Source organism: Pararge aegeria, chromosome Z (genome assembly GCF_905163445.1).
Source record: "Pararge aegeria chromosome Z, ilParAegt1.1, whole genome shotgun sequence".
Classification (NCBI taxonomy): domain Eukaryota; kingdom Metazoa; phylum Arthropoda; class Insecta; order Lepidoptera; family Nymphalidae; genus Pararge; species Pararge aegeria.
Genome location: NC_053208.1, coordinates 9214951 through 9467814, shown reverse-complemented (window position 1 = coordinate 9467814; position 252864 = coordinate 9214951). Strand labels below are relative to the sequence as shown.

Sequence of the window (252864 nt, the reverse complement as noted above, 5' to 3'; positions counted from 1 at the left end):
TGCCGTTGGACGCCACGGTTTAAATGGGAGTACGTGGGGAACCGGGCGAAAATCACGTCCACGCACGCAGGCGGTGTAGAGAGCTGTTGCACTAATCGTTTACTACGCAATAACTTTTGCTATCGAAAGTGATTTTTTCAGTAGACATTATAATTACCGGTGGTTTTATTATCTAATTGTTCATTATCAATATTTTCTGCCACGTTAATGGGATACCGTAAATAGCTACAGGTCGATTGACAAGGCTGACATCTCTTTGTACACACTTTTGAATTATTATTCGACTGAATATTTAATATCAAATTAACTAATTAACTATACTTAACTACTAAATATGTTTTTTTAACACATTTCTAATACTTAAGTAGGTATTTCAAGATTTATCAAATGCAATAAAAACTACTTTAAGCAAATACGTAGGCCTTTCAAAAGCGCTTTTGAATCGTACGTTTCATATGCGAAAGGATGACATGACTAATTAAAATTTAGCGATTTTTGGGTTAATTAATTATCAATTTAGTGTAGAAACAAAAATGTAGTTTTAACCTAGTGTACTGAGGGAATTTGTTGAAGATGAAGGCGGGAGAGAAAATGTAACTTTATGGCGCTGTTCTTTTCGTTTTCAAAATATTTTATTAGTAATACTACTTATCTGTGGAAACCTGTTATTAGTTTTAAGTCAATCAATCTGTTAACTAGTTAGTATCTACAACTATTGGTTTTCCAATTAAAGAAAAAATAAAAATAAAATAAAATAATTTAACATTCTGAGATTTTTCATTAATGTCGCAAACAAGCGATATTTTATTTGGAATTATTGTTAGAAATAAAAAACTGGACGTTGTACGTCTCGTGCTTCTGAGGGCACGTCCCAGTAATTATCGGCCGCATGTAGTCAATAATTTTTACCTGTCATTATTGGTTACATGTGATAGTCAATCCTACCTATGGTCGTAGGTCTATACTGTCGTGCCCGTTTACACTTAACCTAGGCATCACCTTAATCGAATGCTTAAAGATTTTGGCCATTTATATAGAAAATATAACGCTTAACAACTCTTAGATGATAAATATTGGTTTACGGTTGATGCACGTCTAGGACTATTTTTACATTAGGAGTAACTTATTTAGGCATTGCCTTGTCTTTTGTTAGTGAAAATGGGCATCTATCTCGTAAGAAAAGATAGGTCTTTGTTAAGCAGTGAGAATTAATATGGTTGATAATAATGATGCTTGACGGTAGCTTAATACTCGAACTGATACCAAACGCACCCGGGTCATGAGAATTGATATCCTTTGTGCGATCACGATCTTACAATGTCACTTAATAGTAAGCTAGAGAAACCTACCTAGAGCAATTATATTCGTACCTAAGCTTTATTATGGCTTAGTAATTAATTTCAATCAATATTCAATATAAACTTTCGACTAAAAAGATATCCTCGAGCTTTATTTTTTTAGAAATAATAAAATACACATATATAAAAAACTATTCCTAGTACTTATTATACAAATTAATAACTATGCTCTAAAAGTTTTGTAGGTTTTGTTTTACTTATGTTTTCTATCATGTTCTACACCTCACCTATATTTCTTTTTAAATTTTTAGATTTGACGCGTGGTGAGTGTTGTGTTATAAGTTGGAGGGCCCGGGTTCGATTCCATTGGGAATTTATATGACATGAATTTTCTCTGGTATGGTGATTTCTGAAGCGGTGATAGTCCAGTGGATAGGACTCTGACTTGACTTTCGTATGGCCGAGTTTGAATCCCAGCACACCCCTCTTTCGGCTTTTCTAAGTAATGTGCGTTTTAAGTTATTAAAGTATGACTTGTTTCAACGGTGTGAAAAACATCGTGAGTAAACCTACCGCCGGATAAATCTCCATAATGTTCGCGTCGCTCCAAAAGGTGTGTGGAGTCCACCAATCCGCATTGGGCCAACTTAGTGTAAAACCCAAATAAAGATAATATTTAACTTATTAAATAAATTATTTTAAAGGCACTCAACAACGGAACGGGAGGGAGAGATGGTTATGCACTCAACAAAGAACACTTTAAACAGCGAATAATTCCCATCATCCGGGTTTGTTGGGAGAAACTAGACGTGCTACTTACTGCAAATATTAATATTTCAGAATTAATAATTGGAAGACCAGGGCACTGTTGTATAATACCATCGTTTCTAAAGGCATAGAAGCCGGCTTAAAACTCAGCAATTGCTCTTTTCCAATGAGAAATTTTACAATTTAATTATTCTATCTTATGGGATCTTATTGAAGCCGACAAAGGCTTCCGTACAATCTGGTTATTAAGTAATTGATTACTCAAATAACGTTATCATTGGTCTAATTGCCTTTTCGGTGTACGGATCACGAGTTCCTGGATTCAAATCCCGGGTCGGCCAAGAACTTGTAGGTTTTGGGTTTTTCCGGTTAAAAATTATAGTACCAACCCTGAGGGCGGTATCAAACAAGATCATGTGAAAGCATTGGTTCTGGTTACTATCACTTGCTTGTGACCGAAGTCACGAAAGACCACCAAACCGCATTGGAGCAGAGTGGTGGGTGTATGCTCTAAAGGTGTCTCACCTATGAGAGAGGAGGCATGTATCCAGCAGCAGTAATTTATGAAGATTTGTGGATGAAATGGACGTTGATAATTAATAAAACAGTTTCGCGAGATTATTCTGAAATAGCTATAGCTATATTACGTCAGTTTTCAAACGCACACGCTACAATACCACAGACAGACAAACTCCTGTAACAACCCTTCTTTTACGATGATGGCTAAAAGTATAAATTGGAATATTCCTCGACCTTGTTTAGCATCATAGTTATATTTATCTCAGAAAACATGAAATGATACTCAAAGAATAGGTGTTTATTTCACATCACATTCAAAACAAAAGAAGACCACTCTCATTCGCCGAGCGAGCTCCATTACTGACAGTAAGTCAATAAGTTAACCATTTTATTAAAAATCAACAAAAGGATTATCTATAATAGGTAAATGATACTCTCACAAATAATGTAATTAATTTTTGGTGACAATACTTTTGTAATGCCTATTTATGAGTTGTTTTATTGACCAGGGTTTTTTGATTTTGACCTGTTAATAACTAATAATAGTCTTAGATGTTAACGGGCTAACCTGTAATGGCTCATGGCAGTTAAATTAAACCCATACCCTGAATCGGTTTCTACGCGACATCGTACCGGAACGCTAAATCGCTTAGCGTCGCGACTTTTTCGATAGGGTGGTAACTAACCAAGGCCGAAACATCGTTCAAGATCGGTGGAAATTCAGAAGATATAAAGTCAAAGTGCTGGCATAAAGCAGGAAGATAGGGTAAAATAGATAAAACAACTTCCTATACGAACCGTGATAGCCTAGTAGGTAAGGTTTCAGCTTTCTTAGGAGGGGGATCAAGTTCGGTGCCCGGCAAGCACTTCTCGGTATAAAATAACCAGCTTGAACGGTGAACGAAAACATCGTGGGAAAACCTGCAGGCCTCAGAGTTCTCTAGAGTGTTTTAAAGGGCGTTTGAAGTCTTCCAATTTGAGCTTTGTCAGCGTGTTGGACCTACCTACCGCCTACTTATAACGCCTTCTCATTCTGACACGAGGGTCGTGTCCTGTAGTAAGCAGATAATGTATTGATGATTATGATGATAAGAGTTATATACAATTGCAGGTTGGTCAATTGTGCAAGCATGAAGTGCACGCCACTGATTCTATATTTACGAGATATAAATAGGATACGAGAATTTGTTTGAATTTTAATACAAGGAAGATTTGATATTATTCTCAATTCAAACAAGTGTTCAGTAATTCTTTAAAATGCGTGAAGTTAGCGCAAAAGTACTATCGACAATGTGCCTCAACTAGGTATGTGTTACACACACAACCTTCACAGCGTCTTCGGTGATGAAGGTCGAGGACCCCGACTTCTGACTTCACCGGGACGTGAATCCTTAGCGCATTCACGGTGACTTTGAGACTAAGCCATAAGTCCATAAGTCCACCAACTAGCACGAAAAGTCGAACCGAGCCGAGGTCCGAGGAGGAGGAACCCTCGGGTCGACGTTCCTCTTTCGCCCACGATGTCGTCAAGCCCCGGGGCTCATCTCAAGGCGAGTGCGTGCGCCCCTTCTCCCCGGCGACGCTGTAGCAACCCCTTAGGCGGTAATCGGATATTGTCCTTCGAAAAAGAAAAAAAATACAAAATACTTTTACATTAATTACCAAATCCACTTAGCCTTTAGCCCCTGGTGCCATAGTCATTATCACAAGAATAAACAAAATGTTATTTTGGTCAGGGTTTAACTCAATCTTATAGTATGAATGGGCGCGGCGGAGGAACGTAATGTGACGCAACAGGTGTGCAGCCGCTTTCACAATTTTAGCGCCAGGCGCAAGACCGTAGTGGTTTACGTGTTCAACAACCTGCGGATCGCGATGTCCCATGTTCGATTCCCTTGTCGGTTGCTAATAAAATATACGAGTAGGTAAATACGAGTAGGTAAAAGTGTTACTTGCATTCGAGCATTGGAGTGGGATGATTTGTAGAGCATACTTCAAATCCTCTCTCCCATGATAGAGAACTCCTGTGTTAAGCAGCGAATGGATTTTTTTTTTCAGTACAAGTTAACCCTCGACTGCAATCAGACCTGCTTGTAAGTGATGACGCAGTCCAAGATAACGTGCTAACCTGATAGGCTGTCGCGTCGTACCGGAACGCTGAATCAACAACAAATGCTAGCAACAACATGGCAATAGATTGATATACTTTTCTGGGTTTCGTAGCCGAAAGGTGCCTCTACGATAACGCTACGCTACTCGCCGCTGTCAGTTCGTCCGTCTACCTCATGAATCTTAATAGACTTTAAAATAATTTTTATCCGGCTAGAATTCACGAATCTATACATGATAAAATTGTAGATATGATTGGTAGTCAAATATAAGTCTGGACTATTGAAATTTGAGAATATACAATTTCTTTATTACAAAGATTTTAATATGCTGAGCTTTAGGATTTTCCAACCAACGACTGTATCACATGTACCTAATTTACTTACGACGGGCAGCGTTCGACCAACAACTGTTGACCCTTCCTCATGATCATACTAATCTTGTGAAATCAGAAATGGAAAAAGATTCAATATAATAATCTGCTGACGAGATTACCTCGAAGTGAACGGCTAGTGGTCATATAGCAAAATGCTTCGAATAACATGTAATGGAGATTTTCCTTGACTGTATTATACTAAACTAGTTGTACCCTGCCACGCTTCGCTGTGGCACATTGATTGAATGGTTAAGAAAAATAGATAAAAATAAACCTTGATGCGTATTATATATCATGCTAAAATTTCAGCCCGATCATTGCAAAAATTTTTGAGTTTTTGAAGCGTACACAAAGCAACATAACATTTTTATACATATAGATATGTGTTTTAGCACTAAAGATGTCCCTCCGACTTCCAGAGGCAACCAGTATTATTTGGAAATTATAGATAGTTGCAATCATTGACTGCAAATCTTACATAGACTTTTCCGCACTTAAAGTTTTAGTAGTAGTACCTATTAAAGCATTTTGTGGCCAAGCTTGTCCAAGGAAGTCCCTACTACCCCCATGCCTTTTTAAGCTGCTAAGCTTCGTTCCAGTCCGAAGGGTGTCATTTCATAGGATGTGTTCCTTACATGGCATTCAAAGTGTTCCTCTGTTCATGTAAAAAAATATGGTTTTTCACTAACCATTAGGTTACCACAGCTTGGTACATCATTTATTACTATAAAAAAAACCTTTAGGATGTTATCAACAATTACAATTATATAAATAATTTTAACGCCCCCACAATCTCCTATAGGGCTAAATAATTTAGCTTTTTGACTTGTAAAGCCGACTTAGTAGTAACAGTTTTAGTTTAAACTTCGTTATATTAACATTATACATAAAAGAAGCCTCATCCGCTCTCATTTCTCACAAGATAGAAACTTTTTTTACATTATAAAACTGTAAAATGATGTTTTAAAAAAGAAAAAGAAAATCATGAAATCTGCAGAGTGTTACCGTCTCTTCTCGGTAGAATTTTGGTTTGTACTTTTTTACGCAGAAACAGGGCCACAGATTGTCAAGCCAGGGTTTTTCGAACTGTGCCTTAACTATGATTAAGTCACTTGTGTCCGTGTGTTCGAACTTAAGTTTACTAGGGATAAAAAGGTCCCAACTCCAGGGTGCAATATATATTTACGGCAAAAGTATCCTATGTCAAACTTTCAAATAAATAATATCTTCCTATTAAAAAAATCCTTTCTTAGTAGGTACATCTTCTTGGGTGCACAGAGAAAATTCTCTCAAAATTTCAAATGTCTGCGTTCAGCCATTGGGTCTGTTGCTTTATTATAGCTAAATTTAACAAAAATCTCTCTCTGATCGAAGTTTGTTTAGTTATTAAGTAACTACTTACCACAGAATAAACATGAAAAAGGGCACAAGGACAAATTATCTCGAAAGAAATTTCTTCCAGAACCCCTTAAATATGAGAAGAACATATATACAATAAATACCAAATGTAAACTATAAAAAATATAAAAATATATGTTCAAGAAAATATTTCAACAAAAAAAGAATTCGCTGTCACTAAATGCATCGTTAGAATGTTTGAATTCTTAGATTACTCTTATTGAAATGGCTAGAACTAGAATAAGAATCATATTTTATTAAGTCTTGCACTTACGGTCACGTTCTTATTATGTAGCGCGTTAGCACATATGAAGAATCGTTAAGTGCTACCTAAGGAGTTTGCTGCTGTTCGCGGCGAAGTTGTGTCTCTATATAACATTAACCGAACTGAACTAAACTGTAAATAGTATAGTATAGTACTAAACTAATCGGTTATTTTGTAAAATTAGCAAAAACTTACCTCCCATATCCGAAAAGAACGCTATTATTCTTCGGGATAAAAAGAGCCTAATTGTTAGTTTTAGCTGTGTCCATACAACCATCCTCACAAACTTTCGCATTTATAATATTATTAGAATGGTACGCATGCATTCGATCGTTGTCCCATATGCCTTGCGACTTGCTGTTATCTGTCAAGAGTTTTGTCCTTTATCTCCGACAACATTTATCAGATCTTCATTAAAATTTTAAAATACATGCTTAATAGTATTACACTTTCTAACCATAAAGGAAGTATAAAAATCGGTTCAAATTTAACGAAGCTATGAAGTAAAATTGATAAAATATTTCATCCCATTTCCCGGAGGAAACTTTTTGTTTATCGGGAATAAAAGTATCCTATGTTGATCCGGAATATCAGCTATCACTGTGTTCTAAGTGGAGGTTCTAAGAAACCCTTAATAAAACTTACTTATCATAAGACGGCCGATTTTAGGCCGATTAATAATTAAGTTAATAATTATTTAAAAACTATATATTGGATAAAATATTGTGCGGTATTATGCGCCTTTGCGATTTTCAATAGGTTTTTCGTGTCTGCTTTCGTTGATCAATTCAAACTACTGTGAAATAAATATTATATTATCTAATTTCGTTTTTGTATCCTCATTGCTATGCACGAATCTAAGAAGGTTGTAATATTACTTCAGATAAAAAAGGACTCTCAAAACTGACAACTGTTACATCACTTACTTGTCGAGGATTTGTTTGTATACCTAATGTATATCTAATACAAAATATATCTTATTTTGTTTAAACTCAATGTTTATAAAACTTTACTTATTTTTCACTTAGAAAATCATGCAAGAATTAATTATTATTATCTACAGGCAACAATCATAATAATATATACTTATGACAAACTACTCAAGACACCGGACGACCAAAATGCTATGCCCACTACAGAAGAATTGCTGACTAGATTGCTTTCATTCGCATGGCTTTGGCGTATAGGAAGCTCTGTACACGCAAGCTACTCTATATCAGAAGTAATAACCCCATCGTATTTTGGTACTGCTGTTAAAACATCCGTCGCAGCGGCAAACATCCGACTTTTTGCCAGTGTCGGAGTTTCCAAGGGCCAGTCTTGCGCACAGAATTTTAAGCATACCATCACAAGTGTACACCCTCTATTATACCAACATATACATCGGCCCAGCATTAGACAGTCGACGTATTACAATCTTCATATATTTTGTATCAATTTTATGCATAATAGAAACTGCTTACAAAATACATTTGGACTGGAATAGAATAAAATGAAGGAATAAAAGGAACAGATTTTAACAATAATGTAACGATGGAAATAACAAAATAAAGGCTTGGATACATTTTGATATCTTTATTAAAAAGCTTATTATAAATTAATTACAAAATTTAAATATATATGTGCAACATAAAATGAAGCATGTCTTGTTATTTTGGCTTAATAATTATTTAAACGCTTACCAGAATAGATTAATTTCGACCAAAATTAGGAGTAGTTATTTTCCCTTATTTTTTCTTATTACTATGACCACGCATGCAATTGCGCAAAAAAAACCCGGAACTGATCGCAAAAGTAGCAATAACTTGCAGCTACGAGTATGTAAGAAAGTGACCTTTGCATCGCTCGGTGATTCTATCATTTTTTTTTTTATATTTGAAAATACTATTTTAGAAATACTTGTCAATATTAAGAAATTGAGATTTCTTTGGAAGCATATTAAGTAAATATTATTCTGATTAGCGCTAAAATATGAAGATAGTTACTTTTTTGATTATCTCTAAAATATAATTTTTATTAATACATAACTATAACCTAAAATAAATTACTAAATAAATTACTAAACCTATGTTACTTTTTATCCTTAACGTAATCTCACTTATAAAACAATGAGGAACGAAAGTCGTACAAAATCATTACATTTGAAAATCCAATTGCACAAAATTAATAAAAATATTGGCAAAGGATCGTCGAACATTTTCACTAGGACATACATTATATTTTACTTTGTACTTTTCATGCAACGCCATATAAAATATTTGTAAAATAGAAATTAATTAAGACTGTAATAATGATAGTAATGAACTGGCGCAAGCCAAAAGTACTTAGCAACTCAGATCGTGTGGCGGTATGGAAGAGTAAGGAGTTGCATGGCAGATTCTACAAGGCCCTGTCGGGACCAGATGTAGATCAAATCGCATCTGTATCCTGGTTACAGTTCGGTGACCTATTTGGGGAAACCGAGGGTTTTGTCTGTGCAATTATGGACGAAGTCATCAAGACGAGAAACTACCGGAAACACATAATGAAAGATGGCACTCTAGACATATGTCGAGCGTGTCATCGTCCTGGGGAGTCCCTCAGGCATATAGTTTCCGGGTGTTCTCATCTTGCTAACGGCAAGATGAGAACACCCGGATGACTGGGGCTTTTCTCATGCCGAGCTTTCGCGCTCGCCCCACTCCCCCGGTGACGCCGTAGCAACCCCTCAGGTGGTTATCGGCAAGTGTCCTTCCGAAAAATGCAAAAAAAAAATGCAAATGTACGAGTTATAAATACTTAAGGGTACGCTTTTTATAACTCTTACAATACCTATCCTTAAGTGTTTTATAACTCGTACTGGAGATTTTCATTTTAAATCATCTGCATACACTGTGCGGACTGTGTTTGTTTGTTTCGTTGATGTTTGCGTTGTAGTCGTTTCAGTCAATGGTCTTCTCGCGAAAAGTTTCGACCAACATCTCAAGAAGCTTTCGCTTGGTTGTTGGATCAAGGGTCGGATACAGAAGGCAGTAGTCCTTGAAACGGCGCGTATTGTGAGGAGGTTTCTCACTCTGGAGCCCTGACCACCGGTTGCTTGGGCATTCAAAAGCCCCGCAAGCGGAGGGTGGAAGTTTTTTTTTTATAAATTTTTAATAGTGTTTTTTAATTTATTCTTAAGCATTGTTAATAATTTAAAAAAAAAAAGAAAAATAATAAATGATAGAATATAAAAATAGTAATGGGTAATGTCATGAGATACATAGCCTTTTACAAGAGTCGAGAACAGATAAAGGTTCCGTAAGTCGTTTTAAATTCTTCGTTCTTTCATAACTGAGGAGAGACCACTAATATAATTAGTTAGTTTTAGTAAGTTTCCCGACCGAACCCTTTGCTTTACCCTACCTGGAATGCGCGTTTGGGGTGAGAGGTAGTGTGTTTTCGTTTTGCTATATAGCGTCGAATAATTTTACAGACACTTTGTCAATACAAACATACGCCGTGCAACTAAACCTATTCGGCTATTTACGTTAGTAAATATTGCTTTTGACATAGTGCTTGCATCCACTTTGATATTGCCTATGTTTATGATCCAAACCAAGGTACCTAGTAAATATTGCAATGTTTATTTACTGTCCGAAAATGTCAAATTTGGTTTGATATTGCCGATTGATATTAGCGAACAAAATTTTAGAGCAAATATTTTCAGCAAGCTAGTAATAAAAAAGTGGTCCGCTAAACATTTATATGCAATCGACCAAATAAACTAAGCAGTATGAACTCGCGCAACAGGTTTTGAGCCATGTCGCGTCCTAAGAGTGCAACAGCTGGTTGACCGCTTGCAGACTCTATGTACGGTAGTTCCCATACATTGTTCGAAGGAACATGACGTCTTCACGCAAAATTTATAATGAGAATTTGTACCACTTTTTATATTGACAGACCTGCTTTTCATCACTGTCTTACCTGCACTGCTAGTAGGGGCAGGAGACAATTATATAGGATAATTCTAATGAAACAAATCTAGGGGTCTCAACACCTATTAATAGGATGTTAACTCTGTATAACAGTCTTAATAAAGTGCTTTACATAGACATAATAGGGGATTGTCTTCCTAAATTAAAAAAAATTCTAAAGGACCGCTTCCTATCGCAAAACTGTGGTATTGTTTAAACATAGTATTTTGTTTCGTTTGCTCTTTTTTGTATTAGTTTAGTAGTTTAGCTAGTTTTGTTCTTTAGTACATAAAAATAAAAAAATAAATAAATAAAAATAAAATGTATGATTCTAAAATGTATGATTTTGTTCGCGGCACTAGATCTGGCTAGTTTATGTCACACCTTGATGGATCTTACAGCTCATACTCTCATTTCTCTCTTTCTAATATTTTTTTTATCTTACTGACATTTTAGTTTTTTATTCGCAAGTTGTGGAAGTCTCTAAGTGGGTCAACAATATAACATTAATATGTATTGTCATTTTTTGTTCAGTTTTATAAGAGTTATTGTAACCTGTTGATAGTCCATTAATTAATAAATAAATAAATAAATAAATGAAACGAATTGATAAAAAATGATACTATTTTGTACTATGACGTCACTGAGACGTGTGCTCGGGTGGAATGAATCATTTCCATTTTTTCAACGTTTCTAGAAAAAAAGGAGAAATTTGTCTTATGCCGTCATGCTATATAGGACAGAACTTGGGTTCATTTCATTTCAATCAACTTTATTTTAAGGAGGTCCAGCTCCTTTTATGTCAAAGATTACAATACATAATGATATGATATTATAATGCTATGTACAGCTTATGACATTTCTCATTAAAGGGGCAATCAAATTCAAAAATAAACATGCAAGCGCGCCTGCAATCTTTGTATTATATTATTATTATATCTTTATATTATTTATATGAAACATAGACAGCATCCTTGATCGGTACGAAGTGAGGTTAGTTCCCCCCTCTGTCGCCCCATAGTACGCACGCATGACGCTCTCATTGATGGATTGAGACCATCTCATGCGACGCACTACACCACCGGTAACGGGAGCATTCGCGGGTGCCCGTAGCCCCTGTTGTTCCAAGCTAGCCGATGTTGAATGGTCGTCGTCCTTTTTATATTGATGTCGTCGCGTGGTGCCGCCCCTGCATGTCCTTCGTAGTGGAGGAGGCGTCACATCCCCCGCAGATGTTGGTGGGGTTTTAAATTCATCCAAAGACAACGACGATGACTCATGTTTGGATCTCGGTTGTGCGCATCTCGTTCTGCCACCACCGCGTCTCATTTTTTTCAATCTTGTACATTATTAATTATTTTTTCTATTGTTTTCTATTTGATTTCTTGTATTAAAATTGTGTAAAATATTATAATTTTGTTGTAATAAATAACTGAGAAAAAATTTGACATATTCGACGGGTGGCAGGTGACATTATCTATATATATTATTTATATCTTTATTAGTTTTGTTAAAATAATGTAGATTATTAAGTTCCTATATACCTACAATTTTACTGTTACGAGATTGACTCTCCATAGATATAGATCCAATGTATTAAAGGAACTATTGATCAGTGGTCTCGAAAGTCAAAATCAGTAATATGGTTCCAAAGTCGAGAATGTGTACCCATAATTAATCGGTTGATTATTGAAACAAGAAACTAAAACATTATTACTAGGTTCTTTGAGAAATTTTCTTGAAAGTCTGTGAATTCGAGCATAGATTTAATGGCTTCGAGAGCACTTTTATCAATGTTTGACGATAAACGTCTCCGTGCAGGTATTTGCAGGTACATTTAAATAAGTAATTACTAAATTTACATTACTATTCTGACTACTTACTTTGGATTAATAATCAATTTATTGTATAATTTAATTAACTTAGACAAATGAATCCTAAATGAATTATTTTCTTAGTACTAATATTATAAATGTTAAAGTTTGCTTGTTTGATTTATTTGTTTGTTCGATTTTTTTTAGTTTGTTTTTTATGTAGGTAATACGTGTTCTGCTCAACTGTAGCACCGATATTTGAAATTTGGCACTAGGTTAGCTGTAGCTGGGGTTGCGAATGTTAAAAAGACATAGGCTACTTTTTCTTCCGGGGAAACCGTATCTCTGAATTTAATCATTTTCGTATATTAATTTTCCATTTGGCTATGCATGTTTGTAATTTTTAAAGTATCAAGTGACTGATGACTAGAATTGCTACACGTTTTCTTGAAATGTACGCGCATACGATCACGGGTGTCACGATCACATCACAGCATTCCATTGCTAATATCGTCCTATAGTCATTATCATTTGTTTATTTTCCAGTAAATAAATACCAAATGTTACGTTACGTGTACTCATTAAAGCAATAACAGGAGGATATTTCCAATTCAATGCACTGCGACGCACCCCAATGCCGTAGGCGGTGATATTTTGCAGTTAATCGAATTTGAAACATGAGCAATTCAAGGTCAGTCACTGTAAATAAATAATAATGTGTTGACGCCGATTTAGTTTGCTCTGCGACAAACTGTGATAAATATAAAAAAAACAACATATGTTTAAATTAAGTTGAGAGAATGATCATATTATCTTTAACGGAAGGTTTTGTGTTTTCAACTAATATATAGATCGCGTTTGTAATGGTATTAGATCGATGAATCCAAATGTTTTTTTTCTACCTAAATATTCTTAACAATCACAGCATTGCGCAAATCGTTTATTGGATCTATATCCCTAACCATAAAATACAAAATAGGTTCAGACGATCGTCGAGGGAATGCGTACTCGAACTTTGGAAGCAAGACGCCTTGCCGCACAAAATCACATCCTGCCGATGCGCAATTTTATGTTTGACCAACAGGCGATTTTCACGCTCGTTCGGCGGCCGCCTCTAGACCTTTTACCGTTCACTACTGCTGTCGTACTGAGTGTATCGTACGTGTGAGCGCTTTGGTACTACGAATTGGAACCTTTGAAAAACAGCCGTGCGTGTGTGAAAAGAAGCTAAACCTTGCGCTAGCGTTCACAGTAACTTAAAAACCAGTGTTCTGAAAATAAATTATAATAAAACAGTTTAGCAATTAAGAGTATACCTCACAGATTTACTTGCACAGTTAATCTGTAAACCTCCGTGGTATATAGCTCTTGGATGTACAGCTGGTTGGAAAGCACTTGGTAAGTTTTCAAAGTTACAAACATGCTGTAGACAGTAACTTGGTTCGATCTACGATAAAATGATACAAATCCTACCGGATTTGTAGAATTGCATGATTTTATCCTCAGTCGAACCCCGGATTTTAATGTTCTTCATTCAAACACGCTACCAGCTGGCTACAAGGCAAAACGTAAATAAATATCGGTTTGTCAGGCGTTTTCTAATTCAGAAAAATAGCGGATTGACTATTTGAAATGGGACCAACGTCAGTGTCGCGATATTTACTTATAAAATATCAATAAGGTCGTAAGGATACAGAATATAGGAGTCTCAGGATATAAATGTATTATATATATGATATAATTAAGATTTGTTTTCATAGAATAGACAAAGTAAATAAAATTAAGGTCCCATATACAGGGAATAACTCGCAGCGATCGATTTTAATACCATGAGAATCTTAGGCTGCCCGAACATACGTCAATATTATTGATAATACTCTGCTTATTTTCAATAAATTTGACCGTGTGCCCCGCGTTTTGTAGAACTGAAGTAAAAAATATTGTCGACAATATTGACTGTGTGCGGGCAGCCATACACCAGACACATGCATTCGGTCGCTACGACGATTGATCGCTACGACTTCATTGTAGAGGGACGATGAGTCAAAGAAAGCGCAAGCAGGTAGTGACTCGTTATCTGGCGTTTTCTAATTCATAAAAATGGCGGATTGACTATTTGAAATGTGACCAACGCCTGTGTCGCGATATTTACTTATAAAATAACAATAAGGTCGTAAGGATACAGAATATAGGATATAAATGTGCTATACAATAAAATATTAATGTATTATATATACAATATAATAAAGATTTTTTTTTATAGAATAGATAAAGTAAATAAATTTAAGGTCCCATATGAAGGGAATAACTCGCAGCGATCGATTTTAATACCATGGCAATCTTAGGCTGCCCGAACATACTTCAATATTATTGATAATACTCTGCTTATTTTAAATAAAGTTGTCCGTGTGCGGGGGCGTATTGAAGAACTGAAGTAGGTACTGATAAAAAATATTGTCAACAATATTGACTGTGTGCGGGCAGCCATACACCGGACACATGCATTCAGTTGCTGCGACGATCGATCGCTACGACTCTATTGTTAAAGGACGAGGCGTCAAAGAAAGCGCAAGCAGGTAGGGACTAGTGCCAATACTAGGTATGTGCATTGTGCAGGCATCTTGTATCAGTAACTTGCGTACTTGCTCCAGTAACTTATTTTAACAGATGTTATGTAAACGATATAGCGAGAAACTTCTGCAAAACTTACGCGTGTGTGGAAACGCGCCAGATATTGAACAGAAAAACTCAATTATATTTATCTGTGGATTATACATAGCTTTATTTGTAGTTATAGAGGCACTGTTGTCTATAGCAGAGGTTGGAGACTAAGAAAGAAAGTGTTTGTTAATGCCCACATAAAGATTGAGAAGTATAAATTGAAAAGATAACACAAGATTGCATGCAATCTCCGAAATTATCTGCTGCCTGCATAGGTACATTAAGAAACCTTGAATATCTGGCGTACACAATATATAATAAATGTAGGATTTATTTTAAAATAACATAGTTTGTGTTTTACTATTTTTATTAACGCCCCGTGTGTGGACACCTTAAAGCAAGTAAGCTCAATTTAACGAGTGTTTTTTAAATACCTATCCTATACCTATTTACCCAACTAATTCCATAAACGCAAAAGTTGTTGGGTTAAAGAAGATTTATATATTATTCAATTTCCCGGAATAAAAAGTATCCTTTGTAACCAATAAGAAAGCTAAGCAAACTTTATGCAAAATTTCGTCAAAATCCGGTCTGCTATTTTAGAATTACATTATTACATGGCTCTTTAGACAAATATTACTATTAAATTTCTTAACAATTATTAATTTGACTTTACAATGAAATTTCTTTACAATTATTCATTTGACTTGACAATGAAATTTCTTAACAATTATTCATTGTAAAGTCAAAACATCTGAGGATGCTCCGTTTTCAAGCGATACGTGCGTAGAGGGTACATTGCCGAGGATCTGTTTGGTTTGGAGTATACGGATTGAAGTAATTATAAATAACACCATACAGATTCTGCTGCTGTTCGCGGAGTATAGCAGATTAAGCTTAATTTTCATTTTCAAAGTAACGCCTGCTTCTTTCCAATAACTACATTCATTTTCGTAAAGGCATTGATTCAATATAAGTTACCAATTCAATATCATTATAATTTACCTTTGCATCGCCTGTAGAGGTAACATGGACACCGCGTGATGTGATGAGTTATGTCTACCATTTTCTCGTCCTATTTCTATGAGATAAGACGAGTAAATGGGAACAGGCTATCGCGGCTCCAGGTTTGTTTCGGTTCTTGTAATCCTACGGGGCCCTCTTGCTTTCCCGGGCCGAACAATGTCCTTTGTCCTTCCCCAGGATACAATGTGTCTTGCCAAATTTAAACGATAATATTATAATGGTCAGTCAGAAAAAATAATAGACCAGCAGAATTTGTATCGAATTTATAATAGTAGTACGGATGTTTGTCTGTCAGAAGAGCACGTCTACTTCCTTGAGTGTCACTGTAACAAAACAAACTCTTAACACCCTGTAAAGGAGAACAAACTTAAGTATATAAAGTAACGTAGAGGGTAGTAAACAACTATGGTTACAAACAGTGGCGTGCACTTCATACATGCGCAAAAGCATTGCTTACCCAAAATTAATATATAACTCGTATAGGAGGAGGATTTTTGCCATTTTATGCAATTTTCCTGCCGTATGCATACCCTGGTGAAAAACCCAGTGCACGCCACTGGTTACAAAGAATGTTGGTGCACGAATTAAAAGTTAGGTTTACCTACTTAAGATAACCATGCTGGTAAGAACCATCGATTAAAAAAGTATTGACGCATAAATATGGACTACAATTTATTTTTTTATAGCTGTTAAGACCTACAGATTTTTTTAAATATATAGTTAGTTCTTTCAATTTCACTGAGCAGCAATCAATACTAAATAGGGCCTACAGTAAAATAAACCCGTTGGTCAATCATGTGTAGTGGTTAGAATTTTGGCAGTCTACATATCTCGAAGGGTATACTATACGCTTGACGAAATAACAATTTTTCCCGTTTTATCTCGTCTAATATGCTAAAAGGCATGTGAAGTCTATCAATCCACTCTTGGCCAGCGTTGTGGACTGCGGCCTTCACCCTTTTCATTCTGAGAGGGCTGACCCTATAGTGGGCAGATAATGGTTAAATGATGATTATCTCTTCTTATATCATATAGACAGGATGAGATAATGGTAGACATAATAATGTCGTGGGGCGCATTGCCAAATTTATAATAGTTATGTTTTGTGTTTTATATATAATTAGGATATAAGTTTATTATTTACTTATTCACAGGCTGTCCCACTGTGAATGGAAGAGAAACCTTAAACCATCCAGAGGGGTTTGACTAACGATAATAGATAAAACATATTTACTATAGACAAGTTGCTACGCCTTTGTGAGAGTAACAAAGGGTCGCTAAAATATTTATCTACCTAATGATATATGATACATATGAAAACTGCATTTTTATTTATATATCACTAGCGTACCCAGCCCGCTTCGCCGGGCTAGATTTTGCTTTATTTTATTTATACAATAAACTTACATCATTAAATTTTTAATTTAAGTCTCATAATATATTAAATCATTTATTTCTCTCCGTATTCATTCTCTTCTCGAGCGAGTGAAGATCATTATCTACACCCATGTACACCCTACAACAGAAAATCATCAAAGTAAATAAAAGCCTTATTTGACAGTTTGTCAGTTCAAAAAAGGAGTGCTCAGATCGTCACCAAACTTTACAGGATTACTCGCCAGGTCAATCCGGAGATTCCCTGAAAGTTTCATTGAAATCGGTCCATCCGTTTCGGAGCCTATACGGAACATACCCACACACTTTCTCTTTTATATATATAGAGATGTAAGATTGGTATTTATTTTCAATGAACAAAGCTCCAAAATTTTGCCGCTATGATAGGTATAACGCCGATTTCCGAATTATGACTCATGTCTATATTACAAAATTTGGTTTAAATTTTGTACCGCTTGAACTTAGAAGATCACACCCCACCAATATGTTTCCCTTGGTTTTCCTAATCCTAAGATTGCCTGGAAGAGATCGCTACTAAGCGATAAGGCCGTCCTTTGTATCCTACTTTTTAAGTGTATTTTTGTTGTATCCAATGTTTCTTTTTTCTATTTGTCGTGTACAAATAAAGTATATAAATAAAAAAAAAATAAGATCTCTGCGTATATCAAGTACTAGCAGTTTGTAGCGACTTGACTCGCGTTCGTTCTTGTTTTTACAGCATTCCGTAGGAACAGTTCATTTAAGAGATATGTGACAATAGCAGCAAAAAAATAGTCGATTGGTCTGGGTAAGCAACGTTATCTGGAGTCAGTTAAGGACTCATTCCTTTACTTTGGAGAATTTTGTGTACGTCGGTTTCAGCTCTTAACACTTTAAATTAAGAGAGAGAAGATGCTAAAAAATAGTATAGTATTCTGTAGATAGCGTTAAATTTACGTGTAGTTCTACAGATATTTTTAAGTAGTGTATTCTTGTTCAAAAATAGGTTTTAAAAATAACTTTTTCAATTAAGTGTATCACTAAACATAATTTTGCCTAGGTGTAGTCCATACTATTTTTAAACTCGTGATAACTTCTGAATTAAATATCCTATCAAACAAATTAAAAAGTATTTTACTGCTTCATAAATATCCTTGATGATAAAACTATTTATTTGAATAAGAATTAACACTGCGTTACAAATGCAACCCACTTTTGTTTCTACCGGCGATCTAATAAATTTAAAAACACAAAAGCTGCTACTGAAAATTAATAACGCTTGCGGAATTTTTATAGGTAATAATAAGTACTTTAACCATGTACTACATCATTTTTATATATGACCAATAATTTTCTCAAACCACGCCAAGTAATTAATTTTATAGAAAAAAAAATTCTACTTTGGGTTAATATATTGCAATTTTCTTAAGTATCTCCGATATTATTGAAAATAAATTATAGCCTATGTTTCTTCGTGATAGTTAAACTTTCTTTTGGTAAAGAAATTGTTAAAATCGGTCCAGTAATTTCGGAGACTATTCGGTACAATAAAACAAACAAACAAAAAATATCTTCTCTTTACAATATTAGTATACCTATTCTAGTTTATAAGGATTTTTTGTTTGTATCTAGAAGCATAGATATAGATTTTGTGAAAAAATATGCAAAATAAACAATCTTTAGCTAAGGAGCAAGGATGTACTAAAGTTCTAATTTGCCTATGACGTCACAACTGCGGCTATGGCACCCGGCGAGCGTTTTTGCAGGAAATATTTTTTTTAAATATAATTTTCAATTTATATCAACAAAACCTTTAACTTCTACAAAAATAACATATTTTTCTGGATGTAGTTTTTCAAAATTAGTCGCCATTACTATTTTTTTGTATTAGTCAACGATAAAAGTCCGTTTATTGAGCCAAACCGGAGAAAGAATGTTTAATTTATTTATTTATTTAAAAACAAGGTTTACTATGACCCGCAATTATTTGAATACATTAAGGTAAATAGTCCTAATTTGGCTATGGTGTGGGTGAGTATCTGACTCCTAACTAGTTATGCGGACTAGAGCAGAGTAAAGTTTAAAAACAATGCGTTGATTTACTGATGCGACGCGCCGAGGGGTGTTTGTTTTGGTAACCGTTCTTTGTTAGATAACATTCCAGGCGTTTCTTTAAAATTGAGTTTATAACATGTGACAATAGTCGCCACCAAACCGCATTCCTATGGGAGAGGAGGCTTTCCAGCGTTGAGATGTGAATAGGCTGATGATAGTAACGATCTTTTTGTATTTCATGTAACGAAATGCTTTTCAACGTAACCTTGAAATTTCAGTCTCTATCCTTGTCAAAAAAAAACGAAACGCCTTAGCAGTTTTACCACAAAAATAATTGGAGAACCGCGCCATCGGAAGGCTTGTAGTCCCACTGATAGGAGGTATGTATGTAATTTGCTTCATACATGAACCAAATTTATGAACATATTTATTTTTTTATGCTTTACTTATTGATACAGATATTAACGGTTACAAAAGATCAGTCCCCGGAAAAGATAATTATGGGCACCCTACAATAGCACTCAGCTGTTAACTTGCGATCATCGTTCTCGCACTCGGTCCTACGGTCTCAGCGATAATTCCATAAAAAACATGATAATAACTTAAATAATTAAAATTGAAAACCCATTACTTACCGATGCATACCACACATTACGATGTATTTTTTTAATCCACTAAAAGTTAGCCCATGACTGCAATCTCACCTGTTGGTAAGTGATGATGCAGCCTAAGATGGTAGTGGGCTATATTTATTTAGATACCTATTACGAGTAGCCATGATTTGCTTATTTTATTCTCGGACATGGTAAAAAAATATGAAAAATTTAGTGGAAATATGTCCCTTTACCGATACCGAACCACCAAAAAAAAATTCCGCAGTGGTTTCAAAATTATCCTGTATGTAGGTAGGTCTATACCTAATTTAAAAATCATATAAAAATTTCATTTAAAAATAGTACTACTTTAAGTGGTGGTAGTTAACCCCTGGAAGGTACTGAACCCTGTACCCTTTAAATATATGTTTTTGGAACACTTTATTTATATAAATCTTGCATTACTTACTCTTGCTATTCTGTGGTAGCCGAGTCTTTTGATGTTTTTTCAAAGTTTTCATGGTCATCTTTGGCATTGGGGGTGCACGGTGTACGGCTGAAATGCCAAATAACATCAACGGAGAGATCATGATATGCCCACAGGCATGTAAGACGTGGAAAAGCATCCGTGCCTAATATTGCTTATCTAGTTAATAATAATAATAATAAATAATAAATATACTACGACAATACACACATCACCATCTAGACCCAAAGTAAGCGTAGCTTGTGTTATGGGTACTAAGATAGCTGTTGAATATTTTTATGAATATATATATAAATACTTATAATACACAGATAAATACCCAGACACTGATAAACAATCATGTTAATCACACAAACATTTTCCAGTTGAGGGAATCGAACCCACGGCCTAGGACTCAGAAAGCAGGGTCGCTGCCCAGTGCGCCAGTCGGCCATCAAACACGATAATAACATAAATATTAAATCAATGGTCATAGGCAGTGAGCTTACAAATACTAGTCATGTATTAAATAAATGACCAAATCTAATATCACAGACGACTTTAAAAAGATCGATGAATGAATGAATGAATACACCTTTACTTGAACTGTTACTATAATAAAGCATTACGCATTAAATAACGCACACAATTTTGCGGCCTTACATTGCAAGCATAATAGCAGCTATTTTTCCAGGCAACCAATGCAATGGCGTAAATGACAAAATTACAGAAGAGAGGCAGGGCATGTTATAAGTACGTATAACATAATATATTAATAAATAATACCTTATAATAAATATAAAACCGTAGCAAGAGAAAATCCCTCAAGAAATCCTATGTCCGGAAGTGGTCGTATGGTTGGTGATCGAGATGATGATGATGATGATGAAGATATATATATATATATATAATAAAAAAAATATTACTTGAATTATTCTGTTATTTGCTTAAACATTTAAATCTTGAATACGTGTTAGTTATCTATAATGTTCTCAAGGAGGTGTAAAGTCTATTAATTCGCACTGGGCAAGCATGGTAGAATACGGGGTAAGGGAATGCCCTTAACTCTTGCATAAACCCTTCTCATTCAGATAGGAGACCGATGCCGTAAGTGCGTTATATAAGATAGATGATATAAAATATAACTTTATATATCGTAAACGTTGTTTTGGTTTTCTTAATCGCCTACTTACAAGTTTTTCTGCCGGAAGCGACACCTATTGCTGTATAGTCAGCCAGCGGGATCGGAGGCGGTTCCTCATCGGAAGGAAGATCCCAGTACAATCGGTACGGGGCCTCTGGGATGTAGGTCCAAGGTAATTGTCCACTTAGCTCGGGAGCAGTGTCCCGACGACTGCAAAACAAATATAGTTCTTTCGCTAAAATAGTTTACGCGTCTGAAAGTGGTCTCTTGCTCACTCCGAAAGGCGTACGTCGGCTCCTTCACAGAGTCGGCACCTACTGAACATCTATTAGTGCGTTGCAATTCAGATTATTAATACTTAGTATTAGATTATTAATTCTTTAATTAATGCAATTATTTATGTAAATAGATCAAATTTATAAAAGATTAGTATCTACTAAATGATTAAATAAAGCACCTCGCCCGATTTTTTCCACAATATCTCACTCTAATATCTATATAAAATAGCGTCTAGGTGTAACTTCTGCAAACTATTCAAGCAAACAAATTTTGCAATGCCCAATACGCAATTTAAAACGGTGACCATAGGTATCTATTATTTGCCCGATTCGATTACGCTATCCGTATATTCTATCCTACGGTATCAAGCATCGTAGGATATAGGTACGTCACTTTGGGTGCCTTTTATATCATTATATGACGATCGCGCATCTCTTTAAAGTCTGTGTCAGCGCGTTTCAAATGATCGGTTAAACACCAAATATACATGTCTAATAACATGAGATGGTGATAACAAAAATAAATGAATATAATTTAAGTTGGTTGTTGACTTCATCTTAGACAGGAGCGCATTTAAAACTCTGAATTTGCAATTTTCATCTTAGTGCTATGTAAAAAGTACCTACATAATACACGTATACATGCCATCATAGGTGACTTCTTTAGATCACCTTGAGTTTAAGCGTATCAGAGCCGAGCAGAGAGTGGTACGCGGTACGATGTAATTTTACGCAGTTGCCAAACTCTGCTCTGATTAGTAGCGTGCATAGACGGCATGCACACGGTATGCAGATTATATAAAATGATAAAAATCTCCAGTACGAGTTATAAAAAAACTTAAGGACAGGAACGATGCCTGTCCTTAAGTTTTAAAGAGTTATAAGTAGCCTACCCTTAAGTTTTAATAACTCGTACTGGATTAATATCTCGCTTCATATCTGCATACCCTGTGCATACCCTTTATGCACGCTACTGATCAGAGCAGAGTATCGCAACTGCGTAAAATTGCCGGGTATCTGCATAACCGTCCTACAATTACGCTGAACCAACGCCGTGCGATGTACCAACACGCGTAGCACGTTCGCAATCCACACTAGCCCAGCGCGGTGGAGTACTGCCCAAACCCTTCTCATCATGAGAGATAACCCGTGCCCTGTGGTGGGCCGGTACTGCGTTGATATGAGAGATTTTGGTCTTTATGGTACGGCATGGGTATACCGCGATATTGCCCGCGATTTCGTCCGCTTAAGTTTCGGTTTTTAAATATACCGTTGTTCATTTTTCGAGTACTAAAAGGTTAGAACTACTAAATTTAATCTGCCACGTAAAGATTTTGGATAGGATTGATTATTAATTGCGGATGTAGGCGGATAGACATTAAGCGAAAGCAGCCCACGACCAGATCAGCAGTACACAGAATGATGATGATAAAAATGGTACCTATGTTATACATATGCCTACCCTTTGTTGAAAGTTATATTTGCGTCGCTCATCTGTGCCTTAGCCGGAAGTGATTGAGGGGCCGAAATCGGTCCAGACGGGTCTTTAACCGAGCGGTCCAAGCGATGCTGCACGGCCGCAATCATATTCTCCACCCGCTGAGGTAGCGATAATAGGTTTTCGGGGAAGATCACCGCACGGCGATTAGAACCCCGCATCTGCGGTGATCTAAAATAATTAATATTTTCATCATTTGTAACACGGATCTTATTTCATCGCATCAAGACGATGATATAGCTAGAAAAATGTGGTGAATAGGTAGGTATTCGACGTTGCGCTGACGGCTGAGCCTGCCTTCCCTCGTAGAGTTCAATAGTGACAACTGTAGCTCAGATCGATTCCACTTGTAAAATTTTTATGAGATCGACGTTTCGTATTCCCTTGTTTCAATTACTTTTGACGGGAAAATTTTAAGAAAACTTACATCGAAGTTTGGGAAGTATTTCCGAATACTGCTAAAACGTGACCTCTTTTTTTTCTTTTTAATATTAATAGCAGGCAAACGAGCAAGTGGGTCACCTGATGTTAAGTGATCACCACCGCTCATAAACATCTGCAGCACCAGAGGAGCCACCGATTCGTTGCCGGCTTTTAAAGAGTTTTTTTTATCCACCCCTTGAATAACCCTAGATTGTTTTTTGGTGGAAACACATCAGATGGGAGATTTTTCCACCATTTGCAAGTGCACGGTAACAATGATCTGGTATTGCGCATAGCAGAAGAATACCAGGCATCCAGATGAAGAGGATGGAGGGACAGGGAAGGAGGTATCAATGCAAAAAAATCTTAAGAGAGTGTTCTGAAGAGTTTTTTCCATACGATCAATAGCACACAAAGGGAGCTAACATATCTTCGGTGCCCCAGGGACTCCAAACTACAAGTCAATTTGGGATTGTCGACAAGTCGAAAAGCACGCTTTGGATCCGATCAAATGGAAGAATTTGGTAAAGAAGTGCTCCCGCCCAAAGATGTGAGTAGTACACCATGTGAGGTCTTACATAAACTTTATGAAGCTGGAGTCTATGCTTTGACGCAAAGTAACGTTTTGCTCTATTAAGCACAGCACAAGCTTTTTGGAAGCTGGTCTACCTTTACCTTCCAAGTTAGCGTGGAATTAGACTTCGTTCGAGATATTGACTTCGAGGATCCCAATGCTATTAGAAGTAGTGAGGAGAGTATTCTGGAACTTAAGTGCTTCGGAAAACACGGTTTTTTTAGCCGTAAAAGTGCAGACGTGGGTCTTGGTGGGGTTAAACTGTACAATGTTTTGTGCACCCAGCAACACCCGAGCTATCATCTGCATAACAATGGAAGCTATTATTATCGAGCATGTCATTGACATGTATAATAAACACTGTGGGCGATAACACTTAACCCTGGGCAACAACAGCATTAATGGAATGGGTTAGAGCAAAAACCGTCATTAAGGAAGCTGGCATATCATAGTAGCTTCGAAAGAAGTATCTTATGCCATAGTTGATCGAAGGCTCTTGCGATATCTACCCTAACTGCTAGAGCTTTCTATCAATCGCCTCCGCCCAACGGTAGGTGAGATAAACCAAAAGGTCACCAGCTGATCTACCATGTCGAAAACCATATTGGCGATCGCTAATAAGCTGATGCTTGATCTTGGGAAAGTTATACTACCCATTAAATTATTATAATTATAAAACACTAACCAAAAAATTTAAATAAAACAATTTACCTTTCTGATGAGTGCTCGATAGTCTCATATCGGTCTATCACTTTATCCTTTGATTGTACAAAAGTATCCTTCGCAAATATCTTTTTCTTGATGTTCTGGAAGGTACGGCTGAATCTCGCCCGTGGCATATTGAACCCGTATGTTTTATAATAACTTTCATTCAAGTTTTCAGTGCTACTATCAAAACTACTATCATTATTTGCATCTTCAATTATATCTGATAGATTTTGAATCTCCCCAATGTTTAGGTTATTGTTTTCCTTTGCTAATGGAGTGCTGTGTCGCGGTTGTTGAACTGCAGGAATCGCAATATTGGGACTCTCAACCTGTTCATCATAGAAGTGTTCGAATGAAAACATTGCTAATTTAATTGCTACTATTTGTATAAACTGCTTCAGTGGTGCGAGTTTGTGGGCTTTATCAAATGCCAGTATTTTTAAAAGAAAAACTCTATACGAATACTCTATACGAACCCCGCGCCTCGCCTTAAAGGTATGATATCAAATAGTCCTTAGAAGTAGGTTAGTTAATTACGATAATTTATCAAATTGAAATATAATATTTGTGTGACATATATTTTCCACTTAAGACTTAGGACTTAAGTGCACTACACCTTGGAAACGCTTAAATCGGATGCCTGCGAAAATGTAAAATTTAAATTATTGATGTTGGAAAAAAACAACTGCTGAGTTTCATTCCGGCTTCTTCTCTGTAGAATCTGCCTTTCGAACCGGTGGTAGGATCACTATACAAAGACAGACATGACGTTTCAAAAGTGCTTTTAAGGCTTGCTTGAAATAAATGAATTTTGAATTATGATTCGGCGGTGCGATATGTTTAGGGATTCGGCCCATGACATGAAAAATATAACAATTCGGTTTTTTTAACATGAAAAAAAAAAGATACTCGTAATACTAACACCGAAATCCACACCTTTTGGCAAGTTAGCCTAAAGAAAATCGATTGCCTAGGAATATTGTATGGTTAGGCGTTACTTACTTAGGTATAGCCTTGTTCGTCGTTAGTGGAAACGGGCATTACACCCATTAACTGGACTTTGACAGATACTTAACTACATTTTAATCATTGCATTCAAGCTCGAGATTCTAACGGTAGAAGTACATTTAAATCTTACCAAGTTTAAATCGGCTTTTTTGGATTTGTTTTTATTCAGCGCCACAAGTATAATCACTACCACATTCACTATGAAAATAATTATGAAGCGAGAATATATGATGACCATGATCCAGGCGGTGGCAGACGTGTCAATAGAAATCCCACCAACGCCGTTTGCTGTCCCACCTATATAGTTCATAATATTGTTAAGAGTCTGAAATAAAAAGAAAACATGTCTAAAATTCGCCTAGGCGCTGCTATAAACTAAACTGAACTGACATGAAATCGAACAATAAGGTAGAAGGCACGCGACTATGAGGCACATCTCAATCCACGTGGTCAGTTCAATTTAGAGAAACTGTTGTATTATATAAATATACAATATATGATGTGACGTCATAAGTATACAAATATATGATGCCCATATATTGTACACTTATGACGACCTCCTTGGCGCAGCGGTGAGCGCTGTTAGCTGTCTGTGTAGGAAGTTCCGGGTTCGATTCCTGGCAGGGGCAATAAGAGATTTTTTTATAGTTTCTGAATTTTCTCTAGTGTGGTCTGGTGGGAGGCTCTAGCCGTGGCTAGTTACCACCCTACCGGCAAAGACGTGCCGCTAAGCAATTTAGAGTTGCGGTGCGATGCCGCGTGGAAACCTATTAGTGATATCAGGTTAAAGACTACCATACTCCCTAACAGGTTAACCCGCTACCAACTTATACTGCATCATCAGTTACCACCAGTTTAGATTGCAGTCAAGGGCTCACTTCTAGTGGAACTAAAAAAAAAACTAAATACTGCTAAATTATCGCGAACTCTGCATATATTTTACACGATCCTATATAATGACGATTTGACTGAAGAGAGAATATTCAATAAATAACAACACTTCAACTTCACTTCACTTCACTTCACTTCAACACTGCAACGTGCTGCCCTGTGCCCATCAACCTGAAGTGCAGATTTTATACCTGTCAAAAATTTCTGTACCGAATAGGCAGACCAACCTATTCGCTACATCATTCTAAATACCAATACAAAAATTATGGTACAGGTACCAAATCTATTTTTATTCTATCATTTAATGCAATGCTTAAAAAAAAATAAAAAAAAATTATTAGAAAAAAAATCCACCCTCCGCTTGCGGGGGGCTTATGAATGCAAAAGCAACCGGCGGTAAGGGCTCCGCGGTGAGAAACCTCCTCACAATACGCACCGTTTCAAGGACAACTGCCTTCTGTATCTTCTATTTATTATTATTAAATGATTAAGTTGAGTTTAGGCCCATATTAACGACCGCATATATATAGGATATCTATCAAATTATTTGTAAATTTAAGTAAAAAAATAACAAAATTCTAGTTGCTTTTGAATGTGTCCCGTTTTGGTGACAAAAAGAACAGACGATTGCGCAGAAAATGAGTATCTACGGATTCCTTTGACGTTCCCTCTCCAATTATTTGAAGCTTACGCTGGGTACAATAGTCCTAATATAGCACAAGATATTTTAGTTTCATATAAGGTTGAACATTAAAAGAGTCTATCAATAAAACTCAACGCTGAATAGTTGCCAGGTTGACAATGTAGTTTACCTAATGAGTCTGAGGAAGCCGCGGGACGAAATGGGCACCAGATCGAGGAATTTGGCACTTCCTACAAAAAATCTGATGACATGACGATAATGAACATTTCGAAGGGTTCAGTTTACCTTCAAATCCGTTCAAAGTCATAACATAGTGCCCTATTGCTGGGCCGAGGCGATAAGTAATTTGTTATATGTTAAATCGAGACACTAGCGGGTAATCTCAGCTCAGCTGCTTATGCTGTCAGAAAAATTAGACAGTTAACAGATGTTGAAACTGCTAGGCTTGTTTATTTTGCATACTTCCATAGTGTAATGTCGTATGGGATCTTGTTATGGGGCAGAGCTGCTGATATAGAAACTATATTTATACTACAGAAAAGAGCTGTGTGATCGATATATAAACTTAGATAACGCGAATCCCTTCGTACCAAATTTAAAGAAATACTTACAGTAGCCTCGCAATATATTTATAATAATATTATCTTTATTAAACAAAACATAAGTATACAAAAAGTCGATATAAACAGTCGACTAACTAGAAACGGACATAAATTAGTTATATCTGCATATTGTCTGAGAAAAGTACAGAAATCATTTGTGGGGATGGGTATATGCTTTTATAACATGATACCGAAGGTAATATTAGATCTACCTTTACCTAAGTTTAAACAATATATTAAAACACATTTAATAAATCGTGGTTACTACACGATTGATGAATTCGTAAACGACAAGGCTGCTTGGAAGCAAGCCACTCCGCTCTCATCTCTCACAAAACAGAAAAATTCTAATGATTGTTAAACTTTAAAATGATGTTGGTAAAGAGCAATCTGCTGAGTTTCTTGCCGGCTCTTCTCAGTGGAATCTGCCTTCCGAACCGGTGGTAGAGTCACTACAAACAGACTTGACGTTTCATAAGTGCCTCAATTAATTAGGCCTACTTGAAATAAATGAATTTTAAATTTTGAATTTGAAATACATCTATTTAACATTTAACAACAGTGCAGCAGCGTGAACTTTTTTTACAAATAATATAAAGTACTTATAAACAATCAATGAATAACAATAAGTATTCACTTGTTATAATTGTCTTTTTGAATTTACTTTTATGCTCAGTTGTTATATACCAAGAACAATTTTTATTGACCAACTGACAGACGTCAGGAAAACATTCTTTCAGCCTTTCAGCGGGCTTTAAGTAGTTTCTGACGAAGAACTTCTGAAGAAGTTAGTTTATGACTTATCGTTAACTTTTGTTTATTTAATAGTTGTAATAATTTGTATGTATGCATGTGCGTATGCTTTATGCATTTTAACTCAAGAATGCGAAATAGGGGTTTTATGCCCGTTTTCATTACGCCTAATTTAAGGAGATTCTTAGGTCATTTAGGCCGTCCTAGGTTCCTAGGTTCTTAGGTCAACCGTTCACCAACAAGAGTTGGTCGGTGGTGGTGGTTGGTGGTGGTAGGTAGATGTAAACTTAGGAATATCCTTAGATTACGCGTTACTTATTTAGGCATTGCCTTGCTCTTCGTTATTGAAAACGGGCATAAATCTACCATTTTACTTGCACGATTCAGAGTTTGATAAGTGAAAATGATTTCTCGATTGCGAGCGATCAACTCTTGTACATCTATTCTGTAGCTGGATGGGCACTAAGCGTAATTCATAAACGAGATACTTGCGTAATCGACGTATACATTAAGTTGTGGTAGTTAAGGTCTAAATTGTCATAGTGTTAGCTTATTTATCACATTATAGAAAAGATAGATTTAAGACGGGCGACATCGCTGGGTGCCGCTGTAGGCAAGCGGCCCAGGACCGTGGTTTGGGGGACTCGCGACCAAATACCGACGTCCAGCAGTGGACGTTAATTGTTTGAATTGATGAAATATAAATAAATTAATGATTGAACTTACCCTAGTATGAAACGAGTCGTTGGCAAAAATTACGGTGGCAACGAGATCAACAGCGCACACAGCGACCGTCACGGCTACCCAGGGCCATCTTATTGGTCTAGAATACTCATTCAGCGTACCACCAGCTGAAAATCAAATTTTAATTTAAACAAAAATTTATACATCAAATAGACTTTATAATCACTTTAAAAACCGCAAGACTGTTTAGTGACTCCAAATACAAAAAAAAAAACAGTTCTCATGATACTTATATTGTGTATTTTCTATCATGAAAGATAAACAAAAGCTTTATTTACTTTCATATCTAGAAAAAGATAACAGTAGTAAACGCTTATCTCGATTCGCCCAAATTCCAAACTTAGTTTTGATAAAAAAAAATATAAATTCCCTGAAGCAGAGGAGAGTGCTGTCTGATAATTTCTGAACTTCTCTGGTCAGGTTTGGTGGTCAGACAAAAATTTTAATCTCATTAGCTACGGTCCTGTTTCTTTCTGCTTTAGAAAGCTACACTCTTAGCCTAGCTATATTTAACATAAGCTTTGTGTTTTTTTTAATAATAATAAGATATTAAGGTCTCAAATATTAGTATTTCGTAAAGCAATCCAGAAGAAAATATCTAACAGGACGTTTAAGTATAAGTGTAGTAGTAGCGTGTCTAAAAAAATTAATACTGTTAAAAATCTTTTGGTAAACAACATACTAGAACATTAAACGATAAAAAAGTTTGAGTGCGATTTGCTCTAGCTTCATAGCTAATTAATTATTAATTGTCTGTGACATTTTGCTAACAAGGTAACAAAAAGAACCCCGGCTAAGATTGTTGTGTCTTCTTGAAAAGCGCGCGTTTGGAACCTCCTAGCTTTTAGTTATAAGTTAACGACTGTATCACAGTCACCTCAAAATAATGTAAACTTATATGTATAAACGCTTCATAAGTGCCTGTGATAGGCCTACATGGAAAAAGAATTTTTGAATTTGAATTTAAATACTTCAAAAATCGAACTAAAATAAAATCCGTGTAGTCATCATCTCTAGGCATAGGGCTTTCTATCTTTTGTGTTTAGGCCGCAATAGCGCACTTTATGCCGAAAGTAATTTAAACGTGAAAAGGTCCTTTTCAATCGTCATTACTAGGCATAAAATATTATTCTTTTAAATAAAAATAAATAAATAAATATACTACGACAATACACACATCGCCATCTAGCCCCAAAGTAAGCGTAGCTTGTGTTATGGGTACAAAGATGACTGATGAATAATTATATGAATAACATACATAAATTATAATATATAGATAAACACCCAGACACTGAAAAACATTCATGTTCATCACACAAACATTGTCCAGTTGTGGGAATCGAACCCACGGCCTTGGCTCAGAAAGCAGGGTCGCTGCCCACTGCGCCAATCGGCCGTCAAAAATTAAGACAATCTTATGTAGATATAGATTTACATTATGTTATTCATGCGTAGTTTAGGAGACAAAATAAGTTACGATCGATAGTGTGGTTTGCACTAGGCGTCCCAGGGTCGAGTGGCAAGTTTACGTCTATGAGTACGCTATTCTTAATTAATAATATTACCCATAGTTAACGCGTGAATAAAAGGTAGGTTTATTAAGAGATTATTGTCAGCATTGCACTATCGTCTGTTCTATTTGTGAAAAATACTTGAAGACCCAACAAACATGGATGAATACACAATTTATTAAGTACCATTGTCAATAATTACCTAAGAGGATACTGCTGGAAATTGCCCACAGGAATCCCAGTGATAAGTAGGTGCAGTTGATAATAAATGTACGGGTTGCAGTGAAAGGTTCTTTAGGAATCAAGACGAAGGCCTGGTTTGCAATGCCTTCAATCGCATGGCCGATAGTAATGACGTTGCCGTGACGAGCCGGGTCTGTTAAAAATATAAATATTACGAAATCTTTAGGTAAAGAACTTTCTAGAGTTACCTAAAGGTAACGCGAGACTAGTTTTTTTGGAAGTCGTGATGTCCCAAACAATACAAATATTAGAAGAGTTAAAGAACAAGAATTCCATATCTGAAAATGGGACAGAGGATCTGTCAGATTTTTCACGAAACCACAGAGAAACTACAGCTATTTTAAATTTAGAACAAGATTTTGATGAGGATTATCTAGAAGACTAAACATCGGTGGCTATAAAAACGCAACCACGGGACAACATTGGATGGGAATATCGTGAAGATCAAGAAGAAGCAATAATGGAACAGAAGAAGTATTATTTTTTATATTTGTGTTTCAAGTAACAGCGCTCGCGAAACGGATTAGCTCTTTACAATAGTTTTAGAGTGGGTATACACAACTGGCGTAGATACTGGGCTATGATCTTGACTTTTGGTACTACCCGATTAAAAAAAAAACGTGAGGTTGCGACGACAGCCGACCATAATAAAATTTATAAAATTACTTACTATGGTAGTATAATATTTTAATAAAAATTAGATGGGGCAGTTCCCGCAAAAAATCGATGAATCCCAAATATTGAGCGATGCTCAACACACTCAGCACTACCTGGGTTACTGCTTGCAACTGAAAAAAAAATACATATAGATAATTCATGTTAATATAATATCATTAGCATCATAATCCAATAAAAATCGTAAATAAATAAATAAAAAAGAAATTATAAAATAAAGAAATATTAAATAATTACAAAATTAGATTTCATGATAAATTTAAGGAATATTTTGACATTAGATGAAGAGACAAGGGTATTTAGTATACAACTATTAAATGTCAGCTACCCGTAAATTGTACAACTTATTTTCAATGTGTTGTGTTATGTCGTTGTTGTACATGTTTTTCTTGGTGTATAATAAACTATACTTTCTTAATTTTTACTGAACTCGATGAATCAAACTTGTAATCCGATTAAGTCACAGTATGAATCTTAGAAATGAAAAAAAAATTTAATCCGATTTTTAGTCACTCATGTCACGCTCTGAAAATGATGATGACACAGACCGCTCACGACGTCACCTCCGAATACCCCGTTCGGGATAAATCGGTTATCGGAGCGTCCGTGGCGTCTCCCATAATATCATTATCAATATAGTGATAACACACATACACTCTATTCACTCGAATTATTGCTTGCGTTCCAGTTTTCTAGTTCAATTAAACTTGCATAGGTTCTCAAAGTTATTTCGCCCATTGCCCACTTAAACACGCATTAAAATCGACATGTTTTTCAGCTAGAAACAGGTGCACTAGTATCGAACTGGTTAAGACCGAATTTGAGATACTTTCAATTTTTTCTACTTAATTGTAGAAATCTCTTTCAATTACTTTACTTTTTACTTTCTTTTTTTTACAATCCTGATTTATTAATAATTTTGTTGATATAAAATCATTGCATATCTGTCGAAAACGAAAGAGTATGCACAGGGTATGCAAACGGTATGCAGCTGATTTATAATGAAGAAAATCTCCAGTACGAATTCTAAAACACTTAAGGATAGGCATTGTAACAGTTATAAAAAGCCTAACCTTAAGTATTTATAACTCGTACTGGAGATTTTCTTTATTTTATATCATCTGCATACCCTCTATACAAGACACTGCCTTCGCTTAAATACGCTTTTTAAAAACCGTAATTTTAAATTGCTGTGTCATCATCATAATCACCATGTGAACCAGGAAGGATGTGCCCCGCAAGACTAGGTCTTTTTTGGGGAGTTCCAAATCCACGGTGTCGTGCTAGGGTTCTGAGGCTCCCAGCAACTCGTTTGAAGTCATCTGTCGAGGTCGAGCAACGCCACGTTTACCGGTCACCACTCCAGCACCGTGGGTCGTGGGTATGAGATATGGTTACTAAGTAATTATCATATTGTTTTGCTAATTTAAAAAGACGTTTTCGTTTTTTTTTTTCAAATTAAAATAACAGGTTTATTTTAAAATAGACAATAATTAAATGAAATCGCAAATAGCATAAAGGTCAGTATTTAAAATTAAATTAAGCTTTGTCATTATAACTAACCAACTTTGTTATACAACTAAAAAGCAAGAAATAAATATTAATAACATTTTTAAGTCGGTGCCAAGTAAAATGTAGAAAGGTACTATGAATAGATCATATACTTCATTTTCTTTTTTATATATTAGCAAGGATAGGTTGAGTAATTTTCTATTAAAATCGGTTGGTTTTTTGGTTTTTTTCAAGATTTTTAGCGGGTAGGTTTGGAATCATATCTAAGTTATAATAGCCGAATGTCAACTGCTTATATCCTTCTACAAAATATTGCTTTTATGCTATATTGCTAGCCGGGGCGATAATGCTTGAAGAGTTCTCCCGAAACCACACTATCAGTTCTATTATTGTGAGCGAGCATACAATCAAAGCGCAACCAGTGTAATATTTATTATTTTGTAGTTCCAGTGGCCATCCGAGGCCTTCATTATCAGTTTCACTTGAACAATTGATGCTTTTCGATAGAAATTTAAAAAAATACTTAAATCGCTATAGGTATCCTCATAGAGGCAAGAATTCCCTCAATTTCCCCAAGATCCTTTCAACAGATCTTGACCTGATGAAAATTGGACCACGTGGGAAGTATACCGTATATAGAAATTTTTTTTTCAAATCGGTTTATAAATGACAGTTCTGAGCTGACAAACAAAAAAAAATCGAATAAAAATTAGATAAACTTTTGCCCATAATTTAAATTAAACAAAATCCGTCGGTTCTCTCCTATAAAAAAACCTTTTCTTATGTTATTCAACTGCAAGATTGCAGTCAAGGGCAAGCTTAAAGTGGAATAAAAAAAGAAGTTAGCCCTTAACGGCAATAATTTTCTATAAACCGGGTGGTAAGTGATGATGCAATCTAAGATGGTAGCAGACTAACCTTTTAGGGAGTGTGGCGGTTATATTAAACCTATGCCTAGGTTCCCTTATCGGTTTCTACGTACCGTACTGGACATAGTACTTTAAATCGCTCAGCGACACTTCTTTGTCGGTAGGGTGGTAACTAGCTACGGCGGAAGTCTCCCGCCAAACCAGAGAAAAGTAACTAATTGTTTAAGTTCGCACAGCAGTATTTTTCACCCTCAAATGTGGAGACATATTTTCCCAAAGTGATAGTACACCTATCACAAAATAAGTAGTTCCATCTTAGCATCGATGCGTACGGTTTTGCAGTATACATACAGTGGATGTCGACTGCTCCTGCGCAGACCAGTTGCAACATTAGATTGGACTATTTTTTTTTGAAGTATAAGCTATAGTAGTAGTATACCAACCTCCTTCCAAAATAAGTATAATTTCAAATACATTCGCGTTATAAAATCACTCGTTTGGTAATGTAGGTATGGCATTAACAAAAGCGAAATAACACGTTCCAGCTAACTATATTAACACAATATGTTATACTCGATTAGTACCTCATACTATGAGAAATGGGAAATCTATGAAGTTAGAAGCAAACGAATAAAAATAAACAACAAGAAGGCGTATAATATTTCAAAACGAAATTCTTCATTGCTTTTAAGAGATGAAAAGTAGCAGTCGCGTCCATAGGAAACTAAAAAAACTAGAGATAAGTATCAAGAAATTAAATCTACTTACCAAGGTCGTGACGCCAGCACAAATCAATAATTTTTTTCCCATTTTTGTTATTTGGTTTATTTAATTCGTGTCGTTGTAATAGTTAAATGGCTGATAAATATAAAAGGATTATTCAATGAGGCGTACAGTGCCGCCAGCTTCTCACTGCGTCAGCGCAATCTCTCGAGTAGACCCGCACCCGATAAGATTCACAATCGCAATAGATCAGATAAATCAAATGTTTAACCGAAGATTTTTAAAACACGTATACCTACCTACATTTTCCGTTACCTTACGAAATGTTGATATTGTGGTAGTGATGTGCAGCTTGCGATCGATTGATAGATAATGATGCAAACGGTACACGAATTTTTTTTACGTGTCATTTCTCGAGTCTTGAGTACACTTTCAATTGTCAAATTCTACGGGCTCATTCAGTGATTTATTATATTATATTATTATTATATCTATTACTTTTATCTAGTTACGCCAAATGAAGTATAACTTCTAACGCGTGTACATAAGTACACACACGTTTTTTTTTTTTTAATTTTTGTCTGTCTGTCCGCGCATAAAATGATAAATACTGAACGGATTTAAATAAATTTTGGTATACTGGTAGCTGATATTCCGGATCAACATAAAGAATAAGTTTCCTCCGGGAAATGGGATGAAATTTTTTATCAGTTTTACACCACAGCTCCGTTAAATTTAAACGGTTTTTAATAAAAAAAAAAAAAATTGGAAGGGTATACTATAAAGCATGTTTTGTCTAATTTTAATAAAGATCTGATAAGTATTATCAGGGATAAAGGACATAACTCTTCACAGATAACAGCTAGTCGCAAGTCATATGTAACAACGATCGAATGTATGCGTACCATCCTGCTAATATTATAAATGTGAAAGTTTGCCAGGATGGATGTATGGATGGATAGATGTATGGATGGATGGATGGATTTTTGTAACGCTTTAACGCCTAAAAATAAAAATTGTTAAAAAATTGAGTGCCACACATCTCACAAACAAATAAAAACAAACGCGTACGTAGTCGTGGGCAACAGCTAGTTATAAATAAAATATATACAAATCGGTGAAAAAATGACTTCCGTATAGTTATAAGCCTTTTCCCATGTTTTATTTGATCTTAAACATCTATAATGTTATACGTTTAGAGAAGAAGTTGAAAAAGTTATAGGTTACATTATAGCATCAACTTACGACCCATGGCGGACGCGAGTTATACCGCACAGCTAGCTGTAAATAACTCCTTAGGTCACGCAATTGGCAAAAAAACTTTGCATCACTACATGCTGTTGCTGATATAATACAAGCGACCTAATTATATACGAAGAAGAGTGATATATGTCAAATGATCGGAAAAGATCTTCTATCGATCTATCTTTTCTCTTATTCTGCTCAGCTCTATAATGCAGGGTTCTGTAATTTTGATAAAGCGGGTATTTATTAAATTATTTTTAATGTTGGTAGTATTGTTTCATCACGGATGCATTTAAAAAATCTTGGAATATCCACTCGGTGCAAATATGCCACTTGGTATTTTGTTGGTCGTTTAACTTAAAAAAAATAAACATTATTTTGATATAATTATAGTAACTTTTGACAGTTAGGTTTAGATGACGATGGTAAATATGTTACGGGTAGTTCAAAGGCCAAAGATATAATGTTTGCAAAACAAAACTCCAATTATAATACATAATTAAAACTCAACAAATTTTACTAGGAAAGTTCCTACGTTATGAAAAATTGTATTTTGTTGATTTGTGGCTCGTCCTTCGATTATAAATAAGTGAAGGAACAAGTTGCGTGATTACTTTTATTCTTAAAAAATGCACGTTCCAGGGATAGATCGTTATTATGACTTTATGCTAAAACAGCAACACGGCAAATTTAAATGCAATTTTGTTATGTGGAGTAATTAATAAACAGAAATTATTCATCCTGAAAATACAACATTTTAAAATATATGTGTGTCTGTCTATTTGTTCCGGCTAATATCCAAAAACTTTTGAATGGCAGTTCAGTGGTAATCAGAGGTAAAGTAACAAAGGTTACATTATATTGTAAATAAAAAAAGTTAATTTAGTAGGGGTCTATTTAGATGTATATGTAGTTCTCTCACGACTAAAAATATTCTAAAAATATTCTAAGGTAAATTGCTTTTTGGGAAGTTAGAAAGTTATATGAGCGAACTACGATTGTTAGTTTAGAGTATTAAATATCATGGTTTGAAAAAAATATCTGTAAAAGAGTTTTCTTTAAAAGTTGAAAAAATATATACCCGCTGAAGCCTCGACTGCGTAGATAAGAAGAATGGAACAGGAATGTGCCCAGCTTTTTCAAAACCTCCTTGTTGGATTGGTCTCAAAAAGTGGCTTATTAATAAACGTGGCATAACATTTGAAAGGTGCTGCCACTTGAAGTATGTAAAAATCTAGAAACTATGAATAATAGAATAAACTATTCCAACGATATAAAACTTTTCCAGCGATACGCCACTGTTTTAATAAGGCCTATTTGTGCAAGATTGGATCTGGCAAAAATGTTCTAACTTTGTTTAGTATCTATTCTTGTATTCTTCATTCAATTCATTCTAACTGATTGCTATTAATGTGGTAACATTTTCATTATTGTGATAGAGAAATATCAAATATTTTTCTTTACAACACAAAAGGAGCCAAGTTGAAAGCGCGCGTCGTCGACTGTGTATCGATAAATTGTCCCCGCATTCCGAAATAGGTTTTACATATATTTTTTATAACTTATAAATATATATTCTTACAATAGTCATTTATATTCTAAAAGAAGTTCTAATTATTATAATTAACAAAATGTCGTATAGTTGCTAATCAAAAGCGAACCTATATATTATGTTACGGTCTTAAGATTACCAACACAAATCCATCTTCTTTAGTGAAGTCTCCTCGTCTAGTGGTTATTGTGTAAATAATAACTATAATGTTTAATACTCAGGTAAGAATATTTTCACTTCTAATGCACATTTAAAATTCTTGCTTGGCGTGGCAAAAAACAATGTGATTTTCTAAGAGTTCCATTTTGTCTAAAAAAACCCAAAAGAAAAAAAAAATACGTCAAAGAGAATACCATGGCTTAATTTTTCATATTAATTAATTATTTGAAAGAATTGATATGGCGAAATGTATAGTTTCGATACTTACGTTCTCCCCTTCCGTTTTACACGTAATTATGTATGGATTTTAGTAAAACCAATTTCATCCTTATTCATGTATCTAAGTTCGCTATGCGTTGGGGTTAATATCACTAATATGTGGTAGTAGTATTCAGTGTGGTTTAGGCTCCATAATCCTTTCTCCTATGGCAGAGGAGGCTGGTGGCCAGCTGCGGGGCAAAAGGCTGAGATTGAAATCAAAACAAAATTTATAAGAAATTTTTATTAATTTATTTACCTACCTTAATTTAACACTCTTTCACTGTATAAAATGTATTTAAACGCATTGTTTTTTAGATATGCTTATTAATTTGTTATCTCACAATAATTGGCCCCTGCAAGGGAAATGATGACACCGTGGCAAATATAACGGGTCCGAAAGACATGTAAGTATTAATAATACTATAAATAACCTAACGTACCTTTGTAGTTTAGTTTTAAAAATATATTTATTAATTAAGTTATTGTATTACAATATAATGACTAGGTAGCCCAGTATTTTATTACTTACAGTTTAGCAGGTACCTTTATATTTATGCATAGATAAAAACTGTGTTAGTCTTTTAGTGTTCAAGGAGGAGAAAGCTAGAAAGAGAATTTTGAAGTGTAGGGATAGTTTTGACAAAACACAAATCTTATATCTTTAAACGAGCCATTCTTGTATATATATAATTGGAATCTCGGAATCGGCTCCAACCATTGGCATAAAATTTAGTAACAGGGGGTTTTAGGGGCGATAAATCGATCTTGCTAGGATTCATTTTTAGAAAATGTCATTTTATTTGTGTTTTCCGGTAATAAACGATTTGGTGCAGATGAAGTTGCACGGGTCAGCTAGTAATTATTATAGTCCGTTATTATTTGCTCGTAACGATAACCTTATTATAGACCACAGCGCTCACCACCAGTTAAAAAAGTTAAGAGTTACGTGCAGGGACTCCAACCCCTCCCTTTAAAAGTCGAAATCCTACCCACTGGGCTATCACCGCTTCTTACTTCGCTATCTTTAACATTTATGTTAAAATTAAATTAAATTAATAGTTTGGTGCATAAAATGAATCCTTTATCGAATGCCGGTGCGGTGCAGCGGCGGTGCAATTCAGAAAAAATTTTCGAATAGATGCATAATAATATCAGTTGCTTCCAAAATCCCAGACAGGTGTATTAAACTTAAATTATTATAAATTTTGTTTGGGTTACCTACTGTAAATCATCGATCACATTAGGTACGTAATAATTGAATATTTAAGAGACAACGATATTAAGTCGATTACTAACGAAAAGGATTGCGATTCCCTGACAATAAATGATAAAATAAAACTAGCTTTGTAGGTAGTACGCACTGATTTAAAAAATAATAAATTTTAACCCTCGCCATCGATTTAAATCTTGAAGTTGTTTACCCTCATCCAATTTATTAATACTACGTACGCTTTACAGGTATGTCGTGCGTGCAACCGTGTACCAAGTTGGGATACTTACAAATAGAACGAATGAAACTGATTTAAACACGTAAGTTTGTTCCTGTATTCTACGACCTTTGTAAGTCTAGTTCTAACCTAACCAACTTATGTAAATCACATAATTGAAACCATAGAATTAAGAACATACAGAAACCCTGTACACGACTAATATTGAAGCATCTAAAACCTCTCCACTTTGGAATGGTTTCTCGAACAAACGTTTAGTCACTTTGTACCATTTAGCAGTTATTATATTACCTTTAATTTTCTAAACGTCCACGTTCAATGTGAAGCAGTAGGTACATATCGTAGCAACATTTCGCGGGTGTGAAATGAGACTGCATACAATAATGGTTGAATGAGTTTTCTGTATTTTCTTAATTCGATGATTGAAACCTTAAATTATAACTAATATTATAAACTTGTATGTAACTTTAACACTCAGATTCCGCTGTATGAAGCAAAAGCACTTAAAAACGCACATTGCGGGATCTGTGTTTAAGTAACCGTAAAACGCCCAGCTTAATTCACCCAACTCGTAAAGGATAATGAAAATCGTAAAACTTATACAAACCCCAAATCGAAAGTAATATATTAAACAATGCCTCAAACACCTCACAAGAATTAAATGCAGAAAATTTTCCTTTATCTGAGCCATTAGTTAACGTCCGTTTTCTATATTCAATCTATCTATAATCTACTGATAAGTTGGTAAGCCGAGTTGTTATTTGCTAAAATTTGTATTGATATTTTCTGATAACAACAGCGTTGCAAAGTAATAAATCTATAGACTACGGATAGATTGAATGTGTGAAGTGTGATTGAATAAAAAGGTGATAGCGCAGTGGGTAGGAACTCGGCTTCACTTTCGGTGGGCCGAGTTCAAATCCCAGCACACCGCTGACTTTTTTAAGTTATGTGCGTTTTAAGTGCCTAATTAAAAATATCACTTGCTTCGACGGTGAGGGAAAACATCTTGAGGAAACCTGCATGCCTGAGAGTTCTACAGAATGTTCTCAAAGGTATGTGGAGTCCACCAATATGCACTGGGCCAGCGTGGTGGACTACGGCCTTATATGTTACTATCACTGATCCAAACACAATAGAAATTAGCTGTCTCTTGTTATAGTTTGTTTTCAAAAGAATATTACCTTCTTACACATCCGTCCTTCTAATAATGTCCCTACATCTTGTCATTAAGAAAATCACCTCGATTTTTTAAACTAATTTTAATACATTGTATAAACTTATGCAAAATTAAATCCAGCATTACCTTCGGTATCGAGTTATAAAAGTCACTAAGTACCTACCTCACAACATCAGAGCATTTTCTGAGCTCATAACACTCGACTTTGTAGGAGTGATAGCAAAGCTTCTTTGACGCTTTAAACGTTCTAATAATGAGGAGATGAAGTTGTCAGGTTGGAAATACTTAGATAAAAGTCTATAAGTTCGCAAACGTATATTTTTCTGTTAAATTGGTTTGAAGAATCACGTAGGTAAAGCACAATGAGATGGAGCTACTTTTAGATACGTATATCTACAACTATACAATATTAGCACTTAGGTAGATACTCGTACTTACAGATTTACTACAGATTTGGTTTTTTTTTTTTTTATTCTTTTTTTTAAGGGCTTTTACAGAACAGCTGCATGTCAGCCCTATTGTAACCTAATAAACATTAACTTTACATTTTATCAGCAAATAATCTAAACAAGTGGCACGCCTCGATGGAGTCTGGTCTTCCTAATAAGATTTGGTTTGCAGATATTCCGTGCGTGGTAATGGATCATGCAATCTAAGATAACAGCGGGCTAATCTGTTCCGTGTATGGCACTTTTAATAAAGCTATATAATCCTAATCGGCGTCTACGCGGCATCGCAAAGGAACTCTGAAAAGTTCCGACGAACACGAAGGCGTGTGAAGCCCACCAATGCGTTCATGGCCAGGGTGACTAAGCCAACCCAAAAGCTTCTCATTCTGAGACACGCACCATGAAGTGGGCCGGTAACGGTTTGTTAACGATACAAGAAAAACTAAATTCAGAAAAAAATTGCATTGATGAACAAATTTGAACGTGCTATGTTTCCATTTCAAACGATTTATTTTAAATACATTAAAAATAATAGAATGTAATAAAAATATGTTTTAATTCTTATTTCACGTTTATTATATAACGAATCGTTTTCCATAGGGGCCGTCAAGAAGCTCTTACGATATACCACAATAATGGATCAAGCATCGATTTGAGTGGAATCCCAGATCCGTTATTGACTAATGTAACAGCGGAAAAGGTCGTGGGAGTGGCTCCCGTGACCAACAGCTCCGTGCCCTGGAAAACTCTCCAGAGGTTGATATCTGCACCCCAACAAGGTATGAGAAGTTTAGCCTGACATCTTATCACAGTTCTGAACCTCGAAAACAAGACTGCGTGAGTCCCGGTTGTTATCACTAAGATGTGATAATACTTATAATATTTATAGGCACCAAGGATAAACCGATGCGGTTTGTTTCGTTTCATTTGATAAATTAAATCTATACTTATAATAAAACTGTAATTGGAAGATTTCTGTACATTTAATATAATTTGAAGATTTTGAACGTTTATAATCGATATGTCCGGGCATCGAGTAAAAATTAGGTACTGAACGGATTTAAATAAAATTTGGTATAGTGGTAGCTCATATTCCGGGTCAACATATATGGTACTTTTTATCCCGATAAAACATAAGTTTCCTCCGGGAAGTGGAATGAATTTTTTTATCAATTTTACTTTAAAGCTCCTTTAAATTTGCACCGTTTTTAAAGATTCTTTTTTAATTTGAAAGTATATACTGTATTGTCTGATCTTAATATACATCTGATACATATTGTAGGAGATAAAAAGGACATAACTCTTCACAGATAGCAGCACAGTCAGCAAGTCGGAAGGCAAATCGAATGCATGCGTACCATCCTAGTAATATTATAAATGCGAAAATTTGTGAGGATGGATGTATGTATGGATGGATGGAGGGATGGATGTTGGTTACGCTATAACACCACAACGGATGAACCGATTTTGCTGAAATTTGGCAGAGACACACAATATAGTCTGGAACAGCTCTTCTTTTTATCCTTGAAAAGCAAACAGCTTCTACAGGATAAAATAGCGATGCTATATCTAATATATATATTTATATATATATATTTGTATTGGTAGTATCTATAACATAACGCTACGACTAATGGCTACTATCATTAATAAGAAATGTTGCAAGAACTGCAAAAAATATCCTTTTTGAGAGATTCCGATAAATAACCGAAGAAGGTATATCGGAATTGTCGGAATTGTTACTTTAAAGTTCTATAAAAAAGGTCCGCGGCAACATATGACTATTTCCTAAGTCGACTCATTCGCGGACGAAGTTGCGAGGGTCCGGCTTAATTACGTAATTCTTAATTTGAAGTAGGTACAACTAGTATTTGTTATGCGTGCCCGACTGTATTTTGGTAATGAAAATACGGTACGCGCATACTGCGATGGTAGCGGGATAATTTGGTAGTGGTAAAGAATACCGAGCTCTATAGGTATATAACTTGGCGATGGCCACTAAAACTAGCGTGGCTAGTTTTAGTGGCACCGAAGCACTCGAGCAGACAACAGTATATATATTCTATTCACACTTATTCTTTAATTTATTAATTAATTTGGATACAAAAATGACCGAAAATTTTGTATCTTGTAAAACTGGACAGCCAGTTGACAAGATACTATAGTTAGTATGCCTGATAATGTACGTTTTTTAGGCAACGCCAAAGACGCAGGTTTAAATATTCATCGATCAAAACGTGAAGAAACAAAAACCCCCGTGGAAATAGTTAAGGGCGCTGCCGTCATCCCCTCTGCAGCAGGCGTAAACTCCATAGCGTTGCCGCAACTACTCAATTTCAACCATAACATATCAAGCATACCAGTGCCGATACCGAACGTGTCAGTTGTCAGCTATGCTAAAGTAAACACTCTTGTACATTCCCCTTAACAACTGTATGTATTTGTACCTATTTAAAATATGTATATTAATGATACACGCAAGACGAGTATTTTCCCATGCGACCAAAATCATCATCATCATCATCAGCCATTGTGCGTCCACTGCTGAACATAGGCCTCTTTCAAGCAGCGCCAACTTTTCCTATTTTCGGCTTTCCTCATCCAGTCGATGCCTGCCACTTTTCGGAGGTCGTCGCTCCATCTAGTAGGGGGGCGTCCGACACTCCGTTTACCGACACGCGGTCTCCACTCGAGAACCTTTCGACTCCAACGTCCATCGGTCCTCCGACAAACGTGACCAGCCCACTGCCACTTTAGTACGCTAACACGAAAGGCTATGTCAGTTACTTTAGTTCTTTGGCGAATCACTTCGTTACGGATCTTATCCCTCAAAGAAATACCAAGCATAGCTCTTTCCATAGCACGCTGAGCGACTTGAAGTTTGTGAATTAGCCTCGCTGTCAGTGTTCACGTTTCGGCACCGTAAGTCATGACCGGCAGGACGCACTGATCGAAAACTTTTGTCTTCAGGCATTGCGGTATGGGTGACGAGAAGACTCGGCGGAGTTTGCCGAACGCTCCCCAGCCCAGCTGTATTCTTCTATCGATCTCCTTCTCGAAACTGTTTCTATCCAACTGAACGATTTGTCCAAGATATGTATATTCTTTAACAGTTTCGAGAATAGACCCATCGACAGTGACTTGCCCCGGAACGATCAGATTATTAAGCATAATCTTGGTCTTGTCCAAGTTCATCCGGAGGCCGACATTTTGCGAGGCAGCATGAAGGCCATCGATCATTTGTTGAAGCTCCTGCAGCGAACCCGCGATGATAACGATATCATCTGCAAATCGAAGATGTGAAATAAGCTCACCATTTATATTTATGCCATGTCCTTTCCAATCTAGCGTTTTGAAGACATCTTCCAAAGCATTTGAAAATAGCTTAGGAGACAGGATATCTCCTTGTCTCACCCCGCGATGCAATTGGATAGGTCTTGTAAACGCGCCTTGTACTTGGACAGACATAACAGCTGCGCTATACAAGCATTTCAGCACCTCGATGTAACGCCAGTCTACTTGGGATCGCTGCAGGGATTCCACAATTGCCCAGGTTTCGATTGAGTCAAACGCTTTCTCATAATCCACGAATGCAAGACACAGAGGCTGGTTGTACTCGTTGGACTTCTGTAGAATTTGCCTCAACGTGTGTATGTGGTCTAGAGTACTGTATCCACTCCGAAACCCTGCCTGCTCCGGCGGCTGGAAATCATCGAGCCTACGTGACAACCGGTTCGTGATGACCCTTGAAAACAACTTATAGATGTGGCTTAGGAGCGAGATAGGACGGTAGTTCTTGAGGAGTGTTTTGTCACCCTTTTTAAAAAACAAAACTACTATGCTCCTATTCCACGCCTTCGGAGTTCTCCCATTCTGAATAACAGAATCAAAAAGCCTCTGTAGCTCCTTAAGTAATGGCGTACCTCCAGCTTTTATTAGCTCTGAGGTGATTCCATCTTCACCTGGGGCTTTTCCATTTTTTTGTTGTTTCAGGGCCAAAACGATCTCATCCAAACTTACCTCGGGAAGATCGTCAGTAAAGTGGCGGGTTAGCTTGGCTCTGGGATCTTGGTTGCATTCCTCTGGCTGAGGAACTTGGGACTCATATAGTCGACCGTAAAAGTCTTCTATCTCAGCAAGTATATCTGGCTTAGTGCTAACAATTCTACTACTTGAAGTCTTCAGCTTAGTCATTTGGCTTCTTCCAAGACTTTGTGTAAATACCTTGGACCCCCTGTTTTCCTCTATAGCTTTTTGTATGTTTTGAGTATTTAGGCACCGGAGATCTCTACGTATAGATTTTTTTGTTTTTCTATTAATGGCTCGTTGTTCTGCCTGACTTTTAAATACATTTCCACGCCTCTCTTTCATAAGCTGAAGAGTCTCATCTGAGAGCTTAGACTTTTTGCCCATACGCCTTGTACCACAGAACTTATAGCCTTCTTCCCGTATGATATTTGCAACTGTTTCAAAATCCTCGTCAATATTGCTTAAAGGTTCCAGAGCTTGAAATCTGTTTGTTAGTTCCATCTGAAAGCGATCTGAGCCAGCCTGGGTCTGAAACATTGTAGGCCGGAGTGAAGACTTCATCAAACGTTTCCTTTCCAGCTTATAATCGATATTTAGAGTGCCTCGAACAAGTCGGTGATCGCTTCCTGTATTAAACCTACTGATCACAGAAACATCTCTAAATATATAGCGTTTATCCGTTATAATGAAGTCTATTTCATTTTTGGTTATGTTATCCGGGCTTTTCCAAGTCCACTTTCTGTGTGGCCTTTTCTTGAAAAACGAGTTCATCAAGAACAAACTGTTCATCTCAAGAAAATTTACCAGCATCTGGCCCCTGTGGTTTCTGCTCCCATACCCATGCTGACCCAAAACAAATTCGGGACCGCTCTGTGTGCCGACTTTTGCATTAAAGTCTCCCATTATAACGCTGAAGTGGGCCTTAGTGGTGTGGTTTAAGGCTTTATAAATATCATCGTACATAATTTCGACTTCGGTATCCGAGTGTGATGAAGTTGGAGCGTACACTTGTACAACCTTCAAAGAGTATCTTTTGGTGAGTCTAATTATAAGATACGCTATCCTTGACGATACACTGGATATCTCTACAACGTTATCAATGAGGACCTTATTGACGAGGAATCCGACGCCACCATGAGATGGGCTGTCTCCTTGTCGATAGTAGAACACGTGTCCTGATTCTAGAGTTGTAGTATCCTCCCCCTCTCTACGGACTTCACTTAACCCCAGAATATGCCATCTTACATTTTTCAGTTCTTCCTCGAGTTCTGCGATGCTTTCATCGAGCCTTAGTGTCCTTCCGTTGTACGTCGCCAAGGTCAGTTGTTTTTGGTAGCCGGCTTTTACCCGGAGATTCTTAGCACCCCCTGCCCCACCATCCCCTCGACCGCTACCAGAGTCGGAAGAAGTGGGGCCGCCGGGAACTAGGGGCCTATTTTTTGTTGTGCTACTCATAAGGATAATGCCCTAATCACCACGCTGGGCAGGCGGGTTGGTGATCGCAGCACTAGACTTGATTGCGCTGATATCGCTGCTGCCCGACATCGGCAACTGTCATTTTTTCAAGTCTAGCTAGTTTAGTTTAATGGTTATCCCGCCACTAGTCGGCCGCCAGAGCCTCGTTCGTCAGTCAGCAGGTGGTACCACGAGCAGGTGAGGTTGGCATTTGGAGTGTCTAGATGAAAGTGCACTCCCTTACCTCCCCCACAATGATACACATACCAAAATATATACGCAAATTAGTACCACTGGTAAACATCTGTTGTGTTATTACAATATACGCAATTTCAAACGATGTTTTCATCTTTACAAAACTTTCACGTGTACATTTCTAATTTTTTTGTATAAATAAATAAAATTGATATTATTGGTGCGAACTGAATTTTCTAACATCTTTGATATCTTATAGTCTCTCAGGTAAAGGAAAAAATTGAAGAAAAACAGAAATTTTACGCGCTTTTCGTGGGTTCTATAATTAAATAAGCGTTTTATAGCTGGTGAATATCACATCCCTTCATATGTTTTTATAATCAGTAAATTGTTATTCGAATAAATTATAAAGCAATTTATAAGGAAGCACTGCTTGTATTTATACATATTTTAAAGTTTTCTTTGATTGTGAGTTTGAGTGAACCTACTAAATAAAAGTTGTATTGTTCATTATTTTATTTCATTACATGTCGCCTACCCCACTTCTCTTTCCTTCGTTGGAAATCATTAATGTAGTATATAAATCATTTGAATGTGTTGTAGGTTTAAGTTTATGGACAAAGTTTTCAAAGGGGTTTCCAGGAAAAATCAAAACTAGTATTTTTGGCCCACAGTCAACTGCAATCTTCCTATGCGTTGTACCTTGTCTTGAAACTAATAAAGTTTGTACTAACATCGGATTTACCAAATTATAACAAATTATGATTTGGCATATAAAGAGTCCTTCATGTGTTCAATTTCTGAGTCGGGAAAAGAATTGTTACTTATTTCAGAATACAAATTCTCAATATCAGCAAGTAGATGAATTGCCGTAGAGAAAATATTCCAGCGTGATGTGTGTATGATCTAAATTCATTTTTACTACCGGGCAACGGGAGGTATTAATGCAAAGTAAGACAATGCTCACTACATTCTCCTTTTCATTCTTTATCTTCCAGCTCAGCCTTTTAAATCTTATTTACAACAATATTTAATTGACCGCCGGCGGCCGATTGGCGCAGAAGACAGCGACCTTGCTGTCTGAGCTCAAGGACGTGGGTTCGATTCTGACAAATGGAAAATGTTTGTGTGATAAACATGAAAGTTTTTTAATGTCAGGGTGTTTATTATAAGTATTTATGTATATTATTCATTGAAATATTCATCAGTCATCTTAGCCATAACACAAGCTACGCTTACTTTGGGGCTAGATGGTGATTTGTGTATTGTCGTAGTTTATTTATTATTTATTATAATTGCTGTAATACCTCCAACTCCTTTTGACTTCTTATGTTATCAAATATTCAAAATTTATAAGCTTAAACTTGGACATTGATGTTATTTTTTTTTTTTTTTTAATTAAATTTTTAATTTAATTCTTAATTTAATATGATTTTTAATTTTAATTCTATTTATATTTTTAACATTTTTAATTATTAAAATATTTTTAGACATTTATTTTGTAATGCAGTTATATATAAAATGTAATTAATTTTGAAATTATTTGTTAACGTTGTGAAAACCTGTAATAAGCTGAACATTCACTTAGCTCGCAACGTAAAAACTTGGACAAGAAAAAATGTATTAGCGGTTGGTTTTCCTAAATAAATAAATAAATAAACGTCGTCTGAGCTTAATGGAATATGTGACCACCAACTACACCTGTTTGTTACATATAAGATCTTTGTTATTAACTTTTATAGACAGTTTCTATAAAAATTAAATTTGTTCATAGTCGGTTGTCAGTTTTTGTACTTTTTAAATATATATAGATATACCTGCCATTGACTACAATCACACCTGATGGTAGATGCAGCAACAGAAGCCCATGGGTGGATCACGTTTGCCTATACAATGCCTATTCACCCTTAGTTTGAAGGAAACTATTTATGAAAGGTCCTAAACTGGCAGGGCGTTCAAGATCTATTATATAGGGCGTTCGTATTATTCGATAGCACGGAGGAAGCAAAACGCCTAGTACTTGTCAACGGAATATAAATTACTTTTCGGACCATAGACCTGTATTACCTATACAAATGATAGTGGGATCCGGAGGCAAGAGCCCTTTTTTTCGAGTCTACCGGTGATTCTAGACCTTGGCCAACGAATTAGTTGCCCATCCAAAGGGGCAATGCTGCCAGCATCTTAGGAACTGTGCCTCGCTGCGGTGGTTTCGAGAACGTTTTAGATTTTATTTAGTTTTAAATAGTTTATTTTAGGTTATATTTATAAAACAATTATTTTAAAGAATAAATAAAAAACTTATATCAATATACATATATCTGAATCATTATTTTTTTTTACTCTTATGCAGTAAACTAGTAGGTACCTTTAAAATATTAGTTCCGAGTAAAAAATTCTTACTTTTAAACAATTAGAACATGAAGATAACGCCATCTATTTACAATTGGCGTAAACTCTTGAAAGTTAAATGTATTTTTCTTATATATAAGTATAGCATAATCCTATAGTTCAAGACAAACAACTAAAGCAAAATCGAACCTTAGGAAAATACATATTGGATTTTATGTTATTTTCTAAGAAGTAAAGTCACTAAGGGTTATTTTCGATAAATTCAACATGCCAATTCCAACAAAGGCTTTCAAAAAGAATCCCAAACCGCATGTCCAAATTCGACGCATGCGTGGGAGACTTAATGATTTGCCGCACTAAAAATTACACGATTATTTTAAATGAAGTCTTATTACAGTGGTTTAAGCTACAATTTTCTAAACTTCGTTTAAGTCGATGGAAAACTCAAGTGAGGTTGTAATGCAAATGTCAGGTGTGTCGCCTATCGGCGGGCTAGGCTGACTATGAGTTCTCCAAAACTAAACGAAAGATGTGCAAGCAGCATGAGCAACGGCAAAAAACATCTGAGCACTGATTCCAAAGACGATTCCCTCGATAACTCTGTAAGTATTTGTGACATAAAATGAAAATAATATTTACAGTATTCTCGACGCATACTCAACGATGTCTGAAACCAATTTGTATACAATGTGGGCAAGCTTTGTTTAGTTGAATTAACTCTTATAAAACTCTCGGTACGTTTAATTAAGCGTATTTGTTTTCATTCGTGCCAAAACGTATATAAAGTACCTATAAATAATCAATGAACTAAAAACAAACCATTATATACTTAAATTTACTTAATAATTTCGCAACAATAATTGAACATCCTACAGTCCATCATTTTATAGGCGAAAAATTGATTTAATAAGTTACGAAAGATGTAAAGGTCATTGACCTCAATGAAGATGTAAACATAGTTTCACAAACAAGGTACTACACTCGCTGTTTTTTCTTCTGTTATCAACTCAACTCAACAAGGAACTCTTGTCTGTTCTTGTCGTCTTGTCTGTCTTGGGATTTAAGGAGAGAAAAACTTAAGTTTACGTTGGTTTGTTTTACAAAAACCTGCAAAGGGCGTGTCAAACACGCGCACCGAATAAGAAATTTTGTTTCGTGTATATTTTTCAATTATTATTATTTAAATATTTATTTAGGTAAATAATAATCATAACACTTCAAAAAACTGTTGGTTAGAAACTAAATTTTATTGCAAATAGGCTGTGACAGAAAGACGAAGTCCTACTAATTTATTGTTTTTTTTACCGTTTGGTATGGAACCATTATCCTCGGCTGAAGACTCATTAAGTACTGAATGTATCCAACTTAAAAATACACATACCATCCAGGGACCCATTAAAACACACACAAATCTTAAAAATCGGTTCAGAAGGAGTTTAGTGCTATACACAAGTACATCAGAAATATGTTTAAATAGGGAGATGCTTAGTCTATATGCTCGATCAAACATAAAACTTGATACTAACTTCTATCCCAGGACTTACTTTAAACTAAATATCAGCTCTCTCACTTTGTATCCTATATATTTTGTTGTTCTTGGTTCAATCTTGCTTTCGTTTCGAGCCCAAAACTTAATTTTTTTTTATCTGATTTTGTAATATTCGTTAAAACCTGCAAAAGCATTGAAGCAGCGTGGAGGATCTAAAAGCTATAATCATCGCTTACATGAAAGAAGAGGCCTGTGGCCAGCGATGGGACATTAATTAGCAGATGATGATAACGACGAAGTACTAAAAGAATCTTTATTACAGATACGGGAATCAATTAAGTCTGAACGTGCTGGAGGAAAATCAGAAGAGGACTGCCGAAGACGCACCATCATTGTTGAGAAGAAAAATGGAAGCTACGGGTTCACACTGCAGAGCTACGGCATCCACTATAAAAAGGTATACGTATTGGTTTATTTTTAACATTTTGGTCTAAAATTGTAATTAAATACTTAATTAAATATACGTAAATTTACGACTCATCAAAAATTGCAATAAAATGCTTGATTACACTCCTCACCAATATTCGTTAAGAACTTAATAATTCTTAGTCTTATTTTCTCAAAAGCATGTCAGGTTTGAAACATCCTTCAGAGTTTTGCAATACTTATTTATACAATACAACCTAAAAAGAAGGATGAATAAGCATTATGCATGCAAGCGCATTACTTTTAAGGTCACTTAATTCTGATATTATCCATAGTTACACTAATCGATAATTGAATAAAATCCTACGTCATATGTGTTTACAGGAGCAAGAAATAGAGGTGATAACATATGTGGACCACGTTGAAGCAGATGGCCCTGCCGCCGCGGCGGGCATGCGAGAGGGAGACGTGATCCTCTCCATCAACGGAACAGACGTGGAGCGCGCAGACCATGCTACCATCGTCGCTGCCATCAGCTCTTGCGATTCGCGTATGCGTATCGTAGTAATCTTTGAAGACTGTGTACGCAAAGTTGAACTCCACCTCAAGTACATCAACATCCAACGTACTCTGCAATCGAAAATGCGGGAACTCGAACAATTAAGCATTCGTGAGAGACAGGTTTATGACACAAATTGGAAAACGCACAGTTTACCTTCACAAAAGAAAAAATCTTCTCCGTCAGATATTATTTCGGACAGCGAGGAAAATAATATAACTGATAGTATTAATAGTGTTTACTGTCGACCTACACTGTCGAGTGAGAACGTTACTGCCGCTAAGCCCCCTCAAACGAACGTGTTCATGTATCAGTATTTAGACCCAAGATACGGTGCGTGTATTATTCAACCGAATTTGCGGACCGGTGGCTTTGTAATAACTGTAGGATCGCCGAGGAATAGACGCGAATGCCATCATTATGTTGTCAAAACTTCCGGTGAATGTCACCGAGCTTCTGAGGAGTATAAGCCCGCTAATGGAAAGCACACTAAAACACACAGAAGCAGTCATAGTCACGGATGTGCGCCATGTATGCCGGCCTACAACAACCAAGATGCGAACAGTCTTGAAGCCTACGACCTTGCTAGTCCTTGCTGTGATCCACACTGTGTTCCAAACTCTAGAAAGAAAGTTCGCAGAAAGAAAGAATGTTCTAAGGAGCATAAAAGGAAAGAGAAAGGTCAGCAAGTCGACAAATCAACTCAAAAACCTGATACAATCTTACATAATCACGCGAAAAAGGTTTGTAGCTCAGGACACTGTTCCAATCGATATCGTTATTTGACAACTGAATCGACCCAAACAAGCCAATGCAGTTTACAATCATATGCTACTAGTAACGCGACTATACCTTGTGATAACTCAGCTTCTAGCTACAGCACTTCACTCAGTAGCGATACACTGTTTTGGGACAACGACCGCTCAGAGGCAAAATCGTCTCCCAAGATCCAATATCAAAGTGCACACCAGCACGTAAAACCAAAGTCTTGGGATAATTTGGCAACGAAAGCTATAGGAGGCTATGGCTTTGGTTATGGTTACTTAGATACGAGTGTTAAGCACCAGAATCGATCAAAGAGCCATGGTCGAAGTCACAGCGGACGCAGCACGCAAATCCATCACGATTGCCAGCATCATGCTCAGGAAAAGCACACTCACAGACAGAATGGAACGCCGCATCACTACCCTGTTTACGGAAGGAGCCATAGTCATTGCCCTCCAACTAAGTCTACAGAAAGTTTAATCGTAGTCCCGAAATATCAATTGGAGAGTAGTGGTTCAGAAAGTCGTCTGGCATGCGATTGCGGTGATGGAACCGAATATTATCGCCGTGTTGGTCCTTCCAAGAGCCCCGGGGATTCCCATCCCACATATTACTCGCAGCGCTTCGTATATCATGCTCACTCGTATAAAAAGAAAGACACAAATGTGAGCTCCGAAATAACTAGATTATAAGGACCCAGTAAACATTTGCTCAACTCGAAGGAGCTACTTATATTATATTAAATAATTTTTTCAGTGAGATTTACGAGTATTTCAATGAAATAGTATTTAAGTAGGTATACATTATAGATTCGAGAGTGTATCATTATTTGAAAATGTTCACGTTACAATGCACAAAATGAAGCAATAATATTTATCTAACAAATAATAGTAATAAATTCGCTAAATTATCTCGTATTTTAGGAGATGTTTTGTACCGAATAGTTAATCGCGTTATCTATCCGCGCCATCAACGATCACACACGTTTTTAAACAATTTTATCAGCTTTATACTCGTTGATTTATAGTTTTTAATAAAAAAACATTTAAATACAAATGGGTTTTTTATTTTAAAAATACACACATCGCCATAAATAGCGATGTCTGTATTTTTTGGGGCTAGAGCCCCAAAGTAAGCGTAACTTGTTTTATGGGTACTAAGCACACACAAACATTTTCCAGTTGTGAGAATCGAACCCACAGCCTTGGACTAAGAAAGCAGGGTCGCTGCTCACTGCGCCAATCTGCTGCCAACATAAGAAACATTCAAAATGTAAAATTTTAAATCACAAAACCGTTCTTTTTGTTTGCTACAAAAGACGGGTTACTAAATCTTATAGAATTCGAAATCTGTGCTATTTAATTTTTGTATTTAAATATGACTTGCAATAAGAAAAAAGGAAAAAACATCGTTAGGTAACCGCCAACCTGAGAGTTCTCCATAAGATGTGTAGTCTACAAATCTTGATTCTGGACTACGGCTCTTCTGATTCTGTCAGCAGAATATCGGGTTAGTAGTGGGTCCAATATAATCAGTCACATTAAATATAGTTTTAAACCATCGACATAGAAGCTACGCCGTGCTACGAAATGCTACGCGAAAATTGTTAAACGAAATAAGTTGGTAATGGGTAAAGTGCGTTACCCATAAGTACATTTTTAAAACAAGGTCATCAACTTTACAACATGCAAGAAATTGATAAAAACCAAACGGATTTAGCAATATTTCCTAAATGTTACTACATCTTGGAAACTAAATTCGCAAATCGAGTACAGTCTTATCTAGATTTGTCACTTCCTTATGCGCAAGTGTGGCGAACGAGCACTATCATTAAAATTGGGTGGGTGAACTGGGTATCTTGCGAGAGTTCATCTTAGTTCAGGGGTCAGGTGGCGGGCGGTGCGCCTGGGTGTGCACAGAGTTTGTTCGTCTTTCGCCGAAATGCGTGCTTCGCAGGCGCTGAGTCCTCCGCGGCTCGTTTCTAAAATACTAATACTATCATTTCTAACAAATATCTACTCACTACCTCAGGTAAGACGAAAGCAGGAATTTTGTTTTTTTTTTTGCTTCCATTTTATCTTACTTACTCCTTCCTTTTTTTCAGTCCTATTAAATTCTAATCTTAAAACACAGTATTGTTTTCTTATATTTATAAGAAAATTCTATTAATATTTAAATTTGTCATTACTTAGTAGTTTTATAAAACATGTCCTACTTTTAAATAATCAGATGATATTACGCTAATAGCTATATAAGTATCTTAAAGTTGTTTACAAGCATAACATAATGTTTGCAGAAACACCTACTGTGCCAACTGCCAGGCACTCAAACATGTATTTCTTGGGTAATTAATATACAGGATGCAAAAGATATTGATGATATTCGTTCGAAAGCAAACATTGCTAGTTATTGTGGTCTTAGTGATATCTCGGCTCATCGGGAGTTCTTCAAGGTGAAGGTAAATCATTCAATTATGTCTTTTTATTAATTTTTTTATTGACAACGGTTTAAAGGTCGTGTGCTATGCCATAAAATATGTTTTGGGTAACTTTGCGTTTTAATATAACTTTGACTGTAAACGAATAATGAGATTGAAATTATATCTGGAATGAATTAAAGAAAAACTACGTTATATTAAACCCGCTGAATTTTTGAAGTTACATCAATAAACAAAGTTATTAAACCTGAGTGTAGCGTTGCGAATATGTACAATTCTCTTAATTCCATTGCACTGCGATAATACAGCCTGGAAGGTTAATATTTTTGCTTTTCTTATTTATTTATTTTTTAAATCGTTAAATTTACTCACGGTCCATTTTCGGTCATCAAATACATTGATGACCAAACTCCTGTAGGGGACAAATACAGAAATATTCTAGGGCAGTTGTTTATTTGTAGGAATTAGGACCACCCATGAAAAGTATGAACAACGGCCGATTTATAGGAATTATAATTCAAATTTCATATAAAAGTAACGTACAGAAAATTGACAACCATAATTAATTAGTGTAAATGGTGTAATTTGTTATGTAAGTAGTGTAAATCGCATTTGTGTACGTATCTACGTGTGTGAATAATTATTGACCATTACCTTTTTGCTGAAGCCATATTGACCCTACTCGGTCTCTCCCGACTTCGTCGGCGTATAACGTTTCTACATTCAATTCCGTTTTCTACATTCAATCTGTCTGTCAACTGTTGATAAGCTACTTAGGCAAGTTGTTATTTGTAAAAACTTGTATAAATATTTTTTGACAATAACAATGTTGCAAAGTAATTAATCTATAGATTACGGATAGATTAAATATTGAAAATGGGCATTTTTAAAAGATATATATATGCTGTCGCAGGCTTTATCATAGCACTTTTAAAGAAGAACAACTTTGTGATACATGATTTTAACGAAACTTTAACCGTTTACGCAGTGCACGCAGCGGAAAAATAACCCCCGATTTTAAAACATTCTTCATTGGTGCTATGCTCCTATTGGTCTGATCGTGATGATATAGCCTATAGTCTTCCTCTGACATAATTTTTCGGACCGGAAATCGGAAAAGTAGTTCCTGATATCATCGCGTTCAAGTAAACAAAGAAACAAACCAACTCTTCAGCTTTATATATAAGTATAAGATTTGACCTTGAATGTTAACACAACCTCGGTTGTCACTGCGTATGTTTTATGAACGATGTAGAACTAGCCTTATTTAATTTCACATTCAACTGATTAAACGTAAATGTATGCCATAAAGTATCAGCGTAGATTCTCATTTTCCCATCACCTCGTCCAGGTTTGTATCCGTTTTATTGAAACCCTGGCGGTGACTGAATTTTCAGCTTAAAAGTATCCTATATCTTTTCAGGCAATAAGTTTTTTTGTTTTTATTCCACTTCAAAATAGCCCTTGACTGCAATATTGATATTGGATAGAAGAAGGCGTTACTTTGCGGAAATCCATGATATATTATGAAAATTAAGCTAAATTTGCTATTCTCCGCGAAAAGCTATCGAGAGAACAGAGAATAATTGTTAAGCCAACAACAATTATTCATTGTTAAGTCAACATCTCCTGAGGATGCTCCGGTTTCGGAGCGAACTGTGCGTGTTTCGTGTGGAGTATAAGGATTGAAGAATTTATAAATTACATCATACCGATTCTCCTGCTTTTCGCCGAGTATAGCCTAATTTTCATAATATGCAATATTGATGCTGTCTACGTTGGTAAAGCATTAACCTATTAGGAGTATGGCAGTATTAACCCCAAACCAACGATTTTTATACGCGGGAGCGTACCTACTGGAACGCTAAATAGCTTAGTTTATCTTGGTCAGTAAAACCCCGGTATTAGCTATTTGGGAATTTATAGTCTACAATAAATTCCCAAATAGCTAATACCGGGGTCAGAACTCTGGACCTCTATACTTAATGTATTATGCGTAAAGATTTAGTGTATTATGCGTGAAAGATTATCTAGGTATGGAAGTATGGATAACCTATGGAAGCATTGCGACTGATACATTAAAATTTGACGGCCGATTGGCGCAGTTTGCAGCGACCCTGCTTTCTGCGCCCAAGGCCGTGGGTTCGATTCCCACTGCTGGAAAATGTTTGTGTGATGAGCATGAATGTTTTTCAATGTCTGGGTGTTTATATGTATTTTCTAAGTATTATGTATATAATTCATAAAAATATTCATCAGCCATCTCAGTACCCATAACACAAGCTACGCTTACTTTGGGGCTAGATGGCGATGTGTGTATTGTCGTAGTATATTTATTTATTTATTTATTTATTAAAAACCAATTGTATCAGCACCATCCACTGCCAACCACGTATAACCGGCCCTACAGGGCATGGGTCTTCTCCCCCAGAATGATAAATTTTAAGATTGTATTCCACCACGGTGGCCAATTGCAGAAAGGAGACTGCACACGCCTTTAGAACATTATGGAAATTTATTAGGCATGCAGGTTTCCTCCCGATGTTGTCCGAAGTCCTAATCACGAGGTACCGCTTCTTTTGTATAACACTTCGCTTCAATTGCCTCATTGTTGTTTGATTTAGGCTTCGAAAAGTTAAGGCAATTAAAATAATCATAGATTTAATTTGTCTATTACAAGGATAGAAATACATAGAATCGTAACCATAATTAATTGCTTTGTGTTGAATTATTTGAGTTTATATTAAGACAATGTTGAGAAAGGTTTAAGACAGAAGCGATTTACAAATGCTTACTTAAAACTCATGATAAGAGTAGGTATTCTACCTATTATTTAACGAGCCAGGAAACCAGAATTTCTTGAAACATATATTTACTTTTTTAAATACTTACTAATAAGAAAGTTTGGATCATAACACATTCTAAACTCAGTTTAAGATAGTAGTTTCCACATATTTACAGATAACAATTAATTAGTTGTTGAAGTATTTAGACTGTTATTTATACATAAGGTTATCTCTTTTATTACTTAAGCAAAGTAATATGTGTCAGTAAACTTTTGCTCTCGATCGTTTTGTGAGCACGTTGACCTAAATATCGCTTATATAGAATCAGTTAAATAAAATGTCACACTAATATTTGCAGAAACAAGCTAAATTTAATTGCATGATCTAAAATTTTGCTTTTGAATTAGGGCATAAGTACGAGTAACCGGACAGTAAGAGCATTAATGAGGTTAGGATAGGTACATATGGAAATTTAGATCCGCTCTCTTAAAAGATTCTTGGCCTATCGGTTACTTACGCGCTGATCGCGAACTGATTTTCAATAATAGTTAAAATAAAAAGCAACTGCGCAAAGTAGCTACACAACTACTATTTAAGTTGGAACTTGTACGATAGTTTATCATAAGAAGTGATAAACTAATTTCATTTAAAACCAAGGCCTATCTCGTTTTTCTGTGACCCGAATTGTTACCAAATTAATATGTAGGTACAAAGTTTTAATGGAGCAATTTTATAAACCGTGTCAAGGCAAACAATGCCTGAATACGTGCCCAATAACAAATTATGATATGGAAGTGTAAGTTAACTAATTTTAGCATTTCCTTGTTTTTAGATTAAGCCCCTTAATGGAACACCCTCAATAAAGACGATAATTTGCAAACGGGTCACCAAACACGACCATACACCCGATTGGTCAGAAGTGGCGGGAACTTTAGGCAACAGTATTAGAGTGCGTCGACAAGGTAACACACCCAGAGGCAGGTACCGAGGACAAACACAATCTCAGTACTTGGCAATAGACCGGGGCAACGGTAAAGATGAGGGGAAAGCGGAGGCCCTCTCAGCCGCGGATTCTTCGAGGGCTAGTGTCAGTAAGTAATATCGAAGTTGCTAATGAATTTACAAATTAATCCATATTTTGTAAATTCATTAGCAACTTAACTATCGATATAATTTGCCATTTAGAAAGAAATAATAACATAGAATTGTAGCCCTCAATTTGCTTTGCAGTTAGTTAGGGTAGAAATATTGATATCCTGAAAGGTTTAAAAGAGAACAGATTTAAATTGTAAAATATAGCATACTGTGAAAAACATATAATCTATTTTTGTAAAACTTTGAAAAGAATTACTAATTCATTTTCCTTATACTAGTCTTTAAAGCTTCCCTAATCCTATACTAAACCTACAAGCTACACGCAGCTCCGCTGTATTTTAAAATCTGACTGTTACAATAGTTAAGTTAAATCGGAATCTCTGAACGTGGTTTTGTTTTAATTTTAGGTGGAAACAGCGGTATGGGTCAAGCTCAGAGCCAATCAATATATGACCCAAGCTGTGATGATTGCTACGGAAAATCGGATCATGAAGTTGAAAATCTTAAGCGACCAAGTGTATCAAGGCAAGGTTATACTCCAGATGGTGGAGGTCAAAGGCCCGGGTATAATCAAAATGGCGCATACAACCCCCCCGGTACACAAACCTCCGTAACTCCAGGTGGTGCAAGTTATCCTCCAAGTGGACCAAACGGTGGTGGAAGCTATCCTTCCGGTGGAACAATTGGTGGTGGCGGCTTCCCTCCAAGTGGCACAACAGTTGGTGGTGGCTATCCTTCAAGTGGAACCACGGGTAGTGGAGGCTACCCTCCAAGTGGAGCAAACGGTGGAGGTGGCTATCCTCCAAGTGGGACAGCCGGTAGCGGAGGCTATCCTCCAAGTGGAACGACTGGTAGTGGAGGATACCCTCCAAGTGGAGCAAACGGTGGACGTGGCTATCCTCCAAATGGGAGAACAACCACTGGTGGAGGCTATCCTCCAAGTGGAACAACTAGTAGTGGAAGCTACCCTCCAACTGGAACGAATGGTGGTGGAAGCTATTCTCCGCGAGGAACAACCGGCAGTGGAGGCTATCAGCCAAGTGGAGTAGCCGGGAGTGGTGGCTACCCTCCGAGTGCAACAACCGTTGGTGATGGGTACCCTCCAAGAGGAACAAACGGTGGTGGAGGCTATCCTCCAAGTGGAGTAACCGGAGGTGTAAGATACCCTCCAAGTGCCACAACCGGTGGTGGTGGCTACCCTTTAAGTGGAACAAATGGTGGTGGAGGCTATCCTCCAACTGGAACAACCGGTGGTGGTGGCTACCCTCCAAGTGGAACAAACGGTGGTGGTGACTACCCTCCAAGTGCAACAACCGGTGGTGGTGGCTACCCTCCAAGTGCAACAACCGGTGGTGTTGGCTACCCTCCAAGTGCAACAACCGGTGGTGTTGGCTACCCTCCAAGTGCAACAACCGGTGGTGGTGGCTACCCTCCATTTGTAACAACCGGTGGTGTTGGCTACCCTCCAAGTGCAACAACCGGTGGTGGTGGCTACCCTCCAAGTGCAACAACCGGTGATGGTGGCTACCCCCCAAGTGCAATAACCGGTGGTGGTGGCTACCCTCAAAGTGCAACAACCGGTGGTGGTGGCTACCCTCCAAGTGCAACAACCGGTGGTGTTGGCTACCCTCCAAGTGCAACAACCGGTGGTGTTGGCTACCCTCCAAGTGGAACAACCAGTCAAGGAGACTATACTCCAGGAGCCACGGTAGGAAGTAGAGGTTATCCTCCAATTGGAACTGGAAAAGGAGATTACCCACCAAGTAGAACCGGACAAACTGGAGGTTATTTTCCAACTGGAACAAGTGAAGATGGCAGCTATCGTGAAGGTGCTACGACTGGCGGTGGAGGTCACCCTTTCAGTGGTACAATCGGAGGTGCTGGTTATCTTCCTGATGGAACAGCTGGAGGCAGACGTTACCCCTTAGATGGTACAACCGGAAGTCTGGGTTATCCTCCGAGCGAAATACCGGGAGTTGGAGGTTATCCACCAGCTGGAACGACCGGAGGTGGCACTTATTCACCGGGTGGAACGCCTAGAGGTGGGACTTACCCTCCCAGTAAAACAACCGTAGGTGATAGCTACCCTGTAAGTGGAATGGCAGGAAGTGGAGGTTATTCGGAACCAAGTGGAACATCTGGAAATGGCGGTTACACTCCAAGTGGGACCAGCGAAGGCGGAGGTTATCCTTCTAGCGGAACCATGGGAGGGGGAGGTAACTCTCCCAGTGGAGGTTACCCATTCGGTTCGACTGGAGGGGTGGGTTTTCCTGCGGGTGGAACGAAAGAAAGTGTAAATTACCCTACAACTGGAACAACTGGAACTGGTGGTGTAGGTTTTCCTCCAGTTGGAATAAATGGAGGTAGGAGTTATCCTCAAAATGGAATAAGTGGAGGTGTAGGTTACACGTGGCCAATGGCGTCTGGTCCAATCAAAGGTCCTGATGGAAATAACTATTTCTGTTGTGTTCTTCCCAATGGTGCACCAGGTGGGGGCGTTTATAGGTACGGACCTGGAAATGAAATATCAAACTCTTTAGGCAGAAACCCGTTAAGTGGCAATCAGTATCCTGGAGGCGGAGTACCAAATAACTTAATATCTACGCAAACTAATCCTGATGGTATGAATCTCGGAAGACCACTGGCACCCTCTACTGGACCGTATAGTACAAATAATAATCAAAATCAACCTAACGGATTTTACAGTTCTGGTAATGAACGACCCGGTGGGCCGACAAGTCAATTGGGTGTCCCTGGTGGGCCTAATGCAATTACTGGACCTACTAGTAAATTTGGTGTTTCTGGTGGACCTAATGGAGTTTCTGGACCTCCCAGCCAATTTGGTGATTCGGGTGGGCCTAGAGGAATCACAGGACCTACAAATAAATTAGGTGTTTCCAATGGTGTTCAGGGACCTAACGGCCAATTTGGTGTACCTGGTGCGCCTGGCGGAGTTACTGGCCCTACTAGTCAGTTTGGTGTCCCTGGTGGGCCTACTGGAGTTAATGGTCCTACCAGCCAATTTAGTGTACCTGGTGGGCTTAGTGGAGTTACTGGACCTACAAGTCAATTTGGTGTCCCTGGTGGGCCTAGTGGAGTTACAGGAACTGCAAGTCAATTTGGTGTCCCTGGTGGACCTAATAGAGTTTCAGGACGTAATGATGTAAATTTAGCTGTTAAACCAAATGGAGTTTCTGGTCAGTTTGGAAAAGATATTCCTGGAACATTCCAATTACCAGGAAGAGGTTCTGGAGGGTCATATGAAACCAATCAACCAGATGAATCTAATGCATCTAAAAACTACGGTGTTCCTAGTCCCGGGCCTGAAGGTCAGTATGGCACTGACAGTCCTGGTGGACCAAACGGCCGAATTGGTTACTATGATAGAACTGGAGGACCTAATATCCCAGGAGGACAGTTTGTTCCAGGTGGTTCTAATAAAAATTATGATAATACTCCCGAAGGTTCATATGGTACAGGTAATTTTGAACAGGATAAAATAGGTACGCGGCCAGACGGATCGTATGAATCCAGTGGTAGAACTGTTCCAACCAGCCTACCAGGTTCATTTGGAACTGGATCTTTAGGAGGTACTCCTGATAAGCAGTACAGTTCCGGTGGTCGAGTTGGAACAAATATTCCGCAAGGGCAATATGGTATCGACCTTACTGGCCGGCCGTATGGTTCACAAACCCCAGAAGGATTTAACGGGAAATATGGCCAAACGAACGGTAATTCGCTCCCAGGTTTATCTGAAGGATCATATAACTTCCCGTCAACGAATAACTTTGTATCAGGTGGTACAGGACAAGGACCCCACGGGAGTCCCAGTGGCGGCGTAGGTCCTCTAGGTCCTAATGGTGCATCATATGATCCCCAGGGCACACTGACCGGGACCGTGGGGCAATACGGCAATCCACAGACAAACCAGGGGGTAAGTAGTAAAATAAAATAAGAATTAGGAAAGTAACAAAATATATTAGCAACTAAACAAAACTTAACTTTAAATATCTTATTTTGGTTTCAGATCCCAGTTGGGCAACATAATGACAATAATGGTATGTAAAACTAACTTCATATTTGAAGTAATAAGTAAAAAAACTAAATTTAATTTAATATTATTATTATTTTTATGTAGGTATTCCTCAAAACTATATGGACCCAAATGCTATTTCGGTCGATGGCGATGATTCTGAAGCTGAAGCCAGTGTTGCTCAAGCTTCAAACGGCACCTCTGCCAGTGCATCAGCCAAAGGTGGCAATGACAAAGAGAGAGCGCAAACAAATGTACATGGAACATACACGGGCTCTGGATCCTTCCAAGCACAAGCACAAATCACTGGTGATAATAAGGAAGCGCAAAGTGAAGTAAGTGGCGGGAAAAAGGGAGCTTCTAGTTCTGCGTCTGGCAGCGGTCGAAATAATAAATCTCAAGCTACTGTTCAACTTGGTTCTGAAACTGGGTCGCTTCAGACACAGTCCCAGAGTAACGGTGTTATGCATTCTTCAAACTCACAAGTACAAGGTACCGTCAAAGGTGGTATGGCCGATGCTCAAGCTCGTGGTCCCGGCAGTACTTCTTCTCAAGCTCAAATTGGATTCACACCCTACAAAGACAGTGACAAAATGTTGCACGATTCTCAACAAACTCCATTTATGGGTGGAGGTGTAGCATCAGCGCAATCAAGTGGGCGCACCGGCCAGTCTCAATCGCAACTACACGGTACCTTCAAATATGGTATAACATATAATGGAGCGGCTCAGTCAGGTTCTAGTCTAGATAAGGATACAGTATTTCCAAATAGACTTTCTTTTGAAAAAATTGACGTTTTTGATGAAAATGAGAAAAACATAAACGTAGACATGACCGAAGTGTCTGAATTTTCGAACACTGAAAGAACACCGCCAGAATCAATAACGACTTTACCTGAATTACCGACCTCGGAGCAATCCTCATTTGAGTCAAAGCTAATTAGAGAAGAATCTACTACAGAATACGCAATGGATGAAACGATGAAGAAGTCAGAAAGTCGATATTCCAGTCATACGCATTTAGATCATCACAAAACTCCGTCCTCCGTAAACCAATATATTCCAGGTGGGCCTATTTTAATAAATAGTAGAAAATCTTTCAACACAAATTATATTCCAAATACAGATTACGAATTTACTACAGATAAGGATGAGAATCAGCCTGACAATTATGATACGGATGTTGGTTTTGACACTGATGGCAATGATGCAACGGACGTGGACCAAGGTGATTATTCCAATTATGATGATTTTACGAGAGATTCCCCATCCCATCAATCATATTTAAGTCCAAGTAGAAAAGGGCTTGAAGTACGACAAACTTTAGGTGGTAATAACCAACAAATCGTTTTAGGTGCCTTAAAAAATCATGACGCCGAGATAACTCAAAGAAATTCAGAAATCCCAGATGAAAGTAAAGTTTATCAGCCTGGTGAGCGCATTCCTGGTACTGGAGGTTACACAATACCAATTGGCTTTACTGGAAGTGTCAAATCCGTTGCATCGAAAGACAAAACATACGTTGTAGGTTCCAGAGATTCCCCGTCTCAAGCGCAGACTGTAACACTTACGCCAGGAACTGGTAAAGTCAAATACTCGTATCCACAGTCTCATGCTAAATATGTGAAACCCAAGAATTTGAGATCATTGCACAGTCCAAAAGAGAACAACAGATACGTCTCAGTTTCTAAATCAGTTACTCGTGCACTTGACGACGAAAACAACATTCGCAAACAATACTCGCACACCTATTATACAAAATCATCATCATGTGGCTATTTCACCTTTACCTGTACGATGGTGAGCAGCGCAGAAGGGCGAAAAAAGGTGTGTAAACCCAAGTTACCTTCTAACCCAGATGGAACTCCTATAAGGTGTTAAGACTTTAGACGCAAACAAGCTGGGAGGTCTATAGTTCGTGATCAGAGATGTCGTTGATAGCTTTATTTCATCTATAAATACTTATTAATAAGTACACTTCAGTACTTAAAAATGTAACACCACAATATCCCAAGTCTGCTATTACAATAATTATGTGTACGTGTTAACAAAAATAACTAATGAAAAATAAAATACAATTTCCGTTATCACCCTTGATATTAGATAAGCCTGAACCGTGGGTAATTGGGATTCTACTTTTATTTTACTCTTTGCTCCACAACTATAAATATTAATTTATTTAAGAAAAGACCGCGCACGGCTGGTCTTAAAACTTCAAACAAACTTCTTTGACCATTTGTTGTAGATCTGTTGCAAATCATATTTTTCCATTAGGTTTTTTTTCATAGCTCGACCACGTAGACTCTATCGCAATAGCAGACTTGGGCCCCTGGTATTAAGATGGAGCACAACAATTATGAAACGTCTGAACCCACCCAGCTTGTTAAGTTGCCTAGTATTTTTGTACAATAAAGACGTATTTTATTTTTTAGCCTGCATTTAATAAAAATATAATTTGTAAGTGTTGTGTTTCTAACGCAGTAAGCTTAAAAGTTCTAGACCCTGATTGAGTGCTTCAAAATTAGTAACGTAAAAATATTTTTTTTATGACCTGTCAATGTATTGACAGGTCATAAAAAAAATATTTTTCTTTAGGTGTCGATTAAACAATCTTGTGACTTATTATTGCGCTGCATCGACACTAGTGCCATAGAGACCCAGGGACCTTGAGTTGTATATAAAATTGAAAAATACATTAATTAACTTCATTGGATAGTGACTCAATCTCAAATTAATTCATCAATATTACTATAAATTATCTAGCTTAATTAGAATAACTAATTTTAATCTTTTTTTCCACTAAGTATAAGAGTTTATATAAATGAGTATATTTTTAATAAAACACATGTACATTATTGATACAATTTATCGATATAATAATTTAAATTACATTTATAATATATTGTTTCAAATATGTAATCATCACATCGACATGATAATAGCGACACATAAAAGATATTTTTCGAATGACAATTTTTATATTTATTTCAAAGAACACCCTCCATAAAACATCCTTATGTATCTAATTAAATATTGGCGCAATATTTTACTTTTAATTTTCTGTAATATAACATTTAAGGAACGCGCAAACTGAGTGTTCGATGTAATACAACTCTACTAATTAGTATATGCACATAATGTGTACAACAAGAACATTGAAAACATTGAATCGTTGTAGATAGAGATTACACAATTCTATGATAGCTACAATCTGCTGATCAATTTGCACTACTATAGGAGACAATCAATACATCAATTTCTGGAAACATTTGGTTATATTATATTTAACACAACCTAGTGCTTTTATATTTAGTAGAAATAGGCAATAATTTTAAAAAATATTTATCATATAGTAATAAATATCTATCAAATTAAATGCGACAATTGTTTGTAAATAATAAAATATTTTTATTATCAAAATATGAACACGAACAGATTTCCTAAGACAATAATAACATTACCCATTCAAATAATGTGGAGGAATGTGTGGATAAAATAATTCTTTTTAGTAGGTAGAATAACGATTTAAATGTAAATAGTTTTTTTTTTCCTTTAATATAACAGTTTCAATGATTAAAATATAGAATTTTCTCAAATTCATTTGATCGTTTCTAATGCTTCACAATAAATTCATTGAATAGGCAATAAATCAGTAATCGATAAAGTATAGCATTCGCCAATATAGATACATAAAGGTAGACAAAATCACTATATATAGACATATTTACCGCAACAATAAATAACTACAAACAAAAAAAAACGTGGATCAAACGTGAAAGATTAATAATAATAATCAAAATAAAAAAGCAGCCTTAGTACAAGATTTTTTTCAAATATCGAAATACTTTAAAGTTAGAGTAAAATGAATCATCATTTTTTTTTTGGGGCCAATTACAGGACAAGGGTCCTTCTAGAATGAGAAAGATTTAGGGACGCTGACCAAGTGAGGGTTGGTGGACTTCATACGCCACTAAGAAAGTTGTGAGAACACTCATGCAGGTTTCCTGACAATGATCTCCTTCAGTGTTAAAGCAAGTAATATTTAATTGCTTAAAACGCACATAACTTAGAGAAGTTAATGGTGCGCGCCGGGGTTCGTAGTCGGCTCCCCGGAAGAGAAGCAGAAGTCTTCACCTCTAGGCTCTCCCTGCTTCTTAAAATCTGTCCGCAATTCTTCAGCAACGACTTTTAAAATACAAATCAGTAGTACAGGATTTGTGACTTTAGAAAGAGCGACATTATGCCCATTTTACTTTGACGGTTTACAATTACGATCGCGAAAGTGATTCTTCGTTTGCAATAGCCTTAGTACAAGATTTTCTCGCTCGTCGTTTTCGCGTATATAAATTCTTAAACATTTGAGTAAAATGGTTCTTATTCGCATTCTGTTAAAGCTCAAATTTGACTACAGGTCTTTAGCTTCGACTTTTGACAGCACGTTTGTTTAAGAAAAACATAAGTACAGGATTTGCGACTCTAACACAAGTGGTTTTTGGTCCATTTTACTTTGATGATACTAAGTTTGATACGCGAAAACGACTCTTCGATTGAGAGCGAGCAAGTATTGTAAGGCTACTGCAAATCTTATACAAAGGCCGCAGAACATTAACGACATAAACATACTTTTGAACACGTAAACCCCACATTGTCACTAAACTCACTTTGTGTGTTTTGGATCTAAGGTAAATTTCTGTCGTTAAACTAAACTAAAAAACTAAATACAGTGACATTTCACAGCCAGCTGTTCGAAGGGAAAAAAATAACATATAACTTACAAGTATCTTAAGTACGCACGCAACAGTAAAAATATCAGTCTGACAATGGAATGTACGATTGACATTAACGTAAATGTGAAGAACAAAAAACATTAATTGAATATTTTGTACTAATAGAAGAGGGTTGGGTGAAAGTACACAACACACGAACGCTAGCAAAACAAAAGTTAGGAGTAGATCTTATTCTACAAAAAGTCGGTTGGGTCGAGCATTGAGCCGATATAATATTACAGTATATATCATAACGAAATTTCCACGTTGGTCTAGTGATTATAATATTCGACTGCAAATCATCCAGGGTTCGATCCCAAGGTTGGGCCAATAAATAAGTATTGGGTTTTTATAAAGAAATTCTTAGCACCTGCCTGACGTTTGGAAATCGGTGATTCACTCAGTGTCTCAGAGAGAAGTTACGCTATTGGCCATGCGTCTATCGAACTTTGAGAGTGAGGGAATACAAAGTGCCCCTGTGTTTGCGCACACACTTGTACACTATAATATTCTCAGTGTAGTTGAAAAATCTCTCTTGAAATTCAGTACCATGGCCAAAATCGATATATTTATGTTTATTCAATTACAAGTTTGCATTGCATTCAGCTCATAAACATGATGCAGTCTAATGTGGTAGCAGGATAGCCTGTTAGGGGTTAGGCATTTATATTAAACCCATACCCCTAAACGGTTTCTACGCTGCATTGCACCTGAAAGCTAGATCGATCGATGGCACGTCTTTGTCTTTTGGGTTATAATAATTTAGCCATGGCCGTTGCCTCCAGACCAGACCATACCAGACAAGAGAAAACTCTGAATTTTTAGAATACCGATTGCCCCCGCCTGGAATTGAACGCAGGACCATCCGCGCTAGCCACGACTAAAAAGGGTAGACAATTATATATTAAAACTGGTCAATACTTTTAGAGAAATAACACAGAACAAAGTGCTCACTTAAAAAATACGCTGTGACACCAGCTGTGCTAAATTAAAGTTATATGGGGTCACGTCAAAACAAAAGATAAGGGCCAGATAATATTAAAACAATAATTCACACACACTCTCACTCACACATAGTATGTGAAATATACGTTACATTAAACCGAGTTAAGTATTAATTAGTGTTTTTTATTCTATGTATGTTGTATTCTGGTATTTCTTTTACATACCACTTGTAAAAAACTACTACTAATATTATAAAGTTTGATTGTTCGATGTTTGAACGCACTTATCTCAGGAACTACTAAATTGTTTGGCAAATTATCAAAAATAATTTAGCGTAAGTCAACCAGATTATTGGGGAAGGAAGGTATATATTAATATATTTGTATGGCTCAATTATAGTATTTAAGTATTAAATTATTAAAGTTGATATTTTGGTGAATGTAAAAGTTTATAGATACAAATAGTTCATGTGTTTTCCAACTTTAATCAGAGATTTTTAAATGAGAGCCTAATTTCAATATTTCCATATCGATATCTTTTGTTTTTAATATAAATAACTCGAAATGGCGACAATTTGTGCACATTAGTTACTAAAAAAATAAATTACATTCTTTACTTAAGTGCTATTAAGTACTGCTACCAAACGACAGAACCTTAGGCATGTTTTACCAAAAAAAAAAAAAAAAATAACAAGTCAAATTAACAAGCAAGTAAATAATAATTAAATTCACTAAATATTAAGTACTCTTATTACTTGGTGGGTAGCCCGGCTAGTATTATAGTAGCCATATTTATTAAAATTATATATTCTTACAGTTGAAAAAGTCTCATTAGCTATTACAACACTTAACATGATTTATAAATCAATTAAATTAATCTTAATCTACTGTTTATAATACTTTAAAGATGGCAATCAATGTTTCATTAAACAGTGAATAAAATATGTAACTGTAAAAATAACTGCATAATATAATATTATACAGTAATAGAATATAATTACCTATAATTTCTCTATTCATAGTTTCTCTACAGAACTTATAATATTTTATTGAATTTTCAAATACTGTATTGATCCTTAAGGCTATTACGCTATTGTTTGCGACAATAATGACACATCTCAAAATGAAAAAAAATTCAGGACACTATTTTTTGACGTTGATCCAAAACATTTAAAACTTTACATTTTTGAAGTAAAACTTCTTTAGGCGCTACTAGGGAGTAACTCACTAAATTTTTTTTCTCACCAAGTAAAGTTTACGTCAGAAGTCTGTGTAGTTTCCGCTATTTAAAAATAATAATTTATGGTCTTAAATATATGTCATATAATCCACGCTTCTTGACTTATACGCCAGCTAGTGGCAAATATAATAATTAATTAGGATTTTTTTTTCCAATATTTTCAAACGGATCAATTGTAAATAGCAAAGTGAATAAAAATTCAAGTTTAAAAAAAAATTAAATTGCAAAGTTTTATAAATCTCTAAATATATCTGTTTATTTATTAATTTTTTAATAAAAAAAATTAATAAATTAATAAATTTTCTGACGATTGCCTGAACCTATAATATTCAATGACAAGGTTATATTAACATGTGCTGATCTGACCTTAAATTTTCTACTTTAAATTATTCTATTTAACAAATGAAACTATTTATAAAATGTGAAAGTGATATTAATGAATTTTAAATAGAATATAAAATGAAATGGCGAAGTCCCAGGAATATTGTACTCTTTCCTCAATAAAAAATAATAAAGGTTTTCTTCTCATCGAGTAATGTACATATTATTGCTAAAACTAGAATTTTTCTGTACATAGTTTTTATAATAAATTAAAAGAACTTTGTTATAGTTATGTCATCCCTGTCGCAAATAAGCGATTTTGTCGGGCCAAAAGTAATGCGCGTGAAAACGTAGCTTATATATATAAAAAAAGACTTATGTGTCACAACCGAGATTAAGACATTCAGTTGCAAAAAACTATTCGTAAAAAATATATATTGCAAGTAATATGTCTATGGCGGACTAGCACGGAACTTTGACAGCGACCATAATGTGCAGATCGCCGATTGGAAAGCACTGAGTTCCCAATTGGGTGACATTTATCCTCTATTGCCTGGAATACACAATTGTATCTACATTACCATCAATTCAGCTAATGACAACCATTTCAATAATCGCAATGAGATTATCGCGGATTAGGCGACAGGCCTGCTGTTTCATATGTACCTAATTTTTTCTTTAAATAAGTATGTATCATAAAGTATAGAAAAAAGTATTGAGCAAAAAGTTGTTATTTAATAATTTAAATAATCTAATAACTATCACACAACTTGAAATCTGCCAGTTCAAGATTGTTTCTATAATTATAATGAAGCTAAATTAATACGTTTAGTAAATTTTCTGGCATTTTCTTAAACTTATACCATGAAGTCTCTATTTACTTTAGGCTACTAAATGAAAAAAATGGGTCATCTAAAAGTAGCATCTCAATATATACATTTAGGGTCTTTGTAAACAAAATATTAGTTATCATAAAAAAAAAGTTATACAAAAAATTTAAAACGTATAGTATGCGAAAAGAGCAGAATCGTTTATAGGAATCGTGCGCTTTTATATGTATATGTTTATATATATATATATATATATATATATATATATATATATATATATATATATATATATATGTGTATATATATGATACCGAAAGGGTTTGAAATTTTAATACTAATTGCAAACACACACAACGTCACGACTTATATTACAAAAAACAATGCTAAATACGCGAAAATATTAATTAACTTTAAAATCCACGTCTTACGCCCACTTGTGCACAACTAAATATTTAATGAGATCAACGTTTAAGTACAGATTTTTATTAATATTTCAAGATTCAAACAGCTACTGTTATAGTGCACACCGAAATATAAAAAAATGTTGTAAAACATTATAAAACATACATTTGTCGTACATTGATAAAAAGATAACACAAGAGCACCGCAGGAGGGCACCGAGTCATTGTGGAACTGATTTTATGAAACACGACACTGCTGCCTATACAATCTAAAGCTAATATACTATGCTTTGCCTAGTGATGATAATTTTGGCAGGTGCATGCCCGCGAAGTTTTTTATTCTTTTCCGGTAAATTATAATACAGATAATGTATAAAATAAATTGAACATTCAAATAAAACAATCATCTAGAATTATTAGGATATTTGGTATTACAATTTCTTAAAATAAACTTTTACTTATATAACAAATTATATTCGTTTTAAAAGAATAAGTACGTCGACAGGCGATATTCATGTGTTAGAATGATACAAATGAATATCGCCAGTCGTGTATCATGTGTAATTTATAGATGGGGATGATTTAAAAAAAAAAATGAAATGTTATGCTTTGTATTTAAAATTATAATCTGACCATATGCCATGAGCTTCATGTCCTATGAAAAAAAGAATCGATAATAAAATAAGTTCATTAACGTATACAATACCTCATTCCATACTTATACTGTAAGCTGTCAAAATGATCATCCTAAATTACACAAAGCATAGTATTTAAACTATAGTATCATTTATGTTAAGTTAAGACTGTTAGAATTGAGACTTTAAAGGCGCACGCAAATCTTTAAACTTTACGTAATTTTGCTTAAATAAAAAAATACAATAGACACTAACATATTATATTTTTTAATGTATTTCGATGATTCGTGTACTCTTGACTACTATGACATACGAAACTTCATGGGCGTGCTTATGTCAAAAGTATTAAAAAATCGTTTGAGCAACTAGGGCAATATTGATTGCGGGTTTGATAACCACCACTTAAATATTGTGTAGTCAATTCATCACGTTTCTAGTAAGGCCAAATCAAGTTATCTAACCTGCGCGCTTTGTAACTTAGTACAATTCGCATTCGCAGGATAATCACGTAATTCGTGCACTACCCATGCAATAGAAAATTGCACAAAACCAAAGTAATTATTTAAACAATCGCGTAAAAATTAAAACTGCGTCATATGTTATTGAATTGTCACTAAGCCCTAATAAATGCTTAGCATAGTATCGTACAGTCGGATTCCTTTTTTTTTTTATAGACGAGCTGGCAAAGAGCATCGATCGCTATCGTGAATTTAACTAAAAACTTTTTTGGAACAATTGATGCGTTAAAATTGTGCGTAAATTAGTATTTAGTAAAAAATATTATATTTCTCGCAAAATGAATCGTGTAATGGCGGTTTTTAAACTAAATGTTTTACCGTGTATGTATTTTGAAATTTTATCTTTACGAAGAAACACTGTTACTTAAATATATAATACTGGTACATATATATACGGCAAGATTTATTTCGTTTCATTGATTACCACGCAATATAAAATTAATACAGTAAGCTACTAAATTAAATGACTAAAACGCGCCTCATGTCGGAATCGCGAAGTAAATGCCTCAAGTCTGTACGTTAAATTAATTTCTATATAAATTACGAGACCACAATGTTTCAGATTTTCTTAAATTCTCTATTTGAGAAAAATGTACACTTAGAGAGCGTTTAGTAAAACCATATTGAATTAGCTAACGTTATTTCCTAAGATTTACATTAAAATAATGTACGTTTTCTATAGATATTTTTATTATAATAGGAAATTTTAAAACACCGGTTTCCCTAAGGAACTAATTACCTAAAATAACACCCGTCTTTTTTCCTCGAGTCTTTCGATTTCTGAACTAGATGCAAAATGAAACATATTCTCTGTTAATGCCTTCTAACAGGTTCTATAGTAAATCTACAATATTTATTCTAGTAATTCATAAAATAAATTTTATGATTTAAATATGTTTAATGATTATACTTTTTACTATTATAACAATTATTTTGGATATTTTTGCATTTCAATAATTTATTGTTTCGGAAAAAACTATGTGCTACGCAAACATGATTTACAATTAAGTTTTCTGCGATGAGTGAGACCTCATCCATTAATAGATAAAAAATTAATAAAATTATATATTATTTATATATTTGTACTTACTTTAGATGCGCTTCATAATACCGATAAATAATTTGAAAATTGCTCACTGTATGACAGTTACTCAGTCCATATTAAAATATTCCATATAGCGTATAAATGTGTTTGTTCTAGATAGTTTATTACGATTAGACATATGAGTTTATAATGAGAGCAGTTACTGTGTTATTCATAAAGTTTTAATCATAAATGAATATAATTAACCATTGGATTATGGAACAAAAAATCCACTGAATATTACGTATGTCTACTTAAAATATTACGTTATGTGTTTTTTGACAACTTCACTCACTTAACTATAATCCTTCCTTTTTAAATAAAATAGAAGAAATCTTTAATAGAGAGTACAGTACAAACTGTAGTTACGATACTACAACAATGGCTTGTCGTCGCTTAGCTAACAAATTTGCATTGCAGTCAAACAAAACAAACAGTTCTGACAAAATAAACCTGTCTATAATATTTAAGATAGTGGTCGTAAGTGAGTGGTTTGTATACCGCAAACTTTTGTAATTGAACTTGCGCGGAACTCGGTGCCTAGTTTGAGATTTTCTACCTATGTATTTTTTCTAACAAAAGAACGCCCTCTGGTGAAATACTTTTTGCCCAGTTTTGTAACCAGACAGCGCTATTTCAATTCCATACAAATCCATACTTAGTTAACTTCCACGCGATTGAATACACGAACGGTAGGTAGAAAATCGCATACTAGTCTCGTTAGCTAAGTGACGATGTGTTATGAACCATACTGCAATAAGTTTCAAACTATACCTAAACGTGTAAAACTGACTTTTAAATATAAAAACTGTAAATCATGCCTTACCAAAACTTAAAACTGTATCTTGTATATAATTTTACATTATAATTTAATAGAATTGAGATTATATTTTAATACTTTATTCATTTAGGACAATGCCTGCCTCCGTCTCGGCAAGCCGTAATTAACGCGTAAATATCGCATAAATACCCTTAAATATTATATTTATAATAATTTAAAATATTTTATAAAGGAATTTATAGACTGACGAGTCATACTCGTGTGTTCACTGGTTTGGATTTCTTCAACCTTTTTAAAGTTAAATGTCGTCAATACTAGATACATATCAAATATTTAATCTATACTAATAATAAAGCTAAAGAGTTTGTTTGTGTTAACGGGCTAATCTTCTGTACTACCAGTCGGATTTGGAAAATCTTTACATTTGCAAAGTCGATTTATAAAAAAGGCTATAGTCTGTAATTATAACCTTTTAAATGTCGATTGGTTAGAATTAGGGGTAAAAAGGTATATGAAAGTTCTTCATTTTTAAAATATATGTATAAAATTTGGGATTCAGTTTAACAAATAAAATAGTAAATTGCCTGTAAATAATCGTAAAAAAGGGTGGTTTAAAATTTTAATCCTAAAGGGGATGGAAGTTTGTTTCAGAACGCGGAGATATCAGCCGGTTTAAAGAAAAATCTTATTGCATGTGATAGCCCGAGAAAGACGTATGAGTCGTCGCGGTGAGTCGGGGTATGTAGTTAGAAATTGGATCGCTTAAGTAGCGGGGAACCGCTAGTAGCACATTAAGTGTTTCATCGTAACACCCAGAAGGAAATAGACATTCAAATATTATATATTAACATCGTAAATGAAATTCTGACAGAATATAACTAAGAACTATGTTTTTCTTATGGGATAGTGCTAGGTCCCTTATGTGGCACAGCGCAGACGTTTCAATCGCTCCTTCTCGTGTTGATCCACAGGAGGCTCTCTCTCGAACGACGTCAACTCCATAGCTGCAAAACGAAAATATAAAAATAAACATGAAAATTATATCTCAAGTGATAATGCAACCTTAGATAGTAGCGGTACAAATAAATAAATCTATCGACGGCACGTATTTGTGTGTGTGTGTGTTTGTGTGTGGGATTCAGTTGTGGGTTTGTGATTGTGTGTGTGTGTGTTTGTGTGTGTGTGTGTGGGGGTGTGTGTGTGTGTGTGTGTGTGTGTGTGTGTGTGTGTGTGTGAGTGTGAGTGTGTGTGCGCGCGCTTACCTTGCTCAGAGAGCGTGGGCCGGCTGCTCAGGAAGCGCCAGGCAGGCAGATGCATGTGCGGCGAAGGCGGCGCCACGGGCGGCCCGTCGCCCATTAGCCGCCGCGACGCAAGCTGTGCGCTCACGTTTCGCGCCAGCATTGTGCATTTCTCAAAGTTCACACGGTTCCCCGTCATCCTGCACATGAATATTAATATGTAGATACATAAGTAAAAGTGAAAAAAATGGTTGTTTGGAAAGTCTGTTTACAGTCGATATTACGTGATAAAGTCGTCGATAGAAAGACACTTCATCGTTATCACGGCTAAAGGAACTACTAACTTGGTAGGTGTGGCTTGGTTTGCGAAATGTAGATCCCTGCACGTGACTGAAAGTAAGGGCACCGCAGTCTCTGTAGGAGCGGCTGCCAAAGCTGCACGATATCTGAAATAACAAATTTATAAAACAAAATCAATTTAACAAATTAAAAACACTTCCGAAACGAAATAATAACAATGTTATTGAAATTTGTCATAGTGTTTAGTATTCTACTATAGTCGTAAAAATGTAATAGGCCCGTTTTGACATTTGTCATCGCGACGTAACTAGTTATGGAACCATAAGACTCTGTACTCGATACTCACGATAAATCAATTCAAGTTTGTATCAGTACTTGATTGATATTATTATGTATTGTAAAGTGTTTGTTCGTTCAAAGTATTCCTTTAACTTCACAACCAATACGCGTGACTGGCTGTTGATTATACGTCCACTTTTCAACATGTTGAAACAGAGTTAGTACTATATAACAACAAACACAAAAATCGAGTTAAATCACTGTTTAAATTAATGTCCAAAATAGAAGAGCCATAGTTAACGTAATAGTAAACAATATATATCAAACTTATACGAGCGCACAGTCAACTTTACAAGATGAGGAACGAAAAGCTGCGCAGTGCGCGCGGGGACGCTTCAGTCATGTGCCGCTTGGTCAGATACATCATCTCAGACTCATTATTTAGAACCCATTTTGAGAACCAAGCTCATTCTTTGCAGTAAAGATAACTACACAATATTTAATTTCGATATTCAGTAAAAAAATGGTTACAGCTCTAGTATAAAAAAAAAAAAGACTGAGAACGTAACTGTTTTCGGAACGTTTCGCAACAATTATAAATTGCATGCTACTATGAAGTAAGCGCAAAAAGAATACTCGCGATATATTCTTTCATATTATTTATCGTCCCAAAAAAATTTACGTATTTTTTAAAACACTGTATGTAATTGATTTTTATTTTTTGTTTCTTTCAGTTTCGTTCAAAGTTACATTCTATGGTCTTGCACAAATGTCAAAACGGGCCTATTACATTTTTCCGACTATAGTCCTTTCATTTGATACCTATATTGAGGTAGTTGTGAAAAATATGCAATCCGCCATTTTGTGGCAGCAGCCATCTTGGACCGATTTTTATCGAACATGATTAAGGACACTCCCGACTTATGCACCTTTCAAACAAAATAAAAACAAAATCAAAATCGGTTTATCCGCTCGGAAGACTCGCCGCCACGGACAGACACATTCTAGAGACGCCAGACTTATTACGCCCTGTCGTTTTTGCGTTGGGGGTTCATAAATGAGTCAAAATATAAACAAGTGGATGATTGATTCAATATTTGCAGTGTGCATGGCAGTTGTTGCATGGAGACAACTCTTCTTATTCTAAGACTGGTTACAGTAATTATTGAAATTAATTAATTTAAACTATTAAACTGCTCTTAGGGAAATTTGAAAGTTGCCGGTAGCTCTCTTTCTGGAGAAGGGCATAGGCACCAACAGGCACCTTCTGAAGCTTATTAGAAATCAGGAATTCTAAGACGAAGTAGCGGGCATCCGCATAAGTCGTCCTGAGGAGCACAGTAGTATGTTCAATTTCATAGTGTCGGTACACTGAAAGGAGAATTTGGAATTTTACATTTATTGCTTTTATGTTTTTTGTAAATTTTGCTTTTTATGTGAGTATCTGTTAGTTATTATAATAAACACGAATATAAATAAGAAAGACAAGTTAAACGAACATTTAACTGAAGTGTTGGATTTATTGTCCTATACCTTTTTATAATAAAGGATCAAACGTCATTACGTTCTCAAAGCATACAAAAGTATCGATACCTACCATAACATCTGTTCGACGTAGGTCATCAAGTAAGAAAAAACCTTTTCCGCTAAAGTCAACAATCTTGAGAGTAAAATGGTTTTTTATTGTAAAGAATATTACTTTTATTTCATACCTAGCGTGATTGGAACTGGGTTCTACGCAAAGTTCCAGTTGCCTCAACTGTTGTCCGCATACAGCATTAGTTCGACTCCACTGGAAATAAAAAACATGTTTAGCTTTTAGTTCGCATGACTTGGAATTATTTATGAACTGTAACGGATGAGACGTCAGCCAGTGCACCGACCACAGATTACATAGACCATAAATAGACAATTTTGTCAAAGCCAATCCGCCATGTTGTCGTACCAAACCACCATGCCAAAAATGCCGCCATTATGGTTTGATACGTCAAGTTTAGCTAGCCAAAGCCCGCCAATTTTTTGAAATCTCATTAAAATATTTTTTGTACCAGTATAGTTTTTACATTCGTATACGCTACAGAACTATATCATGTTTTTACCATACCAAATAAACTAAGTATTAGTTACTTCAATCATAATACATTATGCTATAAACTTCCATTTAATAAAAAAACTTTAAATATACTAAAGTGTAAATAGTTATCCATTGAATTATCTATTTTTATGTTCGCTTAGTCAAAAAAAGTGAATTTTTCTTCGATTGATGAGACATTTTGTATTTCATCAAGATTTCATATAATCTAACTATATAATCACAGTAAAAATTGTTCTAAAATGTATCGCTCTGTGGTGAGTGTTTGTGACAAACCACCGTTTGTTACTAATGCTCATTTGTCAATGCGTTCATATTCAAATTATTATATGTTTTCGAATATTTGTCACATTAAAATTTTAACAAAAATAGCTCCAGAGATGTCAAAACATTTATATCACTATCTGAAATAAAATCTATGTGACTAATAATTTTGTTGGTATTTTATATAACATAGCTTGACAACCCTAAAACTCGAACGTTCGAGCACATAGAAATGTGATCTAGTCCCCATAGTGCTAAGGTGCGATTTAGAATAACTGCCATACTCCCTAACAGCTAAGCCCCCTACCATCTTAAACCGCATCATCACTTACAACCGGGTGAGATTACAGTCAAGGGCTAACTTGTAGTGCAATAAAAAAATAAAAAACAATGAACACAGTGCTGCATTTTTTGTAAAATTTATAAAAATAATGCAACTTCTGTACATAGTACTGTTAACAGCTCTGTGCTAGCTTTAATCAATCAAATGAATCAAAAATACTTTATTGAACACAAAAAAATGGAAGAAAAAAAAATTTTTTTTTTAAATATATATTTTAATATACGACGACAATACACACATCGCCATCTAGGCCCAAAGTAAGCGTAGCATGTGTTATGGGTACTAAGATGACTGATGAATATTTTGATGAATAATTTACATAAATATATAAACCAGACACTGAAAAATATTTATGTTCATCACACAAACTTTTTCCAGTTGTGGGAATCGAACCCCAAATTTGGATAACTCAGGCTAACAAGGCGGGGATTAGGACAGCTGAAGGTTAACCGAACCACCTACCGGTTTTTATTCATAGTTATTATTGACGGACCAAGTAGATGGTGAGTGGAAAACCTTCGCCTCTGAAAAGAACAACACTTCGCAGGGCATGCAAGGAACTGTGTCCATCAACCTGACACGTCCATCCACGACCTTCAGACCGGAACACAGCATCGCCACAATGCTGCTTAGCGGCAGAAATACGCATGGAGGTAGTACTTCCCCGGATTGCTTTTACACCTTACTTACCGTTTTCTTAAGACGTGCGATCGGTGCCATATTAAGGGCACCTACGATGGCCATTAGCGAGTTGAAGTTCCCCAAGTTAAAGCACTCTCGGGCTGTCATCACCCACTGCTCCATCACCCGCGCACGGTACTTGCTTTTGACTGCCTGCAATTTTATTTTTTTACCCAATTATATTGGATCTTCTACTTCTTATTTATGTCCTTCATTGTCCTACAAGGCTTACTGCCCAGCTTGTAGTGCAAAAGACCGATACTACTTTTTTCAAGACAGATCTGTCCCGAGCTGCAGGCTATCGTTAGCCTTTATTTCAGCTTCCACGTTGCTTTTGGCCAACGGATATTCGGCGTAGTTATATTCGGTAGGTAATACTAAACGTTGGACACATCAAAAATGCATTAATTTTAAGTAGGCCTAATATAAGCAGCCACATTTTTGATCCGAGAGGCTGATTTTAACGAGAAGAAGCCAGCCAGAAACTCGCACACGCTTCTTTGCCGAAGATCACCCTTAGGCTACATTCTATTATCCGTACAAGCAATACTAATTCGCAACGGGTATGCTTTGCTGGTTAAATCGCGTATTTGCTTCGCTCAGATATATAGTTACGCAAAGCCATATTCAAAATAATTGACGTTAAATGCACCAGCGGTAAAAATTGAAACGATAATTTCTTCATTTGGAAATATAGAAGCAGTAGATCATATTGAGAACCTCTTCAAATACTATCTGCTGCATGAAACAACTGCAGTCAATTGAATTTATACTGCCACCGCACCACGCGCTACAAACGATATAGCGCGCGATACTTCTTAATCACCAAACTACTTAATTATTTGGTTAATTTACCAAAGAATAGTCTATAGATATTGCACAAATGAACTACGAAAAAAGTCACCGTGTATCTGTAAACCGCCCGCCACGTCGTACGCTTCGTTACGGTTTTTTTTTTTAATTATGATTATTAACGTATTTATTTGGGAAATGATTAGTAACATGCTTACTTAATAATATGCTTAAAACGACTTCGCAAATAATGCATTATTTTAGGACAAATTCGATTACTATAAAAAGTTTATAGCGAATCAACATGAAAGGTTAGACATATGCCGTCGCGGACATTTTTTCATTGCTGTTAAATGGGTTTTAAATTCCTGCATACACAATTTTTAGTTTTGAGAAGGTTAATCTTCGGTTCTTAATCCTACTCGCTGGCCCAGTGCGGGTTAGTGAATGTGCCATTATTAAAACGAAATTTCAAATGGAAATCTGTCATAATCGAAAGTACCTTCAAGATGTCTGTTGCAACGAGATAACTCAGTCGGTTGAACCAATCAGTGTAGGCTTCTAGATTCTTCGTACTTTTCGCTTCCGCGTGATGGATGTTGATGTTTTTCGTTGAAGTCGACTGAGCCGGTTGAGACGGCGCAAAAGTCTGGACGAACTCCTCTGGGCCAACGTATGAAAGCCTGTGCAGTTCTACGTTTGTGAGTTGGTTTGCAAGTTCCACTGGTGTCAAGCCAAGGGTGATGATATCCCCCTGTAACAATTACGTTCAACATAATAAATGCTTTCGTTTACACAAAACTACGGTCAAGTAAGAAAGACGACGAAGAAGGATAATATTAATGTATACGTTAACACAACAAGTTCTATTTGTATGTTCTGTATTTTATGTTATTCTTTTCCGGATAAAAATTGTTACCTGGACATTAGATTAGTACCGCATTTTATCAATATATTTTTAGGTACTTAAGCATGATGATTCCGCGGGTGTGAAGTGAGATGTGCGCGGGGTGTTTTCACTGTTTTTGGACACAAGAACGCTGCATGCAATAATGGCTGGATTCTGAAATTCTGTATGTTCTTAATTCTGTGGGCGTGGGTATGATAACAGCACTATAGAGTTGAACAGGTGAAAGTAAGCCCTTTAATGGGTACGTTGTGAAAATGTTGTCCCTCAGGGGTATATATTAGGGCCTTTTCTATACCTCAGTTACATTTATCTACTAATCACGGATAAAAAGAAACAGATTATATGGAATATGGTTTTTATTATGCGTAATGCTGCTGATTATTAATTGTTACACTATTCATGTCTTATTGTAACAATATCAGCAGCGTGGTAATATAAAATAAATCGAAGGGTACAAGTTTATATAACCAACCAAATTTTGAGAAGTGGACATGTCTCGAGGCGTCCGACAGCTTTTGTGAACACTTTCAACTAAAATTATTCTAAACCAAGATAAAATATTCAAATAAAAGTCTTGTTTCTATCTTTTATAAAATTAAATTTAAATTTAAAGATAAAGTTAAAAAATCTTTAATATCAAAATCGGAGTGCAAAACTAAGTTGTATTTGTAAATAAATAAAATGTATGCATATAATGCATAACAATATTTGAGAAAAACAGTAACTATCTTAATTTTTTTTTTTTTTGGCCTGGTGGGATGGCAATGTTCGTGGATAGTTACCACCCTATCGACAAAGACGTGCTGCAAAGCGATTTAGTGCTTCGGTGCGATGTCGCGTGAAAACTGATTAGGGGTATGCAGTGGCGTGCACTTCATACATGCGGAAAAGCACTGCTTACCCTAAAATTGATATATAACTCGTATGGGAGGAAGATTTTTGCCATTTTCCTGCCTTATGCATACCCTGGTAAGAAATCCAGGGCACGACACTTGGGGTATGACTACGACACTCCCTAACAGGTTAGCCCACTACCATCTTAGACTGCATCATCACTTACTCATCCCAGGTGAGATTGCAGTCAAGGGCTAACTTGTAGTGGAATAAAAAATAAATATTAAAAAAAAACTTGTCATGTCAAATAACAAATTTAATGTTTTCATGTATCTTACTGTAATTGTATTTTTGCTTTGTTTCAAATAAAGTAGGTACATTAATTCATTTAGATTCTATAAACGCAATGAATGGGTTATAAAACTTACCAATGGAAGTTGATCGACGTGATTGACTTGTGGTATGGCTACTAAAGTTTCCTCGTATTGTTCGAGAGCCGTCAATTTGTCGAGCAACTTTTCCAACATAGTTGACACTTCAGTTCTGATTGGTGCCATGTGTTCCGCTGCACATCTGTCGAATAAACAAGATTGTCAAGTAGCTTTACAAACAGTCTTGCTGGGAATATACTTAGTATATAGAAATTCTCAGTACCAGACCGGAGTTTCTCTTTCCGGTCGTGTCAGAGTTGCCTTCCCATCGGACTATTCATCATCATCATCCATCAAGTCAACCAATCGACGTCCACTGCTGGACATAGGTCTAAGGAGGTAGGTGTAAGGAGTTCCACAATACACGCTCCTGGGCCGCTTGCCTTCAGCCTCCAGCGTCTTTGTTAGATGGAGGAAAGAAAGCCATCGGACTATTAGAATGAGAAAATAGAGGGCAAACACTTGTGCACAGTAATATCTGCTGCATTTTTTAGAGAATCTCTAGAGATTTAGGACCGTAGTCTTAATCGGTCATTGAAATTGCATCCTAGTCGCTCGTTAAGTTTAGTTTAATAATAATAATAATAAATCTTTATTTAAAGGTATAAACCCAGTTATCCATGTCCCTACTTCCCTATCCCTACTAATATTATAAATGTCAATGTACGTTTGTTTGTTACGCTTTCACGCAAAAACTACTAAACCGATCCTCATGAAACTTTGTACACATATTCTTGGAAGTGTTAGAAGTAATATAGGATACTTTTTATCCCGACATTATACTCGGTTCCTTTGGGAGAGGGGATGAAAGTGTTTGACGATTTTACACCATAACTCCGCCGATTATAGCCTATTTAAATAATTATTTTTGTACTATAGAGGTTATAATATGTGTTTAATTTTTCCCAAACTTTGTGTAGATCTGAATGTGGTTGGAGATAGAGGACAGAACTCCTCATTTAAGGCTCAGCGATACTAAATACTTATATTTTTTTAGAACTACAAATTGAATGCCACATCAAGAAACAAAATCAAACGCAGACGAAGTTGCGGGCAAAAGCTAGTTAAAATATAAAAAGAAAATTTAAATAACAAAATAATACTAATAAGTAACAATAAAAATATTGTAAACGCACGTCCGTCATAATAATTACTGTTTCTAATAATAAGCGTCATAGTTTTGATTGATTTAGGCAGATATCTTTTTAAATTAAAATAACAAAACCAAAATTAGCACTTTATAATATTCAAAGAATAATAAGAAGCGGTGATAGCCTCGTTGGTAGGACTTCGATTCACTTTCGGAGGGACGATTTCTAATCCCGGCACGCACCTTTAACTTTTCTAAGTTATGTACGTTTTAAGCAATAAAAATATCACTTGCTTCAACGGTGAAGGAAAACATCGTGAGGCAACCTGAACGCCTCTCCATAAAGTTCTCAAAGGCGTGTGATTACGGCCTTAACCTCTTCTCATTGTGGGAGGAGAACCTTGCCCTGTAGTGAGCCGATAATGGTTTGATTTGATGATGGTGATGAACATTCGAAAATAATTTATTTATAATGAACACTTTCCAAACATTCCTACGGTAGAACTGGTCACTTCGACATACAGATGATATATTTTCGAAGGTGCATAGAAATACTAACCTTTGAGTGATGTTCCTGACGAGCGCCATGATCCTTTCATCGCGGAAGTCATATGGAAACATAGAAGTCCATTGTGTCAACACCCGGACCAGCGCTATCATGTCGGTAACTTCTCTGTCCATAAGTTCCTTCATTTCCGTCTTGCCCTGGTCCAAACATTTGTTATTATTATTATTATTGTTTCTTAAGTATACCGCTTGACGGCAATCACACATGATGGTAAGTGATGATACAGCCTAAGATGGGGCGCGCTTGCCTAGAAGATGCCTATATGCCTGTACTATTGATTTGAAGATACTCAGATTATAAGTATCTGGAAGACGGAAGATGGGAGGGCATTCTACACCTTATAATATACTCTTTAAAGATTAAAAGGCTCAGCCTATAACAACTAACTAAGTCGCGTTATTTTCCAGTATTATTTTATTTGTATATGGGGAACATAATCCTTAAAGAAGTCTATTATTTACTCTTTTTGATGGTCGGTTAGCCGGAAAAACTAACTACGTAAATCACGAGATAATAAATTCGATAACCGAATATGTTATAATTATTAGGTGTTCTATTTAGTAAAAAAAAATTAAATTCTCCTAAAAAAAAAAATAACATTATCCATCCCCGAGTCTCAAATAGCAAACAAGCCAACGGTTCTGATTATTATCAATTCGATGTGATAATAGTCTTCATAGCCCGCCAACTCGCATTGGAATGGAAGGTCTAAACTCAAAATCCCACTTTCTCAAAAGACCACATAGTGTGCACCCAGCACTCTAACATTAATAGTCCTATACCTAACGGGCAATAGTAAACTTTATCTTTATCAACTCTCAGAGCATTGGCGCATACATGGAAATAATATCAAAATAATGTATGTGTAATAATAAAAGGGGGTAAACTTCGCCTATTCTATTTTCCAGTACTTTATTATTGCAGGCGGACAAGTTATTTATATCCCCTGTCAAGGGATATAATCGGGGGATAGGATTTTTGTCTGCTGCCTGTGCTATCACAACAGGTAATAAAAAAAATAAAAAAATATACTACGACAATACACACATCGCCATCTAGCCTCAAAGTAAGCGTAGCTTGTGTTATGGGTACTAAGACGACTGATGAATATTTTTATGAATAATATACATAAATACTTAGAATATACATATAAACACCCAGACACTGAAAAACATTTATGCTCATCACACAAACATTTTCCAGTAGTGGGAATCCACGGCCTTGGACTCAGAAAGCAGGGTCGCTGCAAACTGCGCCTATCGGTCGTCATCAGTGGCGTGCATAGAGGGTATGCACAGGGTATGCAGATGATATAAAATGAATAAAATCATCAGTACGAGTTATAAAAAACTTAAGGATAGGCATTGTAAGATTTATTAAAAGCCTACCCTTTAGTATTTATAACTCGTACTGGAGATTTTCTTGATTTTATAACATATGCACAGAATATGCTATGCACGCCACTGGTCGTCATCAATAAAAGAAATACTTACAACTTTTTCGTAATTCTTGAAGTATCTCTTGCAGAGCTTGGCCAGCAGCTCGTGCGGTTTGACGAATAAACGTGAGCATAGTAGGAACGTGAACACATAGGGCTTGCTGGCGCCAGGCCGTAGCACTTCGACCAGCGCGTCGAAAGTAGCGGTTATTATGTGCCCGTCCTTGTACTCAAGGTCGGGTTTGTCGTAGGGATCACCTGCCTTCACATTGGGCGCCAACACAGCGGTTAGCTAGAAAACAAGTAACAAGCATCTGTTAGTGTGCAACGCAAAAAGCTTATATCTTATATCATAAGATAAGGTAGTTCGTTCGCGTTCTGAATTGAAAATAAAATTCTGTTGAACATAAAACTTAATTGACAGGTCTAAAAGCATTGGTATCCTCTTCACAATGTTCCCAGTAGAAAAGGACAGCGCAATTTTAGACATCAATTCAGTTTGGTATAATAAGTACCAAAATATCAGCTTTATTTAATAGAATAGATGAATAAGTAAAAATAACTGGATGTAGTTAAAAGAAAAGGAACGAATCGACATTGAGGTAGTTATGGGGCACTTCCAAATAAATTTCACATGTGTTTTTAACGCTCTGACATTTGAGAAATGCTTTTTACAGGTTACGTGAAAAAAATAGCAAAACTATTCCGACGCCATGCCACCAACGTTACAAAACCTGCTTAATGTGGGTTGGCTCCTCTTTATATAACTACGTATAATAAACATAAACATACCTGGGGAGGGTCTACTGATTGGGAAGAGACGAAATTTATGCCACCATTCATTACCATGTGTTTGCAGCTATTCTCCGACATGAAATTGTTTCCCCTTACAAGCGAATAGTAGGCATCGTTCTGCAAATAAATAAAACGTGTGAGCCGTCACGGGACGCCTGGCAGATGTGAAAAATCGAAATTGTTTCCTGTAAGTTATTGCAGATATTGCATAATGAAAAGATAAAGCATTACATATTTGTTCCACAAATAAAATAAAAAATACAACCAAATGGATAACCAATCGTTTTTGTAAGTCGGTTAATGACTGTTTTATTACAAAATTAATATTTATTTTTATTGTTATAAACGCAATACAAAAATTCAATCATATAGCGTGGATAGATGATATAAAATGAAGAAAATCTCCAGTACTAGCCTATGAATACTTAGGGGAGGCATTTTATAACTCTTACTGGAGATTTTATTCATTTTATATGATCTGCATACCCTCTATGCACGCCACTGAGTACACGTAGCAGTATAATATGTAATAACTAGATAGTTTTTATTTTATATTGCCAGTGCGACTTTCTCCAGTAAAATTAAGTCTAAAACGAAAATATTAAAACAAAATAAGCCAATAACATCAAAACTTTCTTAAGTAATGAACCAACGGACTGTTATTTTAATTTATATAGATCAACGCGAGGCGAGTTTAGTTTCTTCTTTCACATAGCAAGTAGCAACGGAATAACAAATCGACGTGATTTTCACTAGGATATAGTTCCATGGTTCCATCGGGTAGTGACATGGGTAAGTAATTTTTTTTAAATTGATTATTGATGAATCCACTCGATCAAAGACAAAACCACGCGTAAAGGCTAGTAAATTTATGTTAATTACGTTGGAAATGAAAGCTGTATATAACAGAAGTGCGTTATCCCTAATAATATTATAAATGTCAATGTAAGTTGGTTTGTTACGCTTTCAAGCAAAAACTCCTTAACCGGTTCTCATGAAACTTTGTACACATAATCTTGGAAGTGTTAGAAGTAATATAGGATACATTTTATCCCGACATTAAGCTCGGTTCCTTTTCGAAAGGGGATGAGTGTTTGACGATTGTACACCATAACTCAGACAAATTATAATCGATATAAATAATTATTTTTTTACTATAGAGGTTATAATATGTGTTTAATTTTGCCCAAACTGTGGTTGGAGATAGAGGACAGAACTCCTCAGCGGACAGCAGCAAACCCCCCATTTGAGGCTTAGCGATACTGAATACTTTCATTTTTTTAGATCTACAACTAAATTTAATGCTAAATCAAAAAACAAAATCAAACGCAGAGGAAGTGTTATAACCGTTATAAACCATTACTAGGATATCATAGGTTTTTACAGTCTATAATCAATAATTAGTACTTAAAATCTAATTTAACTAACATAAAATAACTTATTTTATTTTATAATTATCGCGGTATCTGACCTGATATTCGTAAATCTCTAATATAAAAATAAGAATACCAAAATTAAGCGTCTGACACAAAATTATATATAAATTATATTATATATAAATATATATATATATATATACATACTCACAAGCGGAGAAACACCTATTTCTTTTGTACCAAAAGTAAAGTCTTTTGGTAAAAATCAGTTTTAATAACTTTTAAAAATGTTAAGACTTTTATCATTTGACTAACATTCTGTCTGTCTGAGAATTTCTTTTCAGCAAAAAACAATATCCAATTATTTTTTAGGAACTAACCGGAGACTAACGAGGCAGATATTTGCGAAACTGTTAATTTACTTACTTATTATATATAAACTACGTAATATGTAAAGGGCGTAGGATTATACCTAGACAGGGGAGTCACGGCCGGGGGATTATTGCTATTATTAACATTCAAAAGTGAAATACTTACATCGTAATATGAAAGACCAGTTCCGTGAAGTAATTCTGGATCGGTCGGTATAGATGAATGCTCGGGCGGCGAAGGAGCGGGCTCAGCTGGTGGCGGCGGCAGCTGTACAAAAAAATCATGTAAATAATTATGAAAAGTTTTTTTATTATACCATAAGTAAACCCATGACTGTAGTCTGATCTGAGTGCCAAGTTTAAGGTTTTCTGCCTACCTTTATTTATTCGATCGCGTGTAAGTTAACCACGATTTATATGGTATCACGTGCGCAATTTAGTGACAGTACAGTTTCCTAGTATTGTAACTTGAAGGGGCACCTTCGCGCAAAATAGTAAACGTAGGTAGAAAATCTCACACTTGGCACTCTAAAAATCTAAACGGAACGTCAGTATCAGTGGGGTGGTAACTAGCCACGACCGACGTCCGACCAGACCGGACGAAATAAGGAAATTTAAAATTATGTTAATAAATAAAATTTTCCCTACAGGGAATCGAATCGGGAACTAACCTGGTATAAACCACAGCGGTTAGCACTGCACCAGAGTAGGCATAGAGTATTCATCAGGGTAGGGTTAAATTATGTAGATCATATTATATTATATCATTAAATAAAATAAATAAGGTAAGCACTGTTTAAGTGTAGAACTACTAATACAGAAGTACTATTATTTCTTCTGGAATAGAAAGTAAATTATTATGCAATTTGGTGTTCAGAACTTCGATCATTATAACCATTTGGTCAATAATTAGAGACCACTTTATTTATTCTCATTAAGTAACTTTAATCTCCTTTCCCTTCTAATTAAACGTCAATGTAGGGCTAGGAATAGATAAGAAGAAAAGCGGATTAAGCTCGATTTAATCATACCTCATTTGGTTCTAAATATTGGCTCAGTGGCATGCCGTTGGGATTATTGACATGTGCGCCTTTTCCTTCCCTGCCTTCATCTGCCCTAGATAAACTAAATCTACACAACGCGAATATGCCTTATTAATATAAGTATACGCACGCTAAACGATCAGTTCGAATGACTTCACCCAGTAAAATGCATAAAAATAAAACTGCCTTCGTTGAAAATATCGTTTTAGGTTAATCGCAGACTGCCGCACCGTGAGCACCGCAATAAACGCACAAAACGCATTTTTTTTAACCCTGTCTCAAAGAGTTATTACAAGTTATACAATTTTTTAATCTAGTTTGTGTTGGCGCATCGAAATACTCAGATTAATCAACCTATTTAAAAGTACTTTTTTATGCATCATGCAGGTACGCATCAGTTGCAGCCATGTTGCTAAAGTATATTAAGCAATTTAAGTGTTTTCCTATATAAGAATTATATACCTACACACTTCACAAAAGTTTCTTTAGATATGTTTTTTAACTATGTTTGGTTTTTTTACTATCTTGTCTTTTTCAGTAGTTACTCAACAGTATCAATTAACCGCATCGATCATACATCATTTTGGATTTTATCATATACACTATAGTTATATATATTATTAAAATTTACATAACATGCTGCATTGTCGTATTAGGATAACTTTTTCCTGTAATGACAAAAATGTAAGATGGGAATAAATAAATAAATAAATAAATAAATAAATCATATATCGGTATCGACAATCTTTGTCGCATCCAATGTGGTCTGCTATGCTAGTGACATCTGAACCTAATGTAAAATTGTAAAAATACCTTTCTAAGCACTAAAAAAATGCCTTATTGCGGTAGTGAGTGATTCACTTAATCCAAACAAATCCTGAACTACATTCAATAATAATGCCTACCTTTCAAAGCAACAGGAAATAGAGACTAAACAATATTTTATACATATTTATTACTCCATAGAAATACTACACCAAAAGATTAGCTAGATTATTTGTGGTATTTGCTATGACAGACTACAAAGAATGAAATGCAATCTACAAAAACATCACAAACATCTGAGATGACATACCTATTCAACCAATATCTGATTCAGCACAATAGATTGCAAGCTATGAATGATAATGTAAGATGCCTGTGATAACCTTACAATTAACATAACAAAAATTTACCATTCCATACTGAACTATGCAGTACTTCAACAGGCACACTCATATGACTCAACATACAAAGTAATTCTTGAATCCAGAATTTAGACCAGCAAACACAACAAGAAATAACTTCTAGCATAACTATCAAACATAATTTAGGTAAAATGTTTAGAATCAACGTACCTTCATATTAACATAATTTAGCTACACTGTTTTTATGCAGAATAGAAATTTCCACTTGGCACAAATTATCATATCCGCATAGTACTATTGAAGGAAATTCGATTCTATATATTTAACAGCTTTGAGAAATGTGTTGTTTGCCCAACACTCTGGGTTAATTAAAGCAAATGACACTAAATACTAGTATTGATTAATAAACTGCTATAACCCTCCCAGATCATCTTGTTTTTCTTACTTTGAGTAGCAGAGTAGCACTCTGCTACTACTACTAGTTGTTTATAATATTCACATAATCAGTTTTCTGTACACACTAGATAATGCTGTTGAATTGAAAAACAAACATTTAAAAAGCAACTGTAGAGTTTCTGTTAGCATCTTCTCAGTAGAAATGGCCTTCTTTCAGGATATTTTGTATTATTTGTTAGATAGGTTTCAGACGTTATCAATAATAATAATCACAACAAAGAGAAACAAAATCCAAAGAGACTGTAAAGAAGGCCTCCTTGAATAAAGAATTTTTGCATTATCATATAGTACAGAAGACTTATAGCTAAAATACATGTTTGTTTACTATGGGCCTCATAAGAATTGTGAAATTCACTTAGCGGGCAATAAATGTTGTGCTCTGAGTACTTTTACATGAAAGAAATTTGGAAAACCTTAGAATAACCAATTCATCAGATAGCTCAACAAACCGATAGACGCTAGAATCGCAAGGGAAGCCTACCAGAACTGATATAAACAGTGTTGATTGACCCCACAGACAAGGTGCAGTGCCTATGTGCAGCAATGGGCATCAATCAATAGATATAATGAAGACAAACATTTTATATACAAAACCAATATCTTTTTTGTTGTGTGTTCTGTATTCTTACCTTTACATTGCATCCACTGCAGGAGGCTTCATTTAATTTACTTGCGTAGTAATACATAGCCATTCAAACAGCGCCCCAAACAGTACGCTTTTCTGAAGCCCTGATGGCTTCTGCGTTTCAGATACTATTCCATGTGTAGTACTAAGAATAAAAAACATATAATATATTTTGAATATTATATTAACAGTTTATTACATTTACTAGCTAGAAATCTAGAGATGTGTGCTATTTTGATAAATGCTGTGTACTATTTCATAAATTTTTTAATGATCCCACCAAGCCCAGTCCTCCCCACAGCCTCAGCACTAAATGCTCTAAGACCTCCAGCTATATTGCCACAATATGACATGTTGCAAATCAACATTTATCACATGAGTTTCCTGCCATATACAGCTTGAGTACCTTCAAGGTGATGGGAAATTGGCATTCTCTGAGCAAGCATGTTGCCACTCATAAATGCTTTCCATCACAATAATGTTATAATCACCCTATACTAAAATAGGATTTTGATGATTATTGTTAGGTGTTTGTGTAATCCACTTAATACTTTATAGAATTACTAATACCATAAAAAGGACTGAGTTTGTTTTAGTCCTTCTTTCAAACAGAAATCTTCACATTTGTGACAGTAGGAACAAAAAGATAGAAAAGTTTCTTTATGGATTATTGCTCTAAGTTTGTTGTTCTTTTAATAGTTTTGAGTGAAAATGGGATATGGAGATAGCAAAAAAACACCCAGCTTATTTTGTTGTGGGCTTCTTCTTAGACCAGTGTTCCATATAAAGTTGGCAATTATTGCATTATCATCACATTATTAGGTTGTTATTTATTTGAATGAAGAAACACTAGACTGTGACTTAAAATAAATAGCCAATTAAAATATTATGGCAAAGTTCTAGTCAGCTACCTACTCACTAAAAATGTTTAAAAGAACAATGCAGAAAACTAAAATGAAAAAATTTAATAAGATATAAAAATAAAAACAAAAAAATAGAACAGCTTTAGTGAAATACAATATAAAAACCAACAAATTCATGGTTGGACGTGTATAACAAGGTGTTGAAATTATTGATCTATTATAATTGATAAAAGTAAAAACAGAAGATGTAGAAACGATTATAATAACAACCTATGCAATAACGTTTAACTTTAAGAGTATATAGATGATATTAGCAAAGAATCGATAAAATTTCAATTAAAAAAGACAACTTTAATCGTCAGTCGTCATATCTCTTTCGAATTAAGATTGAGATTTATAGTGCCTCCATGTAATACTAAGAATAATAAAATTTCTTAGCAGTTCAATTAGTGTGAATTCTCATGAGAGAAAAGAATTTTGATACATACATAATACAATAAACAAATACATTTGCCCAAAGTAATGAAAAATCTTTTTTATGTCCATCTCGTACTCAAGTACCTTTCAGTGAAAGTTGCGAACATAGAACTGTAATATAACACGGCTTTACTTACCAATGCTCTAATTATTAAGCTAGCCGAAAGAATTATTAATCCACTCAATGGATAAAAGTAAATAAGCACATATTTATTTCAAAATGATTATCAGTTTTAATTTTCACATAAATAAGCGCTTCTTTTTTTTTTGTAACCAACACAGACTAAATAAAATGGCGCAGACATGAGACCACACAAAAAAATGCGCATAGATAAAGCAACAGAATAAAGGTAACAGCTTACACATACATTTTTTTTTTATAGATTTCTGCAAAATGAATTGTAATATTGTGAATGAGTTGGAATATTGTGGTAAAATAGTACTATATCACTTAAAAATATACATGGGTGAACTGCACACTCTAGTAATCACCGGAGTACAGTATGGTGGGAAGGAAAATTATTACAAGTATAATAAAGAAACAGTTTGCAACCCTCGTAGCTCTTATAGTTATCACTATCATCTTAATTCTATGTGCGAATTTTGTAGACACGCATCGGACCTGCTTTCATATTGACTTGGCGTTGATAAAATTTAATGTACAAAGGCAGGACATCGACAATGTATCGACTATTGAAAACTTAATATTGAAAGCTGATTGAACTGGAGGAATTGATTTTTTTTAACTGGTAAAATTGATTTAGTTGGCCATTGGATAGTAGGAGTTTTAAATACGATTTTACCAGCGGAAGTGGGAGTGAAGAGCCCGCGCCCCTGATTCTGGTATCTTTCTCATCCTGATTCCTTATTCCTGTCTCTTCGAGATCATGTTCCAATTTAAAGTTCAATTTTTGAAATTGCCTGTTAGGGTTTTTGGAAATGGGAAAAAAAATACGTTTTCCCTCGGTGGGGATGTTAAGAGGGGATGGTTAATGTGTACTTGTCATAATGAAATGTACTTCTTCTTTTTCTTTTGATTTATGGCTTGACATGTACTTCACGAACAGTTGTAGTTTGACCGCAAAAGCAGGTTGGTAAATAATTTTCAGTCTTAGTACTTATTTTGGTTTTGAACAACATTTGTTTAATAGATATATACATCGATGCAGCAATGTATATTTTTAAATTACAGTTATTGCCTAACATTTCATATTTGATAATTTTGTATGATAGTACCTTTTATGATATCTAAAAGCATCCATAACGACACTTCATTTTGTTACTCGTAAAACAATAGAAACTAACACAAATTTTTGTTTCACTTACACTATAGTGATACTACTTTAAAAATTGAATACGATATATGTGAACTTCGTTTTATTTTAGTCCCCATTCTGTTTGTATTATTAATAATTCATTGTTCTTGGAGTAGTTCTAATTCCAACGTTTTTAGTTTTTCTCGTGTCTTTTTCACATCTAAGGATAAGTTACATTTCTCGTAAAAATTTAAAAATGTTAATTTTTCAGCTGTCTTATCACTGTGTCATAATATGTTACATTTGACTATATGCTACTGGCAGCACTGGTTACCATAGTAACAGTTGAGAGTATAGAATAATATAAATAAACAAAGCGGTTTTTTTATACTAATTGGTAATCTTCCTTCTATACTAAAATCAAATAGTTGTCGATTAATTTGAAAGTATATTAAGACAGATAGATAATAATAATGTTTAAGCTAAGACAAAGTAGCAAGTTCTAATATTTCAATGTGTTTCAGGATAGTTAGTCTAAGTCTGATTATTTTTGATTTTTCGCAAATGTGCTGCATTAATTCAAAGGATCAGTATGGAAAATGAAAATACACATCGTAGGGCTTTGCTAACGACATTGCCAGCTATAGAAACATTACAGCGGAATGTTCGTAAAGTTCCTACATATCATACAAGGTATTTAAAAACATTGACAGCAGTTGAAAGGTACTTTTAAAGTTCGTTAGGGGTACTTACAACAGCAAAGATATTAAATATGAGTAAGTTCTAAATTAGTATAATCTGTTTTATGGATCTGATCTGAGAGAAAAATAAGTGTCTCAATGAGAGCCTCCATGAAACTGGCTCTACCCCACTCACAGGATTAGTAAATCGGTGGGATGGGCAGTTTCAATCTCTCTGCATATCAGCAAGTAAAAGTTCACTCATTAAACACAAAATCTCACAATCTATAGGTCTGAAATGTAGCAAGTGGGTAGAAGATATCAGCTGAGAAGGTAGAACTACCCGTTGATTCGAAAAATATTTTATTTCTCTAAAATAAAATTCTAGAGAAAAAAAGTCTGTTTAATAACACAATGGAACCCTCATGCGCCAACTGCTGTGCAATCTGAGGGTAGGGAGTAGAATGATAGCTTGTATGACTCAAATTTACATAGATAAAGTCGTGCAGAATTACTAGTGTACTAATAATTTCTTATGCATACTGTGCTTTTACAGGGTATGTCAACTTTTTTATATGGTTTCATGAGACAACAGGAATGCATTCTTTTAGCATCTGGATTTTGAATATGAATTTTTATTATTTCAGAAAACCTAGGGACATACCATTCCATCTACCTCATAAAAAACTTGTGGAAAGAATTGAATATGTTGAAAAGGAAGCAGAACCTCTGGTATATTTTTGAAATTTCTTTGAATTTTTACATATACAAAGTAAATTCCTTTGAAACTCACTATACACACTCAAAATATCAAAAGGTAGTTCTAGGCATCACCCTTGAAAACATATTCTTAAGTCATAGTTTTCCTAAGAAAAACGTTAAGAATTAAATATTTTAGTAGTTTAGTCTATCTAATTTTAATATCCCATTACAGGCCCACTACTGGGCACGGGTCTCCTCCGATGAAAGGGTTTATGCCGTAGTTCAACTGGTTCAGTGCAGATTGGGTTAATTCACACACCTTTAAACAGAACATATTGAATAAAAATAATAATAACAGAATATATTCGTATAGTGTGTTTAGCATATTAGTGTCTACGTCAACAGATGCTGTTTGTCAATAAAACTTAAACCTAACTTAAAACATTTGAGAGATCTCTCAGGCCTGCAGGTTTGCTCACGATATTTTCCTGCACCATAGAAGCCAATGATATTTTAATTGCATAAAACGCACATTAATAAAAGTTAAGTTGCTGGGATTGAAACCTGGCCCCACGAAAGTGAAGCCGAAGTTCTAACCACTAGACTATCACTGGTTCATCATTATTATTTCTAATTAAAAAAAAATTATCAATACATAATATACTTATCATAACAGTATATACTTCTTTCAGACTGGCTTTGCAGCTGCTCAGGAGGAAAGATTTAGAAAAGAAAGAAAAATTGGCAAATTACAACTAGAACCTATCAAATTGGATGATGGTAAGAAAAATATATATTTCTCTTTTTCAGAGACCCATATTTAAAGCTGAAATATAGTATAAAGGCATAGTTTATATGGTGACAGATATTATATGGTGACCTTTTAAGATAAGACAATTAATATACATATATCTTTATCTTATAAAGACACTAAAAAGTAACTGATTTTCTGGGATAAAAAGTAGCAATATGTGTGCTAGTTGTTTGTGGTTAAATAAATATTAAATTTAAATGTCAACTAGAAATATTTTTAAGGGCTTAGCTGCCCAACTTAAAACACTTGATATTTCCATTTAAATTTTGACTTTAACTTTGATTTGTGCATCAAAATTAAACAAAAATGTTCTTTAAATGCAGGCTCTAAAAGAAAAAAAGCCATTACCATACGAGAATCTCGTACCAGTTTTGACGTCGATAAATCAAGAGAAACCACCGACCCTCTTAAGGTCAAACCAGTAGTTGCTTCGCAAAAGGAAGTAATAGAAAGAGTGAAGAACGACCTGACTGGTGGATTTTTGTACATGATATATGCGGTCCATCCACAAAACGTTTATTTCACACCATATTACCTGAAGTAAGATAATTTTATTTTAGGAAGTATTATTTACGTACGGGTAAAACCAAAGTGTTCATGGTCCCTTTTTGTAGCACTGTTGTACGTAGCATGGTACCTAAACCTCGTTCATTGGCGTCATTCAACGCGCTCTTGGACAGCCTTTTGTATATGCCAATAATTGCCCAATCGCTAAACTTTATTTTTTTATTGAAATCTATATGTTTGAAATTTATATGTTCAAAATTAATAAATTAGAGGTGACATTGGTCACCTTATCTATACTGACGCTGCTCTAGATCGAACATTGTATTGCTATTCGGTTTTAGTCAAAATAATATACTAAATTAATTAATATTAAAGTAGTCGTTTTTACTCTGTAACCTTGCTCGTTCGCAATCGAGGAGTTGTTTTTGAGTATGGAAATACTTAAACATCAGAGTAAAATGGACCTCGTTTGCATTGCAATGAAGCTCAAATCTGCCTACAATTTAGCTCGGGCTTTCGAAAAAAGGCTTGTAAAACAAAAATCAAAAGTACAGGATAGCTAAAAGACATAAAGCCAATTTCTAAAGACGAAAACTAAGGCCACAGCTCCCGGCCTGTGAAAGAAAACTTTTGGGGCAAATCTGAACAAAAACCTAAAAAAATATTAAATGTTTACAAAGAATCACAGGCGCTGATGTCTTCTTGGACGACCTCCGTAACGCAGTGACTTATCAGCGCGTACGCTGTGGTCTAATAAGTGGGAAATATTGGGAAATTATAATTTCTTAATTTCTATCTCTATGGCGCAGCGCTGAACGCTGTGGTTTTAAGTGAAAGGTGCCGGGTTCGATTCCCAGCAGGGGCAACTTTGGAATTTTTAATTTCTGAATGTTCTCTAGTGTGGTCTGGTAGTTTAAGCTAAGGCCGTGGCTCGTTATATCCGTAGCCACAGAGACGTCCCGTCAAGCGATTCAGCGTTCCGGTACTATGTCACCGATTAGGCTTATTACTGCCTTACCCCTAACAGCTCGTTGCCACCTTATACATCATCACATACGATCAGGTAAGACTGCTATCAAGGGTTGACTGGTAGTTGAAGAACAAAATAAAAAAAGAATAATTTTATTGGGAAAATAATTGCGGGCTTTAGGTAACTGGGCTTGCTCAAATTCAAGACCCTAGGAACGCCACTGCGTGTACACTTGAAAATGACATGTTATTCAAAGCGTTAATGACTTTCGCAACTTTTTTGACTGTATAATAAATGAAAAATGACTGAATTGATATTATATAAATAGAAATCATTATCATCAATCCATTACCGGGCCACTACAAGGCGCAGGTGTTCTCCTAGAACAAGTAGGGTTATACATGATGCTTCTATCCCAGTTAAGTTTTTTTTCAAAAGCCAAACGACTGAAGAATATATTTTCAACAGTGTGGTCCCGTACGAGAGCATAAACAAAAAGAACTACTTCACTATTAGCCCCTGCGGCGTGACGCATTACACTAATGAAATGGTCTTCACAAAACTTGCTGACTGGGAGCAGGAGTATCTCATATTTATGAAATTCACTAACGTAAGTTTATTTAATATGAATGTCATAGGCTTTATTAACTTCAGACTCTTTACTTTTGGCATTAGTTTCATCCATGTTTTTTTGTTAAATATCCGTCAGGTTGGATCATTATTCTATCAGTTTATGATTATATAATTTCACATGAGAGTTATACTGCCGGGAACCTAAACTCGTATCAGTCTTTCAGCGTGGTCAATGTCATAAACTAAACTAAAGCCCGAAATTAATAATATGTCCATATCCAAAATCTTCAAATCGAAACTTAGTACTGTTTGATATGCTGTTGATAAGAGCCCTACTGAATTGATTGATTCATAAATTTAAGCTATAATATATTAATAATGGCCTAATAGGGTTTAATATAATTGCCATACCCTCTAACATGTTAGCCATGTTAGAGTAACCACCATATGAGTTTACGGTCACTGGGCAACTTGTAGTGGAACAAGAAATAATGTTTACAAAAATAATTTTACAAATTTCAGATTAAATTCTTCCGTGTATATCGATACTGGAAAGCTTTCTACGTGTGGCGTAAATCGATACTGTTTCGTAAGTTCAGTAAATTACGCACGAGGATTGCCAAAAAACTATTTATTCTCACACCAGTTTTGGGAAAAGGACTGCTTAGTATACAGACTATGTGCTGCGATATGTACATGAAGAGTTTCGCCGACCTTTCTAGGGATATGGACACTGCCTTTTTCTACTTCATCGAAGTTCTGGTTGGTTTCTCACTTCTTTCTTGGCTGAATGTTTAGAACCTTTTAACAGCTTAAATGGTCTTGATAGCTTTGTGACAACAAATAATCAATCTGGAAAAATTAATTAATTTTTCTATTATTATTATTTAATTATAGATGAGACGTGTAGAATACATTCGTGATAAATTGCAAGAATTTCGATCTGTAGTGTTGGAAGTAATCACAGCATCTTGCCATGCAGCATTATACCATCAGGGTTTCACGTACGACGATCGAAATGTACCTCCCTTCCAAATGATTCGTGGCAAACCTACTGGTGGTATGTCTTATACTGAGAAGGCGAATAAGCGGAAATACTGCGAAAGGCTTGCTTGGTAAGTCGATGGTAACTTTGGGACTGCGTTGACAGTCGGATGTTTTACCCCCGTTTCAGTTTAAATTATCTCGTTGCTGGTTGGTCTAGTGAGCATATTCGACTCCAGCGTTCAACCCCCGGGCCGAGCCAATGAATAAGTATTGGGTTTTTCTATAAAGAAACTCTTAGTAATAGCTTGAAATTACTGGTGATTCCCCCCGTGCCTCCGAGAGCACGTTAAGCTGAGAAGAGCTGTCTAATCTCTGAGAGGGAGAGAATATAGAATGCAACTGTGCTTCTTTGCTTATTGCACTTTAATAACTCCAGCTTAAGTCTCGAGATTTACTACCTTGGCCAACATCGGCAAGGGAAACTGTTTGACATTTTGACATTTTGTGTTTGTAGTTTTATAAAGTTGGTGGATTATATGAAGAACTACATGTTGTATCGTTTGACAAGGCGGTCCAACATGCAGATGGCGAACATGTTACGTACACATGTGCAATTCACGCCGCCACCGGAACTCCTTGCTGGAATGGAGGTGGACGAAGTGCTCGAAGCTTGGCCACGGCAAATCGACGTTTGCAAGGTAAAATTACTGTAGATTTTTTTTTATCCTAGTTTAATTAATTTTTTCTTTCTGACCCTCTAAGAGGAGGGAGCCCCAAATAACCTCCGCCATGCCCAAGGTAGATAGGTAGAAGGTAAGGAAGCAATAAAGCTTTTCCACAACGCCAAAAAAATTAAAGGTGTATGCCAGTTATATTTAAACCATTGCCATACTCGGTTTCTAAGCGACATGGTACGTCTTTGTCGGTAGGGTAACAAGCCACGGCCCTTCGGCTGGTGGCTGGTGGGAGGCTTCTCTCCCACCAGATAAAATTATCCTTATAAGAAACATTTTTGCTGTTAACTAAATTATTGAACTGTTTGCTATTATTGCTTTTGTCTAAACGTCGTAGATCCCTCCTCCATGTCTAGAGATCTTCACCTGTTCTTTCAAATGTATGTAAGACCAACCGGAATTTAAAAAAAAATTGTGCAAATCGGACAAAGTTAAGTTTTTACATCGACCTGCGTACTAGTACGAACCTTAACCTAGAGTATATAAATGTACTGGAAATTATAAAAATACTAATTTTCAGACTAGGTACACTTTCTTATTTCACTCTTCCTTTTAATTATACTTCCTTTTCCAGGTCAGATATTCTTATGTTCTTATGTTGCCTTTTCGTCACAAATCTAACTTCCGTGTTGCCTCAAAGGTTTTTAATATTAAAATGTTCTCTAAAACATATCATTAGACCTACGTAATTATCATTTCTAGTGGGCCCTGTTTCAAGTCGACGCATACGTTTTGCCAACTGGAGAAGTAGAACTTAAGCCAAGTGAAAACATAATCTGTAGTTACATGCAGAAAATAACTGATTACTGGGACGAATACGTCCGGAACTTCCACAATTATCTAAATGACGAGACGTTACAAATTTTCGTACAACCAACAATAATGGGAAAGCAGATGGAATGGACTGCGGGCGAATCGCCTAATCTTTACTTCCTTATGAACCAAGACAAGTCATTGTTGAACGACATCCAATTAATTTCATTAGTAAACCACGACGCTTATGACAAAGTGTGGATTTTCTTAGGACGTATGAAACGTTTCATGGACAATTTCAGAGAAGCACACGAGATAGATGTTAATATCATCAAAAATGAGAGGGACGTGAACGCATTTAGGAAGCTATGTACGGAACTCGCTAAGCAAATGGACGAAATAGAAGAGGTTGTTAGTTTCCAACCGCTTGGGTTGATATTCTTGAACCTTTGCCCTTTCCAAGAACTGTTCAGGCCCCAACCGAGGAAACTGTTTGAAGTGGTTAACTCTACTACTCCTGAGTAAGTATTTTATATGATTCATCATCACCATCAATGACCTTCAAACGGTCCACTGCTGGACTAAAGGACTCTCCCACTGGGGAGGTTCGCCCATAATCACAACGCTGGGCAGACGGGTTGGTGATCGCAGTCGATGGCAGTGGTAATACAAAGGAGGCTGGTGCCCGTTCTTCATTATATTCCCTTAGTCGGCTCGTACGACACGCGCGGGAAGTGGAGGGCTGGTGATCTGCCGGCACACGGCATTTTATACAACGTGTTAATGAAAAACCGAAATAAATCTTCACAGGCTGTAGAGGTACATTATGTACTATCTCAGAGATTAAGCTGTGAAATCGAAAAGTAAATAAATCTTCACAGGGTGTAGAGGTACATTATGTACTGTATCTGAGATTTATCTGTGAAATCGAAAAGCTAAGATTTTGAGTAAAATACTGCCATAGTTATTACTGAGAGAAATGAGATACAGCTCTAATATCACATACATTAAAATAAAATAGCTCCTGTCACTTTATTAGGTACGCGCCGCGTGGCACTATGCGCGTGTGGGTATTTTATCTTCAATAGGGTTGTCATAACTAAACACTTAAAATGTTTTGAATTTGTTTGTATGGAAAAATAAATATGCTTCTTTTGATTTAATATTTTTACACGATGATTCCTTACGAAATGTACTTATGCACCCTTCAACAGTATTTCGGTAATTCGTTTTAACGTTGTATGATTACACCGTTGTTAAAACGCATTACATACCCGTTAGTAACGTAACAAAGTAAAAATTAGTCAACTGTAGTGTAGCACTATAATAAAAAACTATTATACTGCACCACTACAGTTGACAATTTTTTCAAAGGTGAATAATATTTTATAACAATCTAGTTTTTTTTTTTTAAATATATAGACAAGTGCTTGACTGCAATCACACCTGATGGTAAGTGATGATGCAGCCAAAGATGAAGCGCGCTTGCCTAGAAGATGCCTATTCACTCTTGAAAAATAAATCTAGTACAACTTAGTTTCACTTTAATCAACACACTAATTTTAAAATTAAAAATACAATTCGTTCACAAAATTACCCATGCGATCTCGTTCTGCATAGTTTCAAACTCTTCGGGATTAAGAGATACTACTATTGTCAACGACAGAATGCTGAATTTGTTAAATTTTTTAACATGGTTCATTGTTTTCTTATACGGTCTTAAGATAGTCCCTTTACATCCTTATTATACCGTCTAGCTAAATATAACATAATGTATATTATATATTATTATGACGATATAAAGTACTTAATAATTACTTACTTATTTAGTTACTAAATATAAAAATTGGAAAATCTTTTCAGAATCGGTCACGATTGTATTGAACAAATACTAGAAGGAATTCAATCTATTAATAACGACATAACAAAAGATCCCGAGACTGCCGGTGAGCTGGTTGCGTTCAATGCCTTGTTGGATGGACTCGAGGGTAGAGTGGCTCATCTCGAAGAACGCCTCGAGTATTTGCGTGAACTTTACGATCTCATGGGTGAATTCAATATAGGCATCCCACCGGATGATATGAACGAGTTTTTGGGTATGTTGATAGATTTTTCTTATTATTTTATACAATCAGATTATTTCTTTCTACTAGTCTCTTGCACGTTTATTATAACTGTATGTTTATATATTTATATATATATATATATATATATATATATATTTATAAGTATATATCGATATATTTATTACATATAGATTGATAGGTATTTATGTATAATTAGTTTGAAAAGTGTATGTAATTTTTTTATCACTAGTTATTAACCTGTTGCACAATCTCGTTTTCCCTAACTTCATTCTACCATAAAGGGTTGTCTGGAGGAGATCGCTTGAAGCGATAAGACCGCCTTTGCACATTTGATATATATTTTGCTTTTGTTATTTCTTGTTTTCTATTTTTATTTATGCAATAAAAGCTTTATCTATCTATCTATGGTTCAAAAAACTAAATATCACATGCGCTTTGCGCAGGTATTCTCGGGTTCGATTCCCAACAGGGGAGATTTGGTAATTTATTATTTCCGATTTTTCTCTGGTCTGGTCTGGTGGGTGGCGTTGGCCTTGGCTAGTTACCTACCATGCTACCGACAAAGATACTGTTCTGCGATTTAGTGTTCCGATATGAAGTCGCGTAGAGACTGATGGGTTAAATGTAAATGCTATAATCCCTAATAGGTTAGCCCACTAACATCTTAGGCTACATCATGACTTACCAGGTGATATTGAGGTCAAGGGCTAACTTCTGTAGTAAAATTTTTTTTCGAAAAGAACAGTTCTAGAAAGATATAAAACTTACAATTTTATGATAGGTCTAAGCGTGATTCTGGGCACACTTCGTACGGACATAGATGCTCGATTGGAGAGTCGCAGCAAGTTAGCCGGTATGTTCGCAAGTCAGATCGGCAAGGATATAATGGATTTGATCCACGATATCAACAAGCTGAGGGATGAAATTGCGGTATGTGTACACTGACACTTTTTTTAATTTTAGAGCACACTAATGCCCGTTTTCACTAAACCTAGGAATCGCCTTAATCGTACGCTAAGTGATTTAGGTGATTCCTAAAGGAAAAAAAACGTTTCACGAACTCTTATGTTATGTCTACACATGTTAGGCGACGTCTAAACTTACGACACCGATTCGGCGGATCGTACAGTTTAGGGGACTCGTAAACTGACACTTAGCAGATGAAAAAATATAATTTTTTTTTTTATTAATATTTCTTTGAATCCATACGAAAAATGGAAAATATGATAATACAAACACAAAATCCATAGACGAAATTAGGTTATATGAGTTGCCTGCAGAAAATCGATGCGTGAAAGGTAAACGTTTGCCTGGGAATTTTCATTAATTAGGCGTTAGTTACTTACGCATCGCCTTATCTGTCGTTAGTGAAAACGGGCATAAGTATAATTTATAACGCTGTCTCGGTTTAGCTCTCGTTTTTCGATCAATTTAAATCAGTCCCTGACGCAGACCTCTGTGGTTTTAAGAGGCCATTCCGGGTTCTATTGAAAAAAAGTAATGAAATTTTAATTCTTACTTCCTCTACTTTTTTTAAGATTCTACTAAATGATTAATACGCCTTTCTAAGAGTTGACCTAAGCAGGAGGTTTTAGAAGAGGATGGGTGGAGAAATTTGTTTACGATGAACGTTTAACTGACCAGATAAACTGTTTCAGCAAACGTGGTTATATGATGAAAAGTCGGACATAGAAAAAGTTACGGATACGCTAAATGACCTTATGGAGAAACTGACAGTATTCTCTGCCAGGAACAAGCAGATACGTGAATGGCAGAAAATATTCAAGGTACGCCTTAAATGATTATTCCAGTCTATCCCCCTGGTCTGTTTTGCTTGCTGCTTTGATCCGTCACCATATCGGGAACAAGGACAGATGGAGCTTTTTATTCCGATTCCGATTATGTGTGGGCACACATACAGAGAACCGAGCAGTAAGACAGAGGAATAAGTCACTTCAAATTGTTGGTCTAACATATTAAGATTTATTACAATGAAAATCACTCGATTCCTTCCTGTATAACTTGATATCAAATTTTATCGCAGATACCACCAGCAAGACTTGAGATGCTCGATGAAGCTATAAATGACGTCAAATTGAGGCAAATGCTATGGAAAGCATCTAAGGAATGGAATGAATCATTTAAATCATGGTAATCAATTCAATCAGTTAAATAGGAGTGATAGCCTATTGGGCCTTTCGGGGGCTTGAGTTGGAATCCCAGCACGCACTTCTAAATTTCTAAGCTTTATATTTATATTTTCTAAGTTATATATTTATATATATTATGTATATTTTATATTTATATATTACCGATTACGTATATTTATTTAAATTATATATGTATTTGTATCTTTACATTTTGGTATTTATGTATCAACACTCTTGGCACTATCCCGTTCTCTTGCTGTAAGTCCTATCTACAAAGGTTGCCTATAAGAGATTGCTTGCAGCAATAAGGCCGCCTTTGCATGTCTACATTGTGTACTGTATACTCCTTACTATTTCTTTTCCTGTATGTTATACGTGCAATAAAGTGTTTCTTCTTCTTCTTCTAAATGCGTTTTAAGCAATTAACATAATATTACTACTATAGTGCACTATTTGAATATCATGTCTTGAATGATAAATATAAATAAATATAAACATACTACGGCAATACACACATCACCATGCCTTCAACGTGGTGACGATTACATTTTTGGTAATTATTTATTTATTTATAGTGTCATTTTAATGACTTCAATATAAATGTCAAAAAGAGAAAGAGTTAAAATATGGTATGTCGAAAATAGAAGGAGATTGTTAACAATGTATACATATTGGCTCATGATTTTGATTAAATGTAAATACTATTGATATTTGGCCGTTATTAAATTATTCAGCTAACTGTAGTTTTTTTATTCTTTATGAATTAGGTATGAAGTACCATTCAATACGTTGGATATAGATGAGATACAAACTATAACTGGAAACTATGGAAAGATTTTTAACCAGCTCGATAAAGGACTGCCGCCTAATAAGATTGTGCCCTGTTGCAAGGCGACAATTGATATAATCAAGGAAAAGGTGATAATTTTACCTATCTAATTATTTAGGCCCTGAATGGTATATCAAATCGCGCACTGAACGTATCGAATTCAATATAGCATTGAATACGATTCACGCATCACGTCATTTGCATTTGGAGTAATGAAACCATAAAATAACCTCATCACCTGTTCACCTGTTATGAAAAAATCGTTATTTACTTAGCATAACAAAAGTTCACTCCATATTATGCACTGCTGCTCTTAATTAGGACCATGGTAAGATGTCGACTTACAATATTACATATGAGAAAACCAAGAAGCAATCTAACACGTAACTACTAGAGCCAAATTAAAACAGCAGTTTTCATCCTCAGTTGCCAGTTATGTCCTACTTAAGGAACCCATCTTTGAAACCGCGACATTGGGTGAATGTCGAGGAGATACTCCGCACGCGCTTTACGCCTGACATGGTAGTAACTCTAAAAATGCTGGAGGACTTACACGCGTTCCAGCATGCCGAAGAGTTGATGGAAGTGGCTGGTCAAGCTAGCTCCGAGGCTGGTCTGGAAGCTTTATTAAAAAAGGTAAGCTTGATAATACGCAAGTCTTATTCTTGAAAAATCTAAATCAAACAATAGCAGATACATCCGCGGCAAGTACTTGTATCAAATCAATAAATAGCCCATAACAGTCTAATAGACTAAAGGGGCTTCCCATAATTACCACGATGGGCGGACCGGTTGGTGATCACAGTAAAGGGCGCTGCTGACGGTTCTCAATTATATTCCCCTAATTGCCACGAACGATACCCGCGGGTAGATAATGGCAACAGTATTCTGATCTGCTGGTCTCTGGGCCAAGTGAGATTTTTTTTTTAAGGTTAGGTCGTCTATATCTAGGCATAATTTTTTTAGAGTTCCCTCCAGGACTGTATTTTTTTAGTCTGTTTGTCTGTCGCTATCTTGGCCGCAATACATTTATTTAAGACAGTTCATACATTTTCCCCTACATGTCCCTGGGTACGCCCATGGCATAACTTGACTTTTATAGCGGCAGTTCTTACAACTGGTACTCTAACTACATCTTGGACTACTTCCAATTATTGAATCCAATAGTTAATAGAAAAAGCAAAATTGTTAAATATTTTATTAATAGCGTAGTAGTGGGCGTAGTTTTGTGTTAAAAATTCAGCTAATTCAAAACTTTGCAAAGAATGTTCCTAATATACTATGTCTTATAATAGGTTGAAGAAATTTGGGCGACCTTGGAATTCCCTGTAATACTGCACAAGGACGCGCGTGATGTTTTCGTCTTGGGCGGATTAGATGAGATTCAAGCTGCTGTGGACGAAAGCAATATCCACATCAGTACAATCCTCAGTTCCCGAAATTGTGGACCCATACGTAGTCGCGTTGAGGAATGGGCCAAGAACCTTGAACTATTCTCAAAAACTATTGTAAGTCTAGTTTTTACTATCAAATAATAGAATGCCTGATTAAGGATAAATGTTATTTCCTGCCTTCTGATAGCAATATATTTAATGATTGCTGTATAGTGCAAAGTATGTGCACTCTACTAATAATAATTGGTCTTTTTTCCCCAAACAGGAAGAATGGTACCTCTGCCAACAGACATGGATTTATCTTGAAGTGATTTTCTCAGCCCCAGATATTCAGCGTCAGCTGCCCAATGAGACCAGACTTTTCACCATTGTTGACAAGTCATGGAAGGATATTATGCGTAAATTGGCCAAGGTATACTGAAATAATAATATTACAAAAATGTTTCTACAATATCCAAGAATTTCTTACTTTACAGACCCCAAAATCAGGACATGCATTTTCTAAACGATTGTATATTTGTAAAATTAGATAATAGGAAATAATAAATATACACTTATATGTGTTATATAAAAATAAATAATCGCCTTATTAATTTTCATGACATGTCGCAGTAATTTTTAACATATATTAATGACTAAACAATTTTCTGATCAATTATTTAATATTATAATAGATTTATTATCTTGACGATCTTTAATAGTAACTTTTTCGGATATCTGATATATATTTCTACTAACACTAACTAGAATCCTAAGAAAGAAAACGTGTGTTTGAAATAATTATAAGGTCAGTCTGTCTCTTATTGCTACGCCATGATAGGGCCGATGAGAGATGAGAGAGATGACTATGTCATGGATAAGGCATGAGTGCAAGTATATAAGTAAATAAATAAATCTATTCATCGGCTAAAAATGCAGATTTGAACCCCTCGTAAATTACGAAGCTAACTGCATGGACGAAATGTTATTTTGTGTTTGTTTATGAAATTCTTTACAACTAATTTTGAATTTTTATTAATGTTTATACCAGGTGCCTTTGGCAATGCCAGCGGCGACGCAACCAAAATTATGTGAAGAATTTATTCGCAATAATGAAATGCTTGATCAGATTATGAAGTGCTTGGAAGCGTATCTAGAGACAAAACGCGTAGCTTTCCCGCGTTTCTTTTTCCTTTCCAACGATGAATTACTTGAGATTTTGGCACAGGTGAACTTGTTTGCTAAATTTTATCGTAGAATTACATTAGCTTTGGTGACGTAATTATAAAATAATTACTTACATAGGATAATCTTAACTAAATTCATCTATATAAAAAAAAAATTATCCCTAATAATTAAATATTTGCCCCTAGACAAGAAACCCTCACGCCGTCCAACCGCATTTACGAAAATGTTTCGATGCGATCGCGAAACTCGAGTTCGGAGTTAAACTTCCTGAAAGCGAAATGGAGATCACGGAGGACGGTACTCTTGTAGAACGAGAGATGTCTTTTAATACAAGAGATGCTTTGCAAGCCCGATTAGCGAAGACTGCAAAACCTGAAGACTTAACTACTGATATTATAGCTATGTTATCGCCTGAAGGAGAAAGGGTCAATTTAGGCAAGGTAATATTTACTAACTTAGTAACCTTCACTCCGAACTTTCTCTACAAGTCTTTTAAAAAAACACTATCTTAATAGGGTTTAAAAGCTCGAGGCAACGTCGAAGATTGGCTGGGCAAAGTAGAAGAAGCCATGTTCGCTTCGGTAAAGCGTTGTATGAAGTTTGCATTGCGTGACTACATGCAGCGACGGCGTGTAGATTGGGTCTCTCTACATCCCAACCAGGTATTAATAAATAAATACTTAAAAATATGTAGAAAGGTTAATATGCTTGCGCTGTTTAATGCAATGATTTGACGATGGGTCTGCGAGGGACGGTCACCCCGTAGCTTTACATTCCACCTAAGTGGGTACTGCGATCACCAATCTGTTATGGGTAAACCCCCTAGTTAGGCAGAAGCCTTTATTTTGTTCAGCAGTAAACTGTTATACGCTATGGAGAGATAATAGTGATGCTATATTTTTATTCAACTCGGAATTCGCAGGTAGTCCTAGCTGTGTCTCAAATGATGTGGGCGAGGGGTGTTCACGAAATATTCGATCTGGAAATTCCATTGCGCATTGACACGGGACTGTTGAATTATGAGAAAAAATGTATATCTGACCTGAACGATCTCGCTGCACTCACGAGGAAGGATTTGAGCTCCCTGTTCAGGAAAGTTCTGTGCGCCCTCATAACGGTCGATGTTCACGCCAGAGATACAATCTCTCAAATGGTAGAGAAACATGTTCAGAAAGCGTAAGTATTACTTTGTGAAGAAATAAATATAGGCATCTTAAAAAATTACTAATAAAAATTATTGAACTATTTTTTGTAGTGTAGATTTCGAGTGGCTTAAAATGATTCGCTACTATTGGGAGGAAGACATTGACAACTGCGTCGCTCGTATGTCCAGCTCTATGTATATTTATGGCCATGAATACTTGGGGGCCGGAGGTAAGGTATTCTGCCTTTCACCAAAACATTCCTAAGACTTACCATACATTGCTCGTTATTTTACTTATTTATATCCTAGGTGTGCTAGTGATAACTCCATTGACGGATCGTTGCTACCTCTGTCTGATGGGAGCTTTACAATTAGACCTCGGGGGTGCCCCTGCCGGCCCCGCTGGCACCGGGAAGACTGAAACTACAAAGGACCTTGCGAAGGCACTCGCCATACAATGCGTAGTGTTCAACTGCTCTGAAGGTACCCCGATGAACCTAACTAGTGTTCCTTTATGATCTCAAATATATGCAAATCATTTTTGCTCGTAGCGCCGGGTGGTCTCAGTGCCACATCGAAGGATCTTTAAATGCTTTGAAAATATTTGAAACTGCAATGTTCCCTACTAGATGGCGTTACCCGTTGCAAAGGGGCAGATCTTTAAAACCAGCATGGGTGGCAGGAGGGCCGTTGCTTATGCCCGATTTTACTTACAACTAACAAGGCAATGACTAAATAAGTAACGCCTACTCTAAGGAGATTTCTAAGCATACATAAACCGTGTACCAATAGTTATCGCCTAAGACGGCCGATTGGCGTAGTGGCCAGCGACCCAGCTTTCTGAGTATGTGGGTTCGATTCCCACGACTGGAAAATATTTGATTATATTTGTGCGATGAATATGTTTGCATGTATATTATAATTTTTATGTAAATTATTAATAAAAATATTCATCAATCATCTTAGTACCTAGTTTTGGGGATAGATGGCGAGGCGATTTAATATTTTCGTAGTATATTTATTTATTTATAAGAGTTGGTACAACGTTTTTTTTTTCTATAGATAGCGCCTAAATCATTAGATATAAGACTTAGGCAATCCCTTTAGTGAAAAGGAGCATTTGTTGAATCACTTGGGCCGCAAAGGCCACAATAAAGCTGGTTCAACTTTGGCTGGTTCTGAAATATTCATTTGTATTTTAAGAAATGTTTCAGTTAAATTAAATCTTACTATTTGAATCAGCGCATTAACGACTTTTTAATTACAAAAACTTTTTGTAGATATTAATCTGTCGTGCATTTATATTTCTGCAGCAATTTTTTTGCCGTGGTGATAATACATGTGTACCCAAGTATTCCCTCGTTCATCGTTAATATCAATTGTCCAGGTTTGGACTACAAAATGATGGGAAGATTTTTCTCCGGCCTGGCGACATCTGGTGCATGGTGTTGCTTCGATGAATTTAATCGTATCGATATCGAGGTGCTCTCTGTGATCGCTCAGCAACTTATTACTATCAGGAATGCCAAAGTGGCTAAACAGGCACGGTAAGTTGTGCTACTCGCAATATCATTATAGACACATAATTTTTAACCCATTGTGCAAAAAGTCTATCTTTCTGTTGTTTTTATCGCTCATAAACCATTTATTTAATTGTTTACGAGCGTTAAAAAAACAGGTTAGAACCCCTGAGTCTCAGGGATATACTGTATACATGCAGCGCGACACCGGAGCTTGTGGAAATCAAAAGATCAAGCCCAGCAGTGGACATTCTATGGTTGAAATGATGATGATGACAACATTAATTGAAAAAATTATAAGTGCATTAGGTACGTAGTTGTGTTCACATGCGAAACGCTAGCAGGCCATTTGACATCTAATTAAGATGGCAATTAGTTCCAATTTTGAATACCAAGCCGCATATTTCTGGTGTTTTAAGCGTATATATAGAAGTCAACGTTTGACATTTTAAGTCGGATATTTTCAGTTTCATGTTTGAGGGGCGCGAAATCAAACTGGTGCGGACATGCGCGGCTTTTATTACAATGAACCCAGGTTACGCGGGCCGAACGGAATTACCGGACAATCTGAAAGCGCTTTTCCGTCCTATATCTATGATGGTACCAGATTACGGTAAGAGTTATTACATGAAAATATTTTCAAATCCCCCGAATTCGATTCACTTTACGCTTGTATTGATGTCATGTCCTAGTGGTTAGAGATTCGGGCTCCCTGTTGGGGTGACCTAGCACGCAACTCTATCTTTTAGGAGTTATTTGCGTTTTTAGTTCAAGGAATTTAAAGCATATATATATTCTAAAGAATTTATAGGAATTTAAATGAAATAATAAGGTTTCCTCACGATGTTTTCCTTCACCGTTAAAGTCACTTCATGGAAAACATCGTGCATGCCTGAGAGTTCTTCATCACCTTTTTCAAAGATTTTTAAAGTCTACCAATCCGCACTTGGCCAGCGTGGTGGACTACGGTCTAAACTCTCATTCCGAGAGCAGACCCGTGGCCTGTAGATGGCCGGTAATCCTTTTGCCGGTATGGTTTGATGATGACGTTGATGATATTCAATTCAAAATCGAATATAGACTTTTTTTTTTATTAGCTTTAATCGCGGAAGTTATCCTCTACTCAGAAGGGTTCGAGTCTTCGAAAGGACTTGCTAAAAAAATGGTGCAGATGTATAAATTGTCTAGTGAACAACTCTCAAAACAAGACCACTATGACTTTGGGATGAGGGCCGTTAAAAGTGTGCTTGTATGTATTTCCTTTTCCTTTTTTTGTAGTATTAAATTAATCAAAGATTTTTACTTTGTTTTTTATGGTGTATTTTGGCTAGCGTAGAATATTTATTTATTTATTAGTAATCCAACAGCGTAAAAAATTTTTTTGTTTAAGGGTTTATCTTATTACAGAAATAAAAACCAAATCTAGATTACAAATCTAAACTGTGACAATTAAGCAATTGGTGCAAGTACAACATATACAAAACAATCAGTTACGATATTCACAACAGCATGAATGAGTGTGAGTGGCCGTGAGTGTGCGTAAGTGTGTGGGTGTGTGTATAACTGTGCAAATGTATGCGCTTGGGTGCGTGTGTGAGTCTTCATTTATGTAGAAGTGCAATCTTAAATGAATGATTTCACGTCATTTATTATCTCTCGCGGTGCACTAAACTTATACTTACTTACTTCAGAATATAAACTTATTACCGTTTTATTACTTACTATATTAGTCGTGCACTTAGGGCTCCGTACCTTGGAATGAGAATTATAATAATTTATTTATTCGGTTTTTTTTCTGGTGGAAGGCTCTTAGACCGTGGCTACTTACCACCCTATCAAAGTCAAATATTTCTTTATTCAAATAGGCACATAGATGGCACTTTTGATGCGTTGATTATATACAAAATGTGTACATAGCAGTGAGTAGTGATGGCGATAACTACAATCGTAAACTTAAAACTAAAGCTACGAGGGTTCCAAACGCGCCCTGGTCTAAGAAGAAGCCCACAATAACTTAGCCGGGTGTTCATTTTGTTATCACCATCTCACATTGTCATTAGAAAATATTTAAGAAGCAACCTGGTTAGAGCAATTTTTCACACCCAAGCTTTTTTATCGTTTACGTAATCCTTTATACTATAATAGGACTTTTCTATAAGCTTTCGCTTAATACAAAATTTGAACTTTTTTAGTGACAACCCCAAGATATCAACTTTATTGTAAAATTTATTGTAAAATTGTATACAATTTCCTTTTTTTGTGTAGTCTAGTGTAAGCAGTAAACGCCTTAAATAAAATAAAAATTAAAAAACCACGCCAAAATTATTTTCGATACGTTATCATTATTTCTTTCTTATAGCTTTACACAGATTTGCCAGTGTCAGGTACATGGTTTTATATATTACATATTTCAGGTTATGGCTGGAGCCTTGAAACGCGCTAGTCCGGACCAGCACGAAGAGATCACGCTATTATGCGCGCTAAATGACAGTAACTTGCCAAAGTTTTTGGCTGCGGATGCTGTACTCTTCGCTGGCATCCTTTCAGACTTGTTTCCAGGAGTAAGTCTGCCGGTGCGCGACTATGGAATCATGGTGGATGTGATACGTAAGTTAAAGTTGTAACCCTTTTTATCACATCAGTTTTTAAAGTGTAATTAATTTTGTTTCCTTTAAGACGAAATATTGCACATAAAAAGAAATGCATTTACATTTCGGGGATTACTATAAGGCGCGAAAGGTTAATTGTCATTAATATTTAGATAATACTGCTTTAAGCGATGGTTGTTCTTAGCGTAGCTTCCAGGATATACAGACATTGTGCAATCATTGTATTACAAAAAATGAGCGAGAAAACGTAAAAAAATAAGAATAAATAAAATTGAAGTTCGTACAATGTGACAACCTGATGTTGATCATGTGATCTAATGCTCTCGTTTTATTCCTTCATGCAATGTAGAGGAAATATTACTGGAAAGAAAAATGCAAATAATGGACTGTCAGATCCGCAAAGTTATACAGCTGCACGAAACAATGATCGTTCGCTGGGGCGTGATGCTTGTTGGACCTACCGGTGGTAGCAAGACCGTCGTTTTACATGTTAGTTTATTGACATCTTTTTACGTATTATTTTTATTTTTATTATTCCACTACAAGTTAGCCCATGAATGCAATCTAAGTGAAAAAACTAGTGGGAAGTAATTATGCAGGCCCAGATGGTAGCGAGCTGTCTTATGAAGCCAGAGACAAACTTATTCTATGTATATCATGATTATTGGACTCCTGATTTCACATTAAAATCTTTGCAATAGAAACACACTTATCGTATGCAATGGAATCACATCCATCCCACGCAACGTCGCCTGCAATGTCCAGATCGACATAGGAAGGTAGAGGTAGGATGATAACATGTGTTATACTAGTTTCTGCGCAAACTGTTAAAGTTGTTTGCAATTTCATTTCGGAAAGTGTCGTAGCTTGCACATTTCTTTGGGCGTCACCAAGAAAATTCCTAATAAAAGATAATTGTTTTCAGGTATTAGGAGACACGTATACGAGGTTATGTGAAAGTGAAGTGCCGGGCCAGCAATACCAGATAGTGCACAAATATATAATGAACCCCAAAAGTCTTAGCATAGGAGAGCTCTACGGTGAAGTGAACCTACAAACCCTTGAATGGCATGACGGCATACTACCATTATCACTCAGAACCGCTGTACAGGTAACAGTAATTAATTATTTAATCCAATAAGTATCAATATGATTTATTTTAATTACATTTACTTTCTTTAATCTAATGTGATCAGTTAACACTTAAAAAAATGCTTGTTCTAAACTTTTGATTTCCTTTTGAAAATTTTTGTAGTCTTGAAAGGGAAGAAAAGGTATGGAGGTGAGGTGAAACTGAAGGTGTAGGTATCCGAAGTTCATTATCCGTTGTCTCTTCAATATTATTCCCAAACACCTTAATCTATCTTTATAAAGAGGAAAGATTTTTTTATTGGTTCTTTGTACCGAAAACACTGTAAAATGCAAGAATTTCTTTACTATATATACCTCATATTATAGAACTTAATAGTTTGATTTTATGTTTGGTCTTTTAAATAAATCTTTGCGCCAGATAGCCTAGATAAGAAATATTAAGACTAACTTGAAGCGAAGTGTGCATGTATGTAGTGCAATAATAAGGCGAGCAATGTACTTGTAACATTTTCAGAGCGAGACCACCGACCACCAGTGGCTGATTTGCGACGGTCCAGTAGACGCAGTGTGGATTGAGAATATGAACACCGTACTTGACGATAACAAGATGCTGTGCCTTTCAAATTCCGAGCGCATAAAGCTTACTCCTTACGTGCACATGGTATTTGAGGTACTTACAAGTATGAATACTAGACAAGAAAGAAGCTAGAATCATTGTCTCATATTTCTGTACAATCAAATATTTGTACATCACCATCACCTCAACTAATTGACTTCATCGGCAGAGATCTTTTGTTAGGAGTTCCTTTATTCACGGCCATGGGCTTCTGTTTCAAGCTACTACTAGCAACTCGATTGATATGATCTATCCACCTCGTCGACCAAAGCTGCGTTTACAATACCGGGGCTGCCATTCTAGCACATTGGGATCCCAAAGTTCATCTGTAACCTCTGTTCGTCACCAGAAAGCTATTTCCGAAAGCCCAGAGATACAGACAAACTGAAAAAGTGTAAAACAACCTATGCTTTCGTTATGCATTCGTTCAAATAACTATATTAGCTTAAAAAGAGGCACCTGTTTATATAGAATCCTAGACGCTTTTTTTTTCTGTTTGAATGGATGTAAAGATCGTTATTTTATTCCAAAAGGTTGCAGACTTAGCGCAAGCATCACCAGCTACTGTCTCTCGCTGCGGAATGGTTTATATAGACCCGAATGAAATGGGTTACCTACCGTATGTTAGGTCGTGGCTCAACGAAGCCGTGGAAAAAAATCTCTTTACCCAGGAAAATTGGGAATTCGTCTACGATCTCTTCAAATTGCTCGATGTCGGGGTTACGTATGTCAATACAAAGTGCAGTGTTGGTATTAAGCAGGTAAGATAATTTAAATAAAAATAGTTTTTACTCGTGACTGCTTTTGCGTGGAAGTTTTAATGTGTATGTTATTGTCTGATCCTTCGACTCTCGAACAGCAAACACAAATCTATCCTGCAGGAACCATTTATCTTTCCGAAATAAAACTTTGCATGTGCTATTTCTAGACTGATTTTATCCAGGTCCGTGATAGATTCTACTTCTATCACCATTGGTTGCTTGGAAGCATCCGGCTCCGCTTTCAGCTCTCACAAGATAGAAAAATGAATGTTAAAATACAAAATGTAAATTGTTGATGTTGGAAAAGAGCAACTGCTGAGTTTCTTGCCGGCTTCTTCTCGGTAGAATCTGCCTTCCGAACCGGTGGTAGAATCACTACAAACAGACAGACTTGACGTTTCAAAAGTGCTTATATTAGGCCTACTTGAAATAAATGAATTTTGAATTTGAATTTGAATTTGAATTGCCAATACTGGCACCCAACACGTCAAAATCTTTATTCAAAGGAAAAACGTGATAGACCACGAGTTTTTAATTTTGTTACTGGCAAGTACGAGTAATGCCTCGTTGGTCAGGTGTATAGCTTGTACGACTACGAATCAAGAGATCCTGTGATAGTGAATAAATCTGTCGTCCAAGAGATATATATTTCAATTGCCTCGTTAGGTATTCAAAAAACCTTCGGTTAATCCTTCGCTTCCGGTTATCGAATGTCTCTCTTGTAACTGTACCCAGTAAGGCTAACATGCGCGCCATGAGACAGTTATGTATACCCTTTCCCTCGTCTAACTCTATAGAAAAAATAGGATTAACGCCTGGAGACAATTATCTCGTGGCATACATGCTAGTTATTAGGATGTGGGATATTAATACGCTAAGGATGTCCAGTAAATCAGTCAACATTATTACATTATATATTCTAACAATACAGGTAGATATAAGCAAGGTGGCGTCTCTGTGTTGCCTGTTGGGCGCTTTGCTAGCAGAACCTGGGGACCGCTTCAGTGATAAAGCCGCCGTCAAAGTATACATCGCTCATTGTTTCATCTTTTGCTACGTTTGGTGTATTGGTGGCAATATCCTTGAAGCGAACCGCAAGCCCTTTGAGGAGCTTATCAAGAGGCAGTTCGAGGTTTATGAAGAAGCAGAATAGTAAGAAGTCTGAAACGCCAATTATTTTTGAGTATTTTTTATTGTTATAAACTGTTATCCTTAACCATACGATTATTGACTATTGTGCTCTGATATCAGAGCGCAAGCTAACGGCTCCATGGCTCTAAACTTTACTACGCCGTTGTAAACATTTAGAACCCCTTTTTTATCCAATGCTTGTTAGTTTGCGTTTCTGGCATTATGTGGTTGATGTGAAAATCACCACATAAAAACTTTTTTCGCTCCATTATCGAAGAGCTATCGAAACACCTAACAACTTTGCAAATGTAACGTATATTTGCAAAGTTTTTAAGCGTTATATAAGCAACTCAACTTCTTCCTGAAACTAAACCCCAGCTTCTATGCTTTATTAAACAGTTTTTGGGATTTTGATGTGAGTAATTTTTTTCGAAAATAAGTCTGCAATGTTCATAAAATGTGTTCCAGTTTCCCGCAAGGTTTCAATTTCTTCGACATGTATATGGACACGAAGCAACGCAAATTAAAAGTGTGGGCGGAGATTATACCAGAGTTTTTATATGACTGTAATAAGCCATTTTTTGAAACTCTTGTTCCTACTATTGACACTGTTCGCTATGGGTACCTCTTTGAGAAACTCCTATCTGCTGGAAAACCGGTTATGTTCACGGGAAACACTGGTAGGTATATTATAAGATTTCATATAATTATATCTTTTAGCAAGTCTTTGTATTTATCTATACTGAATATATTTTTAGTATGATAAGTGAGTTTATTTAATTCTGGAATCGACCAGTGACTTCGCGTTGTTACTTTAGTTTACGCGTCGTTGTGATTTATTTAGATAAGATGCAGATAGATGGCGCTTGGTTATTTATAAAGCTGCCTTATGTATGTCTTGACTTTACAGGCGTTGGGAAAACGTGCATAGCTGCCGAAATTCTAAAGAAAATCTCAGCAACTGGATTATTTATTCCTGTGATATTAAACTTTTCGGCACAAACCAGCAGCCCTCGTACACAGGTTTATAATTCAATTCTATACCTACTTTAAAAGTAGCTGAAGATTTTACATTTCAATAATTTATAACCTATTTTTACACCATCACTAATTCATCAACAAACTAAAGTTAACTAACCTACTCGTTAATAATGTTGGTACAACATCCGTAGTATACTTTATTAAGTTATAACGTAAAGTAATTAAAAGTTATACTTTATATATATTCTTGGTATCTATATGAAAGGCATAAAGAATCTAATCCTGGAATACTTTATTGCAATATATTTAAAAGAGAAATGTTATAATATGATAAACAAAAATAAGCTACTCTGAATGCTATTTACAACAAAACATACTGTTTAAAACTGTTCACGTTCGGGCATGACGCCCAAGATGTTGGTGCTATTTGGAAATGTGTGGAGTTTAAATACTTCTATATTTTAGGAAGTAATCGAGCTACGACTTGACAAAAGGCCTAGAAAAGCAATAGGAGCACCGCTCGGCAAAAAGGTGGTCATATTCATTGACGACGTAAATATGCCACGTCTCGACGTTTACGGTGCTCAGCCAACAATAGAATTACTTCGGTTTGTAATTTTTATTTTGAACTCATTCCCCTTTACCCTACCCTACTCATAGAGTACTGGCATCGATTTACAGCATGCGGACAATGCCTAAGAAAAATGGCCCAGTTAAGAAGAAGACAATAGAACTGGGGTTCAAGTTTACTATTGCAATAGTGTCTAATTGGTTGATCATAAATATTTTTTAGAAGCAATATACAATTGTTATAGCAGACTTGGGGTCTTCGAACGAAAAATCGTGCGGTTTTGCTTATACCACTAAACGATAATCCCAGACAGAAGCAGAACTATTACAACAAATTAACACTAATGTTTATATCGATTTAGCCTTTGAGGTACAATTTAAGGGGTGTAAAACGGCATGACAGACGCCCGCCAATTCAATATTTTATTAAACATATCTTAATCACTTGTTTCATATTTTCACAGGCAATTTCTGGATTTCGGAGGTCTTTACGATCGTGACAAGTTATATTGGAAGGAGATTTTAGACGTCGTGTTATCTTGCGCATGTGCCCCACCCGGCGGTGGCCGAAATCCGCTCACTGCACGTTTTGTTCGCCATTTTGCCATGTTCTACATTTCTGCGCCCAATTCTGAAGCTATGAAGACTATATTTAAGGTAATTGACATCTGCAACTTCTGTATCTCTTCCTCACCCAAATTCTCCTTCTCTTTACCATTTTCCACGTTTGTTATGTAAAAAAAACTTCGCATTTCAATAGGTTAACGCTTGAATTGCGGAAAATCGCAGAAAGGACTAACACAATCCTCTAAGACGGGTTAGCTTTAACGATTAATTTTCACGACTGTAGTGATATTACCGGAATGACCGGCTTAACTTGCTTCATCTGGTCATCGAGAATAGATTCATAGTTGGACCTGGTAACCACTACACTAACGACAAAGTTCTTGATAATATAACTGGAGAAGCGTTATATATAAAATTTAATACTTCAACTGATTTTAGAAAAATATAACTTACAGGCAATTCTAGCTGGACACATGGAGGACTTCGTAACAGAAGTGTCTGTGCTTGGCGAACCTATAGTTAACGCAGCAGTAGAAGTATACTTGAAAATTTGCGCTGAGCTTCTACCCACACCTGCAAAGTCTCACTACGTATTCAATTTACGTGACCTTTCCAAATCTATGCAGGGAGTTCTACAGGCTAATGCCGCGTACATGCGAGCTCCACAGGGAATGTTGAGGTAAAGCATTTCACATTTAAGGTAAATTGTAACATAAAACTGAATAACAATAAATTTCTAACATGAATCGATAACCAGATCATATCGTCTCAGTCTGTTTTCTGTTATTAATGTTAGATACCCTTTTAGGTTATTCTATCATGAATGCCTTCGCGTGTTCCACGATCGTTTGATAAATATAGAAGACAAAAGTTACTTCTATCGTCTTATGAGTACAGTATGCCAAAAGAACTTTCAGCAACCTATCCTCGATATACCTGACACACCGATCATTGAACAACCTCCGATATTACTGTTCGGAGATTTTATGAACTCAGCGATTCCTAAGGAAAGTAGACAGTACCAAGAAATTCCGGATATGGGAAAGCTTTTGATTGTTTTGAAGGTAAGATTTTTTCCTTGTGGTCTATGTAACTATTTTATAAATTCTGTTAATTTACGACCACTCAACATAAATAATCTCCGTATTACCAATCAATAGATTTCTTAACGAGCAGAATCTTTTTTAAATTTACAGTCGTAACTTATTGTTGAACAACTTGTGAAACATAACACCTACATCAAGTTTATGCTGGGGAGTTAACCACACTAATTTAGCTATGGCTGTAAACTTTTAGGGTAGTAATTACGGTCTCCGCTCGGAGTGAGACGGGTTTAATCTGTAGTCCACGATACGAATACGGATTGGAAGATTTCGCACGCCTTTGTAAACATTATAAAGTGCTCTAAGGCTTGCAGGCTTCCTTACGATGTTTCCGTTAAAGCAAGTGATATTTAATGGCATAATGGGATTGTTTATACTGCGAGTGTCAAAGAATATCCTTGAATATTTAGGAATACCTTGAAGAGTACAATTCTACTGCCCGTGCGGAGATGCATCTAGTACTTTTCCGTGACGCAGTGGAGCATATTGTTCGTGTGGCGCGAGTTTTTCGTGCGGAAAGAGGTCACTGTCTCATGGTCGGTCCGGGTGGATCCGGACGAAGATCTGTCGCCACCCTCGCTGGGCACGTAAATGAATGCAAGTTAGTAACTTTAAAACTGCTTTACATTGGTTTTAGTGGATTAGTAATAAGAACAAGGAAGTATTATCATAACAAGTATTGACAAAAAGCATTTTTTTATGCTGACCTTGACTAAAGTATGACCTTGAAAAAGCATGTACATTGTACACACGCTTTGTACAAACTTAAGAAGCATACATAATAGTTCTTGGGGTTCCATCTCTCTAAATAAGTAGCAAGAGGAAAATCAGTGGGTGACAGGGTTGAGACTTGACAGGGTAGGCACTTAAAGGCAAATTATACAATCAGAAGCTAACCGCAAATGTGTTATATATATATATATATATATATATATATAAACTTTAAAAACTATATGGTATGTCAAGTCAAGAACTGCTTAACATTTCCAGATGCATGGGTATGGAGATAAAGCGTAACTACGACACTCCGGAGTTTCACGATGATCTACGTGGCATGTATATGCGAGCGGGCGTCTCTGGCGAAGACACCGTGTTCCTTTTCACCGACACTCAAATAACCAAGGAAGAGTTTCTTGAAGATATCAACAATATGCTCAATTCAGGTTGGAAGTTTATCTATTAGTTAAAAATAAAATTTCACATAATATGTTTGAAATAGTAACATTTCAATCTTCGATTAATAAGGATGTACTATATATTCAACCATATAAAATTACAGATGCTTGTCTCTTTTGTTCGATTACTAATTCTTATCGGTATCGGTAAACTATCATCAGCACTTACTAAAATTCTTGAGGATGGTTACATGTTCTTTTTTTAAAAAATACGACACTACTTATCTTATAATGTACGAAAGAAGATGCGAGGAACCGCTACTAAAATGTATTTATTTTAATGGAATATTTATTTTTCTACTATTAATAGTTTTATAATTTTATATATAATATTATACCTTAGTGTTTTTACCTACCCTTGGTAGGATTATCAATTTTTATAAATTTAAAATGCATATAAAAAAAAATTAAATACTAATTTCGGCATCGAAGGTAGGCAAGCCGTAGCTTAAGAGTCGCAAGTTAATATCCTGTCGGTTCCGAAAATGTTGATATGCATTTTAAGTTTGTAAAAATACTATTAATAACATTAGAATTTTGTCCAACCCCAGGTTTTCTTTATTATTTAATCGCTATGAATTCAAGTACGCTTCTGTTACGAACGTTACTTTTATATAGTTAACCAAATAGTTAAGCGCAGCCCAGACTTTATATTTTTGTAGATATAAAAAGCTGCCTACAAATTAAAAATCTTGGCCATTTATTTCCCTAGGTGAAGTACCTAATCTGTTCGAGGGAGACTCTTACGAACAAGTACAGACGGGATGCCGTAGTGAGGCAGCCAAAGCTGGAGTCAATCCGGGCGATCGCGACGCAGTTTATTATTACTTCATAAATCGCGTGAGGGGAAAACTACATCTTTGCATCTGTATGAGTCCTGTTGGTGAAGCGTTCAGGTATTTCTAAATCTCACCTCTCATTAAAATATAGTTAAGAACTATAATTTCGTATATAAATTCGTCTTAATTTTTACGTCTACCATTTTGCTCCATCGTTCATTAGTCAGCTCCGTAACGTTGAGGCATAAACTATTGTCAAATTATTAAAGTTATCGACAGCTGAACATATGCGGTACATAAATTGATATATAGTAGATTATATTACGCTCACGCTGCAAGTGGAGAAGAACTGCTGCGATACGCACAATGGCACCATTATTACTTCGAATAAGAAATCCTTTCCAATCTCCAGTGCCATATTCTACATCTTATCAGGGGGTGAACCGTGCATTGATAGCAAATATGCAATATACTCTCACATCTAATATGTAAATATGAAAGTATGGATTACTATGATGACAGAACTAGAACCTTGAAAGTTTAAACTCGTATAATAAAATAACAGATGAATTGAGGCCATCCTTTCAAGATTGTCTACTTTCATCTTATTTCTAAATCAGCGAGAATAGAGCACGCAGTACCGTTCCTCTAATTCGAAACACAAAATCTTTTTATTCTTGTTTGATTAGCTAACAATACCGCGCAAATCAAATTAGCATAATTTTAATTCGTTACAATATAGCTCTGATCATTTTATACACACATCGCATGATAAAACTGTCTATACTGTTGAATATAAAGGTTCTTCTTAGAAAATTTAATGGGTGTGTGTATTTGATGTCTGCAGTATTATGCCAGCCTGCATTATTATTAACATAGTGTTTTTGTGAGCCCTGAAAACCTTGGTAATTCCACTAGCGCAATTTTGTTATTCTTTTTTCCTTACCACAATCTCGCCTGATGGAAAGACGACCAGGCCTAGAGTATGCTTAATCACTCTAGTTTTAATTGTACCAAGGTTGTAAGAATTAGGAAAAATAGATCTCGGCAGGGCGTGCCAAACCCCAGACATCCGTACAACAAAAAATCTACAAATCGCTTCGTGCCGGTTTTTGGGATATTGAGAACATAGGGATTAAAATCGGCATGGCATGTACCGGTTCGATGGCCAATTGGCGCAGTGGGCAGCGACCCTGCTTTCTGAGTCCAAGCCCAAAGGTTCGAATCCCACTACTGGAATATGTTTGTGTGATGAACATCAATGTTTTTTCAGTGTCTGGGCGTTTATCTGTATATTATAAGTATTTATGAAATTATTCATAAAAATATTCCTCAGTCATCCTGGTACCCATAGCACGAGCTACGTTTAAATTGTATATTTATTATTATTAATAATATAATGACGCGCTGACCGTATCGGTCTTCGTTTTAATCAGCTATAAAGATTGACTTGATCTACTTACCTATACTTAATAAGTGAATTCTACTTTTTAGACGAAGATGCCGAATGTTTCCGTCTCTGGTGAATTGCTGCACAATTGACTGGTTCACAAAATGGCCGCCAGAGGCTCTGCTCTCAGTGGCCCAACAGTGCTTACAACCACTCGAGAAACCTGACATAATAGAAAAGATATCCGCCCTCGCTGTTTCTATGCATCAGGTTAGTTTAGTGCGAGAGTCAATAATTGTTCCTGACCTAATGTGTTTCGTCAGCCCATCACATAAACGCGTAACCTGAAGTTTATAAGCAATATTACTATTAATGCCGCTCAGCGTTCATTGTCAGAAAACCACGTTTTGCTTATTCTTAACCAATTGGACAAGTCCTTATATATTTTCGACACTTTCAATCTTTCGGTTTATAACAGCAACAATGCTTCAGAACATGAAAGGCAGACGAAGCCTGATCAGACAGCCCCCTTTCTGAATGTGTATGTGTAGTCATGTGTATTGTGGTTCCGGGAAGCACGGTCGGGGTTTGTAGGTAGTTGTAGTCCGTAAGTCACGGAGTATTTTACTTCCAACGAAATTGGGCATCTTAAGAGGTATTAACTGATTAAACTGGATGTCAACTATCCATGAGGATTTCCCCCTACAAGGGGAAAAAAACAGTGGATCGTTGTGTTCATTATTTCGATTTAAAAAAGTGGATCGTTGGGTACATCCCCAAAATGCGTGTTTTAATAAATTATGAAATAAATTTAAGCGTGCGCAGTAAGTTCATCAAGGGACAGATAATCTAGACACAACATTATCGGAAATTCTAGACAAATGTGGTCTTTTATTTATTATTATTATTATTATTCGAGATTTACTCTCGCGCCCGTGTACAAAATAAATGCATAAAATGAGCCAAAACAACATTAATATACTAACTTAGATACATAGAGATTAATACACTTAAATATACATTACATAAATAGGGAGGCCGGGAGTCAGGGCGATAGGCTTAGAAATCGGCGGACTATCCTAGCAGAGTCCAGCAACACCACTTTCTGCATCTTGGCTGCCAGTGAATTGCCACGGAACCCCAGTCGCCTTAGATGGTGTGCTAGGCTAACTGGGATTTGCAGATATAACTATTGGAATGATTTCAGCGGACTCCACGTGCCACATCAACATACTTACATTTTTTCTCGGTCTCAGTTCTCACGAGGTTCTCGTCATACGGAATCGTGACGAATTGAGCTCGCCTAATATTACAGAGAGCTTTATGAATATACTGCAAGTATTTTGACGGCCTCTCTAGCGCAGTAGTGAGTGCTGTGGTCCTTCAATAGAGCTAGCGAGTTTGATCCCTGGTAGGGGAAAATTTATAGTATCTAAATTTCATCCCTATCGGCCAAGACGTGCTGCCAAGTTGATGCCGCGTAGAAACCGATTACAGGTTAACCCGCTAACATCATAGACTGCATCATCAATTAACATGTAAGACTGAACGACTAGCTTGTAGAGAAAATTTATAAATATTCTTGTTATATGTTATAAGGACGTCGATATGATGACGGGTCGGCTTTACGACGAGATGCGACGCTACTTCTACACAACGCCCAGCAGCTACCTCGATCTACTGAAGCTCTATCTCACTCTGCTTGACAAGAAACAGCAGGAGATACTGCGTGGTCGGGATCGAATTTCTTGCGGCTTACAGGTATCACCGTCTAGAGATTGTATTCCTGACTTCGGATAGTTCATCATACTAACTCATTACAGGCCACGGGTCTCCTCCCACAAAGAGAAGGGTTCAAGACCGTAGCCCAGTGCTTAGTGGACTAATAACTAAATTAATGAACATACGACGACAATAGACATAGACTTTTATATATTACTAAAATTATGATGTATAACTTGATAATTAATGATGTTTCAGAAATTGTATGAAACGTACGAAGTTGTGGGGGTAATGGAGCAGCAAGTACGTGAAATGGAGCCAGTTCTCGCGAAAAAGGCTGAAGAGGTATGAAACTTAACCCCGAATTATACACTTATAAATATATAAATTCTAAAAAAAGACTAAATTTATATCTTTTAAATCGACTTTCGTTATAAATTAGTATTATTAATAAGTTAACCTCGTATATTAATATAATAAACCTGTGGTTTTAACGCAACGATTCTAAGAATTTTTCTTCAATTTAAGGGCATAGCTCTCGTAGGGCGACTTAAAGTAGAGCAAGCAGCAGCTGATGAAGTAAAACAAGCCGTAATGAAAGATGAAGCTGCAGCCAAGGTAACTAGTAAATTCTAAAAAAAAAAAATAAATAAATCTAACAAACTAACTAACTGGCTAACTTCCATTTCCTTATGCATTTTATTTGAATATTGTTAAATTTTTGAAATATAATTATAATCTTTTATTAAAAGGTGTGTCGAATAGTGTAATTTTGAAACAATATGGGTTTAAGCGATGCAAGTACGCGCGATCAATCGCACACACATACACACACACACACACACACACATACATACACACGCGCGTACACACGCATATACACTCAAACACACACGCACCCTCCTCAACATACGCACACACACACACATACACCCGCAAACACAAGGCGCGGCGGTGTAAAGGTTTCCAAAATTTTTTACATGCCCAATATTATAAAAAAGTCGGAAGCTGATATAATCATATACATTTCATGAATAAATCATTCCTTACTTAGAATAATACATAAATCGATCTTGTATTGATCGATATTTATTGTGATATAATTATTACGCCACTTCAAAGTTATATCGTCTATTCAAACTTTGCCTGTTAGTAACAAATTTTTTAAACGGCTGAATTTTAATTCTAATTATAATATTCTAATTATAATATATTAATAAACTCTAGATAAAAGCGGAAGAAGTAAAGGAGATCGCCGACGAAGCGAAAGCTGATCTGGCGATGGCTATGCCAGCAATGGAAGCAGCGCAAAATGCACTTAAAGCTCTTAACAAGGCAGATATCAACGAGTTGAAAGCCTTTCAGAAGCCGCCGCCGCTTGTACGCTTTGTTATGGAACCTGTATGCATACTACTCGGTGCTAAGTAAGTGACATTCATCACCGTCATCAAACCATTAATATTCGAATGCTCCAAGACACGAATAAAGATTTTGTAATTTATTTATTTTGTGCCTCATTATTTCAGGCCAGACTGGGATTCAACTAAAAAGTTATTAGCTGATGTAAACTTTATCCGCAATTTGGAAGAATACGACAAAGATCATATACCGGATGCTACGCTCAAAAAAATAAAAGTATACCTTACTCATAAGGATTTCAATCCCGACACTGTTGTTAAAGTATCTAAGGTAATGAGAGTTTAAGATTTTGGATTGATAATAAGTAGTCTTTTATAGTTATCTTAACATAATGATTATTTATATTTTGATATTTAGCTTTTGAATAAAAATATTATTGGAAAAAACGTTTCAAGTTTGGTATTAAATGATAGATGTCAATGTGAATATTCCAAAAATATAATAAATTATATGTTTAATATATATATATTTTTTGTGCAAGAAGTGATAAATAGAATATATGTTGAAAAACTGAAACCTGACTACGAACCTGGGTTTTGTAAAAGCAGGAAACTTAATGACAGAGATCTTATATGTAACAACAAGGCGTAGTCGGTGGCCAACAAGATGTGTAGGTGTGTGTGTTGGTGCAATTGGGCTTTCAAAATAATGCCAATTATGACCGTCCAAACCAAACCATCAACGTAGCTTGAGCTTAATGGAATACGAGGTTTTCTATAGAAATAAAGTTTCTCCGCAGTTGTTAAACTCTCAAATTAATACATAAAAAATTACAGGTGTGCCGTTCCATGGTTTTATGGGTGCAGGCTATTGACATGTATGCTAAAGTGTTCAGAGTTGTTGAACCGAAGATTATCGCGTGAGTGTACAATTACCAAATCATTATTTATATTAAGAACGCATACGTTAAATCAGTGTATTTGCAGTGACTCTATAGATTGATAAATATTAGATTTAAAGCTGATTTATAAATTTGATAGATTTAACATGCAACACCTACCAAAATGTTAAATGTTGCTGCATTACTGTGTTCCGGTTTGAAGGGTGTGGTGGCCGATTTGATTTGTTTTTTTTTTATTGGTCAACTTAAGAGTAAAACCAATTAAGGACAACTAGGTCACTCACCTCATCTCAAACCACACAGAGTTTATGTGATGTGTGTGTGAGATTAAAGGCACATGAGGCTTAGTACCAACGCCTCAGGTTGATGGGCAGTGGCGTGCACTTCATACATGCACAAAAGCACTACCTACCCAAATTATTTTATATAACTCGTATGGATGGGGAAATTTTATAATAATATTTGTTTATTGTTCAAAAAAACATAGGTACAATTTAGATTACATGTGCACAATAGGTATAACTAATATTAATGTTATAATTTACACGGATATACAGAAATCAACTGTCCCTAAGCTAGGTATAAACCTGTGTTATAGGCGACAGTGCTCTCCTTATAAATATGGCTCGTTTAAAACAAAACCATTTTATAGACTATTTCCATTTTATGCCATGTTCCTGCTTTATGCATAGCCTGGCCGAAGACCCTGTGCACGCCACTGTTGATGGACACCGGGTGGCACGTTGAAAGACGTGTTTCTTGCATTCAGTGCGAAATGGTGGTTGGTTGTTGTTTATAGGCGACGGCTTTCCACATACCATCAGTTGGGCCATCTGCTTAGTCCGTCAAATACAAAAAAAAATGCTTAGAGCTTATTCAGTTGAAAAATCGGCCCTTAAATGCCCTCATATTTAGTTCTGTTAATTTCACTTATGGTGTTCTTTTAGACATAAAGAAGCGGCTGCTATATTAAAAAGTGTGATGGCGGTACTCCGTGCGAAGCAGAAAGAGGTGGAGGCTATTGAAGCTCAGCTGGAGAAAATGATGGGGGAACTAAGGGTATCACAATTTTTCTTATATTCCCTTTTGACGAAAGAGACACAGGAAAAACTGAATTTTATGTTATGTATTTTTGTTTATATATCGATTACTATTCGATATATAAACAAAAATAAAAAACATAAAAATTGCAATGTGCAGTGTGTATGCTCAAATCAAATGAAATCTATTAATGCATCAGTGTTTGAAGCTGTCATTTGAAGTCTTTTATTTTTTATATGTTACTAGCTGTTGCACGCGACTTCATCTGCGTTTGATTTTGTTTTTAAAGCATTCAGTATCGCTAAGCCTTAAATTAGCATAGTAGTATTATATATATATAACATGTGACTGTCAATTAATTATAGAAATATAATTTGCAATAAAATAAAATTGCGACTATAATTAAAAATCTAAACTATCCTATCTCTTAAGTTGGAACAGACTGCTCACGGTGTGCCAATATAATTTAAAATCGGTTAAGTAGTTTAGGAGTCCATCGCGGAGAACATCGTGACAAGAGATTTATATATATTAAGATTTTGAAAATAATACATGTTATAATATAAAGCATGTTTTACTGTGACTCTTAAATCTATTTTAGTATTTTTTATTGATCAACATAGAGTGAAAAACAATTAAAGAAAACTAGGTAACTAACCTCTTCTCAAACAACGCAGGGTTTATGCTGTCTTTTTTTTTTAATTGATATTGTAATCATATACTTACCAGTATTGAGTACACAACATGGCAAGTTTATTATTACAACTTTTACATAGATGACATACCAGTTCCTTACATACGTAACGGTCTCACAGATAAAGTTATTATTTATTAGTACTACCAAGTAAAAATTCGTGCGACTGAATCTTTGTTAGCTTATCAGATTGATATAGAATCATGATAGATTTTAGGTGCGCATTCTGTGTGCAGAGCAGTTTAATAGACTTCACATTTGGGTACAATATGGAGAACTATCAAGCATACAGTTTTCACGACGATGTTTTCCTTCATCGATAAAACTAGTCGTATCTAATTGCTTAAAACGCACGTAACTCCGGATGTAATAAAAGACGCTATCAAAGTACCTATACAAAAAAAAAAAATTACCCGGCCAAGTCTGCTGTAGGCTCTTCTTAGACCGGGACAAGTTTTGAACTCTCGTAGCTTTAGGTTTAAGTTGGCAATCGTAGTTATTACCACCAGCTCACAATTTATTATGTATACATATATATATGAGCGCACAGGCCTACGTGAATAAAGAATTACGTAGGCCCAGGATATATTTTTTTTAATTTTACATTTAACATAAAGATGGCTTTGAAAAGGGACTAAGTTGTATACCAGTTTGATGGCGTAAGAGCATTTTAGATGGATGCCGAATTCATGTCTAACCTTGGTTTGGTAATCTTGCTCCAAAAAGGATAAGAAGACATACCACGGGTTCTTCAAATCAATACGATGGGTTCAACATAGCAATATTTGTACCCCTAAATGTCCCTCTCGGATCGGCTTATTAAGCCATGCAAAAGTGTCATAGACAATGTTTGAATCGCCTGTCTTTGGCAGAAAAGAACACTGGCAAGAAATTCTACCGTTGTTCTTCTATGCAATCGATTAAAACAAGGCTTATAAACACAACTCCTTCGCCAGTATATACGACTCTCGTTCCGTCACAACTATACTTAATATAGTTACCATTGCAGATCATATATTCTCAATTTGTAACGTTTTATCACCATACCGTTTAACTTTTCTTTTCCCGCCAGTCGATCTGCCAAACTCGCGTCACTATGGCAGTGAGTGATCATATATTTTTGTATGAGAATCTAGTAAAGGTTCTATTTTCAAAGCACCATGAATAAACTATCAATGAGTATACATACTATGGTTTGTTGTTGTTATATTTAATACTAGCGGTCCCTCGCGACTTCATCCGCGTATAAGCCAACCTTAAAAGGTAAGCATTAATTTTTCGAAACCTTAACTGTTTATGCAGCGCACCCAGCGGAAGCTCTAAAAAGGAAAAAAAAAAACACCGGATCTTAAAACATTCTTCATTGACGCTATGCTTATTGGTCTTAGCGTGATGCCTTCCTCGATAGATCGGCAATCAAACACTGAAAGAATATTTCAAATCAGACCAGTAGTTTCTGAGATCATCGCATTCAAGTAAACAAATAAAGTCTTCAGCTTTATATATTAATAACGTTGTTGTGAGAACTATTGGATGCGCTCGACGTGACTACCCAGTAGTGGCATGCACGTGAGCTGCGCACGGTACTGGAAAGTAATTGGACATTGCAACATTACTTTTTTTTTCTAAAATCAAAGAACTTTCCTATAATAATCGTAGCCTAAGTTACTCCTTATTACATAAGGTACCTGCCAATATAAGTCCCGTCAAAATCGGTCCGGCCATTTTAGAGAATTAGCTAGAAAAAACAGACAAAATTTTAAAAAATATTATTTTTGTATATGTACCGTTATTTCAATATTACAAACGGACACTCAAATTTTATTATATGTATAGATGCACGGGTTTGTGAAAGATAAAGTGCTGTAATCACCTATTTCCTAACACGTGCATTAGAGTCCTCCATAACGTTTTCTCAGGCGTATGAAGTCACCATTCCGCGTTTAACTAGCTTGGTGAGTGGTGGACTATGCAATGCAGGCCGTGCGCCAAGATTTGGCGCTAATTTGTTTTGTTTGTGAATAAATGGTTAACGTTTAATTGCTCTTTCAGGTTGTAGAAGAAGAGCGTATCAAGTTGCAAGCGGACGTGGACTTGGCAGCGGCTCGCTTGATGCGAGCTGGTAAACTGACCCAAGCCCTTGCCGATGAGAAAACGCGCTGGGAAGACAGTGTTAAGGTATTCAAGCTTCGACTTGTTTATTGTTTGAGAGATTGGCTGTACGGTACGTTAAAGTCCGAAACACAAAATGCTTTTTTCGCATTATTACATCACAAAGTAACACTATTTCTTCGAACGCGACTGAGTCCCGTCGTGACCACGATCCATGCAACTGGGTCGAAATATCGACAAATCCAAAATATTATCGTGGTATGTAACCGTTGAACTATATTTAAGAAACGTTGATTAACCACGAAAATCTTAGTTTAAAAGTAACACCATCTTTGCGAGGTAAGGGAACTTTCGTATGGAGGTGCGGCTGACTAGAGCAACAATAACTGGCTTTCCACCTAATATAATCACTTTTTTTTTTGGAAATGTTTTAAATATCATCCTTTGACGGCCAATTGGTGCAGTGGGTAGCGACCCTGCTTTCTGAGTCCTAGGCCGTGGGATCGATTCCCACAACTGGAAAACGTTTGTGTGATCAACATGATTGTTTTTCAGTGTCTGGGTATTTATCTGTATATTATAAGTATTTATGTGTATTATATTAATAAAAATATTCAACAGCTATCTTAGTACCCATATCACAAGCTACGCTTACTTTGGGGATAGATGTCGATGTGTGTATTGTCGTAGTATATATATATATATATATATATATTTTTTTTTTATTATCCTCTTTGCGAGCAGGTTTGGCAATTTTGGTCGAAAAGTTGATGCGGCCCGCTAGAGCAACCTTAACTTAAGTACATATCGTTACTGCTATTTTTAAACTTCTTATGCCTATAAGAATAGAGTGAAGTTTTCTTTTAAATTAATAGAATATTATTTCAGATGGCAACATACAAGCTAAAATGTACAACGGGCGATATTATAATTGCGTCTGGGTGCATTGCGTACTTTGGTGCGTTCCCTTCGAACTACCGCCGAGAGCTCGAGCGCAAATGGGTTGCGCAATGTCAAGAGCTCGAGATCCCATCATCCGATACATTTGAGTGAGTAAATTCTTGCAATGCTTTACTCAGAGATAGAACAAGGACATTTGTTCGTCGACAATAAATTATGCGCGTCACCACTCTTTACAACGGAATTAATAAAAAAAAATTGCCATAGGGTAAACCAGGCAAACTTGTCCTTAAAAGCTTTGCAGAACTACCTCCACTCTACTAGACTACCAGAGAAAATTCAGAAATTAAAAATATCCGCCTTAGAAATCGAACTCAGGACCTCACTTAGGTATATGCGCTTGCCTCTGCACTAAAGAGGTCGTCAAAATTTGCACGGTTCATCCATAAGAAGCTTATTGTGAAACAAAAAAATAGCGCATCAAGTCAGTAACCTGACTGTATTTATAAGTATTTATGTACGAATATTATTCTTAAAATTATTAATCAGTTATCTTAGTACCCATAACACAAGCTACGCTTACTTTGGTACTAGATGGCGATGTGTGTATTGTCGTAGTATATTTATTTATCTATCTTCTATATATATAAAAGAGAAAGTGTGTGGGTATGTTCCGTATAGACTCCGAAACGGCTGTACCGATTTCAATGAAACTTTCAGGGAAACTCCGGATTGACCTGGCGAGTAATCCTGTAAAGTTTGGTGACGATCGGAGCACTCCTTTTTTGAACTGACAAACTGTCAAATACAGCTTTTATTTACTATGATGATTTTCTGTTGTACACCCAGTACATGGGTGTAGATAATGATCTACAGCCGCTCGAGAAGAGAATAGAACAGAATGAATACGGAGAGAAATAAATGATTTAATATATTGTGAGACTTAAATTAAAAATTTAATGATGTGAGTTTATTGTTTAAATAAAATAAAGGAAAATCTAGCCAGGCGAAGCGGGCTGGGTACGCTAGTATATAATGTTCCTTTCCATGGTATGAAATGAAACAAAACGGCAGAGGTTGTAATAAGTGACAAATAGCTATATGCGTGCTAATTATTTTTATTAATTTCAGTCTGATAACAATTATGGCGGACTCGTACACGGTGCGCACTTGGAACGCGCAGGGTTTGCCAAGAGACGCTGTTTCAACTGAAAACGGCATTCTAGTGACGCGTGCAGGGAGATGGCCGCTCACCATTGACCCACAAGAACAAGTAATTATCAAGTCTGTGTACAATATTAATCTTCTTAGGTTTTCTACGGTCTTGTAACTTATACAATTATATACATTCCATTGTCTTCTAACTTGTCTTATAATGTAAAAAAAAAAAAAAAATATTCATATAGTTGTTAATATGTATTAAAAGAGGTTATAGCCCAGTGGTTAGGACTTCAAGTTCACTTTCGGGGGGTCGAGTTCGAATCCCATCACGCACGCACCTCTAACTCTTCTAAGTTATGTGCTTTTTAAACAATTAAAATTACACTTGCGTTAACGGTGAAGGAAAACATCGTGAGGAAATCTGCATGCCTGAGAGTTCTCCATAATGTTCTCAAAGATGTTTGGAGTCCACCAATCTGCTCTGGACCAGCGTGGTGGACTACGGCCTTAACTCCTTTTCATTGGTAGACAAGGCCCGTGCCCAGACCGAAAATGGGTTGATATGATGATGATGTTTTAAAAATAATTATAAATATAACAAGTGTGTTAATATAAATATAAACAAACACAATTAAACGGAGATTTTCTCTACGTAAGGGTGTTTTATAATTATCTTATTAATTTAAAAAAACCTTTACACTAAAAAACAACAAAATGATTGTTTAAATTAAAAGACAAGTACGAAGGTCAAAAACTAATTTCATGGCATATACCACAATGCTTGAAGTCAAAATTCTTCAATCAGTGGGTCTTACCGGTGATGACCAACGGTGCCAAGACTTGGACACTGACAGCGTGATTAAGCTTTAAACTTCATGTCGCTCTGCGTGCTATCGAGAGAGCTATGCTGGGATTATTTTTGAATGACAATGTTCGGATCGAAGTTATTCGCCAAAGAACTAAAGTAACCGACGTAGCTAGCACGCTGAAGTGAAATGCCAATATACGTTTTTATTAGAAATCTGAATAAAAAGACGTTAGAAATCTCTCTCATCTATTCCTCCACCGAACCTTAGGTCGTCCTCGACCTCTACGCTCGTCCAACATCTATAGGGCTCTCGCACCTTCCACGCGTTGGGCACTTCTAGTTAACACATATTTTGGTCCATTTCTAAGGCTCTCTACTCAAATTAATGAAATATGTCTATGTTGGCTCTCTTAGTACCAGATCTCACATATACCTATATCCTATGTTCAGGCGAACAGATGGGTCAAAAACATGGAGCGCCAAAACGGACTACAGATCACAAAGCTGAGCGAATCCGGTTACCTTCGAATGCTAGAAAACTGTATACGTCTTGGATGGCCCATGCTTATTGAAGACTTGGGCGAGGCTCTAGACGCGACACTCTCACCTGTTCTACTCAAACAGACGTTCCTTCAGGTATAAGTTATAACAATTATATAAATTACGTTTCCGGTTGTCATTAGAAAACATAACCATTAAGGACATGGAGTCCTAAAAGGTTATTCGTTTAAAGGTCCTTTCAGTTGCCGATTACTTACTATTTCTTTTAATGTAAATAAACTAAAATTTGATTTGATATCCATTGAGTATGATCACAGTGCATAATAGCGGCAAAGTTGCATTAGCAAGGTTTGCAGGACACGCAATAAGCACTCTCTGAGCTAAGTATCATCATCATTACCTTACCGGCCCACTTCAGGGCACGGCTCTCCTCCCAAAATGAGAAGGAGTTAAGTCCATAGACCGTAATTAATTCCGTAGTCTTCCACGCTGGCCCAGTGCGAGTTGGTGGACTTACCTTAGTATGCAAGCATCAAAACCCATCAATATAGGTAATAAACCTATCAATATCGCAAAAACCTTTTTATGGTAAGAGAGCGGTTTATTGTTTCTACTAAGAACTGTGCTAATTTGACTGTCGGGGTACTGTTAGCGAAGCGACAATATTAAAAGTATTTTTGCGTTTGTAGGCTGGTCGGCTGCTTATTCATCTAGGTGATAGCGATATCGAGTACGATACGAACTTCCGACTCTATCTCACCACAAAGTTGGCCAACCCCCACTATCTACCGGAGATCTGCATACAAGTCACGCTTGTGAATTTCACAGTTACTCTATCCGGCCTCGAGGACCAATTGCTAGCGTGAGTTCAACGTTCATTGTTTTGTGCACGTAATGATATACAGAAAATTAAGAAACTAGCATTGTATTTTCCAACTTTCACTTGGAAAATACAATGTTAGTTTCACATAAGTACAATTAATATCACCAATGCTCGAGCATAAATACCGCCATAAATTCAACTCTTTGAGTTTAGTGCACTCACCTGTACCGAACTGGATTTAGTGCGTCAATCATCCACCTCTTAACGGCATTTCTAGTCTTTAGTTGGTTGTATTCAAAATTCATTTCAAGGTTAGCCATTTCTGTACGCAGCTTCATTTAAGTCGTAGCATAACCAATCTAAATATCTTAAAATTTCTCATTTTAGCGATGTGGTCCGTCTAGAACGGCCAGACTTAGAACTTTTACGGTCAGAACTGATAGTGCGTATCAATACAGACAAAGCAACGCTTCTGGAAATCGAGGATAAGATTCTGCGCTTGCTGTATGCTTCTTCTGGAAATATTTTAGACGACGAAGAACTAATTGAGACTCTCAATGAGAGTAAGGTGATTAAATAAAGTATTTTAACATCTTTTGTAAATTGCGGATTTTATTGCTGTAGTTTTCGGTGCAGATTAAAAAAGTTTGAAAATGTAACTTCATTTTTGGCTTTAAATTATCTGGAGCATAAAAACAACCATATATTATAGGAAACATCTGAAATAATAAACGCCCGATTGTTAGAAACGGAAGCGACAGAGATAAGTATATCTGCGGCGCGTGAGAAATACCGCACTGTAGCGACTCGTGGCGCTGTGCTGTACTTCGCGGTGGCACAACTTGCTGACATCGATCCAATGTATCAGTTTTCGCTGAAGTACTTCAACCAGGTATGTTCATTGTTCCTCCATGTGTATTGTTTAAGACAAAATCACTACTCAATAATTCTACCAACTTAATAGGACAACGTTATGGAAGATTGATGATTAGTGATGTGATGATAGGTGCCAAGAATGCTGTCTACATTTCCGCGCTGTGCAGCCAGGTTGATCCTTTGCGCAAAAATTAACCAGCCCTTCTGTCACCAGCTGTGACAATCAACCGCGGTGTAATGTCTCATTTGCGAGACTTTATTAGTTAAGTTATTCATCTTTTCCAGGAAAATAAACAGTACTTTTACATATGAAAAATTATTTTTATTATATTCCCTAAATTCAAAGTTATCACAAATTAAACTTAACTACTAAATTATTAAGATCATTTCAAACATAAAACAAAATATAGTTTTAAAATAATACCAATTGATTTCTAATGCTGCCTGAAATCGACGGTAGTTTGCAGGTTTCACAGCGTAACGCGCTCTTTGAGATTCATGGTTGTAAATTGTAGTAAGCGTAAACGCCAACACCAATTTAGTTAGTCTATACTTACTGCATCAGAACTATGATAATAAAACTTTGTAATACTAGATGAATAAAACATATAAACTACGACTTTTAGACAGAACAAACAATAGCAAGCATTTTTTTCTTCTTCTCGTGAGCGTTGGTGGAATATTCTCAGTGAAAGACGAACAAGGAAGTCACAATATTCTTTATAAATATTATGTGATCAACTCTCAAATTTGATTCCTTGCGTGTGTACAAATATTATTAGGTGTATATATTATATATTAGATCCTTTCATATGGAATTGACCTTTTGTCGTACTGGCCACTTTGACCTCAAATATCTCCTTTTTGTTTAGAAATTCCAATTTCAGGTTTAAACAGGTGTTTTGAAAAAGCTAATTCATTTCTTTTTCCTCTTTTGGTTTTTTCTTTGCGGCACTGAGTTTACGACATGAAAAACTTGACATGTCACGTTGCTGACGAGTAGGAGACTTGGATGTATATTGTCAGCAACTGCAAACCATGATGAAAAAGCTATCTGCTAAACAACCGAGGCTGCTTCAGTTCAACGCTAAGCAACACAGTAGCGGTTGGATTACTTCTTGCAAAGGAAAAGTCAGCAAAGTGACATGTCAAGTTTTTCGTTTCGTAAACTCAGTGCCGCAAAGAAAAAACCAAAAGAGGAAAAAACAAATAAATTAGCTTTTTCAAAACACCTGCGCAGGTATTCAACATAGTTATCGAGAAGAGCGAAAAATGCGAAATACTCGAGCGTCGTCTACAGATATTGCACGATGAAATAACTCTGTCCGTGTACCGGAATGTGTCGCGAGGGCTTTTTGAACGCCACAAGCTGGTGTTCAGTTTTCTGCTCAACATGGCCATATTCCTGCACGCGGGACGAGTGCAGCCGGACCAATGGAACTTTGTTCTCAGGGGACCGGCCGGGACCAAAGTTGTACGTACTAAAAATTGAAATCGTCATCTTTATCATTAGGTCTTGGGCACCTAGTCTCTCATTTTAATCGAGTCTCACTGGTTGATCAATGACATAATAGAATTTTTATTATTGAAACATTACGTAAAACAAATAAGTAGTAAAAGTAGTTTGCAATCAGGAATACATGTTTTTCACTTAAATATATTTTATATCGTATTTAGTCAAGCTTTTTCACATAGCCCGGGTCCGGGTTGCATTATACTATTTCGCACTCTAGGTATAGGCGAAAGAATTTTTGAAATTGGTGAAATATTTTTTTGAGTTTATCCATTACATACAAACAAACAAACACAAAACGTACAAAACTTTTGGGAAAAAACAAACCACTCCGATTTTAGAGTAGTCAGATATCTATAAAACGTGTAAATGAAAACCGAAACAAAACTTCACAGACCTAAGAGGTAATTGACTTGTACTGTCTCTGAGACTTATCTGTGAAAACAAAAACCTAATCAGATACAGCCCTAACATCACATGCAAAATTAAAATCATGTACTACTGTCACTTTATTAGATACAAGTCGCTTAGCGTAGGTACTATGCGCATACTTATATCTTAATAGGGTTGTCACAAGTAAACACTTGAAAAGATTTGAATTGTGATATTTCTTTAGATTTAATATTTTTAAAGGGTTCCTTATTAAATATACTTATTTACATCCTTCAATAATATTTCGTTATTCCGTTACACGTTGTACATCCTACATTAAAATAATTTTAATTTTACAGTCATCCAAAATCGAAAAATTTTTTATCCAAAAAGGTAGGTTAAACGTTAGTCTTAAATAAAAATTATTCTTTATTCATTATCACTTATTCACTACCGGTCCACTACAGGCCTCAGGTCTCCTCTCAGAAAGAGAACGGTTTAGGCCATAAACCACCAACTGCGGATTGGTGGACTTCACACGCCTTTGAAAATTTATGTTTTACTTCAGCTTTAAAGCAAGTGATATTTTAATTGCTTAAATAAAAAAAAGCACATAACTCCGAGAAGTGCGTGCCATGGATACAACTCGGATCCCACCGACTAGGGTAACAAATAGGGTATCTCCAATTAATCTATCGTACAATATTTTTCTTTTTGCATTTAAAACAACCTCCGTTTTATACCTTGAATAATAATTATATTCCCCTCGATATATTCCATAATCGTAGTGACAGCACATGTCACGGCGATGTTGTTCATTCATATCACTTATTTACTGTGGTGTAAATCAACCCATACGCGATTTCGCATAATTGTTCCACCTCGTTAAGTAAATATTGGAAAATTATACAATTTATTGCTCACTGAAACAGAGTACCTACCTAACTAAAACGTGCCTTAAAGTGAATTCCCCAGTTTCCCTGACCGATATCGGCTAAGGTGGACATTATAGTGATAGTAGTAGATAGTGGAGAGATATTATAGTGAAAAATAATTGTGCGCGCAAGGACAATCTATTCCATCAGTCTAACAATTTAATGGGACTGCAGCTCGAACACGAACAGAAAAAGATCGGGTGCAGGACTGACTTCTTAACGTGCTCTCCTAGGCACGGAGGTTAATCACCACCAATACCCAACCTCCGGACAAGTACTAAGATTTATTTTTTAGTTATTCATTTGTCCGATCCGGGGATCTAATTTAGGACCTCGTGATCTTCAGTCTTCAGCATCTTAGCTCACAACGAGGCAGTTTTAAATTAATAGCTTATATTACAATATAGCGATTTAAAAAAACGCCTGATGGGCTCTTTCATTAGCATGGTCTACGAAGCAAGAAATCCTGAGTATTATTCCCGGATAGGGCAAAAATGGGTGTAAATAATAATATATAAAATACCCCATTTCAGTAGAAAAATAGTCCGTCCTAGCCCTGTGTTTGGTAATTTGCCTTGTCCTGCCTACATAAAATGTATATATATTAAAAAATTGTGACTAACGTAGGTACATACCTCAGAATCTAACGATCGGGAGTAGCTGAGAAATTTGTTTACATGTTTGTTGATGTCATGGATTGTTATAACTTACAATCGGGTTGCGTCTCGCCTAAGTTCTATATTCCGTTCTCTTATGAGTGGAGACCCGAGCCCAGCAGTGGGATATTAATCAAGCTCAAGATTAAAGTAACTTTTCGCAAACATACTTTGAAATTTGAACATAATTATGACTACCTTCTTGATGAAAATTCATGTCAGTCACGGTTTTGCGGCCAAATAAATTACATGATAAACTAAAACCTCTGCTTGGGCTTACGTATGTGTGCCTAAGCATCGCCTCGGCTCACAATAAAACTTATTACACACAACCATTGACTTAAAAAAATTCTTTGTAGGTACCTCCGAAGAGGCCCCCTGTCGAGGCCCTCACAGACCAAATGTGGTTAGGGGTGAACCATTTAGAGGGAACAGATCCTAGTTTCGCAGGACTGGCGAACGACTGCCTACGGAAAATCACGATTCAACTCGGCAATTTTCACTTGGTAAAGAAAAACTTACGATATTAATTATCAATCTGTGTATGTTTTGAAAGTTTTTAAAAATCTCCTACGCAAATTCTAGTTCCTCCTCTTGGCCTGTAATCTTTAAGTTATTTATGTATCAATACCAATTCAATGTGTCAAAAGAACAGCCCTGTTGATGTATTAAATAATGAAATAAATTAATATAGGTATGCGAATAAATAACAAGACTAGATATAACAAAAAGAATTTATAATATTTTCTTTTACGCCTTTGGTTGCCTGAAATTGATGGCTAATATATATAAAACCGCCAAATCTATTATTATTTGTTTTCTTGTAAATTTTCTCTGTAGTGTACATTAAAAGTGTATTTATTCATTCATTCATAATTACTACTTATTCCTAAACGCGACAAAAAAAGTTCCTTTGAAGAAATCGAATCTAGGACATTGAATATGGTTAATTTATACAGACTTTCTGTTAAAGGACATCCACATCAACAAAAATGACATTATTCCTCCAAAAATAAACTGGGATGACCACTTGAGTGACTTTGAGAAGCTGATGTTAATAAAGTGTCTAAAGGAAGAGAAGTTAGTTTTCGCTATCGCCCAATACGTCTGCATTAGTCTGGGAGCCGTTTTCATTGAAAGTCCTACTGTGCAGCTCAATACCCTGTAAGTGTTTTTAAATTTTAATCTATCGTTAGTTTTAATCTATCAAAAAATTATTAAACTATTCTGTTCTTATGACGCACGCTTGTCTGTATGATCTTAATAGTTTTCAGTTGAATACTTATTATTTTTTTTTTTAATGTGACCGGAGATAACAACGATAATGCTGAATATAATTGATACACCTATAATTGATTATTGTAATGGCACTAGACAGAATTTGTAATTCTAACGCATAATTTTATTTTTTAATGTAGTCACAATTAATTGCTGGTGTGTCTTATGAATATATATTTATTAGCTTACAATTTGGGAGTTTCCATTGATATCAGTGGGGAAATCTGAAGCCGGAAGGGCAATCCAAAATTGTAGGGCGTATTAGAAACGAGGTAGCGAACTTGCGAGCGTAGCACGTGTAAATACACCATGATACGCATTATAAAGCATATTAAGGTCCTAACAGTCGAATAATACTTATCATAATATTGAGTAAAGCTTACTGTTAATGACGTTGAATTTAACGCTTTCTCTGAATAAAATAATCACAAATTTTCATACTCGTCAAATTTTACAAAGCGCACTTAACACTGCACTGGTTATTCTTGAAATCCACACACCTTATTAGTATCATCAAGTTGTATATAAATGTAAAATATTTTAGAAATTTCTAGAGTAAGTATAAAGTAGGTTTGTAAGTTTATAGTAGGTATAGGTTCGGGATCTTCAAATGCTTGTAACTAATTGCTAGTTTTTATAATAAAAAACATTAGTATATGTCCAGTGTTTTATTTATTTAATCACCCTTTTTGCTTTTATTTAAGTAGAAATATCTAGCTAAAGTCCAGCCGCTGAAAGAATGTGCTCTAACGTTGTAACGGCGCATTGTGGATTGAATAAAATGTTTCTCTCTTTATATACTTAGTTAACATAAAACGCAGTGCATAATTATAAGAAAAACAAAAGCTTGAAATAATGACATCGTTAGTTATACTCGTAATAAGAACTACAGTAATCATCGTATGTTGTTAAGGCAATCAAATAAAATATTTATACGTCTCTTCAAAGTTACATTGTCCATTCTTTTACGCGCTGACAGGCACGCATTCTTTCAATGGCTGAAATGTAGCGTTCAGTATGAGTTTGTTAGACAATCATCGTATGACAGCTAGGTACCTTTCGCATTAAAAAAGTCCAGAGACTTGATTTTATGAATGAAAAAAGTCTAGATTAACTTTTTTAACTCTACTAAAGTGAATTTAAAGATATAATTGATTACACTCACTTCACTGTTATAGGTATTATGTTTGAAATGTGTTTCTTGGTTTATTTATTTATTGTAAGCCCAAAGATTGGACGATCTAGCCGAAATTTGGCACATAATATAGTTACGTTTTGGTGCAGTAGAGCAGAAGTGAAGGCTGAGGTTTGGGAGGTGCAGGTTTCGATCCATGGAAAAGGCATTTTGGGCATTCTGGTGGGAGGCTTCGGCCGTGGTTACTTCCCAACCTACCGACTAAGAAGTGCCTCCAAGCGATGAAACAGCCCGGTACCGTAGGAACTTATAAGGGGTTAAATATACTTATCTGCTATAGGCCAGGATAGCCTGATTCCATCTAACGGCCGAAATTTATAAATATATAAAATTTATAAATAATATTAAATGCACAGCTGTGCAGCTAAACTGAATTTAATGTAATTTTGGATATAAATAAATAAATAAACTTCGACAATACACACTACGCCATCTAGCCCCAAAGTAATCGCAGCTTGTGTTATAGGTACTCAGATGACTGACGAATTTTTATATGAATAATATACATAAATACTTAGATATAAACACCCAGACACAAAAAAACGTTCATGCTCATCACACAGACATTTTGCAGTAGTGGGATTCAAACCCACGGCCTTGGACTCAGAAAGCAGGGTCGCTGCAAACTGCGCCAATCGGCCGCCAAATAGCTTACAACCATCATTCTATAGTCCAAGGAACCAAATAGTTGGCGCGGGATGATTAAAAAACCAATGATCCTGTTAAATATAATTTTACATTTTCCAAACTAAGGATTAGGTTGAGTTCATTACGATGCCTGTGTCAAATACTAGAAACGAAAACTTCTTTTACAATTCAGTTCGATTCTGACAAAAAAGTTCGTAATGCACCTAAAATTGTACAAATTGACTGGCACATATACCGCACCATCAGAATAATCTGTTAGTTGTAATTAGGTACGTACTTATAATATGAGGTACTATCCAGTTGAACATGTGTCTTAATACTGAAGATAGATAGTTAATGGAATTTGTATTCATACTTACAATAGTATTAAATGAAACTATAATTTGCATTATTGAAAGACTACTTTTTTATATTTCTGTATAAATTATAAATACTTATACAGAAATATCGTTTGCTAATACAAAAGTGGGCTTACCTCGACAAGTAATAATTGCAAAGAATTTGCATTTCTCATGTAGAAGTTCTTATAAACAATCCTATGAAGAAGAAGTGTTAGTGTAAGGGACGGAGGCTTAAAGCGGGGAACCAGCCTAAAGCGAAAAACTCTTTTTGAACAAATGTTTATGAACTTAAATGCAAATTTGCGTTAAGTTTATCATTCCCCCACTCTCCCAGCCGTCAGGAAGTTGTGATTTTTACGTAACAAAATACCGTTACGTTTTGTAGAGATAAAATTTCTTCAGATTTATACAAAAGAAATGTAAGTATATAGATTATCAAGTATGAAGTATCAGTTTGATGTCCTGGATTCGGTGGATCGCCGTGCTAGAGAATCATCGGTGACGTAGCCAATAAAAAACTTTTTAAACGAGTTTGGAACATCGTCGCAAGGTTGCCTGCCTTTCGGTATTCTATAGGATATTTTTCGGAGAGTGTGCTCAAGAACTATTTGATCTATTTCCCCCCTCGCCTTTTTATCATCGAACCGCGAGGCACCGTAAGGATCTGCATCCCTACGTGTTCGATATACCGCAGACGCGTACGAAGCGCTTCGCATCTTCATTTCTGATCCGCACCGCTAGGATCTGGAATGCTCTTCCAGCTTCCATTTTCCCCAGTTCCTACAATATGAGCACCTTCAAATCAAGAGTGAATGGGCATCTTCTAGGCAAGCGCTTTCCACCTTAGGCTGCAACGAAGCTTACAGGTGTGATTGCAGTCAAGCGCTCGTCTATAAACATAAAAAAAAAGATTGTTTTTGGCTAATAGTGCGCTATCTTATTAAACGACTTACAAAAAAGGAGGAGTTTCTCAATTCGGTTGTATTTTTTTTATTACCTCAGAACTCGGTCTTTCAAAAACAGATTATAAAAATTAATTGTAATTAAATTTTTTAATTAGACTTCAAATTTAGCACCGAATAGCATTATCAGATTTTAGCCTTATCTTTTTTTTTTGCCTTAACTTAACCTTAGGGTGCCCTCTTGGAACCCCCTTACCCTACATACCGACATACTCGATGTACCATACATACCTCCATTCGTACTAGTCGAGTAGAGAACCTCTTGCGTTTTCGAAGCTCTTGAATAAATAGGAAGAGGAATAGGAGAACTCTCGCACTCATGCCCGATAGTTAAGTCTTTATTGTTATGTATGTGTATCTTAATCTTTTATATGTGGCAACATTGAAAACGGCGCTGCGCAGTACGCAATAGGTTCGCTCAGCTTTTCTTTTGTCTAAAATCGTGTTTCGTGTTCTAAATACTTAAGTATCTTTGCGGATAGCATAGCATAAGTATTTAGATGACTTGAAAAGCAACACTCTGTTAACAAAACAAATAACAGCCTGTCTGCATCCACTGCTAAACCAATAGAGTATGATATTATGGTGGTGGCGCTCTCGGAAAGCGGAAAGCTCTATGTTCTAAAGCGGTTTAAATACTTTGGCTTTAAATGTAAGCCAAAGAATTCTCTCCAATTTTAATAAAGCGCCTAAAAAATATAACTTTAAAAACCTTGAATGTATTTAGAGAGAGCAATGTTTTATTTCCCAATTTATCTACATATAGACAGGAAGAAGTAAGGAATAAAGGTAGTTATCTTAGACACCTAACCTTCCGCTTATCTTTTTACATTTCCAGTCTTACGGTTATGTTGAGCTGAGCTTTTATAGCAACTTAATAAGTGCTTGAATTATTGATCGCGAATCATAATGTCTGTGAGTGAGGGTTTATCAAATCAGTACTGTATCCGGCGGTCTCGTTTTTTATCTATTTTATACGGCCAAAATACATAAAGTATTCGATGAGTACTACAGTTGGTCGTGTGGTGAAAGCAGATCAGAATACAGTTGTCACCACCTCTCCTCTTCCTACGGTTTTTGTACCGGGCGACTAAGGGAATATAAAATAGAAAGTGCAGCAGCGTCCTCTGTACTAGTACCGACTACCTACTACCATCGCCAACCCGCCTGCTCAGCCTGATGATTATGGATAGCCTCTCCCTTTGGGAGAAGCCTTAAGTCCAGCAGTGGAATGTTACAGGTTATCGATCATACGTACTGCAAGAAGAGGTCCGGTCGTCCAGGAACCAATATAAAACACTGTTTAAAATTGAACAAGTTAAATTTTAAGTTATGCGTTAGATGGCGCTGTTTTGGTTTAATTTAATATTGCATCGCGCTATGAAGATTCTTTACTCATAATTAGTAGGTATAGGCCTCTTTGAATGTTGTTGAGGTTAATAATTACATTTTTTTTAGCGTTTTATTTATCACTCGGGTTTGGTGTGGGTGCGTTCAAACACTAAGCATGTTAACTTAGTTTTTTTTGCGGGATTATTCCATGGCATAACTAAGCCAACTGCGTCAGTACAATTGTAGTAGTTTGGAATTTGACGGCTGCATGCGATGTAGTGGGAAGGGATACAAACACATAATACAGCTTTGCAAGTAGAGCCATTCAGCCGAAATGAACACAGCAACACCAGCTTGTTATCTGTAATTCGCCAATTATTTCCAACGGAATATTAATTTCGCACAGCAAGCAATCCGGCCATAGAAAAAATATATATGTAATATATATATATATATATATATATATATATATATATATATATATGTAATATATATATTACATATTAATATTTTTTTTACGCATTTATTATCAAGTAATTTTCCAGAAATTTAAGGTGCTTTGGAATAAAATCCAGATAATCCACTTGTTCGCACAAGTGTGTAATGCGTTTGCTGTAACACAAATATATACAAATAAAACATCTAATACAACACGAAGTATACTTTATTTTTATTTTTTTCTTTAAATTAATATATTTCTTTTCTATTAATATTTTTTTTTAATTTTTTAAAATAGGAATTCTAACCCATAACCCTATATATAAAGTAAAAACACTCTATGTAAATGTATATACAATGAAATAAAGAAAAGAGCATCCCTTTGACGAAACGTCAACACCCTGTATAAGATAACTTAGAAGGTAATATTGAATATATATATATATATATATTAGTATTTCCATTTTACAAAAAAAGTCCTTTTGACCGAAAATTTCCTTTAATTTTACAATACCTATTTGTTAGACATACACACGACGATGGTAATGATAACTCTATATTTCGATAAAATTTAAAAGGGGTCCTAACACGCCGTATTAGAATAACCCACAACAAACTCCGGGTTCAGCTCCGGGTTATAATTTTTTACGCACTCCCAAATGTAATTAAATCTTTGTAATGCAATCTTTGTAAAAAGTCTACATGTTAATAATGTTCTTAAAAGTTGTTAAATACCTACGAAAATTAATCAATCAATTTAAAAGTAAGTTAATAAAATCTTATAGTAGGATTTAGAAAATTATTAAAATTCCAAAAGCATCTACGTAAAATTAATACTTAATTAAGAGGATTAAGATTTCTTGATAAGATATCTATTTGATATAATTTTTGTAGGCCCATTTATACAACCAGTAACAATAATGTTTAATTCATACAAAACACGGATAATTTTTTTATAGAAAACCATCAAAGTTCATAAAATTACATTCAAGGTTCATAGATTTTTTTTCACTTCATTCTTACAATAAACTTTAGAAATTGGTTTTTTTTTGTAAAAACCTATCAAACTTCATAAAATTACATTCAAGGTGCATAAATTTTTTTTATTTAATTCTTACAATAAACTTTAGAAATTGGTTTTTTTTTTGTAAAACAACCAATAAAAAACTTCATAAAATTACATTCAAGGTTCATAAATTTTTTTTATTTAATTCTTACAATAAACTTTAGAAATTTTTTTTTAGAAGTTTTTTTTTTTGTTAAACCCCATCAAACTTCATAAAATTACATTCAAGGTTCATAGAATATTTATTTTTATATCCTTAGAACTTGGTAAGTTTTAAAACTTTATTTAGAAGAAGTAGTTATAGATACGATTACTGAATTAGTTACTTAATCACTACGTTTTTAACAGTTTGACACGAATTTTAGATATATTATTATAATTGCTTAGCATTATAATAAATATGATCATAATTTCTCATTCATTCCGATGTAAGTATGGAGTATTTGCTAGAAAGAGTGGCTTTGAATTTATACAAGAAGTGCTACAACATTTTAAATTTCGGTACACAGCAGAGCTATTGACGTTTTACACGGTTACACGAAATATTATAGACACAAACTATTTAGAAAAAAATTACTAAGAAGTAGTAGTTTTACACACGAAAGTAGGTATAAATAATTTTTTATCTCTAAGCTTATGTTAAATCACGATAATTTTGGTCACCAAAAGTTTCACTATTGTAATTTTTTATTTTTAAGCAAATCTGTTTGGGCATTTTCGACCTGAAATTCAATATAGGTACCTACTCTCGTTATTGTTAAAAGTAGTCATAATAAATAAAATCAATATTAGTCTTTCGCCATTTAAATGTGAAAATTCTGCCAGAGTGGGTACGACTATGTACAAAAAGTTATTAGACTATATAGAAGAAGAAGAACTGTTTGAGTCTACAACCTCTCAGTCCACAACCGCTTTCGTTGAGCTAGAGAAACTTTACACGGTGACTTTTTTATTGTCTTACATCGGCTGCTCGTATTTGTCGGATATAAAGTATCTTTTGGCATTTATACTGGTACTGACATATGTTCAAATTAAAACTATTATTTTAATGAGAGTGAATCGCCGGAACTTTGATATAACGACAGCAGTACCTAATGTACCAGTAAATAATGCTCGCTTATGGGATTCGGTACTTCTTAATGCATCGGATTTGTATTACTAACTTATCGTTGCCTGTTAGTTCGTCAGCGTTTTTAGTTATTAAAGATCCCTCGGGAACCGGCAATGTCAGTGGCTAAAATTTTTCCCACATCTGTCACTAGAACCGCACCAAAATATGTCACAACCCGTTTACAAGAAATACATTGTACACATACATAAGTAAGGAAAGTTAGTTTTTTTATTTCCCTCGTGGGTGATACCCGCGTGTTTTCCTTTAATGAAAAGTATGATATCTATGTACCAAATTCATCAAGATTGGTTGCAGCTGTTGAGCATAATAATAGTAACAAATGAATAGAAAATCTTTCACATGATATTTTTTTTTTTTTTTTTTTTTTTTTTATACTTCGACAATACACACATCGCCACCTAGCCCCAAAGTAAGCGTAGCTTGTGTTATGGGTACTAAGATGACTGATGGATATTTTTATGAATTATATATACATAAATACTTAGAAAATACATATAAACACCCAGACACTGAAAAACACTTAATGCTCATCACACAAACATTTTCCAGTTGTGGGAATCGAACCCACGGCCTTGGACTCAGAAAGCAGGGTCGCTGCCCACTGCGCCAGTCGGCCGTCTATTAGTATTTAGTGATTTACTATATCATATTGTCATATTAGTATTTAGTGATTTACTATATAGCTCTTTATTTAATTGGATCTTTTTTTACTGATGAATAGTAATCTTCAGCCATCTATCTATCTATCTTATAATGAGGCCCGCTTCAGCGGGTGCACTTCGACCCTCCAGGATCTTTTGTACTCAATCTTCAGCCATAATTATGTCCTCATAATACGACAAAATAACTTTTAACCCCTTGTAAAATTGCGTGCGTCCGCTTACAGTTACCCCTCCGTATGCCCATCATATAGCATGGGCATTTATCTTGTGGAGTTATGGTTTAAGGATATTATTAATTTCCCAGTTTTCGCCACCGTACAGAAGCGCTGGTCTAACAAGTATTTTGTAAACTTTGCTTTTCTTTTTTAACTTCAATATAATATATTAATTTATCTTCCAAAAGTAATGAGCCCAGAAATTAAAATGTTTTTAGTCATGTCAAAGATGTATTATCAAGCTTAATATCTGCACCGTAGTAGGTAGAATCAGACAAGTTACCGAATAAATATTCAGACTTAGTTATACTTACTAATCCACAAACTACTTTCTTATTATGCCACTCTCTATTACACTAAGCTTTATGGAATCTAATGCCAGTTGTTGAAAACGATTACCACATAATTAGCGTATAAATAAAAAGTTTTAACGATATTGCTTATTGAGTTCTCAATGTAAGACTCATGAAGATATGAAACAGTACGGAACTAAGCATTACCATTAATGAACACCACCTTTAATATTAATCTTTTGGATGACCCCACAATGTTTTAAGTCGTGTATGACGTCTTGACACATGTCTGTAAAAAGCAGTGATCGTAATAGGTGGGGTATATTACCTTAATTTACCTGGAGCCTCTTGTTTTTTTTTAAATTTAATTCGAAACCAAAAACTCATCGCGCACAAAATCGCGAGCAACAGCTAGTCATCAATTTTTTTTAACTGACTTACTTACTATATAAAGTTGCTTATTGTTATATTTAAAGCAATCTTTAGCTCAAGAATGTAAAAACTTTAGATACATACATTTTTAACTACTAAGATGAACGATGCATTTAACATTTTATAAAAACGCCGATGTAAAACAGGAAAAGTCACCGTACATTATCTTATTTTACTATATATGAATACATGAAATGTAACTGTAAAGAACTACTAGTACTGTGTGATACCGTACATATCCTATCAAATATCTTTATATAATAAAGTATGGTAAATATAAATATGATTTCGTACATAACACTCGTTTCAACAAACGTGCGGTAAAAGATATTCCAATGACAATTACATTCATATTTTACTAAGTCTGAGAAAACCGCAGTGCGCGCTAGCACTCAATGCTATGAATTTCTCTAACTGTCATCCTGGGTTTATGCAAAAAAATCATTCATCTAAACCCTCCGACTGCCTTTAAATCTTAAGATATCAAACATCGTTTTGTTCTACTCGTGCCTACAATATTAATGTAAATGTATTATACAATTTTATAAATTCAGTGGATTGAGAGTCAGTGATGGAAATAAAATAATGCCAATTGGACGCCAACCGCGCAACGCCAATGGCTAATGATTTCCACGATTTGATTGTCAGCTGACTCTCATCCACGACGGGATTCATTACTCGCAAAGCGCAAAGTAACTTCAGCCATAATATCGCTTAAAAATAAAAATTGCTGAGCAAGGGTCCTCTGATTGAACGAAGTATTCCTATATCAAGCCTTGTCAAGTCATCTTCCGTAAGTCTGAGATGGAGCCGCATATTTTCCATTTGGAAATGTGTATCATGTGGTTTCGGTACAACAGACTCACCACGCTGAAGTGCCCAAAGGAACAATATCTCAGAAGCAGATAGATTATATTGCCTTGCATGATATTCAACAACTACGTTGTTCTTCAGGTACAAGTTATTAAACACACCACCTGCGAATTTGAAATTATAGAAGGAGTACCAGAGCATCTGTAACAAAAAAAACAAGGTTATAATAATATTTCAATAATTATTAGAGAATGGCAATGAAGGTCGGGGCGCGAAGGATGAAATGGGTCTTATGAGCAAGTTGCTGCTTTTCACGAAGACTGCCAGGAAATTTCTTTGATGTGTAAGGATCGATTCGCGGCTCAGGTCAAAAGTTGATATTAAATTGGAGTGGATTAATATAAAATGTATTTTAGGATCGATCGATCGAGACATGTTTCTATATAATTTCAAAAGAAAGATGGTCGCCATCACAAAATGGTAGATATTTTTTCTTAAATAATTGATAGGGCTTGACTAAAATCAAATAAATCAAAAACCAAGAAGGCATCCGAAACAAAATTTGCGGTTCTTAAAGATTTATGATTGCTACTATACAAAATATTGTCAAGCTAGGTTTAACAGTTTAACTATTACATAATGTATTGTTTATAACCCCTGTGGATTTTCCGGGATAATTGTCTATCCCAAAGATGCAAGCTATATCCGGGCTAAATTTAATCCATATCGGTGCAGTTGTTGAGTGAAACAAAGAAATAAACAAATACACTTTCGCAATTAAATATATTTAGTAGGTAAACGTTATTAATACTTACTGTGTTTACTGAGGGGCCAATGGCAACGACTTCTGTAAGTTGTATTATATGGTTAATATAATCGTGCATTCCAAAGGCGTTCACCAAATCCGGCTCACGGCCTTCGCTCACCACCAACCATGCTTCAGTGAGCACCTCCTTGTTTGAGGCATCTCTTGCCTGACTGTTTGGCGCTGCTGGATAATGTATTAGGAACATTCTCAGATGTCTCTGGCGTACGCCTAACATTTTACTTTCAAAATCGTTTGACGCGTACTTCGCGTGACCTATTGCAGCTAAAATTAAAAAAAAAAACACATTCTGATGCCTCTAAGAACTGCCTTGTTTATCTAGTGGTCCGTATGTTCGACCACGGATCATGGACGGAGTTCGATTCCCAAGTAGCAATTCACATTCTCCAATGCAGGTTGGTTGGCGGGCTTTAACAATTAATATTCACTTTATAACGAGATTACATCATTATCATCATCCTCGGTCAACGCTGAGCAGGCTCTTGTAGGAGAGCACCCACCACGGTGGTGGACGGCTGGTTGGCTTTACGGTTTATTATCACTTATGATAACAGGGACCAGCGTTGTTGGTTTAATGTGCGCTCCAAGGTACGTCCAAAATCCAACACCTAACAATTTTTGCATAAACCCGGGGTATAAACCCAGGCACCCATGATCTGTAGCCGAACATGCTTACCACCAGACTAACTAGGTAGCTAAGTAAGTTAAGTAAAGAGAAACAAATTGAGAACACCAAAAAAATGCAATTCAATCGGCTAGTTACTTATACCAAGTTGTTGGTAGGTAACAAGTCGAAGATGATTCATATTATCAAACTCCGCACAGACAGTATTGAACTGATACTTTTTTCATTGAGAGATTTTAATATTTAAAAATCTAATACTTCATCATATTCAAAAATTACCGGCGCACTACCCCTGTAGTGCGCACGGGTCTCCTACCACAATTTGACTATACGGCTTAACACCTCGGTATAAGGGCGGCTAACTCTCCGGCATGCTGTTTTCCTTCACCATTAAAGCAAGTGGTATTTTATTACTTATAACACTCATTAATTACAAAAGTTAGAGGTGCGTGCTAGGATTCGAACTCGACTTCAAAGTGACTTCGAAGTCCTTACTACAAAGCTTCTTATTTATCCGATTCTTATTTCACGTAATATTTGAGATCAGCTGTGTGAATGGCATGTTTGAATACAATCCGAACTTTTATTCCTACAATGCATTTGCTTACCTGCCTTTATTTTTCTTATAATTATAATTGACGACCAAGCAGATTGCCGTCCTGGTGACAAGTGGTAAACCATAGTCTATAAACGTCTATAAACCGGAGATGTAGGTGTTAAGTTTCATGTGTCTTTAATTGCGCCGGCAACCACGCCCTTCAGACAGGAACACAACAACGCTGGTTGGTGGCAGAAATAAGCACGTTGAAAAGCTCTACTATAAAATAAACGTCAATCTACTAAGTTTTGCACAATAAAGGCAGTTTGCTAGTCTACCTTGGAGCATGCATAATTCTTAGGCTTGAATCACATTTGTCAGCGTCGATTCATAATGGGTTGGCTTGTTTGGCCACGCGCGTTTCTTACACGTTTAAATACAAAAACGATACTACAAAACAAAATTAAATGTAAGAACCTTCTCAATCATATATCTCTGACTGTCCCGCGCCGGTACACCAGAAGATGCAAATCCACAAATTTTTTTCATATACCATTTACTAAATCCCATCTCGGAAAACAAGCGCCTATTATACTTATTTGTGCGAAATACGAGTTATCTAAAAAGATACCTGGTATCGATATATTTCATGACTCACCCACAGCTTTTAGAAAAAAACTCACCGAACACTTATCGGTGAGTTAAATTTTGTCTTAATTTTTTTGTCAAATTTAGTTTACATGACGCTTTGTCAATGCTATTTGCACTTGTCATTGACATGCATATCAGTCCATGTTTTTGTGTGTTTGCTATGTTTAAAAAACGTGTAATATGCATGTTGTTTGTGCTCTTAATAAATTAATAAATAAATAAACGTGGTATCACCCATGGGAACCGTTTAACCGTTTATCTGGGATAAAAGCAGACTGTGTTACTCTCCGTTCTTGCAACTAACTTTTATGCCAAATATCCAGTTGATTTGTTGCTTAGCTTAAAGAAGGACAAATAAACACACTTACATTTAAGAACGCCGGTTTAATGAATTTATCCAAAAAACTAAAAACCAAGTGCGTTTTGGTTGGCCTGTCTGCAATCCAGGCTGGTCGGTTAGAATTGAACAGCGTTAACTGCGATTTCGGGCTAATAAATGTGATTCTACCTTATTTTTAAGCACTAAAAGAACAAGAACAACAGCAATAAAACCAATAAATAAATGTAAAAATTAATATAGTTAATACTTGAAAATATAAAATTTGAATTAAGAATATTATGAAAGAAAAATAGAAAGAAAATTTAGGTACTACTACTGGGTATTAGCTAAATTGTTAGATATTGTATTAAATTGATTATTATGATATCTAATTTATTGAATATTTAAAAAAAACTAGTTAATAGTACATTTGACTCACCGCGAATGTTTATGACATGTTTCGGTAGTTTCCAGGTGGGTATTTCGTATATATACGGGGGCGTTGTGATACAGAATTCTGTCTATTTTCTCAGAGAATCGACACAACTCTTATATACTTTTGTATTAAAGTAAGTTTTGATAACTTTTAAGAGGTAAGCAATCGCGCAGAGTAAAATAAATAACTTGTTTTTTCCAAGTTAAAATTTTTGTATTATGGCGAACACTTTCAATATTAAATATTGCAACAAACATTACTTCATACCTATAATAATTAACGATTTTGAGATATTGTTTACGGTGTACCTACTAAATTAGAAAGAAAAAAAACATATCAGAGTTATTGTTGACAACAACAACAAGGAACATCAAGCTTGAGGAATTGCCCGATAGCTGTAATACTCACTTAATTTCGCGCTAAGAATAATCTTTTCATGTACGTCATAAGGTAACAGCTGACGGAATTTTTTAAGCAGTGCTGCATCATTACCAAAATCGACGTTCGTATCTGAAACAAGAAAATAATGTTAAAATAAAAATAGGTAAAAAAACTTAAACGAATTAAACGATTCTTCTATCGCACATTAAGTCGATAATTTGTAGACAATTGACGTGCCCCACGGTTTTATTTTAGTCTAGTCTATGCATATGTTTATAATTCCCACGACTGTATCTATTTTATTATTTTTTGGTTTTTAGTACATTTATCTTAAACATTGCAATGTATGTTTAACATAAAACCGTTTAACTTAAAAAGTTTTTTTACCTATTTTTATTTTCTAGTTTTTAGTATTTATTTCGCATTCTGTTTAATTCATTTAGTGCTTCATTATTGCAAGGTTTCTTGCCCGTTAGTTTATTGCAGTCCAAGTCCTCTATACGAAGTCCCTGCAAAGATCTTACTCTACTAAGAGCCACGTAGGCTTGACCTTCTTCAAACAGTTTCGCACCTAATCGTTTACGTTGTGTTGCAGTTTCTGTTTTATTTGTGTTTGTATTTTTTTTTACCATTTTGTTCCCACGAGTCATGGACATTTAAACGGTCGACCCCCCCAGAGGTCCAATAAAGGGGCAAGGCTATGTACAACAAGATGCGCCTGAGTCTTGAGGGGAAAACGCTAACGACGTATCATTTTTAGCCACCCTAACGCCACACAGTCCTCAACACGATACAAAATCTTGACTTGGGTGGTGGATTCAGGCTGGATTAATCAGATACCTAAATTACAGATTCAATTTCTAAATTTAAATCTTATTATTATACGCCATTTGGTGGCTGCGCCCATCTTAAATATTGAGGTTGTATAGTGCACTGTATTCTTCTTGTCAAGCCCTTTTATTTGATACCCATATTGGTGGGATTGATAAAAAATTGTTATCAGCCATTTGGCATAGTAAATTGTATTCTACTTGTTGAGACCTTTCATTTGAAACCCATGTTGATGGGATTGATAAAACCTAAGTTATCCGCCATTTTGTAGAGGCCGCCATCTTGGATTTAAATTTTTTATAGTACATTGTATTATACTGGTTGAGCACTTTCATTTGATACCCATATTGATGGGATCGATAAAACCTACGTTATCCGCCATTTTGTAGCGGCCGCCATCTTGTATTTCAATTTTTTATAGTATATTGTAATCTGCTTGTTGAGCCCTTTCATTTGATACCCATATTGATGGGATTGATAAAACCTACGTTATCCGCCATTTTGTAGCGGCCGCCATCTTGGATTTCAATTTTTTATAGTATATTGTATTCTGCTTGTTGAGCCCTTTCATTTGATACCCATATTGATGGGATTAATAAAACATAAATTATCCGCCATTTTGTAGCGGCGGCCATCTTGAACTTATAATGATAATGAATAAACATAATTGTATTGTCACCAAAATCCAAAGTGTATACAAAATTTCAGATTAATCGGTTGACAGGGAGAGGGTGAAATTTGAATTACTAAATTTGACCCAAGAATAATAAATAAAACAAACGGGGTGAGTTAAATAAAACCATTTAAAAATGCCCGTTATGGAAATTTTCAAGACCTAATTATTTCTTGGTATATTGTTTATTGTCCCTATAAAAACTCTTACTTAATACTGTATCTGTTATTACCACTGTATCTGTTACTGATTTTTTACTGCCAAGAGGCGGAAATATGAAAACCTTGATTGCAGTTTCAGGTTTGTGCCTTTTCGAGTAGTGACTTTGGGAACGTGAGGATCTTTGGGGCGTTTACAGAATTGTCAAAAAGAGTTATCAAGTCTAACGGTGATCCTAGAGCTGGCACTTGACTTGGCCAAAGAATTAGTTTGACCATTCAAAGGGGGCAATCGGGCAAATCGGGGCAAATGAAATTTCTCTAATAAAGATAGATCTCATTTATATATATCAGTATCTCAGTATTCATTTACGATAACAGTACCAAATTTACAAAAAAGAACCGACATAGCTACACCACAAAAAGCAAGAAAGAAATATTTACTTCATTTGTAGTCGGTGCCAAGTAAAATGTAGAAAGTTACTACGATGTAGTTATAGATCATATACTTCGTATTCCTTTTAACATAGTAGCAAGGAAAGTACGAGTAATTTTCTACATTTTACTTGGCACCGACCACAGACGTAATAAGAAATGGACCGGGTCTCATACAAAATTTACGAGAAAATGTTAACCTTTACTGTATAGAAATTCAAAACATGCAGTTTTTTACGCGTAATCTGTTTGTTAGTCGAAGAATGAAGATTTGCGCCAAATTCATACCGTTTTTGAGTTTTCGTACCCTTTTAATTTCGACGGTTTTCGGAAAGTCTACTTCTTAATACGTCAATAGTACCATCTTAACAATAAAATAATATTTATTTCTTGCTTTTTAGTTATATAACAATGTCGGTTTTTTTTTTTCAATCGTAGCTTAGTAATAATAGCCGAATACAAAATATTGCTTTTCCCGAAGTCCACCATCAGCTCCTTTATTGTGTCGAGCATAAAATGCTTAACAATTATCTATCTATCTATCTAAATATATAAAAGAAAAGTTAAAAATTTAATGATGTAAGTTTATTGTTTAAATAAAATAAAGCAAATTCTAGCCCGGCTATACTATAATCTAAGTGCAACCTGCTGATGCTTTTCGATAGCATATGCTCAAGTTACTTAAAAACTCAAATAGCTATAGGTACGCGTATCATGAATATTTGAAGAGATCCCTCGGTTTCTTGGTTTCGGAAATGGACCACATGGGAACTATACCGTCTCAAACGAAAAAAAAAATTTTACAAAACTGTTTAAAAATAACAGAGTTCTGAGGTTTTTTAAAATTGTTAAACATTTAAAAAAAAATCGTGTTAAAAAGGATTTTCAATATATGAAATGTCGCAGCTCCACTAATGCATTAATTTTTAGCGATTATTATTGCATAGTAGGCACAAAAGATGAAACAGTCAAACGAACACAACTAAGATATTTTAGATTTAACTTACCCAGCAATTGTATTCCAGGATCTAACACAATATTATTTTTGGTATGATAAAATATGGTATAGGAGTTCACATCGATTCTCGCGACTGAAACAATAATTCAAATAATAATTGAACAACCTTGACCTTATAATTAAAAATAAACTACATGGCCATTGGCCCCTGGTACCTACCCTGCTGGCGAAATACCTAATAAATATTCATAGAAAATATGTGCTTTAAAAAATGACCTAGTTAGAGTTTTACATTTGACACAAAATTCGAAATTTTCACCATCATCAACCTATTGACGTCCACTGTTGGACAAAGGTCTTTTGTAAAGAGTTTCAAGTTCCACGGTCTTGTTCCGCTTGTTCAAGACATGCGGCTCCCTGCGATTTGTTTTATGGATCTACCAACATATTATATTATTCTTCGGATTTTATTATATCATGCATAATATTCAGATAGTTTTCTGTTTAGGAGATAGTGAAAAGTTTTAATTGGCATGTTGAGTGGTAGGCAGGTTTACGGTAATGTTGCCGCCTCATTTACGCCGATAACGCGCTTTTCATTGTCAGGATGCGTCATTCATTGTAGCGCGAAGATCCGTAGCAGCAGCATAATCACTTTATTTATCTAATATCATTACTTTACGGCTCATATTTTACGCGAGTGAAACCGCTAGTTAATAACAATAATTTATCTAAATTAAAAATAATTTTATTATGTTATTTATGTATTATCATTATATGCGTATTTATAATAAATTTATTTTAAACTTTATTCACGTATTAGTAATAGTATAATCATTTAATTCAAACATTTTGTACATAAACCTTTTTGATCAAAATAAATGAAGGAATTTGGATGTTATATGCAGCAGGAAATGAAACTCGTGAAACTCGTGTGAATAACTTTTCGCACGCTAAGCACACACGGAAAAGTCTACTCGTGCAAAAGGATTAAAAACGTTTATTTTTTAGAAAAAAAAACCTAATTCTATAAAATTAACGTAATGGTAATAGATATACTTAGTTTGCAGATAAAGTGTATTAATGGTTTACTATTTTGGCTATAATGGATTCTCGATAAAAGTTAGATAATGAACATGTTGTCACGGTGTTTTTATTAGAACTAATCAAGAGAATTTACTAACTGAAACGGTTTATGCGGCAGACGCGATTGCTCTCAGGCGGTAGAATTTATTCTGACTGCAGTTTTCATATTTTGGCTAATTTACACAATCAATTTATAATTTAGGTATAGTCTGTGTGTTACACTGATACGAGTATATAAGCTAGATTACTGATAAGTTTTATTTAATAGTCTTTAGTAGTTTTTGCGTGATAGAGTAGCAAACACCATACAATACATCGGTACGTCCTCACAAATTTTATTCATTGCAGGGTTCGAGGATATATATAAAGATATGTATCTGATATACTGAAATATTTTCGTAACTCAGCAGCTGACTTTTCGTTAAAAAAATACACGGCCGAGCGGTTCGGGTTCGTGAATATTTTTATCAGAACATGAGTTAATATTCCGATTAAAAAAACTTTAGAACTCAAGACAATTATAATCTACATTGATTGCCCAAGAATTATTTGCATTTCGGTTGAAAAATTTAAAAGAATAAACATATAAATTTAAAAATAAAAATGAACTGTGTAGTTTACCTTCTCCTTCAGCCGCGCCTCTTGCCAAATGCATTGACAAGTCCATTTTCGGTGAACCTGCTGAAATTCTAATATTATATTATTTAAAACACTACACTGTTACTAAAACACCGATAATTTGTATAAATAAAATTCGTGCGGGCCGCGGAACAGTGAATACACCCCGACGAAGCGAAATCACATAATGCAATAAAGTGCAACTCCAAAAAAGAGCTCGGAGGCTGTATTGATCACGGAGCTCTCGTTTCTATAAATAACTCGGAGCCCTGGGAACTAGCTTCCCGGGCGTTTTTGTGTTACTGAGCAACTATGCGTACTGAACTTTTTGAAAAGTTGCACGAGATTATTTCTTTGTTTTATTGCACTCCTATGTATAGGTACGGATAGTTGTGTAGCTTCGTTCCTATAACTCATAGCAGTAATTTGCACTCTTTAAGCAGATTAAGCTGGACAAGCAGTCGATTTCGCTTCTTATTCAATCCATGGCGATTACTTGATAGTTAACTTTCTCAATGTACTAATTTGGCTTTTACTTTAAGCCGCGGTAAGCCCGATCAGTATCCCTATATACCTAATCCATACACCTGTCAGTCCTCATCAGTAGAATGGTGGGTCTAAATTTACTTGTGCTGAGTATTAGGACATTAAATGAAGCTGATTATTATAAAATAAAGTAATATAATTGTATGTTATACATTAAGAACAACGCATATACGAGTTGGTATACAGCACAACAGAATAAACCAAATTTAATTGCTCAAATTAAATCGTACATGCATGCCTGAGATCGAACCCGGTCCCTCCAAAAGGAAGGCCAAAGCCCCTATGCTATCACCGATAACCAATAGACTATTACCGCTACAAATTTCTGGAAAACAAATTGAATAGTCTACACCTTTAATAAAATCTTAGAATTCGTGTACTAGCTATGTATATTATAGGTACTACATTTAAGATTTTTGCAAAAAAAATTACCGTGAGACGTTAGAAATAATTAATAGAAAGCACAATTCCACCATTCGTTAATCGATATTAATAATTATTTTTTCACTGGGAAGGTTTTATTATTAGTTTGATTGTGGCCACATTATATATCTGGTTAATATTGTTGGTGATACAATACTAACACCCTCAGCTATCAGAAAAACATCCTTCACTGAAGACGAAATAAGTACATGAAAACATGCCAGGTGGATAGGGGCGTGCCAGCTAATTATCTGACAAAAAAAAGTGGCCCACCCATCCATCGACTGTATTAAAACAAATTTTTTTGCCGTCATCATCTTCACCTAAAGTTATTTGATGCTTCTACTACCATTGTCAATGTTAATGTGATTGAAGCTGCGATAAGTATGTTTTTGTCCGGATACTTTAGTCGATTATCAAGTGTTATCACTATCTTTACTATCTTTTTGTAGGTCTGGAACTGTGAGTTAGAATTTAAGTAATCTGCGCTTGGTAGCCTATATTCCGTAACTGACGCGGGTGAAACCGCAGGGCACAGCTATAATTTTTATTAATTGTAATAATTGAAATTATGCTTTATAATTGGGTATATTGGTATAAATAAAGGTGCATTAGCCAAATTGCGACCGACATCACAACATACAGACAGACACACTGCTACCACCATGGACCTTGATTTGTAGCGTCATCCGGAAGTGGGTTTTACTTACGGGCATAAGGGATTCACCGACTTAGCTTCAGTTCAACAAACCCTAATAAACCAACGTCACCCTAAGTCAAGGTCCAAAATGCATTAAATGTTGGACCAAGCAGATGGGCCACCTGACAGTAAGTGGAAAACCATCGGCTTTAAACAGGGCAACGAAAAGATATACAAGGAATACGACCTGCGTCGTACGACCTGTGTCGTGCCCTTTGTCCATAAGGTGTTAGGATTTTCAGACCGAAATACAACATTGCAACAATTATTCTTTTCGGCAGAAATAAGCATGGGGGTAGTACTGCTCTGGACGAGCTAAGTCATAAAAAGCTCTATATATAATCTCTATATATAATCTATTGCCCGCGATTTCGTCTAAGTTTGATTTTGTTTTTTGATGTGACATTCAATTTAGTTGTAGTTCTAAAAAAAATTAAAGTATTCAGTATCGCTATATAATATATATAATGAGGGGTTTGCTGCTGTCCGCTGAGCAATCTCCAATGGCTATCTCCAACCACATTCATCAGATCTTCACAAAGTTTGGGCAAAATTAAACACATATTATAACGTAGTAAAAAAATAATTATTTAAATCGGGTTATGGTGTAAAATCGTCAAACATTTTCATCCCCTCTCCCAAAGGAACCGAGCTTAATGTCGGGATAAAAAGAATCCTATATTACTTCTAACACTTCCAAGAATATGTGTACAAAGTTTCATGTGGATAGGTTAAGTAGTTTTTGCGTGAAAGCGTAACAAACGGACTTACATTCACATTTATAATATTAGTAGGGATTAGTAGGGATAGCGATATATAATATCCCATGCCCAGATCTGTCTAGAGAAAAATCAGAAATTATAAATTATTAAATTGCCGGGAACACTCACCTATGCACCAGAGAGCTCGATACCGCCTTTTTAGGATAATCAGACGACGTGAAATCCCTCTTGATAACCTCGTTTCAATGCACTACAATGTAAACGGAAACAAAATTACTGTTACGAAGTAGTCGTACGAAGCAATGAAATATCGACTCAGTTTCATTCTCTCGTCCTCATCCCTCATCCCAGACTGGGTTTGGTCGTTATAACTCTCCTTCTTTCCGGGCCTTTTCGCGCCGGCGCGTTGCATCTCGGATACAGGGCGTGCACACGACTGCAACTGCCCGTATTAATATGTTTTATGCATAGAACGTCAGCTAGCGGGTCAAACATTTTGTTATTTATTTTTTTTATAGTAAATCACGGAGGAATCCTTTATGTTCTCGGAAACTGTATATTCGTCTCCAAGGTTCCAGGTAGCTCTGTTTCAAAAATTCATTAAGATGCATTCAAATATTGCGTATAACAGAAATTATCCCGCTGTATTACCAATACCCGTCTTCGCCATCAACCACTCCATCCAAGATAGTGATATGATCGTGTTCGATTTAAGGATGCAATGTTGGCCATAGCAATTTTTTATGAATTCTAGAATCATAAATTAAATTTCGTATTAATTTTCGTAAACACATATTATAACCTCTATAGTACAAAAAATATTATTTAAATCGGTTATAATTTGTCGGACGAATTTACACCATGTAAAATCGTCAAACACTCATCCCCTCTCCCAAAGGAACCGAGCTTAATGTAGGGATAAAAAGTATCCTTACTTCTAACACTTCCAAGAATATGTGTACAAAGTAAGTATGTGTATAAGTTTCATGAGGATCGGTTAAGTAGTTTTTGCGTGAAAGCGTAACAAACAAACTTACATTCACATTTATAATATTAGTAGGGATAGGGATTTCTATAGGATGAGCTCCACGAAGCCTTACATTTTTAGATCTAATATTTTTAAACTTTTATGTTGACTTTTGTATCAACATCAATCGGAAATAATTTGTTTATAACAGTACTATAAATTATTGAAAGATTGACCTAACTTTTTTTACCTACGGGCCTTTTCTATACATTATTCTAGAATCGAATGAGCCATGCTCATATTTTTAGTAACGTGATCGAGAATCAAAAAAACATCTTTTTAACTTGTAGTCTACTGAGGGATTTAATAATCTTTACTTAGTAATGCCTACGCCGTAGAGGACGTGGCGTAGCACCTCACAGTTACAGTAAAGTCAAAGTAGCATATCCGTTTGCTGTAATAAATAATTCAATTTCGTCCACACTTACACAAGCTATAATATCGGTTAGCAGAGCGATTCAGATTTAGGCCAAGGAGACAAAGCCGTAGAAGAGAATATCGCTTTCGTCATTGCAAGATACGGGAGACTTTAAGCTAAAATTGTCGCGATTAGTTTTCTGTCTGGGCTTAGGATTTAGGTCCCTTTGCCCTGCGCGAGCGCATGGTTATTGTTTATTTCACTAAATGGTAGACCATGGTCACTGAGCCCGTTGACTGTTTCGACTGGGCATCACTGCTATTGCCGGTAAATAAAGCGGATGGTTAGGCTTAGTTGCGAATTTGTGCTGACTACAAGGTTTCAAACTTAAAGATGTCAAAGTATTTTTCATAGATACATCTATCACATGCTAAGGCTTGTGATAAATCAAAATAAATTGGATACTACTAATGATATAACCATCAAAAAAACTCAGTGGGGTTTGTATCGGTATTATCGATTTGTTCATGGGTAGTCGCCAATCACGGGCATTTTTCAGCATTTAATAAGTGGTGAAAGCCTGTGGTTATAACGTCGGCTTCCCTTTGGCGAGTTGGTTGGGCTTCGATACGCATTTTCGATACTATGTACGTTTTCAACTACTAAAGTTTAAGGCGCCTAAAAGTTTTCCATATAGATATTAGATGTTAATATAAAGCGTTGCAAGCGTTGGAATCGGGCTTTGTATGTCATTTCGGTAGGGTATACAATTATAAAATTTTAAATGCGTATTTATAGAGAGTGAGATAAAATAATTATTTGTGTTATATAAAGGCGAACAAAGAAATTGCAGCTATTACCAAAACTTTTATGCGAAATTCATAAAGAATAAGAGCGCTAAGTTGAAACCTACCTTTAGACGAGTTGATAAAGTGAAACAGGATATGGATGTACTTTAGATTGCGAGCGAGCATTCAAAGAAGTCAAAAGTTTACTAACGTGGGCGGGCAGGCTTGCTCACTACGGCACTGGTATCGAAAAGCGGTGCGAGCGCGAGAGTAAGGGCCGTGCTTTCACAGCCGAGTCGAAGCGTGCACTGCAAGCGACCTTTAGGATCCCCGCCTAGAATAATCTATGACGTGGCGGGAGACTACTAAGAGTTCCATCTCGAAGCAATTACGACTTTAACTCTACAAAAAAATTTGCTAACCATAAATGCGTCAAAAACTAAATTTCTTTGCCTTATTATTACCAAGGCATCACAGCGACTGCAGGACTTTGTTCTAAAACTGCATATTTACCCCTGTAACACAATTAATAGTGAAAGCATGGCATGTACGTGTGACACCCTAGAGAGGACGACCCAAACAAAATACTTAGGTGTCATAACGGATGAAAACTTAAATTGGCATCCCCAGATTACAGCGGTTGCAAAGAGAGTGAGAAGACTAATACCTATTTTTAAAAACCTGCGAGATATCGTTGATAAAAAGGTACTTCACAATGTATACACTGCGCTCTGTCAATCGCTATTAATTTACTGTATTACAGCATGGGCTGGCGCAGCAGCCACTATATGATAGAAGTGGAAAGAGCACAGAGAGCCATTATCAAAGTGATGCTTGACAATCACGGCGGTACTCAACAGAACAGCTATATAAAGATTCACAACATTTGACCATACGCGAGCTGTTTATTCTGCATGCTGTTCTACGTTATCATAGTTCGTGCCCACTTTTAGCAGATGACAATTCAGGACGACGAACATACATTGCCTTACCTAGAACAAAAACAGCCGTTTCTGGAAGACAGTTCAATTACTTAGGCCCGTTTCTGTTGCTAACTTGTTGTTGTATGCTTGAATAAAAGACAAAAAATTCTCATTTTAGTAGGCATAGACTTGAACACTATTAAAAAAATCTCTTCATAGCAATTAACTACGACGAAACAGAAAAAAATATAAGTACAGATTTAGTTTCAAGGATCATATAACTTTATAAACGGAAGTTCGTGCGCACACACACGAACACATGAACATACACTCAGAACATTCACGTGCAGATGGGCGTACAGACACATACAAACATAGAGACACACATAAACACACACACACATACACACGCGTTTCAGTCAGCATACTATTCTCATTTAACCGTTAAAGAACTCGGCACACCCTTGGGAAGACACTGGCCCCTAAGATACGGGATAGCTAAACTATCCCGTATCTTTGGGGCCAGGGTCAGGATTCCAAAGATTGATAGTACTGAGTTTTTCTAATAAATATTTTCTATTTCTGTTTTTCTATATATTTTGTTAATTTGTTTTATTAATATTAATGGTAGATTTCAGTTTGCCAACAGAGTGCCACGTGATTTCCTACCTACTTCTTTACCTTTTAAAGCGCCCTGTGTCGAGTGACACAGGTGACGTGACGCAAAATCAGTTTGACGAGCTTGGTGACGTATTCGTGACAGCCTGACCAGACGAATATAAACTGAATTTTGTTAATGATAGAGTAGATTTTATTACGATTTTTTTATGAACAACGTATGATCATAGATAAATATAATAACATTTCTATCTATACCAACGTTCAACTGCCAAGTGCCAGAAAAAAAAAGAAATATGGGCAGTTTAATCTTTAGCTCCGCTAATCATTGCGATTATGATGTTTACGATGCTCGGATGTTTTTTATTCAAGTTTATCACGGTATTTACAGTTTTGTGTAATAACTAGATTTTTTTATTTTGATAAAGTAACAATAAAGCTTTTTTAGCAATTGGATTTGCGAATTTCGTTGTATTTTTATCGCTATAATACTCAAATACCGGCACGATGTTTTAGTCCGTTTTAGTCATATTTATGCTATTTCTGTACAAATTGAGTTGCAAAAATTATTTATTCCAATAATAGTATGATTCTGGTAATATCACAAAATAATAATTCAGAAACACTGATCAATAGTCACAAGAAAAAGCCGTTTCGAAATTCAAATTACAGTTACGCCAATGTAAGCTTTATTCATAGAGAGTTTAGAAAGCCTTTTACAGAACCAAGATAGGTCAAGATAGGATTCTGGATTCTTGTTAGCGTGAATTTCCCTGAAAAGTGGCGTGAATGCAAAAAACAAAAGAAAGTAGGTAATAAATAGCGATCATTGTTAAAACTAACATTCTCATAATGGGCTAAAATACCTTTTACTTTTACGTTTCCACTAGATGGCGCTCTTTCGTTTCCATTCAATCGTAGTTTTCACGCGATCGAATCAGTTTACGAAAATACACACTACACCTAACATTGGTAGCGATTTGAAGGCATACCGACGAGAACTACTAGCCGTTTGCGACGGTTAGCTATTATTTTATCAGCGTAAACTTACTTTCGAGATTGGGACTAGAACGGGGCGGACAGGTAATCACCGACTATCACTCGGCACTCGGAACTCCGACCCAAAGTAATGTTCATGAAGTAAATCGACTTGGTAATCCATAAATGCTAATTACCATAAAACATCTCGTCTCTATTTACGTTGATGAAAGTTTATTTTATTTTTACTTTTACTTTCCACGCTATTATCGGCAACGAACACTCCGGCTTTTGCACCCTAGCACTAAATAGGTACTAGCACTAGTATTGTTTTTCTGTGTTTTGTTAATAGCTACCTTGATGATAAGCGGAAAGTCTTGAGTTTAGTCGGGGGGGGGTTTGACACCCGGCACGCAACTCTAACTAACATTCTGTGGCATAATGTTGTACCATTTGCTTCCAGATTTTTATTAATCCATTAATAAAACTCCCATTTGCTATTTAACAAGACCTCTGACCAATTAAGCAATTCTCAATTTATTGACAGATTACCTTACACAGTGTGGGTGCTTATATTATATTGTGGGTTATTCATATAAAATTCGGAAGTAGAACACTTCCAACCAATCACAGGATTTTTTTTAAACCGGGTAGTCCTATGATTGGCTGTAAATTCGACCAAAATTTTAAAGAGACTCTGTTGTTTCTTAATTTTAATTTTAACGATAGTACTATGTAATTATATATGTCAATTACTTACCTTTGCGATCAGTCTAGCGTTTTCTTTCCTTTTTTCAAGTACGCACCACAAAGATCTGGAATTCTCTTCTTCAGTATTTCTCACCTTCGCTAATGTTGGTACACTCAAATAAAGACTGAATTAGGATGAATCGGTTCATCATAAATTGACGCGTGTAATTGAAGGCCTATTCACGCGTCAAGTTACGATGAAAGTATAGGCAAGCATGCTATAACTTAGGTTGTACGATTTATTATCACTTCAAGTGTAATAATAGTATAGTAAATGGTCGAGCTGATGGGCCAGTGTGCTGGACTGGTCTTAACCTTCTCCTTCTCTTTGTGGGAGGTGACCCGTACCCTGTAGTGGGCCGGTAATGCGTCGATATGACGAAATAGTCAAGCCCTTCACTTAGATCAAGGGTGGCCTCTTAAGCCAGCAGCGTAATCACAAATTAATAAAATTGCCATGGTGCGGCACCCGGCGTCCGTGCCCTAACCTAGCGAATTAAAATAGACAGGTACTTGTTAGTTAGGCGCAAAAAATAAAACATCCTCATTATGAAACTAATAAAGCCATAATAAATCATAAATTTTAACAATGAATTAAGAAAAGTTATACGTTAAGTTTAAGTTATATATAGAAACTACCCCTAAAATGGGATGGCTGAGCTTGGTGAACACCATACAATTTTTTATCATGCCGTGATTTAGATCATAATAGGGCACCATTATTTTGGCGTAACTAGCTCTTCTTCAAGATGTATAAAATGAATAATAACTAGGATTACCGTAACGCTGTGATGGAATAAATTATTTGCTTGCTAAGTATTGCAAAAATCAAAATTATAGGTTTTTGCGAAGACGAGTTTTTTTTCTTCGCATATATCTCTAATTTGGATTCCTTCAATAAAAAGTTTAAAGGCAAGTTCTAGGCATGCCTACACCTCTCGGTTGGTCTCGGTTTTAAGTTATTTTCAGTTAATAAGTAATAAAATAATGAAGACTAAAAGTAAGTAAAAATCAGAATAGAAAAAAAACTCAATGACAACACAGAAGTTCTTTATTTCAATAAAATAGACATATAACATGAAGAAAACATCGATTTGAAAGTCGTTACATTTATGGACGTTTCTCTATTAGGGCCTTAATGAGAAAACGACTACACAATATAATTTGCTTAAACCTAAAATATATAGCATAATGATTAAATATAACATAAGTCACATCGACGGTTCACAACATCTATAGTAATAATCGTTTAAAGTATTAAATAAACTGCGGTCAGTCAGCAGATACATCCGTTTCAGTCAAAAAAATTCCACGATAACTATTTCAGTACAACAGAATATAAGTCTAAGTATCAAAATATAACCTCAATGCAATAATAAAATAACATAAATGCTTCTATTGATGGACCTTAAAAATGATATAGGTACAATATAATTTAACATAATAAATATGATCCTTATGATCCAATTAAATTTAACATTTTTCTTTATAATGATTATATATAAAACGCTAAAACGGTTATACCTAGTCACATTGAGACAACATCTATAAGAAAAATTATATATATTTAAAGTCGTTTATTTAATAAACAATAGATGCCAATATTTAAACTGAAGAGAATTATATAATTAATTATACATACTTAATTTATTATGAAGTAATAAGTATACAATACTTTTTATGGACCTACTGAAAATAAAATTCAAGTAGAGTGATACGAAATAATATGATTAAATCTAACTTATATAATATTATCATTAAATTTAATCATATCCTAGTCACATCGAGTGTTCACAACATCTATAAGATATAAAGTATCATAATGCTGCTTGCATTATGATACTGGATGATGCAAAAGCTTGGAATAAAAAGCAATTGGTGTTAGGTTGTAGTCAGTAAGGTAAATAAATTAGAATTTTTCGACAATTTGGGTAAGAGCTAACAATTTAAAAAAAAAAATATTCCGTTTGAAATCTTACTTAACCTTGAAGTATTAAATAATCCAGAAAAAACATAAAATATTATAATTTGGATGTTCGAAGTCTTATTGTTACTAAATTTAATAGGCGGAATACAGACATATACAGACATTTATGTACAAAAATATTAGAGAATCAGGAACGACAGTTAATCTAAAAGAGCACACATTACTATGTTAGTCCAATTCGTAGTAGGTATCTCAAACTTTTGTGGCTGAGACATTTTATAAAAGATAGAGCTAGTGAGTGAATTTTACCGACCTTACTGGTCGGTAAAATACTCACTAGCTTTAGGGACAGACACTAGTGTAAGCCAATTAATACATTGGCACAACGACCATACAATAGGTCGCTGTAAAAAAGAACCAGTTTGGAAAGTGCGCTATGTCTCGAATCGACAATAGCAACCCAGATATTTGGATAAAAATATCTGGGTATCTCTTCGCATTTCAGGCGATTATTGTGGGGTCCCAGGCATACTTTCGGTTAATGGCGCCCAGAGTATCAAGCAGCTTCATATCACTTTCGTCGATCCTGAAGTTCATCTCCATATTCTCCCGGATGTGATCCGGATTATTCGATTTCGGGATGATGGCGATTCCTTTTTGCAAAGACCACAGTAGCAAGATTTTTGCGGAAGAAGATTCATATCGGTTAGCGACCTCCTTCACTACTGGGTCTTGTAAGAGGGAATTATTTCCTTGAGACAATCCTCCAAATGAACTATATGCTTGAATGCGGATGTTATTCTCGGCGCAATATTTCAGCATCTCAGGCTTGTAGTAGTATGGGTGCCACTCTACCTGTAAAACGAAATATTTGTTAATGAGCTTGCCCTTATTAAATGAAAAAACATTTACATAATTTATAAAACGCACAAAATTATTTACACTAACCTGATTAACCAGCGGTCCGATAGCCATTACATCAGTCAACTGCATCAAATGTCTAATATTGAAATTAGACACTCCAATGGCTTTGATTTTTGATTGATCATATAGTTTCGAGATAGCGAGCCAAGTCGCAGCTCTCATCTTTTCATTCTTGGGGCTCTTCGGATCGCAGTTAGCCGTTGCAGGGTATTGCAATAAATATAAGTCGATGTAATCCGTGCCAAGATTTTCAAGAGACTGCTCGAAAGCTTGCAGTACGAACTTAGCATCGTTAGTGATCGGAGCTGCAAAATAAATACACAATTATATTTTGTTTATTAAACAATTTAAAGAAACTTACTTAATTAAATATTGTTTCATTCTTTGACTATTTCCCTTTATTAATATTTACCTAATTTCGTTGTAATAAATATATCTCCACGTGATAATCCGTGCTTTGGCAGCAGTAGTTGTAAAACATTCCTCAATAACTTTTCATTGCCGTAAATTGCTGCCGTATCTGTAAATGGATTGCATTTTAAATATGAACTTAAATAAAGAAATATTTAAAAATCCATTACAGGGATATTTTTTTCATACCGAACAATCTGTATCCAACATGAAGTGCTTGATCAATGGTAGAGTATAACGTCTGGTAGTTTGTCATACCCCTTGTGCCCACTAAAACAAAAAGATTCATTTACACTTATACATAAGTTTTAAATTCATTATGGAGAATAATTGAAACTTATATAAAATACGTAGATATTTTTAATTTATATATTGTATGTACTTACAGCCTATAGCCGGCATATTGACTCCATTCTTCAAAGTGAAATACATTTCACGATAGTTTATTTTGTCCGACATTTTTCCCGATTATTTTCAAAAGTAACAGGGAGCTTTAAACACTGTAATTGATACTTTAGTTATTATTCCGTAATACTTTACACACACACACACACCCTTAGCAAACATGGGTAACAAAAACCGCGCGAAAGATAAACACGTCTAGCTCGCGCGGGAGCCGCAGACTCAATGGATGGGGATGCACAATGCAGCGCAATATCCAGGGACGCTAGCGAGGCTGTATCGATCTAGCATTTAGTATCTAGACTTATAAGTTATAGCGCTCGGGCTCCGGAAATTTGGTTGTGCGTGCTGGAAGTCTCTCGCTACAGTAACATGATAATCAATACCTCACGCAGGTACACGCCTCACCCTGATTTATTTTATTTAAATGTAAAATTTGGAAATGGAAAAAGGAGGAAATATGTGGATACTTTTTATGAATATTTTGATATTAATACGCAGTCTTTAATATCCAGATATAGGTTTTAAAAAATCCACATCATATCGTTTAATTACTATTATTACGATTGAATACTTAAAGGATATATTAATTCGATTTATACAGAAGTCATCTTATAATAAAGGCAGATGAGAATTTAGCTTAGAAATTTCACTGCTAAAGTCAAACCTAATAGAGTTTTTAGACGAAAGACGCTTATTCGCTTAGCTTTCGAAATGATTTTAAACTACAGGACATATCACTTCGTAAGCTCGAAAACAAAAGTTTTGAGATATTAACGCTGGCTATATCTGTATTTCGCTAGTAGGCTTGTAATGCTTTACTAACTAAATTCACACTTTATCATATCCTACTGATATCATTACCATAATAATCGCAGATATCAAACAGGCGCATCTTTTAACGAGCATTCCTTTCAAAATCCTCAGTAATGTCATACTTTAAACCAAAAGAAAATCGCGCAATCCAAAAAAAACAGGTGCTGGCGCGCAATGTTAACCATACTCATTTATAACTACTGGCTCACATAAATGTTATAACATAAATTCTCCTTTGTTATAAAATTTATGTGTGTTTTTATTGAGTCTCTTGCCGTACCAACCTCTTCGGTCGGTACAGCGAGAGAACTGATTTCTGTACCGTATGAGGCTACCAAATCGCGTCGGTGGGGTGTTGGGGTGGTGCAGGGTGCATCACAGAGGGCGGGAAGTGAAAATAGTTACTCTTAACATACCACCATCCACCGTGTACAATTATCAAATGCATAACAACGAGAAACAATCCTAATCTGCTCACTTCATGCTAAATCGAAATATCTAACGAAAAAAATTTTTGACAATAAAGAACTGACTTTGTTATACAACTAAAAAGAAAGAAATAATAGTTTCTATAACATTTTTAAGTCAGTGCCAAGTAAAATGTAGAAAGTTACTATGTAAAGATCATATACTTACTTCGTATAGGTACCTTATTATATAGAAGCAGGGAAAGTACCAATAGTTTCAACATTTTAATTGGCACCGGCTTTGTTTGTGCAAATATTATATATTTCTTTCTTTTTAGTTGTATAACAAAGTCGGTATGTTTTTTTGTGAAAACTTTTTTTTTTCATGCTTTCTATTGGGTAGAGTTGCAATCATGTCTAAGTAATAATAGCCGAATAGTTAACTGCTCATAACCTTCTACAAATTGTTGCTATTCCCGAAGCCGGAACGTTAATGCTTGAATGCAGGCATAAATTGCTTTATTGTGGCGAGCATAAATTGCAATGTAAGCAATTTATGCTTATTATTGTGTAGTTCTCGTGACCATCTGTGGTCTTCATCATCAGTTTATTCATCATCGTCATCATCATCATCACTTGACCAAATAGTGGTTTTCGGTGGCAAATGCTCAAGTTACTTAAATCGCTAAAGGTTTCCCTATAATATTAGAAGAGTTCCCTCAATTTCTCCAGGATCCCTTCAAAAGATCTTGACCTAATGAAAATGGGACTACATGGGAAGTATACCGCTAAAATATTTTTTTTTTAAATCTGTTCGACAGAAAAAAACTACAACTGAATTTAGAATCTGCTAAGAAATCTTTAAGTCGTTAAAAAAATGTTTTGTAGTGATGACTAGCTGATAGAACACCAACAGCCCAAACGGCTGGACATACAATTTTAAATGAAAAATATACTTCAGCAGAGTTTTTAAATTTTAACTTTTGTATGATAGTCTATAATTTTTCCAATTATATCCATGAAACTGTGTTTAAATACACACGTACGTTTTTCGCGGCCTGAGCGCTTTAACCAATTAAGCTACGGCTCTCCTACCGTCGCGTCGATGCCGGAGTAGGAATTTTAAATTTATAAAATTAATAATTCTTTCAATACTAGTCTATGTAATAAGGCATTGTCGAGCGAGTGGTGTCAAAAGAAATATTTTTACTACCTTTGTGCAGCAAAACATCACACCACAATTTTACATGAGAGATGTTTGCAGCCTAAATACCTTTTACATGTGAAAATACGCGGTTCCCGTGGGATTCTGAAAAACCCGAAATATACGCGAATGAGTAGGAATTTAAAATACTGAAGAATTTACTTGTTTGTGTTGTTACCAAAAATGATTTTATTCTTTATCATATCGTTCTGCTATTTAGTCTGCACGGTCTGCAGGCTGGAGATAAAAATTATAACCCCCGATTATTTATTTATTATTTAAACTCTTTTTTTGTACACCACTACACAGTTAGGAAAAAAAGGACGAATAGAGAGAAACACAAAAACTGGAGTAGAATACAAAAGGTGGCCTTATCGCTTAAAAGCGATCTCTGCCAGGCAACCTTAGGATTAGGAGACAACAAGAACGAGAACCAATAGGTGATATAAAATTATAAACGTACATTCTAATATAATTATATTACTGGATAAGATCTACGTGTCCACCTGACAAAGCACGGCAATAGGGAATAGGAGAACTTTACCGCTTTTTATTTATTATTTTGATTTTATTTCTACATGTGCGCCAATGTTCGTAAACCTATCGGAAAACATTTTTTTTTTCATTTTCCACGGAAAAATATGTCTCTTGCCCGTTAGATTGGGTAAGAGACATTTTTTGCCGTTTGTGTTGGCAAAGAAACAAACACGTCGCCTTTTTAAAATAAGTATCGATGAAATAGATAGATAGATGAAATATATTTATAACACAAAGAAACATTAAAAATAAAATAGTGAAATAGTTAATAAATGCAAAGCGAAGGCGGTATTACCACATAAAATGATCTGTTGTGTAGGATTTAAATATCATCAGAAATTTTTTTTTAGCTATGCTGATACAGCGCCCTCGATACCCTTAGTGTTCGTACTAAGTACTGGCTCAGATCCTTTCGGAGCATTCCAAAAATTTGCCACCGAGATGGGGATGAGAGACCGCGTCCACTCAATTTCTCTAGGACAAGGTCAGGGTCCAGTTGCTGAAAAAATGATAATGAACGCAAAGCCCAAGGGAGACTGGGTATTTCTTCAGGTAATCGTTTCTCTTAATTTATTTTTATAGAAATACAAACTTCGGCAACTTCCGACATATTGTTATAATGTTCCGATGTTTTACCGCTTCTAGTATTTTATTCGTATTATTAATCCCTGACTTATGTACAATTTATTTTAAATGATTAGGTACTTCGTTTAAAATCTCTTAAAATGTATTATAATATTCGAAACACTAAAACAATTACAGAGATCGTGAGTGAAATTATAATTATATTATATAGTGTCATATTTGTTCTCCTAGAATTGTCATTTAGCAGCTTCGTGGATGCTAAATCTTGAAGTAATAGTGGCCAATATGGGAAGCGATCAAGGCGTCCTTAGTCCAGACTTTCGCCTCTATCTTAGCTCTATGCCCACGCCAAAGTTTCCAGTGTCAGTGCTTCAAAATTCGGTCAAAGTCACAAACGAACCCCCGAAAGGTCTCAAGGCCAATGTCAAAAGAGCCCTCGTAGAAATGGAGGAAGACTTCTTTGAGAATCATGGTATGTGGTTTGGTTTCGTTAATTTTTCGAAATTTCTCATGAACACATCTTATTGAAACCATTTAGGAGCGATCATATTAGATTTTTGTTTTTCAAGCGGAACGGTTTTTTAACTTTAACAACCATTTTTTTATTCATTTATTTTGTTGTCTCTATAACTCTATTTAGACAGGGGGGTCCATTCCATGAACATTGAAGAACGTTAGAGAGGTATCAGGATAATCAGCATCAGGGCTTCCAGTCCGAGGGGGCGTTAAAAATTGGATAGCTGCTAGAGTGAGCGTCTGTCATGCATGCTCTAGATTTATAAAGGTCCAGAGGAGCTTAATTGTTAATACCTATGGCAACACCATCATTATCTCATAGACTAATTAGCGGGCTTTGACGATTATTTGTAAACGTGTAAATAATTAGCAGGTTTTTTTTCTCCGTTCGTTATAAAGACTGAAAAGCTGAGTGTATGTTTCAAGAGACATAACTTAAAAGCAAATTTTTAAAGAAATAATTTACTATTCTGATAAGAATATAGTTGTTTTTTGCAGTATTGGAGCAAGATTGGCGAACGATGTTATTTGGGATATGTATGTTCCACGCAATAATACAGGAGCGCAAAAAGTTTGGTCCTCTCGGTTGGAATATTACATACGAATTCAACAATAGTGATCGGGAATGTGCAATGATGAATCTGCAAATGTTTTGTGAATCTGGACATATTCCTTGGGATGCGCTGGAATACATAACCAGTAAGTATAAATGTTTAACGAACCTTATTACCATTTAGCAGCTTCGTGGATGCTAAATCTTGAAGTAATAGTGGCCAATATGGGAAGCGATCAAGGCATCCTTAGTCCAGACTTTCGCCTCTAACTCTATGCCCACGCCAAAGTTTCCAGTGTCATTGCTTCAAAACTCAGTCAAAGTCACAAACGAACCCCCGAAAGGTCTCAAGGCCAATGTCAAAAGAGCCCTCGTAGAAATGGAGGAAGACTTTTTTGAGAATCATGGTATGTGGTTTGGTTTCGGTAATTTTTCGAATATTCTCATGAACACATCTTATTGAAACCATTTAGGAGCGATCATGTTAGATTTTTATTTTTCAAGCGGTACGATTTTTTAACTTTAACAACAATTTTTTTTTTCATTTATTTTGTTGTCCCTATAACTCTATTTAGACAGGGCGAGGTCCATTCCATGAACGTTAGAGAGGTATCAGGATAATCAGCATCAGGGCTTTCAGTCCGAGGTGGCGTTAAAATTGGATAGCTGCTAACTGTTTGTAGTTTTACGTACCAATGCACAAGAATAAGCAGTATGTTAAAACACATTTTTTTAAATTAAATATTCATCTGCACAAAATAATCATAAATACCTACTGTAATAATCAAATATCATGTGTTGTGCTCCGATCACTTTTTTCGTCTTATAATAGTTACCCAGATATGGTTTGTCAAATGTCTCGTATTAATTGGTAGAAAAACAGATATTAAGAAAAAAAAAGTTAATATCAGGTGTATAAGAAGCATTCTATATCGAATGTCAGCAAACCGATGCGGCGCGGCGCGGCGGTGTTTAATCAATTGCAATCGTTTCATGCAACAGAAAAAAATATTCGAATAGGTACCGAACTAGATCCGCTCCTTCCAACTTTATACTATAAATACGAAAATTATTTTATTACTGGTGTTTGTAAATTTCAATTATTTTGAATATTGCTTAGAGCTATCAGCTAGGTACTGTAGATCGGAAAGATTAAAGATGATAAAATCACTGTATATAATGGAACAAAATAAATCATAATCATAATGAAATGAAACCATTATTAATTATGTACCTAATTCATGTTGGAAAATCAAAAACAACTACATACATTACTATAGTACGGTTTGAGCAATCATTTTAAGATATTGATTCTCTGCACAAGTGGGTACCCAAGTACCTAGCCCCGGTAAGCGAAGTTCAGTTAAACAAAGGGCCTTTCCAGTTTTTTCTTGGCTTCCTAAACTTCTGTAAAACAACGTGACCACGGAGGGCGAGACGTAGGGCTTCTTCAAAACTTTTTGTTTAATAACAAAAGAAAGTTGCGGAAATTTCAACATGTAAAAGGGAAAATATAAAATAGTTCGCAACTGTGAGTAACTGTTTCGTAAGCGGCGGTTGGTTGAAATAACAAAAAAAGGTGTTGTAATTTGAATGTTATCAATGTTTACCTGTATCTAATACATGATACATCACACTTTGATAAATGCAATTGCGGTTCTGTAGCAAGGTTAAAACTATCATCAATGTCGTTTCAATCGCCGAGTTATTGCTAATAATTAATTTTCTTTATCGACTTCTACAAGTAGGTCGAGCAATAAATAAGGCCTCAAACCTATAAACAGACAGTGCAGTGCTGGAATATAGACCTCTCTCAACGGCAGAATCACCACTCTAGGCAGACTGTTTGGCGATCGCAGATGTTAGTAGAAGAACAGAGGACGATGCTCCCCGTTCTCCGGTGTATTCCCTTAATCGTCTCGTATGATACTTAAGATGCTAAGCCGGGTCAACACCTGCTGTAACCGTACTCGCGTCAATCTATACGCACTAATCGTGTTTGCGGGAGGACATTATAAATTGCACGCGAACTAAATAAGAACCTACTAACATACACATGAACTGCACTGATTGTGCATGTGCGCAGGTTTAGTCACACACTTTGATAATATAGTAAGGAACTCCTTGACGGATGGGCGGACAACAAAAAAACTCTTGTTCAAACAAAGAATTTAAAAATTAAGTCAATTTTTTACAAAAGGTAATGATAATGTACAATATACCATCGAAACTTAAAAATGGTTTAGTAATATTGCTAACTCTCAAACAATGCTGGTCGTTATCATGGTCACAAGTTTTAAACTAAAGAGTTTAATTTTAGTGAATTTCGTGGTAGCCAACGATACCGAAGTTTTTAAATAAATTAAAATGCCCCGTATTCGGGTTCTACTTCTAGTAACATTGAGTTAACGTGCCATCATATCAACCCATTACCGTCCCACTACAGGGCACACAATGAGAAGGGGTCAAGGCCGTAATCCACCACGTTGGCCCAGTGCGGATTGGTGGACACCACACATCTTTGAGAACATTATGGAGAACTGTGAGGCATGCCGGTTTCCTCACGATGTTTTTATTGCCACATGCTAATTGCCATTTTATTTATAAAAAAAAAGGTTAGCCTCTAAGGGCGTGTCTTTCAAGCATGCTGTAGAATTCTAAAGGTCAAGTTGCACCTAACCGTTAATACAGAAAAACCAACACCTTCTCAGCCGATTATCATCCCACTGCTCGGGAAAAGCCACTATTCTTGTTAGGAGGTATTTGCAGGATTGAACCCTTACACTGCTTAGGTGCTGGTTCGCGGACTTTGACTGTAACGGATATAGTGAACTTGTTATAAAAATTATACGTAAGATTTTTTATGATCCCTTCTCCGAACTCGAATAAAAGTCACTTTGACGTACCTACGTACATACAAAAATGTTTCATGGTAGTGAGTTCTTGACGGATAGTCTTCTATCTATATATGTATTAAATATCTGAAGAAATCGTAGGTCACAAATTAAACTAAAATTTGACATCTCAGGAATAAATACACTTTTATTGTAGACCACATAAAAATACAGAAAAATTATTAAAAAAAAAAACACTAGTTTACACGATGTATACAATTAGGCGGCCTTATCAAAACACTGCTCAAGACGAGAGGTAGGTGGTGCATATAAGTATATTCATAAATGCTTCATAAAACTTCTACACAATATTATTTTTACATACTAATAATTAACATATATCAATCCAATGAATATAAATAAATAGGAACGATATTGTAATATCTCATAAAATAAAATAGTTTTTTTTTAAATACCGTGATATTTCGCATGTTCCTCTGATGTTTCAGACTATAAGCGCTTTAAGCAATTGAATCCTACTTGCTTTAACAGTCAAATATCGTGAGAGCCTGATCCTTCAAAACGTTCTCAAAGGCATGTGAAGTCTATCAATCCACACGAAGACAGTGGTGGACAGCCTGAACCTTTCACATTCAGACCCGTAGTGGGCTGGTAATGCGATGGTAATGATGAACACGATGATTAAAGATCTACTTCCTTCAGGTCAGATAACATATGGTGGTCGAGTGACGGATATGTGGGACCAGCGATGTTTAACTACAATTCTAAAACAGTTCTTCTCGCCGCCCACACTGGAGGATACGTACACGTATTCATCTTCTGGTGTTTACTATTGTCCACGATTGGACAAGTTAGCTGCAGTACGCGATTACTGTGACACGCTGCCTGTCATAGAAGATCCTGAAGTCTTCGGAATGCATGAGAACGCTAATATAGCATTTGAGGTAATTTATTTGACCTCTTGTGGTCTCATATCGGCGGTCCCAGTTGCCCGGCAAGAAGCGCCGCCAAGCGCTTTAGCATTCCACTTGTATAAATAAAATGACATGCGAGAGTAATGGAACGAGTTGCAAAGAATCGCTGATCTTAAATTTCACATAATGGTATGGAAATCTACTAGTCTAGCAGATTTCCGTTGGTTCAGATGCCGATGTTAAAATCCAGAATCCATCCAAAATGATTAAGAAGAAGATTCTAATTGGCATAACCCTTAACAGTTTCCTCCTTGGCATCTCTATTGTAACATCCGTTGCCTTTATAATTACTTATAAGGGAATCGCGCCAAGTTCGTGGTAACTCGTCTTGACTTGACTCGATGGAAGAAGGTCTCTCACTTTTAATAAAATGCTTTCTTAATTTCGATGAAGTTTAATATTGTTTAATGTTGTTTTTTGCTCAAATAGGTGTAATTAAGGGTTGAGTCGTAAAATAACAGGTAAAGGACGTAGGATATGCACACGAATTGTAAACAAAATTTTTAAACTGTCTGTTTGGGTGTCAGTGCCAAAAAGGAATCTTATTTCAGAATAAAGAAACAAGTACTCTTATACGCACAATAGTGGACGTGCAACCACGTTCTGGAGGAGGTGGCGGAGGGGACACTCCCGATCAAATCGTATGGAGAATATGCGACCAAACACGCGCCACCATCGCTAAAAGCGTGGACAAGTCACTCATCAACCCCGAACTGATGGTACCTGACGATATGGGCCAGTTACACTCTCTCTCTACTGTGCTGTTACACGAGACGGACAGATTCAACACCCTCCTCGGCCTCATACACAGCTCGCTCAATGAATTACAAAAGGCCATTAAGGTAAGTTTAAAATATAGTGCGCCACTATTGCCAACAACCTAATTATATGGGTAAATTAAACTACCACTCAAAGGTGCTGTTACATGAGATTGTCAGATTCAACACCCTCCTCGGCCTAGTATGAGCTCAACTTATATACCTATTATAGCCATTAATATACAGTTATATGGTATTAAGGTTTATTGCTGCCTTTTAAATATTTACTATTTTGGTACGGAATCTTTTAGATACATCCTAAAAATTTAACCAAAGGAATATTACTAAAGAAATGGTTCAATCGGTTGAAAGAAATATAAGTTAACTTTGTATTCCTAGATACATTATGTTTGAAATGAGCGCAATTAGTTTAGAAAAAAAATGGTTTCCTGTTCTGGTTACAAATAGAGGAAAAATTTTGCAGTCAAGACATCCAGCCTTAAGCAAATGCAAAATTGCCTCAAGATCTCTTCAGTCAGACAAAAAGGAAAGCCCGCATATACTCTTACCATGTTACCACGGAAAATATTTGTTTATTTTTGACTAAGCAATTGGTCCCTTACGTTATCGTAAACGTCGTATATTATATTATATATATCGCTGAAAATAATATATACTGAGCGGAATATATAATTCTACATATAATATAGAACGTTATACAGGTAATCGAGAACACTGCAGACCTACTGAGTCGGCCTGGTATATTTCGATAATGATTTATTTTGCTTGTATTGAAATTTTAGTTTGTGCTTTCATCATTATCATAATCAGTTTTCAAAACACCCACTGCCGTGTCTTTCATAACTCTCAGAGGTGATGAAATTTTGTATACTACCTTATTCAATTTGTACCCTCTAGAATGTTCTAGTAATAGTTGGCACTTTAACGACCTTTATATTTGCCACCTTTTAGCGATAGTAATCGAAACCAACTGCTTAACTTTCTATCTGAGGCACGGGGAAGACAACACTATTTTTTACTAAGTATTTCTTAGTAGACCAACCAAATACCAAACAAGTTTTGAGCCGACTCGGAAATGAACTTTGAACCGCTGCTTTTGGTATAAGCTGATCCCTATACCAACGAGGCAAATGCCTAATCTGTATTATATTATATGTTAATGAATAGTTATAGTATTTCAAGAAACCTGTAAAGTAAATTGTATCACTATTAGATACAATCTATAAATACATTTTATTGGATCATGTATCATACAACTTAAATTGTGATGCCCCCCTGCGCCCGCTGCCTTCCTAAACTTTGACATTTTAGCTGGGCGAACCAGATTGCGCCAGGTCATGATAACCTGGTAGCCTCCAGAGTCCCGCGCATGCGCTTTTATGCCTCGATAGTTCTAGAAGCTTCCATGGTCACGTCCCCGTACCCCGCATCCCAGAACCTCCGAAGCTTTCCACGCATGCGTAATTTTGCAGCAAGTTCAAATATATTTATAACCGATTTCAAACAAAGGATCAGGTTATTTAGTCGATTGTTGTTAATAATTACTACAATTCTTGGCGTCGTAGCATCCCAAAACCAGAGTCTGAAGCACTCTAGCTTCCTGAACGCTTTCTTACACGGACACCCTAAGTACTATCCAAAATTAATTAACAGATACCCACTCCCTATTTTCATAGGTTGTTATCGGGGTTGGGGGTCCCGTCTAGACGTCGGATATATTTATAATCAGAGGTAGCAACAGTATTCAATATCGGCAGATTAATGTCTGGATGGGTCCGAATTGGAAATGTAGGGGCGCATTTCGAGAACATACAAAGGGCCGACTTTATTTATAGCAGGCGGTTCACCGAATAGCTACTTATTTAAAAAGCTTATTAGGTATCAGTTGAACGCCTGATTGAGCGCGTTTAGTATTCACCACAAAATAACCAATTTTTAATTTTCTTGAACGGCTGAACGTAACTGAATTTAACGAAGTCGTTTAACCGTAAATTAGCACGTTTCGAGAACTGTGCTCTCGTAGAGATTAGTATATTATACTTGCATTATTTTCTCAGATACACTTAATTTTGGATTATTTTAATTTTTTTTTTGTTGTCTACGTCTATTTAACATGCAGTCGGTATGTTATTTATTGGTGGATAATTAACAAGAGCACTATCTCAACCTATTTTGAAAATGAAGACGATTTAATACGAAATAAATCTTTAAAAAATACGAAAAACGTATTTTTTTGACTTGCTGAATATTTTTACCTACGCCATTTATTGCGTAGCATCAAATTAAAAACCTTTAACCGCACCTTTAACCGCTTTGCTATTTTAATTACTTGACTTGTAAATTATATTATGAATCAAAAATATCAACAATAGTGATTGTGATTATTTTATGTGCTATAAACTTTTCTTTTTGTGCGATATATAAAATGGGTCCAAGAGAGTCATGAAGGGATAAATTTAAAGAATTTAAAATAATGACGGTGCATAGTCAGTACATATATGAAAATTTAATTTATGTCCATAAAAATATATCAAAATTTAAAAAGAAAATGCACTGTAACAATATAAATATTAGAAGCAAAAATAAACTCGTTGTGCAGTTTACTAGGCTACACAAAATTGCAAATTCATTCACGGGCAATTGTATATTATTTTATAACAAATTACCAAATGAAATCTTTGAGATGTCTCTCATTAAGTTTAAAGTTTATATAAAACGTAAGCTTACAGAAAAATCCTATTATAATATTAAGGATTATTTAATCGATAAAAAAGCTTGGGTGTGAATTGCTCTAGGTTCATAGCTTAATATAAATTTACTGGTAGATGGTGATAACAAAAAAATAAATTTACCCGGCTAAGTTTGTTGTGGGCTCTTCTTAGACCAGGGCGCGTTTGGAACCCTCGTAGTTTTATATTTAAGTTGGCGAACGAAGTTATCACCATCCCGTTACAATTATGTAAATGTAATGCGTATAAAAACGCTATACTTCAGATACTTGGATGGACAGTTGCAACATCAAGTTATTAAACTGTAACTATTGATAAATGCATAAAGATAACTTGCAAAAACACAAATGATTATTAATAATAACATGAATGCAGTGATATAGGACGCATTAATGATTAATCGTATTCATTAATCTATATAGGCAGGTGTGCCATAAAGTTTAAACTTTAATATATTCCTCCGCGAATTAATCGAAAGTTAAAGTCGCTAGTCGCATTTCAATAAATGCCAAAATTATTATTTTATAACTACATTTTCTAAGGTGCCGTGAATGTACGTAATGAATAATGATCTTTCTCGTTGTATCAAATAGTTACGTAAAAAAATTAAAGCCCGATGCCGGTTCACTAGTGAATTCACTAGCGTGGTTTGCTTAGGTACAACAACTTAGTAGTTGTGAACACTACTCATAGCGATTTAGTTATTGAGATTTAATACAGTCATCATATTTTACCACCTACATCAATAACTTGCATTAACCATAATCCCCGTTGAGTGCAGGCTTTGCAAATACTTACCTACCTATCTACCGAAAAAGGTTTAAGCCGACAATTGGGGTTCATGAAATGTGGGGTGCTTTGTTTGCGAAAAGCATATTAAAACGCTATACTTCAGATACTTAGATGGACAGTTGCAACATCAAGTTATTAGCATCTCTTTCTAGATACAGCAATGAAAACAGCTATCCCTTTCACATCAGACGTCAAAGGTAACCCCCGTTGGCGCACATTATTACGAATCAATCAGCTCCGTTAATTAATATTAAGTGAAACATGGAAATGTCAGCCTTATCGATGGTGTTTACGATACATTTTAAGTTTACCGTACCCGAGGGTTATTAAATTTTACGTATATACCTATACAAACAAATCTGTAAGAATACAACGCTAGCTTTTAGCTGCTACAAATTGTAAACCACGTAGCATCTATGTCGCAACTGCCTCGTTGGTCTTTTAGTTAGAATGTTTACTAAGGATCAAGAAGTTCTAGGTTTGTTACCCAAGACACACCTAAATTTATAATAAAATATTCTTAGTTTCATTTCATTTTACATTTCCATCAGTGGAGCCTTTAAGAATTATGATTTACAAAACCAACTCAGCCATTGTTTAGATTAGAGTAAAATAATTAATAAAACTTCTTTTGATATTCTTAGTATCAGTAGAGCTTTTGTAGGAGAACTCGTCCAGGGAAGTAATTTTTGCAATGCTTTGTTCCGGTCTGAAGGGCTTTGTTAATGGTTTGCATACCATGCCATACCATGTGAAGTTTTGCATTGTTTATAGGAGATGGTTTTGCACATAACATCGGGTGGTGCCATCGGCTTGGTCCGTCAATTATTAATATAAAACAAAAGACTTCGTTAGTGATAATCCATTAAACTAGTAATAGATGATCTCATTATTCTTTATCATCGACCAGATTAAGGAAAAAAATTATCACGACTCCTAAGCATCAGTAGCCTTTAGCAGTCCACTGTTGTACTAAAGGTCTCTTCCAATGGGAGGTTTTCCACCGCGCTGGGCAGATGGGTTGGCGATTGCAGTGGATGGTAGTAGAAGCCCAGCAGGGCTAGCACGGGCAGGAGATAAAAGTTATATGCCCCGATTATATCCCCTGACAGGGGATACAACGTGTTCATCTACTAAATCACGGGAACAGGGAAGAGGAGAAGTTTACCCCGGTTTATTATTACACATATATTATTTGGATATTATTTCCACTTGTGCGCCAGTGCTCTGATAGTTGATACAGCTGTGGGAGAAGATAAATTCATATCCTTTCCCCGGGGATATAATTGTCTCCGGCCCATGCTACCCGTGCAGAGGACGCTCTTTCAGGCGTTTTGTACGACACCCGCGAGGAGAGGGCAGAGGTGATAATTGTAACTACTTATTCTGATCTACCATCACCACAGGCCATATTATCTTCACGTCTCTCATTATCTGGAAGTTTTACTATAATTTTTTGACAAGTAGGTAGATATAAGTACCAATTGGAAAGAGCGGTTAGTCTTGAATCGTTCTCAAATTGTTCAGGGCGTAGTGGTGATGTCGGAGGCGTATGAGGCTGTATTCAACGCATTCATCAACAACAAGGTGCCGGACATGTGGCATCGCAAAGGATATAACTCGCTAAAGTCACTCGGCAGCTGGATACAAGACCTGACCTTGAGACTTGACTTCATCGAGGTGAGGTATTACGCGGTATATACAAGTAATGGTGACCTAGTTAGGGTTAGGCTTCGGCCGCTCCACCGAGGGGACCGAGTTCGATCGCTGGCACGCACCTTTTTAAAGTGGTGAATTTAAGCTATAAATATCTCCCAGGAACTATTGGTATGATCTCCCTTGACCCCACTTTAGTCTTGGATTGAGTTCTTATTTACATATGTAATTACAAATATTTTATCAAACAAAATTTAAATTCAAATGCCCCGGTCCAAATAAAGTTTTCTTCTTTTTTTTTCATATTACCTGCGTAATAATACATCGCGTAATCTAATTGAAGGGTACGTTCCTCGGACAAGGTTGATTGAACAACAAAATACAATTAACAAGGCATCATGTGCAAGGCAGGTAAAAAATGAAAAAGCAATTTTCCGGCGGCGTGGTCCGCTTCCACCCCTTCTACATGCTGGTACTTCACTATTGATTCCACACCCTCCGAGTGCACCCCTCAATTACTACACTATAGAAACATACAATTTATTCAAACCCTAGGAAGCCCAGCTGGATTGATTTATCGCCCTAACGGTATATCTCTCTCTGTCTGTCCAACTATTTTATTGGAAACAGGTAACATCATGACCGGTGCGCCTTATGATTGAATAATATTTTACATTTTGATTTAATATGTTGTTTCGACAGCTTCGTGCTTTTCATCTATCAATATAAAGTATTAATGCCAACGTGTTATTTTTAGTTCTTAATTCAGGAGTTACTTAGACAACTGTCCCCTGACCCCCTAGCGCTACTGTCTTAAATGTGGGGAGTACCGGGTTCGATCTATTTCGTTCCCAAATATATTTCCAAATTTTCTCTGCTCTGATCTGGTGGCATGTTTGGACCAAGGTCAGTTAGCACCTTAACAATGAAACGCCAAGCGATTTACTTATCATTCTTGTACGACATCGCGTAAAAACCGATAAGGGGTATGGAATGCAAACCTAACAGGTTAGTTATTAAACTAACCTGTTATGTTTGCATTCATATTAATGGATGCCTAGAATTTCGGTGGTTCCTATTAGTAGTTCAGTTTTTTTTGTACTTAATAGACAATCTTACATCCATACGAAAAATATGAAAATCCAAACACAAAATACCACAGCTTGTGGCTAGAACCATTGACTAAGTAGTTAGGTTAGCCCGCTACCACTTTAGGCTAAAATATCAAATACCTACTACCTGCAATATGTGGTAGGTAAGTGGTGTGCCAGCACAGCTGAATGACTGCAGGTTAGATTGCAATCAAGGTAAGGCAGTAATATAAGCAAGGATGACGCGATTGGGTAACTGGATTGGCGTACGGTGTTATCATTCCCATACCTACCTGCGTGCTCCGGATTCCCTGACATTGTGAAACTGATAATAGCCGTCAATTTAGCGTTGCGGTAACTGAGCATGAGGTAAGGGTTCCATGGCCAGGTAAGCCAACAAACATTTTGTAGGTATAGATATTTTCTATGGGCCTTGAACAAATCTCACAGATCTTTCAACAGCGAAGAGAATTATCAGCTAAAATCATCATCACTTTGTGCTGCATATTGCCACTTTATGTGTATACGTTGAGCAATGTCGGTAACTCTAGTTCTTCTACAGATCTCCTCCTAGAGTAGCTCTCTCCATCGCCCGCTGAATGACTCTGAGCCTTCTTATGAGGCCACCATAAGCGATCACCTTACTTATCTTTATTACCTTACAGTGAAAAACGTTGAAAATTAAATATAGTATATGTTGTTTGAACCTAATTTCGGAATACTCAGGACCTTAAAATGGGGCTGTTCTTTACTCCAGCGTGGCTGACTGCTAAGAGACCAGTTCCAAGTTTTCGAACATTAATTATTTATTATTAGCCTGAGTTTGATAGAAAAATATCTCCATTTTAAGCTAGTGTTTCTGTACTCAAAAGACTTATGCCCGTTTTCAGTAACGACGAACAAAGCAATGCCTCAATCACGCTTATCAAAGGAGATTCCTAGGCATACCTACCTATGTAACCTTTTACCTTTTAATCGATTTTCACTAGGCAACTCATATTATAACCTAACTAGTCAATGGTTCTTGCCACAATCTGTGGTATTTTGTTTTTGTATTTTCGCATGGATGTAAGGTTGTGTATTAAGTACAAAAAAAACTGAACTACTAGTAGGAACCACCGAAATTCTAGGCATCCGATTAAGGCTATTCCTAGGTTGAAAAACGGCCATTATACTAATGCGAAAATGAAAATCTCATGCTACTTTGTGTCTGTAGAAATGGTTGATAGAAGGTGCACAGCCTAGCAGCTGGGTGTCAGGACTGTTCTTCCCTCAAGGGTTGCTTACCGGTGCATTACAAGCCTACGCACGCCGCTACAGGGTGCCCATCGATGCGCTCATGTTCGACTTCGAGCCCATCAACTACTTCCTATCACAGGAGGATGTATTTAAAAGCTGTAAACTCAAGAAGCACAAGGTAGGATCCACCTATCATTTTTTACTTCAAAATTAGGCAAATTAATAATAATAATTATAGTAATAAATATACAACGACAACACAGATCACCATCTAGCCTCAAAGTAGCTTGCTTGCAAAAGTGTAGCTTGTGTTATGGGTATTATATATAATGTTCATCACACAAACATTTTCCAGTTGTAGGAATCGAACCCGTGGTCTTGGATTCAGAAGGCAAGGTCGCGGCCCATTGCGCCAATCGGTGAAATAGTTGGGCGATCCTTGTCAACAGGGTACAGTTAGAAAAAAAAAGCACTGCTAAACTTCAATGACTATCGGACTCAACATCTGAACCATTATAAATACAAAAGGTTTAGGGGTAACCGTGACTGTAATCTAGACACAAGAAAAAAAAATTGGGACGCTTAATTTTCTAGTTTTGTTGAATTAAATAATTTTTAAAACGTGTATATACGTGTAAATGAAAACCGAAATTATACTTCACAGACTTTAGAGGTACATTATGTATTGTCTCTGAGACTCACCTGTGCAACCGAAAATCTAGTTTTTAGGAAACCACCGCCACTAGTTCAGCTACTGAAATAATTGAGATACAGCCATCACATCTATAGCCCCAACATCGAAACCCCTAACATCAAAATTTAAATCATGTGACTTCGGTCACTTTGTTACGTACGCGTCGCGTACGTTCATAGTATCTTATCGTATCTTCAATAGGGTTGTCATAAGTAAACACTTGGAAATTTGTCAATGTGTTTATATGGAAAACTAAATATGCTTCTTATGATTTCATATTTATACAGGTTGATTCTTTATGAAATATTGTTTCGTAATTCTGTTACACGTTGTGTATATGGATTAGGTACACAGGTGATATTTTTAATGCGGACAGTTACCCTATTGTAATATCCTAAAAACATATATATAACTAAACATAACTTCGGTATAATTTACATACTATGTGGTTACATTTTGTAGGACGAGCCCACCGATATGTCAGTGTTTGGTCCATTAGAGAAGCCGGAAGACGGTGTCAACATACACGGATTGTTCATCGATGCTGGAAGATGGGATGCGCAGCAGAATTTACTCGTCGATGCACTGTCAGGTGTGTTAACAATATGCAGTAATAACCAAAATTCTCTATGGTTTTTCTTTATCTTAGTCTTCATGTGCCTGAATTACACTAGCAAGTACACCCTTCAGACCGGCACACATAAATTGGCGAGTAGAAATAAACATGGCTGGCAAATACTTTCCCTTCCCAGAACTCGTTCTGTACTACTAAAAATATCTAACTCAAGTATGCCCGCAAGTAACGTGGGCTGATCACAATATAATTGTGATCAGCCCACGCTAATTAAAGAAAAACTTCGGTTGGTCCATTTCAATAAGTTTTCAAAGACCTTTACTCGTTTGCTTAGTATTCCTGTAGCTAGACGTGCCGGACCCACAATAGTTTCAATAACTTTTACTAAGCTTCAGTCGCGCCCAGGTCAAATGAACCCACCGCTGCCTGTGGTGTGGTTCAAGCCAGTGCTGTCTCTGCCCAAACCGGACCCGCGCTACGAAGCCCCGCTGTACAAGACGTCCGAGCGAGCTGGCACGCTGTCAACCACGGGCCACAGCACCAACTTCGTGTTGCCTGTCCTGATACCGTCCAACATGCATTCAGAGTTCTGGATAGTACGCGGCACTGCCTTACTGACACAAATCACGGATTAACCAATCGAAATGTACCTATATATCAGAAATATATTATTTAGTAACGTCTGTTGGAAAGGGGCATCGATATAAATCTATGAAGTCCTCACAAGTACTATAGTATATCATAATAATGAATAACTATTGTTCCGCAACTTTTTATTGAGATTTATACCTTTAGAGAAATACACGTACCTACCCACAAAGTTATCATCAGGCCCAAGTCCACCACATTGGCCAGCGTGATAGACTCAGGCCTAAAACCTAAGACTAACTCCTGTGCCACTGAGCGCACGATATACCAACGCTCTCTGGTATTGTCATTCAAGTATGATAGTATTTTTTTAAATCCCCCTTGTAGTTGGCTCGGACAATGCTCTAATTACTTCTCTTCTATGAACCAGTCTTCAGCAGTGTAGAAATGTTAGGCTGAAAATGACAATAATGTTGATGATGTAAGACTATTAAGCGATTTAGCGCGTTGAAACCGATTAGGGATATTCGTATAACAAACAGCCATACCCAAAACCGTATTCAACTTACCACGGCCGAGATTAAACTTAAGACCTACATTTTAATGGAATAGAGAAAAAAAATAGTTGCATTCAGAGATCTGGATCATTTCTGTTAGGGCGCTTCTCACTCATACTGCTGATTCATCAATCGAATGTTCTACTGTACGTAATTTTACATTACACTTATTGAACAGATCGCTAGTGCTGAATATTAATTGTAACATTTGTGTTATGTTTTTTAGTGTCTGGGTGTTTATCTGTATATTATAGTATTGATGTATATCATTCATAAAAATATTCATCAGTCATCTTAGTACCCATATTACACAAGCTACGCTAGATGGCGATGGGTGCATTGTCGTAGCATATTTAAAAAAATATATTACTGTTACATTTTAACAAAAATTAATTATCGATTAATCATATTGTTTTACTTTTTCAATTTTCAAATTTTCAAATAATCAAATATTGATTAACTATAAATTTTAGAGGCGGCAAGTTGCTATTATGTTTAGACTTCTCCAAACACTTTTCGAGTTCGTCAATATATTTATTCCGGTCAACTTTTACAAACGACATCCATTTAATTATTAAATAAATTGTGTTGTAAATAAACATTTTTGCTAACGAAATTCCACTGACACAGTAATTATTTCTACTATTAACCTTCGTTTAATTAGTAACTAGCACGTGATAATATTATATATTAGCAATAAACGATGATTTTAAATAATGGTTTTTTCTTTTGATAAATAAAACTTAATTCTAAAAATTAATTTGAGAAGTGTCCGGCAGCTTATTCACAAATTAATTTAAAAAAAAGTAAGACAGTTGCAAAACTTACAGCTTTCCGACACTTGTCAGATGGTGAAACAGGGTATAAGTAAAGGGTATGGTATTAATGGGGGTTTGCAATTAAGACGAGTGATTCTTATTTAAACTGATTTATTTAAACTGATTAAAATCTTTGTATTTGGAACAATATTAGAAAACAATTGCACGATGTAACACGTGAAAAAGAAGGTGTTAGTGAGCTCGAGCTCTTGCGTGTAAGTTGACCGCAGACTGCCTCACGGGCCGCGATATCCGCAGACGGCGTTACAGACGCACGCAACGCAATTTCGATACTCAAAAATGCGTGGCGCCCACGAGGCAGCCGGCTATCATACTTTAAATGAAGATCCACAAACAGCGTGCACCTAACTCACAGGCACTGCTGCTCCAAACAGACCTATTTACAGTATAATTGTTTACTATCTTTATGTGAACGAATATCACAGTACTTCCGTTAACCAGATTATATTACATTGATGTCAATTCAGCACTACAATTGAATAAGAATATGCCTAAAATAAAAAAATAAAAAGACCTTGACCGGAGTTCTTCTACCTACTTATTGGTACGGTTAGTTGCGCCCCGCGGGTTGGCGCTAGCGTACCGAATTTGAAAGGTATTGCGCTGCCCAAGCACACCTTGCTACTGTTTACTGCGAACTTTCTATCGCCCGAACTTCATAATCAATCATATTCTTCCGATGAATTGGACTTAGATAAACTTCAAAAATAAAACCCATATTAACGTAATTTTGAGACACTTATTTTAAATCACACACAGAAAAATTGGCATAGCTTCGCAATAGTTTTTTGTTGTTTTTCCACGCTCAAACATTTGCAAGTTTTTGTTAATTGAAGTGTGGCAAAACACTGAGTCGCTATCACATCGGTATGCCTTTTTGTAAAGCCTTAATGTCTCAAAAATACTTCAATGGAGGGTTAGTTAATCTGCGTTTAACTACATCCAATTTAGTTGTTCTATACTTATCTACAAGGAAGTGAGGATCTATAAGTCATCTATAAGGATAGCATTTGCCATCTAATGATTTCAGATTAGATTATTGATTTCAGGCGTAAGAAAGACACTGTGGGCTTGCTACCATCGCAGTATTATTTTAAAATGACGCACATTAACGTGCCAAAAATAAAGGTAAATATAAGTCAAAAACAAAAACGTTAACAACATTAAAATAATACTGCTTTAAGCAATGATAGGTACCCCACCGCGCCATCACCGATATTGATGTGTAAAATGGTACCGCACTCTTATGGTAATAATCGTCAATGCCAATATTATAATAACTTGACAAGTCTCAGAGTAATGCTATACTTATCACTCTGTTCCTCGTTGGAAAAAGACAGAATTATCTCCAAACATGCCAATCTTGAGCCATGTGCAACACAATGCGCACCATTATCGATCACTAACAAATAAAAACACTCTGTCAACCATTGTAAATACATCTAATTTAAATTAATCTTTACATTTCCTACAAAAATCATTTTTTTTCAATCGAAAATATGACTGATGTTGGGTTCGTGCCGTTCGCAAGCTTTTTGCTACCGAACGCTGCAAATCTCTACCGCCCAATCTTAAACGAAGGAGTCATTTGTATATTCGAATTCGAATTACAATACGTAAGACAATGATAAAGTCACTGTGTACCCTATAAGAACAAACAGCGTTCACATCGGACACTTATTAGTGCCATTCGTTTCCTTCTTTCCCCTGTAGAATAAGGATAGCATTACTAATTTCAATCGTCCATCTGAAGATTTCGGATTAAATTTATAATAGCTTCGGGCTTAAGTAGCGAGATTTATACCAATTGAAGTACTCAATAAGTATCAGGTCATATAATCTTCAATTCTGTTGTATGAAAAGACAATTGACTGAATAAAATTGTCAGGTGTAAAAATAAAGCTGTTGTAGGACTACATTATGACGCCCTTTTATCGTTAACCTTAATTTGAAAATAGCCTAGACGTCGAATTAGTTGAGAGATTTGTGTACAACAGAATCAGCACCATAGTACAATTATAAAGAAATATTCTACAATTACAATTTGTATGTGATGAGATTAGCAATATTATATGTTTTTCGAAATATGTTTTTTTATAGCTAATTTAAATATGTTCCCATTCCTCGCACAACGCCGCACGCACTAATTCCTGTAAATTGGTTCTCGCGACGCCACGCTCGTGATCTTTTTCAGTCCCATAACATCGCTTCACCATTTGACTATCAACACTGCTCCTCCTTCATGAAGGCACAAAATTGATTCTTCGCACGAGCTCAGCTCTACGCCAAGGCAACATATTTTGGGACGAAAATAGATACGAGCGCGATTATGGAGAGACATCAAACTCCATTGAGATCCACTGCAGACATTTATTTTTGGTATGTGGCACCCGTACAAGGCAGCACTCGAGTATAAGAATTGGAGTCTCAAAATACTGATAAGGATATTGTGATTTATCATTGGATTTTTGGGACCCAAAACGAAGACCTCGGTATATTGCAATCCATTACTGACACCTAAAGTCCATGGAAGATGTTCAAGATACGAATAAGCAGATAATTCAGAAGCAAAGAAAAAACGTGCAAGTGACTAAATCTTCCAGAATCAAAATATTACGCAAAGTGAGCGCAAACTAATATGACCAGAATGCTGCTGACGGCATCGCCAAATTTTTCCGGTAACCTTTTAAAGATAAAAGAGGAGTTTTAAAGACGGAGACCAAAAAAATCCTAGAGCATTTAGAGCAATACTACTCTTTTTGCTATGACGACTCAGGATATGAACTTTTAGAGAACAGAAATTTATACTGATGCACAAGTACTTTAACCATGACACCAAGATTCGCCTGGTACACCAAGTGGTGCTATTGACAATCAAACCCCGATCAGCAAAACCTAAAACCTAAAAAATGTCTATCCATAAACCAAAGTCAGCGTCCAACTTTCTTCCTTAAACTACCAAAGCATGCTCTCGGATTACGAAAAGAATATAATAACTGACAACACTGAAGACAAAAGACCAAGGCCGCTCGAAACAAAAAGTCCAATTCGTGCAAAACTGGCCTCCAACAGAAGCCGATCGAGAATTGAACCCTTCAAAGCTGAGAAAGATAAATAAAGTTACAAAAGTCAGTAAGAATAAATAGTAGTCGTGGAAGCGAGTCGCGAGGAGCAACACCTAGGAATTAGTACGCGCGGCGTGGTGGCACTTCAGCCAAAGCTCAGGGTAACGTAGTAGAAAGCGGCGTTGTAGGAACAATTCAGTTACTTTATCTACTCTTATCTGATATTTATTGTCTTAATATGACAATCAAAACAACTAAGTAGGTACAGGCACACATTCACAGGCAACATTTAAAAAATTGTTAGTTTTCGCGTATTAACTACTTTAAATCGACTATGAGATATTTTGTAGCTAGGTGTACTTTAGGCGTTTATAATGCGCCCTCATAGAAGGTAAACATTATTTTAGAACATTGTTGCTAAAGTTTTCAAATTGCTTCAATGTTTTAGAATATTATAAAAAATATATACTATTGAAAAATGTTGCGGCCATTGCATCGACCGCAACATATAACAAAGTGCAATATGTTCTAAAATGCTTTACGATTTTCTTTCAATGAGGGTGCACAATAGTCTTAAACGATGTGTTCGTTTAAAATCATCTAACAAACTACGTGAACCTCTGATTACTTAAAATTAAATATTACAAAGTTTAAGGCCCGTGAGACCGTGGTAAAATTTCAAGGAGGAGCTTGATACAAGCTTTAATTACATTATGTGGTTTCTTTACCATTCAAGAATATGGGTTCAGCGATATATGACATCCGTTCCATAGTGGGATTCCAGTTTATGATTTTTTTTTTCATATTACTTATAACAATATTATTACTAGAACGTTAGTTAAATAAAAAACGCTTAAAATTACATATTATAACATAATAACTTATTGAATATAAAAACAAATTGGCAGGCGGTTGTACCCCTTGTTTAATAGTCGGATTCGTACTTTAAGAGGTACTCGGATAATGAGAGTAGATGATTCTAAACACCGCTATCCTATCATCTAGTGTTGTTCACAATTAAGGCATCCATTACTACAGGCGCAAAGTGCATAAAACGTGAACCCACCACGGACCAGCTGACAGTTTTCTATACTCAAGTTATGCAGAAAAACCACTTTACATCAGCACATCCTCGAAACTCCCCACAACCTTTTGGAATATTATACATCGGTCATAATAATTGAAAAAGGACGCGTGAAGTGCGCAACCGGTTGATGTCATAATAATAAAATTATATAAAAACGATAATTTGCTAAGAAAATATCATTTTTAATAATAATTTAAATCTTTACAATAAACACGTTACAAAACACTGTACCCTTACAGAATCATCGTTTCTTTACTCGGTACACGCTTCGGCAGTACCAGCGCATAGGATGCGTACAGTCAGCATCAGATACCTTACAGTAGATTTTCGGAATGGATTACACAGGTCTCATTATTCGACAAGTGAGATTTTCTACTTATGTTTACATATTCGATCGCTTGAAAGTTAACTGAGATGTAAATGGACAGAGCGACATCTAGTGGCAGTTTTGTATTGAAAGACACAGACAAGGTGGACAGATGACATCAAACGAGTCGCAGAGAGCGTACAAAAGACCTACGTCCAGCAGTGGACATCAATGGGTTGATATGATTGTATGTAGATGGTGCTCATCAAATATCATAGAAATCTCAATAACTTTCTCGGAATCGAATAGGTAGAAAATCTCACACTTGGCACTCTATTCAGGATTATGAGTGTGCGAGTCTTTTTCGAACCCATCTAATAGTTGGACCAAGTCTCGGACTTTTCAAATCGAATTATTCGAACTAACATTCATACGCACTGTGCGTGCATGAAATGTTTTGTCATTCTTGAAAAATAATTACTCTTTAAAATAATGGTATGGCTGTATGCAAAAGATGTCTGTCTAGTACAGTTACGATGTAACAAACATTACAGTGATTACATCTCATCACATTAATAAAGTCAGGTTTCATACTCATATAATATAAGTGATGCTTAACTGTACACTCCCATACTGTAAGAGTCCAAGAAGTATATTTGAAGATGCAGCTATAAATAAACAAGGAAACATATTTTAAAACAAAGATATTGATTACCAAGGGGACGCCCACTTGGGAAAAGCCTTTAGTCCAGCAGTGAATCGTTTACGGCTATTGATTGATGTGAAAGTTTTAAAACCATGACATTGTTTCACAATGAGGCGTGGAAACATATTTATTTTGTCCATCTTACCTCAGCTCCCGTAATGATGGATAATTTAAACATTCCTTTGGCCTTAGTTATTTGGGTAAGTGGGATCTGAGGTGTAAAAGTAGTTATTAAATTAGTAAATTAAAAACAAATCTAAGTCTATAATTCATAGAGGAGATTTGAATGTGAATAATAAAATGCATCCAAGATTCATTACGAAATAAATTTAAAGAGGTTTAAATATTGACTGTCTATACCCAATGGATCTTAGAAATTTTAATAGAATACGTTCATGAAAGCATTTCTAAATAATTTTACCAATATGAAGTGACGGATCTCTTTAGTCGATTAATGCTTTATCTAATTTCCTTCTTGGGCTCTTATGATATGCTGCCAAAGCCGTGTGACGGATCCTACCTTAACATAAACACAAATGCTACCAGACTAAATACAATAATGTGGTTACTGCATTAAATTGGGTACTTGACATGGATTTATAATATAACATGGTAGTAACAAATGAATGGTGTAATATAACACTGATCCAGAACAAATTGAATACTTAACAAGTACTTATTTTATATTATTTCCTATCAGCGTTATGTCTTCTGGTCACATTCGTTATTTAGTTCTATATATACAACCATTTACCATTATATCTTATTGTATTTAGATATAAAATACATATTTATTATTTGCCCGAGTAAAAACTAAATTATAATATTTTTATAACTTCACTTTATTTCTCTCACGTAAAAGTTGGTGGGCTAATCTCTGGCTAAAAATGTGAGCTAATCACAAAGTAATTTGTATGCAACAAAAACTGAAACTTCTGTTCGGAACATTTCTTATGAGAAAAAAAAAATTATCAATGATTAAATAATAAATTGCTAAATCGATTCGAATCATAGATTGATGAAAACAATGGTAGATATTAATATTTCTACGGAAATAATGGTAGAGGCTTAGCATGTAAATTCATAGGAATTTTAGCTGTGCGCAGTATAGAACATAACAAATAATCAACTACTAAAACATCATTAAAAATAAAAAATAATCTGAAAATAAAGTCATTTCTAAGATATATATATAACGATGTATATTTAAGCCACATTCTATCTGATAAAAGTATCAGTAGTAGTAAACATTTCAAATGTTACACACACCATGATCTAGAATTAGGCCCCCATTGTGTTCAACTATATGAAGGAAAACATTTGTGCTGGAAAATAGGCCAGCTTACTCTCTAATACTGCTAAAAAGTTCAATGAAAAGAGATAATTAATTTAAACAAACTATGACGTTATTTAAGTGCCACCACCCTTCGTCTTCACGCGAGCTCCGTACGAAGCGTATAACGGAGAAAGGGCAGGAGGGTTCTCCGTGCTATTACTACCATCTTCTATGATCGTGTACTCGTCAGGTTAGCATGCTGAACAAACTCCACCATTGGGAGAGGCCATTAGTCCAGCAGTGATCTGTTATAGGATACAAGCCATTAACAGTCCACTGTTGGAAAAAGTGTGCATACTAAAGTATGAAGAGTTTATTAAAACAGCGACTTACTCTAGTATATTCTAGTATAGTTTTTATAAACAAAATAACGTTTAAAGTTCTGCTCAACATTTAAATACACAGTTTCAACATAAAACTTGATAGACTGACGATACTTAATGTACTCAGGTAATGTATGGCTAACGAGAGCGGTTCCATAATATTCCTTATTCATTACTAGCTAAAGGGCACATATTCTGAGACGCAAATAATTTCAGTTTGTTCGTAATAAATTATCTCATTTCTTTGATCGCAGTTAAGAACTGTTTATTGTATATTAAGGCATTGACTTAATAAGGCAACGATTGATGTATAACATTAATATAATTATACTAATTACCATTGGCTGAATTTAAATTATTGACTAAAATTAACAGTAATAACAAGATTAACTACAACTCAGCCAATAGCATGACATACGGCTGCGTGATTGGAAGTTTTATTTACATATTTTAATATCGATCGGCAACAAGTTCAAAATAAAATTATGAAATGTGGAATGTACATCTTTTTTAGAAATTGACTGGTTTCGGCGCTGGCAGTTTGTTGCCATCGCCATCGTTTAAACATTGTTCCGCGCACACCAGTGTCGACGCGTCATCAACAGTTTCGTACCATATTTCTAATAGTATCTATTCGAACTTGTCATTGATGCTCCAACGCGTTCAGAGAACAGAATGACAAGTGTGAGATTTTCTACCTACGTTTCTTATTCGATCGCGTGAAAGTTAACTGCGATTTATAAGGTATCGAAAGAGAATCCACAATATTATTTTGTTACATTACTGGGAAACCGCTAGTATACATTTCTACCGGAGAATATTTTGCCCGACACGTACGTAGTGTTCTTCACATCTACTATATAAACTATGAAGTTTCCAGTGGATGTTAAAATCATAGCGGGCGTCTGTTTCGGCACTGGTGTATGCAGATCGCCTTAAGTATTATTTTGAACTGACAGTATGAATTAAATACCTTGTCTTTATAAAAATAGGTATTATAATTCAGATAAAATACGTTAACAATATCAAAATTACATTGCTAAAGCCGTGTTAGCAAGCCCTGTGGATACTAAAACTCATACAGGTAAAATCCGAATAAATCTACCTATTGAGCTGCATCTTTTTTTTAGCTTTTGGCGATATATTTTAATGATTATATTCTGACCATCTTCAGCCTAAATCTTATTTATTATTCTTTGCTTTTGCCTGGTATACAATCTTATTTTAAATCTTTTAGTTTGTATATGACAGTATTAGAAGGAAGTCAATATATTCATTCAGGGGTTTGTTTTGCCTATTTTACTTTAGTATTCGAGGGATAAGAAAATCTTTTCGTAGATATCCAAATATTTATGGTGTCCTCAAAAGCAACAGCTATATAAAATAGATATATAAAAATGCTAGGAATCGAATCGAATAGACACAAACCCTGACACAAATATGAGATTGACTGTTATAGTCTAATACTAATAAATCAACGTAGGTATATCATACAACACTTTGCAGTAAATATTATCTAATTAATTATCTATAAGCAATATATAAATATCTGACGGGATTTTATTACTCTACATCGGCAGTTTAGAAATATAAGACTTTTCACAGCGAATATAATAATTTGTAAGGCAGTTAGTGCGCTAATGTAAATTTATTAGTGCGAAATTTAGTAAGTTTCTACTTCATTGTTACTATCACTAGTGCTCATAATAAGGAGCAAAGGCTTTAATTCGAAATCAGGTGTGTGTAATAACAATTTGTTATTATCTACGCGATACTTAATTGTAACAGGACACATTTTTTCAAGAATTCTGATGCATTTCCTTGCACATTATAATTATGTATTCATAATCTATTTTCTACTTACAATCAAACACAAACACGTAATTATCCGTGTTTGATTAATATGTAATTATCATTTTCACTAATGGTGATCGTATATTACAGCCTAAACGGTCGAAGACATCGAATTTTTCATATTCACTTCGAAATTCAAGTTTAGTCAACATGATGATTCCAACAAGCATTTTAAGTACTTAAGAACACGTTACTTGCGACTCGACACGTAATGTACGATCAGCTTAGGGTGCGTTTCGACCGAGCGCTGCGCGCTTGTACAGACCATACAGATAATTAAATTCTGATGTAATCCAATTTAAAAATCTTCACTTAATACTCCGATTGCTATACAACTTCGCTTGTTTTCGCTCATGGCTCCGCTTAGGTGAAAGCGTACCCTTAATGTGTGGTATATTTACGTAACAATAATTGATGTTCGTATATTCTATTAGGGGATAATGACAGATGAGAAAATTTTATGTTCATAAACTAAAATTATATTTTATTGCTAGGTTATAGGGACATTAAATTTAATATCTCATTATGCTTAATATTTATGCACTTACAATAATTTAAAATTTAAAGATAGCGTCAAATACCCAATTAAAGTTTAAAGAGAAAGATACCTCTGTACGTGCACAATTCACTTAACAGATAACGCTTGCACTACTTAACCTATCTAAATAAACAATATTCCACATGACATTGAAATTATTTTACGCAAATTCAATAAATTCATAACAACTGCAAGGCGAATTAATTAAATCTGATATCGCCTAGCTAAGAAGGAATCGCACTCTCGAATTGACCGAACCGCCCGATCACAGTAACGATCGCAATGCATTTAACATCAAGTCACACAACACAGCAATAGTCATTCACCTAAATTAGAAAGAGAACGGAATGAACAACGTTCGTCGTGTGGGGCGCCGGCGGGCGGGGGTGCGGGGGGTGCGGCTGCCGCGCGGTTAGCAGCACGCGGCGGGCGGGCGGCGCGGTGGGGGGCGCCTGCGGGCACGCCCCCCACCGCGTGCCCTAGTCCTCCGACATGAACGAGTTCTGCGACTTGAGCTCCTCTAGCCGGGTGATCTGCTGCCGCAGGTACATAATCCTGCAACACCGGCCACACTTTTTAGGGCGAGAAGGAAGGACAAACCAACTAACAAACTTTTAATGCATTGGATTTAAAATATTTAGTAGCTGTACCCTGCCACGCTTCGCTGGTTGAGAAAAATAGATAAAAACAATCCTTGATGCGTATTATATATTATGCTAAAATTTCAGCTCGATCGGTGCAGAACTTTTTTAGTTTTGGAAGCGTACACAAACCAATATAACATTTTTATATATACAGATTATAGAACTATAATTTTGTTGCGTTTTCATTTCTATTCAATACACTCCGCCAGAGGTGCCATGCATTACTGATACTTATGCTAAGGTAGACCTGAGTTAGCGCTAACTTAAAACGGTGATAGCCTAGTGGTACGATAGCTTTGGTCTTTCTTACGCGGGGACACAAAACTGCTATAGTCGAAAAAATGTAATAGGCCCGTTTTGACATTTGTGTAAGACCATAGAATGTAACTTGGAACGAAACTGAAAGAAACAATAAAATAAAAATAAATTACATACAGTGTTTTAAAAAATACGCTATGTTTTTTGGGACGTTAAATAATATGAAAGAATATATTGCGAGTATTCTTTTTGCACTTACTTTATAGTAGCATGTAATTTATAATTGTTGCGAAACGTTCCGAAAACAGTTACGTTCTCAGTCTTTTTTTTATACTAGAGCTGTTACCATTTTTTTACTGAATATCGAAATTAAATATTGTGTAGTTATCTTTACTGCAAAGAATGAGCTTGGTTCTCAAAATGGGTTCTAAATAATGAGTCTGAGTTGATGTATCTGACCAAGCGGCACATGACTGAAGCGTCCCCGCGCGCACTGCGCAGTTTTTCGTTCCTCATCTTGTAAACTTGACTGTGCGCTCGTTTAAGTTTGATATATATTGTTTACTATTACGTTAACTATGGCTCTTCTATTTTGGACATTAATTTAAACATAGTGATTTGACTCGATTTTTGTGTTTGTTGTTATATGGTACTAACTCTGTTTCAACATGTTGAAAAGTGGACGTATAATCAACAGCCAGTCACGCGTATTGGTTGTGAAGTTAAAGGAATACTTTGAACGAACGAACACTTTACAATACATAATAATATCAATCAAGTACTGATACAAACTTGAATTGATTTATCGTGAGTATCGAGTCCCGAGTCTTATGGTTCCATAACTAGTTACGTCGCGATGACAAATGTAAAAACGGGCCTATTACATTTTTACGACTATATACGACGTCACAGCACAAGTGGGCGTGTTTATGTTTCACACGTATACAACGTACAATGAACACGTATGTTGTGACAGTAAATTCACAATAAGTACATATAGATAAAGTACTAGTAACTGATACATATTTTATTACGGAAGAATGAGTAAATGTAGTTTCTTAGTATTATTAATATTTATAGCCATGTTTCTTTCTGGATCATGATACAGTTGACACCAGCATTTTCTTCTAGCGGGTATCGTACGAGGCGAATAAGGGATATACTACCATACTGTGCGATCATCAACCCATCCAAGGATTATAGGCAAACCCTCCAGTACTGTTATAGACTATTTATTGATGATTCTGTCTATGAAGCGGTAATAAGTAAAAAAAAACTTCCACTTCACTTTTATGGAGCCGAGTTCGAACACCAGCACGCACCTCTTACTTATGTGCGTATTTAAAATATCACTTGCTTCAACAGTGAAGCTCAAAGGTATTAGGAGTCCACCAATCCGTAGTGGGCCAGCATGGTTGACTACAGCCTGTACTAAAACTAAACCCTACTCATTGAGGGAGAATGACCGTACCGTGCCCTGTGGCGGGGCGGTGATGGTTTGATATGATCATGATGGTTTCTGGGAATAGGTTTGCTCTCGTTATTCGATAAGTTTGTTGTTGCAAAGGTGTATGTTGAATTATGGGTGTATTATAAGACCTACTTCTGTTCCTGTAGTGTAGCCTGTATCTCTGTGTGGCGCACGATTGAGCGCGAACACTTGAGTTCCGCCGACACCCGCGTACAATGCAAGCAGCCCAGCTGATAAGCTTCCTCTGTGAACTTGTTTGCCTGCAAATAGGATCAATCAATGAATTAATACACTGTACAACGGACTTCCTTCAAAACGGTGGCTATCAATCTTTTAACTGTCACAGAAACTTTTGAAAAATTCCCCCCCGTGAGATGTCGTGGAATTCTTACGTAAACGCATTCGATTTTTATTGTAAAAAGAAAAAAAAAATGCTTCGTACTTTTACATACGACTAGTTAAGTCTAGTAATCAATATTAAGTAAGAGTGATAAAAATTTAACAAAAAAATTACGTGATAATTAATTTATTTATATTATTAGATATAACGTAAGATTAGATGAGATTTGATCGACCCCCTTAAACGTCTCACGTATTTTATGAACGCCCACGCAATCATATTACACAAAATCAGGCCTCGAAATGGTTGCGTATAGTATCTGTTTGGTGTGAGGCATAAGGATTGAAGAAATTATAAATTACACCATACACATTCTCCTGCTTTTCGCGTAGTATAGCAAATTAGGCTTAATTTTCATAACATACCATGGATTTCCGCAAAGTAAGGCCTGCTTCTATCCAATATTTTCCTTAATGTTTTTGAAGTACAGAAGGAGGGCCTAGCGGTTAACCTCTGTAAACTCTCCGCCGGCGCCCAGGTTAGGAAGCCCTTAACCCCTTCTCATTGTAGGACGACACCCGTGCCCTCTAGTGGGCCGGTAATGGGTTGATATAATGATGATGATGATACCTTTTCAACAAGCCTTGATAAATACGTTACCTGCTTTTCGAGGATGTCCGCCGGCCAACCGAGCACGTGAGGGGTGAGGTCTGATCGCACATAGTTGACTAGCGACGGCGTCAACATAGGGGTCCCGTGGTGGAGAGAACCCACCACAGATGAATAGCTGCCCAGGCACTCCACTGCGAAACACGCAAACACATATTTTTTTAATGACCGCACAAATAACATGTCAGATGTGAACTTCAAAACTACGCAATAGCAACGGCTTCATCACTCAACTAAATTGGGAGGTCTCAAAGTTTCACTATCCTTTTCATAATGCTTCCAGATGAAAAGTATAGCATGACTTTCATTCGTCCTAATTAGATTGTTACATTTGTGCACTAAAGAACTGGCAGCAGTGTGCACACTTAATACATTGTCAAAATGTACGACAAAAATAATTACCAATGAATTAAATTAGGTTAGAAGCTTCTCGTCAATTATTCCTATTGTCAGCGATTAAAAATACAGCTTAATTAAATTCTTTATATATTTCATTTACGATTAGGGACTAGTTAGCTCAATCATTTATTTTACACACAATATTCAATACTTCGTGGTTTTTAAGAGATTTTTTTTTTGATCTCGATCGTTGAATATCTGTTGCACAACTGAGATTGCAGTCAAGTTAGTCTAGACTGCAATCTCAGTTGTGCAACAGATAATATATATCATAGATCCCTTCAGTTTCTAAGCTGCATCGTACCGGCACGCTTCGTCGCTTGGCAGCACATCTTGGTCAGTAGTTGGTAACTTGCTAAGGCCAAAGCCTGACTATAACCAGAGAAAATTCTTAAAATGCCAATTCCCAAATCGTTTCTATCGCGGATCAAACCAGTGACCTCTCATTTTTAAGATTACCGCTGCGCCAGGAAAGTCGTAAATAGGGTAATACAGATTTCATGCTGGAAGGGGTCTTACGAGAAAACGCAGATAAAGTCACGGGATGTAGCTGATACATATTTATGCCGAACTTTTAGTAAGACGATAATCTTGTTCCGTAAATCGAAACATGATTTGATTCTCTACGTCATGGAAATCTTAACTGCGCCCGAAATCCATTCCGTTACGCAAATTCCATACATCTCTTCGAAATCTCACGGGGTAATTTTGACGTCACAAGTAGAATATGTTACGATTACAATGTAATAGAGAATCAGGCGCCAGAATGAACTCAAATCATTAGTCACAATAATCAAATATCATTCACTCTTTGGAACAACAACATTTATATCCAATTGCTACATTTTACTGAAAATTTTGTTTTTTAAATCTCTGGTTATGTCGATTTGAAAAATATTTTTCGGCATTTAGTTGCGATTAGCGATTATGCGGTTGTATCTATGTTTTTAGGATTTTATTGCATTACACAGCAATAAATACTCGTTCTAGCAATTGTTCAGCGTGATAGCCAACGGAGACTAGATTTTAAGTCCTGATACAGTAACGATACAATCGCAAAAAACTGCGATACAGTCGCGATGCAGACGCTAGTCGAATTCCTCCGCTCACGTAACCACGATTTTGCGTCGCTATTCGGATACCTTCGCTCCCGTAACCCGTACTTTGCGTTGCTAGTCGAATACTATCGCTCACGTTTCCATGATTTTGCCTCGCTAAACGTTCGCTCACACTATCACGTTTTTGCGCAGCTACCTTTGCCCACGTAAACTGTATTTTGCATTGCTAGTCGAATTCCTTAGCTCACGTTACCACAATTTTGCGCCGTTAGTCTAATACCTTCGCTTACGGAACCCGTCTTTAGCGTTGCTATTGGCATAATTTCTCTCATTTCTCTCAACCCAACTTTGCATTGCTAGTCGGATACCTTCGCTCACGTAACCCCGATTTTTTCTCGATGTAGTATCAATACATTCGTGAACTACAAGCTTGATTGATCCCCTCACCTATTACACCCGATGTCGAAACAGCGCATGTTAGTAGCGCCGCCAAAACAAAACACTTGCGTGTTTGCATCTACGCTTAAAGGATTCTAAGCGATCCCAACGCTTGTTACGTGTTGCAAATGCGTCAAACGGCCAAAGGTAGCTATTTTAAATATCAGTTTTAGCGATTGTATAGCCGCTTAATCGAAAATCGTATGTATTTTTAGAGCTCGAGAACGCGTCTCGCTTCTGAAAAAAATTAAAATCCCGAACGCCAAAAACAAATTATTGTGTTGCAAGAGTGGGCAAGCCGAATAAGGGTCCTTTTCCGTTATAACACATTTATATAAAATTTAAGTTAACTACTTCAAAGGCAAAACATATCAAATGCACCATTGTTCACTACGATGTTTTAACTACACGAGCATCTCAACATATTATATAAAAACAGTAAAACAAGTTGAACACGGAGCAAATACCTGTAAAGTACGAACAAACACTCATAGTAACCAGCTAGCTACATTTCTCAGTGTCCGGTGTCGATTTAGATTAGAAGGCTTAAACTTTCCTTAATTAACTTTATCATAAAGTTATAAGACCGATATATGGATTAAAAAATGGCTGAGCCATCGATGGACGGCCAGCAGTGGCGTGCGTAGGTATGCACAGGGTATTTAGATGATATAAAATGAAGATAATCTAAAGTAAGAGTTTTAAAAAAATCCTAAGGTTTGACATTGTAAGAGTTATAAAAAGCCTACCCTTAAGTATTTATAACTCGTACTGGACATTTTCTTCATTTTATATCATTTGCATACCCTGTGCATACCCTATATGCTCGCCACTGACGGCCAGCCTCACATGTCTCGAGACACACTGAGGAAATCTGCTTATAGCTTCTGCAGCTGATCGCATGATGGAAAATGCAAAAAAAAAATAAGTTAACATAGAATTAAAAAAAAAATCATAAAATCAAAAGAAAAATGTATAAGTGATAAAAAATTCATGTGACAAAAACTTATCCATGCGCTTGGTAAGCCACGAGCTGGCGCATGTGTACGCTCAAAAGATAAACAAGCATTGCAATAAAAAAAAGCAATATCGCCTTGCATGGCTGGCCATTAGGATGGGGTATATCTTTTTGTTAATATTTTACTAGTAATTTTCAAGTCTTCAATATAACATTTAGTTGTATACTGTGTAAAATATCAGAAAACAACTGAATAATTATGTATAATTTCAATAAAGTAATTCTCAGAGATGTAGGCACAAGTACCACGTATGAACATGACCATTGCCAGTTACAAAGTTATTGGTAAACTGTACCTGCATAGCCTCTCGTGACTTTAAGTAGCCGCATGCTAAGATGGCCGGGCTGAAATGAGTTTTCAACGATGTAGTAAACATGTATGAGAGTGTTATAACCGACGGGCCTCCTACATGGCTTTATGTTTGTGGCTTAGCTAAGTTTCACGATAAGGGTCTAATTTGCGTAACGTTGGAATACTTATGCACAGGTCACGTGTGACAGAACACTGCATAAGTATTCCAACGTGAGCGAGTGAGTGAGCGTGTGGAAAGACTGCAAAAATATTCCGTAGTTACGTTATGAATGTTGATATGGCTCTGTTGAAATAAGGTTTAGGTAAGATTAGCTTTTATTCTTAATTCACTGAAACCTAGTTTCTGCTACCTCTGCGTTGGGAATATGTGCTCTAGCGGACGGTATAAATGTTTGTAACTCACATATCTTGCGTACTACCTCGCTATTTTTTTGTTCATTACCTCCACTTAGCAAAAAGGTCACAGTTCCACAGTTCAACTTTATAGCTGCTAAATCGCACAGCTTATGAGATTATGACAAATAAGTTGCAAACCGGCCGTCTTCACGTCAGAACGCATAATTTGACAGTAGCATTTGCGGACTCATAGATTTTTTTGTTTTTTTGCCCATTTAAAAAACCATCGCAACAGAGCAAAACTTCGCAGGGCATGAATAAGTCCTACAAATAGGTGTTAAGCCTGTAATTGCAACGGCAACCACGGCCTTCGGACCGGAACACAGCATTGCAGTTTGGCGGCCGTAATAAGCAGGTATTTGGTACTTCCACAGACAAACTCTGTCACAAAGCTCCGTACTACTACTCGTATTAAGATAACAAGTCGCAACCGTTTAAAAAAATTATGCAAAGCCTAACTTTTTTCGGACATTGTGGTGCCACCCCTTTACTTCTGTCCTGCCAACATAAATTGTGGGTACCTTAAGGGTGTAGCAAGCAAACTAAAACGATCCTGCGTGGCCTCACTTTCTATGCAATCTCTAGCTGTATTACCAAATTAGACATAACCTATAACAATCAGTACACATGTATTGTATTTTGTATTTATCTCAAAATTTTAAAAAATAACCATGAATTAATAAACTGCTAATTTTTGGTACTTTAGGTAACTTTGACAAGATTTTCAGTCGAAAAATTTAACTATGTCAAATTTAGGATGTTAATTTTGCAGCTCACAGCCCCATGAAGTGTCGTAATTTTGTTTGTGAAATGCACAACCGATAATGTGCTTTATTGATGGATACAAAAATTCAAAATTCATCTATTTCAAATAGGCCTAACAAAAACACTTTTGAAACCTGTCTGTTTGTAGTGACTCTACCACCGGATCGAAAGGCAGATTCTACCGAGAAGCCGGCAAGAAACTCCGCAATGTAATAGTTGATGTTGCTCCATTCCAACATTAACTATTAACATTTTAACTATCTTGTGAGAGATGAAATGACCAGATGATTCCAAGAAACCTTGTCATTAATAAATACATCAATAGTATATTTAACTCACTGTAATGTTTTAACATACTCTTTAAACTTATGCATTGTTAGGTCCAAAATAACCTTAGGAATCATATTATAGAAGCGTATACTCAATCTCACTAATGACTTCTGCACCTTTCGCAGACGATATGCAGATGACTCTAATTTTAGACCATTCCTAAGTCAACTTATTCGTTTGATTGTTGTCTTACAAATACTATGTTATTATAAATATATTGGAAAGCTACAGTAAGTATATCTATGTCTTTAAATTTCGAAAGAGATTCGCGTGATTTAAGTTAAGCGTATTTGATCGTACAGCTCTTTACCGCCCAGTTATTGAAGTGCCACACTTGACAACAAACAACCATAAACTATAAAAACGACGAAGATAACAATGATTGCATGAAAATACGCACCTCCTCGTCCCTCGTCTCAAACTAATCATCCTAAATTTGGAATCATAAATTGTGTACAGCGGACAACCATTAAATCGGAAATATAGAAAAGGAAATAACATATATTCAGTTGCTGGGAAGAACTAAATAAATTTTATAATAGAATATGTCGTTTGAACTTAAGACTCCTACTTCCTAAGTGTTAAAAGAGTGTACTCACTTTTCCTAGGCAGCGCACTATCGAGATGTATGGGCGGCGCGTGCGGGTCGATGTTTTCGGAGTGCGTGGGAGTGGGCGGGCCCGCGTCCCGATGGGGCGTATCCGCGCCGCTGCCCGGCGACGCCCCGTGGTTGGCGACGTACGGGCCAGCGCCCATGCCGCTGCCACCCGCCGCAGGAGCCATCGACATCGACATCGACATCGGCGGCATACCGACGATACGAGGCAACGCCGCCGCCAACAACGAGCCGCTCTGCAAAGCAAAATAAATCATTTTACTTATCATGCTCGTACACTACTACCTTGCCATGCTTTGTAAAAGCGGAATAAAACTGCCTTTTAAGCTCTTGCGCATAATACTATTATGCACAAAAGCAAGATTCAAGTAAAATCAAAATTTGATGGCACAAGAAGAAATTGTGTCTCTTATAAAGCATAAAACAAAGAATTGTATAACGAAAATGCAGCTAAAGTCACCGTACCAAGACTAAGGTTTCATGTAAAAAGATTAATTGAATTAAAGTGTAAGTAGCTTGCTAATTGCTAATCAAATTGAAGTTCAGAATACATAACTAGGTCATAAGCTATTTTTTATCCTCGATTTGAATATCTCATAATAAATATATCGAATTTGCTGTGGATTTTTAAAGGCTTCCTTTTACGTATGACTATGCAACGTGTAACAGAATTGCGAAATAATATTGAAGGATGGATAAGTATACTTCATTAAGGGTGGTTACCCTGTAAAAATATTAAATAAAAAAAGCATATTTATTTTTCTACACAAAATTCAAAACATTCTTACTTATGACAAACCTATTGAAGATAAAAGACCGACACGTGCATAGTACCTAATCTACGCGACGCGTACGTAATAAATTGACAGGAGTCACATTATTTTAATTTTGCATTTGATGTTAGGACTGTATATAATTTCTTTCAGTAAAAACTATGATAGTGGTTACTCAAAAACTTATTTTATTATAACTAATATAATTTATTATACTAACTATGACTTGGACAGTTCTGGAAGTATAAATGGAAGCTAATGATGTTAATGATGAAGCATTATTTTATATCAACTTTAACCTGGCCGAACCAGTGTACGCTACTGCTTCTAGACACCCTTATTTCGGTATGGGGATCGGAATAGCAAAAATTCGGTACGAATGAATACTTCTTCCACTAACCGGTTTGTTAGAGTTATCGAGCACGACGACTGGGGGCACGGCATTGGAGTCGCTGCGTGTTGCGCTCTCCCGTGCACCGTACGAATTCTCCGAGATCGGCGTACTCCTGTCCGGGGATATGTCCATATCTTGTGATTGGCCATCTGAAAAATAACAGCATAGACGTATGAGAACGGTGAGAGCCTAGCATTTGATAGAAAGCTCACATTGCAAAGCTTTATTTATTCGAGTCGTTGTTGACTCAATTTCGATCTACATGTACCTTATGCAAACAACGTATCACTTGCTATTTAACTAACCTAACACTATTTAAATAAATTTAACATGTTCGTGGTTAATTAACAGTTACTAAAAATAGTTAAACGATAATATTTTGCAATTTTCCGATATTTCGACCCACTTATCGCGGTATAAACCCGTTAAACTATTTTAAAGAAATGCCTTTTTTTTGTTTATATTGGTAGATCCAATATTACTCTCGAAATTATGGCACTTAAATGCTACAAAACATTACTGTACTTTTCGCAGACGATATGTTCTATTATTTTGACCTCATACGAAATTTACAGTTTTACATTTATTTTGCTAGCATATTGAAAACGCTAAATACCTTTCCCGTCGTGCTGTGACATTGGGCGCTTTGGTCTCGTCCTGTCGTGCCCATCTTCTTCCCTCCCACTGTTCCAATACCTATCTGAGGTACTGTTTGTCCGTTTATTTGACTTATCTGGTTCTCTCCTGCCTGACCTTGAACTTGACCTTTTATCACGACCTGTTAATATTCTTTATTAAAAACTTTTATTGCACAATCCTCGTCGCCTCGTTGGTTAACGGCTAGCATTTTCGACTACGGAACATGGGTTCGAAAAATGCCTGTAAAATAATGCAATTTTTTTTGTGTATTTTGTCGAGATCTGTTGTAAAATACGCTCGCTCGGTCAATTAAAATAAGCCAGCTAAACGTGAAAAATTATGATACAAGAACTAATATTAACCCTATTTGAGCTTACGCTTTACAAGGAGAGAAATATATTCTTCTCTTTAAACATTTCAACATTTAAAAAACTATACTGCTCAAATGTTAGTAATTGAAATTCCAATTTTGGCATTTACACATCGAGGTCTTTAATTTCTCTGACACAACTCAATAGTTGAATAAACAATTTTTTTTTAGATACTTGTACTAACACATAATTGTGCTGTCACCTTCGTCGCAAATTTAGACATTGTAGGTCACCGGGAAATACCTGAATTCTGAGATTGTAGTTCAACATTATTAGGAATTCAATCAATAATATTCGCATTTTTCTCTTAATTTGTGCCAAAGAACTTTATTTTCTACAAAAGAACAAAATTATCGGTTTCGATTTTTTTCGGATCCCTAACTAATATTATAAGTGATTGTAAGTTTGTCACGCGAAAACTACTGAACCGATCTTCATTTAACTTCTTATACATATTCTTTGAGGTATTAGAAATAATATAGTACACTTTTCATTGCAAAAAAAAATCCGTAAGATAAAAAAAGTTTGTGAAAAATCTCATATACGGCACATCTAGTTAAACATAAATTAAAAAAAAACGCGGTAAAAAAATGTATCTAGAGCCTAGTGGCTTATAACATTTATATGTGGTGTAGTCTCTTTTAACATAGTTAAAAATAACTAGGGTAATACATAAATGAATAAAGTAACAGGGCAGGCAGGAAATAAGCCCTTATTAACCAGGGCCACTACAATCGTATTTTTGCTGTAACTTAGCTTAAACCTGCCCAGAAGTTATAAGTATGTAATAAAAAAAACAATTTAACTCAGTCAACCCATTCGAGCACTACGATTACACAGGAAAACATACACACAGCGGTAAAATTTCTAACCCTCTCTTATTTTCACATGGGGTCAAAATAACTGTATTTTATATGCGTATCAGCAACCTTCTTGAATACAGACGATTTCCAGAGAGAGAGGAGAAAGGTATTTGTTTGTGTTCCGTACTAATAAAAACTATTACGTGTTAGTATGTGTTGTGGTTAAGTTTTTAAAATTCAATATAAATATCAGCGTACGAAAATAAGTAGGCTACGTCGATTTTAATAGATATTGGTATTAAAATCGAAGCTATTAAATTTTTCAGGGTGAAATAAATTTAAAAGCCTCGCTAGAAACTATCGCTGAATTTTTAATGTTCAAACAAGACAGTGTGGGCTTCACCTTCGAATAAAAATCGATAGGACCGTTTTTATCGCGAATCCACGAGTATAAAAATTCTGAAATCAATAAGAGCAATTTTTTCCGCAATTCTGTAAAATTCGCCAACATACGAGTATATAGGTAACCGCACTAGCGCTTCAAAAATTCGACAGCTACCCTGCTTTCTTATTCAAGGCTGTGGGTTCGATTCCCAATACTGTAAAAATGTTTGTGTGATAAACATGATTGTGTCTGGGTATTTATCTGTATATTATAAGTATTTATGTATATTATTTATTAAAATATTCATCAGTCATCTTAGTAAACATAACTCAAGCAACGAATACTTTTGGGCTAGATGGCAATGCGTGTGTATTGTCGTAGTATATTTATTTATTTCATTCGCGCGGTAAAATAAACTACTCTTGTTACTGCGAATGTGAAGTTAGTTTATATCAAAACTTACTCTAACACATTTTACAGTTTTACGTTACAAAACTATCATTTTTACGGTATCAACCAATCAATCAATTTACGAAACACTACAGAACAACAGAACAAAATAAATATTGACTTTACTACTATATTTTATTTGTACAATTCTTCATATTTTTATAATAAAATTCAGGGTCTATTTTATTTCAATAATGGTATTTAGAAAACAACCCTTTCTATGTTCCTAATTAATGGTCCACAATCGTAAACACTATGTAGTACGAAAATATTGATCTTAATTTGATTTAAAACGTTATAAAGATGAAATATTCAATTAGATTTTTTTCTTTGAATCGACAATCTCTGTAACCAATTTAAAACCATATGAAAACTATTTAATCCAAAGCAAAATACACAAGCAGAAATTTTAATACATAAAATAATTTTCTAAGTCATATAACTCCATACTAAACTTATAAAGAGGAAAGATTTTATTTTTTGTCTGTTTATATGTGATGGATAAGCATAGAAAAGATTCACTAAATAAAGAAATCATGAATTTATAGAAAGCTTAACAATGAGTAACATAGGCTTTGTAGAGAAAAAAAAAAGAGGATTTTATCCTAAAATAATGGTATTTGCATTAGCAAGCTAGAAGCAATAACGCTACCCAGATGCTTTATCCGAGAGAGAGATGCTGACTAAATTAAAGTTCACCGGTTAATTTAGCCTGCGGAGTCTTTAAAATATAAGCCACAATAACGTATATGACTACAAAAATAATTTAAAATAATAGGTGAACAGAATTTCGATTCGAATGTCATTTTTAGGCATGGAACAATAATCCATACAAAAAATGGTCAATATATAAAAATGGTAAATATAAAACTAAAATAAAGCGCGAGCCCACCATTCTGCTATAGCTTTTCTACTAATTCTAATCCCCGAAACTGCTGGAACTATTTTGACTGTACAGAAGGATTACTCAAGGAGTAACATAGGCAGTGGCGTGCACAAGGTTTCTGACCAGGGTATGCATAAAGAAGGAAAATGGCAATAATATGGAAAAATCCTTCCCCTTTACGAGTAATACAAAATTTTTAGGGTATGCAGTGCTTTTGTGCATGTATGAAGTGCACGCCACTGAACATAGGCTTACTGCTTATTTCGAAAATACCTGGGTGCACTGAAGTTTTAAAGAATGTATTAAGAGTCCGATTTTAAGGTAATTACAAGTACAATTTACAAGTGAATTAATTTAACGTTAAATATTGATAATAATGCAAAACCAATAAAGGATTGTTATCCCATCTTTAAGATTAATTGAATTTGAACCATACAAATGTAGATAACTAGTTTGCAGTGGAGTAGTATGAATACAATGTGTTTTGTAGGTATTAGGAAAGGAGATAAGAAACAAACTGATGATTCTATTCCTGTATTATGTCAATTGGTTATGATGGGTGTCTATTACTTCTCAGGCTGACGTATACATTTTGATACATCTGATACATGTTGTAATCAAAACAAATACTAAACACTCCATATAACCCCTAGGATTTACTCCAACTTAGGACTTGAGTTGCGAGGGGAGATTTTAGAAACACAATTTAAATTCATATTTTATAATTGACTTTGTAATATGCTGATAAAGATGTTTTCAAGAAATCTAAATTATCCATTTGATTAATTAAATTCCATTGTTGTATAGTAGTTCATTAAAATGTTTAATTTGACTAACTGTGAAATGCTCTGTATTAATTCTTGTATGGTAATATTTTCATATATTGTCAAATTGTTGTGCTATGACACAACAATTTGACTATGTATCAAAATATTTCTTTTTAATGTATCTGAATACAAACATAGATTTACATATTATTTATTAATTTGGGGTTACTATAATCTTTAATCCAGGCATTTCCTGCTTGACCAACTGGGTTTCAAGAATGACAATTCAAAATTACTTTTAAAAGACTTACTGCCTCTTGATAAATATGTAGAATCTTTGGATGAAGTTCTTCTCGGGTCCCACTCATGTGCCACAGCGGGAGGCTTCTCCCACTGTGACACCTCACTGATACAGTTATAATAATACTTCTTTCCCGATGAACTAATGTGTTCAGACCATTCACTGCCTGAAAGCACGCTTGATGAAGGAGCACTTCTCTTGTCATATTTACTACTTCTATTAACACTACTATTCATGCCACTAGTCCTATTTTTTTTCTCCGTTTCACATCTTTCATGTATAAGTTTCTCCCTCTCACTGTCTTTGCTACGTTTCTCCTTAGGTGACCTGACATCTGTAAATAAGTGAATAGAATACAGCTCAATGAACCAATGTACTTGAACAACAAAGTGGAAGTTTCCAAATTCGCTAATTTAATAATAACACAAAAGCTTTATTATTGATTAAACATAGATGAATTCGCTTGCAGCATTTGTACACAGTAATGGACTAGATCTAGATGTATTGTTACTTTTATTGAATGTGTACCTAAAGTTTATTAAAATTTTAAGAGAGAGAAAACTTATATTGATTTATAATTAACTTATATATTGATTTATAAACTTTTATGCTGATAAAAAAAAACAATTTCAGTTAAGTTATGAAAATAAGTTGCATAATTATTTGCATGGGTTATTGTAAAGTATGCTTTACAAGCAAAAATTATAATAATCTAAATAAAAAAACAAAAATTCTCAACTATTATAAATGGATCTGATATCTTTGTGGTGCTGATTATAGACATATTTAAAAGAAAATAGACATTCCAGATACTTCTTAGTTGAAAGAAATCCTGAATTATTTGCATTAGAACCTACAATAATTGAAGCTAGCAACATAAATAGAAATTAAACGTAACAGCACAAAGACTAGCATTGGGTTTACATAATACCTATTGTTTGGCTGTGAGATTGTTTACCAAACTATCTGACAACATAAAAGGAGTAGCTAGATTTGAGAAAAGACTGTCATAATTTGCACTTCTTATTATAATGTTAATTTATTTCTAGATAAGGCAGATCTTATCAATATGACTTCAAAATTTATTTATTCCAATGGCAAAATCTGGAGGACATTAAAAAAACGAGTACCACATTTGGCAGAAAAAGATAATATCTTATTTCCGCTTCATTATAACTAAAAAAAGCTAGCATATTTATGCTGGCTTTCAACTGTTTTGAGGAGGGTTTTAAATGTGGGATGAATCTGAAAGTTGTTAAATTTTAACACAACCTCTTGAGGCCTCTTGGCCAAAGTAACCTCAACTGCTTGCCATAAAATGATATTATTAGGTTGCCTCTTGACAAAATTCATAGGCCTATAAATAGTATATTCCTTTTGGAATCACTGTAAAAAGGAATTCAGTGCTTTTTGACCCATCAATTAAGACATTTGTATACAACAGAATTTATACTGGCACTAACTCCTACTCTACATCTACATGTAGAGCTGTAAATTTAGATAGTTTCAAGATTTTGTAGGACAGAATTAGCACCAAAGTGCAAAGTGCAATAATGTTCATTTTTCATTCATTCATTAATTTATAAGTAGTTTTTTTCTTCGTGTAAAGTATGCTACTAACAGAAAACTTTTATAACTGTGTTAATAGGTAAAGTTTAAAAATTATATTAAAGATTAAGTATTCTGATAAAAATCAACTGAATGAATGAGATAAACCAGAGTCATTAATAATATATTTTATCTTGCTGAGCTAGGTCAATAAAAACAGATGACTTTTTCTTAAGGTAAATGAACTATTATTGTCTGTACTATTATATGTACTGCAGTTAAATAAAAAACAATGCTGCTGCAATAATGAAAAAACCTACAAATTCACTTTTGCATTAATTTTAGGTTTTTCAGGGTAAATACAGGATATTATTCCAGATCTAACATAACCTTATTACTTGGATTGATGGTAATGCAGTACTTTCTCGAAGTCAGTCCAATATTTTAGCATAAAGAGGATATAAATTTTCAAAAGATTTTTCACATTGGATGTGAAATGCTTAAAAGTAGAAAAGTTGGCACTGCATAAAAGAAGCTGATGACAATAATGATGAACAGTCTGAAGCTTAAAATTTCACCACAGGAAACAGCCATTTTTACTTTAAATAGCTAATATCATTGCCAAACTGGCGAAGTTTCTAGGGCAAACAATTTTGAATTTATATTATCAGTAGGGAAAAAAATATTCACAAGTTGAGCCATCAATTTATATAAAAAGCCTCATTACCTGTATACTTATTTCTAGAGGATTTGTAGTCTCTATCTCTCTCCTTAATTTCAGAACCTTTCTGCATATAGGAATTTCTTGATGTGACATATTCTCTCTCGTCGACCAAGTGATTGTAGTGGTGATGGGCATGGCCTGAGTGAAGTCCATGCCCACTGTGCCCATGTACCACATTGCCATTGGGGGATCTAAGTGGTGGATAGCGGTTGTCAGAAGCGCCGTACTCATTAGCAACTCTCTTGGGATTGTACTTCTGTATATGAAAAAAACCAAAACTTGTTAGATAAAACAAGAATAATATGTAATAATCAATTAATAATTCATAATTTCTCAGTAGCAAAATCATTTGACTTTTTGCTAGTACCACCTGATTTTGTAAGATATACAATGTATATAGATATTAAATACAATGCACTGCTGTGACAGTCAACACAACTTTAACTCTAACAACCTTTTAAATACGAATTATTTACTAATAAAGAACGAAAACATGGGTTACCTCAGTCATGAAACGATCGTAAACTTTCAAACTTGTTTCAAAGTAATTAGATTACTATAAGTTGGAAGTTTTAGTTCTGCTAGCGACTTACAAAATTAACTTTGGATTACCAACATACGATTTGGACAAGAAACGAATGGACGGAATCTGTTATTACGTAGAGAAATAGCTACAGCAACTCTGCGAAATCCAACTTGTATACGACATGTATTCATCTTTGACAATAACTCCAGAGTTTGCTTACCTGATACGGATGGGCCTGGTGCTTCTCAAAGTACCTGAAACAAACGAAAACATTTAGTCCTTCATCCGAGTTACAGCAAAACTATCGGCGACCGCCATCTACAGATAGCTAAGCCGAAGCATTTGAAAGCGTATCGTACCCATCGCTTATTCGCTGCGGTTTCCTTGCATGCATTACCATCAATGCAAATATACGATTTATTACGGCCTCTGAAATAAAACGCTAAAAGATATCACTGTCATTAAAACAGTTTTATAGAAGGCCGTGCTATATCTTGATGGACGCCATGTCACATTCGAGAGTTGGTCGAGTCGAGCCGTCGGGCTAAAACACTCAAGTCAAGAGAGAGTCGACAGCAACGCGAAAGAGACAAAACTATACCGTGGGCACAGAGAACACAATACACTCAGACTATATATGCATAGAGTCCCAACCTAGTCCCAACTCGCGTGGCTGCTGGAGTTTTCTCGCTTGAACGTTAGGTGCTGCCAGAAATAACTTATGTACTTATTTTGAGGGCAAAAGAAAAAAATTTGCAGAACGAAGAATAAATATGTTCTAGAAAAATTAAATATTATATACAACTTCATTATAAGATGAAATATCTGAGATATGACCTGCTAGAAATGACATACTTAGGGATATCTCCAGCGTTATTAAATCTCGATTAAATTTAATTATAACTACTTACGAGTATAATGCTACAACAGCTTATATTCGAGCACTGTTACTCATATAGCCCAAAATACTAGATTAATTACTGTTTTGTTTTTGTTTAATCTGTCTTTTATATTTATTTTGTGTTAAATTTTGTATATGGGTCCCCGACCTGAAATAATTTTTTTTTATTTTATTTTATTTTTTTATTTTATAATACAACAAAGTATTTTTATCATCACTCATCTTTGGTAAAGGATCAACCAATCAGTCAACAGAATCTGCATAGGCAGGCCAGTTCGCTCTATTAACTTTATGTTTCAATAAAGGATTGGACTTGGGAACAGGGATGGAACTCTGAGCAATAGAAAGTAGAATGGGATAGGGGTCACTCCCATGGGTGCTAGGAAGGATACTCCAAGAGGAGAGGGAGGCCAATGAAGGAGAACAGAGGGATAGATCAACAGCAGTCTTAGGGTTTTGATTAGGGTACACTCTTCTTGTTGATGTCCCGTCATTTAAGACACAGATATTCAATTCATCAAAAAGATCGACTAAAAGAGTTGCAAACCCATCACAGGAATGGGAGCCTCAAGGTGTATGATGGGCATTAAAATCCCCTAACACCAGAACTAGTGAAGGGATGGAGGACAAAACTCATTTGAACTCTGAAATAAGTGAGGAGTTAGGATGCGGAATGTATATCGACAGGATTTATATGTTTAACGATCTCACAGCAACAGCATTAAACTGTCGACTGTGAGGAGGAAGAGAAATAGATGAGTATGCAAGAGAACGCTTGATCAAAATTGCACTGCCCGCATACCCATACTCCCTGTCATCCCTCAAACAGGCATAGCTCCGAAGCGAGAGTCAGGGACCAGCCATGCCTCAGATATGGCAAGAATGGCAGGTTTATGTTCATTGATAAGAAACATTATTTCGGGTTTTTTCGAACGGATACTCTGACAGTTCCACTGAAGAACTTGTACCGAAGCCATTGGAAAGAGCTGAAGCGATCTTGACAAATATTTGTGCAACGTTGGACGGTAATAGGTATTGACCTAGAATTTCAATAATAGTAGTGAGAGATTTGGTTAGATTAGGGATCACATTATCATTAGAGGAGAGCACTATTAAATTCAACCGAAATTTTGTTTCTCCCAACATTTGTTACTCCGTCATTTATAATGGAACTCACTTTATGTTTATGTAGAAACTGTCCAAAGTTAATCGCTCTTATAGAGATACCTGCTGAAGGGTCGGACACTTCACGGGTAACATATAAAATAAATGGACCTTTGTCGTCACTTACAAATTTTTTTGGTGCCTATGACAGAGAAGGATGTTCATGTTCACTTTGAATAGAGAGGGACGCTAACGTAGGATCACTTATTAATTTTTTCGGATTTGATTCCACAGTCTCGTATTCCCCAACACGTTAGCAAGAGGAAGAGGGTTGCGCTGTTTTAGGGCATTGAGAGTCATATTGTGAAATGGTTATGATCTTTCCCGGATCGGGAGGTTTATCCACGTCCATTTTTACTTATCACGACCAACACATTAAACTATTATAACACCAACTATGGAAAACTAATATTTTAATTAGACAAACAAAAAAGAAAACCCTTTAAATCCCACTGACACGTGGAGCTTCCAAAATAACGCGAAACACAGGGGGTACACGTAATTTATAATATTAAATTTTAAATTAGAGCGCCATTGCCGCCCCTTTTTTTTTAGGAATTCATCAATCTTAAAAGTGATTATTTATTTTGTTGTCTATGTCCTTTGCTTCGAAATTTAGTGTCATGTATATTGTATATCCTATGGAGGGTATATGAAAAAGTGTCGTCAATATGTATTAAATTAGGATGGCGCCACATTTGCATCAAGGTAACTCTTAAAAGAAGCGCCAAATATAAATATTGTTAGAGTAGGCTTGAAAAATAAACAAGGAAGTAAGGTTATATTTACCACAATATTTTGTACAACGTAAGTTGTTGAAATTCTCAATAATTAACTACTTTAGTCGATAATGACATTAAATTTTTTAACTCGGCATACTTCAATTCATCTACGATTGCTACATTCATACCATACCCTGTGCATCCACCAGCGCCATTGTGGAGGATTTTTGAACTGTTATTTAGCGCAACAACTGGACACTTTTTCAACTTTTCTCCCATATAAGATGACTCTCCTTACCTCTACCCTCCATAATCCTTGCTTAAAATTTTATGACAATCATTTAATATATCGACACATCGATATTCTTCTATAAGTCTATTCTTTGGCCGAGGAATATAATAAGTACATGTAGAACCATAGATTCAGGCATTCCAGGCATTCCAGGCCATAATCCCGGCAAGTGTGCCACAGCTTTTTTCAATTTGTTAATATTGAATGAATGTATGAATTGATTAATAATGAAAAAAAATGTGCTAATTAAACTCAAGCAAAAGCACAACATATTCATAATGGATTATGAATAGATAGGAGTTTATATGGGCTAAAGGCGAACGCAGTGCACAAAAGGCTAAATAAGTTTCGGTTTGACTTCAATGTATGGAAACCCTGGAATCAATGTAATATGATTTAGCGCAAGTGGACGCCTGGCTTTAAGATTTAAGTTAGGTTTGAGTATGTACCTAGATATATATGATTTGACTGACTTTAAAGCTCAGTAGCGCACTGCGCATGTGTGACCCGAGGATAGTTCCTCCATCCTTGCCCCTCGGCTCACGGCAGATCAATATTCGGCACGCCGGTGATTTCTTTATTGTGCCGGCGTACCTTGCCTCTAACATACGTGTGTGATACGTTTTACCTGTGTTAATCCTTTCACCTGGATTTTGTGTCTATTCAAACAAGTATTATTCATTGTAGTTTAACTTAAATATTTGTGCAAATCAATTTATTGACTATATCCATCTGTATCAACTAAACATTTAAGCTTGGAGAAATAGAACAAAACAATGGGTGAAAATTTGGGTGTAGAACTTAGCAAAGCATTCAGTGATCTGGATATCAAAATGGCAGAGACCACTCAAAACATACATGTCATAGATAGTCAGATTGGAATACTGAAGCGAGCTATGCATCACACAAATGTCGCTAGACAGGAAATTAGTATTCTTCCACCTGAAACCAAAGCTTATAAATCAGTGGGCAGAATGTTCCTTTTGACCGATTTAACCCAAGTCCAAAGTAATCTTGAAGAAAAAATAGTAGCATTGACGACCCGCACAAATGAACTAGAGGCCAAGAAAAAATGCCTAGAGCAAAGTTTAAAAGAGAGCGAGCAGAACCTGAAGGAAATGCAAAAACAACACAAGGAAATGAATGAAAATCATTCAACTTAAGTCTTTTCGTCCATATGTATGTTCCTGTAGGCTAGATCCGGTGTTCTTCTTATTTAATGGGCCAGTTTTAGCACAAGCTTATTATCCTGCAATATAGAATCCCTTTCCCGCTGGACTGTTGATTCCACTAACTTTTGCAAGTGTAACAAGCCAAGTTGCAGTGGACTTCCAAGAATAAAGCTTTCCAGCAGTATGTGTTTGGGTGTAATTGGTGTCTACTTATCTTAACTACTTATCTAACTATTAGGATAGGGGACTAGATGGCTGGAATTTACCTTAATCAGTGAAATCCTTTAAAATGAGTAACTTTACCAACTATCCTGGTCACATGGCAGGCTACTGATTCATATGTATAAAAAAATGTTGTTTTAATTTTTAACTTTATTTATAAAATCATTAATGTATCATTTTAAAACATTAGATTTACCTGTAAGTTAAGACAAAAAGAAATAAAATGTGCCATAGCCAAAATAAATGCTGTAATCTTTGTATCTATTTCTTCTTATTTGCTATTTTTGGTAAAGAGAGTGCCAAATCAGCAGATTCATTATAACTTTGTTAATACTTTGGAATTGTAAAATTTTACATAGTTTATTCTATTGTATTGATTACCCTGTTAATTAAATAGGCTATGATAATGACCTTGCTTGTGTAAGACCTAATAAAACTAAGAAAATATGTAGGTATTTTTATTTTTCATTTATTTGTAACCAGTTATGAAAAATATGTAAGTTTTATTTTAAATGTATAAGATTCAAGTTTCATAATTTGAAAGAAAAATGTTTTAAAAACTGTATATAACTTGATTTCTAAGATAAAAACAATTTTTTTCCTACCTACCTAAGGTTTAGAGAAGCTGCCATATTAATTTAATGTCAATTTCACAATCTTAACTTCTGTATTTACTTATTTATTATAAATTAATAAATAAATTAACAATGGTTTGTCATTGCCCTTTGCCGAAATTTAGTGTGACCGTTATAAATAAATTCTACAATATAAGTATTTTTTTAATATCTTTGCAGATAAATGTACCGTCAATTTGAAACTCTAAAATGAATCTTCCCATTATTTTTTGTGACAATAAACTTTTTAGATGGTCTTGTCGTCATCAGGTCATCCATCATGATCTAAAGTTTCTGGAGAAATCAGAAAAACTCTTCAAATGTTTGAGGCATACCTGTAGTTCTTGGGGAATGTATTTATTTATAGTAACTTGTGAATATCTTTTGGAAAGTACCATTAGGTCAAGTGAAACTTATGATTAAGTTCCAGACCAGAATAAAACCCAAACACGTTACAGTTAAATTACTTTAATATAGTCACCATAAAGGATCTGGTGGTAAAGTACTTCACAGGAGAACTCCTCAACAATTAACGCCCCTAAATCGGGAAAAGCAATATTTTAAACGGTGATGGTTTTGTTATTTATTTTATCCTACTAATATCATAAACGCGGAAGTTTGTAACTAGGGATTTTAAATAAACTTTACAATATTAGAGCTTATACGTCACATTACACATAGGCTACATTGTTAGAAATATTGGGTTAGGCTCTCATAAATAAAATACAGTGCACATATTTAAGTTATTTATTTACTTTGTACTTCGAGATTTATTTTAGTTACCTAGGTAAGTCAACCGATACAAAGGTTGTATGGCCAACTAAACTGTCAATAAACTAGTCAATAATTTTAGAGTTTAGATTAGAGAGAATTGTAGATTTAAGAGTAAGATTTTTATTGCTTTCTAATAATTAAACTGTAGTAGCTTACTAACAAGTTCCACTACATAGGTAATGATTTTTTTTTTAGTCTCAGTAAGTATAATTTTAATGATAACACAAGTTATTTTTTTTTTATTGATAGATACTATCATTGCAAACATGCATTTTTAGATAGATAGATACAAAATATACACACAATTTTGTTACTAATAACACAAATTGAGTAATAAATTTACACAAACATTATTATGCAAAGGCGGTCAGCCATTGTTATAGCAAACCCTGCCAGTGAACCCTTTGGTTTGATCTTCCCGTAGAAGATTGAAAAGGATAGTAGTGCAACAAACATAAATACACTCATACATGTATTATACCTATTATTATAAATATTTGTTAAAGCATACTATTAATACATATATAACATATCAAGAATCTTATTATTCATGTGGCCATAGCCTTTAGTACATTTGGTTATAATTATGATTTCAATGAAATTGGATTTTATATTATTGTATATTTAGGTATTTTTTTTTTTATTTTGAAATAATCTTATTCTAAAGTATAAAACTGAGTCAGTACTTGTACAACAATATCTTAACTTTGATTTAAATAACTTATCTTATGGCCCTTAACTCTTGACTTGATTACTTAAACTTAAGTTAAAATTTTGTCTCTTGTTTTTTTTTTCTCCAATAATTTCCTTCTATCATTGCTATATTATGATCATAATTTTTCTACGAGAAAGACAATAGAATTATTTATATTATTATTTTTGTTTAATGGTATTATATTGCATATGCATATTTTACTTGGTAGTATTTTATTTGAATTGGATATAAGTTATATCCACACCATACTACCATACCATAATAGCTAGAGTTACATTATAGGCAAAGTATGATGTTTATCTTAAATAGTCCTACAAAAAGCCCATTGCAGTATGTATATCTTAGATAACTGGAAACCTACACAATAAAAAGGTTAAAATACAAAAGTTACAAAAACAGCATCAATAATAAATATTAGGTTGGGGAAAAAGTTTCTTTGCATTTTTTAAGAAAGTTTAAAACATTTTTTAATATAATTTATATACATTTAACTAGAGTATGTAGGGACCATTTTGTTAATTAACTTAGTGCCGTCTTCGAGGTTGGAACATAATCCCATTGCTATAGAAATTTTGGGGATTTTGATAAAAAAACCGCGAAAAGTCGTTGTGGCAGTACTCTCGTGATTTTAACCTGACACTGCCTAAAGAATTCTGAAGAGACCAAAACAGGTGAAATCTGAATGTTTAAGATTATTACTATACGGCGGATGCATTAACACCTCCCAGTCAAACTTTTGCAGAGTGGCTATAGAGGTGTGAGGTCTAGTGTTATCATGATGAAAAACCACACCCCTTCTGTTGATCAATTCCTGCTGCTTTCTCTCAACTTCTTGCTTTAATCTCATCAGTTGTTCGCAGTTAAGTTCAGAATCAATGGTCCTGCCTGGTGGTAACAGCTCATAATGAATAATGCCCTACAATCCCACCACACACACAGCAACACCTTTTTGCGAGTTAACCCGGGTTTCGCCAGTCTGTGAAGCCTGACCGGCCTTTGACCACGACTTTTTTCGCACGTTCTTGTCGTACATGATCCACTTCTCATCACCAGTTATGAGCTTCTTCAAAAATGGTTCGGTTTCATTACGTCGTAATAAATAATCAGAAACACGGTTCATTAGGTTTGTTTAGGTGAGCTCTTGAGATACACAAATATCCAGTTTTTTAGTGTCCCTAGTTTTTTTCAAATGCACCAAAACTATATGTAGGCAATTCCCAGTTCTTCAGCTACGTTGTAACTACTGATATGCCGATCTTGCTCCACTTTTTCAAAAATGGCATCCTTGGCATCTTTGACAACAGAATGCCCGGATTGAAAACGCTTTAAAACAAATTTTAGGGATGTGAAAAAATAATTGTGATAATTTAAAAGCAGAAATTGATTTTAATATGTTATTTAATTTTTATGAATAATCGATTAAAAATCGATTTTTTTATAATCATTCAATCAATTATTATTACTGATTTTTCATCTTCAACCCCCCCAAAATTAAGTTTGCTTTTTTTTAACCCAGAACCCGGAACGCGAACTCTCCATAACATTACATTAACGCCATCTATGCATCTATGATGGCGTTCCTTCTATGCTTTTGAAACAGTTCAGTTTGATCAAAAATTCACTAGATGGAGTCAACGAACTGTCCTATTTTACCAACATTTGGTTGATATGCCAACCAAATGTTGTGAAATGATTCGTTGGTGAAACTTCATTTTTCAAACGAGCTGTTATTCCTGAACTCGTTGCCTACGGATTTTTAGTTTATAAAAAGTTATTTGATTTACTTTTACTTATTTAAAAAAAAAAGTGTGTGTACTTATGTACACGCGTTAGAAGTTATACTCCTTTGGCGTAATAAGATAAAAATCTTTTCAAAAATTTTACTATCGACTTATTTTGCGTTTGTAGATTTTTTTTATCTTTAGCCTTGTTCTACGTTTGTAGAAAAAACTACACTAACAATAGAAAAATGGTATTGTTTGAATTATTTAGAAACCTTTTTTAGAAAAACTAAAATGTTGACTATAGTTATCTTGTAATTAAAAAAAATAGTTGGAATTCGTAAAACATATTCTTAATGAATAACATATGAATAATGAACTTCCCACCATTGGGAAACTAAAAAAGAAACTTGAGGAAGATATAAACTTTAAAGGGTCAGAAACAAGTCTTCGTGTAATTGTAAAGGAGTTAGGATTTCGCTGGAAAAAAACGGAAAACAACCGTAAATTACTAATAGAAACATCGAATATCCGATTACAACGCATTGAATATTTAAGTAAAATAAGAAAATATCGACAAGAAGGAAGACCCATTGTTTACACAGATGAATCCTACGTAGATTCATCGCACTAAACAACCAAAGCCTGGAGCGATGGCCCTACGGAAGGACTAAAAAAACCCATTTCTAAAGGACAACGAGTCGTGATAGTCCACGCAGGATCTGAAGCTGGGTTTATACCAAATGCTTTATTAACTTTTAAAGCCGGCACCAAAACAGGGGACTATCACGACAACATGAATTACGAGAATTATGAAAAATGGCTTAGGACACAATTAATTCCCAACCTACCACCCAATTCTGTAGTGGTTGTCGACAACGCTTCATACCACAATAAACAATGGGATTTAGCACCGTCCTCCAATACCTAAAAAGACGATATGCAGAATTGGCTAACTGATAAAGGCATACAATATGATTCAACAATGCTCAAGCCACAATTGTACAACTTGATAAAAGCTAATAAAGAAAGATTTAAAACTTTTTCAATAGATCAAATTTTAGCAGAAGCCAACCATAGCATATTGAGATTACCGCCTTACCATCCAGACCTCAACCCCATAGAAATGGCATGGGCTACTATTAAACAATATGTAGCTAGCAAAAATGTTAAATGGAATTTACAAGAATGTACCAAACTTATCAAAGAAAAAGTATCCTTAATGGGTGCCCAGGAATGGGGAAAAATATGTAAAAAGGTAAAAGATATAGAAGAAGAGTACGTCAAGAGTGACCATGTAGTTGATTTAATTACCGAGCAATTTATAATTCGCGTCGATGATAGTTCCAAAGACGATGATTCTGATGATGGTTATGAAGATGATGGTGATGACAACTGCAACCGAGGAAGCCCTGAACCCGGACCCTCAACAAGCAAAAGACGTTGCACAATTTCGTGTCGCGGCAGCACCACTGGACCATGCGGTGATTTCATAGAAGGCGTTAAACCTTTAACTGATTCAGAATCTGAATAGCACTGCTGCTAAGACTTTTTTTAATGTTAACTTTTGTATTTAATAATTATTTTAAGTTTTCTTTTGTTTGTTTGTACCAATTTTACATGTATCTTGGAATAAATAATTTTATTAAAAAACAATTATTTAGAATTTTCATCGCTGTCTCTGTAAACTTTAAAAGGAAATAAACATTTTATATAAGTAAAATAACTATCAATAGTTTTAATAAATGAAGAAGTTTACCTATTTCGTATTATTTTCTAGCATTATTACCACTGTACATGAATTTTGACCCACTCAAATATCCAACCTGGTACATAAAAAAGGAAAAGTATTGTGTGCGTGACAGTACCCATGCGCAGTAATCCCCTCCACCCGAAGGTCAAAGCCAAACTCTCGCCGCGCGTACTGTAATTCGCACTTGTATGAAACTAAAACACGTGTTGTGAATGTATAAACTAGAAACATGTTGATAAATATTATAAATATGAAAACAGTGATCAGAGGTGACGAGCGTACCAACATGCGCGACTAATATCGAGGTTCAATTTCTATTTTGTTGGTAGCTTTTTTTTCGAGACTTAATGAGCGATTAAGCAGACAGCTTCATACTGTTAATTTTGTGTCACAGATGCGCGCGCATCTTAAAATTTCACTCTCATCATTTTTTCATAACGCGCATAAAGATGTATAACTTCAAAAAAAATTTGTTGATTTATGTGAAAAACATTTTAATTTCAATAAATGAAAATTAGGAAAAAACGATTAATATAACAAAATCGATTATTGATAAATCGATTTTTCTCGGTAAGAAGAAAACCCGACTAATTAAAAATCGATTTTTTATGTACAATATCACATCCCTACCAAATTTGTGCTACTCTCACAGACTGCACTAGGTCCATAAATATCGCAAATTCGCATTTCGCGGCTTGCGTTGCAATTTAACCTTTTTTGTAGTAAAATTTTAAAATGTATCGAGTTTCTTCTTTAGATTCACTCATAACAGTACGAAAAAGAAATAAAAACCACACATTTTCCTAATTTGAATTTGGAATTATCTTCTTTAAATTGTTAGTAGTGCTGCCCCTCCATAAGGAGGCCGCCTATAAACGCGGATGCTACACGCTCGATATTCATTTCCCCCTCGATGTCGTCGAGATCTGGGGCTCTTCTCATGGCGAGCTTTCGCGCTCGCCCCACTCCCTCGGTGACGCTGTAGCAATCCCTCAGGTGGTTAGCGGCCAGTGTCCTTCCGAAAAATGAAAAAAAGTCGATATTCATCGCGATATTTGGATCTCGATCCAGGACCAGGATCACGATATTTATCTATTATTACTATATATATTTTATATATGATTCTCCAACTTAAAATGCTTTTATAAGTGATATATTCACTTATAAAAGCAATAAAGAATAATAGACAAATATTTAGAAAAAACACTATCTTTAACACTCATGATATTTTTAAATCTCTTTTATTATTTAAACTAATTAAAAAATTGTTTAAAAAGTTCTGTCATGGACGTCAGTGTGTCTGTATGTGCGGATCCCGTATCTTGTGGTCACGATAACGAGCCAAATACTTAACTTATCGAGTTGGTTTTTTTAGATAAAAATTAGCTAAGAAAATTAGAGAAGTGGATTACCGAAATTTTATACCTACAGAATGGATAAATTGTAAAAATGCGAAGAGAAGTATGAAATATTCTTATGAATCATCATAAGAATGATTAAAAATAAAAAAAAAAAACAAAAGTTATGATACGACTGAGTAGGCTTTGCCTCAATATGAACAATGCTCAAGCATAAATATTAGGATGGCTGTATGGTCGATGATCTTTGCCTTTCCTGAAGAGGACAAATAAAAAAACAACAACATCCATAGAGAAGAAGGAATATATAAGTGGCGTGGCAGTTCATTTTGCATTTTGCAATTTGAATCGTGTTTGAATTTTTCAGTTGATCGTATTTTATTCGTTTCTTCAATGTCTTCTTCAAAAATGGAGTGCAACCTACCTTCCATGAAACCGGAACTGCTACTTCAATCTGATAAAAACGTAAAAGCATTAGATTTTTTTATTCATAATGATATGCTAATGGCGACTGGCTTGGTAAATAATGATGTTGAGGTAACTATATTTTTCTATTGCTTGTTACTTTTTAACTTAAGTAGTCTAATCTGCAATCAAGGTGGTTTGCTAAAGATACAGACTACTTCCACTTGCTGAGATCTAGAGATTATTTTAGCTGAACACCACACGTGGTCCGTGGATATCAATGGTGATGTACTGCGCTGGTGTACCTACCTACTTAGGCCTCAGAAAGACTACATCTACTTGAGCGATTACTTTCTATCCGTTTGAAATGCCGGTTTGTCCAATTAAACTGAACATAAATAACTTGTAAATATGTAGGCTTTTTTAAGATCATCAAAATAATCGAACGTTGCAGTTGTTGAGGAAATCCACCACAATAATTTGTATTAAACTGATATTGGCAAAATTTTATAGCGTAGACCCCAGGAAAGCAACGGGAGACTATATTTAGTTGCTGTACTGGACACAGCAACCACAGCTTCTGATATTGTACTGTGTAGGAGTAAGTGCCTATTTATGAGCAGTTTAATTTTAACATATTGGTGTAAAAGCGCTTTTTATAAATTATTAGGTACAAGTTTATAATGCATATAACTACACTATGTTTTTATGTATACTCTTTAAAAAAGTAGGTATCTTTTTGCCTTCTTAAACAGTCAGAAATTCATTAGCTTTTCATATTCTGAATCATATTTGCATAATCTTCTTGACATAGGTATATTGCATTTTAGTTTAACATAACTTTGAACTTAGCTAGTTATTATCTACGTTTGTGCTTTGTTATATTTTGAAGACTACTGAGGATCTTAATTTTATACCAGAATGTTTTATCCTGCATCCTGATTTGTTATTGATGGGCAAATGTAAATTAGGTCTGCAGTAGTCTTTTTGTGTCAAATTAAGATTTTGCTAACTGGCCAGTTGTATTGGTCATAGAAGGCTTGCTTTGCAGTAACAGTTCAGGTAAAATAACTACCTACTTATTTTCTTCCTCAAACCTAAAAAAATCTATTACTTGTTTTATATTGCTAGCTTGCTGTTTTATATTGCTGATGGCTTACAAAGCTTGAGGTGTTCTTTGTTGGAACAATTTACCTTGTAAAAGTACTCCTTCATCCATCTCATACATCCTTTGCTGTGGTAAACCAAAATTGCTTACAAACCATATACCATAATCACTTTAACCCATATAATACTTATTATTGTGTAGTTCCAGTGGCCTTTTGTTGTCTTCATCATCAGTTTGATTGACCAAATGGTGCATTTTAGATGAAACTGCAATAGTTACTAAAAAAACTACAGCTGAAACATCACTAACTTTCAAACTAAATCAAGATGAATTAGCTTTTGCCAGTACAGTGGTTTGAAGCTAATAATTTGTTTCCTAATGTAAAAAAAAAGTAAGTTCCAAGTGTGAAAAATTCACTTACGTACATGTTAAACACGTGAGAACCACTGATCATCCACCAATCACTAATAACGAGAAACTGATCCTTGTGGATAAAACAGTTTTTCTAGGAATAATGTTAGATGGTAAAATTCAATGGGGCTTAGTTGATATGCCATATCACCAACATAGAAACTGCTAGGCTAGTCTATTTTAGTTACTTTCACAGCATTATGTCGGAATTTTAGTGTGGGCTGCTGCTGAGAGATTATTTTTGTGCTGCAGAAGAGAGCGGTTCGTGCAATCTACAAAATGGGTCTGAGAGTCATTGAGAGATTATAAAATAATGACAGTGTATAGTCAATACATATTTGAAAATCTAATGTATGTTCATAAAAATATTTCCAAATTTAAGAAAAAATATGACTGCAATAATTTGAACATTAGAAGTAAGAATAAACTTGCAGTGCAATAAACTAGATAAAATAAAATGCATAAGTTTATAGGAAATTGCATACAATTTTACAAAAAACTACCCATTGACATCTTGGAGATGTTTCTTAATTCTTGTATTAAACGTAAGCTAATAGAAATGTTCTATTATAATATAAAGGGCTATGTAATTAATATAAAAGCTTGGGTGTGAATGATTACTCCAACCAGGTTGCTCTTCTAATAATTTTAAATGACTATGTTAGATGGTGATAACAAATATGAACTACAACAACTAAGGCTAAGTTAGTTGTTGGCTTCTTGTTAGACCAGGACGCGTTTAGAACCTTCGTAGCTTTAGTTTTAAGTTTACGAATATGCTTATCGTCATCTCACCTGTGCACATGCACCATGTACACGTTTCTCATTTACGCATCAAAAGCGCCATCTACGGGCCTACTTTTATAAAGATATTTTTGACTTTAACTTTGAAACTATACTTGAAACAATTTCAAATCAAAGATATCACTTTAATATTTGAAGAGTTCCTTCGATTTATCAAGGATTCCTTCAAAAGATCTTAGCCTGATAAAAATAGGACCACATTGGAAGTATACTGTTTCAAACTAAAAAAAAATTACCGAATTGGTTAATAAATGACAAAATAAAATGTTTACAAAATAAATAATTACCACTAAAAATTCTCTACAACTAATAATTACTCAAAAATAAACATGCATCTGAATTGATAATCTCCGCCTTTTTTAAGTCTGTCAATAAAACAACTTGCAACTTCCAGATTACTAGCTAACAACCTCAACGCATATGCTAGAATCTCGAATTTGAAATAAATGTACTGTTCATTTACTTATTTCATCGATTTATTTCTATACTCTATTTACTAGAATACCAGCATTGTGGGTACATTAGTATCCGGAACATTAAGCTAAGTCATAACTAATAACAATTATGTACAAAATTTTAAGTTACTTTGTATGTAAATCTGTTTGTGTTGTTCCGGTAAATAAACAAATTCTAATCTATTCTTTTCTATAGCTGTGGGATTTGCGTGGTGATGTAACAACATATAGCCTTGAAGGTCACCATGCAGAGGTCACTGATGTCAAATTTTCACTATCGGGGCATTTATTGGCTTCTTCATCTAAAGACAAGAGTGTTATTATATGGGAGGTTTTGAAAAGGCAAAGAAAATATTCATTTGCAACACATTTGGAACCAGTGCGGTCAGTTCAGTTTAGTCCAAATGATATGCAGGTAAAAACATTAATTTATTATTTCACTAATTTTCACTTCGTCGTGGTTGCTTTTTGCTTTTTATGTGGGCTAATATTGCGGTTGATTCAACTGTACATACTCGCAAAAAAAGTGCGATAACTATCCCTTTGTAATTATGCAGTATAATACATTCAAAGCGGTAGCATCACTCCATTTACATGCAATGCATAAGCTTTACTTATTGCATGTTATCAGAGTAATGCACTATTTACAAATTTTGTACAACATTACTGAATAATAAATTATTGAACAAAATATATCTTGGGGCCATACAATGAAAAATAATGAGAAAAGCGATATCTAGGTATGGCATATAAGAATGTAATTTTAAAATAATACTGCATTTAACAATCGTAGTAAGCCTAAGTAAATATTATGATAGATTACATAATTTTTATTCTTTTTGTATTTGCAGATAATAACAGCTTCCGATGATAGATCAATACATATATATTCGCATGAAAAACGCAAGCTTGCATGCAGGCTAGCAGGGCATAAAGACCATGTACTATGTGCCATGATGTCAGATGATAGTACTCAAATAGCATCATGTTCTGTTGATCAAAATATTCGGTTTTGGGATGCAAATACAACAAAATGTATATATAGATACGAGTATCTGAGCGGTTATGGAAATAATTTAGCTTGGTTACCAGGAACTAAATTTCTAGGTGTGGGTACATCATTGGGCAAATTAAAACTATTTGATACAAGAACTCATAATACAGCACAATTCTACAGGTAATCTCAGATGTTTACTGCATTTTGTATTAAGATTCTCTTTCCCAAGCAAGAAATATGAAAAATAATCAGCTGTAAATACTTTTTTTATATATTTATTTTATTTTAAAAAAGTATTTATTATTTTTATTAGAGTTTGAATTTTCAATAACTCTGCAAATGCTAAAAGTACTGTGCTTAATAGGATGACAAATGGTAATTTTATTAAAAACACATGATTTGAAATTTTGGTTGTTAATAGTCTAATGACAATTAATATGATTCCAGTTTACACACAGCTCCGATAACACAATTAGCTTTTCACCCCAAAAAGAAATATATTGTGACTGCAAGTAAAGATGGCACTTTGAAGGTGAGTTTCAAAATAGAAAATTTTAAGTGTAGCCCAATTAAAATCCATTTGATTTTAATTCAATTAAAATTTGAAAATGAAGATTTGTATATTTTTTTATGAAGCCTGAGCTACCTAACGTCCGCCGTCCGTATCGTATCGTTTTATTGTTTTCTAAAATAGGGTCTACGCATATAACAACTAGCGATATTCTGCAAATTCGCCTGCGCTTTTATTTTCTCATACAAACTTTCTTCCAGACCCACCGTCACTCATACGCCCCGTGTGCGATCCTTCACTGTGGATCGAAACTGCGGAATGAGGGACATAGGATTAGAAATTCCGTTTAAAAAATAATACCTATCGAAAGATGTCCTTATTTTTATAAAACTGTAAAAGATTATTTCTGATTTAGTTATATGGAATGACACAAACTGCTAAAATTTGTAATAGTTAGTTTGTAATTTGTAAATAAGTCTTGACAGATCTTGCTTAAAAACTACTTTATTCTTATTGTTAGGCTTATTGGCTATAAATCTACGCTATCAGCGCGCTCCCAAAGTTACCCGTTCATGAATTATAAGAACACGAAAATTAAAAAAAAGAAAAAAATATATTTCATTATATCGTAGATGATCAAATATTTGACCAAAATAATGTGTTACATGAAAGTTCTGTGAAAAAACATTGAATATCAACTTTAAAAGCATTAGTTTACCGAAGAGAAACTTCATCATCATTAAATCAACCGATTGACGTCCACTGCTGGACATAGGTCTTTTGTAGGGCGATCCAAACTCCACGATTCTTGGCCGCTTGTATCCAGCGGCTCCCCGCGACTCGTTTAATGTCGTATGTCCACCTGGTTGGGGGTCGACCAACGCTGCGCTTACCGGTGCACTCCAACACCTTGGAATCCCAACGTCCATCGGTTCTCCATGATATGTGCCCCGCCCATTGCCACTTCAGCTACGCGCTTCGTTGAGCTATTTCGGTAACTCTAGTTCTTCTCATTTCTGATTTGATCTCTTAGAAATACATCTAACATAGCTCTTTCCATCGCTCACTGAGTGAATCTTGAGCTTTCTTATGAGGCACAAAGATCTTAACAGCTGTTCTCGTAACACCATGAACAAATCCAAATTAATCATCATTCCTTCCATATTAAATATATAGTTACACTGCAAGTTGTCTTGGTACTCAAAATGCGTATCTCTGAATAATTTTATTTCATTAAAAGAAACCTCTATTTATATAGGCTGGAGTTACTCCTTCCTACCTTTTATCATAAATGTATATTATCAGGAAATTAGTCATTATATTTCATAAAATTACTAGTATAATAATTAACAAATGGAAACGATAATTTTAAGCGAGATAATTCGTAATGAATAGAACACCAATTAACCTACTGTTATCAAATTTTTCACTGTTTGTAATTACTTTCCAACAAAAACAGACAGTTTGGCTAAGGAGATACATTAAAAACATATTAAAATAAATTGTTGAAACGAAATATAGAAAGCTCTATTTCTGTAGATCCTTTGTTTGGAATTACGTTATGTTAAGTTTAATTAACAGTTTGAGCTATGAAATATCCTTTTAAAGTTCTTAACTTACAAGATTCTCTTCGGTAAGATAATGAAATTAAACAATGACAAGATCTTTCAATAGGTTATTTTTTTAAACGGAATTTCTAACAAATAATCCTATGTCCCTCTACTACCAACTGTTCGTACCACCGGTTCGGAAGGCAAATTCTACCGAGAAGAAACCGGCAAGAAACGCAGCAGTTGCTCTTTTCCAACATAGTTTTACAATTTAACAATCTTTTTATTTTGTAATAAAAAATTATATCTTGTGTGAAATGAAAGCGGAGCGGCTTGATTCCAGGCAACCTTGTCATAAAGAAATTCTTCAATGTTTGGTGGGCGGCATGTTGACTAGCATTCTTAGGTGTTTAATAATATTTAACTGTAGAGTAAAACCTATTTTGAAATTGTAAATGGCTGGTATAGAATCTTTTGAAATGTGAAAGCCACATTTCAAGAAAAAGGGAAAAAGAATAAGTTAAAAAAGTGTGTGTAGTACCTAATAATTTCGTTTTAAATAATGAAGATGAGAATTTCCAACATTTATAATAAATAGTAAAGTTATTTTCATTACGAAGCTATCGTAGTTAAACTTTGAGGCAATATATAGAAGTGCTACCTATTCCAAACAAAATTTCCTTCTGCTTGATTTACCAACAGTTCCTTTGCTCTGCCATCTATGATCCCCATATAAAATATGCAATGAATTGACACCTGTCAATATTAACTTGCGTGTTTTTTATAAAAACGAGCAACATATTACAAAAGTTATTTAATCGGGCTTATGAAGCATAAGCACGGGGTTTCACAAGCTGAGATGTGTGTGTGAATGTGAAACGGACGTATCGTCATTTATTTTGCCTATATTTTTGAAATGCCACCTCACCAGTCGTACGACTTTTATTGCAAAGGCTGTTTACCAATGCACATGTATACTAAATAATATATAATAGTTGTAAGTTTTAGTACTGCTTCAGTAATTACATAAACAGCTGCTTTGCTTTTTACTTCCATAATTTGGTACCTAAACCATTCTTGTAGGACCTACTCAAGCTGAGATATAAGGGAAAAACACTAGCTGGGAGCGGCCATTTTCAACACGTCATTTTTCAAAAACTATTGCACTTAAATTTTTTATTTTTTTTTACAAATTCAGGCCTTTATTCATACCAAGTTTCAGCGGGCTCTTTTGTGTGGTTTCTCCGATCCCGTGGCTGCGGCTATGCTTGGAGCTAATGACTCTTTAAATATAGCTTTTATATTTTTTTAATAAGACCGGTCAACTTTCCTTGGCGCTAAGACACCGTGGACGTTCAGAAGAAACGCATATCACCGAGTTACTTACTCTATTATGGTCATCTTTTCAGGTCGTGGATTTAAACATGGGAAAACCTTTATATTCTTTAGATAGTACATCTAATGCTGCAAAGAATGCTGTTAGTTATTCTAAGAGTGGTGCATTTATAGCTGCGGCTACTTCAGACCGATTGGTTAGTGTTCCTTTTGTAATAAAATGGATGTGTCTGAATATGATTACATGATAACTTGCACATTTTTCTTTGAAATTTTGGGGATGTAGTTGTCTCCTTAAATCTTTGGAACTGTTATTGATGGGAGTTTTTTACTGGAAGGCTATTATATATACTGAAATTTCCAGCAGGGGGAGTGGGTATTGATACATAGTATGAAATATCTATATTTTTCAATAAACTGCTGGTTGGTGGTTGGTTTACCAAGGATAACAAGGTTCTCTGACTCAAACTAATTCGATTTTGGTAAAACTTAAACAGGCCGGCAGGCTTTCTGACATTTCAGTTTTACTTGCTTAAAGCTTAAAAATACTGTACAAACCTTTACAGTAGTTTTCTGCACTTTCCTAAGACGATATGCTGATATCACTAATATATGTAATTTTCTAGTAAGCTGATTGTTTATATATACTTTTTTTTTTTTTTTATAAAATCAATGTTTCAAAAATCACACAAAAATTCAATTATTTATGCGTGTTTTTTCTTTTACAAAGATTAAATTATTATAAATATATTGCGAAGCTATTGTGAGTATACCTATTTCTTTAAATTTTTCACGGAAAGATTCGTTTGATCAAAGTTATCTTGATCGGACAACTCTTTTTTGTAATATAAATAGAGATCCCGTAGAACATAACACTTGGAAAGTAAGCAAAATAGACATAGATATAGCATTTTTTTCTCTGAGCTAACTTCACCCGCTAATGTCTATATGGGCACCGAAAACAGCAAAGCCACAGCCAATACTAGAAAATTCTTTGGAAAGATCACAAAAGACACCAATAGCATTCTGTGAATGTTCCGGCGTCGTAAACATGTTTTCTAAGTCTGCAGCCGCTTTAACATTCATGTTTTATGATATAGTTCATTCAAAATTAATATGATGTTATAATAGTTATCAATTCAATACTTAATTACGCATTTATAAATATAAACCTTATCCCTCTCAACCTACTTCTTATTTTATTTAAATATGTCATCTGTTTTGTGGGAAGTTTTCAATTTTTTGATATTACTGAGAAACGTCAGAATTCCACGGAATTAAAAATCCGACTAGTCTAATCAGCTATTTACTAATGTAGACAAAGTCCCAGGCATTCTTAGTTGCTATATAAGTTTCAAGATTAAAATAAATTTTTATACCAACTCTAAATGCATTATTCTTTTTCAGGTTGCTATATGGAAAACATAATTCAAATCTTGAATTTAAAGCTCGAAAAATATGAATTGTTATGATATTTCTTTCTACTTATACCCATCAACAGAAATTAAGGGATTTATTCCACTTGCATATATATAGAAGTATACCGCTGAAATTGGATTTGAGTAACATGATGAAATAGAGAATTATATATATTTGTATAACAATTGGATTGAAGAATCATGTTGAAATAGAGAAAAAATAATATTGGTTTATCAAATGACTAATCCTTTGTAATTATGCAGTATAATACATTCAAAGCGGTAGCATCACTCCATTTACATGCAATGCATAAGCTTTACTTATTGCATGTTATCAGAGTAATGCACTATTTACAAATTTTTTACAACATTACTGAATAATAAATTATTGAACAAAATATATCTTGGGGCCATACAATGAAAAATAATGAGAAAAGCGATATCTAGGTATGGCATATAAGAATGTAATTTTAAAATAAAACTGCATTTAACAATCGTAGTAAGCCTACGTAAATATTACGATAGATTACATAATTTTTTTTCTTTTTGTATTTGCAGATAATAACAGCTTCCGATGATAAAGCAATACATATATATTCGCATGAGAAACGCAAGCTTGCATGCAGGCTTGCAGGGCATAAAGACCATGTACTATGTGCCACATGATGTCAGATGATAGTACTCAGATAGCATCATGTTCTGTTGATCAAAATATTCGGTTTTGGGATGCAAATACAACAAAATGTATATATAGATACGAGTATCTGAGCGGTCATGGAAATAATTTAGCTTGGTTACCAGGAACTAAATTTCTAGTTGTGGGTACAGCATTGGGCAAATTAAAACTATTTGATACAAGAACTCATAAAACAGCGCAATTTTTCAGGTAATCTCAGATGTTTACTGCATTTTGTATTAAGATTCTCTTTCCCAAGAAATATGAAAAATAATCAGCTGTAAATACTTTTTTAATATATTTATTTTATTTAAAAAAAGTATTTAATTTTTTTATTAGAGTTTGAATTTTCAATAACTATGCAAATGCTAAAAGTACTGTGCTTAATAGGATGACAAATGGTAATTTTATTAAAAACACATGATTTGAAATTTTGGTTGTTAATAGTCTAATGACAATTAATAATATGATTCCAGTTTACATACAGCTGCGATAACACAAGCATAAGCACGGGGGTTTCAATTTGACAGCGGGGTGCACGCGTTTTTCACAAGCTGAGATGTGTGTGTGAATGCGAAACGGACGTTTCGTCATTTATTTTGCCTATATTTTTGAAATGCCACCTTCTCACCAGTCGTTCGTACCAGTTGTAAGTTTTAGTACTGCTTCAGTTATTACATAAATAGCTGCTTTGCTTTTTACTTCCATAATTTGGTACCTAAACCATTTGTGTAGGACCTACTCAAGCTGAGATATAAGGGAAAAACACTAGCTGGGAGCGGCCATTTTCAACATTTTTTTACAAATACAGGCCTTTATTCATACCAAGTTCAGCGGGCTCTTTTGTGTGTTTCTCCGATCCCGTGGCTGCGGCTATGCTTGCAGCTAATGACTCTTTAAATATAGCTTTTATATTTTTTTAATAAGACCGGTCAACTTTCCTTGGCGCTAAGACACCGTGGACGCTCAGAAGAAACGCTTATCACCGAGTTACTTACTCTATTATGGTCATCTTTTCAGGTCGTGGATTTAAACATGGGAAAACCTTTTTATATTCTTTAGATAGTACATCTAATGCTGCAAAGAATGCTGTTACTTATTATACTAACTTTACTACTAAGAGTGGTGCATTTATAGCTGCGGCTACTTCAGACCGATTGGTTAGTGTTCCTTTTGTAATAAAATGGATGTGTCTGAATATGATTACATGATAACTTGCACATTTTTCTTTTAAATTTTGGGGATGTAGTTGTCTCCTTAAATCTTTGGAACTGTTATTGATGGGAGTTTTTTACTGGAAGGCTATTATATATACTGAAATTTCCAGCAGGGGGAGTGGGTATTGATACATAGTATGAAATATCTATATTTTTCAATAAACTGCTGGTTGGTGGTTGGTTTACCAAGGATAACAAGGTTCTCTGACTCAAACTAATTCGATTTTGGTAAAACTTAAACAGGCCGACAGGCTTTCTGACATTTCAGTTTTACTTGCTTAAAGCTTAAAAATACTGTACAAACCTTTACAGTAAATTTCTGCACTTTCCTAAGACGATATGCTGATATCACTAATATATGTAATTTTCTAGTAAGCTGATTGTTTATATATACTTTTTTTTTTTTTTTTATAAAATCAATGTTTCAAAAATCACACAAAAATTCAATTATTTATGCGTGTTTTTTCTTTTACAAAGATTAAATTATTATAAATATATTGCGAAGCTATTGTGAGTATACCTATTTCTTTAAATTTTTCACGGAAAGATTCGTTTGATCAAAGTTATCTTGATCGGACAACTCTTTTTTGTAATATAAATAGAGATCCCGTAGAACATAACACTTGGAAAGTAAGCAAAATAGACATAGATATAGCATTTTTTTCTCTGAGCTAACTTCACCCGCTAATGTCTATATGGGCACCGAAAACAGCAAAGCCACAGCCAATACTAGAAAATTCTTTGGAAAGATCACAAAAGACACCAATAGCATTCTGTGAATGTTCCGGCGTCGTAAACATGTTTTCTAAGTCTGCAGCCGCTTTAACATTCATGTTTTATGATATAGTTCATTCAAAATTAATATGATGTTATAATAGTTATCAATTCAATACTTAATTACGCATTTATAAATATAAACCTTATCCCTCTCAACCTACTTCTTATTTTATTTAAATATGTCATCTGTTTTGTGGGAAGTTTTCAATTTTTTGATATTACTGAGAAACGTCAGAATTCCACGGAATTAAAAATCCGACTAGTCTAATCAGCTATTTACTAATGTAGACAAAGTCCCAGGCATTCTTAGTTGCTATATAAGTTTCAAGATTAAAATAAATTTTTATACCAACTCTAAATGCATTATTCTTTTTCAGGTTGCTATATGGAAAACATAATTCAAATCTTGAATTTAAAGCTCGAAAAATATGAATTGTTATGATATTTCTTTCTACTTATACCCATCAACAGAAATTAAGGGATTTATTCCACTTGCATATATAGAAGTATACCGCTGAAATTGGATTTGAGTAACATGATGAAATAGAGAATTATATATATTTGTATAACAATTGGATTGAAGAATCATGTTGAAATAGAGAAAAAATAATATTGGTTTATCAAATGACTAATCCTTTGTAATTATGCAGTATAATACATTCAAAGCGGTAGCATCACTCCATTTACATGCAATGCATAAGCTTTACTTATTGCATGTTATCAGAGTAATGCACTATTTACAAATTTTTTACAACATTACTGAATAATAAATTATTGAACAAAATATATCTTGGGGCCATACAATGAAAAATAATGAAAAAAGCGATATCTAGGTATGGCATATAAGAATGTAATTTTAAAATAAAACTGCATTTAACAATCGTAGTAAGCCTACGTAAATATTACGATAGATTACATAATTTTTTTTCTTTTTGTATTTGCAGATAATAACAGCTTCCGATGATAAAACAATACATATATGTGGGATATTGTAAAGAATTGGGGCGAAACACTCACTTTTTTATATTTCTTGATGGAAACAAAAACAAAACACGGCGTACATCTTTTATTTCGTTTGACAACTCTGACTGACATTACATCTTTCAACGGTTGACATCTTGAGTGACAATTTAATGCTACCAACGTACAACAACAAAAAAATAAAAAGTACCAATTACTATTAAATTATACCACATATATATTCGCATGAGAAACGCAAGCTTGCATGCAGGCTTGCAGGGCATAAAGACCATGTACTATGTGCCACATGATGTCAGATGATAGTACTCAGATAGCATCATGTTCTGTTGATCAAAATATTCGGTTTTGGGATGCAAATACAACAAAATGTATATATAGATACGAGTATCTGAGCGGTCATGGAAATAATTTAGCTTGGTTACCAGGAACTAAATTTCTAGGTGTGGGTACAGCATTGGGCAAATTAAAACTATTTGATACAAGAACTCATAAAACAGCCCAATTTTTCAGGTAATCTCAGATGTTTATTGCATTTTGTATTAAGATTCTCTTTCCAAAGCAAGAAATATGAAAAATAATCAGCTGTAAATACTTTTTTAATATATTTATTTTATTTTAAAAAAGTATTAATATTTTTATTAGAGTTTGAATTTTCAATAACTATGCAAATGCTAAAAGTACTGTGCTTAATAGGATGACAAATGGTAATTTTATTAAAAACACATGATTTGAAATTTTGGTTGTTAATAGTCTAATGACAGTTAATATGATTCCAGTTTACATACAGCTGCGATAACACAAGCATAAGCACGGGGGTTTCAATTTGACAGCGGGGTGCACGCGTTTTTCACAAGCTGAGATGTGTGTGTGAATGCGAAACGGACGTTTCGTCATTTATTTTGCCAATATTTTTGAAATGCCACCTTCTCACCAGTCGTTCGTACCAGTTGTAAGTTTTAGTACTGCTTCAGTTATTACATAAATATCTGCTTTGCTTTTTACTTCCATAATTTGGTACCTAAACCATTTGTGTAGGACCTACTCAAGCTGAGATATAAGGGAAAAACACTAGCTGGGAGCGGCCATTTTCAACATTTTTTTACAAATACAGGCCTTTATTCATACCAAGTTCAGCGGGCTCTTTTGTGTGTTTCTCCGATCCCGTGGCTGCGGCTATGCTTGCAGCTAATGACTCTTTAAATATAGCTTTTATATTTTTTTAATAAGACCGGTCAACTTTCCTTGGCGCTAAGACACCGTGGACGCTCAGAAGAAACGCTTATCACCGAGTTACTTACTCTATTATGGTCATCTTTTCAGGTCGTGGATTTAAACATGGGAAAACCTTTATATTCTTTAGATAGTACATCTAATGCTGCAAAGAATGCTGTTACTTATTATACTAACTTTACTACTAAGAGTGGTGCATTTATAGCTGCGGCTACTTCAGACCGATTGGTTAGTGTTCCTTTTGTAATAAAATGGATGTGTCTGAATATGATTACATGATAACTTGCACATTTTTCTTTTAAATTTTGGGGATGTAGTTGTCTCCTTAAATCTTTGGAACTGTTATTGATGGGAGTTTTTACTGGAAGGCTATTATTTATACTGAAATTTCCAGCAGGGGGAGTGGGTATTGATACATAGTATGAAATATCTATATTTTTCAATAAACTGCTTTGGTGGTTGGTTTACCAAGGATAACAAGGTTCTCTGACTCAAACTAATTCGATTTTGGTAAAACTTAAACAGGCCGACAGGCTTTCTGACATTTCAGTTTTACTTGCTTAAAGCTTAAAAATACTGTACAAACCTTTACAGTAGTTTTCTGCACTTTCCTAAGACGATATGCTGATATCACTAATGTATGTAATTTTCTAGTAAGCTGATTGTTTATATCCACTTTTTTTTTTTTTTATAAAATCAATGTTTCAAAAATCACACAAAAATTCAATTATTTATGCGTGTTTTTTCTTTTACAAAGATTAAATTATTATAAATATATTGCGAAGCTATTGTAAGTATACCTATTTCTTAAATTTTTCACGGAAAGATTCGTTTGATCAAAATTATCTTGATCGGTCAACTCTTTTTTATAATATAAATAGAGATCCCTTAGAACATAACACTTGGAAAGTAAGCAAAATAGACATAGATATAGCATTTATTTCTCTGAGATAACTTTACCCGCTAATGTCTATATGGGCTATGGAGGGTAGAGGTAAGGAGAGTCATCTTATATGGGAGAAAAGTTGAAAAAGTGTCCAGTTGTATGCGCTAAATAACAGTTCAAAAATCCTCCACAATGGCGCTGGTGGATGCACAGGGTATGGTATGAATGTAGCAATCGTAGATGAATTGAAGTATGCCGAGTTAAAAAATTTAATGTCATTATCGACTAAAGTAGTTAATTATTGAGAATTTCAACAACTTACGTTGTACAAAATATTGTGGTAAATATAACCTTACTTCCTTGTTTATTTTTCAAGCCTACTCTAACAATATTTGGTTTGGCGCTCCTTTTAAGAGTTACCTTGATCCAAATGTGGCGCCATCCTAATTTAATACATTTTGACGACACTTTTTCATATACACAGATGATCCTCCTTACCTCTACCCTCCATAATATGGGCACCGAAAACAGCAAAGCCACAGCCAATGCTAGAAAATTCTTTGGAAAGATCACAAAATAGCATTCTGTGAAAGTTCCCAGGCGTCGTAAACATGTTTTATCAGTCTGCAGCCGCTTTAACATTCATGTTTTATGATATAGTTCATTCAAAATTAATATGATGTTATAATAGTTATCAATTTAATACTTAATTACGCATTTATAAATATAAACCATATCCCTCTCAACCTACTTCTTATTTTATTTAAATATGTCATCTGTTTTGTGGGAAGTTTTCAATTTTTTGAGTTTACTGTGAAACGTCAGAATTCCACGGAATTAAAAATCCGACTAGGCCAATTAGCTATTTACTAATGTAGACAAAGTCCCAGGCATTCTTAGTTGCTATATAAGTTTCAAGATTAAAATAAATGTTTATACCAACTCTAAATGCATTATTCTTTTTCAGGTTGGTATATGGAAAACATAATTCAAATAGAATCTTGAATTTAAAGCTCGAAAAATATGAATTGTTATGATATTTCTTTCCACTTATACCCATCAACAGAAATTAAGGGATTTATTCCACTTGCATATATAGAAGTATACCGCTGAAATTGGATTTGAGTAACATGATGAAATAGAGAATTATATATATTTGTCTAAGAAGTGGAATCTAACAATTGGATTGAAGAATCATGTTGAAATAGAGAAAAAATAATATTGGTTTATCAAATGACTAATCCTTTGTAATTATGCAGTATAATACATTCAAAGCGGTAGCATCACTCCATTTACATGCAATGCATAAGCTTTACTTATTGCATGTTATCAGAGTAATGCACTATTTACAAATTTTTAACAGCATTACTGAATAATAAATTATTGAACAAAATATATCTTGGGGCCATACAATGAAAAATAATGAGAAAAGCGATATCTAGGTATGGCATATAAGAATGTAATTTTAAAACAATACTGCATTTAACAATCGTAGTAAGCTTAAGTAAATATAACGATAGATTACATAATTTTTTTTCTTTTTGTATTTGCAGATAATAACAGCTTCCGATGATAAAACAATACATATATATTCGCATGAAAAACGCAAGCTGATCCTATTTTTATTTGCAGATTATGAGGTGGTAAGCCGGACAATTCCAGCTAATTTAAAAATTCTTTTGGATAATTGACAACTTCATCTTCATTAGTAACGGAATCAACTGATTTGTAATTCTTCAATTCGCTAGCTATTTTCTCTTGAATCTGAAAATTTATTTTCTTCACATCAACATTTTTTGCGGCCAATATAACACGTTCGCTTAACCAAACGTGATTTACGTAATTTTGAGCAATGTTTGGGAAAACCATCTCCATGAGTTCGGTCTTTGATTCACAAAAGTTACAAAAATTGGTAGGGAATGTAATGTATCCAGATGATGTATCAACAGCAATATTACCATTACCAATATCGAGAAGTTGTTTGGAAAACACTTCTCCAGACTGGTCTTCGTGCAATTCGACTCTCATGTTTATACTCAATTTAAGTGTTTTAATGTATTTCCATAAAATGGACGACTTCAAACATGCATTTAGTTCATCAGCTGGCGTTGAGCGTGGAACAACTGGCAACATTTGTCGAAAATCACCTGCCAATAGTATCATTGCACCACCAAACCGGTTTTTGTTATTTCGTAAATCTTGCATTGAGCGATCTAATGCCTCCAAAGATTTTTTGTGTGCCATCGTGCATTCATCTCAAATGATCAATCTGGTTTGCTGCAGCACTTTGGCCATGGCAGAATTCCTCAAAAGGTTGCAAGTTGGAGTTTCATTTATTTGAAGGTTTAACGGCAACTTGAGATCCGAATGAGCTGTTCGACCGCCTTCCAACAACGTAGCTGCAATACCTGATGAAGCTAGGGCTAGTGCAATTCCATTTTGCGATCGAATCGTGGCAAAAATCAATAATAACAAAAACGTTTTTCCAGTTCCACCAGGAGCATCTAAAAAATAAAATCCACCAGTTCCATCGTTCACTACTTTGAACGTATGAATAATAATTCATTGAACTAACTTTTTTGTTCGTTTCAGCACCTGTAAACAATTTTTTGTGTTAATAATATAAATTTTAAGTAAGTAAACATATATTTTAATGTAGTAAACATATTGTTAATAATTTACCTGTAACTGGATTTATCATCTTCATTGAAAAATGATAGCCGTCTTCACCTTGCCAAAATAAGATAGGATATTGTAAGGCATCATATGATCGATGTGTTTCAGACACACGCTGAAGCTGATCGTTCCGCCGATGTAAAACAATGTCTCGGTTTTCTTAATTTTCACCCACGACAACAATAGCCACTTCATCAATTGTTTGCGCATTAAAACGTCCAGCATGTTGTCCTGCAGGCGCCTTATCGGCTCTGATGACAATTTTGTGATTATCTGATGGCATGCGGTCTAATGCAGTTGTGAATAATGCAACTAATTCATTGTGTTGATGGAAAAATGTTTGAAGTTGTTCCACAATGGATCTTTTCACCGAGTTATTGTGTGCGCAACGCTGATCGACTTCTCTTGCTGAATTTCCCATAAAATATATTTGCAAAAATTTATAGTCTTCATCAGGCATTGGCAATAAGGAACCTGTTCGATGATATATTTGACCCTGAATCTGCAAGAATATTAATATGTATATAGGCAATTGTATAGCAAATTGTACCACCATGTGGCTCACAAAATATTGCCACAATACTTAACATCATTTTTTCAAACTAAAACTACTTTAAACCTCGACATTGAATAGCCTTCCATTGCAGATTTAGGTAGTAGGCTTTACCAAGTATTGGAATACCTTGCTCATGCCACTATGAAATACAACATGTTATAGAATTTGGAAAGATCACAAAAGACACCAATAGCATTCTGTGAATGTTCCCAGGCGTCGTAAACATGTTTTATCAGTCTGCAGCCGCTTTAACATTCATGTTTTATGATATAGTTCATTCAAAATTAATATGATGTTATAATAGTTATCAATTTAATACTTAATTACGCATTTATAAATATTAACCTTATCCATCTCAACCTACTTCTTATTTTATTTAAATATGTCATGTGTTTTGGTGGGAAGTTTTCAATTTTTTGATATTACTGAGAAACTTCAGAATTCCACGGAATTAAAAATCCGACTAGTCCAATCAGCTATTTACTAATGAAGACAAAGTCCCAGGCATTCTTAGTTGCTATATAAGTTTCAAGATTAAAATAAATTTTTATACCAATTCTAAATGCATTATTCTTTTTCAGGTTGGTATATGGAAAACATAATTCAAATAGAATCTTGAATTTAAAGCTCGAAAAATATGAATTGTTATGATATTTCTTTCTACTTATACCCATCAACAGAAATAAAGGGATTTATTCCACTTGCATATATAGAAGTATACCGCTACTATACTAGGAATGTTTGAAATTGGATTTGAGTAACATGATGAAATAGAGAATTATATATATTTGTCTAACAATTGGATTGAAGAATCATGTTGAAATAGAGAAAAAATAATATTGGTTTATCAAATGACTAATCCTTTGTAATTATACAGTATAATACATTCAAAGCGGTAGCATCACTCCATTTACATGCAATGCATAAGCTTTACTTATTGCATGTTATCAGAGTAATGCACTATTTACAAATTTTGTACAACATTACTGAATAATAAATTATTGAACAAAATATATCTTGGGGCCATACAATGAAAAATAATGAGAAAAGCGATATCTAGGTATGGCATATAAGAATGTAATTTTAAAATAATACTGCATTTAACAATCGTAGTAAGCCTAAGTAAATATTACGATAGATTACATAATTTTTTTTCTTTTTGTATTTGCAGATAATAACAGCTTCCGATGATAAAACAATACATATATATTCGCATGAAAAACGCAAGCTTGCATGCAGGCTTGCAGGGCATAAAGACCATGTACTATGTGCCACATGATGTCAGATGATAGTACTCAGATAGCATCATGTTCTGTTGATCAAAATATTCGGTTTTGGGATGCAAATACAACAAAATGTATATTTAGATACGAGTATCTGAGCGGTCATGGAAATAATTTAGCTTGGATACGAGGAACTAAATTTCTAGGTGTGGGTACATCATTGGGAAAATTAAAACTATTTGATACAAGAATTCATAAAACAGCGCAATTTTTCAGGTAATCTCAGATGTTTACTGCATTTTGTATTAAGATTCTCTTTCCCAAGCAAGAAATATGAAAAATAATCAGCTGTAAATACTTTTTTAATATCGTCATAGTCGTAGAATAGTGACGGATCTGGTATATGTTAAACTTTACAGGGCAGCCATTTTAAGTTTTTTTGTTGGTTTTTGACCAGGTGGACTGTTATTAAATAGGTAAGTTGATACGATATCAACTTACCTATTTAATAACAGGTTGGGGTAGGTAGAGTATCTTAAATAAAGCATACAATTTTGGTTAATGCTGCAAAGAATGCTGTTACTTATTCTAAGAGTGGTGCATTTATAGCTGCGGCTACTTCAGACCGATTGGTTAGTGTTCCTTTTGTAATAAAATGGATGTGTCTGAATATGATAACATGATAACTTGCACATTTTTCTTTTAAATTTTGGGGATGTAGTTGTCTCCTTAAATCTTTGGAACTGTTATTGATGGGAGTTTTTTACTGGAAGGCTATTATTTATACTGAAATTCCCAGCAGGGGGAGTGGGTATTGATACATAGTATGAAATATCTATATTTTTCAATAAACTGCTGGTTAGTGGTTGGTTTACCAAGGATAACAAGGTTCTCTGACTCAAACTAATTCGATTTTGGTAAAACTTAAACAGGCCGACAGGCTTTCTGACATTTCAGTTTTACTTGCTTAAAGCTTGAAATACTGTACAAACCTTCACAGTAGTTTTCTGTACTTTCCTAAGACGATATGCTGATATCACTAATATATGTAATTTTCTAGTAAGCCGATTGTTTATATCCACTTTTTTTTTTTTTTTATAAAATCAATGTTTCAAAAATCACACAACAATTCAATTATTTATGCGTGTTTTTTCTTTTACAAAGATTAAATTATTATAAATATATGGCGAAGCTATTGTAAGTATACCTATTTCTTTAAATTTTTCACGGAAAGATTCGTTTGATCCAAGTTATCTTGATCGGACAACTCTTTTTTGTAATATAAATAGAGATCCCGTAGAACATAACACTTGGAAAGTAAGCAAAATAGACATAGATATAGCATTTTTTTCTCTGAGCTAACTTTACCCGCTAATGTCTATATGGGTACAGAAAACAGCAAAGCCACAGCCAATACTAGAAAATTCTTTGGAAAGATCACAAAAGACACCAATAGCATTCCGTGAATGTTCCCAGGCGTCGTAAACATGCTTTATCAGTCTGCAGCCGCTTTAACATTCATGTTTTATGATATAGTTCATTCAAAATTAATATGATGTTATAATAGTTATCAATTTAATACTTAATTACGCATTTATAAATATAAACCTTATCCCTCTCAACCTACTTCTTATTTTATTTAAATATGTCATCTGTTTTGTGGGAAGTTTTCAATTTTTTGATATTACTGAGAAACGTCAGAATTCCACGGCATTAAAAATCCGACTGGTCCAATCAGCTATTTACTAATGTAGACAAAGTCCCAGGCATTCTTAATTGCTATATAAGTTAAAAGATTAAAAAAAAAATTTATACCAATTCTAAATGCATTATTCTTTTTCAGGTTGGTATATGGAAAACATAATTCAAATAGAATCTTGAATTTAAAGCTCGAAAAATATGAATTGTTATGATATTTCTTTCTACTTATACCCATCAACAGAAATTAAGGGATTTATTCCACTTGCATATATAGAAGTATACCGCTACTATACTAGGAATGTTTGAAATTGGATTTGAGTAACATGATGAAATAGAGAATTATATATATTTGTCTAACAAGTGGAATCTAACAATTGGATTGAAGAATAATGTTGAAATAGAGAAAAAATAATATTGGTTTATCAAATGACTAATCCTTTGTAATTAAATCCGGCTAAGTTTGTTGTGGGCTTCTTCTTAGACCGGGACGCGTTTGGAACCCTCGTAGCTTTAGTTTTAAGTTTACGAATGTGGTTATCGCCATCATCTCACTACCGTGTAATTCTTATGTACGCATCAAAAGTGCCACCTGTGGGAAAGATATGAAGATAAAGATATTTATGACTTAAAAAATTATGCAGTATAATACATTCAAAGCGGTAGCATCACTCCATTTACATGCAATGCATAAGCTTTACTTATTGCATGTTATCAGAGTAATGCCCTATTTACAAATTTTGTACAACATTATTGAATAATAAATTATTGAACAAAATATATCTTGGGGCCATACAATGAAAAATAATGAGAAAAGCGATATCTAGGTATGGCATATAAGAACGTTCACACTATATGTGATGCACTATATGTGATGCAGTCGCAGTGGTCGACGGCAGACCGAGTTAGCTCTGATGTTTGCCCCTCGTCCTTCCTCTAACATAACATAGAAGGTGACTAATGGTTGCATGCGGACTATAACTTTACTACAGAGCTACGTAACTTATTGTTATTACTAGGTTTATTGTTTCATTGATTTTTTTCTTTAATTTATAATAAAGTTTTATTTATTTGCATGTATAAGTATTTATATTTTAAATCGTTTGTTACCTGTCATCTTATCAAAAACTGTCTTGTAGGGCTCGATTGCTCTTGTTGTCAGTTACCTTAAAGGACAGAGAGATGGCTTGAAGCTGTATTTGGTATTGGACTACATTCTGGGTTCGTCCGATAACGTAATTAGACTGCAAGCCATAAGCACAATCACAAACAAATTATTTTTAATGGTAAACATTAGATACATGGAAAAGATGACGCTCTCTTATGCCGTCATTCCACAGAATTGTAATAGAATTACTTTTTCTAATTATAAATATTAAAATTAAAATAAGAAAAAAAATATAGATTTTATAACCAAACTCTTGCAGGCGTCATGTATCGGCGATTTTTTTTTTTCCTATTATTCATTGTTAATACGAAAATAATAAATACAGTGTAGCCGTTGTCCACTGTTTAACCACGAACCGGCTCAATCTGGGTTGCCCTTAAGAAGAAGCTTCCTCGTACTCAGTACAATGTCTCACTCAGACTTCTGCTAAGGTATGCGTCTTATCCTATGGAAGCCGCGGCTAAACACCTCAAACCCACTCGGCGTCAAGGGTTGACCAACCGAAGGATACTGCTATTTGGAAATCAGCTGGCCTATTCGGAAATCGCTCCACCTTCTCAGGGCAGGGCTGGGTAGGTGCAATGCAAATCTTGCAAAGTGAATTGTCATCACGGAACACTACGGAATGTATATCTACAATCATCCGAGAAACGACGCTCACTCGAACGTTTGCGCCCCGCGACTGACAACCCGCCGAAAGAGCATTTGCTGTTGCAGCTTTTTGTGCTCTCCGTATTGTGGTGGATAGAAGTAGAATATTTTAAAATATATACTACAGTAAAATTTCTGCCGCATAGCGAATCTGACGAATCTAGAATAAGTCAAATTACGAATAAATAGAAGTATAATTCTGTTAGAAACTGTCATATTAAAGTCATACGCCTTAAAGCGATGGTAGTAGGGCCGCTAACTACTAGCATGTTATATTATTTTGTAAGTAAGAGAAATATTTAAATAATAATGTACATATGGTCTAAAATTTGGAATAAAAAAAATAAAAAAGTCTCCAAACAAACAAATTGTAATAAACAGAACTAATAATCAGTTAAGGGGAAATACACCAAGGAAATGATATCGATACGACACCAGTTGTTGAGTATTCCCGATTGTTGAGAGTCCAGTTGATGAGACTGAGGGGGAAGAAAGTGGAAAAAAAGGGAATTAACCGGTGATGGTCGGAAAAACGAGGAAACGAACAACCAATTTTATTGACGGGAATCTTTGAAACGTACTTTCTTACAAACCACAAGTTGCAATCGAGATCGGAGATGAGTATTAACACATTTACATAAAACCTAGTTGCTAGAAGCTGTTAGTTTAGGCATGATAATTAAACTTTATAAACCTGTTCAAA

At 35.3% G+C, this 252864-nt stretch overlaps 11 protein-coding genes across 20 annotated transcripts; 7 read left to right on the top strand and 4 right to left on the bottom strand.

Moving 5' to 3' along the window:
- Positions 1–16417: 16417 nt before the first annotated feature.
- On the bottom strand, positions 16418–35716 carry LOC120636668. 3 transcript variants are annotated; one of them, XM_039908234.1, is made up of 10 exons: positions 35502–35715; positions 32348–32465; positions 31637–31810; positions 29906–30030; positions 26421–26615; positions 25286–25611; positions 23542–23748; positions 21851–22011; positions 20661–20747; positions 16418–16492 (listed from the first exon to the last, which is right to left on the bottom strand). In XM_039908234.1, the coding sequence occupies exons 1-10, from the start codon at positions 35541–35543 to the stop codon at positions 16461–16463; spliced, it is 1467 nt and encodes a 488-aa protein (XP_039764168.1). In that variant the 5' UTR covers positions 35544–35715; the 3' UTR covers positions 16418–16460. The 3 variants fall into 3 exon arrangements, with proteins under 3 accessions (XP_039764168.1, XP_039764169.1, XP_039764170.1); XM_039908235.1 differs by lacking the exon at positions 31637–31810 and having other exon boundaries at positions 35502–35716; XM_039908236.1 differs by lacking the exon at positions 23542–23748.
- Positions 35717–37483: 1767 nt separating this feature from the next.
- On the top strand, positions 37484–44253 carry LOC120636528. 2 transcript variants are annotated; one of them, XM_039908043.1, is made up of 5 exons: positions 37484–37537; positions 38989–39077; positions 40132–40203; positions 42351–42529; positions 43946–44253. In XM_039908043.1, coding segments are annotated over exons 2-5 (486 nt in total). In that variant the 5' UTR covers positions 37484–37537; positions 38989–39075; the 3' UTR covers positions 44179–44253. The 2 variants fall into 2 exon arrangements, with proteins under 2 accessions (XP_039763977.1, XP_039763976.1); XM_039908042.1 differs by lacking the exon at positions 37484–37537 and adding an exon at positions 38382–38474.
- Positions 44254–50235: 5982 nt separating this feature from the next.
- Positions 50236–53773, top strand: LOC120636282. Its single transcript, XM_039907693.1, has 3 exons — positions 50236–50383; positions 51593–51727; positions 52081–53773. Exons 1-3 carry the CDS (start codon positions 50285–50287, stop codon positions 53710–53712), a joined length of 1866 nt encoding a protein of 621 aa, XP_039763627.1. The 5' UTR covers positions 50236–50284; the 3' UTR covers positions 53713–53773.
- Positions 53774–54961: 1188 nt separating this feature from the next.
- LOC120636492 (collagen alpha-2(I) chain-like) lies at positions 54962–65251 on the top strand. The gene is made up of 6 exons (XM_039907997.1): positions 54962–55051; positions 55317–55478; positions 59076–59334; positions 59746–63272; positions 63366–63396; positions 63477–65251. The coding sequence occupies exons 1-6, from the start codon at positions 54962–54964 to the stop codon at positions 65249–65251; spliced, it is 5844 nt and encodes a 1947-aa protein (XP_039763931.1).
- Positions 65252–75159: 9908 nt separating this feature from the next.
- On the bottom strand, positions 75160–93512 carry LOC120636232 (ras-GEF domain-containing family member 1B-like). The gene is made up of 13 exons (XM_039907601.1): positions 93421–93512; positions 91948–92088; positions 88859–88960; positions 86943–87062; positions 86206–86442; positions 84704–84849; positions 83052–83196; positions 81382–81633; positions 80097–80240; positions 78420–78499; positions 76473–76574; positions 76153–76328; positions 75160–75894 (listed from the first exon to the last, which is right to left on the bottom strand). Exons 2-13 carry the CDS (start codon positions 92008–92010, stop codon positions 75809–75811), a joined length of 1653 nt encoding a protein of 550 aa, XP_039763535.1. The 5' UTR covers positions 92011–92088; positions 93421–93512; the 3' UTR covers positions 75160–75808.
- A 1619-nt stretch (positions 93513–95131) lies between these two features.
- LOC120636490 (dynein heavy chain 6, axonemal) lies at positions 95132–190173 on the top strand. Its single transcript, XM_039907995.1, has 68 exons — positions 95132–95232; positions 95867–95951; positions 96614–96701; positions 97059–97275; positions 98681–98822; positions 99308–99547; positions 99683–99900; positions 100287–100470; positions 101209–101780; positions 103123–103355; positions 104128–104276; positions 105005–105133; positions 105391–105497; positions 106264–106414; positions 106752–106961; positions 107621–107833; positions 107985–108131; positions 108750–108926; positions 109072–109326; positions 109402–109548; positions 109809–110062; positions 110142–110260; positions 110340–110513; positions 111418–111577; positions 112018–112163; positions 112648–112799; positions 113965–114157; positions 114509–114648; positions 115085–115276; positions 115772–115921; positions 116401–116628; positions 117560–117780; positions 118228–118439; positions 118670–118782; positions 119206–119348; positions 119775–119967; positions 120333–120556; positions 120686–120941; positions 121391–121581; positions 121971–122143; positions 122868–123051; positions 124429–124594; positions 125924–126085; positions 126305–126391; positions 126575–126664; positions 127274–127470; positions 127573–127735; positions 128242–128324; positions 129254–129365; positions 132094–132219; positions 133042–133202; positions 134185–134326; positions 135473–135658; positions 136213–136385; positions 136734–136914; positions 137059–137238; positions 138463–138696; positions 141058–141204; positions 141672–141862; positions 174852–175053; positions 175318–175558; positions 176101–176301; positions 179713–179954; positions 180536–180826; positions 185812–185964; positions 188248–188448; positions 189433–189556; positions 189944–190173. Exons 1-68 carry the CDS (start codon positions 95132–95134, stop codon positions 190171–190173), a joined length of 12249 nt encoding a protein of 4082 aa, XP_039763929.1.
- On the bottom strand, positions 169910–172449 carry LOC120636502 (uncharacterized oxidoreductase YtbE-like). Of its 2 annotated transcripts, XM_039908008.1 has the most exons (6): positions 172402–172449; positions 171522–171635; positions 171325–171405; positions 171137–171244; positions 170749–171029; positions 169910–170655 (listed from the first exon to the last, which is right to left on the bottom strand). In XM_039908008.1, exons 2-6 carry the CDS (start codon positions 171592–171594, stop codon positions 170302–170304), a joined length of 897 nt encoding a protein of 298 aa, XP_039763942.1. In that variant the 5' UTR covers positions 171595–171635; positions 172402–172449; the 3' UTR covers positions 169910–170301. The 2 variants fall into 2 exon arrangements, with proteins under 2 accessions (XP_039763942.1, XP_039763941.1); XM_039908007.1 differs by lacking the exon at positions 172402–172449 and having other exon boundaries at positions 171522–171730.
- An 11044-nt stretch (positions 190174–201217) lies between the features above and the next one.
- On the bottom strand, positions 201218–218555 carry LOC120636163 (WW domain-containing adapter protein with coiled-coil homolog). The gene is made up of 10 exons (XM_039907497.1): positions 218380–218555; positions 218241–218274; positions 217498–217750; positions 215233–215556; positions 211237–211398; positions 210627–210769; positions 209437–209689; positions 204112–204254; positions 203244–203371; positions 201218–201293 (listed from the first exon to the last, which is right to left on the bottom strand). The coding sequence occupies exons 1-10, from the start codon at positions 218418–218420 to the stop codon at positions 201218–201220; spliced, it is 1557 nt and encodes a 518-aa protein (XP_039763431.1). The 5' UTR covers positions 218421–218555.
- Positions 218556–221875: 3320 nt separating this feature from the next.
- On the top strand, positions 221876–222262 carry LOC120636487 (prefoldin subunit 1-like). Its single transcript, XM_039907987.1, has one exon. It carries the CDS (start codon positions 221876–221878, stop codon positions 222260–222262), a length of 387 nt encoding a protein of 128 aa, XP_039763921.1.
- Positions 222263–227257: 4995 nt separating this feature from the next.
- LOC120636485 lies at positions 227258–227851 on the top strand. Its single transcript, XM_039907986.1, has one exon. It carries the CDS (start codon positions 227258–227260, stop codon positions 227849–227851), a length of 594 nt encoding a protein of 197 aa, XP_039763920.1.
- A 1902-nt stretch (positions 227852–229753) lies between these two features.
- LOC120636072 (POC1 centriolar protein homolog A-like) lies at positions 229754–251418 on the top strand. 6 transcript variants are annotated; one of them, XR_005659339.1, is made up of 15 exons: positions 229754–229965; positions 232808–233026; positions 233463–233788; positions 234056–234140; positions 237079–237125; positions 240168–240258; positions 241470–241925; positions 242037–242583; positions 242850–243022; positions 243394–243531; positions 245157–245631; positions 245743–245832; positions 248003–248481; positions 248593–248920; positions 250488–251418. XR_005659339.1 is itself a non-coding variant. In XM_039907356.1 (6 exons), the coding sequence occupies exons 1-6, from the start codon at positions 229822–229824 to the stop codon at positions 238430–238432; spliced, it is 918 nt and encodes a 305-aa protein (XP_039763290.1). In that variant the 5' UTR covers positions 229754–229821; the 3' UTR covers positions 238433–238530. The 6 variants fall into 6 exon arrangements, 1 of the variants encoding a protein (XP_039763290.1); XR_005659340.1 differs by lacking the exons at positions 229754–229965; positions 232808–233026; positions 233463–233788; ... (2 more) ...; positions 240168–240258; positions 241470–241925 and adding an exon at positions 238539–238869; XR_005659341.1 differs by lacking the exons at positions 229754–229965; positions 232808–233026; positions 233463–233788; ... (5 more) ...; positions 242850–243022; positions 243394–243531 and adding exons at positions 238539–238869; positions 238981–239308.
- The last annotated feature ends 1446 nt before the right edge of the window (positions 251419–252864 follow it).

Coding starts and splice junctions, on each gene's coding strand:
- LOC120636485 (XM_039907986.1), top strand. CDS start 227,258: ATGCAGAATTGGCTAACTGATAAAGGCATACAATATGATTCAACAATG.
- LOC120636072 (XM_039907356.1), top strand. CDS start 229,822: ATGTCTTCTTCAAAAATGGAGTGCAACCTACCTTCCATGAAACCGGAA. Junction 233,027..233,462: donor TTAGTCCAAATGATATGCAG/GTAAAAACATTA, acceptor TTGTATTTGCAG/ATAATAACAGCTTCCGATGA. Junction 237,202..238,411: donor CGGCTACTTCAGACCGATTG/GTTAGTGTTCCT, acceptor ATTCTTTTTCAG/GTTGCTATATGGAAAACATA.
- LOC120636282 (XM_039907693.1), top strand. CDS start 50,285: ATGAGTTCTCCAAAACTAAACGAAAGATGTGCAAGCAGCATGAGCAAC. Junction 50,384..51,592: donor ACGATTCCCTCGATAACTCT/GTAAGTATTTGT, acceptor TCTTTATTACAG/ATACGGGAATCAATTAAGTC. Junction 51,728..52,080: donor ACGGCATCCACTATAAAAAG/GTATACGTATTG, acceptor ATGTGTTTACAG/GAGCAAGAAATAGAGGTGAT.
- LOC120636163 (XM_039907497.1), bottom strand. CDS start 218,420: ATGGTAATGCATGCAAGGAAACCGCAGCGAATAAGCGATGG. Junction 218,275..218,379: donor CCGCAGCGAATAAGCGATGG/GTACGATACGCT, acceptor CGTTTGTTTCAG/GTACTTTGAGAAGCACCAGG. Junction 215,557..217,497: donor CTCTAGAAATAAGTATACAG/GTAATGAGGCTT, acceptor ACTTATTTACAG/ATGTCAGGTCACCTAAGGAG.
- LOC120636232 (XM_039907601.1), bottom strand. CDS start 92,010: ATGGCTATGTATTACTACGCAAGTAAATTAAATGAAGCCTCCTGCAGT. Junction 84,850..86,205: donor TCAAGAATTACGAAAAAGTT/GTAAGTATTTCT, acceptor TGTTTGGACCAG/GGCAAGACGGAAATGAAGGA. Junction 76,329..76,472: donor AACCAAGCCACACCTACCAA/GTTAGTAGTTCC, acceptor ATTCATGTGCAG/GATGACGGGGAACCGTGTGA.
- LOC120636528 (XM_039908042.1), top strand. Junction 39,078..40,131: donor ATAACGGGTCCGAAAGACAT/GTAAGTATTAAT, acceptor TACGCTTTACAG/GTATGTCGTGCGTGCAACCG. Junction 40,204..42,350: donor AATGAAACTGATTTAAACAC/GTAAGTTTGTTC, acceptor CGTTTTCCATAG/GGGCCGTCAAGAAGCTCTTA.
- LOC120636502 (XM_039908008.1), bottom strand. CDS start 171,594: ATGTCGGACAAAATAAACTATCGTGAAATGTATTTCACTTTGAAGAAT. Junction 171,406..171,521: donor CAATATGCCGGCTATAGGCT/GTAAGTACATAC, acceptor TTTTTGTTTTAG/TGGGCACAAGGGGTATGACA. Junction 170,656..170,748: donor TCGGACCGCTGGTTAATCAG/GTTAGTGTAAAT, acceptor TTCGTTTTACAG/GTAGAGTGGCACCCATACTA.
- LOC120636668 (XM_039908234.1), bottom strand. CDS start 35,543: ATGGGAAAAAAATTATTGATTTGTGCTGGCGTCACGACCTTG. Junction 25,612..26,420: donor AAAAAGCCGATTTAAACTTG/GTAAGATTTAAA, acceptor TATGATGAACAG/GTTGAGAGTCCCAATATTGC. Junction 22,012..23,541: donor AATATAACTTTCAACAAAGG/GTAGGCATATGT, acceptor TTTGTTTTGCAG/TCGTCGGGACACTGCTCCCG.
- LOC120636492 (XM_039907997.1), top strand. CDS start 54,962: ATGCGTGCTTCGCAGGCGCTGAGTCCTCCGCGGCTCGTTTCTAAAATA. Junction 55,052..55,316: donor ATATCTACTCACTACCTCAG/GTAAGACGAAAG, acceptor TAATGTTTGCAG/AAACACCTACTGTGCCAACT. Junction 59,335..59,745: donor TTCTTCGAGGGCTAGTGTCA/GTAAGTAATATC, acceptor TTTTAATTTTAG/GTGGAAACAGCGGTATGGGT.
- LOC120636487 (XM_039907987.1), top strand. CDS start 221,876: ATGGGTGAAAATTTGGGTGTAGAACTTAGCAAAGCATTCAGTGATCTG.
- LOC120636490 (XM_039907995.1), top strand. CDS start 95,132: ATGGAAAATGAAAATACACATCGTAGGGCTTTGCTAACGACATTGCCA. Junction 108,132..108,749: donor TTATGCGTAAATTGGCCAAG/GTATACTGAAAT, acceptor TGTTTATACCAG/GTGCCTTTGGCAATGCCAGC. Junction 185,965..188,247: donor TGAGACTTGACTTCATCGAG/GTGAGGTATTAC, acceptor TTGTGTCTGTAG/AAATGGTTGATAGAAGGTGC.